This window comes from Phyllostomus hastatus, unplaced genomic scaffold (assembly GCF_019186645.2).
Source record: "Phyllostomus hastatus isolate PE091 unplaced genomic scaffold, TTU_PhHast_1.1 phas_contig_283, whole genome shotgun sequence".
Classification (NCBI taxonomy): domain Eukaryota; kingdom Metazoa; phylum Chordata; class Mammalia; order Chiroptera; family Phyllostomidae; genus Phyllostomus; species Phyllostomus hastatus.
This window is the reverse complement of record NW_025333833.1, coordinates 12,595,068-12,882,500: the sequence shown is the minus strand read 5'-3', so window position 1 is coordinate 12,882,500 and position 287,433 is coordinate 12,595,068. Positions and strand designations below refer to the sequence as shown.

At 40.0% G+C, this 287,433-nt stretch overlaps 4 protein-coding genes, 1 long non-coding RNA gene, 1 other non-coding gene and 1 pseudogene across 12 annotated transcripts; 3 read left to right on the top strand and 4 right to left on the bottom strand.

Annotated features, from left to right (window-relative positions):
- Positions 1-90,154: 90,154 nt before the first annotated feature.
- On the bottom strand, positions 90,155-93,140 carry LOC123818481. The gene is made up of 3 exons (XR_006785628.1): positions 93,065-93,140; positions 90,781-90,930; positions 90,155-90,267 (listed from the first exon to the last, which is right to left on the bottom strand). It is a non-coding gene; the product is annotated as an uncharacterized LOC123818481 (long non-coding RNA).
- A 167-nt stretch (positions 93,141-93,307) lies between these two features.
- LOC123818477 (influenza virus NS1A binding protein) lies at positions 93,308-113,992 on the top strand. 2 transcript variants are annotated; one of them, XM_045838716.1, is made up of 15 exons: positions 93,308-93,403; positions 101,036-101,263; positions 102,055-102,183; positions 102,363-102,532; positions 102,659-102,734; positions 103,936-104,109; positions 104,419-104,544; positions 105,897-106,004; positions 110,023-110,152; positions 110,383-110,607; positions 110,995-111,116; positions 111,213-111,339; positions 111,426-111,557; positions 111,699-111,872; positions 113,222-113,992. In XM_045838716.1, exons 3-15 carry the CDS (start codon positions 102,073-102,075, stop codon positions 113,473-113,475), a joined length of 1,929 nt encoding a protein of 642 aa, XP_045694672.1. In that variant the 5' UTR covers positions 93,308-93,403; positions 101,036-101,263; positions 102,055-102,072; the 3' UTR covers positions 113,476-113,992. The 2 variants fall into 2 exon arrangements, with proteins under 2 accessions (XP_045694672.1, XP_045694671.1); XM_045838715.1 differs by lacking the exon at positions 93,308-93,403 and adding an exon at positions 95,020-95,370.
- Positions 113,993-114,133: 141 nt separating this feature from the next.
- SWT1 (SWT1 RNA endoribonuclease homolog) lies at positions 114,134-197,074 on the bottom strand. Of its 4 annotated transcripts, none has more exons than XM_045838711.1 (19): positions 196,939-197,074; positions 192,590-192,679; positions 190,047-190,130; positions 188,425-188,483; positions 184,690-185,431; positions 178,431-178,490; positions 177,106-177,235; positions 176,061-176,162; positions 175,600-175,788; positions 171,219-171,312; positions 164,258-164,403; positions 162,619-162,782; positions 160,962-161,100; positions 157,740-157,888; positions 155,305-155,492; positions 151,655-151,786; positions 132,050-132,116; positions 128,124-128,188; positions 114,134-120,200 (listed from the first exon to the last, which is right to left on the bottom strand). In XM_045838711.1, the coding sequence occupies exons 2-19, from the start codon at positions 192,668-192,670 to the stop codon at positions 120,065-120,067; spliced, it is 2,727 nt and encodes a 908-aa protein (XP_045694667.1). In that variant the 5' UTR covers positions 192,671-192,679; positions 196,939-197,074; the 3' UTR covers positions 114,134-120,064. The 4 variants fall into 4 exon arrangements, with proteins under 4 accessions (XP_045694667.1, XP_045694666.1, XP_045694668.1 ...); XM_045838710.1 differs by lacking the exon at positions 196,939-197,074 and adding an exon at positions 196,666-196,803; XM_045838712.1 differs by lacking the exon at positions 196,939-197,074 and adding an exon at positions 196,666-196,803 and having other exon boundaries at positions 120,065-127,503.
- LOC123818480 lies at positions 153,748-154,646 on the bottom strand (annotated as a pseudogene).
- LOC123818594 lies at positions 171,574-171,705 on the top strand. The gene has a single exon (XR_006785663.1). It is a non-coding gene; the product is annotated as a small nucleolar RNA SNORA51 (small nucleolar RNA).
- A 141-nt stretch (positions 197,075-197,215) lies between the features above and the next one.
- TRMT1L (tRNA methyltransferase 1 like) lies at positions 197,216-226,101 on the top strand. The gene is made up of 15 exons (XM_045838714.1): positions 197,216-197,465; positions 201,197-201,304; positions 202,800-202,913; positions 203,477-203,541; positions 205,125-205,254; positions 206,670-206,793; positions 207,543-207,622; positions 210,770-211,019; positions 211,414-211,626; positions 212,985-213,175; positions 220,709-220,787; positions 223,271-223,437; positions 224,071-224,133; positions 225,487-225,613; positions 225,714-226,101. The coding sequence occupies exons 1-15, from the start codon at positions 197,228-197,230 to the stop codon at positions 225,964-225,966; spliced, it is 2,202 nt and encodes a 733-aa protein (XP_045694670.1). The 5' UTR covers positions 197,216-197,227; the 3' UTR covers positions 225,967-226,101.
- Positions 226,102-232,682: 6,581 nt separating this feature from the next.
- Positions 232,683-270,219, bottom strand: RNF2 (ring finger protein 2). Of its 3 annotated transcripts, none has more exons than XM_045838717.1 (7): positions 270,007-270,219; positions 246,746-246,834; positions 242,981-243,141; positions 241,938-242,153; positions 237,854-238,126; positions 236,891-237,062; positions 232,683-236,607 (listed from the first exon to the last, which is right to left on the bottom strand). In XM_045838717.1, exons 2-7 carry the CDS (start codon positions 246,830-246,832, stop codon positions 236,506-236,508), a joined length of 1,011 nt encoding a protein of 336 aa, XP_045694673.1. In that variant the 5' UTR covers positions 246,833-246,834; positions 270,007-270,219; the 3' UTR covers positions 232,683-236,505. The 3 variants fall into 3 exon arrangements, with proteins under 3 accessions (XP_045694673.1, XP_045694675.1, XP_045694674.1); XM_045838719.1 differs by lacking the exon at positions 270,007-270,219 and adding an exon at positions 269,920-269,938; XM_045838718.1 differs by lacking the exon at positions 270,007-270,219 and adding an exon at positions 269,208-269,356.
- Between the last annotated feature and the right edge of the window lie 17,214 nt (positions 270,220-287,433).

Below are 287,433 nucleotides of genomic sequence, written 5' to 3'. Positions count from 1 at the left end.
GGTTTAGACCAGCCACTGGGGAGCCGGGCCATGCGTCCCTGCACAAGCTCTGCCTTGCTCAGTGCCTCCCCCATCTCACCCTGTTCCCAGGAGCCTGCGCTGAGTAATAACCTTTCTTAATCTGTGGGAAACCAGTCCCTAATGACTGAGCATTGTCTTCCTCATTGTTTTATGCTGAAATCCTGCTAAGACCCTCGGGCTTATGTATAATACTGGGTAAGTCACTTAGTGAAAGTTCTAAGACTTAACTTGATAAAGAGATCATTCACCAAAAGAGATGAGCTTCTGTAGAACATTCCTGAGGAGCCTACCTCCTAGGCTTGAGAATCATCATAAAGTTAAAAATAGACCATACTCTACATAGGTGATAATTACATGCTCACAGTGGGAACGGATATACTTTCCTGGCATTCAACCCATCCGTTATTTGCATAGACAAATTCACCAGGCCCTGAGTGCTCCCCTGTCTCCGACTGTTTTCCCCTAACTAGTCTGAGTCTCCACGTTCCCAGGGCTTTGGGGAGCCGCCTCATCGGTGCCAGCCTTGCTAACATTAGGGTGTGGCATTCTTTCTCATCCGTGTCTTCACTCATTGGTTCACATGCCTCTGAGAATGGTAAGATGTCTTCTACTTATATGTTTGCAGAAAGCTGTCACAATCTCTTAATGAAGAATGTTTTGCAACTCCCTGAAGGTTTGTGCTTCCCGACATTGACCCAATTTTCTTTCTGTCCTGTAGCTTAGGCTAGTTTTCAATCCTAGAGACATGATACCTTCTTGATGATACAATTAAGAGTCCCAAACATAGCCAGGAGACCTAAATTCCAGTCTTGTACTTATTTATTCACTCAAGAAATATTTATTACATACCTATTATGTACCAGATCCTGAATCACTAATAGGTTTTTAACCTTGGACTAAATCGCTCTATGCCCCAGTTTTCTTATCCGTATGTAGCTCTGTAAAGAAGGTGTTGTACCAGATAATCTCTAGTCCTTTGCAGTTCTAAATGTCTTTGAGTCTAAGTCCAATCCTTACCCCCATGTTGTTTCTCAATCACATTTCTCTCTAAGTAAACTGACTTTGTCAAATATAAGTTTCCCATTAAAATAAAAGCTTACACTGGTTACAGTTCCTGAAGCATTAATATAATTCCATTGAGGGAAAAAAGTTTACACTAATCAATACTTCTCGAGTTTAGATGAGTATTTGCAAGGATAATAAATTTAAAAATTATATTATATATATTCACAACAAAGAGTCTGAAAATAATAACATGTCATAAATGGCTCAGAACCCATTTCCTCAAGAAGGAAACACAAGTACATAACCAAGCACTGAAAACATAAATAAAAAATGTAAAACTCCAAGCTAAATAGACAATATAAAAATTAGGTTACATAAATATTGCTGGTAATATTGTATATGGCTTTGAAATAGTCATTTGACCTGTATCAAAGACCACACAATGGATTGTGCAGATTAACTACAGTAATAGCCTTAATCCTCATTTTTCCATCTGTTGATTCTGGGCTTGCCCATGGAAATTGCTCTGACCAAGGAGCTTACTGTTTTTCCAGTCATGCGTCTGTGCCATGACCGTGAAAGAACATGCCCAGGTTAGCCCGGTGGGTGAATGTGAGAGACGTATGGAGAAGAGCCAGGCCTCTCCAGCTGGAACTGGCAGTTTCCCTGCCTTAAGGAGCTGCAGCTGGGAGTTCGGAAGGGCTAAAGCGGCTAGAATGTGTAGGGAAAAATACCAAAGAAGAGAAAGCTCTGGAGGTCTGTCTGCAAAGGGTCACCCTGGAGTCTTCAGTCGAGTAGCGATCAGCCTGTGTGCTAGGGAACTCCAAGGTCTAAGAAACAACCACCCAAAAAGATTAGAGAGAACAATTCCAGAGCTTGTACAAAGCTAAAAATAGTTCCTGTTCCCACCAGCTAGAGTAGAAAAACTTGTAATTAATGAGGCATGAGACTGAGTAAGCAGAAGGATTTGTCCCACACTGTGGGGTCAAAACACTCCTAGACAAGATTCTGCTCTGTTCCCACCTAGCGAAACTTAAAGGCAAGGCTGAAAGGTCAAACTGTTTCCAAGTAACTTAAATGGATCCCAAAACAAGTGTCTAGAATATTTACAGAAATACAAGAATGTCCAGTTCCTAAGAAGATTAAACTATTTCTGCAACCAATCAAAATTTACCAAGTATATTAGTTTGTTAAGGCAGCTGTAATAAAATACCACAAGCTGGATGGCTTAAACAATAGAAACTTATTTTCCCAAAGATGTGGAGGCTCGAAGTCTGAAACCAAGGTGTTGTCAGGGTTGATTCCTTCCAAGGAAGGGAGGGAAATGAGAAAATAACCTGTTCCAGGCCTTCCGTCCCGTCTTGAAGAGACAATTTTCTTTCTCCGTGGGTCTCTTTGCATGGCTAAATCTGTGAGTGTGTCTGCTCTAAATTCCCCTTTTTTCTAAAGACATCAGTCATACTGGATTAGGGCTCACCCTAGGGACCTCATTTTCATGTGATCAGCTCTGAATTAACCCTGTTTCCAAGCAAAGTCACGTTTTGAGATACTGAAGATGAGGACTTTGAGTTTGTGAGGAGGGGGACATAATTCAACCCAAGACACCAAGCATGCAAATAAACAAAAAAAATATGACCCTTATTGAGAAAAACCAATTAATTGAGATCAAGATATTATATAGATGGAGAATTTGGATTTGGCAAAGACATTCGATCAGTTATTAAAACTGTATTTTACTTGTTTAAGAAGTTAGAGGAAAGTTAAGGCAGCTGTATGATTAATGATACAAAGAGACTTGGAAGATATTAAAGGACTCAAATGAAACTTCTAGAGACATAAAAAAATAATGTGAGATAAAAAATACACTGTACTAGAGTAATAACAGATTAAATACTGGAGAAGTGATAATTGGTGAACTGGTAAACAAAGCAGAAGAAATGATCAAAAATGAAACCTGAGGGGAGAGGGGAGGGAATTTCAGGGGAAATGGGGGTTTACAGGAACAAGTATAAAGGACACATGGACAAAAAATAGTGGGGGGTGGAAATGGGAGGGAGGTGGGGAGGGATGGATGGGTGGACTAGAATGGGGTAAAGGACAGAAAAAAATGTACTTAAACAATGATTAAAATAAAAATTTTTAAAAAACCTGAGGCACATTTACACAATGGAATACTACGCAGCAGAAAGAAAGAAGGAGCTCCTACCACTTGCAACAGCATGGATGGCACCAGAAAGCATTATGCCCAGTGAAATAAGCCTGGCAATGAAAGACAAATACCATATGATCTCACCTATAAGTGGAACCTAATCAACAAAACTGACAAACAAGAAAAATACAGAGACACTGAAATGAAGAACAAACTGACAGTTCCCAGAGAGGAGTGGGGAGAGGATGATAGGGAAAGGGCCATCAAGGCGCATGTATAAAGGACATGTGGACAAAGCCAAAGGGAATAGGTTGGAGGATGGGAGGCGGGGATGGGTGGGGTGGGGGGGCATGGTGGGGTGAAAATGAAGACAACTGGACTTGAACAACAATAACAAAAGAAAAAAGAAAAAATGAAACTTGGAGAAAAAAGACTGGGGAAAAATTAGCAGAATGTCAGTGAGCTGAGGGACAACATCAAGCGGCATCATATCTGTGTGTAAATACAATGCCAAAGGAAGGGTGAGAGACTAAAAAATTATGTGAAGAGATACTAGCTAAAAATTTCCAAACTGGATGGAAACTAAAACTATAGAAGCTCAACAAACTCCAAGAACAACAAACATGAATAAAACTACACCATCATGTTGTTATCCAATTGCTTGAAACCAACGATAAAGAGAAAAATCTTAAAAAGAAGCTAGTGGAAAAAGACACATTCAGTAGAGAAGAACAAAGAATGACCGCAGACTTCTTGTAAACGACAAAGCCAAGAGACAAGGAGCCCTGGCCGCATGGCTGGAGTGTCATTCCATGCATCAAATGGTTGTGGATTCAAGTCCTGGTCAGGGCACATGCCTAGGTCACAGGTTCAGTCCCTGGTTGGGGTGGGTACAGGAGGAAGCCAATTGATGCTTCTTTCTCACATCAATGTTTCTCAATGTTTCTCTTTCTCTCTTTCTCACCCTCCCCCCAACTTCCTCTCTCTCTAAAATTAATGAAAATATGTCCTCAGGTGAGAATTGAAAAAAAAATTTTAAGAGATAACAAAATGGCATCTTTTAAGTACTAAAAGAAAAAATTCTGTCAATCTAGAATTCTATACTCAGTAAAAATAACTTTCATGAATGAAGGTGAAATAAAGACTTTTTCAGACACACAAAAGCTGAATTTATCAGGCCTATAAGAAATGTTAAGGGAAATCCTTCAAGCATAAGAAAAAGAATACCAAATGAAAATCTAAATCTATCAAAGGAATGAAGAGAACCCAACATGGTAACTGTGTGGGTTCTAAAGCTGGCAGGGAGAGGGGAAAAAAACAGGGATATACACTGTGAGGAACCCTGGGTATCTGGTATCACTATCTGAAAGAAGAGTCGTGTATCTTAGCAACCAACAGAATCATATGCTTCCAAAATCATATGCTCCGGAAACCAGCCATTAAGAAAGTCATCCTCACCCAGGAAGTAGGTTACTCCTTTGAGAGCCTGTGGAAACCTCACCCCATTGTTTTACACTAGTTAAATGCTTCACTTCTCTCTGCAAATGAGCAGACAAGCAAGTGCTCTTCTGTAATAAATTGGGAGCCAAAATCATGAAATGCTGAAATCATCCTGAAGTTAGCAATGGCTATTTTTAGATCAGGTTTTGATTTGAGGAGAAAGGAAAAAAAACTATATTTTAATCCACTTCCTAGGAGCAGCTGTAATCAGCAGATGTCTGCAATAACAAAACTTAAGTTATTCAAATTCTTCATTTAAAAATCTATTCAACACCACCAACAAAAAGGCATCCATGGGTTTTTTACTCATCAAGCCTCAGGGAAGTTGCCAATCTCTAAATGGACTGTCATTAATTGTTACAGCGTAAATGATTAGGCAAACAAACAAAAATATGAGAAAGAAAGATTATCACCTTGAAAGAGAATGTTTTATGGCATACTTGTTTTATGATATCAATATGTAGAAAGAGGTATCACTGTGGAAATATCAGTTTATATGTTCTGGCTTTTAGATATACTATTGTCAGATCCCACAGATTGCACCATGACACTAGAATGCTTCACTATTTTCCTCTGTTTCATTCTGTTTCATTAAGGGCTCTATCTCATCCATCATTAGAATTTCATTTAGTTTCCTTCTATGTTCTCTTGCTCTCCCTTTGGCAAAGAGGTAAATAAGCTACTGATAAAAGTCTTCATTGGTCATGCATTCGTTAAAATAATATTTATTGGCAACTCCTATGGGCCAAACAGGATTCTAGACCGTGAACACAACTGACAAAAATCCCCGCCTCCGTGGAGTTTACATCATCGTAGTATAAGAAGGACAATAAAACAAGTAGAGACCGAGTTGCGTGGTGATCAGTGACAGAGAGAAACAAATCAGGGGACGGGAAGGCAGAGCCCACAGCGGAGGGCTGGCAGTGTTGAAGAGAGTGGAAGGTCTCACCGAGAGAGCAACCCGGCAGGTGTGTGGGAAGGAGCCTTATAAACAACTCCCGAAAGAGCGTTCAGACAGAGGGAACAGGCTTGGCAGGGATGAGAACCAGCAAAAAGGCCAGAGCAGCTGGAATGCAGGGGATGAGCAGGATGAGTCAGGCCAGTGACAGGAGGGGCAAGGGCCAGGGCAGGCCCTGAAGGGCCTTGTAGGTCATTGTCAGGATGTGGGTTTTGACTCAGAGACAGATTGGAAGTCATTGGGGGTTTGAGCTGAGGAGAACCGTGAAATGGCGCATAGACTTTAAATGATCACGCTGGCTGTTATGTTCAGCACAGACTACTGAGGACCAAGGGGAGGAACAGGTAGGCTGTACAGGAAGCTACCACAGTGGTCCAGGCCAGAGAGGATGGAGGCTCTGATCAGGGGGTTGCAGCATCCATGGGGAAGAGACCCGCTAAAGACGGCTGCCCACCCACCTAGCAGTTCTGGCCCAAGGTGCCAGGGGCTGGCAGTCATATGTTCTTGGAAAAGGCTTTTTTAAAAAAAAATTTATTGTCTTTAATAAAAAATGTCAAAAAGTTTTGAAAGCCAACAAGTCAACATTCACATGTGGGAGACTGGTATGAAAGGCTATTGTTAGTGGAACTGGAAATGCAATGATGCCCCCCTTTTTGAGGGCTGAGGTTTATTCACTGCAGTTTCTTCTTAGATGTCAATGAAATAGGGATTCTCCCTTGTTTCCATCCTGGCTATGGAAAACGCTTTCTTAATACAATCGGCTCACTTCCTGGCCTTAGTAAATGCTATACAGTGAACAAAATTAACTCAGTTTTTGATGGCTGAAGATTTTCATTCCTTCAGTATCCTAATTCTTGTATAATAATTCATTTTAAACAGGTGCTTGGATATAGATGGGCATGATCCATGAGATTGGCCTGAATTTATACTAAATTCTAGGATATTTTCTAGAAGTTGGTTATTTTTTAAAGAGCTTTACAATACGTGTTTGTTTTTTCATTATCACACATATTTACCCTAACAGCAGACTGTAGATGAACTCTGGTTAATGAATCATGGCTAATCAAGTGGGTTTTTCCCCATGTCCCAGCCTTTGACTCTACAGCTGATTACAGTACACACCAAGTAATTACTGAAATGAATCATCTCTGTCTGAAATAAACATATTACTAACCTCAACCACATTATTCAAAATATACATCAAAGCACCCCCTTCCGTGATAAGCCTGTGCTTTTATAGCCTTCCCTGCTATTCTCTCGCCAGTGACATTTTTCTGGACTGACAGAACCGTTAACCAGATTTTCAAACCGAGGGTTATTTACATCCTCCGGTGCACTTCAGTGAAATTAATCTGAGTTGTTCTCCTTTTTCACCAGCTTCTCAATAAATCTCTCTGGCAGTTTAAATAGAAATACCAAGTCAGGTTGGCTTGTGGTAAAAAATTACCACTGTTAAATGTCCTGCCCGGAGCTTGAATGATAAAAGAAAGTGGGGGAAATGAGGACTTTTCAGTAAATATGAACAAAACAAAATCAAAATATGTGAAACTTCACAGTATTATGGGTAAGAACAACATTCCAAAAAAAGTGGAAAACACACTCTTATCAGTTTTCTGGACATCGGAGCCCCCGGTGTCGGCAGGTGCGGCTTCTTCCGAGGCCTCGCTCCTTGGCTCGTAGAAGGGGGCGTCTTGCGCTCACAGGGCCTTCGCCTTCTACATGTGTCTGTGTCCTGACCTCTTCTTGTGAGGACACCGGTCACAGCAGATTAGGGCCCACCCTCACCGAATCACCTCTTTAAAGACTGCATCCCCGCCCTGGCTGGCGTAGCTCAGTGGATTGAGCTCGGGCTGGGAACCAAAGTGTCCCAGGTTCGATTCCCAGCCAGGGTACATTCCTGGGTTGCAGGCCAGAACTCCCAGCAACCACACATTAATATTTCTCTCCCTCTCTCTCTCTCTCTCCCTCCCTTCCTTCTCTAAAATAAATAAATAAATAAATAAATCTTTAAAAAAAAAAAAAGACTGCATCCCCAAATCCAGTCACAATTTGAGGTACTGAATGAACTGGGGGAGGGGAGGGCAGGGGGCGGGGAGGAGATGCAATTCAGCCCAAAACACACACTGTTTAGGGAAAGGACACACTCCAAGTCTGTCGTCACCTGTCAACTGTTTAATGAACTGGGTTTTTGATTCTTTGCACACCGAGAATGGGCGAAGTCCAGAACAGAGCATCTGACATCCTCACTCCACCTGTGCAGAAGGGCCTCTAAGTCCGGGGGCCACCAAACCGGTGGCAGAGACAGAAAGTGCTCAGGGCCCCTGGAGACCAGCGCGCTTCCACCCTGCACCCAGCTCTGCACCCAGGGGACGATCACAGCCGGGCTCGGCATGCGTCTCCTGAAGAAACTTCCCTTGCCAGGTGTCCCAACCTTTTGCACAGTTCAGGAAGCCAGATAAAAAGAATTGCTTTGTGCTTTCTGAAAGACCCTTACCTCAGAGAAAGACATCCTTGGCACTTTATTTTTTCCAGCCACGTTTGTAACACTACAGCTTCCCCACTGGGCCAGAGATATGGAGCCCAAGCCCAAATCACGGCTAGTACCAGGTAGGCAGGTCTTCGTGGTGGCCATCGCTGCTTAACTCTCATGACCCTAAACCCGGCTTGAGAAGCTTTCTCAGCATAAACACTAACAGGGCTGTGATTGAGGGTGGCACCTGAAGTCAAACTCCTTTCGCATTTCTGGCCCAAACAGTGTGGGCTGCCAGGAGCTATTGTTTATTGCTCGTTCCACTGAGCAGCCCCTTCAGCCAGAGGTTTCTGACTACCAACTCCGTTGTAATTCTTGACTGGCCTGGCTCTCTAGAATTGGTCTCTGTGTTAACAAGAACCAGTCTTAAAAAAGCAGGGAAGAACCCAGGTTTTATGGAGCCTGAAGTTTATATGATTTGGAGAAGGGGAACCTCCTTTAAGAAAAAGAATGTAGTATTAGAGAAATCGGGGGAGCACTTTATAAAGGAAAGGATCCTCTAACCGCTATGCTGTCCACCTGAGACTAATAAAAAATGATATTGAAGGTACATGGTAACTGAAAAGTAAAAGGTAAGGTTAAAGAATGTAAAATTATATAGGAAAAGGTGGTCTCTCCCAGGGCCTTTGAAGAGTCCCATGTGAGTGAGAGGCCCAGTGCTTAAAAAGAGGTTCAGCGGCCTCGACATGACTCTCCTGTAGTGAAAGTTCACTCCCTAACTTCCACCGCCCGCTCCCGCTCGCCCTCCTTAGCTCCTGTGCGTCTCTGTCTTGTCCTAAGTGGGCCTTCCTGCTATTGCCTCTCCTTGTCCTTCGGCCAGCTCTGGTTCATGGAGGGCAACAGGACGGGCCAGTTAGGAGACGCAAGACTGGAACTGAGCTCAAGAAGCACCCAGGCCCCAGAGAGGACTGCCACCTTGTTTAGGAAGAAGCATGTGTCGGGTCGGTTTGCTTCTGAGGTTGAAGAGAGGTCCCCTGGGGAGCAAAGTGGAGACCAAGATCCAGGAGTTAGCAGATCAGATCATTTTCCACACTCCTCTCATTGAGGAGTGTGGAAATTTCCAAAAATGGGGAATGCGATCTATATAAAGAAAGCCCGGAGTCTTCTACAGGTAAGGAACCAAGATGACTATGTGTTTTCCCAGATATCTGAAGCTATAAAAGTTGATAGGATGATGTGAGTTATCTTTGTCCAAGGCTGAATGCCGAAAAAAGGTAATGAGACTCTTGAGGGAAAAAGACCATGACAGCTGAGTGAGACTCTACAAGATGACGGGTCCCGGCCCTAAGATGGTCAGAGGGTCAGTCTAGATCCACAAGGTGGTCACACCATCTCGCCTCCTCAGAGACAGCATTGGTACTCTCCCCAAAGTAGCTGTGAACAAGCGGGCAGGCTGGGAGACCAATGTTTCTATAGAGCGGGGGACACACACCTTCCTTGGCTCAGAGTGCTCACAGCTGAACACAAGGCTGATGACACAGGAACAACTTTTATGTACTTGCCTTCTCCTTTTCCCTAGCCTCCCTCCTTGCACGTGTCACTCAGTTTCCATAGCACCCCCTGGAGCTCCCAGGGGCCCTTGACTCCAGCTGGCCCCACCAGGGGCGGTGGAGGTGGCATGTCTTTCCAAGCCCCATGTTAAGGAGGCTTTTAGTGCAGTGAGGACATACGGATTTGGGAGTGAGGGAAACCTAGGTTCAAACCCTCGCTCCATCATATAATCTTAAGCACAATTGGACTGATCTCTGTAAACTTCAGTTCCTTCGTCTGTCAGCTGAAGTCACTCTGAGCAACAATTGAGTGAATTTGTCTACAATACACAGCACAGGATGCAGCGTATCGTGTACTCAGTAAATATTGGTTCCGTTCCTTTGTACTCCAGAGGATTTCCCTGGGAATGCTTAGCCAATGGGAAATTTCAATTTGGAGGATAATATTAAACTGTGGTCAAAAGAGGCCCTCTTATTGTCATGACACCTGCACATCGCTAACATAGTCCCACTGGAAAATATCACACCAACGGAAGACGAGATGGAAAATTAAAAGGCCATGCCCATCTCAAATCGGCCTGAAGTTTGAAGACTTTATAAACATTAGGAAAGGCGGTAAGAAAACTAGGCATCAGTCAGCTTGAATTGGATGATAACACACCCCCCCTCCCAATGTCAAGGTGCTGATGATAGGGATAAAAACCAAAATGCACATGGAATTCAATCGCTGGAACCTGAAGTAACTTGCTTTGCAGCAAGCAGCAAAGAAAGTAAGGAAACTGGCTTCAAGAAGCGTTCCCCGCAAACCCTCACCTCAAATCGATCACTTGCTGTGAATTCTTTCCACCCTTAAGGATATAGGTTGGGTTGCTTCACCCTATGCTTACCTATATTCAAACATCATTTTATGTTTCAGGTTTTATCTCCCTAAATTTATTGTCAGTTCTGCCTGGGAAGAAATCGTAGCTTGTATTTCTTTTGTATACTTCCCTTGGGTAGGACCACAAGACATTTTTTTAAGGGAGGAAGGAAAGGAAGAAGCGAGGGAAGGAGGAAGGAAAGAAGGAAGGAAAGGTGGAAGTGAAGAAGGATGGGAGGAAGAAAGAGGGAAGGAGAAAGCAGAGAGAAAGTCCTGCTTCAAAAGCAAGACTGAACTTTGTGGTGAAGTATCCTGTGGTGAAACATCCCCATGCAAACTGGCCATCTGCAAACTGTTTGCTCTTGGCCGTTCTGTAGAACTTGATACATCCATCTTCTTGTAATAAATGCTTTTTGGAGAATCTCAGCATAAGGAACCATCTGCCATGCTTGACCCGAGTCATCAGCAATAAGCACAGCACTCATTTATAGCCCGCAGTGGTCATTAGTGACTGATTAAATGTGGGAAGCAAAGGCAATTCTTTCCAGAACAGCTGGTACAGATGAGAACAAGGCAGCAGGAGTAACTGAACAACAGATTCTATAAAGAGCTTTGTCTTTGGGTCTAAATCCAGTCATTTTCTCCGGATGACAGTACCTAACACAAGGAGCAGGTAACACTGGCAGAGGAGCTTGAGAACCGGCAGGACTCCAGGCTCCTTAAAGTCTGCTCCACCGTGATGGAGGAAGGGACCATCCCCCTGCCCAAACAGGCTACCTGCTAGAAGGGATCCCCTCACCCCTCTGAAGTCCCTTCGCACTTTACACCACTTGTAAGGCCCTGATCATACATGTCACCGAGTATCATCCTTGAGATTCGTGTCTTTTTATCTTCACCACATGCAGATTCTTCAAGACCATGGCTTTGCCACAATCAACTGTGAACCTTACATAAGACCAAACTTAGCACCTTTTGCTGAGTCAACAACAAAGACACATTTGTTGCATAAATGAATAAAATTCTCATGGTCTTTTCGTCTGAAATGTAGTCTCTCATCTATTTCTTCACTTGGGCTTCAGCATTGAAATCCAATAACTATTTACAGACTATGTTAAACAAACACAAGACTGCATGAAACAATAGCAGAAACACGGGTAGGAGGTCAGGAGACAGAGTCTTATCCTGGTGCTTTTTCTAAACACAAAGGTGGACTTTGGTAAGTGATGTAACTTTTCTCAGTTCCTTCATCCAGAAATTGAAGGAAAGGAATATCTGTCCTGTAAAGAAACAAGGGCGGGAAAGGGAGGAGACATAGGCTGGGTGCCTGCTGTCGCCAGACACTGGGTTAGGTGCACGCGTCTCATCAAAGCTTTGCAGTCGTCTCCTTGCTTTACAGATTAGGAGACCGACACTCAAGCAAAATAACTGAGTCACTCAGATAAGTAATTGGCACAGTGAGAACACTCACGCAGAGAATCTAACCCCAAAGCAGTTCGGGTAAAACCATTTGACACTCTGTGAGAGCCCCTGAGCTGGCACCAGGACGGTTGCCAAGGAAACGGAGGTGAACTAAACAGAAAGCGAAGTGTGCGTGAGTGAATGGAAACTCGTAAACAAATAGCTGCACCAGAGTGTGTGTGAAGGGTTCCTTCCACCCGCCCTGCTGCTTGTAATGAGGCTGTGGAAAAGAAACTGTGTCAAAGTCAAAAAGTCCATTTGAAGTGCCTGCGCCTAATACTGCAGCACTGGCACCAGGAAATACACTTTAAATAACTCTTGGCCTCAGTCCTGGAGAAGATTACAATCTTCGCTTATCTAGAAAGTTCACTGACACAGAACAATATATTCCATTCAATGAATAGATAAAATTAATATTGCTAATTTTGCTTTTGAGACTGCTGGACAGCGATTGCAATTAAGACCAATGTCTCAGCAAATCAATGGACAGGGTATCGTCACACATCAGAGGCTACAACTTTCTGAATGTTACGTCAGCTGATCACAATTAATAAACAGTCTGCAGGTTTCGGTAGGTTTATAACAGGAATTCTCCTATCCATACTCTGACGTTGACTATATATTCCTCTGTGATTAAAGGTACTATTTGATTAAGTAATATTTTAAAAGTTTAATAATAGTTCTTCTCACTTGAAACAGTAATAGTAACTTCAATTCACAAAAACTTCCTCCTCCTCATGTACCCAAGAATTGTGTGTGCTATACATGCAATAAAAAAATCAAAACATGTAAACTTCAAGAGAAAGTTAAGCTGAAAATCATGAGCTCATTCACTAATAATTATAAAGTAAATGAGTTGTGGAGGGATGTTTTATATTATTGTTCTTTTAGTATCTCTCACTGTTGTACTGCTATGGGTCTTTTACAAGGGGAATGTTCTTGAATTTCTGACTTTATTGTTGAAATAGTGTTTCAAGTTTGTACACACAACCCATAGGCTTAAATTCAGTGATTCATTATCATTATATATTCGCTGGGACAAAAGTAATATGCAGTTTAGGATGGCTTCTTAGGTCACATTACAAGGTCTGAATATTTTATTCTTCTGTACAAAATAAGAGCTACTTATTTAGCTACTTATCAATACTATTATTTCTTTGTTTGAACAGTATTTGGAGAAGAAAACCTCAAAAAACAAATAGGTGGAAACACAATATACCACCGCTTTTTAAAAAATTGCTTCAAACGCATGTAACTCTCTTCTGAACAGACATAATTTCTATTACTAGTATAGAGAGCTCATAGTTAGTATTTTACAGTTCTGTTAAACATATTTTCTCTCTAGGACTGCCTTGAAATCTTTTCAAATATCAAAGAACCTTTAAATTAAGAAGAATTTACTATGAGCTCGATACCCTCATATTTCAGTCATTATTCATTTAGGAGAGTTCGTTGCTTCTGGAAGGAATCAGAAAGGAATGGGTCCTGGACTTTCCGGGACCAAGTCAGGACACGTCAACAGTTAGACTTGCAGGGGTGTCCGATCCTTCCGAGTCTCTGGGCCGCACTGGAAGAAGAAGAGCTGTCTTGGGTCGCACATTAAATACCCAAACATGAGCGAAACTGATGAGCAAAAAAGAGGTTTTAAGTAAATTTATGATTTTTTGTTGGGCCACAAGGAGCCCACAGGCCACAGGTTGGACATGTCTGGCAGAGATGTGCAGGGTCTGAGCCTCCCCATCTTTCCCCAGCATAGCACTTGCATCTGGGGTGCAACTGTTAGGTACCACCCCTCCTCCAGCTCATCCATTTTGCTCTAAATTACTTAGGGATGTGAGGTCCCAGTGGCGTAAAAAGTCCAGGACCCAGACTCCATCCACTGTGAGTCACAGAGTTTACCCCCAAGTGATGTGAGGACATCAACGTGAAGACAGGGCAGCAGACGTTCCAAGTGCAAGTTCTCCGTGCAGTCGAGGTTCCACAGTCAGGCCCACACTGGCATGTGCACCGTGTGCGGTGAGTGCCAGAACTCGTCACAAGTTCCCTGTGAGTATATAAACCGTCAGAGCTGTCCCATCCAAGTGTCCATTTGGGGCCCCAGTGCCATCATTTGGGGATGCTTATGACTGAGCATAATGCTGAGAGGGAATGTGACCTTTTTCTTACCACAGACATGGGGTCAGAGGGAACCTGGAAGCAGATGAGGTCTTAAGACCTGGGTCAGTTCACTAGGAAACATTGGCTAACTTCCCATCCCACCCCCACCAGTAAGAGGGTAGCAAAGAAGCATTAAAAAGCATGAGTTCATGGCCGCAGTGGACATCAAAGGGAACCTGAGGCATACTTAGCACAGGTAATCTCTACAAAAGGTGAGACACTTGAATAAAGTGTGTTGGGGTCATCGTAATGTGTATCCTGAACAGCAGCTAAGAGTTATTGAGCCCTTCTTAAAAGAGCAAGTGTTGTGTTCTGCATCTATCATTTAATCCTCAAACCAAGCCTGTGAAGTAGGTACTTAATTATCTCCTTCCTACAGATGAGGAAAATTAGGCTTAGGGTCATTAAGGGACCTACCCAAGATCGCACAGCTGGCAAGAATCAGCAGCCCTGCTGTCAATGAGTGCTGTCTAATACGGTAACCACTGGCCACATGCGACCATTCACGTTTGAATTAAAATTCAATGAAGTTAAAATGCAATTTCCCAGTTGCATTGGCCTCATTTCAAGCATTCACATGGCTACTGACTACTGCATCAGACAGGGCCAACTACAAAACACTTCTGTTACTGCAGAAAGGTCTGTCTGGTTGTGCTATTTTAACCACTGCACGGGGCTCAGGGAGGTTAGAAAACAGACTAGCATCAACATACACACAACACACACACACACTCCCCTCACTGTCTCTGCAGTGGTCCTAGTGGGGGGAGCGCCATCTGCATCACCTGATCCAGGCATGACAGAGGGAAACATGACAAGAGCCAACGGTACCTCCAGTGGGATGGGTTGGAGTGGGGGAGTCACGGAAGAGTGGGAGCAATGGAAAGCGCCGAAGAGAATGCTGCGTGGATAACTCAGGAGATCGACAAGACCAAGCCTCCTCCTTACAGGCACATGTTAAAGGAGGGACCCTCTGGCGAAGAGAGGGGTAGACATCCATGTCACAGATGTCAGTGCGGTCCATTGTGCTCACAATCTGGGAGGCCTGGCATCCCATCAGATGCACAAGGAGCATAGACACATCGTATTTGACAAATGGAGCTCAAAAAGAGTCAGTGCTTCCAAAACATTCTGGACAGTTCCAGAACTTCTCAGAACGTTTGTGGTAAGAAGTCAGAGTTATGTATGATTGGAATTTTTAAAGAAGATATTTTTTTCTTAGTTGTGAAAAGAAATATAATGTTTCAAATAAAATTCTGCTGTTTTCCATCTAACATAACGGGATTCCTCAATCTCCACGCAGTTGTTTGCTCAAAGCCTTCAAGCCTCTAATAATAGCCTTATTATGTCTGCAACCGCTTTTGTTTTTAGCATGGGCCATCCAAACAACTCTGAGGCCTCATGGAATCACACTTTCCCCTGACCTAAATGTCCCACACAAACCTGAAATATCTTACAAACTATTTTCCTTTTTCGTCATCGCCTCTATTCATTACTTCGTCCTCTAGAAGTAGGCTTTACTGGTTCATTCAAAAGCCCCTTGCTACGCATCAACTTGAGCAAGAAGAATGTATCACATTTCCTATTCTCATGGAATTTTTGACAAGAACGGGAGATAAAGACAAATAACTGTTTCTTGGAAGACTGATAACCGCCACCAGGGTAGTTCAGACAGAGTGTTCCAGTGATTCTGAGAAAAGAGAGGTCACAGCTGGTGGGGATGGGCGACGGGACCAAGGACAGCCTATCGGTGGAGATGGCTTCTGAGAAGGTTCTTCGGGGTGGGGTGGGAGGACAGCGCTCCTCCAGGACCCCTCACCTAACCCCCACGGGGCGGTCTCTCTCGCTGGCTGGATTTGTCCTCTTCCTTCTCCACTTTTGCAAAGGTGGCCACTTTGTTCCTGAGCAGACACTGGGATCCTGGGCTGCCCTGTAAGCACCTGTAGTCCGCTGGGGGAGGGGGAGGGGGCCTGCTCCCGAGTATCCATCCACTGCTCATGCGTACCCACCAGCCACAGAGATAACATCCTCGACATCCACCCCTGACCACTTCTGGGCAGGAAAAAACTGAGTCCTACCTGCCAGATATCAGCATCTTCCACAGAGAAAAGTGATCATTGGATCACACGAATATTTTTCCATAAAATATTAGCAGGCAATGCACTGTGGCACAGAGAAGTTTATTTTCTCCAAACAAGTAAAACAAAAAGCTTGGCTTGAAACTAATGAAGTCATGTATATAAACAATACCTCCCCCCACCAAATTCTTTTCTCTTGTCTCCCTTTGCAATAATCTATTCCTATGTCAGATTTCAAAACAAAAGCTAATTTCAATAGGAAGAGAAAACAGATGAAGTCAAACAGTGAAGAAAGAAGTAATGTTTGCAAGGTTTAGATTTGCAATCTTACATAGCTTTCCCAAAGACATTGATGCTTGCTGGCATTCGACTATTTTAATCCTGAGCATGAAATTCAAACTTCTCTTCGATAACAAAACTATATACCTATAAACAAAACAAACATCTCATAGGTCTCTTCTTGGCATGAGCTTCAGATAATCTTCCTTTGCAGCTCTTTCCAGTTGTGAGTAATGTATTTCTTTCTCTAGCTGTTTTTAAAAAGGCTCGGTTTTAAAGTGTCAGGAAGGATTCAAGTGATAACTAAAGTTATGTCATGTTTCTGAAAGCATGTCCCAGTGACAATGCATTGAGTAGGAGTGATGTTTATGACAAAGTCTGTATTTTGTTTGGGTTATGAACCATTTATTTATGACATTTAATAGGAACCAGACATTGCCTCATTACTGTTTCATCTGAGAACTAGAACTTGCAATGAATTCTGGTGAGGTCTATTATTTTCCCTGTAGGGTAGTGCGTGTGTTACAAATGAAAAGTGAGAGCATGAAATGATTTGTTCAGGTCAGTGGTTCTAGGACTATAACTCTGTGGCTAGTAAGTATTCATTCATTTTTATCAGAAACTGTGAAACTACATAAAAACGAAGTAATGGAACAGAATCCCGAGTCTTAACCAACCATCATTAGAGGGACTGTAAAACAACGGTGTTCCAACTCTGGGAACCCTAGTAGCACTTGGGTGCAGACACAGATTACCCAACACCACACTCCTTTGCTCCTTGACCTTGGCATTTAATGTATTTTCTTGAGCCAAGAGTTCAACTGATTAGAGAGCTATTCTAAGGGCAGGAGTGACCTTGAGTGGCCTGAATGTTCTGGAACCAGGCAGACCTGTACTTTAGTCTTGCCCGTACCCTGTACCAGATATATGATTTTAGGCAAAATTAATTAGTCCCTTAGCTTCAATTTCTTCCTCTGAAAATCAGTGTGCTAATATGTCCTTGGCAGAACTAGTGTGAATTTAATGACATGAAAGTATGTACTGTACCTGGTTCCTAATAAATGTTAGTTCCTTTGCCTTGAAGAATTTTACATCAGAAATGAGTGGAAGATTTTATCAAAGTGTACTGATTCACTTAGGTATTCATGGGAGTATTAGCCTATATGTGGCCTTTTTAGAGACAAAAGGTTTTCCAGGGCTTTTGAGCTCAATGATAAAGTTATCTCCACTTGATGACCCATTTCATGATTAGAACTCACAGCTTACAAATAATGTTGAGCTAAAATAATAAAAAATCAAAGTCATTATTTTTTAAAAAGTGTAATGTCTTAGCCCTGGCTGGTGTAGCTCAGTGGATTGAGCGTGGGCTGGGAACCAAAGTGTCCCAGGTTCGATTCCCAGCCAGGGTACATTGCTGGGTTGCAGGCCATAACCCCCAGCAACCGCACATTGATGTCTCTCTCTCTCTCTCCACCCCCCTTCCCTCTCTAAAAATAAATAAATAAAATCTTAAAAAAAAAAGTGTAATGTCTTAAGAACAGGGATGTAGATCAATAAAATGGAGCCCAGAAATAAACCCATGCTTTTATGGTCAATTGATATTTGACAAGGGAGGCAAGAACATACAATGGAGCAAAGCCAGTCTCTTCAGTAAATGGAGTTGGGAAAATTGGACAGGTACATGCAAAAAGAAAAAAAAAACTAGATCTCAACTTACACCATATACAAGAATAAACTCAAAATGAATAAAAAGGGTTAAATGCAAGTTGCAAAACCATAAAAATTGTACAGGAAAACATAGCCAGTAAAATTTCAGACATCTTTCTAAGCAATATTTTTGCCAATATATCTCCTAGGGCACTGGAAGGAAAGGAGAAAATTAACAAATGGGACTACATCAAATTAAAAGTATCTGCATGAGAAAAGAAACCATCAACAAAATGAAAAGGGAACCCACTGAATGGGACACCATATTTGCCAATGATACATCTGATTGGGGGTTAATTTCAAAAATATATAAAGAACTCACACAACTCAACACCAAAAAACCAAACAATTTGATTTTAAAAAACGGGCAAAGACTGGCTGGTGTGGCTCAGTGGATTGAACACAGGCCTGCGAACCAAAGGGTTGCTGGTTCGATTCCCGTCAGAGCACAAGCCTGGGTTGCAGGCCAGGATCCCAGTAAGGGGTGCTGAAAGGCAACCACACACACTGATGTTTCTCTCCCTCTCTTCCTCCCTCCTTTCCCTTCTCTCTAAAAATACATAAAATCTTTTTAAAAAAGAAATTTATAAAAAAATTAAAAATGGGCAAAGGACCTAAACAGTCACATCTCCAAAGAGAATATACAAATGGCCGATAGACATACAAAAAGATGCTCTACATCACTAATCAGAGAAATGCAAATTCAAATCACAATGACATATCACCCTACACTTGCCAGAATGGCTATCATCAATAAATCAACGAACAATAAATGCTCGTGAGGACATGGAGAAAAGAGAACCCTAGAGCACTGTTGGTGAGAATGCAGACTGACGCAGCTGCTGTGGAAAATAGTATGGAGTTTCCTCAAAAAAATAAATATGGAACTGCCTTTTGACCCAGCAATCCCACTTCTGGGAATATATTCTAAGAATCCCGAAACACCAATTCACAGCAGCACCACTTACAACAGCCAAGATCTGGAAATAGCCCAAGGGCCCAACAGTAGATGAAAAAACAGTGGATAAAAAAACTGTGGTACATTTACCTAATTGAGTACTACAAGGCAGAAAAAAAAAGGAACCCCTGCTTTTTGTGAGAGTGTGGCTGGAACTAGAGACTATTATGTTAAGTGAAATAAGCCACTCAGAGAAAGACAAATACCGTATCATCTGACTTATAAGTGGAACTTAATGAACAAAGTAAACTGACAAACAAAACAGAAACAGAGGCATGAATGCACGGAACAAACTGACAGCTGGCAGTGGGGATGGAGGAGGGGGCCGGATGAAAGAAAGTGAAGGGATTGGCCAAAGAACATGTATGCATAACCCATGGACTCGGGCAACAGTGTGGGGACGAGCAGAGGTGGGCGAAGGTTGGGGGGGGCGTGGATAGGGACATTTGTACTAGTGTCAACAATAACAATAAAGTAATGCCTGTGGGCTTGGCTAAATTTTCTTAAACTAAATTTAGTCTGTGACACCCACTGAGCCACTAAAGTATGTACTTTAGAGTGAAGGGAAGGAAGTGGTTATCTCAACTGGAAAAAAAAAAGACACATCTATGAGAAAGGTGAAGAAAATAAGGTTAGATTAGAGCAAACGCAAATTCTGCAAAAATGTTCCCCCGACTTCACTGATAAGCACGAGGTACATGCCGCACTGGTCAGAACAATGCCACTTCCAGCGCAGGCCCTGGGCCCGAGCACGGGCAGGAATTCGAACGGACTGGAGAGACGCGGGTCAGGGGAGGTCCTGGCTTGCGCAGCACAGACGTCAGTTCTGGGAAGCTTCCTGTTCAATGACAATCACGAGAAGGCAACGCCAAAGACCAGCATGTAGCTAGATTTGGCTGCACACAATTTTAAACTGTATGGATACCAACAAAATCAAAGCTCAAGACAAATGGTAATTGGAAAAAAGAACATTTTCATAGTCTTTATTACAGTGAATGTAGTTCACTACAGTAATTTTGAAGCTATTTTTAATAGGAAAGTATATTGCCAAAAAATTCCAATCAGTTAAAAGATCATGGAGAAGAAGAATAACTGGAGGGAAAAGGTCAGAGCCTGTAAAATATAGAACATTCCCTTACAAACGTCTAGAGAGAAATCTTAAACGTGTTTTGTGGAAAAACTGGACTGTAACATAGTAATAATCAATAGCAAGTATTTCACTATGAATAAAGGAATTTCAAACTAACTTCACTGTACTTATTGACAGAACTAAGGTAGTGGTTAAAAAAATGCTGTAGAGACTGTGTGAATAGATTTCCTCAAAGCATTTGGAGCGTCTCGTGGTCTCCTTGTGGGTGAGCAGGTGGGAGTCAACCTGCGTGGATTCTAAACGTGCTCAACGACCCAGACACTCCAGGCAGTTAAGACACAGCTGTGCCAGCATGGAAGGAGGTTCCTCACGGAGGCCAACAGAGCGGTTAGCGGTCCATCTTTAAATATTGCTCAAAAATGAGATGGTAACACAGTTTTCAAGTTTGTGACTGAATCTAGCTGGGAGGTAATAGGAAAAACAAAGAACCAAGACTCAAAAGTATCTTGGCAAGGTCAACACCAACAGGGAGACTGTGCAGGAAAAACGGTTTGTTTCCTGGACGGGTAGACTGCTTGGAGTAATTTGCAAAAACTGTCGGAACGCGTGTGGAGAGGAATCCAAAGGCACGTAGGGCTCGGGGAGACGAGGAGTGAAACCCACCAACACTGTCTGGTCGTGACGTCCATACTACACAGTGTATGGCTGTGATATCTTCAAGTTAGGGATTCATTCATTCATTCATTCATTCGACAGGTGTTTATACACATTTCCTATGTGCTCAGGGAGACAGGGTACTAAAATCATTCAACGATGTTGGCATTGTGGAGTTATGATCACAATGGAGATATCCGGAGGGTAAAGGAGGAGTTTATTCCCTCATTTATTTAACAGCTGCTCATAAAGACTGTCCTACGTGTCAATCACTGTTATAAGGGCTTCAGAGTATTAAATCATTTGATTCTCTTAGCAATCATATGATATGAGATACTATTATTGCTCTCTCTACAAAGCACAGGTTAGGTAACTTGTCCGCGGTCAGAGAGCCACTGAGTGGCGCAGCTGGGATTCAAGCCCGGGCGGTCTGTTTCCAGCATGGGAGCAGCCCCCACCACCTCTCTGTGATGAACCGCATCTTCCAATATGCAGACCGTTACTATACATGCAATACATTTTAATTTATTTAAAGATAAATTTTAAGTCCTAATTGCAGGACCGGAAAATATAACACATTATATAAATATAGAATGGGAGAGATAGAATCACACAGAAAAGAAAATTCGTTTGGGGCATATTTCAAGTCCAAGAATAATAAAGTTGCTGCTAAGAAAACAAATAAACTTCCAGCCTTGATTCCTAGAAAAGAAGTTATGGAAGGAAAAAGAATTAGAGTTTATTGATCCTACTGGGTGCTAGGCACTTCATATATAATATCGTATTTACCCTCGATTAAATCTCTTAGAGGTAGGTATTTGTGGTAGATTGGTTGCATTTTTCAGATGTTATAAGAGGAGATGGCGGAAAATCTAACGTCAACCAAATGTCTATGGGATCCTTGATGCTTTTACATGCTTTACTCATCAAAACCTTACGTGAGCTGAGTGAGAGCTAAGCCTTATTATCACCCTTTAGACATGAGCCATCTAAGGCATAGAATGCATAAAACATTGTGAGAGCCAAGATTCAAGTTCAGATGCATCGTGCTCTGTGGTAAGCTGAATAATGACCACCCCACTCCCTGCCACAATGTCCATATTCTATTTCCCAAGAACCTGTGAATATTATTACTTTGTATGACAAAAATAACTTTGCAGATATGACTACGGATCTTGAAGTGGGACGTTATCCTGGACTGTCTTGGTGGATCCTAAATGGAATCACAGAGTCCTTGTAGAAGGAGAGTAGAGAGAATTTGACTACGGCAGAGGAGAGGGCAGTGTGACCATGAACGCAAGGACTGCCAGGGTCTCTAGAAGTGGAAGTGGTAAAGAACAGATTCTGCCCCGTAGCCTCCAGAAAGAACCAGTCCCGCCAATGCCTGGATTTTAGTTTCTTAAGACATCTTTTGGACCTCTGACCTTCAGAACGCAAAAAAACAAATCTGTGTTGTTTTGTGTTTGTGGAATGTGTTGCAGTGGCAACAGGAAATTAGTGCAGGTTCCCAACTTAGAGAACACTAATATAAATCAATTCCGTGCAACAAGCACTCCATGCATCCTTTAGATGGAGCACTTAAACACATCCACGTCGGGAAAAGCCAACGACTGGGGCCCTGTCAGACCAGATGGGGACGTTCCAACTGTGTACACCTTCCAAGGACACTTGAGCCATCCTCACGACTCTTCCAAAGCAGAATCTGGAAATCCTGAGCCAAGTACTCCAGAAGCTCTTCCCAGCGGGGAGGGAGGGAGGAAGGAATAGTGTGAGGGCCAGTCCTTCAGGTAGCCAAGCCATAAAACCTTGTGGAACGAAGTCAGAACTTCAAGCTGAAACCCGCAGGACTGGGGTGGCCAATGCAAACCTCAGTAGAACTAGTTGTACTTCCAGTAGCAAAACACTTCCAAACAAGGGCCATATTACATTCCCAACTCTTGGGGCAAAGCCTGGCACGTGTCCGACAGTAGCCCTAGACGGGAACTCACCAGAGAATGAGTTACTCAGAGCAAAAATACTTGCAAAACAAACCCTGTGCCTAGCCCAGATGGAAAAATAAGCTACTGGCTTTGATTGCAGTACAAACTCCAGACCTCATGCCAGCAACAGCCTCCTCCAGGATTACATTTGGCATAGGACAGGAATTATAGTAGTTTGAATTACACATACTTTCCAAGGCAAAATAAGTACTACCATGCCATGAAAGGAAGTCTGTTTATATCTTCCGCTGTTCATTGAGACAATACTCACTGGCTCCTGAAGCTGCTGTCCAGTGTTACCCTCTCAGGGGAAGTGACTCAAGCAGGAAACAACCGCCAAAACCAAGAAAAAAATACAACCTTCCGCATGAAATTAGCGTTTGTTTTCCTGCCCCCTTTTGATCCTGATGGATATTGCTTCATGACCAAATTTGAAGTGCTAGTCTCCTGAAATACCCCAAAAGGGAAGGCTCAGAGGTATAACCAATAAGGGGGTGTGGTGTAGGTGGACCGTAATGGGAGGACAAACCACGGACATAATGACAGCACTGATGGGAGTCTAAAGGGATGCAAGCAGTAAAGACCTGAAGTAGTGAAAATATTTTATAGACATCCTTAAGGAAAGAGCTATTCTCAAATTTTGAAATTCCACTCATTTCCTCATCAGTGTCCCTGCATCTCTGACGTTGTGGGTGTCAGTATTGTCAGAAAATCCCGTGAGCCATACTTAATGCCTTAAAGCAATCTTGACTACGACTTTCATTTCAGATCAACTACACCCATCACTCAGTAAAATCAAATCAATGGGTAGTAACTAAGCATCACTGATTCACAAAATGCTGTGGAAGATACAATCGCCACAAGCAGTGCCCTCTCAGGGTGTATAGTCTACTAAGGAGAAAGGACATAGATATATAAAATATTAAATAACAAAGTTTTAAAGGTGGGTGACAAAATAGAAACCCATCACGAAGTAGGACATGGCAAGCCGACAAACTATTTGCATAGGCAATGGCCACCATGGGGTTTAAGGGAGAAGAAGATCACGAGAAAACTGCAAGGCTACAAGGAGACTCGGGAATCCAGCAGTTCCCGCCATGCTGTGCTGTGGGTAACACACAGTCGGTGTGATGGCGAGAGACGCAGGCACTGGGGCGACACAGACCACAAGTGAAAACCCCATGTCTGCTACTTGCCGGACGTCAGATCTCAGCGGTTGCTTAAAGACTCCGAACCTGCGTATCTTCCTCTGTGAAATGGGGGTCACCCCTGCCTCCCAAGATGGCACCGTCCAAGTGAGATGTGTATCAATTTCTTGGCAGGCAGTAGATGCTCAATAAATGCCGAGAACCTTTTCTCTGGCAGTGGTTATGTAGTCCTCAATAAAATGTTTTCCCGAGACTGTCATGACACCTTGTTATTACTCACAAACCAAAACACGCATTTACAAAAGTGCCAGAGGTCTCCTGCATGGGCAGTGTCGTGGTGCCCCCGTGACTGCCCAGGGAGGTCTGGGGCTCCACTTTGGTCGGCAGGGACGCCCCTCACAAAGTGGTTCTCCCCTCAGAAACTCTTAAACAATGTCTGCCATTTGCCATAGACACAGAGAAGCTACTTATTTCCTCAATTGTATTATGTATATCTTCTACACATTAACATTTCTGAGACAGGAATGTGGCTTACAACTTGTCAGGAATATCCCTTTGAACAAAATTGAAACAAACAATTGAAAAGCATATTGTTTTCCAATTCATGGCATTCGGGCATGGAGGAAATATGATCAGGGCCCTGGAGAGAACGGAGCTTCCAAGAAAACAGAGGTGGGCTCAAGTGTAGGGGCACAAAGACACGGACCTAATGCCACAGAGCTGCACACCTAAAATTGTTAAAATAGTAAATGTTATGTGATATGTATTTGGCGGCAATAGAAAAAGTTAAGTTGCAGAATAGGTAGCCATCCCCTGGAGTAACAAGTCAGCACTGTGCAAGGCAACCCCCAGTGCACGGGCACATGAAAGCAAAGCCTTCCAGGGAAACCAAGTGGTCCTCCTCCCTCCAGGCCTGTCTTTGAGGAAGAGCGTATGCGTAGCCTAAGGCACCTCTACAATTAGTCACTCACGAGAGTAAACCCTATTTCCTAAAAACTGCCGACGTCCTCAGAGCGTGGGACAATGGTTGGGGGAAGGATTCTAGGGAAAAGGGAACAGGACAGTGGGCAGGAGCAGAAATCTTATTGGAGGACAAATAGAAGCTGACCGCAAATACAAAAGCTTTCCTATAAGCTATTCAGTTCACTCCACTGCTGTTGAGGTTTTCTGTGTGTTCATGTTTAAGGGAAAATGATAACATATAGAAAATATCCCAGTTGTAAACTACACCCTAGTAGAGTCGGAAGGGAAAAAAGAGGGAAATAGTGACCGCTTTGGTGGCGGGGGGTGGGGGGCAGGGATGTGTTCTTTCACTCAACTGTGGCCAGGATGTTTTGCTCTGATGGTCCTCCACACTTCCTTCCCCAATTGTACGACATCCCTGAAAGCAGCCATTTCTGGTCAAAATGTTGCAGCACCTAAGAGGTCAAAAGAAGAGTCTCCACCCACGAAGCAGCCACCGCCGCTCCAGGAGGAAGCACAGCGCCCTTCCAGGCGGAGCTGGGAGGGAAAGCTCCCCAGATCAGTGCCTCTCCCTCCTCTCCTTTACAGCCCTTTCCCTGGAGCCCTCCATAACCCATATCACATATTCAGAGTCTGTCAACAGCACGCCAGAGATCCAATACGTTCTCACTTTATCAGGAGACTGTTGAACAAGAAAAAAAGGCTTCCAGACTCCCACACAAACTGCTGACGATATACTTTCAGATCTGTGTGGAGATATATTAAACCTATACATTAAATCAGAAGACCCTGTTGAGAGGGTGCCTCCAAAGTTCCCAGTGCTCTTGTCTGTCCCTCCGCTGACCCTAAGTGACCCGGTAGTGAAAGCTCTCCTCTGACTCAGGCTTCACCAGAAAGCACCTTCAGTGCAACATCTTTTGCCTCAAGATGACAGTATGGAATTTCCTCAAAAAAATTAAAAGTACAACTGCCTTTTGACCCAGTGATTCCAGTGCTGGGAATATACCCTAAGAATCCTGAAACACCAATTCAAAAGAACCTATGCACCGCAATGTTCACAGCAGTGCTATATACAATAGCCAAGTGCTGGAAACAGCCTAAGGGCCCATCAGTAGATGAGTGGATTAGAAAACTGTGGTACATTTACACAATGGAATACAATGCAGCAGAAAGAAAGAAGGAGCTCCTAACCTTTGCAACAGCATAGATAGAACTGGAGAGCATTATGCTAAGTGAAATAAACCAGGCAATGAAAGACAAATACCATATGATCTCACTCATAAGAGGAATCTAATGAACAAAATAAACTAACAAGCAAACAGAACCAGAGACATGGAAAGATGGAATAGACTGACAGCTGCCAGAGGAAAAGGGGGGGAGTGGTGGTAAGAATGGGAAGAGTTAGTCAAAGAGCATATATGAAGGACCTACAGACATGGACAGTGGTGTGGGGATTGACTGTGGGAGCGGGGGGTAGGCTGGGTGGAGGAGGGTAAAGGGTTTGAAAAAAGTGGGACAACTGTAATAGAATAAGCAAGAATAAAAAAAAATTAAAAAAACTCCCTGAGGACCATTCCACCTGTGTTAGTCTGCTCAGGCTGCCATTACAAAACGCTACAGACTGGAATGCTTAAACAGTAGGAGTCAATGTTCTCTCAGTACTGGAGGCTGAAAGTCCACGATGAAGGTGTTGGCAGGTTTGCTTTCTCTGAGGCCTCTCTCCTTGGCTTACAGATGGCTGCCTTCTTGCTGCGTCCTCACACTGTTGCCCCTTCATCCTAACCTCCTCTTCTTATAAGGACACAAGTCGTACTACATTAGGGCTCATTCATATGACCCCATTTTACCTTAACCACCTCTTTAAAGGTCCTATCTTCCAATTCAGCCGCATCCTGAGTTACTGGGGGTTAGGACTTCAACATATGAGTTTTAGAAGCAGGCAATCCAACTCATCACACTTTCTTCCACCTTAAAAAGTCACAAAAGGGAAGCTCTTATTCTTTGATTGTAGCCAAGAACATTACATCAGACTTTCTTTGAAGAGAAAAAGCCCTACCATCTAAAGTGTGGAAGAGATGTTTCAAAGAGGAGAAAACTATTGGAGATATCTCTGCTGGAGTTAGCACTAGGAGAAAGACATGAATAAAGAAAAGAAACCATCTTGACCTTGAATCTGCAATTACACTACCCAAAGGAAGCCGAGGGGTCTCCTCTATTGTCACCAGAAGATACATGCAGGATGGGAAGCACCATCCAATAGGATGAGTTCAGAACTTGGGACAGCAGGTCGTGAGCGAGATAGGCTGGGATGACCCAGGCTTGACAACTCAAACAGTGAGTGATCTGCTGTTCTCTGAGACCCAGAAAGAACACACAGCACCACTTTCGTTTGTCATCTAAGGCAGCTACACTGTGCTGTTTCCTTTTATTTACTTTCAGTAACAATAATGATAACAGTAATAACTATACCACATACTGAGCTCTCGCTGCATAGCAGGCATTGGGTTAATTGCTTTGTAGACACTTTCCCACTTAACCCTCACATTACTATCTTTCTTTTGAACAGGAATGAACTATCAAAGGTCACACAGCTAGTAAGAAGAAGAAGAAGAGCTGGTATTTACACCAAGAACTGTGACTCTGGAGTCCTTAGCTACTTTTCTTCATCAGTCCACCTTTGGGAGGCAATATAATTGGGCTAGAACAGAACAGTGGAGAAACACAAGTTTTATCTTCACAATAGGCAAGTGTTCAAATCCCAGCTCAATGACCATGAGTAAGTGACTTAATCTCTATATTCAGTTGCCTTTTATACAGCTGGGGATAATTTATGAAAAAGTCTAATCAAAGTCACTCATGAATAGCATCGATCATTTTTATTATTACTATTATTTTCTTCCCAACTCTATTCTATGATTAAACATGTAATATAAACCATAATATCTTGCATTGCAACTTTACACTAATTAGTACTACTAATTTAAAGGTATCCTTCTAGCTCTTCAGCAAAGGCAAAATTCACACAAACTCTTATTTTTCACCTCCTTTTAAAGATCACTACTGATTGCTAATTAGGATGGCATTTTCCTTACCCCTTCAACACTTCAATCCTTAGGAAGACTCAATGAATAATTTAAAATTCATGTTTAATGTATTATACATGCTTCTAGCAACTATTTTTATGGACCGATCCCTGCTCAAGTCCTCAGGGCCTGGCGGCACAGGTGGCTCCATTAAACATGTATTTCTCAGCATCCTTAAGGGATTTCTTTCAGGTGCTGTGATGGGTGTGTTCATAGAGAATTGACAGAAGATTGCAAGCTCCTCTATTCACCACATTTGAAGAAACATTGCTTTTTTTGGTCTGATAGTCGTGTGCCAATATTTTCCATTTCCTACACTGAACTATAATTAAAGCACATGACATGGGGCAGGGTGACTGATTCAACTATTCCCTGGGAAAGGGCTGAAAGGAGATGTACAGGGATGACTAGAAGTGGGAAAAAGAAACGAAGAATAGGAAATGAGTGCTTCCCAGTGGGGTGTTAGAAAGTTAGTCAATAGTGGGATACAGTAGGGAGGACAGAACCACTCTCGAGCCTCATCCAGATGCTAGGAATGGAACAGTCAGGAAGGGGAGGAGTGCTGTTCGCTGGCTGTGCCTCCATCGGGGGTCAAGATGCATCCTCAACTAGTCATCACCCACTTTCCTGGAGAAGAAATGAACCCAGAACACAGCATATTTTCCTGGTGAGCCAGTTCCACAACCTATCAAGTGGTTTAGGTTTCATTTATATGTGTCCTGAGTTTGAAGTCTCCTAAGACCTAAATTGAGCACCGTTATATGTGACTATGATGCTTTCTGTTTATGGAGTCAACAGGGTTATTCCTTTGTAGAGATGTAAAAAACATAAATATAAAACAAGGATAAGTCAGTTCCAAATAACACGGTCTGGGAGGCATTCATTCTCCTTGGGTTAGTACAGATTAATGTATTTTTAGAAGGTACGTGTGGATAAAGGTCTTCCTTACCTGATGCTGTCGTGTCACCAAAATTCTGAAGGGCCCACTCAGCCTTAGAAAAACCTGTGTTCCCCTCAGGGAAGCCACACACCACCAGCAATGCGGGTTTCACTCTACTTGCCAGACAGGTGGACCATCTGACTTAGGGTTGGCTCTAGAGTTTTCTATCAAAGTAATTGTTTTTTTCAAAACATATTGACTTCTGTTAAGTTAATATGAACAATATCCCAGGACTGAAGACAAAAAAATAAGGCATCTATTTGTCAATGTTCCCTGGAGGAAAAAATTATATATAAATATCTTTTAAAAAATTATTTATTTTTATCTTTATAGAGAGGGGAAGGGAAAAAGAGAGGGAGAGAAACATCAGTGTGTGGTTGTGTCTCCCACACCCCTTACTGGGGACCTGGCCCACAACCCAGACATATGCCGTGACTGGGAATCAAACCAGCAACCCTTTGGTTCGCAGGCCCATGCTCAATCCACTGAGCTACACCAGCCAAGGCTAGATATACCTTTTTACTTAGGCTTTATTTAATGCAGAGTATAAAAAGCAGCTGTTGTATGCAATGATGTTGGTTTCATTCATCATCATGTCTCTAATATCCAGCATAGGGCATATAACCCAGAAGGAAGTTTCAAACATTTATTAAATGGAAGAAACTTTTGTGCTTAAAAGCGAGCGGCCTCCAGCATCCTGATGCATCTTACATGATGCATTCACAGAGAGAATAAAGGCACTGATTCCACAAAGCATCAACTCCGTGTAAGACACGCCTGCTCGGCGGTCAGTTTTCTCGCAGGAAAGAGCAGTACCTTTGAATTACCTTTGAAACAGGCCTCCTTTGGATGCAGATCACAAGAAAGAGCACTATCTTCGGCATGGGCATAGCCCTTTATATTTGCAAATCTCTTTGACGCTCAATTTTATTAGCTATTTTAAGAATAAGACCCTGGGATTTCAGCAGTAATACCTCATTTGATGAATGAACAGTGAAAATCCAAAGGCATTAATTGAGGACTTACATATTTAATGCTTAAGACCCTAAGGTAAATCCATAAGTATATTATCGAATCCTCACAGCCACCCTGTGAGGCAAGTTCTATTTTAGCTCTATGTGTTGTTGAGGTTCAAAATGGTCTAAGCGACTAATCAACTGTCGCATGGCATCTAAGTGGTGAAGACGGGATTTGAACCAAGGCCTGTGTGGCTCCAGAACTCAGGTGGTTGACCACTGTCCTTACTGTTGCCGTGTTCCCTTGTCTTCTCACGGTCCATAAGGGCTTTGGTGAAGTCCATTCCTGAACATGACAGTTTAATGACAGAGGGTCTTCCAGGATCTCAAAGCAAAAAATTTCTTAAAAAGTGGAAACAGTAATGAAGATGAATTAAAAGGAATCCTTCGAGGCAGTGGGCGAGATACCTGCACTGAGGTTTGCTGACCCGCACATCAAAGTCCTGTTCCTAAGCTTACATTCTTTGGGCCTCTCGGGCTGCCCAAGTGGTATCATTTCAAACAGCTCACCAACAGGCCTCCTCTGCCTTAATCAAGCCGAACTCCTTAAAAATCCCACTGCACAGTTTACATTTTCTTGCTGCTGTCCCTTCCAGAAGAAGCGTCGCCATCTGAAATGCCCTACACTAAGTTAGACATGGCCACAACTTCGCTACAATGACTCTCACCAAAAGGAAGAATCTACTTCTCCATTGCCTTGAATCTGGGCTGACTTGGTGACTCGCTTTGACCAACAGAATGTAGCAGAAATGACATCTAGTGACGTCCGAGCCATGGCCTCCAGAAGGCCTAAAGCTTCTGCCTTCACCCTCTGTGAACACCGCTACCGTATGAACAAACCCATCTGTGAGGACGAGGGAGACCACGCAGAGAGAGAGGCCCAGCAGGCCAGCCTTGGCCGAGGCCCAGGCTGAGAGCTGTGAGCGAGGCCGTCTGCGACCAGCTGACCCATTGCAGCTGCAAACACATGCAGCGTTGAGATGAGCCGTCTGCCCATAGTGCCAAGCCAAAGAAAAGTGACAAGTCACCACAAGTCAGTGGTGTTGTTTCATGCCCTCCAGTTTGGGGGTGGTTTGTGATGCAGCAGCAGAACATTGACATGTACCCTTTCACGCCTTTTTCCTAATAAGTCGGTACCTGCTCATTGACTGAGCTCTGACATCACTCCTCCAAGAAGTTTTCCCTGATGGAAGGTTTCCCTGAAAAGCCAGTCTTGGGTTTAAGTTGATGCCCTGCTGTGATTCTGAGAGCACAGAGACCCTGCTGCCTCCCTGGGTACCTTCTCGTTTCCCTACCCACTGCCCGATGCCTGGGGTTTCACCATTCAAGTGTGATCACTTACATAAAAGTGTAAGTGCCTATTACATTTTAAGGGTCCCTGAAAGGGATAACAAGCTTGTGTGTTTGATTTTGCTCTAATTAGAAAAATACACAGGAATGGAAAGTGACCCTAACATAAAGTCACTTTCTAAAAGAGAAAAAAAATTGTAATGTTTTTGACCAACCTGACTATAAGTCTTTAGGAATGTAGATGAAATAGTTACATGATCTAATTTCAATATTTAATTTATTAAGTTAATTAAGCATATTATATATTTTAAATCACATTATATAAAATATTCAATTTAGAAATATTCCTTTCTTCTATTCCTCCATCCATGAGGGTACTTGATTCAAAGTAGCCCTATATGTCTTTAGTGGCAAAGGTCCTCTGGAACACTAGGGACACTTTTGAGCCATCTGACAGTTTTCTAGACGTATCTGCTCCTCCACCTAATGTGTTGCTGCTTTTGTTTTGACTATGATGCTGCCACAGGAATTTTCATCCCGAGCTACAAGTACCCACTCACAAACCACCAAGACAACTACTTGTTCCCTGGTTCTACTGGTGTATATTCACGATTTTCACAGTGCAGCCACTTGTAGTACTGCTTTGTAAAGGGACCTTCAGAACGCTGTCATACAATGACATCAAAGGTTTGCAATGTGGGGGTCTTATCCCCCAAAAAAGAATTCATTAAATTTATGTTAAATGTCTTGGCTCCTTTTTTTTTAATTAGAAGATCACCATAATCATTTAAAAGTTTGTAATTTCCTGAGGTCATTTCAAGCTAATGTGTCTTCCCCAAACAGTACTTTGTAGTTCAAAATAAGTCAGAAAAAAACATCCCATAACGCAAAAGACCCTGGAAGAACAAGAATGCAAGGTGCATCCTTTTTGGGGGGGAAAACCCAAATTTCAGAGAGATATTTTGGGGGGGAAATGAATTTCTTATGTGACATATATTAATACATACTTACTCTAGAAACTTCAGACAACACAGGAAATTACAGAGGCTACAACAAAAATCATCAATAATGCTACCAAGTAGAGATGATAGCCCTGGCTGGTGTGGCTCAGTGGATTGAGGGCCAGTCTGCAAACCAAAGGGTTGCCAGTTCAATTCCCAGTCAGGACACAGGCCTGGGTGGCAAACCAGGTCCTCAGTAGGAGGTGCACGACAGGCAACCACATATCGATGTTTTTCTCCATCTCTTTCTCCCTCTCTTCCCCTCTCTAAAAATAAATAAATAAAATCTTCTTTAAAAATAGAGATTATAATTTCACCATTTTGATTCATTTCCTTCTAGATCTTCCTCCTATGCATTATTATACATGTATCAGGTTAGATTCCATCAGCTCTACTATGACAAAATTATAACAGAAGCACTTCCCTGGCATGAAATACTTTGTAAGAAGATACGTGGTCCTTCTCTCACGATGCCCCCCCTACAGCTGCCCGTTGGCAATGCCTGGGGAGGACTGGCAATGCCTGGGGAGTGTCTCAAGCAGACACTCATCCCTTGGCCCTTAGCGTGAATGTGTTTCAATTTCTTTTTCCTTCATTCAACATCTAGCCAAGTAAAATATACCGAAAGAGAATAAAGGGCAGTCCCTGCCCTCACAGGAGAGAGAGACCTACAAGCAATTAAGTGCACAGAATATGGCAAGGGCTTGAACACAGGAAGATACAAAACACTACCGCAACACCGGGGGCGGGGTGGGGGGAGGTGGACCCCTCGGGGCGGGAGGTTTCACAGAGGAGGCAACACAGGAGGACTGGGGGTTTCTTTGTTTGTTTGCTTGTTAATTGCTTTTTTTAAAAACGACTATTATAAAGACCATTTTGAGAAGGGCGGGGAGAAGTCTTCAGGAATCTTTCCCGAACAAGATGCGCGGACAGCCCACCTCTGCTGCGTGGACAGCAGCAGGACCACGCCTTATGACGCACCAGTTAAAGGTTACCTGGAGACCGCGGAATGTTCCCTGAGAGCAGCGGTGAACATGGGGGAATAAGCCTGAGGGCGCCGGGCCTGCAGAGACGCAACCAGAGAGAAGCCGAGACTAGTGCCAGCGGGAAAGACCAGAACGCGCCCCACCACCCCCACACTCACCCACACGTCGCTCAGCGTCTCTGCATCCTGGCGCCCGCGCCTGCGCTCTCTGGTTCTGCACGCAGGCCTGTCTGGTCTCCCTGAGGTCCGCTCCTGGAGCTCAGCGCAGACAGCAATCACGGGACTTTGCAGGGAGCCCAGGGCCTGGGGTGGAGGCCCAATTATCAGCCTCCTCTGGGCTCCACATCCTGCCCAGCGAGACCAACTCTCCCTCAGTCTGTAGACACGGCCACAGGCAGGTGACAGACGTGCCTCTTCCGACCACACTGACCCTACAGAATCTTCACCTCAGATTTATTTCTTGCTTTTTTTTAACTTTTTAAAATTGAGATATCATCACTTCATAATATTATATGAACTTCGGTTTCCAGACACCAGGCTAGGCAAGCTAGAGCCAGACGCAGAGACTAGAGCGCCTCCCGACCACCCACCTGAAGGGGCCACCGCTGCCCGTCATCACCCCGCTCATTCCACCCGTGTTTATTTTCTTCAGAGCACCGACCGCTTTCTGAAACGAACCCCTTGTTTACTTGTTTACTGCCTGTCTTCCCACTAAAATACACCACTAAATACCACTAAATATACCACTAAATACCATTAAATACCACTAAAATATACCACTAGCGCAGGAACCTGGTCCCAAAGCCTAAGATAGTATAGGAGCCTACAGATGGAACAGTGCGAAAGAAGAAATGAATGAACGTGGGGTAAATGTGACCCCAAAATATGAATGACCATGACATGGCTCTGGGTGCTCAAGAAAGGAATGAGGTAACACTCCTGATCTCCAAAGCTCACAGTCTAATAAGGAGAGAGAATAAGAAAAATAATTACAGTACAGTGTAAAAAGCATGATCACAGACGTAGAAATAGGTACAGAGGTAGTACTATAGAGGAAGGCACCTCCCTATTTTTCCGAAAGAAGCGATTTCTGAACTTGGTTTTAAAGAATGAATGGACATTGGCCAGGCAGGTAATGAGGGAAATACTTTCATTCAGCAGGGCCCCTCGGACCTTCACTCTGACCTGAACCTTGACCCCATTTCCCTTCCCCACGGAAATCCAGGGTGAAAATACCCTTTCAGGTCATCGAGTCCAGCAGCTCTTAGAGAAGACTGTTGTCTTCTTTAAAATATGTACACAAGATACTCAGTCCTTCTGAGGAGTCCAGTTCCGCTTCCCTTGAGCATGGGCTGTACTTAGTGACTCACTTCTAATAAATAGAACGTGGTGAAATGACAGAGTGTGACCTCTGAGGCTAGATCATAAAAGACAAGTGGTTTCTACTCTATTCTCTCTCTCTGTGTCTCTCTCATCATTCATTCTGGAGGCAGCCAGCTGCCACGTTGTGAGGACTCACAGGGCAAGACAGGGAGGCCCCGTGCCCGCAGCCAGTGAGACCCAGGTTCTCCAGCCCCAGGTAAGCCTGAGGATGGTGGCACTTGCGGTCAAGGTCTTGACTGTAATCTCACAACCCCCAGAATCCACGGCTTAGCTGCTCCTGAATTCCAGACTAACAGAAACTATGAGATGATAACTACGGGATTGGCCAAAAGGTTCATTTGGCTTTAGTGGCACTTAGTTGTCTTTAACTTCATTCAAAACAATTTTGTTAGATTGTATTGTGAAAGCTGTCATATCAGCGTGCATTAAAATAAACATCAAAAGTGGCAAATTTTTGTGGAGCCATTTTAATACTGAAGATGGAAGAAACTAAGCAACATTTTTGGCATATTATGCTTTATTATTTCAAGAAAGGTAAAAATGCAGCTGAAATGCAAAAAAAAAAAAGATTTGTGCAGTGTATGGAGAAGGTGCTGTGACTAATCAAATGTGTAAAAAGTGGTTTGTGAAGTTTCATGCTGGAGATTTCTCATTGGACAATGAATGCTCCGTGGTTGAATAGACCAGTTGAAGTTGATAGCGATCGTATTAAGACATTAATTGAGAACAATCAACATTGTATACCATGCAAGAGATAGCCAGCCTACTCAAAATATCCAAATTAATACAGTTGTTTGGGAAAATGCAAAAAGTGTCTTCTATTTTACAGAAAGAACTAAAACGAACTTTTTAGCCAACCCAATATTCCTTGTTTTTGTTTTTTTAGTTAATTTGTTTATTTTTAGAGAGAAGGGAGGGGAAGGAGAAGGAGAGGGAGGGAAACATCAATGTGTGGTGGCCTCTTGCACACCCCACACCGGGGACCCAGTCTGCAACCCAGGCATGTGCCCTGACTGGGAATCAAACCACCGACCCTTTGGTTCACAGGCCCGAGCTCCGTCCACTGAGCCACACCAGCCAGGGCCTCCAATATTTCTTGTTTTAAGCCACAAAGTTTGGAGGTAATTTGTTACACAGCAAAAGATAACAAATATCAGGACCTCAAATAGCTTGTGTTTATGTGAACAATGACTGTTTACATTTACCCTATTAGAAATTAGAAGTAAAAAGTGTTGAAAGTATTTATGTATTCATTCATTAATAATGATATAATAAATAGAGTACATGTTAACATAGATGACATTTTTATGAAAAATAACAATTTTCCAAAACAAAAGTGTGAAGAGTGGCATCATTTTCATTTTTATAAATCTTTTCATTGTCCCATTTCATTGAAGATAACTGGATTCTTATATTTATTTCAACATTTAATCATTTGTGAAGTCACAGATTATTACGTAGCTCTGAAAAACTCCACAAAACATTAGGAGTGAAAAAAATCACTGATCTTATCAGGGTTCTTTTTAACACCCGTGACAAGTAGACACAGGTCACACTTGAACAGGCCCAGGGACTGGAAACTCAGAGTTCCCGTGAAAGCCCACTCCTCCCCAAAAACACCTCTGGTGATGAGAAAGGTCCCCCCTCTCCGATCAGTTTTTGCATTCTCCTTAAGAGTGCATTCAGAATAGGTCTAATCATTCCTTTAAGGCTCAGATCCTTGGGTAGTTTATTTAAGGGCTATTTAGAACTTCCCAGTTTATGGAGCACTTTTGCCCATGTTCCCTTAAAAAAATCTCTAAGATAATTCAATTCTAAATGAATATCTCAAAAGAATTTACCACGAGTTATGCCCTCCTGCCAATTAGTTTGAAGGACGTCAGGGCCTTTTACCAGACACAGATATCCCCGTAGGAGCTGTTTTCAAATATCGGACTGGCAGAACACATAGGTTAGATGCATCTGGGATAGTAAAATTAACAGAACACTGAAAACAGTCAGTGCAACTTAGAACAGAGATTTCTTTTTTCTGCCTAAGGCACAGCCTTCTGATTGCATTAGCTGTCCCAGCCCCGTGTTTGAAGTTCCTCCTACAGCACTCCGAGAGCTCTGTGCATGTTTCCACATGCTTCTCATGAACACCCTGAGCTTAGCCGTTCATCTGAGCTGTCCACTGGGTCCCTGTTTGGAGGTGCCTGGGACATGACGTCTGCTGGTTTGTGAGGCTAGAAAAGACATTTGTGGTTGGTTCTGAAACACCAAAATGGGTCCAGGAAACATTTCCCAAAAGCTGTTCAGAGAACAGAGAAAGGCGTTTCTCATTATGTGAACCATACTCTCTGGGGAGAAAGAGCTATGCTCAGCCAGGCTTAAAAATTGAGTTTGAAATCCTCTTATATCCACATCAAAACACTTGGCACACTCACGAGAAAGTACACGATTGGTGGGGATTGTAAACTGGTAAAACCACTATGGACAAGAAAATGGAGGTTCCTCAAAAAATTAAAAGTAAAACTTCCATGTGATCCAGCGATCCCACTTCTGGGCATCTATCCAAAGGAAATCAAATCGCTATCTCGAAGAGATGTCTTCACCCCCGTGTTCACTGCGGCATCATTCACAATAACCAAGGTATGGAAACCATGTACATGTCCATTTCTAGATGAATGGCTACAGGGCACACTATACAAACACACACAATGGGATGTTATTCATCCATAAGTAGGAAATCCCAGCGTTTATGACTCCATGAATGAACCTGGAGGGCATGATGCTCAGTGAAATAAGCTAGACAGAGAACAACAGATACTGTATGGTCTCATTTATACGGGGAATCTAAAACAAATAATAAAAGTTTTTAAAAATTATTTTAAAGTTGAACTCAGAAACAGAGAGTAGAATGGTTGTTGAGGTGAGGAAATGGGAAGATGTTAGTCAAAGCGTACAAGCCTTAAGTTACAAAATAAGTTCTGGGGATCTAGTGTGCAGTATGGTGACTATAGTTAACAATAATATATTGTGTACTTGGCATTTACTGAGAGAGTAGATCTTAAGTAAGAATTCTTGCCACAAAAAAAGTATCTCCAAGGTGAAAAAAAGTGTTCATTAACCTTATTGTAGTAATCATTTCACAATATACATGTATATCAAATATTATGATGTACACTTTAAATATAATTGTCAATCATACCTCAATAAAGCTGAAAATCACATTAAAAGTGAATATATAGATATAGAAATAATCCTACTTTAAGTATATACGATTTTACTTGTCGGTTATATGTCACTAAAACTTGGAAAAACACATAACTAATATAGTAAAAAAGAAATAAGAGGGAAAGATAAAAGGAACCAGATGCATCTGTAAGCCACTTGCTGGTATTTTCCGTCAAACTCAGAAGGCTCCTTCCAGACCAGTCACTTCATCTGACGTTACAGGGTTTGTTGGAACGTAATGCTGCCACTGAAGAAAGCTTCAATTAATCTCACACGATTTAGAGAATTCATTCAGCCATTTCTTGCCTTCTCTCACTGTATAATAGAGAATAACACAAAATTAGTGTTTTACTCTTAATTGTAATAGCTAACATTTATTGAGAACTTACTATGTCAAGGATTGTACTAAGAGCTTTTCAGCTTTAGTTCACTTAATCCAAGCAGATATACTAAGTGCTGTTGCTATACTCATTTTATAGATGGGAATACTCAAGTTCAGAAAACATATAGCCAAGGTCATAGCTGAGGTCACAGAACTGGAGAGTGGCAGAGAGGAAACTGCGGGAGACAAGAAATGACCTTTGGGGCATCTGAGGAAAGTGGCTGCTTTGACAGCGATTGGAGATGTCTGAAGGCTGACAAAAGAGGGGGAAGCAGTAACAGGCGGACTGAGCTGCACAGGACTGGTATGAACCAGAATCATTTGTGTGTGCTCCCTTTCACATTTACCGGGCAACACGATAGCCAATCATAAACATTTTGTATGTTTATAATACGTTTTATTTTATGGCAATGAGTGGTTCCCACTGGACCCCTCAGACCACATGTGAGTGCGAAGGAGCAGCAGACTTTGGCCTTGGGTGTTGCCCGGGCCTGTGTCTGAAACCTGCTCTGCAATTTACTGGCAGTGTTGCCCTGGGCAAGCTGTATAAACTCTCTGACCTCAGTTTTCTCACCTGTAAAGCACAGGTATGAAAAGAATGGGAGGACATGTCTTCAATACTCCACAGAATTTAACACACATGAAGCACATAGGACTTTACTACTATGTGTTTCATGATGATGGTAAGTAAGTATGGCCAGATGGTCCGTTTTGAAAACTTGAAAGCATTGTCCTCACTTCCCTCCACTCTGCTGCTGTGCCTCCAATTAATAGTCACACACACACACACACACACACTCCCCTGTGGGACTTCTGCATCCTTCAGCAAACACAGCAATTTGCTGAGTAGAAAAAAGAATAAAGAAGGCAGAGGGCCAGAGTAACAGAAGAATGAGAATAAAGGGAGGAGGCTACTTTAAGTTTATGAAACAACTTCCACTGACACGTGGCAGGAGTGGAGCCGGCACGGAAGGCCTCGTCCAGTCCTTGGGCAACACTCCCCTCTGGTCGCACGTAAAATACCCCATGGCCACGCGGGTTCCCCCATTGAAACAGCCAAGACGTCTAAATTGGGAACACATGAACAGAAAGCCATTTCTGAGAGGGGAAGAGGGAGCGGGGTACGGGTGGGAAGAAGGGGCAGGGACTAGATAGGGAACACGTATGAATGACCCATGGGCATGGACAACAGGGCGGGGATTGATGGTGGGGGGGCTGGGCTGGGGAGAGCAAAGGGGGAAAAATTGGAACAACTGTAATAGAACAACAACAAAATATTTAATAATAAAAAAATTTGAACAGGGAGGACCAAGAGATAGCAGTTCCAGGGCCTGAAAGATGTGGTATTAAGCATGCGTACACTGGAGATGCTCACAGAGTCCTTCGGTGAGGTTTTCGGAAACAAATTAAGTGCTCAGTAGTCTTTGGGAAGCTCATACATCTGATACTCGTTTTATGAAAGGGGAGGACAAAGTAGGTCATAGGGTCTCAGCTTAGAAGGGCGTTTGGGTGCAGGGCAGTTGGAGAGCATCTGAACCTGTGGAGAGAAAGAGGGTCCTTCTGCGGGGGGTGGGGGCTGGCGGGCAGAGTGACAGTGAACCCTCTCAAGAGTCTGTATCGGGATCTTCAGAAAGTTGTCGTTGGTGTTTAGAAGAGTCTTCGTTCTGTTTGTTTGAGAAGTGCTATAGAAGAAGAGTATTGTCAACGGACCAGCGTTTAACGGGTGGATAGTTGGCAAAACATTTATCACTGACTCATTGTTTGTTCCCGGGAACGCTGTTTAATCTCTATCACGTCAGTGTATCTGTCAATAAAAGGCGGGAAGATTATGGCCTCTCCCCGGATCTCGGGGAGAGGAGAACTGCAGGAGACGGCCACTGTCCGCGGGAGAGCGCCACCCGAGCGCGGAAGAATTCCTCCGAGTCCGTCGTGAAGGCCTGTGCGGCCGCAGCTGCCTGCGGAGAAGGCAGGAGGAAGACGCGGGTGGCGCAGTCGCAGGTGGTAACTCAAAAAGTCGGAAGGACAGAGAGTGGCTAAGAGCATGGACTGGCCAGAGGCATCCAAGAAATTTGAGACAAATTACAGAAATGAAGAGAGGGAATACAAGAATATGAGACATAGATGGAAGCACGGTACGATATCCAAATAATACAAGGGAAATATCACAATTGAGTTCCGCCACCCAAAAGCGTAAATAAAATTGGAAAGAAAGATGCAAAAGGGGGAGGGGGAGTTAAAGTGAAAAAGACAATGTTAAGAAAATCTCAGAAGTTTATTTTGAAAAACAAAAACACGCAGAATTAAAGGAGGGACAAAAAGTAAAGCAGTTGGGAATCCGGAGGATGTCTTTTTGGGGTCTTTCTCATTCATTACATTTCAATTCCTTTTCCTTAAAGAAACGGTTTCAAATTATTGCCCATTTCTTTTCTGACTTTTCAAAACTGCCTTAAGAGAGCCATGAAGACAGTATTTGGTTGTTTTAGGGGCAGATGTGAATTGGCTAACTGGAGGATGGCGGTCTCTAAGGAGCTGAAGAAAACAGACCTCAAGAAGCTGAAGAATAAGAGCGCATCTGTTTATCCATCACCGTCCCTGGAGAAAGATACTGGGAGTCATTTCTATCTGGACTTTACATCATTGCCTCAGAAGGTCACCTCAAGGCCAATCAATGAAATGGATTGCTTTAATGTGTAACATTGAGTCCAAGCTCCTGGGCCCACTGTAAGGCGCAAGAGAGAAGTAACCTTTACATCTCTCCATGGCAGGCTGTGACTGTCCCTGGAGGATTCTACAATGGATGAGGTATCACCTGCCAAGTGTCATTACACAGCCATTGCTTGCCAGTCCCTGGTACAGACCCCAAACAGGTCAGAAATTCCTTCTATTCCTGGGTGACGTTCTTCCACTTCGACTTTAGGAGAAACATAAATTAGTTCTTTTTTCAATCACACGCTAGGCAAACTAATAAACCAAACTTATTACACAATTAGCTATAATTACCTCAATTAATTATAGATATTCCAAACACTGAATTTTTTTCTAACAATACAGGTATCATTTTAGTTCTGGCCAACCATCTCTCTGGCCACAGGTAGCTGTGTCAGCATTTCAGACCGAATCTGTCTACAGAGTCTTTACATCTTCATCCGTTGTCTGGTCCCAAGCCCCTCTCACACATATGTGTACGCTCACATGTATGTGTCTAGTCACATACAACACATATACACAACATTCTCCATCCACAGTCACCTTCCACATGACCGCTGAGTTTACTTAGTGTCCAGTCACTCAATTTCCAAGGCTTCACTACCCTAACTGAAGAAGTTTTTTAACTTTTTCTACTATCCTTTATTTCCCAATTCTGGTCTATAGAATACATAGAAAAAAACTACTAGGGAACAAGTTAAAAATACAGATTCCTGGGACTCACATCCAAAGATTCAGATTCAGGAGCCCTGGAGTAAGGCCCAGAAATCTGTATTTTTAACACATTTCCTACTCAGAGTACAAGAAGGGACAATGGACATGCAAATACGGTGTCATCGTGACCAGTACAAAGTGCTGAGCTCCAATAGCAGCTCCGACTTTTGCCCTCTGTGTGGGGCAAGCTGCCTCTGCCCTGTACGCCCAACTTGGGGGGAGGGGGAAGTGGCATCTGGGGCACTGTCTCGAGGATTAAATGAATCAACACCTGTTAATCTTTGAAACAGGGTCAGTGAGTCCTCAAAAGTCTTAACAGTTTCTGGCTTTATGCATGTTTATGTACTGCTTTAAATGTTTGTGGGTTTTTTTTTCAAATAAGCATATAACTATTTTTACAACTGTTAAAAAAAGTAACCCTCCCTCCGCATGGGGACAGGGTTGGGCCAGCACTCACTCCTCCCACCTCCTGCAGCTGGCCCAGGGGAGCTCCCACCCTCAGACCAGCCCTGCCTCCTGTATTCCTGCTCCGTCAGGGCCGGGCTCAAACCTCCTGGAAAACTGGGCAATGCCACCACAGCACCTGCGGGGCCACAAGGCCACGGGGCTGCTCCCTTTTTCTTCCCTCTTCCTCTCCTGCCCATTCCCTAGGTTCCTGCCCCTCCCCCCCCATTATGCTCCATTATTCACACTCCTGTGCCTTCCTGTAGAGCACTTAGCACAGGTTCTAATTACATGTTAGTTTGTTAAATTAACGGAGGCAGGATCCATGTCTACTTGGCTCACTCTTGCATTTTAGCTCCTACCCCTGTTCTTGGCACATAGATGATGCTCAGCAATGCACTTTTAAACGGGTGGGTGAGCAAACTGCTCCCCCTGTTCACCAGGCCGCTCCATGCTGTCTGACCCTCCTGACTGTCTCAGGCAACCCACCGTGGTCAGGTGCAGCCTGCACAACAGGAGGATTTATTTATCGTCCCTATGGCTGACATAGAGGAAAAATTCACCTGCGAGTCCAGCACCACTAAGAAGGGCTACTCCCCCAGGAAGCAGAGCAGCCCGTCTCTGGGCTGGTCCCTGAGATGCCACTCTGCAATTGTCCCTCCCACGGATGCAGGGACAGGAACGAAATCACTGCCCTTCAAAAGGAACCGGTTCTCTTCAACTGTCACTGTCTCTCAGAGACGCCGTCAGCATTTTAAACCCTCTCACTCCTTCCTGCCGCCCCAACCACACAGTCCCTCTCTGCCAGGCCAGCGGGCCGGCCACCTCCCCTGCTCCTCCTGATGGCAGGTCCTCTCCACTAACGATCCATTCAAATTAGCTACATCTGATAGACTACTGCTTATCAGAAAAAAACAAGGAATTTGTTTTCTAACCAAAATAATCCTCATATACTGGTGTTAGTTTCGAGCTTCTTGGATGAGGTGTCCTGAAACAAATATTATCTTTCATGGGAATGCCGTAGTGAAAGGGAAATACTCCAAACTCTAATCTGTAAAAATGTAGATATTTTATTCCATTCCTGCTCTGAATCTTCAGCTCATTTATTTTCATCCTCAAGAAACTTATTGACTCATAATATCTAGTAAGAGATAGGGAAGGTCAGCATAAGTTCGTCCTGGCTTACTTGCCACCCCGGATCTATTGCTTCCTCACCTGTTAAATTTTGTTTCAATATCCTGAGTTCAACTCTGAGTTTCCCTATTGGGGCCTCAGGTTTTTACATAATTCCCTGGCACGGAGAAAAAAGAACGATTAAAATGTGTGCTTGCACACAAGTTATTCCTCTGATCCTGGGAACTGTCTTTGCTTGTCTTTAATCCTCCCTTCTTAAGTATACCTTGAAGAAGTGACTTCATGCGTCTTGCGACACACCACGCCCTTTACAGTGAAGGCTTCCGTGGGGTGGTGACTAACCAACCCCTGTGCTGCTTTGCACGATGCTGCCGGAGCACTTACATTAGAAGATAAGCATCGGCCGCTGCCTCTTACTCTGTCGGTTACAAACATCATAAAACATGACCTACATGTTGTGGGCTCTGTAGAAAAGCAGGAAGAGCCTTTACCGCGAGATTTTCTACATGTGATTGATATCATTTTAAACTATTGTAAATGTGGTTTCTCGACTCAGAAAGACACCCACCACCACAGAGGGTGCCCAGGGTGCCCTGGGACTTAGCCAGGTAACCGTGTCCCCCACCGCTGCTTCCATGCCTGCAAGCAGCTCATCTTTGCACAGATTCCTCTGCGCGAAGTCACCTTTTCCCTCTCATTGCCCCTCTTCTGCAGCGTTAGTCAGTCTTTTTAGTCTGAGGGAATTTTGCTAGCAGCACTTCCAAGTTTTTACCCATTTCAAAAAAAAAAAAAAGCTGGCAGAACAAGGATGTTACCCTGAAGAAAGAATAAATAGAAGCAAATACAAGTAACATATTTTTTAAAATTTTTAATCCAATTTTTAGCTATGAAAAATATAGCAGATAAAGGACACAAAGAAGAACAAACAAAAAGAATGAAAATTATACTGAATAATTAGTTTTTGCCAGGACCCCACGATTTCTTGTTTTTTCCCCTAATACCGGCCACTTCTCCTCAAATATCCTTTACTGAGTGCTTCCTCATCTCTCGGAGTCCTTTTCCTTTTTAATGTATTTTTTTTAATAGCTAAGGGTGTTAATTTCAGGTACAATCTACAAACCATCAGCTTCATGTTTTAAGTGTATCATTGATTTTCAGTAAATTTGCAGTGACACAGCCACAGTAGGATCTAATTTTAGGATGTTTCCATCTCCCCAAAAGGTCCCTCCTGTGTGTTTCTTTGACTTCCTAGCAAGAAGCTTAGTCTTTAGACCACTTCTCTTTATACTCACTTTCGATGATCTCATCTGGCCGCAACACTTAAGGACCAGGTATATTCCGATGACTCTCAAATCTGCATCTCCACCCTGAACCTCCTCACTAAACCTCAGACTCAGCTCCTCTTAGATGTCTAATAGGCATCTCAAACGGCATGCCCAAAACCCAGTTTTGATCTTCTCTAAAACTGCTGCTCCCACGGTCTTTCTTAACCAGTCGATAGCAGTCCTTTGTTCCAGCTGCTCATGCCAAAACCCCTGGAGTCATCCTCAGGTCCATTCCTTCTTCTCATCCACCATCCAGTTCATCAAGAAATCCTGTGGCTCTACCTGTAAAAACAGATCTAGAATCCAGCTACTTCTCATACCGACACAGCTCCCACCTGCGTCCAAGCTACCACATCTTCCAGCTGGACTATTGTAATAGCCCCATTACTGGTCTCCTGCTCCTGTACTTACTCCCTGTCTCCTGTTCTCAACATAGGAACAGCCAGAGTGATTCTTTTAAAGCTTGTCAGACCATGTTACAACTCACACCCGGCGATGACTTCCCACCTCACACAGAGCACACACAAGCCAGCGCTTATCCAACCTCCTCTGCCCACCCCCCATACACTCTGCTTCAGCCTCACTGGACCACCTCGCCCTTCCCCCAAGCACATCCAGCTCAGGGCCTTGGCACTGCCTGTTCCTTCTGCCTACAAGATTCTCCCCAGAAAATTGGCTTATTTCTTCACCTCTGATAAGTCTTCCCTCAGGCTGTGTTCTCAATGACGTCTACCTTCGTCACCCTGTTTAATCCCATAAATTTGCCCCTGCACTCCCAGGCCCCCGTACCTTGTTCTACTTTTTCTTGTTGCGTGAAATCCACCCCCCCCCCGCTTTCACTTAACAAAGCTGCTCCTAAGATTAATAAGAAAAACGCAAGAAGAAGGATATAACCCCTAACAGATATGGAACCCATCATAAAGCTGCGGTCATTAAAAGGGTACGACAGTCGTAAAGGCACGGAAGAATGGGGCCAATCAAAGAGAATGAAGGGCCCAGAAATAAATGTACGTTCTACATAGGAACTTGGGGCATGATGTGTTAGCATCATAAATCACTGAGAAACGAGATTATTTAACACAGGACAACTGGATTTCTATTTAGAAAAAAGATAAAATTACTATAGAACACTATTTTACGTCATATACAAAGTAGGTTCCATAGTGATTAAGGAACTAAGTAGAAAAAAGAAAAACTTTCAAACCTTACAAGAAACTATATGTAACATCTTGGTAGGAAAAAGTTTTCATAAACAAGATGAAAAATGTTCAACACTAAAGGAAAGTACTGAATAATTGACTACATTAATATTAAAAAGAACCTGTATGAAAAGGAGACACAGTAAACCAAGCTAAAAGATATGTCACAATCTAAAAGATGATATGTATGGTTGAAAACAGGACTGGTTTGTAGTATTTATATTTAGTTTTAACTGCCACTAATTTTGAAAAGACAAATAGCTCAGTGGAAACACTTTCAATGTTTAAAATAAAGTTTAAATGTTGAAATAGATGAAGAGTCAATTAATTCACAAAAGAGGAAATTTATCTGGCTCCGTATACATGTGAAATATGTTCAACCTTACTAAATGAAAATGCAATTAAAATGATGATACTCTCCCACAGGCTCCACAGAAGTAAAAATAACTCTGACCATACAAAGCATAACTCATAAGAATGTAGCGGAATGAAGCTGTTATGTACCCTGACTGGGTGTGTGCACTGGTCCTGACTACTTTGCAGAACAACTTGGCGAAATCCAGTAGAGCTGAGAATGCACGTGTTGCACATCCTAGTAGGTCCGTTTTTAGAGATGGACCTAGAGGAACTCTGATGGATGCACATAAAGTCAGGTACAAGCATGTTCACTGCAGCTTTGCTTCTGATTGGAAAAATAATGAGGAATAATTTAAGCGTCCATCAATGATAGAATATGTGTAAGTTGTGATATTTTATGTGATGTTTTATGTATTATATGTAATATGTATATTATGTATCATTAAATTCATTATAATAGTAAATTTTAAAAACATACTTCTGAGTTTTTTAAAAAACAATGTACAAAGCCACATATTGAATAGAGTATTAACTATGCTAATTATTATAATACAAAATTTTATCTATAAGTATAAGCACATCTGCTAAAAATGTAAGACACATACATGAAACAATGCATATACTTTGCAGTAGATCACAGAAATGGCTACAGTTTTCCTCCCTTCTTAGAAATTCACTCCCTTACAATATGGCTTCACCACTCCTTCTACCAAGAAGCAAAGTCTATTTTCCCATCCCTGAATCTGATGTCTGTGGCGCTCCTTCTCACCAACAGAATGCAGAGGAAGCAATGTTTTGCCAGAGGGCCTCTACGCTTCCATTTCGCTCTCCCTCCAGAACCTTGCTGCTACCTGCACAGTAAGCCTGGGCTAGCCTGCTGAGTGACAAACTCTGGGTCAACCCCACTGGCCCAGCCTACAATTGGCTAGCCACCAGACACATGACTCAGCCCACACGAACCCAAGCCAGCACGCAGGTGACCTCCAAACTGACCAGAGACATGGGGACACACCCAGCGAAGATCAGCCCAGCCTACCTCCTATCAGCAGAACCACCCAGTGGACCTGTACACTCCGGAGCAATAATACTCAGTTGTTATTTCCAGTCACTGGGTGTCTGGGGTGATGTTTTTTTACCCAGAAATAGATACGTGATACATGCACCATCTTCAGAACAGTGCTCACTTAAGAAAAGAAAGAAAGGAGGAGTATCAAGGGGAGGGAGGCACCTTCACCTTTTACATTAATTTTTTTAAAGATTTTAAGGTCCTCAAATCCTGCATTAAATCTGGATCATAGTAACCCGAGAAAGTCCATCCTGTTATTTTCAGAATTATGCTCAACACTTGAAATGTTGCCTAACTTGTTTAAAAAAGCATGCCACCAGTTTTTCCATGCTTGCCATGGTCACACAAATATGGTAGACGTAGACATAACAAAACGGCTTCCTTCACCAGTTGGTTCCCATGCAGACTGGCTGCCGGAGACTTGGAAATGCTACACTGGCCTTATGTAACCGAACTCGGGAGCCGCGGTGACTCAGAGTGAACAAACATGACGGTCACACCTCATTCTGTGGTAGCACATCAACAAGAGCAGGAGCAAAATATCAAACCCTCAATTAATCAAAACTCAAGACACAAACTTTCTTTCATTTAAAAAATACTGCTTTTAGGAGCAAACAAAAACAAACTGCGCTCGCAGATACTCTCAGATGTGCAGGTTAAGCCTTTGGGTCAGACTGGGTAAAGCTGATCTGTTCATGTTCAGTATTCAGGTAGGGGAGCAGATTGCACTTCTGGGAAATCTTTTTTCTTTTGAATTTTAAAGTAATTTTATTTTTTTAAAAGCATATACGAACAAGCCCAAAAAGACTGCAGCCTGAGAGGGCTGCAATCTTTCTAAAGAACTTAATAGACCAAAAAGACTGATACTTAGTGCTGATTTAGCTCACAAGATCCACGCTCACAAGTAGAGCGAGGGTCAAGATGGCAGAGCGAGCCAAAGAACAAGATCACCTATCTCAATATTTGAGAAAACAAAAATAAAAACATGTAACAACAGTGAAATGTAAATAGTATGTAATATATTCCCAGTGTTATTTTAAGATTTTGCACATATTAACTCATTTAATAATATACCTTTATGAAAAACGATACAATTATTGTCCCCATTTTACAGGCACAAAAGCTGAAGCACAGGTCACAGCTGGTAACTGGTAGACCTGAGGTTCGATCCTAAGCAGCCTAAAGCCAGAGCTTGAGTCTCCCTTTTTTAAAAATTACAGTTGACATTCAATATTATATTAGTTTCCAGTGTACAGCATAGTAAACATTCATATAACTCACAAAGTGAGGCCCCCCCCGTATGTCTAGTACACACCTGTACGTAACCACACACAGCTGTTACAATACCATTGACTATATTTCTTATGCTGTACTTTGTATCCCCACGCCTATTTTGCAACTGCCAGTTTGTACTTCTTAATCTCTTCACCTTTTTCACCCAGCCACCAACCCCCTCCCACCTGGCAATCAACAGTGTGTTCTTTGTATCTATGTGTTTGTTTCTGTTTTGTTTGTCCATTTGTTTTGATTCTGCATATAGGAAATCATATGATATTTGTCTTTCTCTGATTTATTTCACTTGGTACAATACACTCTAGGTCCATCATTTCTCGTAATACTGGTTTGGTAGTGATGAACTCCTTTTGCTTTTTCTTGTCTGGGAAGATCTTTATCAGTCCTAAATGATAGCCTTGCTGGGGAATCTCAGTCATAGGTCCTTGCTTTTCATCACTTGGCCTACTTCACGCCGGTCCCTTCTGACCTGAAATGTTTCTATTGAGAGATCAGCTGACAGCCTTTTGGGAGCTCCCTTGTACATAACAAACTTTTTTCTTGCTGATTTTAAGATTACCTTTTTGTATTTAATCTTTGGCATTTTAATTATGATGTGACTTGGTGTGGGCCTCTTTGGGTTCATCATGTTTGGGACCCTGTGCTTCCTGGATCTGTATGTCTATTTCCTTTGCTAGGATAACAAAGTTTTCAGTCACTTTTTTCCTCAAATAGGTTTCCAACCCGTTGCTCCCTCTCTTCTCCTTCTGGAACTCCTGTGATGCGAATATTGTTATGTTTGATATTGTCCTAGATGCCCCTTAAACTATCCCCATTTTTTAAATTCTTTTTGTTGCTGTTGTTTTTCTGATTATGAGTTTTCTGCTACCTGGTCCTCCAAATTGCTGACTCGATCTTCTACTCCATTAATCTGATGTTGATTCTATCTAATGTATTCTTTACTTCAGTTACTCTATTCTTCTTTATTGACTGGTTCTTTTTTAAGGGTTCTATGTCCTTTTTTTAATGTTTACTATCTCTTTGTTGGAGTTCTCACGGAGTTCATCTATTCTTCCCCTAAGTTCCTTGCGCATCCTTATAACCAGTGTTTTGAACTGTGTATCTGGTGGATCGCTTGCCTCCATTTTGTTTAGTTCTTTTTCTGTCCTTTTGTCTTGTTCTTTCACTTGGGACACGCTTCTTCGTTTCCTCATTTGGGCTGCCTCCCTGTGTTTGTTTCTATGAATAGGTAGATGTGCTATATCTCCCAGTCTTGGCAGGGTGGCCTTATGTGGTAGGTGTCATACGCACAGTGGCACAGCCTCCCTGGTCACACGAGCTGGGTGCCCTAGGTGTGTCCTGGTGTGGGTTGTGTGCGCCCCCCTTTTGGAGTTGAGCCCTGATTGCTGTGGGCACATCAGCGGGTGGAACTGCCCCTCAGGCTGACTGGCTGTGAGGACAGGCCGTGACTACAGCAGATGAGCTGTTGTGTGGGGGGCTCACCCCACAGAACGGGATTCACTGCATGGGGGTTCTGGTGCCTGCTGAGTCCACACCTTTTGGGTGTGTCATTTGCGGGGCTAATTGGGTGGGACTCTAGTGTGGGCCCATGTTAGCCATTGCCGATGCCTGTCCACTTGATAGGAGCTGCAAAGGCCACTTGATAGGAGCTGCAAAGTGATCGGTGGTTGGTAGTTGCCTGTGCCGGGCTGGGAGGCACCTGGAAGAGGCTGTGCTGTGAACCGAGGCCAGCTGCCACTAGCGCAGGGCTGGGCTGCTTAGTAAGACGTACAGGTCATGCCAAGGCCAGCAGCTTCTTGTTCGGGGGTTGTGGTCCTTTCAGTTGTCTTAGGGAAGTCCCTGGCATGGGCCAAGTTGGTCCTCTGTGAGTAACAGCCTCTGAAAGAGGTTTTGGCCTATGCACAAGTTGGGTTGAGTGAGTTCTCAGGGAATCACCTATCTCCTTGCTCTGTGTGGGGAGAGCTTAATAAAGAAACAAAACAGTGGAGACAACAGCCCCTCCACCCTTGCCCTGAAGCCAGACAGTTCAATTCCCTCCCCTAGGTCCCTGACGTTTTTTTGAGTTGCTGCCCAGCACTTGCTCGGGGCAAGTGAGACCATTAACAAGTAAATTCCTGTCTGAGCCCTTTAAGAGGAATGTGCGGATTCCACCAGCTCTCCAACTCACTCAACAAAATCCCTGCCGATTTTCACAGACAGATATTGTGGGGACTATTTTTCCTGGCACCAGTATGTATCTGGGCTGAGGAGGCCGGCGTGGGGCTGGGACCCCTCGCTCCTCAAGGGGCACCTCCACAGCTGAGATATCCCCCCCAATTCTCAACTGCCACGTGTGGGCGTGGGACCGGCCCATGTCATGTCTCTGCCCCCCATAGCAGTCTCTGTGTGGCTTCTTCTTTATATCCTTAGCTATAAAAGTTTTGTCAGCTAGTCTTCAGGTGGTTCTCTGATTAGCTGTCATTTTGACGGGGTTGCAGGAAGAGGTGAGGGCAGCCTTTCCCTACCCTGCCATCTCGGATGGCAGCTCCGGAGCTTGAGTCTTATCCACCACGCTAACCTCTCGTTCACTGACAAAATAGGCAAATACGCAATATGAAAAGCAAGAAGAAAATAGCTCTCAGTCACCAGACAAGGAAACAGTCTAAGCCTATGCCAGAAACTTTAACAAGAGGCATTTAAAGGACGGGGTGGGGATTGAGAGTGCCTACTAATCCTATTCCCGCTTATCAGAAACAATATCAAATTAATACGTGGAGTCAACCAAATGCAGAAAATCCTTGCTAACAACCCCTTCTCCAAAATTTGGAGGTAAGTGACACAATGGAGTGCCTAGGCATTGTCAGGAGGAGAAAATGTCCAGAAAGAGTGTGCCTACATCAGGGCAAACTAAAATTCTCTGCAAATTAAAAATGAGCGAAATAAAGATCAATGGCATAACAATGGCAAGCCTATACATAGAGGACAAAACAACAAAATGAAAAAAGAATTGGTAAAGTTAGGAAAACGGAGCACCAGAACCACACCACTGGAGCAGGGGGTCTAGAAACTATGACCCGTGGGACAAACGCAGGACACCACCCACCTTATAAAAGTGCTGCAACCCAGTCACTTCTGGTTGCTTGTGTACGTGTGCGGTGCTTCTGCACTGTAATGGCAGTGTTGAGTAGTTGCAACAGAAACCAAATGGACCACAAAGTTCCAAATATTTACCAAGGGGCCCTCTTTACAGAAAGTTTGCCAGCACCTGCCCACGAGAATTAATGCCGTATAAACAAGCTGGGCTTCCGGTCCTGAGCAACTCTATTCTACCTCTGTGTTGCTGTTTTCCGGTCACACCCTGAAATCAAATGTGCATGAGTGCAATGCAGTGTGAGTTGGTGGGTCACCCTTTGGCCCTCCCAACCAGGCCCCTGACAGCTTGGAAGATGTATCTTTTCACCCTCAGCTTCAGCCAAGCATCTTTGGTAACACACAAGAACAGCTAACGTTTGCTCAGCCCTGTATGGTAGGTACCACTGTGCTACTGTAAGAAAGCAGTCACACGCCGCACACCGTCGCCTGGGTCAACAGCAAACAGCATACAGGACAGCAGTCCCGTAAGAATATAATGGAGCTAAAAATTTCCTATTGCCTAAGTGATGTCACGGCATAACACTACTCTATTTTTTAAATAAATTCAGTGTAGCCTCAATGAGCACTATTGATAAAGTCTACAGTTGTGTACAGTAATGTCCTAGGTCTTTACACTCACTCACACTCACACTCATACTCACTATCTCACTCATGCAGAGCAACTACCAGCTTTGGAAGCTCCATTCATGTAAGTGCCCTAAAGTTACTACCGGTATCATTTTTTACCTTTTCTTTCATATTTTACTGTACCTTTTCTATGATCAGATATGTTTAGATGCACAAACACGTGCCACTGTGTTATAATTGCCTGCGCTATTCAGTACAGTAACATGCCGTACAGGTTTGTAGTAGAGCAACAGGCTGTACCATATAGCCTGGGTGTGCTGTGGGCTGTACCATCTAGGTTTGGGCAAGTACACTCTGTGGTGTTCACACAATGACGGGATCACCTAATGACACATTTCTCAGAATGTATCTCTGTTCCTAAGCAACACATGACTGTACAGAAACAACAGGAAGGTGGCATACAAATAAAGTTTAGGCAATATTACTTCAGTGGACAATACTTCCCTGTTATATAATAATCCTCCTTTATCAAGCAATCTGAAAATAAGACAATGAGGAAGGAGAGAAATCGGTCTCAAAGTTTATAATGCTGAGTTCTACTTCTGCAAACATGTTTTACTGGAAGTATCTTTGTTGAAACATTTCAGAGATTTATTTACTTTGTTAAGCTTAAGAAAAAAATATCAGGCTATAATCCCGATTGCTGAAGATTTATTTCTTTCAAAGGGTTACAAAATAGAGAGCAAAATTACATGTTACTGATTTAACCTTGGCTAGGAATGAACGGAGAGCACATTTTATTCTCAAGGGCCATTGGGTGGGAACTTACGACTTTGAGGAAACTATCCCACAGGATGAGCCTGTTACCTCCTCCTCCTAACACCGGCTTCCACACGCCCCTTGGGTGGTGGTGTGTTTTTTTTTTAATTGTCAAACAGATCTTAAGTTACTCATTTGACCATGGTTATACAATCTTGTATAGAAAGAATTTTTGTCCAGGAATCAAATTTCTCAAAATGTACATGCCTCGTTGTAAATGGTCACTATTTTGCATATTCTCTGTGATCACTGCATTTCAATTTTAACTGCATTTCAGCACCCAAGACATGTCAGATCATGCTTGGACACTGTGGGCAAATCGAATATCTTAACATTTATTCTCCAAATATTTATCCAACCCAAAGCACGTTCTCCAGGCACGGTGGGAGGTACCGGAGACTGATAAATAAGCCCCAGGATTTTGGGAATTTAAAGTCATGATACAGGTGAGCTCTTCCAAGATGGATATGTAAAATAACATTGGAAAAAAGTGTCTTCTCGTGTGCAAACTCAGGTCATTTGGTGATGGAAGCATTTTTGAGGATTCTAGGGTGGACTTGAGGAAAGAGAAATATTGCCAAAACCAATTAGCAGTGTCTGCTGTGGGCATGTGCGACTTGGGTCATGTTGTAGGTTCACAATTCTTTGTGGTAGTAAAAGGAAAAAGGACCAAGTGTGAGATAGTGGATGCCAACATGTAACATACAGGGGAAGGACGGGGAAGAGCAGCAGAACACCATTCCATGGCAACATCAGGAAGCCAAAAAGGAGGGTTTCCAGGAGGAGGCAGACAAGAACATCAACTGGCGTATCCCTGGAAGGAGGAAGCCTGGCACATTGTAATTCATCGGTGACATTTCTGAGAGCAGTTTCAGTAGAGTGGTGGAGTGGAAACTTAAGTACAGAGACTAAGGAAATAAGGAAATGATGCAATCTACATTTCTAGAAATCAAAGGTTCTTCACACTCCCCACCGTTCCTTAATATATAATGTGCATATTTGGTTTGGGGTTATTTCTTTGTTCACAGTTACCTACCCCCTGAAATTGCAACTTGTAGGCAGTGTTCTTCTGGTATATCCAAACCTCTATTATACTATTTTTCTCTATAAACACATATAATTTTAGAAGTCTGTCTTATTATTCTGATACTATATTCATATACCTAATATTGGTCTTTTTGCTAATTTTCTTATTTTTATTTTTGCTGAATAGCACCATCTGTTTCAATAACATAAACTATGCTATTACTATCCAATATCTGTAGCTCCCAGGATACCGATTAGCATTCAGAATGGCTCTCTACAACTAAAGATCAAGAATGAGCTTTGGGTCTTTAGCACCTAAAGCATTAATCAATATTTTAGGTTTCTAAAAATCCACTTAGAATAAATAAAATTTTGCATTTGATTCCAGAATGTCTGTTTCATTAATTCACTAAGGAATACTTCATCCACGTCACATTGCAGTGAAAAAGGAGAAATAAACATAGTTTCTCAGTGTAAATATCCACTAAAATTGGAGATAATTTTATACTCAACTTCCAAGAGTCACAATACGAAAGACATAATGGAGTAAGTACAGCCAGTTCCAATGGCACACCCACAGCCAATTTGCTGCACCTCACTGGGCAGAACCTGGAAATACCAGTTTCCTCACACATCAAGGCTTGTTCTAGGGAAAGGATTGAACACAGTGTTTCAGATTAATCTGATTTTACCACACTTTTATGCATCCGAACAAAAACATTCAATCTAGAGTCAGTGAAATAGAAAGCAGCTGAGCTGGGGGAGAAAGAATCCAGGAGGGCTGAGACTTGTGACCTCGTGCACTCTAAAGCTCACGAAAATGGTTGACTTGCCTGGGCCACAGTTTTCGCATCTAATAACTGAAGCAGCAGAGTTGGAAGGTCTTTCAGGTTCTTTCCTGTTCTAACACCCATGCCACTGTGAGTCCACAATGATAGGAAATCGGAATAAATGCCGAGAAAAATTAAAACACAGACGATCAGCTTCAAACTCAGGCCACAGGAGAGGAGGTCGTGTTTTCAAGATTAGATTTGTGCTTAGAACATCAAAGGGAAACGAGCATGTAAATTCACTCAGAAACAGAACTGGTCAGTCCTCTGGGCGTTTTTTCAGCTGCAGGCCTATGATGAAGGTAAATTATGATCAGCTAAAATGTGCTTATATAATCAAATCACCCTCGTGTAAATGAGGAAGAAGGAAATGCCAATCATGAGTCACTGAGCGATTTAGCTATGTTAATGGTTTGTGCAATAAGAAAATAATCTATTATTAAATATTAGGATAAGACTTGTGTCACATAATGTAAAAGTCAAGATCAAAGCTTTGTTGGGGCACATGCAGACTATCCACTCAGTACTTCGTGATTGTATCTCATGACATTAGCAATGCTTTTTCCTTTTATTTTTATGTCTAGCAAACATTAAGTCTTCATTTTGGGGACAGTTCTTAAATTGAGACCAGTCTAAAACACCAAAATATTCCATCTGTCAAGCTAGTCATTATTCATTCTCTAACTGAACGTTAAGAGATACCTACCTTTTTACTTCATTCTCAATAACTGGTATAGGATTAATCAAATAAAAGACGGAAGTTCGAATCACTTGTGTTTTTGCTTTGTTTTTTTAAGAATCACCAACTGAAATCCAGTTCTGAACAGGTGTATCCGTTTCAGTTTGCATTTTCCAAAATGTTGAAAGAGTACCCCCACCATATTTACCATTTAAGTGATAATCATTTATTTGATTTTTACCATGTTCCAATCGTACCATGCATTTTACATAAATTATCTCACTTATCCTCATAATAATTTAGAGGGTGAATATCATTTTCCTCACTCTGCAGACAAGGGAACGAAGGTTTAAGAAAATGAGATGTCAACGTGGCAACAGCAGGCTTTAAGTCACTTCTTGTGACCCCGGAGGGAGTGAAAGTGTGACAGATGGAAGCTGAGCAGTTGTTGAATTCAGAGTGAAGACTTGCTTGTTCTAGTGAAACCAGGAAAAGGAAAATTCTACTTAGCTGGTGAGGCTTTGGAATACCCATCAAGCCCTCAGTAACGATTCACAGCTGATGCCTCAAGCCTGGCATTCAACAGGGTAACTGATGAGAAGAGCTTGGTCGCGATAGCAATTGTGTTAGGTAGGCTTAAAGGTGTCATTGCCCTTGTTTTACAAACAAGCAAACAGAAGCTCAACAAGTAAATAATTGACTGAAAGCCACCCAGCCAGTAAGGAAAGAGGCGTGCACACACACGCAGGTCTTCCAACACCAAGTCCATGTTCTTTCCGCAGGCCCACACAGCCTTCCCCAAGATGCTGCTCTGTGCCATTCACCTGTTTTACTTCATTGTTGAGATTCTTACTAACTTATCGAGGCTATCTTGGACTTTCCTCCAACCTTAAATACTCTGTTTGTCATACATATTCTATATATTAATCTTTGTGACCTTGAAGAGAGCCTTGAACTAGATGTAGCACTGCTCTGTGCCTGGAGAGGAACTGAACCCTCCTACCCACAGAACCTGGATGTAACAAAGTGTTTACACACGATGAGGCGGTGATGTTATTAGTGCTTCAATATGACAGATGGAGGTGATCACTCAGAGAGAGCACTCAGAGCCTAGAACAGGCCTGCCACTTGGAAGGAACTCTCTCAATATTTGCTTAATAAGTGATTTCATAAGCGCACATATAGTGATGACTTTTGGTTTAGCCAGCAGACTCTACATGACGTAAGGAGTATAAATCCCAAGGACACATCTTATGACCCACTGGGATGTGGGAAGAAAGTATTAAAATGTTTACATAAAATTTTTATCTCCTCTTCTTAAATTGTCTACTTTGTTTTAGACTGTATATGATATATTAGACTAGCAGTACCTATAAATAATTTATGAATAAATACATAAATACAAACATACAAACATCAGTATTACATTACACAAAAGGCTTTATTGATGATGATGCGTGATAAAATCTGTTTTGAAAATCCTGGCTAAGGACAGTTTAGCTGCCTTGCCCTCGGTGAGCCCCATAAGGGCTCCAAAACACCCGCGTGGTGATTCTCAAACGTTCGTGGGCACATGACTTACTTGGGTGGCTTGTTGAAAATGCAGATCACAGGTTCCATCCCCAAATACACTGACTTAGTAGGCCTGTGGCAGGATCCAAGAATCAGTTTTTGAACAACCAAGTGATTCTGCTGCAAGTAATCTCAGGAGAAGGACGACTTCACGAGGCTGCAGTGGACTGAGGAATCTCCCCCTGCCCCACTGTCACCTTTTGAATCTCTCAGTGTAGTTTTGAGAACCAACAGGACGAGGGTTCTCTTAGGTAGGAATAAGCACATATTGGTTAGGCGATTCATGCCTTAAAGAAAAAAATATAATGATAATAATGGTAAAAGCAGCTGCTGTTTATCAAGCTCACACTCAGTATGCATTATTTCTAATCATCTCAAGAATCCTGCAAGGTTGCTACCATCAGCCTCGTTTGGCAGAGGAGGAAATGGGTCTTCCCACAGAGAACAAACAAGTTGCCTAAGACTTTCCATTATACTTTTTCTAAAAGCTCTGAAGCCCCGAAGAAGAAACTTTCTTTACAATTCCCCGACAACCCACTACCCCATATGTGGAAGAATCAAGTTCATGATCCTGATCCTATTTCCACATTTAGACTCACATGACTCAGAGGTGGCTGAGAATAAAATTTCTGGGCTTTTCCTTGCCAGCCACTAACATGTCTTTGTTCTAGACAAGCTTGGATAAATCCAGAGATGGCTTATCTATACTCTCCTGTAATAACTTACCCACAACAAAGGTTAATCCAAGATGACGAGTCCTTTAAATAAAAATGCTCTGAAACATTCACATAGAATTTCACTTCTCATGCCCTCAAGTGCCATCTTTAAACTGGGAGGTTTGAGCTAAACACTAGCTCAAATCCTTCCATTCCAAATGGTAAAGAGGATAATTGACCACTACTTTCAGCGATGTACAACAGTCATTTATTTAAAAGGCATCTCCTGACTTCAGCTCCCACCTTCCACATCTTCCAACGCAGGCTCATTTGCTTTCCGTATTAAAGCAAATGAGTCACCTTTAGAAAGTCCATACTATCCCCAACGATAGTGGCCATTAGGGGCATGAGGAAACGCAGCAATTTAGTGGTACGAGACTCGGGAGATCTCAAAAGTCCGATTCTGAACGCCACGTTAATTACAGTCATACCTCGTCCCTTGGACTGTTCGCTTCGAAGGAAGCCAGGTGACTTGTGCAGACACTCGAGCAGGCCCACAGACAGGTCGAAGGCACAATGGAAGGAACTGAGGCCGCCAGCCAACAGCCATGTGACTGAGCCATTCAAGTCGATGATGCACCATCTTGGAGGTGGACCCTCAAGCCCCAGTGGAGCTGATGGCCACCCTGACTGACACTTTGGCTGCAACTTCCGGAGAGACCCTAGACCAGAACCAGCCAGTCAAGCCACTCCCAGATTCCCAAACTTCAGAAATCATGTGAGATGACACATGTTTGGTACTTGAAGATTGAACATACACTCACGTACAATGGTAGTATAACTCTTAGCACATACTCTATTTTGCCTCTGAAATAGAGTGCCCAAACTACCCCCTCAGAGATTTGCCCTGGAAAAGAATCTTCCCTGAACACACACAAAAATATTTCATATTGTATATTCTCGTCTCCTGCTCCTATATCAGAGACTACCAAATGGTTATCAAGAACTAACATGACTCTCCCTCCTCACTGGTAAGTGCTGAAGCAGCTGTGTGTCTGGTTGTTAATCATAAACTCTGTTAAGTGCTGGCCTCTCCTGTCAGATCATTCTGACCCTGAACTGGTTTTCCAGGATTATAGGTAAGTGGCCTACAACTACACGAAACCCACCCACAATAAAGTCCAGGCGAACACAGGTCTCCAGCCTCTAGGAGCTTCTTAGAGTCTGCAAGGAAACTAGGCTAGTCTGTTGATGTAACAAGCACGCTGTTGAGCCATTGCTTCTATCCTACTCTGTTAAGGTTCCTAGGAATTTACACAAACAGGTGAGGAGATGAACCATGTATTTCATTTTGGCTCAAAAGGAAGCAGGGACGATTCTAAGTATTCAAACAAGGAATTTGTGAGTCTTTGGACCTTAAAGAAACCTCTGTGTGAGTATGAATATGACCAGTAAGTTCTTTGGCTGGCACAGAATGCAGATGTAATGAGGTATAAATCAGCCTTGGTTTTTTTTAGTTGCACCCTATGTACCTGGTAACACGCCCTCATCACAGAGTTCACACTCTGACTTCAAAGAGAATTCTGCCATGAAGAAATGATGCATTTACAGCTGAAGAATGAAGCCAAGTATATGCCATGTACAACGATGGCTGAAAACACTCTTTTTAGACTTCCTTGTCTATGTTTTTCAAATCATAGATTTTTCAATCTGAAACGTCTTCTGCCCACAAGAAACGGCCCAGATACAACCCAGTAGCCTTTTTGGTAGAGGACACTGCTTTCTGAGCTTCACTGTCCCTCATTTTATGCATTTGCACTGAGTTTCAACAACACGAGCACTCAGTGATTCATCATCACTGAATTTCACACACAGAAGGCAGAGTATGCGATAACTTCTGTTTTTAGATTTTAATGGTTATTTTCCTTTGTGCCATAAAACCTTAATTGCTGGAAATACATCCTAGAGGAGCTGAGTTGCCTTCCCTCATCACACTATTGGCCACCCACCCCATTCCAAAGAGGTCCAAGGTAAACCGTTCCGCCACGAAATAGCTCCAGGACAGTGAGTCTCAATTTGACCAACTTTATATTGAAAGATTTGGACTACATGGTGTTTAAGCTTTCTTCTCCTGGTACTTTCTATGAACCCAAATCTTTTTTTTTTTTTAAAGAAAACTCTTGTGAAAAATTAACCTTTATAGTTACAGTTGCAAAATTTAAGTAGGCCTTGGCTGGGTAGCTCAGTTGGTTAAAGCATTGTCCCGATACATAAAGGTTGTGGGTTCAATCCCTGGCCAGGGCAAATACAAGAATCAACCAATGAACTCATAAACAAGTGGAACAACAAATCTCTCTCTCTTACTCTTTCTCTCTCTCACCAATAAATAAAAAAATAAAAAGTAAAACTTAAGTAAAAAAAATAGTCTAGTCCAAGATGCTTCCAGATAACCTTCCAACATTTCCTTCAATTGTTTGCATCGTTGCAGAGGACCCAGCCTCTCTCTTTCGCCCTCTGGGTCTCCCACTGTCCAGGGTGGGGCTCTCTCTCCAGTGTGTTCCCCAGAAGAACACAGTTCAGGATGGGCAGCTGGAAGAGACCCCTCCAGCACTGCAACCAGTTGAAGACAGCAGTTTCTAACCTGGCTGCAGCCATCAGCTATGGGCTGTGGGGCGAGCGGAAGGGAACCACGGAACGTGCTCTGGTCCATGCAAATACGCGTCCTCTATAACCAAACATCTTCCCCCCTCTGAAAATGTGACTGTGTGAGCCCTGTTCTAGTCTGCTGTCCTGTTCATCAGACGAAGGCAAACGCTGACCACCTACAGACTTTCTTCAGCCTATAAAGTTGGTTTCTTCATCTTCCACATTCTAGAAAGACCCACTATGCCAGAAAATCTGTGTCTCTTTGCCTGGGGCTCTCCCTGTTTTGGCATGAAAAGACCCATGTCCCAGGAAACCCTCCAGTCCCAGACAAAACTGGGTGAGTGGTCATACTAATAAAAGTGTTAGGCCCAAGAGTCTGTGTCGTTGTGTTTTGAATCAGTTGCTAGATTTAAATATCAGGCGATTCATGGAAGAGTCCAGATTTCTGGCTTCTCTTTGAAAAATGAAATGCCTGGCACCACTGGGTCCTCTTTCATGGCAGCCACCATCGGGAGCTCAGTAACTGCTACCCCACCAGACAAGTCACCTTATTTCCGGGGACCCACAGGCCCAGCCACTCCAAACTGCTTCCCTGGAGTGAGGCTAAACACCAGCCACTCACCACTGCCCTGGAGCTGTTGCTTGCTTCGGTGAAGTGGAAAGTGAAATGTTCCCTGTATCTGTGTCTCTATTAGAAGAGACAAAGTGAAAGATCTGCCGATAGGAGCAAATGTATTTCAGTGGATTTAAGTGAAGAATATCCCTGTCACTGGCCCCTCTAGCACTGAAGTCCTGACACACACGATAGATTCTGTCATTTGCGGTTGGCTGGTGTCGTCAGCACCCTTGCCCAGGAACTGGCAGTGTTGGCCAGTGGACTCAGGGTACCAGCACCCCAGGGACAATATTTAACTATGTCTTAAATACTATTGGGTTGGCCCAAAATTTCGTTTGTTTTTTTTTCTGTAAGATGGTTCCAGTAGCACTTAGCTGTCTTTAACTTCATTTGGAATAATTTTGTTACAATGTATTGTGACAGCTGTCATATCAGCATGCATTTAAAAAAACTTATCAAAGTTGGTGAATTTTTAGGCAGCCACTTTAATATTGACTATGGAAGAAAATACACAACATTTTCAGCATTCTATGCTTTATTATTTCAAGAAAGGTAAAAACGCAACTGAAATGCAAAAAAAAGATTTGTGCAGTGTGTGGAGGAGGTGCTGTGACCAACCGAATGTGTCAAAAGTGGTTTGCGAAGTTTCATGCTGGAGATTTCTCACTGGACAATGCTCCACAGCCGGGTAGACCAGTTGAAGTTGATAACGATCAAACTGAGACATTAATGGAGAACAATCAATGTTAGGCCATGTGGGAGATAACCAACATACTCCAAATATCCAAATCAATAAAGTTATTGCTGAAAATTAAAAATGTATCCTTTATCTTACAAAAAAATATGGATATTTTGGGCAACCCAATAGATCCTTCTTGACAGGAACTCAATTTCTACCATTGCTTCTGCTTCATGTAAAATCCTGATAAGCCTTATTTTTCTCAGTAGGGATCTTGGGTTTCAGCCTCTCTAATTAACTTCTGTGTTTCATTAATCTTCAAGTCATCTAGGACTCTAAGCAAACACACCTAACCTAGGGCTGGTAATCAATTTTAATATTCTTTCACGTGGGAATATTTATAAAATGGTCATCTCCTACATAAAAAAAGGGGGGGAGGCAGATCTTTCCATTCTTGTCCATGTTTGCAGGAAGTTAATCCTCATCTCTAAATCCTGAGTAAACAAGTAACCTGGAGGGAGTAAGAGATTCTCAGCTTCATACAGGCATAAATGATGCCCTTATTTTTGCTCATCACTTTAATCCCAGCAAACAGCACATGCCCGGCTCACAGGAAACACTTGAGAGCATTAACTGAATAAATTAACAAATGCATGAGTGAATAAATAAATGTTGCAGAAGAAGTCAGCTTTGAGGTTGAACGGATAAGAGGTCAAATCCTAACGTCTAATCCTCGCTCTGCCTCTTCCTGGCCAAGTCTCTTTGAGCAAGCAATTTCTCTGAGCTTTAGTGCTCATAATACCATAAAAGAAATAATATCCACGCCTCATATGGAAGCTATGAGGATTAAACGAGAGTGTGTTCAAGGCCTAGCACACAGAAGGCGCTCAATAAAAAGTAACTATTTAGCCCTGAGCTGTGCTGGCTCAGTTGGCTGGGCGTCCTCAATGAAGGGAAAGGTTGCCGGCTGGATTCCTGGCGGGGCGCACGCCGGGTTCTGGGTTTGGTGACTGACCAAGGTTGCTCTCTCACACCCGTGTTTCTGTCCCTCGAGTTCTCCCTCCCTTCCCCTTTCTCTAAAACTAAATAAAATCTTTAAAAAAAATTTTTAAGTAGCTATTTAAAAAGTCCTTCACAAGGGAAACTGAAGAGAAAGAATAGAAGAAATCCTTAAGCAATCTTTGAGTGCAAAGGACTTAAAAGGAAGAATGTAACCATGGCAGAGAGTCTGAAGTCTCCTAAACTTGATAAAAATCACATTCTTAAAAGCACACTCTAAACTTGGTTTAGTTTTTTATATCTCTACACTTTTAATCGAGCAGGGGCTCTCCAATTATCATTTCACATTGACTTTATTCAAAGTTAGATTTTGAAGTGTGTAAAACAGATAGACCGACATCTTTAATTGCAATGAGATTTTTAAATATTAAAAAAGCATGCAGGTATAAAGTTAATAAAAAGAATTTGTGAATTTTATCCTCCAATAAGTATTAAGAAAATATTTATACATATACATATACACTGCATTATGTGATCTGATGAATGTATATAGTATATTTTATGAAAATAGATTCATTCAAATACATAAGTCCTTATGGATTTCAAATAATGAAAATTACATCAAGTCATGGATTCTTTCTTAGGCAATATGAAAATTCTCAATGTGAGATTCTGTCCGATTTAAGCCTTTCCCAAAGACCTGAGTTTACTCATCGCTGCCCTGACTTGGACATGAACGCACGAGGCCGGCTATGAAAAACAGTGTCCAGAATGACCGGTCTCACTTCCTGGCGGGACTGTAGGTTAGACACAGTCCCACTCTCCAGGAGAGCTCTGGTCACGGCTTACTGGGCTTGGCTGGTCTGCGAGTGGTGCTTTAGGAATGGCGATGCTGTTCTGTCACAGGCTATTGCACCTTCAGGGAAAAGTAATTATCCTGAAACTGTAGGAATGCTTCCGATCAGGACTATGTATGAGGGACTCGACAATTTGACTTGAGTTTTTTGGGTGTTGTTGTTGTTGTTGTTTGAGAGAAGGGAACAGAGGGAGAAAGAGAGGAAGAGAAACATCAGTATGTAGTTGCCTCTCACATGGCTCCCACTGGGGACCTGGCCGTTTAAACTAGCTAACGGGGATTCTGTTCTTTGCAGCTGAACCCTGGCAGACATAACCCTTAGCTCCTATCTATTGAGAATCTCTTTCATGCTGAAGCACGAGGAGGGAGGGTTATTCGTTCAATCAGTACACAGACTATGGGCCTGGAATTATTCTAGACACTGGAGATGCTGTGATAAACAAAGCAGATAAGGTCAAGTGCTCAGAGAACATCGATTTAAGAGGGAAAAACCAGAAATTCCCCATGTAAATGCACAAGTTAACCTCAGAGGTAAGTGTAATAAAGAAACTAAATCAGAGCAACACGACAGAGAGGAACTCTGGCAGACAGGGAGGGCCATGCTGGGTAAGGTGATCAGGGAGAGGCTCTCCGGGCCTTGACATTTGAGTAGTGACGTGAGTAACAAGCTCAGGTCCACCATGTGATAACCCGTGGATAGAGCTTTCCAGGAGCGGAAACTAAAAGAAAAAGGTGGGAAGGTGAGGAGGAGCTCAGGATGTACAAGAGGCAGAAGAAAGGCCAGGGTGATGAGAGCTAAATGAGCGCAGACAACAAAGTAGGACTCATTCACTAAATGTTTGTTGAGCCCCTACTATGCACTAAGCTGTAGTCTGAGTGCTTGCATTACAGCAGCGAAAAATAGAGACGAAAATGTCTTTTCTCATGGAGCTTATATTCTAGTGGTAGAGAAAGAACAATAAACACATAGGTAAGATGCATATTATATTAGATCAGTGGCTCTCAACAGGTGATGAGTTTCCTCCCATGAGACATTTGGCAATGGCTGGAGACATTTTCAGTTGTCAAAACTGAGGAAGAGAGAGGGGGTTGCTAGTATTTAGTGTGTGGAAGCTAGGGATGTGCTAAACATCCCACAATGCATGGGGTGATTCCCCAAAACAAAGGGTTATCCTCAGACATCTATCATGCCAAGGTCAAGAAACCCTGTATTTGGTGGTAACAAGAGTTACGGGGAAAAAAGCAGAGAAAAGTGATAGGAAATGCCAGGGGCAGGGCAGAGGAAGGTGGAGTGGGGCAGTTCAGGGAAGAACACAGCAGAAATATACCATCTGATGACCCGGTTGGGTAGCTCATTTGACTAGCGAGTCATCCGGATAGGCCAAGGTTGCAGGATCGATCCCTGGTCAGGCCACATCCAAGAATCCGGCAGTTTGCCCAGTTGCTCTAGCGGCTAGCTGGAAGGTAAGGAAGTGAGTCAGCCTGGGGATGTGACTCGCTTAGCCCAAGATTTTGTTCTTATTCTGCAATGAAAAAGCCAGCATTGAGAAAGCTGCTATTTATTTCCTTCCATTGCAGTTGGTGCCGCTGCAATGGAAGGAAAAGTGACTGAGCTTTGCCTGGAGAGGACAAGAACCGGTCTCCTTCTTGTCCTTGTCGCACAGCACACTCAAAACACACACACACGTGTTTCCGTGGAACGAAGAAAGGCGGTGAGGATGGCTAGGGCCCCACTATGCACACGGGAACAGAAACGTCAGAAGGGGAAGTGAGCTGGCCCAGTCGTCTTGTGAGTCAGTGGGGGCAGAGGCAGCATCCTGTCCTGTGGCTTAGCCACTGGCCATATTCCTCCTCTGCCCCGTAGGCAACTGCAGAGAGACAGGGCAGGTCCCAGTGTGGACCAGCCCGGGATTGGGGGAGACGAACCAGGCAGCTTAGATTCGGGCAGTGAGTAGTAACCCAGATGGTACGTTCAGAGAAGGCAAGTCAGACAGCCTCAGACTTCAGACCCCAGCTGTTCTAAGTACGCCTGTGTCCTCCCTCTTAGGCGGCGTTTGTGTGCCACAGGACAACACCTGGGTAGCTTGCCTTTGGTTCATTCTTTTTAAAAACGTCTGAATAAAAGGAGCTTTAAAAATGTCCCCCTTGGATTTTTTTTTCCAAGAAGGGTATGGTTTTTAGGTTGCTTTCTAGAACTGCATTTACTTCCTTTCCTCCTCTGTTCAGTTTAAAATGACTCTGAGAACAGGAAATACGATTTAGTAGGAAACTTCTGTTAAAAGGAGAACTACTAACATCATCTTTGGGAACAAAATCAAAGGGTGCAAGAATCTACGTTCCCAAAGACGGTCCTTTCATGGAAGGCTCCTCGCAGTTGCCTTCTGGGAAATGAGGTCCTTTGGCAAGTAACACAAACCCTATGGGATGGTTTTCCCTTTACTCCATCAAGGGTGATAGCACTTGGCTCATTTTCTAGGTCATTCTTGAGAAAGCCATTCCAAATTTCAACTCCCACTGTCAGGCAAAGTTCACATACTATCTCTTCCCTGAAACATCCATGATTATTCCTCACAGGAAGTGTGTGTGTGTGTGTGTGTGTGTGTGTGTGTGTGTCTTGTCTAAATTCTTCCACTGGAGTGAAATGTCCTTAAAGCCAGAATTCTATTCTAACATTGCACTTGCACTTTTGTATTAAAATAGAGAAAATTTCATGGAATAATAGCTAGAAAGAAAAGGTTACTTGGCTGCCACACTGAAGGGAATGTACCTGGAAGATTACGGACATGTGTGGGCATATGCAAATATGCCTGAAAGGGCTCGTACCTAAATGGAATTTCGGTGCATCTTGAAGGTTTTCAAGAAGACAGTGAGTCATAACTCTTCGGAGATGCTGTCGAGTTTGTACGGCAGCAGGGGAAGTAGATCCAGTGACTTCTAAAGCTCTTTCCAACTCTATTTCATATACATGATTCTTAGAGAGTTTTTCCCTAAGTGAATAATCTCATGTAACTGCTGCCCCCAGAGACACTGCCACTGCCTCAGGCAGTTCCAGAAGCTTCTCCAAAGCTTCCAGAAGTCTGATGAAAATGCGCAGGCTTCCAGCTTCTAAGGAACGCATCACAGAGGACTCCTGACTTTGATGTGACCCCACCCTCACTTTACGTGGGCATCACAGAGACTCACGGTTTGGGAATTACACAGAGTGGCTGGAACCTGGACGCCACAACTCTCAACCCCAGACTGAGAAATTCAAGTTTATGCGCCGGTTTCGTATTCACTCATTCTGCGTGCCTGATCTCTCCGAGCATAAGCCAGATCCGGGAAAGTCTGAGAACGATTCTAAATCTTACCAGAGGGGAATACTGCGTGGACTTCTGGCCATTTTTCTTCTTTCCCGGTGACTTTAAGGGCCAAATTAATGGCACAGAGAAAAACGTGTTAGAAAAGTTGAAAACATGTCCCTTGGATACGCCACGCCTCCTGATTGTTGCTGTTCCTGAAGGCAGCAGCCTCACTCCCTGAAACACACGCACCAAACTCAACTTACTGCAGGGGACCAGGCGAGCACCGCGGAGCACGGCATTCACAGTGCGACTGCAGGCATCAGCGGGGCTTGGGGCTAAGTTAGGAAGTGTGTCTCATTGCGTCTGTGTATCCATCTTCTAAACAGCAAAGCACGTAGCACAATAAGGTTAGTCTCTCTGTGTTGTATATGGAAATTAATCAGGACTCCAACAGCAATATGTTATACTATGGTAAGCTGTTTCTTTATTCTACTTGTTTTTACTATTTTGAAAGAAAGACTGATAATGCCAAAAATACCATGACAGACTTGACACATTTCTTTTCACCAATCTACTTCACCATCTGTCTCTTTGTGAGACTAATACAATTTCCCCAGCTAGGAATCACTCTTCCCAATGTAAGAACATTCGTTCTTATTACATATTAAAGTCTACATATTAAAGTCTAAAGTATGAAAGTTACAATTACTTAAAGTAATCCCAGCTAGTTGGAAAACAAGTTCTCCATGTAAAATTATTCTGTGGTGTTTGCAAGAGCTTCTTGGCCATCGCTGGGAAAACACGGTGCGTGTGTCTGCGGAAGTACCCGCAAGACGAAACAATCAAACGACCTCCTATGGTAAACAACCCAACGAATGAGAGCAAAACCATCACAGCTCCAGCTTCTAAGAAGCCTTCTCCCGTGTATCACTGTCAGGTGCAAGAAGACATTGTGTTGATTTGCTGCCTGGATATGAACACGCTGGAAAAGCACATCCTAACAGGGTTGTAATGAATCCACTAAAGGCTGGCTCAAACCCCTGTCGAAAGGAGTAAAGATTGTCTATCCAACTATCTCCCTAGCTATACACAGCAGGGGGCAAAAGTGGGTTTACTGTAGTGAGTACACAAAGCACAGAGTTTATTCCTGCATTATTTATTAATTATTGTAGTATTTTCCATATGAATAACTGTGAAGCTACTTTTGCTCTACCATATACATATATATGTGTGTATGTATATATATATATGTGTGTATGTGTGATATATATATAAAATTTCCAAACCCTTCCTGATTTCCTTGGACATATCAAATTGAAGCTCCTACAGTACCCAGCACATGTTATTTATTAAATAGTTGTTAAGTTGAATTAAATCAAATACCCTTAACTCTGGTTAATCAAACACTATGGCCCTGGCCAGATGGCTTAGTTGGCCAAGCATCGTCCTGCACACGAAAAGGCCGGGGATTTGCTCCCCAGTCAGGACACACACGGTATCTACTTTGCAGGTTCGGTCCCTGGTGAAGGCGCTCATGGGAAGCAACCAATCAATGTTTCCCTCTTATATCTGTATTTCTCTCTCTCTTTTTCTCCCTTCCTTTCTCTCTCTCCAAAATCAATAAACATATCCTGGGTTAAGGATGAAAAATAAAACACTCTGAATTGAGACATCTCACCTCAGTTGCTATAAATCTTGGGTATTTAAACCGGGACAGAATCAAGAGAGTTTTAGGACCCTCAATAGTGTGTCACAAGGCAATAGAGGAGGAATTATATCCATTTATTTTCCTGCTGAAAAATCAGCAGGGCATGGAAAACCCCCAAACTCAGCACCTCGGCGTTCTTTAACCGGTCCCACTGGCGTCCTGGCAGGCCAGTTTGGAAACCATGATTAATCCCCTGGTAAACAGAAAACCTTCTCTGCAGGCAGCCGAAGCCAGACCTGAGTCATTCCCTGGAGACTCAACCCTTGGCCAACCGAACCCTCGCTCCTCCTCCAGGAGCTGGCTCACTTGCCTGGTGGTTTCCAGCAACCAGAAAGGCCTTTCCACGGTGACAGAGGAGCCCAAAGAAGCAGGGACAGAAATGTCACTTGAAGTGACTGACCACAAGCTGATGTAACCCAGATATACGCGGGGGTCATCGTGTCCTACGTAGATCAACTGACATTGGCTGGAACCCTAACCACCTGGGATGGAAAACTCAGTATCCACCCCCCCACCCTCCCCCACAAACACCGTTTCTGCAGGGATTGGAGGGAAGGAGGACTACATACCTAGATTTCTCTTTGTCACCGACAGCGCCACTCGGTTTGGAGTGTGATCGTCTTGTCATTGGGTGAGATGATGTTGCCCCGTGACAGGCGTGGCCCTGCGTCCTTCACACACACGACTCCCCTCCTGTGCTCCCCAGACACCTCTGACTCAAGGCTCCGGATGTAACTCAGGCAAGGGAGAGGGTTTACATGGGAACACCAAAAACAGTTTAAAAGTAAAAATTAAATATCCCTTTTCTTAAAAGTCCTTCAACCACCCTGACCCCAGAACTTTCTCACCAGCTGTCCTTTCCCCTCAGGCTCTGGCTTCCTTCTCTACATCTCCCCAGTTTTTTCAGCTAACCTCCTCTCCTACACTCTTACTCGTCGTCATATACATGTTACTTCGAATTCCCTGTCTGCTTGTAAACTGTGCCCTCCCCTTGTACGCTTGAAACAGTTTCCTCAACAAAGATGCCTCTTTTCCTACGAGGAACTTCATGGCCAAGTGTTCAAGTACACTTACACACACCTGCACGTGGGTGAGCACACACGCACACACACACGGACACTCAGAACACCCAGGAGCAGAGACATCAGTTTCCAGGAGCTGAGACCACAGGACTAGAACAGGACAACTGGGCACAAGAAGAGGACTGTAAACGTTATGTGTTAATTTTTACATGTTAGTACTGCCCCCCCCTTACTTTCCTAGGATGATGTGTTCGCTGGAACTATTAGAGATTCTCAGCTGCTGTGTAACTCTGAGGCTAACTGGGCACCAAGAAGCCTAGTTCCTAGTGCTCACCACACGTAACGCTGCTTCCGGCCGCTCAGGCCATCCTTCTCCTGGTGTCGCCTTCCTGGGGTCTCATATGTCCTTCCAGCCGCTACCCTTTTGCTCATTCTCTCTCACCCCAACACACACACACGCACACGCACACACACACGCACACCCCTGTTGCCTCCTCGAATGCTTTGCCCATTTCCCCTCCCTGGACCAGACTGTAGTATTTGACTTCATTCCTTCTCCCACGTGTTCATTTCCTTTATGTTGCCATTTCCTCCCTGAGAGTGACACACATTCTCTGAAGGCAAGGGCCACGTCCGGCCCTTTCTTTGTGTCCCCGCATTCCCTAGCACAGTTCTTCACGCGCCACGGGTGCTCAGCAAGGGCCTGCTGGAGTGAATGAAGCAAATGGCAGGACCTCAGAACCAGAGCATGATTGATCACAGGCAGGAGAACACCTCACTGAGGGCAGCTAAGGAAACCCGGGGCCCTGGAAACTGCCCGACTCTGCTGTCCGGACTTTGGTAGTTTCTAGTCTCACGTCCAATTATCTGCCTTTTTTGTGACCTTAGGCCAGTCATTTAATTTTTTGAGCACTGTATTTTTAAATCTATGAAATAAGAAAGGTAAAAGCACCTGCCCTGCTTGGCTCACATAGTAGTTGTAAAAATTAGATGGGAATATACCGAAAAGATGGAGGCTTTACTCTAGGCAGCATGATTCTCGGCTTCTGTGAAGAGGAGGGAAACGCGCGGATCGGTGGGAATATACCTATATGTATATACATTCTATATATATATATACACATATGTGTGTATGTATGCACATATATATGTATATAAAATCTGAGAAGCAATGTGTACAAGACAGATACATTATTACAGGTATTATAATGTCCAGATATCTTTTAAAAATCTTGAGTATTTTACCAAGTAGCATAGACCACAGAAAATCTCATATTTATTACAAAGTATTTTCCCTTAAATAAATGTCACTACTATTTTCTAAGAACATTTACTTAGCCATATAGGAAGATTTATTATAGTTCTCTTATTTATAAATAAAATGTCCCCTGTTTTTTCTCTTCTACCAACAGAATTGACTTCACTTTCTGCATGATTAGCTATCAGAGGAAAATCAAGGTATTTAAAGACCATGTTTAATGCTAACTTATGAATAAAAATCACAGCTCTGTTAGAAGAATGATGTGGCTTACTGCTTTTTTTTTTTGGCTTGCTTCTACACTGTATAAAACATTAGACTCAATGACCTTGGTTCATTTATTCTTGATTAAAGTTAACGTCTGATTTTTAATTTTTGTGATCCTATAGATTTCTCCAATGTCTTTGATATCCAGGGGTATTATAAAGGTAAAGCTTCAAATCATGAGAATTAACTGGACTTAAATTGCATATGAAAATATGCACACACCACTGCTTTACACATTTTATGTACCTAAGTATTACCTCTCTCCAATGATCTAGGTAACACCAACTAAACAATAATTTTTATAGTACCTAATAAATGCACAAAGTTGATGATTTTTATATATGCTTCAGAGGTAAGGAATACAAAGAGAAAGAATCAATTATATTCAGACAAATTGAGTATAGACTATAAATCTTGCACCATATATATGTATGTATATGTGTATATTCATATGTACAGATATACATACATATACACACATATGCATATATATACACATAGTATATAATTCTATTTATATCTCCATATGTACATCTCCACCATCCATTTCTTTCCTCATAGCATCCAGATTATCTTTTAAGGAAAAGAAATGTCCTGAGAAATGTCCAGCCCTGTAAGTCCAGGTTCATGCACCCACGAAGCTGAAGGGACTGAATCCTTCCTGGACCCAAAATCACCCCAGCCCAGAAGTCAGGCATGTGAGGAACGGGAGACTGCAGTGGTCAGGCCACAGGAAGTTTCCTGGAGTGCCTAATGTTCCAGCCCATCTCCAAGTCTTGTTCTCCAACATCCTATTAATTCTGAGCACACTGTTAGCACCCCCAAATCCTTTGCACCAATAAATACTCTTGAGCTTCAGTTGGTCAGACTTTTTGTTAAAAGCAGCTGAGGGATTCTCACCACCTATGACCTAACCTTTCTTTTCTTAGCCAATAATCTTTGTTACAATTCTAAATGAATGAAGAAAATGCACATAAAATCTACAGGGTATAAACTTTTTTGTTGTTGGCTAGAATTTGAGAGTTCAGTATATGTATTTTAGGTTTCTCCCTTTTTGTTTCCAGATGTAAATATTTTTTATATGAAACTTTAAACATATACTTCAAAACTTAGGTAATTTTTATATCTGAGTGATTCCTTTTTATATAGTAATTTACATTTTATGAATCAATCTGCATTCTTCAAAAATTAGTAAATATCATGGTACAGAGTCTGCCTCATACTTTGTCTTTTCCACACAAGGAACCATAAACTCAGTTGCCAACCTAGTTGTTAAAACCAGCAACTCGGCACTGCTAATGGACAGAGTTATTTGCCTCTGATTTACAAAGCTTTCCATTTTACAAATTAGCCAGGCAGCAACCACTAGTTGCTAAGCAACAGTTTTCCTCTCAAGGATCAGGAATAGAATATATAGAAGGCCAATTTTAAAAACATAATATACATGAACGTAAGTTAAAGAAATACCCAGCCCCATAGTTTGGCTGTTCGCCCTGAATGCTTGTCACGAATATTGAATTCCTAACGGCGGTGTGTGAATTCCAAATACATTTGATCCACAACTTCTTTAGTAGCTATTTCCCCTTGTATTTTCTTCCAGTATCTTCCTTGTTACTGAAAAATCATGAAGAAACATAGAAACCAGGCTTTTGAAGCAACTTTCCTTAGAAAAGTATACTCGGAAACTGTACACTTGGGTTTTGTTGAACCAAGTCATTGCTACATTAACATTCCTGTAGCAATACTGCTGTCTTGGTTAAAATTAAGTGCCCTAGGAGGATATACTCCAAGAGGTTAATAATGACTACCAGAGGGAAATAACCATTTGCTTTTTCCCTCTACATATTCCTTACAACAAAAGTAACTGCTGCTAGTCACTGCTGGGTGTTTGTGAAATGCTGAGCACGGGTCTAAGCTTAAATGCATTGATTCATATTAAAATTCTCCATTTGGCAGATGAAGAAAGAAGCTTAGAAAAGTTATGTAACTTGCTCAAGGTCACGCATATAAAGCAACAGAGAGTCAGGATTCGAACACAGGCAGTGAGCCTCTAGGTCTCCACCACTCCTTTTTTTTTTTTTTTTTATAAGGTGGTTCATGCATTCCCTGAATACCCTTTTGTAAGTTGCTCTGTCTCAGGACACGCAGACTTATAATTCCATGTGGCTGTTCAGTTCATTAGCAGCTTTTCACAATTGGCTTCAATCAGTTTTACAGCAGTGGGAGGTAAGGGCAGAGCACAAATCTAACAAGTGCATGAGGATCAACATGTGAGCTGACTTTAGTCAACAAGGAACTGGTGTTGTGCCAATTCAAATGAACCTGTGGTCACATGCTGTGCTTACTTGAAATAGATTGCGTAGTTACAGAAGTTTCTAAGGAATTGCTCTAAATAATTACCACTTCTGGGAATTGATTTCTTGCTCAAATGTATATTTAGTAATTTTTTTTTGAAAGATTGGCTTAGTATACTAAAAAAAAGAGGTAAGAATCTCTTCTTCCTCACTTTTGAGCTCAGTGTAGAAAAGGTGAGCATTCCCCAATAGGCAGAATTTTTTTCCCCCTCAATTATTCTTACCCCGAGGGGATAGGTAAAGTCTACAACATAAAGAAAAACAGAAACCAGACCAGGAAAGGAGCGTTGAAAACTGTGCTGAATAAAACCAGCTTAGGAAAGAAAGAACACCCCAAATGCACTGGTTGGTCTCTTTGTTAAAAGTTTTCATCATGCATTTGTTCACTCACTCTGTGTGGGGAAACTGCACTGGGTGTTAGAGACATAGGAACGAAATGCAAATACCTAAAGTTCACATGCAAGGAGAGGAAGCCGTTGCATAAACCTGACATTGCAGTGTAATGTGCAAATGCTGTGATGCAGGGGGAAAGAGGGCCGAGGGGACCTCAACACGGGCCAAGGGCCCTCTTACAGAGGCAGGAGTCTTCTAATAAAGGGTGCATGGAGCTGGGTCTTGGAGCATGAGTAGGAACTTGCCGTTTGAAAGAAAAGCAGTTGGAGTTCTAGTTAAGAGTTCATAAAGTACTCAAAGTCCCAGGCAGATAAAAGACCGTGGTACACGGGAGGGTGGAGAGAACCCTTGTCCTGCAGATTAGGCGGAGGAGATCGGAGGGAGCCCCGTGGGTTGTTAATACTCTGCACTAGGGAGCTTGGACTTTATCCCGAGGGAACCAGCAGCCGCCAGAGGTGCTGGCAGACAATGAGGCATATATTATAAATGTGGATTTATAAGCCATGGCAATATAAACATAAAAGCATGACTACGGGAAATTAGGTGGAAAACCACGGAACAGTGAATAGCTGTGCTAATTTCCCCAGCTTTCAAAGCAAAAAGTCAACAGGAACACCTGAAAATCAGTCAGAAAACAGAGACCACCTGTACTCCTACCCGGGTATTAAATAAAGGTGAGCACTGGAACTGAAGGTAGTATGAGAGCTAAGGAATTAAAAATATCAGGATGTAAAAGACAGAGATTTAGGTAGAAGCTTCCCTGAGGATTCTTCCCATTCTTTTTTTTTTTTTTTAAGATTTTATTCATCCATTTTTTAGGGAGGGAAAGGGGGGAGGGAGAGAGAGAGAGAGGGAGGAACTTCAATGTGCGGTTGCTGGGGGTCATGGCCTGCAACCCAGGAATGTACCCTGGCTGGGAATCGAACCTGGGACACTTTAGTTCCCGGCCCACGCTCAATCCACTGAGCTACGCCAGCCCGGGGATTCTTCCCATTCTTTAGAGCAAGGAGTCACCGTATATTGCCCAGAACTGATAACTCATGAATTAGAAATTAGCAGCAGAACTTAAAATAGTTGACTCTGCAGAAGGAGGCTTGGGTAGCAAATACTCTCTGTTGGTGTTCACACCTGCAGTTTCCTGTACTTGGCACCAAAGGAGCACAGCTGGGCTTGCTTTCTCTCTCACAACTTTCTCCAACTCGCTGCGCACCTCCGCACCTCCGAGAGGCAGCCTCTCACCTCCTCCCTTGGGAGGAGGGCTCCAGAGGGCTGGCTGTTGCTCTTCTGGGTTCACTCAGTCTCTGCTCGCATCGTGAGAAAAGCGGTCTTCATCACATGTACTGATAATAAAAGAGAAATGACTAAAGGCTTCAGTGAGCTTCAAATAATTATTCCTAGCGATGCTTCTCTACTTGAGGCACAGAAAACCCAAGGTCTTCGAACCTTGGATCGAAGGTTTAGAGCTATAATCGTAAGTTAATTAAGAAAAGACTGTTAGTCGTACCGTAGGTGCTAAATTCTCGACTTGATTGTTTTCTATTTCCTCAGTGTTTTCCACGCATCTTAGGGGAGGTTCGAGCCTTATGAAAACTGTCCTAATGACTTGGAATGGAAAATTGTCACAGGGGTTATAACTTGCCCTTGGAAATAACATCTTTGTGACAAAATTCAGATTACGTAGTTTTTGCAAAATCACATTTGAAAAAAAATCACAAACAACTTCTAGAACAGTTTGCCGAAAAGAAAAAGAGCCAGTCTCCATTTAAAAAAGATCCATGTTGTCACTCCTTAGACAAAAAGAATGGAATCAATCACACTCTATGCAAAATCAGTCTTTCAATGTTTCTCGTGGTAGGATCGTCCACACAAAACATGGAAGCATAGCCAGCAGGCCTTTCCCCTGCTCATACGAACACACATACATACATGGCCATTTTCTGTGATACTCGGGAGTATCAGGGGCTGACTATGCAAGACCTGGATTAGCAGCTCAGCTCCGACGCTAACTGGGCGACCTTGATAAGTCATTTGACCCAGCTCTTGGTTTCCCAACAGTACCTACTTCACGGGCTTGTGGCGGGGACCGCCCACAAGCATGAAAGTGAAGTTCGGAGCACAGTAGATGACACAATGCTAGCTATTGTTCTAAGCAACATTTTACTGATTTGTTTTAACAAAAATATTTTCTATGTTAAAAAGTACCTTTAAACACAGATAAATATCCCAGGCTGGCAGTTAACTTTTAATCCGTGCAAACTCAGTTTTGTTTGGTGAGATACTATGGATCCCACAAAGGGCACCTGCCCCGGAAAAATCTGGAACCCACGTGGCCAGTTAGGACCTCACCCAGCCCCTTGCAGGCAGCATGGCCCTCGCCGGGGTCATTGCCTCCTGCAGGTGAACCCCTTCCCAGGAATGCCTTCTCAGTAGGCTGCGTTCTCACCAGGAAGAAATTAGTTGGCTGTCACGGGAGGGAGAAGAGGGGCTGATGTGCTGAGGGTAGCGTTTACGGAATCCGAACACCAACAGGGTTTACCTCGGATGGCTTCATGCTACCATGGTGACGACGCCAGGACCAGGCAGTCTTCTCTGGGCAGGGACTGGAGGTGGTGGCGCAGAGGTGGTATCGAAAACAAGGACACACACAGGAGATACGTGACCCACAACACCTGAAAATATTTACTCTCTGGCCCCGTACAGAAAAAGTTTGCCGACTCCTGCTGCAGAGTCCAAATGCTAACCTTCGAGAACCCCCGCCTTACGATAAGCAGCAGATCAAAACCCGGGTTTCTGCATAACTGACGGTGCTGCTCTTGCTCTTCTAGTCATGGTTCTGGGTGCCGAATAGGAAAGGGCATTTTCCTCCCTGCAGCTATCGGCTTGGATTATTATAGATGAAGTCATTCAGAGTTAAGCAATCAGTTTATTGGATGAAACTGAGTTGTTGTTCAATTCAATCAGAATGATGTGTCGTTTGCTCTATCACTGGGATTGACACTGAGAGCAGGGACATGAACTTGCCTGAAACCAACAGACCTCTGGCTCACACAACACCAACAGCAAGCCCAGCAACGGTAACTAGCCCCAGGCAAGGAAAAAACTACTCACATTTTTCCAATTCCAAAAGCCAACATTTTCCATGCTTTTGGCATCAAAACACATTTTTGTGGGAAAACCTAAACAGAACAGAGGTGAGCTATTATCTGTATCCACCCAGTGCGACTGTGGATGCTTTTCTCGGCGTAAGTGGTGGTGGGGTGGCTGACTGCGGGACAGTGCCCCACACTCCGTGAGTCTGTAAGGAACGATGGAGCACATTCTCCCCCCCAAAACCCGGGTGGCGGGGTGCGGGGAGATCTGAGTCCGGGTCAGATCAGCCGGTCCTAGAGGTTTTCAGTGAGGAACTGTGGACCTATGTTCCATTTGATTATGGTTGCAGCCAAAGAGGAGCAGTGCAGGCACCACTGCTCTGAACCAGCAGAACTCTTTCCCACAATGCTCCTGAAACTGGAAGGGTCCGTGTTTGTGGTGCTTGGCGCTGCCAGCACAGTAAGTGGAGGCAAGGATTGAGTCTTTATGGGAGCTTTATTCAGAGGCCGGTGATCTGAGAAGACAATGGGTTATGTACTCTCAAAAACCATCTTAACAACTCATCTCAAGCCGATCTACTTAGAAGGAGAAGAGAGGGTAGGTAAGGGGTTTGGAAAAAAAAGATTAGTTGGATAAGAGTCACAGTCAGTGATTTTCCTGGTACTTCTTTATCAGTGGATCAACAATTCTTTATCTGAGTCACAAATATTCCCTCCCTGAATGCATCAGGTCCATCTCCTTCACTTGCAGACCCCCGAGCCACAAAGGAGATTGAATTGCTTGTCAGCCTCCTAGGGCCACGTGGTCACGCATTCCTGGAACAAGAGCTTTCCACAGGCATTAATCACTTAAGCCTATCAACTATGACTAAAGCTAAAATCGTTGACTCTTGCCTTCCCCTATCACTTCCACATAACACATTCCTCCAGTTTTTTAGTATTTGCAAGTAGTGTAAGCCTAACATTGGTTCCAGCACACAAGTGAACACATTTTACCAGTAGGTTTCTTTTAAGGATTCTGTACAGAATAGGAACACTGCCGCCCCACCCCCACCTCGCAGATACTCTACATACAAACGTAAGTATTCTTAAAGTGATACACACTATTCTCATGGTTACCACTCCCAACTTAAATAAATTTAATTCAAAAAATCATTTTTGAGACTCTACTATGTGCCAGGCACTAAGGTGTGTACAGTGGTGAACAGAACAGGCATCTTCCTCAGTAAGAAAACTACGGTTTGGCCCTGGCCAGGTAGCACAGGTGGTTAGAGCATCGTCCCAATAAGCCAAGGTCACAGGATTCAATCCCCAGTCAGGGCGCATACAAGAATCAACCAATGAAGGCATAAGTAAGTGGAAAAACAAACTGATTTTTTTCTCTCTCTGTCTCCAATCAATAAATTTTTAAAAAACCTATGATTTAAAAGTGCAAATACAAGATTTATCTACTGGCTCATTCCTTTAATCAAATAAATTTATTGAGCACCTATGATAAACAAAGCACCTTTCTAGGTACTGGGAATTTAGCAGTAAAAAAAAAAGAAAACAACAATCCTATCATCATAAAGCTTACTTACAAGCAGAGATAGATAATAAGCAAAATAAGTAAGTAAAATATATTAATATAAAGCAGAGAAAAAATGGGAAGTGTGGAAGCGAGGGATGCCCCCCTAGAGGGGTGGTCAGACAGGGCCTCGCTGAGAAGGCTGGTAGGAATGGGAAAGGCTGGCGTTCCAGGTGCAAAGGCCCTGAGGGTACCCGGCCAACCTGGGTGAATAAATAACAAGGAGGCCAGCGTGGGTGGCTGGAGCAGGTGAAATAAGGAGAAAGGGTCACGGGAGACGAGGCCGGAGAGGTGGGAAGGGAGACCGTGCAGGACAAGGTAGGCCGCTGTCAGGACCTTGGGTTTTAGTCTGCATGAAAGGGAGAGGCTCTAAAGGACTTGGGCAGCTGGGGGGCTGACAAATATTGTTAAAGCTTCTTTCGGAGGTAAAAATATAAAACATGGACGAGTATCCAGTAAAGGGATTCACCTAGGCTAAGCGGTCAGTGAAAATGTCACTGAAGAAACAGTGTTTCGGCCTAGAGAGCTTGTTTACGGTGGGCAGCTTGCTCCTGGGGAAAGGGAGGTGCTCTCCACAGACCAGAGGACGTGCTGACAGAGGGGAGCGCAGCGAGCTGGGGCTTGTGATGCCGCAACAAGCATCCTGTGCTTTATCTGAACGATAACGAGTGGCAAACTGACAGGTTTAAGGAAGCAGCACGATCTGCTCAAAGCTTGATAAAGACTGCCTGATTGCTTTTTGTAAAACAGAACAGGCAGTACTTTTTAAAAAAAAACACAGGTTACCACTCATAAATGCAAGGAGTCACCAAATAACTTTTTTAAAAAAGAAAATGGCAAACATCAGTATGCCTGTGGGTTGTAAGTCTAGTGTCAGGAAACTCCTGAGTCTCTGTACACATATGGTCATGCACCTGTGTGTCATTATTCAAAGTTTCAAAGTCACTCGATTAGAAGGAAGGACATGTAAAACGGGAATGTGTGGTCATCTTCTTAAAGGTATTGCTGGTTGCTGAGACGAGAAGAGGGAGAGAAACAAGGCAAAATATACTAAAAGTTTTGGGACAACCTTATACTAAAAAGCCAGGTGGTGAAAGACAAATACCATAGGATTTCACCTTTAACAGGAATCTAATCAACAAAACAAACAAACAAGTAAAATACAACCAAAGCCACTGAAATTGAGAACAGGCTGGCGGTAACCAGAGGGGAGAGGGGAGGGAATTTCAGGGGAAGGGGGGAAGGGTTTGCAGGAACGAGTATGAAGGACACATGGACAATAACAAGTGGGGGTGGAGACGGGAGGGAGGTGGGGAGGGCTGGGGGGCGGGGCTGGGATGTGGGGGAAAGGTGGAAAACTGTGCTTGAACACTTAAAATAAATAACTGTCCTTTGTTCCTCTGGAATTCACACTTCACATGGCATTCAGTACTGTATCTGGCAACTCTAATCAGCGTTCAAGTCCCTTGAGAACAGAGGCAGATACACTAGTTAGGACACAAGGACAACAATCCAGGCAAGTGGTAGGAAGCCCTAAAATTACCGTTTCACAGGGGATTCTTGGCTGGACTAGTATAAATGCAAAAGTTAGGGTGTAAAATTGAACTGCTAACCTTTGAATTAATTATAAGCAGAACGATGTCCTATGTAAGCACTTGTCCCTCAAGGTCACGATGGGAACCTGTGTGGCTCAGGTTCATTATGGGCCCCTGGACCTGCGGCGGCTCGGGAGGGGGCTGCAGTGTCTCATAAGACACATATCACTGGAGAGAGAGTTAAGAGCTGACACCCAGTTGGGCTGTCCTAAAGGGACTTACGTGTGGGAGGAAAGTTCCACTTGCATTTTTACTTCAATACAACTTGTTCACAATATTGAACTCGACATGAAAACGAAAACCAAAAAGGCCATGTTGATATAAGTGTCCTTCTGGAAGCATTTTTTAAAATACACACATTTTCAATGTTGATCCATGATTAGAGCAACTTAGGTTGAAAAAGAAGCCGATAAAAATGAAATAAAAATAAATCCAATGTATCAAATATATGCTTTTTCTTTCAAAGCAGCTCTGCTGCTAGGGCCCTGGAGTTTCTGTATATGTGTGTACAAATAGTTTGTGGGGTGACCTCAGAAAGTATCGAGAGGGAGAACCCTGAAGTTTCTTACACTGTAGACTATAAACCGAATTCCTTGGCCTTGACCTATCCGCAAGCTCTGAAGACTATCCATTGTCCTTGGGCTCTGACTCCATCAAGCTCCGGGGAAAGGAAGGGACAAGCAGCTGTAGGCACACACATGAATTCTCAAAGTGGACTGGCAGAGCCCGCACAGACAGCTGCTTGTTTCATACAGGCCCAAGTTCCACGAGCAGACATATCTGCAATGGCAGAGGAATTCTTAACAACCTGTAAGGAGATGTGTAATAGGATAGAACTACAGAAACATCAGTGACAGCTGCCAGTCAACTGCATGACGTTTTCAGCACCCAGATTCGAATGCGATTTGCAAAAAGGGGGGAAAAGAAGGGTCGATGCCTGTCAATCACTGTGTGCAAGGGGATGCCGCAACTACTCAAAGCTTTGCATTGTAAGCTTGTCAAGAGCAACTTGGTATCCAAAGGCAGACATTTCAGTTCTTCCACTCGGTCAGGAAATGTCGATTGAGAACCAATAAATTGCTGGGCTCCTTCGTCAAGAACAGAAAAGGGGCATTCACACATAAACTGCAAGAAATGTATACATTGTAGAAATCTGCCCTTTAAAAAGTTGACTCCAGATGCATGGAATTGTACACTTGAAAAGGGTTAATTAAACCCTTTTTGAAAAGTGGAAAAACATAAAGAGCTAAAAGTAAAAAAAATAGTGGAAAGTTAGAATGTACTTAGATACTATGTTTATCCAAGTGGACAGAGGCAATAAAACTAGTAATTTTTAATTAATAAAAACTAGAAATTATTAGCCTAACACAATACCAAAAAACAAAATACAGTTTTAAGAATTGAAAGACAAAAATATGTGTCTTTAATTTCAAAGTAAAAACTGATTTATGAGTGTCCAAGGTAAACAAATAAAATGACTGATATAAGAGGGAGGAAAAGCAAAAGATATGGAAAGTCTCTAAAAAAAGGTTTTTTAGATTTTTTTTGTCGTTATTGATTTTAGAGAGTAAAAGAGAGAGAGAGAAGGATCCATTTGTTGTTCCACTTATTTATGCTTTCATTGGTGGATTCTTGTCCGTGCCCTGACGAGGGATCGAACCTACCATATGGGTGTGTGGGAACAACGCTCGAACTGAGCTACCAGCTCCTTTTAAAAGAAAACGGTTTTCAAAATATTAGGAGTAATTTGGAGACAATGTATTTTTTTTTTCAATAAAGGCTATTAAAGAGCTGTCGAATCATTTATTCCACTACTTTGTAATCTCAAAAAGACTGTAGAAATTTGTGCTATGAATTAACAGGTCATTGTTTTATGAATTACCATATCTAATTAATATAATGGTATGCAGATCTGTCTATGTAAATCAAAGCACTTCGCAGGGTTATCTAAAGCCCTACAGGGGGTTAAAGAACACCTCCGCAGGCTTGATTCTAGGGGGCACTACCATGGGGTTTTGCAGTAGGGAAAGAGACAGGGCTCCAAACTGAAGAAAAAGTGGGAATACATAGCAAGGAACACAGGATGGGAGGGCGTTGATAGATGGAAAAGTACTAAGAGGCAGCGTGAAGACTAAGGAGGGATTCTGGCTAAACTGACCTATTAGGATCCTTGCTGAGGGCGGCTCAGGTTGATCAGGTATCACCCGGGGCTGGCGGAGTCTGACGACTTTGAACAGAAAAGGTCTACAAAGGCTGAGATTTCTTTTTAAAGCCTTCCCTAATTCACACGCTTAGCAGACCACATCTTGTACAACTAATACCCTAGTGGTAGGGAAAAAAAGCTGATTTAGGCACCTCAGTCTGGTTCCTGAGCCCTAGCTAAGGACTGTGAAGAACACACTTACTTAGCAGTGACAAGATCTTCAAGAAGACAAACTTGTGTAGCAAAGTTGCCAGTTCATTGTAAATGTTCAGCAAACTTGTAGGCCCAACTTAAGAAGAGCACACAGACCCACCAGGGCCTGTCCCAGACGTGGGGGAATAAGGGGGCGTAAGGCAGTGGTGCCAGTAAAGCTGGGTATAAATCTGAAGGATTTCCAGGCGTTCATTCACAGGCGTGGATAAGAAGACCACCGCTCAGCTCTGCATCTCCCACAAGTTCTCTCCAAACGCCGCCTTACTGAAGAGAGCAGCGCAGTGGCCTGAGGATCCCTCTCCCACACCCCCTTTCCCAGCCAGAGGCTGGGCAACCACTTTAAGAAAGTGAAAGCAAGGCCTCACCTGGTCCTAACTTTTGTGAGCTCCAGGGACCAACCTCCAGGCCACCAAACAGACGGACCAGGTAGATTTCCCGAGGATCTCAGCTTTCTGGAGAGGGGAGCAAGGCTCGGAAAAATACCATTTCCTCTCTCTATCTCAAGTCATGCTCATTCTCGCTTTCAAATTCAGAAGTGAGGTGGCACAGATGTGCATTTGCAATAAAAAAAACCCAAACATGAAGTCAGCCTGCTCCTGATAGAAAATGTAACACTTAGCCAGATATTTTGCTCTCTCACTTCAGGGACAATGTCTGACCTGAATGAGGCAAACCTACAGCTCTAAGATGTAACAGTCTTTGCGCAAAGTATTCAGATGTTGATGTGAAAATGTGAAGAGGTACAGAGTTTTACAAGAGTCTTGTAAAGCTTTTGAAAGCAAAACATTTGAAGACCACTGATTGGTCTAAGACACAACCCCAGGAGAGAAGGTTTTGCCAGCTTCTACACTCAATTTAACGACAAGCACGGGCTCCTGAAGGAAAAGGTGGTTTTTGAATGCAGTGAGATTGCTTCCATTCTGATCCTCAGGAGCTTTTGCCCATTCCTAGGAAAAGAGGCTTAAAATAATGCCAGTAAATAGCATGGGACTTCGTCACCCAGACATCTGTGGGAGACAGCTCAACACAAGCTTTACGGAGGCTGATGACACAAGTGAGGTGTGAGGTGGTGCTGCTCATCTGAGACCACGAGGTTGCCAGAGAGACCACAGAAATTCCAAATCACAGAGTGACAAACTTTGGGGACTCCCTGCTGTCACGGGGAGGGCCGGGGCTGGGGGGCTCCCACTATTTCATCCTGTCCATCGGATCAGCATCTCACTGCTGTTCTGGTGAATCCACTGGGCGTGGCCTGGGGAAATCCGAGAACTCTTCGGATAAAACATTTAGAACTCATTAAATATGACATCGCTTCCTGCACTGTCTCCACCTCCAACTCCCCTCTCTTCCCAACTGAAAATATGGGGAAACTGAGGCCCAAAGCAGTTGAATTGCGAGAGGTCCTGAAGTGCTGCCCTGTTCAGGGTGGGAAAGGCAGTGTCTGGTGGGCCCTCAGATCTCATTTCAAGTCCAGAATCTGAGCCACAGATCCAACACTACTGGAAACAGACGGTCTCAGAGGGGCATAACGTTCTTATATGTTCCTCATGTGGTTTTTAATGTCATGTGGCTGAGACACAGAGCTGGCCTGGATTTGGGCAGGAAGCTGGGTGTAAAGTGTAACTGTCCCTGACTCACTGGTGCCTCACCCACTTGGGCGGCAGTTGATTCATTGGCGGGACCAGCCCACTGGGAGTCGGGCTGGGATCTGTCTGGATACGTGTGGTCAACAAGGACAGAACGTTATTCTTTTCCTGTCTCATTCCCAGTGGAGGGCTCCCGCCTTTGACAATGTCACCCGTGGCAGGGCCTTTGGGATCTCCGCAGGGAACAGGGGTCCCAACTGCTACAGGAAAGAAAGTACCAAAGACTCTTTACGTTGATAATTGCATTAAGCATTCACAGTCCCCCTCAGCAAAACACGGATTATATGAACATGAACGCAGGAAAGATCAACTGTATCCCCTCCAGCAGAAACCTCAGGAGCACACTAAGGGTTTTAGCATCTCAGGGGGACACTACATTCGAACACGGACTTCACGTAATAACAGAGCTTTGTGGGCTGCTGTGTCAGGTACCCCTTTCCGTCAAGTCCGGTGTTGTACCACGTTTCTGCCAAGTTCACATGTCTGAAGAACTCAGTGTAAAATGGTTCCTGTGTACACCAGCTTCTTCCAGACCTGTGGGATTCTTTACCCTCTGAGTGACCCGACAAGATCTTCTGAAACATTTTCGTAATGACCTACACTTTTCGAATAGTTGTTTCTGACCCAGGCCAGCTCACAGCACATTTGTGACCTAACATACCTCCAAGTATGACCTAAAAGTGGGGGCAGCAACTATAAAGATGGGGAGCTCCAATCTCTCTCCCCCAACATAAGGCAGATCCTGCTCATTAGCAGCCACGCTTGTTCCACTGTGTTGAGACTCGGTCCAACTCTTCAAAACCAAATGCTCCACGCAACCCTGTCAACTAACTGACATCTAGAGTGGAATCTATTTGCAAGGCCAGGATTAGATTAAATCACTAGAAAATCTAACTATTCTTGAGAAGTTTTTTGTAACATCCCAAATCTTATGCCAGGCAACCTAACGTCACATTCCCATGGTAACATTCTTTTCATGACTCCAAACTTCCATGTCACTTTGTTTGAATGACACCTGCGCATTATAACTCCCATTATGAGTTTTGTCTTGTGCCAGGATGTATCTTCAGGCGGGAAAATGGGAACAGCTTATCTATCCTCTATTTCCTCTTAATTTTTTTGACAGGAGTAGACCTGTGATTCCCAAATGATCTAAGTTGGCCCTTAGGTTGTTAGTTTCCGTTTAAAGCTGCTATAGATGTTCACATCTTATCTGATTACCCTTAAATTAAGGACTTTGAAAAGCCATCATCGCTTTTCATTAAATATTGGCAGACTTGCTTAAGAACTATAAGATTGCTCACCTGGAATGGATAAACATTATGAAAAAGTAATTCCAAAATTTAATTTTTTTTTTTAGGATTTCAGAACCTAAGGGACATATCTAATTCAAAGTTTCCCTGGGCCTCCCCAGCTCCCCAGCCCGGGCCTGACCCAAGACTCAGGCAGCCCCAGCGGTCAGGGAGGGCGCATGATCTTTTTCTCTCTTTCTTTACTTTCCACCTACCACAGTAAATGCACCTCCACTCTAATCTCCAGGCTTTATTCCTGCCATGTTCCCCCTTGCTTACTCTCTCCAGTCCCATTGGCCTCCTTTCCACCCCAAACACCAAAGGCCTTGGGGTTTCCTGTTCTTTCTGCTTCAAACCCTCTTTCCCCAGCTATCTGCATGGTTTGCTCCCTCCTCGAGTGTAACGTACAGAGGGGGTGCAGGCAAGCAGTACTCCCAATATACTGTGTGACTGATGTTATAAGAGGGGGAGCTGTCCCAAGGTGCTGTGCGGGTTCATAGGAGGCACACAGCCCGCCCAGTCTTGGCTGGTCAGGGAAGGCTACCTGGAGGAAGTGAGCTCTACACTGAGGCCTGGAGAATGAGCAGAAATTAATCAGCTGAAGGGTGCTCCAGTCAGTGTGAAACAGCAACGTCCAAAGGGTAGGTGTATTAAGGAAGGGAGAGGTTCGGTGTGCCTGAAGAGGAACATGAGGGATGAGATTGCTAGGGCCCAGCAGACATACACAGGAAAGAACCTTGATCCCCTCCGTAATTCAGGTAAAAGGCTGACCATGATTCAGGTTAGTCTAACACTAACACGGTTAGACTCACAGTGAACCGTGGCCTTCATCCTCATAGAAGCAAACACAGAGCAAAACAGTTTACCCTCTCGCTCTCTGTAACTCTGTAGGTTTCCAGCCTTTCCTCAATAATCGGATAGAACATTCCTTGGACCTGAATCACCAGGAACCTAAATGAAGAGAGGGTGGAGTTGAGAATCCTACACCCTCTTCTAGGCCTCTGAGACCGCTTGGAGACAGAAGGGGATTTGCAAGGAAATCCAAATGCTGTTTTAAGTCGTCCGAGGAGCCTTTACTTCCCCTGCACGTGATATGCCTGGGTAACAACTTCCCTCCTTATCTTCCCGGTCCTCTATCACTCCAGCTTCCTCCACCACTGATCTGCACTACTGGGAAACCTCAGTTTGATGGAAAGTGCCGTGAGAGACACAGGTCATTTTTGACAGTCATTCATCCAACCCTTGTAGATGTCCGAGGGCGGGAACAACCCACTTCAGAGCCTGGGTTGCTGCTGTGTACTCAAAGATTCAAATCACTCATCTCTCTCTCTTTTTTTTATGTATTTCTATATTTAATTCTTTTTCTGAAATTGTAGTTCGAGTACAGTGTTCTGCCCTTTACCCGCATCCCAGCCCTCCCCATCTCCGTCCCATCTCCACACACCCCCCGCCCCTTGTTAGTGTCCATGTGTCCTTTATACTAGTTCCTGCAAACCCTTCCCCCCTTCCCCTGAAATTCCCTCCCCTCTCCCCTCTGGTCACTGTCAGTCTGTTCTCAATTTTAGTGGTCAACTCACTCATCCCTTAAGTCTGCAAGTATAAAAGTACCTTGTGGTGGATTAAGTAACCCATGAGTGTTATAAAGATGGCCCAGGGTCCAGGGAGATGGGAGAGAAGTTATGCACACGGGAGAAACTGGAGGAGGCCTTCAAATAGCTCAACATTTACTCATCACCCACCATATGCCGTATGTAAGATAATTCTATGAGGCAAGTATTGTGTTTCCATTTTAAAGATTAGAAAACAGAGTCCTCAAGAAGACAGGAAGCCTTCCTTAAATAGTGAGGTCACCAAGCCTAGATGTAAGTCTAGGCCACCAATTCTAGCACTCTTTCCATTATGTTAGTCCACTTCTTAGTCGTGGCAAGGTGCTCATTGGGTCTTGAAGGCCAGGCAAGGGGAAGATACTAGAGAGAGAAGCGCTGAGGAGGGAGAAGGGTGTCTCGGGCTTGTTTGACCCACAGGGGCATTGGTAGGACACATCGCGGCACCGTTTTTCTGTCACATTTTCCTCTCTACTAAGACCCCGGAGATGAAAAGAAGACACTTCACTTGGGAACTCTTTTCCGGAGGGCACCGATCTCGGAGAAGCGTGGCTGGGAGGGCTTATTCTCGGGGGTGGGAACTCTTCGGTAACAGCTCTGTGACTTTGTGTGTTCAGGCCTTTGGGAAGCCTGGTTCTCTGGAACCGTGTAAATTTCATCGTGTTCTCATCATACTTCACTCCTGTCTCCCCCAGACAGTAGGAAACACTAGAGAAGAAGGCAGAACTGACATGACAACCGCAGTGCTCAGTCCTCTCTGGTTTTTGTTTGAAGTAGTGTCTGGAGTTCATAGGATAACTGATCAGGTTACACAAGCAACAGTTGTCTGGCGACTGCAAGGCAACTACACTGTGTAACTTTCATCCGTCAGATATCAAGTTCTGGATATCACACACAACAAAAGTTCTCCTTCTGGGATACACTGTATACGTTGTGCTACATGTCGCCACACATTCGTTTACACATTTGCTGTCAATGTTCACATTGAAAACACAGCCTACTATCAAGTCTGCTTATTCCGTGTCTTGTTACTCTCACCAATCAAGTTGATTTTTTTAGGATCATTTTTTAAAAACATATTTTATTGATTATGCTATTACAGTTGTCCCATTTTTTCCCTCCTTTATTTCCCTCCTCCCTGTACCCACCCTCCTTCCATCATCCCCCCACCTTAGTTCATGTCCATGGGTCATACATACAAGTTCTTTGTCTTCTCCATTCTCCATACTATTCTTAACCTCCCCCTGTCTATTTTGTACCTACAATTTATCCTTCTTATTCCCTGCCTTTTCCCCCATTCTCCTCCCTCCTCCTCCCCACTGATTACCCTCCATGTGATCTCTGTTTCTGTGAATCTGTTCCTGTTCTAGTTGTTTGCTTTGTTTTAGGTTCAGTTGTTGACAGTTGTGAGTTTGTTGTCATTTTACTGCTCACATTTTTTATCTTCTTCTTTTTCTTGGATAAGTCCCTTTAACATTTCAAACATATAATAGGGGCTTGGTGGCGATGAACTCCTTTAACTTGACCTTATCTGGAAAGCATTTTATCTGCCCTTCCATTCTAAATGATAGCTTTGCTGGATAGAATAATCTTGAATGTAGGTCCTTGCCTTTCATGACTGTGAATACTTCTTTCCAGACCCTTCTTGCCTACAAGATTTCTTTTGAGAAATCAGCTGATAGTCTTATGGGAACTCCTTTGTAGGTAACTGTCTTCTTTTGCTGCTTTTAAGATTCTCTCCTTCTCTTTAATCTTGGGTACTGTAATTATGATGTGCCTTGGTGCGTTCCTTCTTGGGTCCAACTTCTTTGGGACTCCGAGCTTCCTGGACCTCCTGGAAGTCTATTTCTTTTGCCAGATTAGGATAGTTCTCCTTCATTATGTTTTCAAATAAGTTTTCAGTTTGTTTCTCTTCCTCTTCTCCTTCTGGCACCCCTTTGATTCAGGTGTTGGAATACTTAAAGTTGTCCCAGAGGTTTCTAAGCCTCTCCTCATTTTCTGAATTCTTGTTTTTTCATTCTGTTCTGGTTAAATGTTTATTTCTTCCTTCTGCTCCAAATCCTTGATTTGAGTCCTGGTTTCCTTCTCGTCACTGTTGGTTCCCTGTATATTTTTCTTTATTTCACTTTTCTTTATTTCACTATGCAAAGTGAAAGCAGCACTTACTTCACTTTTTCCACTATTTTGTGACCATACACAACCATTTCTGTGAGCGTCCTGATTACCAGTGTTTGAACTCTACATCTGATAGGCTGGCTATCTCTTCCTTGCTTAGTTGTATTTTTTCTGGAGCTTTGACCTGTTTTTTCATTTGGGCCATATTTTTTTGTCTCGGCATACTTGTTACGTGATAAGGGGCAGAGTCTTAGGTATTTGCCAGGGTGGGGCAACCCATGTGGCTGCCTAGTGGCACTGTATGTGGGGGAGGGATCTGAGAGAGAAAAAAATGCCACTTGCTCAGCTCTCAGCTGGCTTTCAGTCACTTACCCCACTACTCACAAGCAAATTAGGCCCTTATGATGCTGATTCCCAGGTGGGTGTGTTTATGCATATCCTAGGACCCTACGGGTCTCTCCAATGAACTCTCCTGTGAGGCTGGGAGTTTCTCCTGCCACTTCAACCCCCACAGGTTTTTTCAATCAGAGGTTTTGAGGCTGCATTTGAGGCTGGAACCCTGGGTTGTGATTTTTTCTTGTTCCCTGGTTGTTCCTCCCGCTTTATCCACACACAATGTGGGACCGCCTGGTCTGCCAGCTGCCGCCTCGCCCACCCTGGTCCTCCAGCCCCCGCCTTGCTGTGAGTCCTCTCTGCCCGGCTGCCTGTCTCCACCCCTCCTACTGGTCTGGATAAATGTTTCTTCAACTCATTGGTTGTCAGACTTCCATACAGTTCGATTTTCTGCAGTTCTGGTTATTTTTGTTTTTAAATTTGTTGTCCTTCTTTTGATTGTGTGAGGAGGCAAAGTGTATGTATCTACACCTCCATCTTGGCCAGGAGTTCTGAAGTTGGTATTTTTTTTAAGTTTTGAAGAAGTCTTTTGGAAAGCTTAGGTTGCTCATTAGAATTCAAGAGCTGACTATACAGTGAGCTGTTGGCCACACAGTCCAAAGAAGTAGCAAGCTTGAAGGTCATATAATGTCACAGGAAGAATGTTTGAATCACTGAGAAGTTTTAACTCCTAAGAAATTTTTGAAAGAGAAACTGTTAAGGGATTTTGGTTGCTGAAAGAGAGTTGTTCTCAAAAACTTTAGCAGGGATGACTTTAGAAAACTAGCAAAAAGTCATTAGTAAACCAGTCAGCTTGGCTAATGTAAGAGCCAGTGAGAAAAATGCAGGATAAAAAGCATTCTGATTTTATAATCTCTGGATTAAAAAAACAACAACTGATATCTGAATAGTGTTCCCATTCTGGTGCAAGGTCCATATTGAAGTCTTACCAGGAAAATGGAAGATTCTCCCTAAAAGGGAAACAGTTTTTCAGCGAGGCAATCAAGTCATGCCTCACAACACCTAACCATTTGCAATGAGCTATTTTAATGAATTTTTGAGATTTCCCCCCGGGTTCTTGTGCTTTTTCTGATGCTACCATTTTCTTGTGTCTGCTCTTAAGACAACACTGATGTAGCCCAAATATATGTTCAAATGCCAATAGAAAAGAGGAGAAAGAAATGGAGAGAGCAGCAGCACTTACTGCACGGATGAGAGCAGTGCATGAAGCAGACAGTCAGTCTCTCGGAAAACAAGAGGGGCCGGTGCAGTGGTGGAGGCAAAGCGTGGCTCTGCCAAGTCCCAGGAAGGCTCTGTGCTCGTTAGGCAAATGGCATCCAGAAAACGTAGACATCTGATGAAAAACAATGTAATGTGGCATAAAAGAAGTTTTAAAGTGTAAACAAGCTTCCAACTTAATATTAATGTTACAGTAAGACTTGTAAATTGGGTAAATTGCTAAGCAGCAATATTTAATTAGGTTAACTCATCATAATTAGAGTGATTAATAAATAAGAGAGGGGACTAAAATGTGGAATGAAATGAAGCATGTTCCTATGCTTAGAAAAGGCTTCTAAAATAAAAAAAATTCAATTACAGTTGGCATTCAATATTATATTCGTTTCAGGTGTACAGCATACTGGTTAGACATTTATAGAACTTACAGAGTAATCCCCCTAATAAGTCTAGTACCCACCTGGTGCCATACATACTGTACTTTATATCCCTGCGACTATTTTGTAACTACTAATTCGTATTTATTCTTCCATGCCTATTTTTCACCTGCCCTCCTCCTCAACAATCTGGCAACCATCAGCTTGTTCTCTATGAGTCTATGTCTGTTTTGATTGTTCTTTTTTGCTTGTTTTTTAAATTCCACATACAAGTGAAATCATATGGTATTTGTCTTTCACTGTCTGACTTACTTCACTTAGCATAACACCCTCTAGGTCATTAAGATTTCATTCTTTATGGCAAGTAATAGTCACACATACCACACCTTCTTTACCCAAGCGTCCGTTGATGGACACTTAGGTTGCTTCCATTATCTTGGCTCTTGTATTTGAAATGTCCTTCTTTGCCTCTTATGCTTTGCTTTAAGTCTATTTTGTCCGATATAATTAATTGCTACCTCTGCTTTTTTTTTTTCATTTCTGTTTGTATGATACTCCTTTTTCTATCCCTTCACTTTCAATCTGTGTATGTCCTCCCATCTGAAGTGAGCCTCTGCTAGATGGCATGTGTATGAGTCTCATTTTCTTCTCCATTCAGCCACCTGCCGCCCCCCCCCCCATTTTCTTATTGGAACATTTAATCCATTTACATCTAAAGCAATTCTTGATAGGTATGTAGTTATTGCCATTTTATTATTCATATTTTTCATTTTCTTTTTCTTCTTAAAGAAGTCCATTTAACATTTGGTGGTGATGAATTCCTTTAGCTTTTTCTTGTCTGGGAATTCAGTACTTTTCGAACTTTAGTGTGGGTACAAGATATTGGGATGTTTGGCAAAATGTAGATTCCAGGACCCTTTCTTAGAGATTCTGACTTGGCAGTTTTAGAGCAGGGGCTCTTGGTCTTGACATTACTGCCACTTTAGAGGGAATCCTTTGTTGTCAGGGCAGACGGTCCTGTGCATTGTAGGAGGTTCAGCAGCATTAAACGTCTCCTAGACACCAATACCACCTTGCTTCCAAAGATTGTGAAATGTCCTCCAGGGGCAAAAAGCACTCCCCTCCTCTGAAAATCACTTATCTAGAGTGAAGGCTAAGAACCTTCATTTCTAAAAAGAACATCAGGGTGATTGTGATAAATGTGGTCAGGGCCCCAACTTGTGAAACACTGAACTAAAGTGTTATGAGTTGAATGTCCCCTCCAAAATTCATATGAAGTCCTGACCTCAAAATGGGACCTTACTTGGAAATTTAGAAGATGAGGTCATACTGGGTTAGGATGGGCCACTGATCGATTATGATTGATTGGTATCCTTATAAAAAGGGAAAATTTGGACAGAGGCACACAGGGAAAATCCATGCAAAGTTTGGGGCTAAGCAAAAAACTATCAGAAGCGAGAAGAAAGGTCTGGAGTGGAACTTTCCTGGGTGTCTACAGGGACAGCACAGCCTTGCAGGCACCTTGACCTCATACTTCTTGCCTCCAGAGCTGTGAGACAATAGATTTCTATTGTGTAAACCTCCCAGTTTTGGGTACTTTGTTACAATAGCCCTAGCAAATTAATACATAAAGAATAAAATACAAGTCAGAGTTTAAGGCTGGGATAACATTCGAAGCAGTATCAGAGGTGAAAATGGAAAGATTGCAAAAAATTAAAAAACTGGCACTTCTTTATCTTTCGTAGTGCCTGATATAAAATAATGGAAAGTTTTTATTTTTATTAAGCACTCTCCAGATATATTTTGTCTAATTTAAACATTAAGAGCAAAATATCTTAAAATAATTTGTTACTTTATAAGGTTGAAATCACCTACCATATTCCATTTTCAAGTTTGCATTTCGATTATATAGTCATTAGATAGATAGGTTTACCTATCTGGAAGTTGCCTGGAAGACAAATGGAATACATACATTAGGTTAATGTTCATAGAGAACGCAATATGTGATATTTCATACTAGGTAAAGATGCATTAACTGACCACACTGTAGCTTTAAGAAAAGCGCTGGCTGTTCCAGGTCAGAAAGGCACTAGTTAGAATACAGCCAATGGGACCCTGGGAGCAGCAGGCCACACAGTCACACGCTTACCCAAAGTGGGCAATTCATCTCCTCAAGGGCAGTACAAAGCTCATGGTACCAAAAGAACCTAAAAGGTATGTATGTACTCTAGCAGTTTCATTTGCAATGCAAGGGAGCTCTGCTGTCCATTATTAAAAAACAAAAGTTCAGTGGCAAATGTGTCTTTTCTCCTTAAGAAAAAATAAGAATCAAAGACACTGAAATTGAGAAAAGGCTGACAGTGACCAGAGGGGACAGAGGAGGGAATTTCAGGGGAAAAGGGTGATGGGTTTGCAGGAACAAATATAAAGGACACATGGACAAAAACGGGGAGGGGTGAGTGTGTGTGTGGAAATGGAAGGGAGGTGGGGAGGGCTGGGGGGTTGGGCTGGGGTGGGGGGAAAAGGCAGAAAACTGTACTTGAACAACAATTAAAAATATATTCATTAAAACAAAAGAATAAGAATCATTCTAATAGACATCTTGTTCCCGTTTCCACCCTAAATTGAATTAAAAAAAAAGGAAACAAGTCTTCTTGCCTCAAGATTTTAGAGTAAAACATTGTAAAGCTTCTGTTACAGATGAAGGGCCCCAGCATGTGCTTGCCCTGCTCCTGTGGGCATAAACTAAAAAGTCAGCGATCAAGAATGGTAGGAAGCATTGACGAAGTGTTCCTAGAAACGCCTAAAATTAAGCTGAGTAATCAAACGCGAAGAAGGGTAGGTAGGCCTAGACCCCTTAAGTGCTCTCTGCGGGGACCACGATAAGCTAAACAAAACATTAACCTGGAGGCCGTTGCCAAACTCTAAACAAGTTTACCTCACTAAATCCCCTCACTTCCAAGCCGGGAAACTCTCCGGCTTGCCCTTCAGAGCCTAGACCTCAGGCTTCACTGAACAGGTTTGCCTCCAGGGGCAAGGTCGGGGGTGGACTGTTCAGTTCAGCACCTGGTGTAGAAGGCCCTGGAAGGTTCAGACAGGGACTACTGATTCTCAAGACTATTTTCTGTCTCCAAAAGAGGGCAAGACGGGTCAAGAACTGACTCAGTGTCTCCCGGAGGAGAGCTGCACTCAGACAAAATAGAAACCCCGGGAGACGAAAGGTAGAAGTAAACAGGTTTTTACGGCAACACACATTTATGATGCCTTCCTTCTCAGACCTTTCCAATAGTTGTTTGTCCAAGTTACTAAATTTTCGCACCCCTTCTCTCGACCTGACCCTCTTCTTCCTCGCAGTCTCCATGCCCCTGCCTGCACACCACCACCCACCAACAAAGGTAAGGGCCCAAGGGCAACTACACACAGCCAGCTCCAGTCAAGGGCAGTTGTCTAGATGTAAATTTGACGTGGAGAAATCGAATCTCCCCCATGTGATCCCTCTGGCTGCTGTGCCTCTTGTGGGAGGCAGAACAGGTGAGGGTGGCTGGAGGCAACCAGTTCCCGGACGGTCTGAAAGGGCGACGAGAGGGTGCGGGAAGTAAAAGGAGGCGCACCCAGAGCCCGGCGTCTCTCCTAGGGATCACCTTGCGTTGACCTACTTGAGTGGTGCTGGAAGGAACCAGAGCGAGCGAGGGAGAAAGGCGGGGCGGGGCGGGGCGGGGTGGGGCGGGGCGGGGCGGGCGTAGGCGGGGCCTCCGTCTGCATCCTTTCTGGTGCTGGCCTGTGATTTGTGGACAGATCCGTGCCGGAAGCGCCCGCGAGGCGTTGGCGGCGGCGCACGTGGTGACGTGCGAGGGGGTAAGGCGCGAGCTGGCTGGGGTTGCGGCAGTGTCTCTGGGACGCGCGTGGAGGTCGGTTACTGGGGACTGCCGGGCACAGTTTCTCCGCCTGCTGCTTCAGCGCAGCATCGGTGAGCGAGTGAGGGAGTGAGCGAGTCCCCGCGAACACTCGGCGGCACCCCCTTCTCGCAACCTCCGTGGACGGACCGCGTGTCCTCCCGCTCGATCGCTTCCCCCCTCCGCGGCCTCGAGACGCTTTCCGTTGGGCCTGGTCCCGCCCGCTTCCTGCTGCTCCCCTTCGAAGCTCCAGAGATGAGTTTTTCCATCTCTTCAGAGATGAACCAGGTAATAATCCCTTTTCCCATCTACGGGGGAGGAGAAAGAGGGAGCAGCCGGAATCCGAGCTGAGAGATGGAATGGTGTCCTGATCCTGGGGGGAGAAACCCTCGCGCCTCCGCCACACTCTGTGGGCGAGAGGCAAGAGCCTTGAGAGCCCTTTGCTTCGGGCGCCGCCAGGGTTGCTGGGTCGTTGGTGGCCTCTGGCGGGTGCCGGCAGCTTCGGAGAAAGCGGGAGCAGAGGGGGCGGGGAGGGAGGAACATACGTTCCTGTTCGGGGCCTGTGTCAGGCAGGGATGACCTGCCGGAAGCGGGACGCGGGAATCTCCATTCTCGCTGTCAGAACAGAAGCCTAATGTGTGGGTTTGCCCAGGTCTGGATTCTCAAATGTGAGACCTCCCAGGACTAGCGCGTGTGGGCGGAGAGCTGACCCCGGGCTGCCTTGGTGTCCCCGGCCTGGAGTGAGTGGCACCCCGTGGGCCGCGGGGTCCTTTGTTCCCGCTCCACGTTGCCCGCTTTTCTTGCCAAGCGCGGGGAGAGGTGGGGGCGGGAGGAGGGAGGGAGCGGCTGCCCTGACGTGTCGGCGCTGAATGACTGCCGGGCGGCCAATCCTGGGCTGGGGTGTGCGAGCGCCAGGCTTTGCCTTTCAGCCCGCGGAGTAGGCGCCGGCCCTGCCTATTCGCGCGCGGAGGAAGGCCTGGGGCTGCAGGGTTTACCAGTCACTCTGGAGCGCTCGCCATTGTCTTTTTTTTTTTCTTTTTTCTTTTGCAAGAGAATTCGGCAGAGAGGTGTGCTCTTTTCTGATCTACGCATCTTGCAAAGGGTCTCTGGTTATAAGCTCTTAGGAAGGTATCAGGCAGTATCAAATTGAGAGTTGAATATAGGGAAACTTGAACCACCAACACTTTAAAAATAGGTTTACTTTTCCCCAGAACGTCGTAGACACATCTTGGTGTGAGACAGCAGATTTTGAAAACTATAGCAAGTAGAAATCGGGTGCCTGAAGGGCGCATTTTTATTTCCTAATGTCAGTTAGTAATGGAGGTTAGAACATCCTGGCCTCACCTGTAGTGGATCTTCTGTCTAGTAATAAACTTTGGAAGTCCAGTACTAGTACAGTTGAACAAGTCCAGTATGAACCAGACTGTATTTTCTTTGAATAATTCTAGCTCTGGCGGTTATTTAAGGATAACTAATGAACAGCTTGTAAGCATAATACTGCTTCTGAAGCTTCTGGCTTAAAGACGCTAAGGCGTTGTATTTGTGTATCTGAAGATGAGGCAAACACTGACTATTTAGAATGAGATTGAGAACAGTATCATTGATTGTCAGCTGGCAGGCTACTTATCAAATGTCTATAGTTTGGTAGCTGGAGTTTGGTAAAACGGACTAGAGTCACCGACCAAAGAGAGATCCGGAATGGTTTTCCTCTGTATTTTCTTGTTAGAGGACATCTCTGATTAATAGACATAAATTTCTTAATTTATTTTAATTTGTAGTTCTGTTTTTCTAACTTTTCCCCCTACAACAAAGTGTTCCAGGTTTTGATTTAGCTTTAAATTAGTGGGTTTTTTGGCCCCTTACTTTGGGGTGGGGTTTTGTTTTCTTTGCTTTAAAGATATTTTGAGTGGCAACTGAATGTGGTTTTGTAGATAAGGGTTTTTCAATGTAAAAGTTTTCGTGTTAAGCCAATGTCTTAATCATTGTTACTAAGATCAATTACTCCTAAAAATAATTTCATTGATCTTTCAACAGTATGATTGGATAGTCAAATCTACAAGAAGGAATATTTCCAAGTTGGGGATCCTTCCATCTTTTTGTGCTAAAATGTAAATGGAGTAATTATGAATAAGGGAGTGATTTCTGGGTTTTCGTTTTTTGTGTATGTTCGGACCACAGAAAATACATGCTTATCTTTAGTTAACAACTTCAGTTACCACCTCGTAGATGATTTCTGAACCTATACCTAGATCAATATTCTGACTCTTGTGGTATAAAACTGAACGCCCAACAGGTACCTCAGATTGTAATGTCCCAGAGCAAATTCCTGGGATTCCTCTCTTCATTCCTAACTTTCAGCCCGGAACAAACAAAAATGACTGTTAGCACATTTTCGTTTAAAATGTGCTTACTGCCTGAGGATAAGCATGGGTGTATAATATCCATACTTAGTCTTCCTACTTCCATGTTTTAGCCATTCCTGCCCACCATCTGCACATTTCTGCTAGGGTCCTGTGCTTCTTGCTAAATCCTTTCCAGCTCTCCAGCATTGGTCAAACCTAGCATCGATTGCTGTTACTTCCTCTTCCACTGTTCTCCGAATGCATCCTGCAAACTGCAATCTTTTGAGACAGAAATAGCTGCAGTTTCTGGAATAGGTGTGCTGCCATACTTTCTTCCTTTTTTTGTTTGACCTATCTTCACTGCTTGGTTTATCTCTCTGTCTGGTTGGTCTGCATAGTGTTCAAGGCTGGGGAAGGGAGTTAATTCCACTGTGTCACAAGCATCCCATTCCAGATTGTGCCTGCCATATGTTTGGGACTATAAATGTTTGTGGGATAAAACAATTACAGAATAACGAGGTTAAAAGCATGGGGCCAAGTAAGTCTTGTCTGGTGACTTCATATAAACGGATGGTGATTGTAGTTTCAGAGGTGACATCAGGAATCTATTAAGAAGATTCATTGGTTTACTTTGTATAATTATAAAAATCCTTTAACGAATGGAATTTATTGCTATTTTGTGTGAGTTGGCTGCCCTCAAAAGACTGCCTTGAAGCTTATAATGTTTGTAATTTGCCTTGAAGTTTTAAGGATCCTTTGAAAGTTTGATGATAAGGTTTTACCCTGCTCTTTCTTGCTGAAGGCCCAAGAAAAATTTGGAGGCAGATAATATTGTGCCTACCTTTTTTAACTCTTTGATAAGACCTATTGAATTCTATTTCAGTCAAGCCAGTCTTTTTGGGGCCTGTGGTAACATGTGAACTTCTGGATGTTACTAAAGAAGTTTAATTACTCATTTATGAGTCTTCTGTCTCCCTTTCTTGCACTGAGTGTATTAAGGAACTGGAGTATATTTACCAGAATATATTGCATTGACCCCAGTTTTAATTTTCAAAGTGAACTAGTCAACTTTTTATTTTACATATCAATTTTTGGTTTGGCTTTTCAAAGGAAAAAAGTTCCCTCTTTACTTTTTTATTCCACTAGTTACTGAGTTCCCAAAACAAAACTAAGATTTTCTGTGGATTTTCGGAACAGTTTAAAACTCTCAATTTGCCCAGTCTTACCTTAGTGGAAGTGAATGTGAATTGTCAAAGACATGTGTCTGTGGGCAGGAGTTGCTGTGGCCCCCTAATTTGGGGGTGGGTGAGAGAGAGCAGGGACATATGTGACGATAGTCATTGAATAAAGTAAGTTTGCTGTATTAACTCAAATATCCACTGGACTTGCATTAGCTTTTGCAATCAGGTAGGGTTGCACTGATGAGTAGACATTAAAGTGATGAGATTCATACTAAGATCTTGATGTGATAGAAAATCATCTCAAGTACTAAGTGTAGTAGGACTCACTTTATTTGCAAAACTAGTAATACTGCACAAATTTATATGCCAAGCTTTGCTCCAAAAATTCTCTGCATTCTCCCAAAGGACTGAAGTGATTTTAACCATCTGTTTTTGTTTTTAAAAATAAAATTTAAGGTAGAACTTCCAATTTACCAAATGCAAATAGATACTGTTCTTATTTTTAGATCAAGACTAGTTTGCAAATAGTTACTGAATAAAACTGGTCAAAGTTTAAAATGTTTATAAATCTCCATATCATAATGGTTTGGGTTTTTCAAAGGGCACACTTGAATCATATCAACACAACTTGCAGGGAGGTTCCCCTTCAACCCCTGTTTTAAGAGCAGCTTATGCAATTGAAGTGAGGAGTTAGCTGCCTGTGTGCGTGAATGGGCTGCTCCTGTGTATGCCATATGTACAAAGATTTTCCTAACTTGCGCTGGGTCTTGGCTAAGAATGTTTTAAAGTTTCTTTAGGAGATAGTGTGTTCTCTATAGAAGAGTGTGTATTACTTGGAAAACATTTATTTTGTTAGACCTGACTCCTTAAGAAAAGCTGAGTTAACTCATCTAGAGGAAGGCATAGAGCAGTGGAAATCGGTATTATACAAGGGTGTGATATAGTTTCTTTGTGAGGATACACATTGACGACAGTCCCAACTGAGGCAGAATAGTACTCGGGCACAGTTGGGGCCAGTGCAATCCCACTCTCTTACAGATTGTGCGTGTGTTGAATTGAGCGCAGTAGGTTTGTTGACTTAGAACTGGACCAGACTTCAGTGATTATTTATCTTAACAAAATTGCTAGGTTTAGAATTGTGGGTTTGATTGATGTGTAAAGAAAGTCTAGATAATTTTAAGATGTTCATTTAAAAATATGCCTGTTTTTCAAATAATTCCTTCTGGTTTCCTGTAGTGGTGGTGTAATAGCAGTTTAGGGGAATCTTTATATCCAAGTTTTTGGCTAGGTTGTTTTGGTGGGGGGTAGATGGGATAGATACAGGGATGAACAAGGCGGAGGCTCGGCCTTCAAGGGACCTTGAATCAATGAAGATACAGAAACACAACCCAGAAGAGGCCAGCCAGAGATTTCACATATTGTTCAGAGAGGGGTCAGTATATGGAGAAGCTAGTTCTCACCTGGGGGGATTTGGCAGGAGCTCTGTAGAGGTAAGGTTTCATCCGGCAGAGGTTGGACTAAGGCACAGGTGGCAAACACAAGGCCCATGGGTTGAATCAGGCCTTCTACCTTGTTTTATCTGGCCCGGCACCTTGTTTATACCCAGTGGCAGCGCCAAACTCACGCTTAACTGTTAAGGAGTAGTTACATTTATACAGTCCTAAAATTACATTCGGCCCTTTGGAGGCAACCGAGAGGCTGATATGGCCCCCGGTGAAAATGAGTTTGGCACCCCTGGACTGAGGGTATTTATAAGAAGGCACAGAGGCTGGGAAGTACAGAGTACATTTTGGAGAACAGTGTATCTGGTTTGTCTATAACATTGTGTACATGTCTGGGAATGATGCCCAAGTTGCTTGCTGGCTGGTGAAAACAGAAGGATCACGTGTTTCCATATGCGTCTGAATCCAATAGTAGAGAATAGAATTAACCAGGATTTATACAGGGTCTGGCATAAATAACGCCTTTTTATTATAAACTCTCTTATTACACAATCAGAAGCATGTAATTCTGTAACATAACAATAGCAGATTCAGGCACACCATATGACAGTTTAGGTGAAATGTTTAAAGTAAAACCGTAAATCATCATACCCACATTATTATCCCCAAGCCACACTCCGGTAGGCGTTATTTCTGCTGGACCCTGTCTTTGCTCTCTGATCTTGTGCCTGTGTATCTCACTTAAATGGTAAGTATTGTTAGCGCCTCCTGCCTTTGGGGAAGGTTGTTTGGTTTGTTTTTTATTACCTCAGTAGTGGCAGGTTAAATAAAAAATATTCATATACTATATAATCACACTTGTGTTATTTTCTCTTTGTGCCATTTATGTCAAAATCTCTTCAAGATCAAGACTTGTGTGATATGATCTACCTAGATCATCTGACAGTCTTTGATCCTTCTGAATATCTAAAATATTTCATTGTTACAGATTATGATGCATGATTATCACAGAAGAAATTCATGTCTATAGCTTTTAAGGACTTGATTACATCATTTCCAAGCCTGGTAGTTTTGGAATCACCATTGGAGCTTAAGACACCTCTGCCTTCACTTCCACCAGCTGTCTTCATACCTCAATGAAGTGCTGAGATTTAACATTCCTTTGTCTCGGATTATTTAAGACACCCCAGAGGTACATTTCTCACCAGGATAGTAGGTGAGTGAATGTTCATTGCCCAGTGCACCTTTAAGACACCTTGTTTTTCTGAAGACTGTACCATGTACACTGATAGCCTTTCATAATTTTTTAAAAGGCGAAGTCAGCAATCATTTGTAGTAAAAAAAAATCCTGTATTTTTCCCTTTTTTTTTTTGGATTTGGATAAATCGGTTACTTTAAACTGACTCTCCTATCACTGCTTTAGAATGGTGCATCTCGTGTAGCCCGTTAGTCACTTGTTCACGAGAAAAGGTGAAACGGAAACTTTAAAAGAACATACATCTCTGTCATGTGTTTTTTCTAAGTGATTTAGAACATATGGAGCTTACAAAGGGAACAAATTTAAGTTCATCAGTTTTAAGTTCATCAGTTATCAGTTTTTAATCATTTGCGGATGAAGGAGTGGCAGCAGCCGAAAGGAACCCTGCACTGGAGGACCAGGCCGCAGCCGGCCAGGCAGGCTTCTAGCTGGCTCGTAGGGCGGGGGTGGGCGGGGCGGGGCGGGGCTTCCGTTTCTCTCGCTTGGCGATGAATGTTGATAGACATGGAAACGGCCCAAATGGCAGACACCCGCTGAGATACTCGGTGAATCCTTGAAAAGACCACCAAGCACAGGGCACAAGGACATGGATGTTCAGTGCCAGTGCTGTCCCAGCAGTGTTTTTGTAAGATAAAACTTATGTTGTTGATAGGATGGAATTTGAAAATAAAGATACTGTTATTACTTTCTAAAATATGAAAATCACGACTCACAAGTGAAATAACTCAGCTTCTCTCTTTGCCCTTCAGCCAAATTTACAAGGAAAAATGATTCCCAATGGATATTTAATGTTTGAAGATGAAAATTTCATTGAGTCCTCCGTCGCCAAATTAAACGCCCTGAGGAAAAGTGGCCAGTTTTGTGATGTTAGACTTCAGGTAGATAAAGCTTAATTGGAAACTTACAGAAGTGGTCTTTTATTACTAAAAGCTGCAGAATCTTGGGTTTGCTTATTTTCTTGTTCATAGGAGGCATTTTTTAACTTTTAAAAAAGAATGACTGGCTGGAGAGACACCGAGTCCACAGCGCTTCTCATGCGAGCCCCTCCTTGTTTCAGGTGTGCGGCCATGAGATGTTGGCGCACCGAGCGGTGCTGGCTTGCTGCAGTCCCTATTTATTTGAAATCTTTAATAACGACAGCGATCCCCACAGAGTTTCTCACGTTAAATTCGATGATCTCAACCCAGAAGCTGTTGAAGTCTTGCTGAATTATGCCTACACTGCACAGTAAGTTCTTTGAAGTAATTCATATAACCAGGGGATCTCATCAGGAAATGCCAAGTTTCTCTATGTTAAGAACCTGTTTTAAGGCCTTGGTATGTGAAATGATAAAGAACTTTTATTTTTTAATAGGTTGAAAGCTGATAAGGAATTAGTAAAAGATGTTTATTCTGCAGCCAAAAAGCTGAAGATGGACCGAGTGAAGCAGGTAGAGTACCAGAAGTAGCAGACAAGGACTGCTGCTCAGGGAGTCTTACTTTATGATTACAATGCATCATTTGTCATTTGTTAGTCTTAAGAACTCGAAAGACTCTTTTTTTCCCCCTAGAGAACTGAATATGCTATTTTAACTGTAGCTCATAGTAATGTAGCAGGGCCACACCTCCTCTCAGATAATGGGGGCCAGAATCGTGCTCTTCCAGCAGTCTTCCCTGGAGGAGTGTCTGTCAGTGCTTGGTAGCATGCATTTAAATACGCATTTGTTCACTGTGCTGGCAGGACGGTGCAGGGAGAGCAACGGGAAAATTGGGACAACTGTAATAGATCAGTAAGTTAAAAAACAAAAAAACAAAAAAAGAATCTGTATGCAGGAGAGAGGAAAGTAAGTGCTCAGGTGAACTTTGGGTGGAAAAAAACCATGTGGCTGTATGCTTTTGCCATATGGAGGGACTCAGACTTTTCTAGTACTATGCTAGTCTAAGTTTCCATTTTGACAGTCTAATTTAAAGAAAACTTCAACTGGATTGTTAAAACCAAGGATCAATGCAAAAAAAAATAAGTATTTGTTTTTCTCAATCACGTAACCTCAATTCTTTGTTCTTTTTGCTTTTTAAAATTTTTATTTATTGATTTGAGAGAGAGAAAGAGAAACACCAATTTGTTGTTCCACTTACTTATGCATTCATTGGTTGATTCTTGTGTGTGCACTGACCAGGGATTGAACCCACAACCTTGGTGTAGCAGGACAATTCTCTAACCAGCTGAACTACCTGGCCAGGGCAATTCTTTGTTCTCTTACTCTTCCTGGTTCTCTAAAAGTATTCCTTCTAGAATTTAACACCATTGAGAAAGCGCTTAATAATTCATAGGAAGAAAAGCATTTAATCTTCTAATGTAGGGGTCAGTAAACTACAACCCTCCTGCCATAATTATTCTAGTTAAAAGTTGTACTTTACATTTCATATGCATTATCATCGCATTTCAGTTTATTGTTTTCTTTAAACGAGTTACACATTTGTACGGCATTCTTTGATTATCGTTCACATGCATTGTTTCTTCTGACTGTTAAACTTGTTTTCTCATGGCAGTGAGATTTAATTCATCTTTATCTTCACATAATGCATACACATTGAGTACTAAATGTTTGTTAGATAAAATGTATGTAAATATTGGCACTCTTGTTTTCCAAGGTTTGTGGCGATTATTTGCTGTCCAGAATGGATGTTACCAGCTGCATCTCTTACCGAAACTTTGCGAGTTGTATGGGAGACTCACGTTTGTTGAATAAGGTCGATGCTTATATTCAGGAGCATTTGTTAGAAATTTCAGAAGAGGAAGAGTTTCTCAAACTTCCACGGCTAAAGGTAGGAATAAATCCACAGATGCATAATACTTACTTCCAGTCACAGAATCTCTGTCCGTGTTTTGAGCAAGTAATGGTTATGAAAAAGAGTACGGTGAAATAATACTGTTATTTTTAGCAGTGTCATGGTTTTCTGCCAGTTTGTTTACTTTCTTTGTTTTCTGGCTACTGGTTCTTAATCCTAGTTCACAAGTTAGAGTAAGTGCAAATGGGGCATCTTTATTCACAGCTTTATTATGAATTTGAGAATTAAGCTGAAAATTGGAGGGCCGGCACTGATCCATATGTCACTGCTGTTTTCCAACTCTAGCTGGAGGTGATGCTCGAAGATAACGTTTGCTTGCCCAGCAACGGCAAACTGTACACAAAGGTAATCAACTGGGTGCAGCGCAGCATCTGGGAGAATGGAGACACCCTGGAAGAGCTGATGGAAGAGGTTAGTTTTAAAGTAAATGGGATTCAACAGTTCCTAAAACTTATTTTGCTATAACATGAAGGATTCCCTTTCACCTTTATTTTATAACCATGACCCTAAAGAATTTAAATTTTGCTATAGGTACCCCTAAGCTGAGAAACAGGGGGGGTGTCCAGGTGAGCTGAATGAACTGTTCAGTTTGGTCTTCTGCTTTTCTTTTTTTAAATTTCTTTGCTTATTATGTGCTATTAACTTTCTTTAAAGTAGCATGTAATTTGCTTTAGAAGTGGGAGGTGGTACATTGAAATTTTCTGTAGATTCTTAATTTTTCTTCACAGGTTTTTGCTTTAAAGTTGACAAGTAGGTAAAAGCTTCTAATGGTTGTTCCTCCCCGTTGATTTATCTCCCCATAGGTTTATTAACAAAACTAGGATACCCAAGACTGAAGAAACAAGAAGAAACCTCAAGTGTATTGACACGTACAGAAGCAGCAGTCCTGCCCCAGTTCTCCTAAGAAAAATCTGCTGTGGGCAGAGAACGATGATGATTTAATGGTGTTTACTCCTTTACAGGATTCCTCTCTCTAAAGCTTTGTGTTTTGCAATGATGTTTTTCATACATATAGTCAACTCAACTTGGGCTTTTCAAAAACACGCAAGAAAAAAATCAATGGAGAAAAAGTGGGAATTAAATATAGGCAGATGGAGCAGTGGAGTGACCTTGAGTTTATCCCTGCACTTAAGCCTTTCAGGTCCACTAATGGCTTACCAAACCTGTTAGGCCTTTAGAAATTCTATTATCATTATGTTCCGAAAAGGATAACAGGCGATCTTCAAGTCCTGTGTAGTTTTCCACTTGAAAATCAGATGCATTTGCCTTGTGTTTGCATCTGTTAAGGGCAGTATCTCTACAGCTTGTTTGGATTTTTGAATTTGTTTTTCATCTGTTTTTCTTGACATTGCCTACAGGACAGAAATATGTTTATGCAAGTTAGGCCACTTACCCTTAGAGGTGTAAACTATATTCAGTATTTTATTGTAAATATGTATATTTTGAAGACCTTATATATTGTACTAGTGTCTTTTTTCTTAATGCTATATAATGGAAGCTATGAAAAAAATGAAGATTTCTTTCATGCCAATCAAGCCAAAGACTCTGCAGCTGGGCCTAGAAGATTCTGTATTTTATTTTTGTTTTTTAAATTTTTACAACCATGACATGTATTTTCTTTACTCCGGGATCCTGCCAGAGTAAGATGTCAAGAAGCTCAAGCAGCACCCTGGAGGTTACCTCGAGGCGGTTGTGTGATCTGCGGACCAGTGTTGTAGCCATGGAGACGGAAGCCACATGGGTGTTCTGTTGCTGTTTTGCAGGTTCAAACCTTGTACTACTCAGCTGATCACAAGCTGCTTGATGGGAACCTACTAGATGGACAGGCTGAGGTGTTTGGCAGTGAGGATGACCACATTCAGTTTGTGCAGGTACACTTTGCACATCTGAGGTAACCTCAGGTTGGATTTGAGTAGAGCATCGTACAGTGTACTGAGATTTTCCTTTAATAAAGGAAAGTGGAAGGACTTCATTGGTATGACATTTGGACAGAAACATTTTTGGGAGAAAACAAGCATACCTTACAGTTAACTACCACTTTTTTGCCACATAAAAAGAAGTTAACAAATTGGGAAACCCCAATTTAGATTTTTTTCTCAATAATATTTGCAAACAGTAAGAAAGATTTCAAATAAGATGAAGCAATGTAGAAATGTGTTATTTGGTGTAAAAAATAGTTGTTGGCAACAGAAATGACTATTAAGTAGGCCCAATTTTTTAAGTCTCAGAGAGAAACTTTTTTACTTTGTGGACAAATAATAGAGAAAATTATACAAATCGTAAGTGTTACACAGTGAACCCACTAGTTTAAACACCACCCGGGTCGAGAAGAGACGATGCCCGGGTCGGAAGCTCCGAGACACTTCCTCTTGCCCCTCCCCGGCCGCTGCCCCACTCTGCCCCCAAAGGGGCAGCCATTATCCTAACTTCTGAGGCAGCAGGTTAGTTTTCCTGTGTTTCAAGTTTATATAGATGGTCGTACAGTAGACATTTTGGGGGGGCTTTAGCTCAACATTGTATTTATGAGGGATCAAATATAAAGTAGGTGCTGACCCAGCTTAAGGGGTGTTTTCCTTTAATAATTAGAAGACAGCTGATAGACTCACACGGAACCTGTATGGTGACGTTGTTAGGTGTTCTGTGTTAATAGTGACTGGATATCTTCATTCTCAGAAAAAGTTTTTGAGTCTGAAGTTAACATTTTTCAAAAGTACTCTTTCAACAAGCAAAGACTGAATCCCTGATAAGTGGCAGGCAATGTGTTAGATACGGGGACACAGACAGTTTGTACTTGTAGGACCTTGTAGGAGCTGGGAAATGGCACAGACCTAAGAGGTGTCTACTGAAGGCAGAAAGGGGAGGGCATAGTGGAGCTGAGGGGCGAGAACCCAGGGAAATGGCACGGAAGAGGCAACATTTGCACAGTCTCAGAAGAGTTTGCAGAGCAGACAGCCGTGTGTCCGGCAGCAAAGAAAGTCTGAGCAAGGACAATGCTCTTGGAGGTGCAGGTCACACGACTGGGAAAGTAGGTAAATGCCACCTGACTAGGGCTATACTTACCCTACGAGTAGTGGGAACTTTCAGAGAATTTTAGAACAGGGAACAGAGTGGAGGAACAGATATATTTCACAATAATAGAGAAACAGGTTAAGTTATGTTATTTTTCTTGTACAGCAAGCATCTCTATTAATCGTATTTTAGACAAATGGTTAACTATCAGGTGGCAGCCTCTGGTTCGTGGCATTCCAACTGATTTGCACTGTTTATTGGTTTTGTTTTTTTTTTCTTTACAAAATGATTGCATTAAACCCTTCTATTTTTATAATCAGTTTCAGCAAGTAGATTAGAGCCCCTGAGACCAGTTTGTAGACCGATATAAGCAGTGGTTCAGGTGGAAAAATGAAAAGGGCTTAATGTGAGGGCATTAAGGAAAAGGGACTCTAAACATTCAGTTACAAGGATTGAGTCAGTAGTTCACTTTTTTTTTAAGATTGTATTTATTGTAGAGAGAAGGGAAGGTAGTGAGAAAGGGAGAGAAGCATGTGGAACGTGAGAGAAACATTGATCGGTTGCCTCTGGCATGCCCCCACCCAGGGACCTGGCCCGCAACCCAGGCACGTGCCCTGACTGGGAATTGAACTAGTGACCTTTCGGTTCTCAGGCCAGCACTCAGTCCACTGAGCCACACCAGCCAGCTCTGAGTCAGTAGTTCTTCATGCTTGTTTAGATTGGGAAAACAAAGGAAAAGGAATTTGAGAGTGAGTGGGAATCTGAGGTGTGACTCCTTAGGAGGAGGTAGTGCCATGAACAGAGATCATGGAGAGAAAAGGATGAGGGGACACACGAAGCCTCAGGAATAGGAAAAGAATGACAAGAAGCCATTAGAAAGCGAGGAGGACAGTTTTTGCAAAACAAATTGTTTTGTAAAAGCTAGTTAACGCAAGAGGAGGAAGTAGGGAGGACTAAGTTGTCAGTGGTGTCATAACAGTCTGGGAAGTCACGTGAAAGGTTAGGACGTGCCTCCTGCACTGGTTTCAGGAAACTGCTCAGTAGTAACCTTGAGTGGATAGTTTCCGTGAGTATTAAGGTTAAGACACCCTTAGCTTGCCAAGCAAGAAAAGAAATAGCCACTGGAGACTACCTCCTGGGGAGACAGGCAGAGAGCAGGGCTGGGTGGTACGAGTCGGCATGGGCACGTTGGAGGGGAAGGAGGAGGGGTAAAGGACTGTGTTGGAATATGTTCGGAAGGAATATGGAGTTCACCAGCATTTCTGCACCAGGCTGGTTGGCTGTGTAACACCGGCAGTCTTCGTTGTCAGTGTGCTTTTTCTCTTTCACATGGATTTTCTCTCTCTACGTTAGACCAGTTTACTGTGACACGAACTCGTAATGTAAGCATTATCAATTTGTGATGCTTCGGATCCCTCTTCCCAGAGGTGGGGGCAGGGTTTTATGTGCCTTGTAACTCTAGTAGCAGAGGACACTGTCTTAGTATAAAGAGTGGCTTTACATGCAGAATGCCTAATCTTGTATTTTAGTTGTTATTGCCTTGGGCAATATGTGTTTTCTCTGAGCTTCCGCATTTTGATCTATGACATGGGTAGGTAGCATTGCCCTCACTGGATTAAAAGAGATGAAGTGAAGAAGTGTCTGATGACACCCAGGCACATAATCAATGTCTCAATGGAATGTAATAGCCATTAACATGGTACATTTTCTGCCTTTTCTCAGAATAGCCTACATGTGCTATAACCACACTTGCTGAATGGCCAAGATAAAACTTTTAAATAGTTTTTTCAGAGCTTCAAGTAGCTGCCCAAATCTTTTTCTCTACCGTTAGGCGGATTTTTGCTTCTACTAGAAATACAGATTACCATTACAAATTTTACCTGCCCACGTGGCCCTGGGGACCGGAGTGAGTGGATAGGCAGACTTGGGCCAGGGACTGGTTGGGGGGGGGGGGGTGGTGATGGCGCCTGTTCACTCGGCAGCTCCTCTCGGGGCAGGCAGCGCTGGCTCTTCCAGTTCCCTGCGGTCACGTCTTTGGGAAGCGGTGTGGGCTACAAAGTCCTTGGAAGAAAACCACCAAAGGGAACTCACACATGAGAACCCATTGTAAATCTCAGAAAGTCATTTGAAATTTGCAACTTTGTCCCTTTCCCCCTTTTAGTGTTCCTGGGTATTCTACTTTTGTGAATGGCTGACTCTTGTAGTAGTAGTGTTTCATTTCTAATTGCTATTTCTTTTTCATTTCTGTGATTCAATGTAGTTTTATTTGTTTGGAAAATCACTCTATAATACCTATAAGGTAGTCTAAAAGAAATAGACTATAAAGGGTTTTTTGTAATTACACTTTTTACCTGTAAAGTGCTTTCAGAGGGACTGGTGGCATATTACTCCTCACTTTTTGCTGGCTTTGTGTGAAGGGCTCCGGTACACGGCAACATCCGACTTCTTTAGGTTTGAGTGTCATGGAGACAGTGGGTTAAATGCAGTCTCCGTTAATTCATGTCATTTTAAATTTATAACATCTTTTAAAATATTCTGTACTTAATATAAATGTGAGCCTATGTGGATTATGGAATGGAGGATTTCCTTTTTTCCCTCCATTTAAAGAATTGATACTTGGCCTACAATATATATTTTTAGTTGTTTAAATTGAGCTTGTCCTGGCCAGGCAAGTTTTGTGAGTGTAGTTGTTACGAAGTGGAGGTGGAAGTAACTTGTGTCCATTGGAAGTGTTGGTTTGTGTGCAGTGTAGGCGTGCTATGGGATGCACAGGTGCAGGATACTAAGTGTTTTTTTCAGTGTTGTGGAATAGCTCGGGAACAAAGGTACACCCGGTATGGTCTTTGGCTAGGTGTCTGTAGCTACCTTTTGATCTTGCAGAAAAAGCCACCACGTGAGAATGGCCATAAGCCGATAAGTAGCAGTTCCACTGGATGTGTCTCTTCTCCAAGTGCCACGGTACAAAGCCCTAAGCATGAATGGAAAATCATTGCTTCAGAAAAGACTTCAAGTAAGTGTATTTCCCTTGTCAGATTGCCTAAAATTTATTTTTTAAGGAGTTAGTGGAGCTATTTTTTAATACTTTCAAATTGACTACTTGAAGAAAAATCTCTAGACGCAACTGAGTTTGGAGTACAGTAGCAGATTGTTCCTGTCTGGAATTGGGAGTTCAATTCAGGACTGCATAGCAACCAAAAGGAATTAGTGACTGCCTCTTACAGCACCTCTGTGCTTTCACAGATAACACCTACTTGTGCCTGGCTGTGCTGGATGGGACGTTCTGTGTCATCTTCCTTCACGGGCGGAACAGCCCCCAGAGCTCACCCACAAGCACTCCAAAACTAACGAAAAGCTTAAGCTTTGAGATGCAGCCCAATGAGCTGGTGGAAAAGCCCATGTCACCCATGCATTACGCACGGTCTGGTCTGGGGACGGCAGAGCTGAACGGCAAACTCATAGCTGCAGGTAAGAACAAGGGTGAGTGATTGCTAATTGGAAACCTTCTAGCAGCCAAGCCTCTGAGTGGACATATTACACTTGCTTGTGACAGGCAAACTTGGAAGAGAGGAGGGTTTGATACATCTTCTTTCTTGGCATTCCAGTTTACCACACTCTAAGACAATAGGGAAATAACAACTAAAGACTGCTGCTTGCCTAACCTTTGATGCAGTGTGTGTTTCTAATTCTTTAATTTAATCATACTGGTAACATTACTATTCGGCTATTTGTAAACTCTTAAGAGATGTGAACTACTGGGGCCTTATAAGTTTATGGATATTTCAGCCATTCTGGACCAGAAACCCTTGTCCAGTTGAATGTTTTAAACATAAATCTTTGTGGTTCTTCCACCAGGTGGCTATAACAGAGAGGAATGCCTTCGAACAGTTGAGTGCTACGACCCACGTACAGATCACTGGTCCTTCCTTGCCCCCATGAGAACACCGAGAGCCCGATTTCAGATGGCTGTGCTGATGGTGAGTGCATCCGGTTTCAGGGAGACACGGCCCACACTTAGCTTTTTCTAATAACTGGAGGATGGCAGAAATGCTCATCTCTTACTTCCGGTACAGGGCCAGCTCTACGTGGTTGGTGGGTCCAATGGCCACTCGGACGACCTGAGCTGTGGAGAGATGTACGATCCTTACGTAGACGACTGGATTCCTGTTCCAGAGCTGAGAACCAACCGCTGTAATGCCGGTAATGCTGCTCTCCTTCTGAGGTAACTGGTGTTTAAACAGGATGGTTCAGTTCTCAGTGTGCGACCTTATCTTCCACTCACGTAGGGGTGTGCGCCCTGAATGGGAAATTATACATCCTCGGTGGCTCCGATCCATATGGTCAGAAGGGACTGAAAAACTGTGATGTTTTTGATCCCATAACAAAGTCATGGACAAGCTGCGCTCCTCTGAACATTCGTGAGTTTATTTTTTTTCTTTAAAAAAGATTGTTTTCCCTTCTCCTTTCTACCTACAATAAAGACCTCCAAATATTATGTGTGGTACACACTACAATTTTGGGAGATAGAGTGATAATTCTGGTTTGACTTGATTTCATAGGTAGACACCAGTCTGCAGTCTGTGAGCTTGGTGGTTATTTGTACATCATCGGAGGTGCGGAGTCGTGGAACTGCCTGAGCTCCGTAGAACGTTACTGTCCTATAAACAACACCTGGACTTTAATTGCGCCCATGAATGTGGCTAGGAGAGGAGCTGGAGTAGCTGTTCTGGATGGTAAGTACTGGGATTCGGAGAGGTGAGGAGCAGGTGGTGGCAGGAGTTTGTTCTAAGATCCCAAGAGAATGTCAGTGATAACTATAAGCTTGTTTACATAATTAAGAATTTGGAAGCAGCCATCTTTTGTTTTGCAATGGAGTGTGGTGGTGTATCTTTTCGTGGTCTTTCTCAATCAGAAACTCAGTGGTTAATATAAATATATTAATTCATTAATCTTTTGATGAGTTCACTGAATTAAGTTCTAAGTCATTTTCTTCCACAAATCATGCTCTCAATGCATCATTTTGGAGCTTGAATTTATATCCTTAGAGCAAGAATTTTAAATTATTTGATTTGCCAAACAAAATAAGTGCAAATCATCTAGATCTGGTCGTTATTCTGTCTGCTCTCTACCTGATTAGAGGTAAAACTTTTTAGACTACTTTCCAAGGCATTAAACTTAGTTTTATAGAGACACACCTTTCTTTTCACATTCGGTTTATTGGCTTACATACAATAGCTATAGTGACTTTAACCGGCATCGTGTTTGGAACAAAAGCTGAGTCTTAGTAAGCTTGTGGCTCGGCTGGGGAAAGCAAGGGGGTGTGCGCACACCAGCAAGCAGCCTGCGGCCTGCAGCCTCCAGCCCACTGTGAGCCTGGGCAGTTCCTGTCCTTGAGTGACGTTTCTTTACAATGTTGATGAGATGCCCTCGGAAATCAACTCTTGTTTATGTCAGTTAGCCTACGATAAAACTGGTTTTGTCATACGTTGTTTCACTTAAAGTCACAGAACCTGTCAACAACATTTAAGTGAGGACTTAATACGTAACAATATTTAACATTAAAATTGTTCGAAAATAATTTAAACTGTTCTTTAAGAAAAATAGTCATAATGTTCAACTTTGTTTCCAAGAAGAAATTTCTTTACCAAAATCATTTTATATAGTTGGAAAACTCTAGGAAACACTCAGTTATTGAAATCTTTTGCATCTTAGTTGTTACACACTAGACTAACACAAACCCTCCAGTGCACAAAACTATTGTGGTGGCCACTTACTGTGTCTTTGGCAAGTTGTCTAACATCTTCGTGCCTTGTTTCAGCTGTGAAATGGCAGTAACAGCAACTACCACACAGAATTGTTGCGAGAATTGCACTTCAGTTAGGTGGTGCCAACCCCCCCTCCCAAATTGTCCTGAGTTCCACATGTGAGTGGGTTTTTACTGGTTTTATTCCATATATATCCCCAGCCTCTAGGGTGTGCTTGCCACACTAGTAGGCATTTCTAAGAGCCACTGATTTTAGCAAAAGACACGTGGAGGGGGTTTTTTCCCTTTACCTAGATTTATTTCTCATTTCTCTTTTAGGCAAACTGTTTGTGGGTGGAGGCTTTGATGGTTCGCACGCCATCAGCTGTGTGGAGATGTATGATCCAACTAGGAATGAGTGGAAGATGATGGGAAACATGACTTCACCAAGGAGCAATGCTGGGATTGCAGCTGTAGGGAACACCATTTATGCAGTGGGAGGATTTGATGGCAATGAGTTTCTGAATACCGTAGAAGTTTATAACCTTGAGTTAAATGAGTGGAGCCCCTATACAAAGATCTTCCAGTTTTAACAAATTTAAGATTTTTTTTCAAACTAACAGGCTTAGTGATGTAATTGTGTGTAGTAGAGGTACATTTGTGAATAAGGAGGGCGGGTGGGTGTAGAGGTTGCTGACAGCAACACAAAGCTTTGCATATTGCATACTATTAAACATGCTGTACATACTTCGTGTTATTAGGGAAGGAATGCAAAGATGAAGATCTGTTTTGTGTATTTTTAGGGCTACTTTAGTTATTTTACTTTTTGGGAGTTGATATTGTAAAAGAATAAACCGAGAATGGTTTGGGCATACCATTTCAAGAAGTCCCCTCTCCTCCACCTTTGTTTTGGCAATTTGCACATTAAATGGCTCTTTCCTCAAATGTGTATTAGGCGAGAGGGGAAGGGTATTGAGATACAGGTGGATGGGTTTTTTAAGAACCCTTTTTCAATAACTGGAAACCCTCTATAACAAAAAAGACTTATTTAACTAGATGGCAATGACTATTTTTGTTTTTATTAAAAGAAAGCTGACATGCCTGCCAAGATTTAATCTTTTATGATTGCCTTTTATAACTTTTTATATCCTTAGAGTGTGTTACCTGTTGAAGATGTGGTGGATTCATATTAGGGAAGCAGAGGGGTAGTCTTAACAGCTGCAGAGTGAAGTGTTTCTTTTACACACCTAGGATACAAATGTCTAAGCATTTGCCTCAGCTGCATTTTTTTCCCCAGAATGAAGTACCAATGTTTATTTGAATAGAACTGCTGAACAGTAACATAGCTTCGATTTTTATTTGAAACATCGATTTTAAGTGTGACTTTTTGAGGGTATGTTATATATGGAACATATTTAATATTCAACAGTAAAGAACAGTGAAGTATTTTCTCTTCCAAACAATTCCTGTTTTTAATCATTAGCAAAACAATCCCAAATGGCAGCCCTCGATTGCAAAGACAATTAAACTGTATTGAATTTGAGTGCAGCCATTACCAGACTATGTTTCTGTTTGGTGTTTCTATTCGTATGGATAAACATTGCTTGGGGTGACTTGGTATCAAACGTGTAGTACTACACAGAAAACTTTCGGGGCCAAAATTAGCACGTCCTAATGCCTGCTGCTGATGCAAACGTATTAAAGGTACTTTGCAGGAAATCCATGCACCATGGGATTAATATCCCTGTGTTTTTTGTGTGCCCATTCATTACTAAATGTTTTGGGGAAACGTTTTTTCCAGTAGCAATGAGTGGGAAAAAATACTCACCCAGCATCTTACATCTGAAAGACAGACTGATAGAAGGTTAACAGTTTCTTCCCTCAGAGAAGACAAAGCAGCACACAAGAATCTGTTGAACTAGCTGAGACAAGATGACTAGTCGGTGGCTAACTAACTTGGTTAAGAAGAAAATGAGGTACTTTTTCCAAATGTTTCACTGGTACTTTCAAACCTTATTTGTATCATCCTTCCACAAACACCATCAAGAAAGGGAAATCTGTTCACCTAGTTAGTGGCTAGTTCCTGACTATATCCATTGTGGTTGTTCTGGACTAAAAGTAGGTTGGCAAATTTGAGCCTAACATAATCACTTTTTTAAATGGCTCTGTTTATGTTCTATTTAGCACAGGAAATTAACTTTTAGTTGGGAATTCAGCAGTAAAACCCTTGAAAGTACTTCTCCGTTCCTAAGTAACATTTAAATGCAAATATGTAGATTACTTTGGCTCAGAGTTTTCCTGTATTACCATTGATGCCAAACAGGTATTTTGGTGGCTGAAACGTATTTTTAAAGTATGTTTTGACTATAAGAAGCTTCCATAAGGGGGGGGGGGGGACAGTCCTCAATGATGAATTGTTATTGTTTATCCACATATAAAAGGTACATTTTTTCTTGAGGTAAGGAGACAATGTGGCATAGCCCCAGCATAATTAATATTTTTTTTACCAGTATGGGTTTTGGAGTAATTTAGAAATAATATCAATAATAACCACACTTGAGGTTGGTTGTCATAATGCATAAAACATACTAGATCCCTAAAACAGTAGCAAAATTATAAAATACCTGGTAGAATTAACAAAATAATTGGTATACCTCAGGCCTGAAAATTTTTTAATTTTTATTTATTTTTTTACTTTCAAGACAGGACTTTGATCTTTGGCTTGTAGTCTGTCAGACATGCTTTACCATTACTCAGTGTGTTTTAGCATTTCTCATGTAATCACGTTTTGGCAGGAACCTCCTGGATTCAGGAATGTGATATCGTGCTAGCAACCTTGCTTGATACCTGTAATCTCTCTGGACCGCAGGATTCTTAATTTAAAAATGAAGTAGGAAAAGGAGAAAAAGTCGGATAACGGTATTTTTGCAACTCCAGAGTTGCCTTTAGAAAGGTCACAGAAAACTCAGTCTTATAGTATTAGGCATTTATTTGTATTCTACTTGGTTAAAAAAAAAAAAAAAAAAAAGGATTTGAAGAGTCTTTCACTGACTGAGACAATGTAAATTACCTGACTGTGACCAGATAAATTAACAGGGTATAAAAGAGAAAGAAAAGCAAGGAAATGTCAACATATGACTCTTAAATGGTAAAGCCAAACCACAAATTTTGTTCTATAAAATAAATCATCCATGAGGAAGGATAACCTTCCATTTGTTACAACACAGATAGACCTTGAGCACGCTGTTAAGCAAGATAAGTCAGAGAAAGACAAGCATTGTGTAATGATACTTACATGTGAAACCTAAAGTTAAACCTGTAAAAACAAGTAAAATGGTGGTAGTTAGGGGGTCGGGGAGGGGCTGGGTGAGAGTGGTGTGTAAGCATACAAACTGAGCAGCAAGCAGTAAATGAGCCATAAGGATCTAACACACAGTAAAATGAACACAGACAATATTGTATTATAATCGTGTAATATGGTAAACATCACCACACAGCAGTCATTACAACATATAAATGTATCAAAGTAACATGCTGTACCTTAAACTTATACAACGTTTCATGTCAAATTTACTGTTTTTAAAAATCAAGAAAAAAAGTTGAATCATCTGTAGGTTAAAAGATTACCATGAAGCACCAATTTCCTTCATAATTAAAACAAGTTTTTCAAGAGACTTAAAATGATACATTGAGCAACAAGTAGAATTTATAAAGAGGGGCATAACTCATGTGCATGCCATGGATTCTTCAAACTCCTAGCACAGTGGCCAGCAAAGTATCTAAGCTTCGCTATTAGCTTCATCACTCACTGGAGGTTGAGTAAGAGAAGCAACAGCTCAGTTACCACAGATACCTCATGGAAACAGAAGAAGCTAAAAAGAGCATATATTTGAATAGGTGGCCAAGGGAGCAATTACATTCACCTAGCAAAGGGAGTAACACAATTTTAGACCAGGAAAAAAGCACACAGCATACCAAACTTGAATGAGAGAATGAAACAGGAGAGGAAGTGAAACATGCAGCAATTTCAGAATAGTTGCATTAAAAACTGGAAGGCATCTACCAAACGGGACCAGCTGTCCACTAAGGCTACTTGCAAGTCATGGTAAGGCCAACCTTCTACATTAAACTTGCGTTATCTAAACCAGCACTGTTTGAAGGTACAGACTTGAAAGAAAATATCTCATAAAGGATTTGAATTCAAAACAATAAAATAATCAAGTTTTTAAATGGGCAAAAGATTTGAATTGACACTTCACCAAAGACAGTAAATGGGTTCTAAGACGGTCACTCATAATGTAAAAAGCAAAATGCCATACACACCTATTAAAACTGAAGAATATACTAAATTCTGGTAAGAATGCACAGTAACTGGAACTCTCAAATTGTAGGAAATTAGAAAACAGTAAGGTCACTTTGGAAAACAGTTTGACCGTTTCTTAGAAAAATACCCTATGACCCAATCCCATTCCTAGGTGTTTTATCAAAGTGCAGTAAAAACATGTTCATGCAGAAACCTGTATGTGAATGTATCAGCTTTATTCATAATTGCCAAAAGCAAATAGCCTTTCAACTAATGAATGAATAAATTCCATCCATATAATAGAATACTCAACAACAAAAAGAACTGAAGTACTGATAACATCATGGATGGATCTCAAAAGCATGGTAAATGAAAAGCCAGCCTCAAAAGGCTCCATTTGTATAGCGTTACAGAAAGTTAAGTTGGAAAAAGCTAGTGTAAAATGATGCCAGGAACTTCGATGGAATAATCCTCATGGATAAGGCAAAAGCAAGGACATCATGTAGACAGACAGCCCTTCCCCTGGTGTGACTCCCCATCAGTCCATTCTGGTGGTTCATGACGTGCTTATGATGGCTTCTATTCAAAATACAATAGCCATACATATTGAAGAATGGGGATTTTAAAATCTGAAGCTGCTCTTAAGGATCTGATAATTCTTGCATCAAATGTATGAAAGCAATGCAATACCTATCAAAATACCAGTGGCATTCTTATCAGTACTAGAACAAATAATCCTGAAATTTCTATGGACTCTCAAAAGACCACAAATAGCCACAACAATCTTGAGAAAGAACAAGGCTGGATATACCACACTCCCTGACTTCATGCTATATACTACAAAGCCACAGTCATTGAAGCAGCATGGTACTGGGACAAAAATAGACACATCAGTGGAACAGAATAGAGAGCCCAGAAACAAACCCTTGCTTATATGGCCAATCGATGACAAAGGAAGCAGGAATTTACAATGAGGAAATGACAGCCTCTTCAAAAAAGCATTGCTGGGGAAAACTGGACAGATCATGCAAAAAAAGAAAGAAATCGGACCGCTTTCTTGCACCATATACAAAAATGAACTAAACAAAGACAAGGTGAGACCTGAAACCATAAAGCTCCTAGAAGACAACACAGGTAGCAAACTGACATTAGCCTCAGTACTGTCATTATGGAGATGTTCCCTCAAGCAAGGGAAACAAAAGCAAAAGTAAGCAAATGGAATATTACTTGGAAATAAAAAAGAATGAAATCTTGTCATTTGCAACAACATGGATGGACCTAGAGGGTACCGCCAAGTAAGATAAGTAATAAATACTGGAATGTTTCACTTGTATGTGGAATTGAAAACAAAAACAAAAACAGACTCACAGGAACTGATGGTTGCTGGGGGGAAGGGTGGGGGGTGACTAAAAAAGGTGCAGGGGAATACAGTCAATATTATTGTCATAAGTGTGCATGGTGACAGATGATTACTAGACTTAGTGTAATAAAAAAGTTTAAGATTAGAAAAGGCAACAAGAAAGGGAGACAGAAAAATCAAAAAAGACTAAAGTTAGAAGAAAACACCTTCACATATCAAAATTTCAAAAATGTTGACATAATTGACTAATGCACAACATAAAACATACAAAATTAAAATTCACATAAATATGGGTGGAAATATAAAGCAGCAAGCAGCTAACAGGAGCGAAAAATGTTCTGAAATACATAACACGTATTAAAAAGATAGGAAAAGCAGAGCCAAAACCCAACAGTAATAACCAGAAGCAATTCGGGGATAAAGACCTGAGTAAAGTTCTTTAGGTTGGAAAGGGATGTTTGTTTTGGCTCCTCAGGAAAGAAACGGAAAGGCAGAGAGCAGAGAAGCCTCTCCTTCCCCCTGGTTCCAAGAACAGCACTGAGCCCCAGGTGGAGGCGTGGCTCCGTGCGCCCACAGCCCAGCGCGGCCTGCAGACTGCTCGTGAGCATCCTGAGTGGGTTCTGTTATTGGCGAGGCTCACTCTTACAATCATGCCTTGTACACAGCTCAGAAATACAGTTTGCAAGTAAAAGTAAAATCTTACTAAACATAATGTATTGCTTTTTTAAAAAATAAATTAACATTCATAATAGAACACCAAGTTAGATTTAGCCTAATGTATTAACAAAGCCATAATATACTCTATTAGACAAGGACTTCCAGCTTGCTCTATTCCTAAATAAGAAATAAGTCAATCAGACACTTGGTTTAGTTAGGAGAAAATCTTGGTCACTGCCACTTAACCCCATAAATCCTACTGTTTGATATGTAAGGGGAAACTTAGCATGGGGTTCCTCCCTGAGACAGGCACAGGAAAGTGCCAAGCTTAGGGAAGAAGAAAGACTTACTGCAAGTTGGAGCTGAAGTAAAAATTCTATTTCCAATACCTTGGGGAAGTGGAAGGGATGTGTACTATAATCACCAGGTCTACACGGATGACACTTGGATCATACGAGAGCCCAGGGTAAGACTGTGTGTGTGGGATGGTCATGTCCTAATTGTTTCTTGGAGTTTGGAAGTGCCACCGGTCTCACAGGCATATTCAGGGTTGAAAGAGATGCCGACGCGGTGCCTTCCTCAGATGCCACAGTGGCTAGTTAGTCCCCTGCCCCCAGAGGACTAACAAAGTGGCTCTCCTTTCCTTAAACACACTGGCTCAGTATCAGGAGTAGAGGTAGGGAGGTACTGTCAACTTCAGAAGAGCTGACTCCACAGTTTATCCCGCAGCGGATGCATTAGGCGTTTCAGAGAACCTCAATGAGACTGTCAGTAATGAGCAATCACCTTTTTATACAAATGAGACATTTCTTACAAGTCCCTTGGGTTTGGCTTGAAAGCTCCTCTGGCGTTCTAGAGGCAATCAGACTCCGGTCCCGTTGCTGAGCATGTCTTCACACCACCCCCTGTTTCTGGCCTCTGGGTACACAGAGGCGTGGCACTGCTGCATGGCGCGCTCCAGCTCCTCCAGCTGGCGGCAGCCGATGGTTAACCTTTCCCTAGGGAAGAAACGTCCGTCACTGCACCAGCCTGCCAGGTAAGTGAAAACATCTTAACACAACAGGATGGCACTGGGGTGTGAAACACATTCTTTGATATTTGAGAGAGAAAAATACCAAGAGTTACGGTTTCTTAGCACAGACAAAACACGGGAGGATAATAGGCACTTAGACTAGTTCTCAGTCAACACGAAGATCGTGATGCAGTTCCTTGAATTCAGGAGTATGGGTTCTCATGGCAAACCTGCTGCCAACAGGCAAAGCTGGAGGCTTAAACACAGTCCCCTGTGTGGCCTCTGAAGGACCTCCCCCAGGAGTTGGGCTGGTGTGACCACGTTTTGATCCGAGGGGTAAGCAAGGCCTGGGGAGCGGGTGTAGATCACATTTTTTGTCTTATTTAGCTTGGGAGTTAAAGAACAGGTAGGCTGGAGGATATAAGAGAATGCACCTCCTGCCGGCAGCACACTAGAGAGGGGATAGGACGTTGACAGAGCATCTCTAAGCGGAGGTGGAAGCAGAGAGTAATGACCAATGTATGCCATGCCTATGCATAATTTTACCTGAGCTGAAGCCTATGTGGGCTCTCAAGTGTCTACAGAGTCCAGATCCCATTGGAACCTATTTAAATGTACTAGGAAGTCACCTATATAAGTTCATGAAGAACACCCAGCATCTAGCACAGCGTCTGGCACATTAGGTATTCAAGAAATGACAGTTACTTTTATTACGTAAATGAGTTATTACTTCCTTGGCTTCTATGATCACTCCAAGCCATCTCCATGGTATTGGGGAAGATCACTAGCTACCTCTCCCTGCCCACCCCGGCCCCCACGGATGCCTCATGTGGGTTACAAAGGAAAACAAAGGCAATCAGTACTCAGGGAACGAACAGGCTGGGGAACAGTGGCGGCAGCAGAAGTAAATGCACCATATTCTGAGTGGCCTCGAGTCCTGAGGATGTATGGTGTGTGTGAAGCTGACTAAAACCTGACTTTCGGCTTTGTGTTACTGTAGTCCTGCTTTCTATACTTGGATTGCTTAAAATTTGGTGTTACGTTGCTGCCAATTCTTCACAACTGCTCATAAAATGATTTCCGGAGGACCCCCAGAGATCCAAAATGAAAGAGAAGTTTTCTTCAAATTTAAAAATGCAACGCGTCCCTATTGCTGTTCTTGATTATTCTACATATGAGAACTGCTCCATTGGTAACTAGACTTTAAGATTTGTGTCTTTTCTTCCTGCCTTCTCCTCTCACAGTTATAAGGTGAGTTCCTCTGCTCTTCTCATCCCTGTGGCATTTGGTCTCTTTATTTGTAAGTCACCTGCAGATTCTGTTTCCTGCAGCAAGCTGTCATTGCTGACTAGGGAAGTATCAGGTGTTTTTCATCTTGTATATTTGGTCTATCCTGGAGTACAATGACAGGAATTCTTGAGTTCCTTCTGCCCACGGCTTATATGTACAAAGACAGAATAGTAAGCGTGAGGTCACCTAAGCACCTTTGCCTGCCATTCTGCAATAAATCATCTCACCAGGCGTGGCTGTGAGAGGCAGTCCACTCACTACATGTTTTGATGTCTCTTAGTTGCTCAAAAGTCCCTCCTTTATGCTGGGCCTAAAAACCCCAGTGATCTGACCTGAATCTTAAAACAAAACAAACTCATTATCCCTTTGTCCTCCAACAGAACAAATATTTTGTCTCAGAGTGATCCTATTTCTTTTTTCCAAACCCTTTCTGGAGCAGAGATCAAGACTGGAGGTGGCTTCCAGTTCTGTGATTCTATGCCGCGTATTGAGAGCTCTGCCAACAGATCAAAATAAGTGGAAAAAAAGTTTAAATCAATGAAAAAAAAACCCAACCCCAAAACGCCATCATTTGATTAATTTCCATGACTAATTTTGTCCAAATGGAATGGTAGTGGTGAATTCAAGTGACCTAATTCCAATTTCTGATACAATTTTTCCAAAATTCTTTGTAGGTACAATGAGGAAAGTCTAAAATGGGTATTTGTTTTACAACTCTCTGCACTTTGGCATACATTTGAAATGTATGCCGGACAAGGATGCCCACATCCTTTCTGCTCAACATAGTATTGGAAGTTCTACACGGAATAACCCTCCCCCCATACAAAATAGGCATATGGATTGTAAATAAAGAAGTAAAATTGTAGATCCTATAGAACCCACAAAATAACTGTTAGAGCTAATAAACCGTTTCTGCAACACTGCAAAAAGCTCAACACAAAAAATCAGTTGCATTTCTATACACTAGTAATTCACGATTTGAAAAGGAAGTAACAATGGCAGGAAACATTCCATTTATAATAACATGAAAAAGATCAAACTACTGAGGAATAAACTTAAGCAAAGAGGCACAGACCTGTACACGAAAAACTTTAGTACATTGCCAAAAGAAATAAAAAACCTAAATTAATGGCGTCCCATGTTCCTAGACTGAAAAACTTAATGCGCTGGTAACAGACCCCGGGACAATCAACATACTTAATGCAATGCCTGTCAAAATCCCAAGTCTTTTTTGCAGGAATGGAAAGGCTGATACTAAAATTTACATGGAATTTAAAAGACCCCCCCAAAAGCCAAATCTTGAAAAAGAAAAATAATGTTAGAGGACTCACACTTCCCAATTTTGAAAACTTACCCTAAATAACTTCAACCAAAACAGTGGTACTGGCACAAAGACAGACCCACAGACCAGTGGAACTGAACTGAAATACCAGACATAAAGTTGCCTCACACACAGTCAACTGACTTTCGACAAGGGTGTCAAGACCGTGCAACGTGGAAAGAGTAGCTTCAACAAATGGTGCTGGGACAACTCAACGTCCACAAGCAAATGAATGAAGTTCAACCCACACCTCACACCATACACAAAAATTAACTCAAAACAAATCAATGAGATTCGTTAGAGTTAAAACTATAAACTTCTTAGAAAAACTTTGGGGTAAATATCCATGACCTCGGCTTCAGCAATGGATTCTTAGATATGACACCAAAAGCCCAAGCAACAGAAGAAAAAACTGCACAAATTGGATGTTACCAAAATTGCAAACTTTTCAACTGTAACTAAAAAATAAAAAATTTTAAGTAAAAATAAAAACGCAAGAACCTATGTAATTTACTCAGCAAAAAATTCTGTTTTGTCCCTTTGGGACAGTATAAACAATTCATGTTTTAAAGCAAATACGCAAATAATCCAGCAGCACTTCTGATACAACTCAGTCCCGGTGCGGTGACTGTAGTGTGCTTCCCCTCTGCCTCCCGGGTGCTCGCCCCAAGCACCTGCTCAGTGTGACACTGAATAGCTTTGCAGCGTTTAGTTCCAAGATTCTTCTGCTCTTTGTGTCTTTGATATTTTGTCTGGTTTCTTATCTGGCAATGTTATTTTGCGGCAAAGCATACATAAAATATGATTAAACAAATCTCTTTCTCAAAAAATCATTAAAAACTTTGTACATCAAAGGATACTATCAAGAAAGGGAAAAGACAACTTACAGAATGAGAGGGGGGAGAAAAACACTTCAGGCTAGGCCTCCAGAAAGAGATCTCTGCACAAGTGCTTCAGGCAAAGCCTCCAAAGGAGGCCTCCCAAGGAAGCTGCCTGCATTTGGCATGCAGGTACAGGGGTGGGCATGGCTGCCCAGGGACTAGGGTCCGAGCACAGCCCACACCCCAACCCTAACCCGGCCAAGGCTGCAGCCCAGTGGCTGCGCTCCGAATCTGGGGTGGGGAAGGCAGCGCTCCCCGACGGACGCTGCCAGGTAAAGCCACGTAACTGCAGCCCAGGATGCCTATGAATGCGGCCCAACACAGAATTGTAAATTATGCAGGGACCTTTTTCTTTGCTCATCAGTTTTCATTAGTGTTTGTGCATTTAATGTGTGGCCCAAGACAACTCTTCTTCCAGTGTGGCCCAGAGACGCCTAAAGGTTGGACACCTGCACAGCACAGTGAATGCTCCCGATGCCACTGAACTGTACAGTTTAAAGTTGTTAATTTTGTTACAGAAATTTTACCTCAATTAAGAAAAGTACATACTTTTATTTTACATTATCTTCTATCACAAATAATGAAGTCAAATTTACTGCAAAGTATTACTGCACCTAGAGACATAAATAATGTAATTCTCTTCTACTTAAAGCAGAAACATCAAAGGTCTTAAATCTGAGTTCTAGATTCTTCTTCTCTAAGGCTTTTTTTCAGTCGAGGCTTCTTGGACACAGGGGTTCTCAAACTTCGGCGTGGCCTGGAGGGACTGGAAAATAGATTGCTGGGCTCTACCCCCAGACTTGATGATTCAGGAGGTCTAGGGCAGAGCCCTAAGGTCTGCATTTCTTCCAAGTCCCCAGGTGACTGACGTTGACCCTGGGGTCCAGGAACCACAGCTCAAAGACAACCTCAAAGCCGTTACTGGGGAGCTGGTTCTGGGGGTTAGGAAGCACTCACTCCTGAAAGCACTTGCCACAGGGAAGGAAAGCTTCTGGTACACGTACCTTCTTAGGCAGCATATTAGCTGGATATGCCAGGTACTTTACAAGGCTGCTGTTACAACTAGTTTGCATTTTGTGTAGAAGAAATGACCTTAGGGACTCGCTGCGCAAACATGCCAGAACACTCTCTCAAAGAACTTACAGGGCAAAGTGAATTAAACACTTCTAGCTTATTTCTCATACACATAAAAGATATCACACAAGATATATGTGTCTGGTATCTGTCTGACAATCTCATTAATTTACCATCTGCGTTCTCTGAGGCAACCCCTCCTCTGCTCAGGGTGTACAGTAAGACCAAACGCCACGTCAGAGAGTCTACAAACTATGGAAGGCAGGACACTAACCAGTTCATAGTGTGAAGACCAAGGTTCCCCAGTGCCATGGAATTCAACTCTTGATCAAAGCCACTTTCAATGTAAAACCTTAATTTCCTGCTTTATCAGACCTATAAAGAAGTTGTATGTTCTTCAGCTATTTAATTACATCCCTACTGCAATAAATATGGTGTCGGGCACATGAACTATGTCCTTCCTCACAACTAACACTGTGTAACAAAAACCAAGGAACAGGAAATTCAGACACTTTAAGTAATTGCTTTTCTTAACATTGCCAAATGCGGCCAGCTATGTGAAAGTTCAACCACTCCTCTGCACCTCCGGACCACAGGAAAACGCTAACACCCTCTACGTACTGCGTTTAACCCTGCGTCTGACATGAACCACTGACACCAAAAGAAGGTCTCTCTTGGCAGCTTGTCTGGAAACCGTGAGCTGGGCACGATACGGGAGGCCAACACAGGAGACACCGTTCACTGTGAACGGGGCAAACAGTTCCAAAACGAACAGCAGGTTAACAAATCTAAAAGCTATGAATCAAAAGCCTGCTGAACAGCAATTGCCATTTTTCAACTCATTCAAGATATTATATATTTGGTTTCAAAATCACCTTTCTGGGTATAAGAGTGGGCTTGTTAATACCATAGTTCAAACCCCTGGGATTGTAGGTGGAAAGAAAACAAAGGAGACAAAAACAGGTACAACTGCTTTAACTCTGAAAATTCAACTTTGACCCCTACCCCCTCTCCACCTCCCACCCCCCCTCCAAAAACCCCTCCCCAATTATTCCAACAGTAGGTTGAACTTGAAATAATTTAGACATGTGAGCCATCCTGCAAGGGACTCAGCCCTCCAGGTTATCTAGAGTGGGCTTTCCACGCTTCTGAACGCATGGCTGAGGCTGAGACACTATTTTTTACACAGATCTCATGTACACGACCTTCAAGTATAAGCTGTCTATAAAGATCTATAAATAAGAGTACAACTGATTAATTGATAGTCTGCAGATGACAGTAAAAAATCATTCTTGCCACCAGGAACAACATCATGCAGGCCCACTGGCTTCAGGTTTTCTTGGAAAACTTCTTCGATTCTAATGAGCGCACTTTCACAGCTGTACTGCTTAGTAACATTTGTGTATGATTATCAATCCTAGTGTCTTGATCATCAAATAAATTCATCAATTGAGAGTTTTAACAGAAGCGCTTTGATTGTCAACCCTGTCCCTGAACCTGTACACAGAATTCCGTTGCAACACAGGTGTATTTGCACAGTACCAACAGCAAATAAACAGTGACTGAGTGACTGTGTTCCAGTGACTGGGCATATTACCCAGCAGTGGAAAAACAGACAGTTCTGCTACAGTGCCTGTTCCACACACACAGATTTGTTCCAACTACACTGATATATTCAAGAACAATTTGAGCACATAACACAAGTTTCACATTTTTTCACATGTAATTTCAGCAGTGAGAGATGCTAGGTGAGCAGAGAAAACTGCACCCAGCTGAGCCAAGCTGCTTAGGGACATACAACACACACTCATGCACACACCTCAGAAATGCACCGGCTCCCTGAGCTTCCTGTGGCTGTAGGCCACATCCACTCACACCTGGTGCTGCAGCCTCACATCCAATTTCAGATGTCCCTCCCCCAGCACATCACATGAACCGACCAGCTGCAGCTCTTCCAACGACCACTTCCACGAGCAATCCCAGCTCTTTTTCAAGGTCAAGTGTCCATTTTATTATAGCATTTATGTACTTCCTAACTATTGAACATGTGTAAATCTGTGATATCATTTTGATTTTTTAATGCACTCCTGATTAGGTTTTTGAGTGACACGCCCCAACCCATTTGTTCTCACGAGCCCCGTGATCTTCGCTGCGTGATTCTGCACAGCGCAGGGGTGACGACAGGAACACACACGTCACGTGATGACGGGACTGTAAACCACCCCCAGCTCCACGTCCCCACAAGGCGAATCTCACTGCTGACTTACAAGACAGCGTGGGGTGGAGGGGCAGGGGGTGTGAGACTGGAGGGCAACACTGAATGGGTTGAGTAAATGGACTTTTTGCTCCTCAGGGTTCGTCTGGGCCCAGCGTTAGGCCTATACCCTCTCTCTGCATACAAAAATCAGATATAGACTCCTTTTTTATTACATATGAATGCTATGAACCAAATTATTTGTTTAAAGAATATATACAGAGTGATTCCACTAAGTTAAAAAACAGGTGCAATTTAATTCACATATTTTTAAGTAATAATATGCAGCAAAACCATAAAGATCAGGTTGAGAATGATAAACACAAAATCACTCGAGAGGATGGAAGAGAGAACACAAATAGAAATGGGTGCAGGTCTCTTCTGTCAGCGGAAAGGGAGGCATGTGTGTTCTGTACACCAGCTGTTCTTCAAAACATGGTCCGAGGATGGTCGGCCTCTTTCAAAGGGTCTGTGAGGTCAAAGAGGTCAAAGCTATTTTCTTACTAAGACTGAGACATGGTCCGCCTTTTGCAACGATACACTCACTCTTGCAATGGCGCACAGCAGTTTTCCAGGGACATGTGGTACAATTATGGAAACAGAGTAAATGCAGCAGCTATGAGAACCCAGCTTGCTCCTACTAAACCAGACACTGAGAGAACTGCAAACACACACAATGCTACTCTTGTCAGTAATATTTTTTGTTTGGAAAAAATTCTCTTCATAATTCCATGTTATTTGACATGTACTTAATTGGCTACTGTTATTTTCAAACAAATAAATATTTTAAATTTATCCATTTTTATTTCTAAAACAGTAAATATTGATAAATATGACCCACATAAACAAAAGCTCTTTTGGAGTCTTCAATAACTTTTTAAAATAAAGAGTCTTGACGCCAAAAATTTTGAGAACCACTTTAAACCTCATACCTGCTATACAAACATACACACACAGCCCTTTTGTATGTAGGAAACATATTTCCTACTAATAAAGGTAAAAAATCACAGTGTAGTGAAGACATAAAAAAACCCTTCATCACCAGCAGAAGCTTAGTCAATGGCTTATCTGTACACAGATAAGACTTACCGATACTCAGTCTGTGAAACACAATCATAAAGCTCCTGGGCAGTAAATCTGACACTTTCATTTACCTGAAAAGAACCAAGATACAGCATTAAAAATATATATTAAATCACATGAGTAGTAAGAGTACAATTAGAGTGGTCCATGTTCTGAGGGAGCAGAAAGTCCAGTTTCTAGTTTTGCATAAAAGGGACAGAACAGTAAGCATCAGAAGCTCAGTGACCATAATGCTAACACTGAACGACGTGTGAAAATATTGCACCTATTGTTCAAGCCCGATCTGTTCACAGCACCAGAAGTGAGAGGGGCCTGGGGTCAGCGAAAGTCTCAACAAAGCAGATGATCGCTCTGTACATCAAATGGACAAAAAAACAAACAAAAAAACAAACAAAAAACAAACACATACCCCACGCAACTGATTCATGCTTCAGCTATCCTAGCCTCTTAAAATATTTCCAATTTTAAATATTTATCTTCTAGACAAAGTAAATGAAATGTAAAAAAGTAAAATTTAAAATAAATAAAAACTTAAAGGGCTGGAGTGCACTTGGGGACACGTGGGTGGGCCACTGCAAGCAGAAGCAGCCACATCTTGCTACATCCAGAACAGAAAAAATTCAAGCTGAAGGAAAAAGTCAAGACTTCAACTCTAACAGCACTTGAGTACTATGGCTGACCGTTCCGAAGTTGTTACTGAGTAAACCTTCACTTCCATTTAAATACAAAGGTTGTAAACTATGTGGAAACATCTACCTGTTTAAGAAAAAAAGTCTGATTTGTAGACATTTTCTAAAGAAATGTATTTTTCAGACTGCTGAGGTCTAATTCTTTAAACTAACATGTTTACATCCATGAATGTGTAATGAACTTAGACAATACGAACAGTCCTTCATCACACACCGACTAGGCGTGGTGCACAAGCAGGGGACGCGGTGCAGGGATTCCCTGTCTCTTGAGGCTTGCTGGTGATTTGGCTTACAGCTTACTTCTGTGTAGGGAAGACTCTAGAACTGTAGAGGGAAATTCTTTTTATCAGACAACTCAACAAAGAGCATAGTGCCTAAAGACTCAGAAATTCTGAATTAGTAAAAGGGAGATGAAATGAGACCATCCTCTATTTGACTTATCTAAAGTATTGTTAGTTGGTATGCACTTTTTTGTGGGGAAAAAAATGCCTCCATCCTGATTTAATTACTACTACTTTAAAGATTCATATCATGAAAGTCTTCTATAGAGTTAAAGGTATTATTTGCAAAAATTCCATGAGCTTCTTCAGTAGTTTCATAAGAAAGTCACCATATTTGTGTAGAAAATGTTTCATTCACTGAAAGTTAAAACTATATAGTTTTTAAATATAACATTTGAAATGCACATAATCCTAAATTTTTGCTTAATATTTGTTAATTATATATAATAATACATTTAGTGAATGTATTAAGTTGGTATATAATTTATCACAGTTAACTTTTTAGGTACTTTATAATTTTTACTAAAAGTGTCTTCTAAAAACATCCTAAAATATGCATTTAAACTATCAACCAGTCCAATTTCTACTTCTTCTTTTTTTAAGATTTATTTATTTATTTATTTATTTTTAGAGAGAGGGGAAGGAAGGGAGAAAGAGAAGGAGAGAAACATCAAGGTGTGGTTGCCTCTCTCATGTGCCCCCTACTGGGGACCTGGCCCGCAACCCAGGCATGTGCCCTGACTGGGAATCAAACCGGTGACTCTTTGGTTCATAGGCTGGCATTCAATCCACTGAGCCACACCAGCCAGGGCCAATTCCTACTTCTTCACATGTTCTGCTCTGGTCTCGGGGCCTTTGACATTTTCACGATTGCCCCAGCATACCAGAACCTGTAACATGTCAAACTTGGGCAAGCGAATGCTAACTACACTGCAGATGCCTGATCAGAGGATGAAGGGAATCGCCTGTTCTCCATCAACTGTTGAGAACAGTCACCTGAAGGCTGGTTTTGAACGTGATACAATATGAACCTGAAGTCGTTCCTTAGGCCTTTAGTAGATTTTTGGAAAAATGAGTACTAGATGGCTCTTTAGTTTTAAAAGTGACCATCCAGATCCAGTGGACACTTATCCCAGAATACAGCTGGAGCACAAGGGTGCTATGGGTCCAAGTCATAGGTGACTTACCAAAAAGGCAGTTAATTTGCTACTAACAGGGAAAACTAAAACCAAATTAATGACCTATATGGAAGATTCTAGCCTGCAATATCTTGTTTCATCATATTCATTAATTCTGACTCAAACCATTTTCAACCGCATTAGGACATTTTAAATTATACTGTTAAATATCATTCTGTGCTTGCTGTACAATTTTAATTCCCAGGGAGTAAACAGTTAAAAGATGCCTTTGTCAGTAAACATTATTAATGTGGATTATGGAATTGGAGTCATTAATTTATTTACTATTACAAAGAATGCCGAATAGTACAAAGTGGCTATATTATTTTTAATTCTTAAAACTTCAAGAACAAAAGGTAAAGATTAATATTAAAACAGCCAAACATCTTAAAAACTTCAGATGGCCCTATCACTGTTTATGATAAAATGAGATAAATATCTCCAATGTAGTAATTGGTATAGAAAAGAAAGTTTTGCTAAGAGAAATGACTTAAAAAATCTGGAAATCAATTCCACATATTCTTACAGATATGTTAGCTATTTTCTCCCAACACTTTAAGCAACAGGAAGCCCTAAAAAGACCTATGTCCCAGATTTTTCCAGGGTAAGTGATTTTAAAATTATGTTATTTCCACAAATATATTTTTGTTAGAATTAATAACTAAATTTGAAATTCAGAAAGAATGGTGAAATAATTAAATATATGTGAATCATGTCAAATGAGGAAATCCTGATCACATAATGTGGTTAAGGCTGATTTTTTAAAAAGCACACGTAAACACTGTTAACGCCGAACACTTCCTCTGTGCCTGGTACTGTAAAGAGCACTGTCCATAGGGATATTAAGTTACTTAGGTTTAAAGAATACTGTAACTTTTATATACTGGTATTATGCTCACTTTACAAGTGAAGAAACTGGGACAAAGAGAATTAAACAGGTGGCAGAACCACACTGCACACTCAGTCATGGTTTCTTACTGTCAGGTGTTGCATACAAACAGCTAAATGAGAAACTAAGCAGGAATGAGTGAAGAAACACATTTAAAGGAGTTTGACTCCATAAGAAATGTGAGATGTGGATATACATCATATTCCTTTAAGCAGAGCATTTTAAAAATCACACAGACACTTGAATAGAAAGAATATACGGGAGCACAGGCAAAGAGCTCTAGGCAAATGGGAACCAAAGATCAGCAGGACACTTTCCTGGGACCCGCAAGCAGGAGGAAAGCGCACAGGCTCATTTACCAAACACCCTGGGGCCCCACCACAGCCGCCTCCAGGGTCTATGCTGTGGAGGAAGAGGTGGAGGAGGAAGAGGAAACTAAATCACAGCCTTCCTTCTCAGTGACCTGTGCTTCCGGACCAGAGGTGGGTTCTCACCCCCCAGGGGCCAGCTGGGGCGCTGAGCAGGGCGGGATGTCTCTGGCTGTCACGTGACCAGGGAAGCTACTGACAGGCAGCATCTGAGGAGCAGGAACGTTAAACGATAAGCCGTGTCCACACAAGAAGTAATGTAACCTGTCCAAAAGGCCAACAGCTCCTGATGACAAGCAATTCTGTGTTGTCAGAAGTGTATTATTATAGGATTCTAGTCTGTGTTTTTACTTAGAGAACCAAAAACAAACACATCATGTACTGGGAAACTTCTGTGGCACCCAAGAATTCCCAGCAAGTATCAATGAAATAACATTCCATTACGTTCTAGAACTCTACCATGTGAATTTATATTAAAATTTCTGTATGGTGGGAATATGTTAAACATTTTAAAATATTTCTCATACCTCATACTTGATTAAGACGTTATAGAGAGTCTCAACATCTTGATAACTACTGTTGGGGACCAAAATCCTAGAAAATAAAATATAATAAAAGAATGAATGGTTAAAAAAATAGCTGAACTTTTTTTCAAAAAACGTATTCATATTGTGAGAGATAACTTGTATAACCATCTTAGAATGTTTACAAACTTTTTTGGTTGTAATCAATAAAAAATTATAAAATCATGAGCTTAATGAAACAGAGCAATTCACTAAAGTATTTTTGCTTATTTACACTGATACTTACATCATCAATTAATCAAGAACCATAATCATTCTGTGAAATTATAGTTCACATTTTGGGTTATGATATTGATTTCTCAAAAGGTACACAGAAATATTAAGTGCGTTTACACTCCATATCTTTTAAGCTGCAGATAAAGCTGCAAGATCTCCCCTGGAAGTGTCCAACCAATCCAGACAACTGATTAAACTATGAGACACACATTCTAATAAAAGCTTTTGTGACTAAATTCAAATAATATTGTCTGAACTATCAGCCTAGCATTATATGAAAAAGCATTAGCAATCAGACTGTTACTAACAGTGACTCATAAAAATAACATAAAATGTAAACATATAAATAACAAAAACACCAAAAAATGGAAACAAGGAAAAAATAAAAATAGTAAAGATGATGGCAAAACATCTCCTTCTAGCAGGAATGGAATAATTCTCATTTTCCTATACAAGTATTTTTTAATTCTTTCAAGATGAAGATTTTTTTTTATTTTGAAAAAAGAAAAGGAAACATTCCTTTCAATATGGTTATCAGCAATGTCTGCTTAGGTTTGTTGAACTATGTGACCTTGTTCTGTGTGACTTATTTTCGTTATCTGTTAAATGAGGATGGTAACAGTCCATACTTCACAAGGTTATTGTGAGAATTAAATAAGCTACTATATGAAAAGTCTTTATAACAGTGCCCGATATTCAGCAAGCACCATGTATCAATTATAACAGTAGCAACTATTAGCATCATCTAATAGTTTCAAGCCACAGAGTAAGTGCATAAAGATCTAACGAAAGAGAAACCAAACTACCCCCAATTAATTCTTAAATTCCAAGAACCTTTTTAATTATAACAATGTCTCTAGGAGCATTTGAGATCTGGCTCCCAGCATATGTGGTCAGTTTGGCTTAAATAAACTCTTATAAAAATTAAAAAAAAAAAACAAAACAAAAACAAAAAACAAACAAACGAAGTCTCTAGGTCCTCTCATCCTCCTCAATGCTTGATATCGTCAGGGTTGTTGTCATTGTTAGAGTTATATGACCTCAAAATAATCTTATTAGATCTTTAATCTATTTGGCTTTTATTTGACTGCAGGAGACCTTTTATAAATAATTTCTCAGGATATAGTCACAGTTTCAAAGGGGCTATACTCCCTTGGAGGAGACATACACAAAATATCTTTAAGAATATACAGAAATCTAAGTAATAATACCATTTCATGGAAAAAGATTTTCTCCCAACAATCTTAAAATACGTCTCCTAATCCTCCCCCCTCCAAAAATAAAAATAAAAAAGACAGAGGATAGTATGATATATAGGGAGGAAGGGTCCATAAATAATTTGCTTAAAATGGTGAGAACAGAGCTATCTATAAGTTAAACCAATCTTTCGGTAAGATGAAGGAAAAAACAGGGTTTTCTAACTCTGTTGTAAGTTAGTCTGTAAACACACTATCAGCAAAGCAGACTGACTGACACCTATACATTTTTAGTACAGCTTTGGAAATACTCAAAAAGAGGGTTAGAAAACTAGATCAAACGAGATGTTTTATATTAAGAGCCTTATAAATTCCGAGCTGATTAGTGCAAAAGAAAGTACTTTACTAGACAATAAAATTAACATTTCTTTATCCTGAAATGCTTTACAGAAAAACTAGTTTTTAGAAAAGTCAGTCATTTATCTATAGCGACAAGTCATAAACAAAGAAAGAAACAAAAGAATTACATTACCCTAAAATGTTAAACCCCCAGCCTGACTTTATTTTTCAGTTTTACTGAGGTGCAGCTTACATACCACAACACCCACTCATTTTAATAAATGTACTGAGCTGCACAAAAATCGCCACGATCCAATTTTAGACCATTTCCTTCACCCAAAGAAAGGTCCCTCCGGCTCATTCGAAGTCATTCTCTGTTCTCACCTCCAACCCCAGTCCCAGGCATCCACTACTCTACGTCCTGTTTTCCCAGTCTTTAAGATCTTCCCTTCTCACTCTTGCCAAAGCATAGTTGTGACTATAAAGAAGAGAGCACACTAAATACAGAGTCTATAAGAAGAGCATACTAACTACAGAGTCTGCTAGATGAGGCAAACTCTACTGGGTAGCGGCTAACTCTCACAGCATCTGCTGTAAGTAAAAATGCAAGATACACACTGAAAATGCCCAGATCAGAGTAAGACCCCCCCACATTCTCTCACTCAACAAATATCTGAGGCCTACTGTGAGCCACGCACTGTTCCAGGCCCTTGGAAACAACAGTGAACAGAAAGGCAAAGATTCGGAATAGACCAAAGCATCACAGTTCTAAAAAGCCTAGAAAGAAAAAAAATCCTGACCCACCACAGGAAGACAGTGAAGAAAATTATCTCGTTTTCATCCATTTAACTTTCTTCTTTGCACTTTTTAATTGCTACTTTGAAACAAACTAGTTTGCAAATTATTTCTCCAAATGTAAACACTTGAGTAGTTGATAAAATAGCACAGAATTATCTTCTAATGAAGAAAGGTCTATTGGTATGTCAGCTATATTACTGTTATAATCTGAATAAAACTAGACATGTTACTTCTTAGAACTAGAATATACATCATAAATTTGGTTATAAAATGTTTTATCCTTAAAGAATGTTTTCCGGTAAACTGAGCCACAAATAGACTAGACAACCTTTATTAAAATACATTCAATTTAAGGTTAAATTTAGACTTCATTACATCCTATGAATGCTGAGTTTATGAGAATGGAATTCTGCCTGTATAAAAAAAAGTTGCCAACTTTTACTAACTAAAAGTACAGCTTGTTGAACATACACAGAAAATAAAATGGAGAGACACGATTTATGAACTTTCATGCCTCAGTAATTCCCCACACAAAAATTCTTGAGAGGTCAGCCTTCTCTATAGCTTTCTCATGGATTTTTTTTACAGCAGTATGAAAACAAAAGACCCTTTGAATGAAAGTCCTAAAATTACCCTTTGATGGCAATTTTTAAAAAGAGTAACAATGAAAGAATCAGCCTTTTAGAGGAAATGAAATACTTTTCAGTAAATGGTATTTTTTATTTACAAATATATCCACATTTGTTCTTTCAAGAAAATTCCTAATAATAAATATTTACCAAATGCATACTATTGTTTCAAATGTACATTATTCTAAGAGCTACAGAATATAAAAGAAAATTATAACACATTGTTGCCTATCTTTAAGTTGATTATCTTTAAAAATTTTTTATTTTTTTTAAAGATTTTATTTATTTATTTGTAGAGAGAGGGGCAAGGAGGGAGAAAGAGAGGGAGAGAAACATCAGTGTGTGGTTGCCTCTCATGCACCCCCTACTGGGGACCTGGCCTGCAACCCAGGCATGTGCCCTGACTGGGAATCAAACCAGTGACACTTTGGTTCTCATGCCAGCACTCAATCCACTGAGCCACACCAGCCAGGCCTATTATCTTTGAAATTTCACTTTAGAATTTTGGAATCAGAATTGGGGAATAGCTATCTGAAGCAGCATTTAATGTGACACTCGCAGACGATTTAGAAACCAAGTCTGATCTGAATGTACTCTGGTTTGTCTTACAACAGCATCAACAATAAAACATAGTGTCTTACTGAACACTTACTAAAGTCTGACACTCCTTTGAACACCCTGATTTTAGTTATGCAAACTGGATGACGTTACCTACTTTCCTGCACCGCAGCTCACCTGTGGAGTGAGAAAGTAATACTTCGTATGTTAAGTTTTATATATGAACTAAACGAAATAACACATCTAAAGTGTTTAGCACAATGCCTGGCACATGTCAATAAATACTGGCTGCTACGAAAAGCAGTTTTCAGATGTAGAAACCAAAGGTTAGAGCTGCTAAAACCTTTCCCAAGATTACCACTGCCATCTTCTTGCTTCTAAACGATTTCATGAAATCAAATAAAGTCCTTTTAAAATAAAAAGAATTCTACATGTAAGCAAAGTCTGGCGAACTACTCTGTGCATGTTTGAACATGAAATCTCTGTTGTTTCATGTTTCTCAAGGCACAAAGGAAGGTGGCAGAACCAACTCTCAACTACAAATCCTGATTCTTCACCACAAAGCACTTTGAGTTTTCTATTTGCATGTGAGCAATTAGCATTAAGTAAGCAACATGTTAAACGGAATTAAGTAAGTTTCATTCCCATCTCATCTAATACTAGGTAAATATCAGTGTATCTCTTTAAGAAAAAAGTTATGCTATTCCAACTTTAACAAAGAGACAAATAGGCACTTCAGCCAAGATGGAGGCAGACACACTGTACCTCCTCGCACAAACAAAACAAGGACGACAATTTGGAAACAAAAAACAACCAGTACTGACAGAAAATCAAACTGTATGGAAGTCCAACAACCAAGGAGTTAAAGTAGACACATTCTCCAGACTGGTAGGAGGGGCAGGGGCAGGGGACCAGGCAGAGAGGGGTCTTGGCAAAGCAGTGGCTGGTGGACTCCAGGCTCACAAGGCGGCAGCGGGCGGACCCAGTGAGGCAGTAGATTGTGGAGGGGCACAGTGCACAGGCGGCTGGCAGACCAGGCGGTCCCACATTCACACACAGATAAACCAGGCAAAACTGGGGAGCGAGACAGACCGCACAACCCAGGGTCCCAGCATGGGGAAATAAACCTTCAAAACACTGACTGAAAACACCTGTGGGGGTTGAGGTGCCAGGAGAGACTCCCAGCCTCACAGGAGAGTTCGCTGGAGAGACCCACAGGGTCCTAGGATGTGCACAAGCCCACCTACCCAGGAATCAGCACCAGAAGGGCCTAGTTAGCTTGGGGGAAGTGAATGAAATCTGGCAGAGGGTGGAGCAAGCACCACTGTTCCCTCTCGGACCCTCCCTCACATATGGTGTCACAAACCAGTGACGCAGGTTGCCCCGCCCAGGTGAACACCTACGGCTCCGCCCCTCATATGTGAACAGGTGCGTCAAGACAAAAAAAAAATGGCCCAAAGGAAAGAACAGATCAAAGATCAGGAGAAATACAACTAAGCAACAAAGAGATAGCCAACTTATCAAGCGCACAGTTCAAAGCACTGGTAATCAGGATGCTCACAGAATTGGTTGAATTTGGTCACAAATTAGATGAAAAAAATGAAGGATACACTAAGTGAAATAAAGGAAAATGTACAGGGAACCAACAGTGATGGGAAGGAAACTGGGACTCAAATCAATGGAGTGGACCAGAAGGAAGAAAAAAACATCCAATCAGAAAAGAATGAAGAAACAAGAATTCAAAAAAAATGAGGAGAGGCTTAGGAACCTCCAGGACATCTTTAAACGTTACAATGTCTGAATTATATGGGTACCAGAAGGAGAAGAGGAAGAGCAACAAGTGGAAAAGTTATTTAAACAAATAGTAAAGGAGTACTTCCTGATTCTGGCAAAGGAAATAGACTTCCAGGAAGTCCAGGAAGCTCAAGAGAGTCCCAAAGAAGTTGGACCCAAGGAGAAACTCACCAAGGCACATCATAATTACATTACCCAAGGTTAAAATGAAGGAGAGAATCTTAGCAGCAAGACAAAAAGAGAAAGTTACCACAAAAGAGTGCCCATCAGACTGTCAGCTGATTTCTCAAAAGAGACCTTACAGGCAAGAAGGGGCTGGAAAGAAGTATTCCAAGTCATGAAAGGCAAGGACCTACATCCCAGATTGCTCTATCCAGCAAAGCTTTCATTTAGAATGGAAGGGCAGATAAAGTACTTTCCAGATAAGGTCAAGTTAAAGGAGTTCATCATCACCAAGCCCCTATTATATGAAATGTTAAAGGGACTTATCTAAGAAAAAGATGATGAAAGACATGTATAGCAAAATGATAGCAAGCTCACACTTATTAAAACCACACCTAAAACAAAAACAAGAGCAAACTAAGCAAACAACTAGAACAGGAAGAGAATCACAGAATGGAGATCACATGGAAGGTTATGAGCAGGGGAATGGGAGGGGGAGAGAGGGAGTAAAGGTACAGAAAATAAGTAGCATAGATGGCAGAAAGAAAATAGGGGGAGGGTAAGAATAGTATGGAAAATGTAGAAGCTAAAGAACTTATAAGTATGACACATGGACATGAACTAAAGGGGGGTAATGTGGGTGGGAGGGGGTATGTAGGGTGGAGGGGAGTGAAGGGGGAAAATGGGACAACTGTAATAGCATAATCAATAAAATATATTTTTAAAAAGAGACAAATAGAATAATCCCACTAAAATTAAAAAGCAAATAATATGTTAAAATGATTTAACTTCTGAAGTAGGATTTTAAAAAATTTAAGTAAAACTATTTTCCTGCTAAGGAAAACTAAAGCCACAGACTCGGGAGTAGGGAAAATCCAGAATATTTCAGTTTAATATCTAATTCTAGAAATTCAAAGGAGAGAAAGTATGTTCTTAGATACTTATAAATCATAACTTACATCCCACAGGGCTCAACTGATTATGTTCCCTGCTGGTAAGACAAAGTTTTACATTAAGATAATATCTAAAACAGTGTTTTGAGAGTGTGAGAAAAACTAAAGTTTAAAAAATAACCACATGGCATATTTCACTCAGCGTAATGGCCTCAGGGTCCATCCATGGTGTAGCGCGTGTCAGGACTGCCATCTTCTTTAAGGCTGGGCAATACTATATTGTATGCATGCACCAGTTTGGCTTATGTGTTCGTAGATGGACGCTTGGGCTGTGCCCACGGTTTGCCCACTGTGAACACTGATGCTGTGAACGTGAGCATGCAGATATCTCTTTCAGACACTGTTTTCGATTCCCCTGTGTATGTGTACCTAGAGTGGTCGAAGTCACAGACAGTGAGTGGTGGCTGCCAGGGGCTGGGGCTGGGGGGGGGGGGGGAATGGAGAGTCGGTGTGTAATGAAAATCGATCTCGGTTATCCAAAATGGAAGGGTGATGGAGAGGTTTGGTGGTGGAGACTGCACAGCATTATGAATGTATTTAACACATGAATACATTTTTAATACACTTAAAAATGGTAAAGGTAATAAATCTTTGTTATGTATATTTTATCACCATAAAAATTGCAAAACTTACATGAAATGAAAATATTCATTTTAGTATCATTTTAAAAACTCATTTTATTGAGGTATATTTTCTAAAGCTACGGACTGACTAAAGACTTACTTATTATTATGAACACAGTAACACTAGATTTAGCATCTTCTTAGTGCCAGTGCCAGGGACTGAACAATGCTATCTCCTTTAGTATTTGCCACTATTATAAATTAGAGATTAGAACACAAATACAAAAAGGTTAATTAATGTATTTAGGTGACAGAGCTAATGAACGGATGGAGCTGTGATTCAACTTCAGGTCATTCTGACACTCACAGCCTTGGCTGTTATCATTTTAATTCAGTGACATGCCTGGTTAATGCTATCAAATTGGATTTTGCTAATGATGAATTTAAGTGTTATACTGATAAACTGAGTGAAGATTTGTCAAACCAACGATGAAACACTCAACAGCAAAAGTATCTTAGATCTTAAGAGTGTCTCTTTTTTTGGTAATTTATTAGAAGTAAAATTAAAATCATGTTTTCTATAATTTGGTGAAATCTGCCATGCAAATGAAAGATATCTATCAGCCCCAGATTTTGAAAGAATACCATTTGTAACTCAAAATGATAAAAAGTCAAAAATCAAATTAAACAATTTAAACAAAATAAATTGTTATTTTATGTTCTTGTTCTTCCTTTGGAGACAAATAATTTTGCAAGCTGATTATACTAATTAGATATAATTACCGAGTACAGAAACTTTTGAGTAGCTTACACAAAACTAATAATTAAATTTAATCTACTCAGAATAATGGAAATCTTTTTTAGGTGGGGCCCTGGCCGGGTGGCTCAGGGGGCTGGGGAGTCGTCCTGCACACCCACCGAGAGACTGACGGCGGGCTCCCTGTTGGGGCCCGCACAGGAGCCAACAGATTAATGTTTCTCTCTCTCTGGCCTTCATCTCTCTCTAAAATCAATACACATATCTTTGAGTGAGGATTTAAAAAAAAGTGTGGGAACAAGAAGAGTTTATAGGTAAATTTAATTATAAAATAAATTCTATAGAAAAAATATTTTGATAGAGGAAAAAACGTATATGGCTTACATGTGTGCCAGACTTAAACATAGTACAATTAAAAGATACTGACAAGTACTATAATTTTCTCTTAATTTTGCAAAAAGGTTAACACTATATACACCCCATACACATCTCACTAACCTTATCTCTTATCTGGGTTGCCAGCCCCTCCTCCAATGATCTACATTGGCATGTTAGCACAATGATACAATGGTGATGGTAACGGTCTATCTGGAGTCAGTCCACTTGAGTTCAAATCATAGTTCTACCACTTACTAGTTGAGTGGCATTAGATATATTAATTTACCTCTGTCTCAATTTCTCATTTGTAACAGAGACAACAACAGTACTTATCTGACAGAACTGTTAAGAGGATTGAATGAGTTAATAAACATAAACATAATATACTTGGAATAGTTCTTGAATCAACAAATGTTATCTGCTATTACTGTTGTTGTTATTATATTATTTATCATATCTGTCATATTAGAAAACACCCCCTATTATCACTGTGATCTTGTCAACTGAGAATTAAATGCACATTCAGTTCAAACTGTCCGGGGACTTGTTCTCTTTGGGTAGGGCCTGTCCAGCAGGAAGCTTTTATGTGATCCATATGAAAGGCTATGGTCTTCTCTCCTTAGTCCTGGATGTTGATGAGAACAGCAACAGAAGTCAAGAAAAATGAAAGGCAGATTTCCAATTTGTACCTAATAACATCTTCAATCCCTCCTAATTACTGTAAATGAGGTAAAAGTGGAGCCAAATTCTAACAATTTTTATCAACACAGAACCCAAACTATAAAATACACTCTAAGCATGGGGGAACATAGGGTCTATGCTCTATCCGTTGGCTACCAAATAGATAAGAACAGGCTCTTTCACATTGCTAGGGTCCATGAGCATCTGCCATGTTATTGAACCCAGGACAAAACATGTGTAGTTCCGACAGGGGAACTCAAGAGTTAAAGACTGTCCAATAGTTCCAGTCACAGTTGATAGGCTTCAGTGATAACTGCAGGTGGAAAGCTGTTATTCCAGGATCTACTTAACTCCAGGGGAAGTCAAGGATTCAACCTCTGTGTCCCAGGGCAGAGATGGTATCTGAGCCACGTGCTCCAGGGAGGGACACAAGGATGCAGACAAAGAATGCAGATAACGAAGTAGTAGGAAAATCATCACAGGGCTGCAACTCTTATCCAATTAACTTTTTTTCTAAACCCTTCACCTACCCTTTCTCCTCCTTATAAAAAGTCCAGCTTGAGATGAGACTTTAAGACAGTTTTGAATAAAGCACCCCTAAAGACTCAGTCCTTGTCTCTGCTTACTGGTTCTGGTAGTGACAGGCAGCACAACTGCTGGCTTTTCAGTTTCCATTCTAGTCTCAGTTTTATCTTTATGTGGCTTTGAGTTAATCTATGGGAACCAAGGTCAATGCAACAATTTACTTCCAGAGAAGTCATGGGAAGAGAACTTGAAATATTTGGGATCTGATGAAAAGACAGATTGTGTTAGTAACAAAAATCCAACTCTCTAATTATGTTTAGTGTTCATGTAGAAACGACCTTCAGAAAATCTTAAGTATGTCCACAAAGCAGCATATTCTTATCTTGGCTATCAAGTCTATGAAGGTAAGGTGTTTTTGTTTTGTTTAGGGCATAAAAGCTTTTACATTTTATTTAAATATATTTTTTAAGATAAGGTGTTTTCTAACTGCCAATTCAAGCCTCTGTCACATCTTCTGTGATACACTAGTTGAGTACTATATGGACGGATCTTCATAATGAAAAAGACATTTCTGGCAAGCGGTCTGGAATGGGCTGGTGAAGCAGGGTCAGAAGACCTTGGGGCCCCACACCATTATTCAGGAAGTTCTGAAAAAAGCCAGCCATCGCTGTCCCAAGAGGTCTATCACAACACTCTTGAATTTCCTCAAATCCACCACTTATTTTTGTTTCTGGGCCTTGGCTATTGTTACTGGCTGAACTGTGTTCCTCTAAAATTCATTACGTCAAAGCCCTAACCCCAGAGCCTGAGAATGTAACTATATTTGGAGATGTCTATAAAGACGTGATTAAGTTAAATGAGGCCATTCGGGTGGGCCCTGAACCATTCAGAGGAGAACTATGGACACAGAGAGACACCGGGGATGCACACACACAAAAGAAAGACCATGTGAAGAGGCAGCAAGAGGGCAGCCATCTGCAAGCCAGAGGAACCAACCCAGCCAGCACACCTTGATCTTGGACGTCAGTCTCCAGGACGTGAGAAAATACATTTTTCTGTTGTCTAAGCCACCCATTCTGTGGCATTTCATTATAGCGGTCCAAGCCAACTAATACAGTTGCCATCCTGAAATACTGATAGCCCAGCTTTTAGGAAGCCATGGGCCTCACGGCCAAAAGACAAAACATGTCCCAGAACATGAGACTGACGTGGAATTCACTGAATAGCTAGTTGCTAAATAACTGCATTATTTGCTTTGCTTCATAGCATTATGCTTCCTGCTGAATGATAACCTTTCCACCTGAGATGGTGCTGCTGGAGACCAGTTCCATGCTCAGCACTGGCAGTGTGCTGAAGGGGCCAGAAGGAGCACGGCAAATGGGCCCTTCTCTCTCTTCTCCTTAGTGCGGAGGCCCCCATGGGGGTCAGTCGGGTCTTCAGTGAGTCCCGTACAGGCTGTAAGACCAGACACTGCCAGCTAAATCCGCACCACAATCACAGATTCACCTGATACTGTGTGCGTGTTATTCCCTGATTAATCCCACCTCACTACAGGGTACCTACTATCTTTCCTCGTAACAGGGCAAATAGGATCACAAGAAAGAAGCCCAGCAGACATAGGAGCTCAGGGTAAAAGAAATAAAAATTGAATTACCCGGTGTTCCTACCATTTACTGCTGTAAGATCTCAATACTGTATACCCAGTCAGGGCTGGGACACAATTCTGTCACTGCCTCACTACAAGCACACCTCACTAGATACGGGAATTGGTGACCTTCTGTCAAAAACACCAAAGAAGTGTTCTGTTTAGAAGAACCCAGAGGGAAAACAACTGAAGAGTAACCCTTTTGTGATTGTGGTACCAATATATTTGCCTATATTTGATCAACAACAAAAGTACACCTTTTAAAATATATTAGACTTTTTATAAAAAGAGAGCAAACCAAATAATGAGATCCTACCTCACACCCATTAGGATGGCCACTGCCTGGGCATACATGCCAGGAGCTGGAAGTTGGGATTCAAAGAGATATTTGCACACCCGTGTTCACAGAAGCGTTACTCATAATGGCCAAAGGGGGAATTAACGTAAATGTCCACCACAGAATAATGAACAAAATGTGATATATAAATGAAATAAAATATTACTATACAGCTTTAAAAAGAAAGGATTCCAACATATGCCATAACATGGATGAATCTTGAAAACAGTACAGTAAGTAACATAAGCCTGTTACAAAAGGAAAAAAATGTTGCACCATCTCACTTAAGAGAGGACAATCCTTGGTCAGCATAAAGGCCATTCTAAGGAACCAGAAGATGCTTTAGAATTAGCACAGCAAAAGAGTTGAGAATACCTTCATGTGTCGTTATCAGAGTCACTTTTTTTTGTAACTCTGATGTTTACTTATAATGAATAGTATTGTCTTTTCATATATTATCTAAGAAACAGTTATACTGATTTGACCTTTGTTTCCTCAAGGAAATCTGAAATAGCCTCTTCCCTAGCCTTGTGATCTCTGCTAGCTACATGTGCTTCCACCATTTCCAGTCCTTACCTCCAAGTCCCACCCGATCCTACTGACGCCTAACATCTGCGCCCCACACGCTCGTGAAACATTCATTCAGTCATAAAGTTTGTGCATTAAAAACTGAGTTCTCTAGAATCAGACCAGTTCTAGTACGTCACTCTGAAAAGTACAAACTGTGTGACCTCGGGCACATTCTCTATCATTATTTCAATTATAGATTTTACTTATCATCAATCAAAAACCAAATCTAGCTTTATGTCATATAAAAAAAACAAATAATGACCCATAAAGGTGGAAGATAAAGAAAAAATACTAACAAAAAAGGACATAAAGAAGAGCTTATTTAGCAGTTTATTAAACTTATTTATTACAAAATAAACTTGAAGGCAAAAAGCACTATTAGCAGTAGAGAGGACCCCATCCACCAGGAAGATACACCATAACCTCAGAATATACAGGGTCCGGCAGAGGTAAGGCCTGCTTGAATATGGTTGGTAGGGCAATAATACGGATGTAATAATTTATAGTTTTAATTTGAACACCACCTAAAATATCATATGGTATGCCTGAGTGCAATATTATCTTACAGAACAACATGCTTATGATTTTGTAATAAAAGATTTTATAATAAAAAAGGGACATTATTTGTGCCACACCCTATGTAAAGCAAATGTTGAATGTTTTACAAAGAAATTGAAAAGCTCACAATTACAGTTGGGAATTTTCATATCAATCACAGAACTGGTCAGACAGACAAAAATTAACAAGCATTTACTCTAATGGACACAGAGAATCCTGTGCCTTAAAAAAATAGAAAACAGAAAGGAATCAGGTGATACTAGTTTAAATGATGAGTTTAGTGTAAGAGGGAGTATGAGCTGAAAATTCACAACTGAACCAAGAAGAGAGGTATGACTGAAAGTAAAGTTCACAGAGTTTAAAGTAGATGAGATCGCAGGAGGAGAGCATATAGGGAGATGGCGGTGATAGAATACACCTAGTGGTAAGTCTAGAAAACTTGTTGCAAAAGCATTAAGTACACCAACAGTCCCTGAAGTAGCACTTCATTTACCCTAGGTCAGAAGTGTAAGTACTATTCGGTATTTGCCTTTAACAGGTGAGGCAAGAAAACATGGTTTAAAGGTAAGAACAGCAGCATTACTATAAAGCCTTTTGCTGCGACCTCAGAAAATTCTAAGAGGTGCCTTGGAGACTTTTCCAGAAACACAAAAGGCCCTTTAAGGGGCTTAAGAGCATGCCTCACAAATCTATCAAACAAGACTTCCAGAAATCATAAGGGCATTGCCCACAGCAGTTCCATAGGGAACCCGTGGTGGTAGAGCGGGTTTATGTCGGAGTTTTGTCGTTGTGGCTTTTGTCTAATTGGTGAAGCCCAATACAATTCAGAGAAAACAGCTGTTTAGGGGAATGTTCTGGTAAAAAGCACCGCCACCTGAACTGAACAGGAGAGAGGTCATCTAAAATGGAAAGAGGTCTTTGGACTCCCTACCTTTTACGGGCAGGAACAGGCCGAGGAACCTCCTTGGCTGCAGCTTGCTTTTTTGTGGTAAAAGTTTGAAAGCCAAAATTAAGAACCCAGAGAGCAGAGTCCAGAGCAGCTGTAAATAATTCCCAGGCAGCAGGACCGAGCCCTAGTCAAGGAAGTGGCAACACGTGCACGGCCAGATCTTAGCTTGGCTGGAGCTCCCTGTGCTTGTTTTCCCCCATTCTGAATGTGAAGGTGCAGAGGGGTCATCTTGACATTATATGCTGGGAGGTGGGGCAGGGGACTAATTCGCCTCTAGTTCACAGGAGTTAAGGCAGAGAGGAATGGTACTCAAGGAGCTTTGCTTCCCCCACACCCGGACCTAATTTAAATGATGAGATCCTAGACTTTAAACTGATGTCATACTGGGATAAGACAGAGGCCTGGGAAGAGGGTATGAGTATGTTTTGCTAGTAGAAGGAGTGTAAACTGTTGTGGCCACAGAGCAGACTACGTTAGAGTGTATCTTCCAAGATGGCTATACAACAAGATCCTGCATCTCACATGATCTCCTTAAATGTAACAGAAGCAGTCCTCCTCCTGTCAGACAAGTAGGTTCTATGTTCCCTCCCCCGAATCTACTGAGTCAAACACTCATTGGCTTTTTAGTGAAGGCTCCTTCTATAAAGTCCTGCTACATCTAGCTGAACTAAGAGAGAATGTTTTCCGTCTCTCAGCATGAAGAAAGAAGACAGATCAGTACTCCTGTGGGTGGTGAACAGCTGCAAGAGTGGCAGCAGGAACCAATCACCCCAGAGTCCAGGTAAGACATAAATTGCAGGTGGAGAGTAGAAATCCATAAGGAAAAGGTGTATAAACAACATTCCCTTCCCACATGGGTCACTCCGTCACAGAAAGAGCTAAGTTAAAGAATTATCTGCCCTGACTGATGTGGCTCAGTGGACTGGACACCGTCCTGCAAACTCAAGGGCACAGACCTGGGTTGCACAGGCCGGGTCCCCAGTTGGGGGTGTGCAAGAGGCAACAGATCAATGTTTCTCTCCCTCCTCTTTTCCCCCCACCCTTTCCCTCTCTCCCTCTCTCTAAAAATAAATAAGTAAAATCTTTTTTTAATGTGATCTTTAAAAAAAGAATTATCAATGAAATTTCTGAACATGAAATTAATTCTATTGTAAATGACTGTCAATAAAATATTGAAAACGCATGGGTATGAAAAATATGTTGGCCCAGGTTTTAACTTACACCTCTGCAACTTCTCTGACAATTTATACATTTAGGGAAAAAATGAATTCCTAATTAATGGTACTGAAAATAAGCTGAATTTTCTATGTTTTGTTTTGCTTTGCTTGAGGATAGATGGCTCCTTGTACATTAGGCCCTAAGCTCAACTACAGTATGTAAAGGAAAAATAACAATTATAGTTTAATTCAATGAAACACACCCAAGAATGCTTCTATTTCCACACATGAAAAATTTCATAGGATCACATCCACTTCTCTTCATTGTTTACAACTATTTCCAAGCAATCTGGAAAATGTAGGGTTTGGTGGTTTTAGCATTTGTTAACATAAGACTTAATAGCAGGGAATTCACAGTATTGTGTTAATAAAATACTCTCTCTCATGCAAACATCACACTCTATGAAGCAGCTAAATCATTAGTGGGTCCACAAAGCTGCTGTGATCGCAGGGTTCCTTTTTCCAGAAGTCATGTGTGGTTACGCCAACTTACGTTTTGTTCTTATATTAAGATAGGGTAAGAGAGTAGCAGGAAAACTCAGTTTTTAGAGGCTTAATAAGCAAAATATATGTAAGTAACAAACACACAAAATTCCAAACTTCATGCACTGTAATTGTGCTTAGGAAAACAGCTCTATAAAGTATTTCAAACCAAAGCCACAGCAATGCTGTACAGCAGTACAGTAAGGGAGTTTACTGTAGTTTGGAAGATACTGAAAGCCTTTGAAGAGGATAAAAACCAATCACCTTTCTTTCCTAAATACAAGCAGAAGTCTCATTTTCCAAAACCACATTCTGTGACCAGGCACCAATGCCCATGCACAATGCGATCGTATCCAACATCCGTCACCTCTTCTACCAGGCAGCTCACCATCTACTTCACTGCCACAAAAACATACTGAGAACACTCTCATTGTCGGTTTGAGGGTAAGCTTTCAAGGTAAAGCTGATTACATTCACAGTATGCCTCAGAGTTGGATCGCATCGCCTGTTTCATTAACTCTGTGGAGAGGCCCGTTCAAGCACAAAGCATCCGCAGACAGTTAACCATGTTTTCTGATATTTGTACAAGCAGAACTATTCTTACTTTTAGAATATGCCACATGACTCTTCATTTAAAAATTTATAATCTCTGGCTGCTCTGCCTGTGAAGTTGCCTGCTCTGTCTCATTACTTCACTAATAAACTCACTTTCACTTTAAAAACAGAACTCTATAATCTTTATATACTAAGAGAAAAGCTTTTGTGATACTGGGAGTAACCTGATCTAGACCGAAGTTTACTAAAGTGCAAAATGAGCCTAGGTAATACTGACCTAAAAAAAGCCCTTAAAACACTTTTGTCTATGTGCAAAGAGTATTAACCCTGGTTCTACAGAGTTTATATAAAGAAACCATTGACAAAAGTGCACAAATTATACATGTAAGTGGAAAGATGAGAAAGAGAGAAGCAATTGCTAAACAATAGCGAGTAAGTTAATTCCCTCTCCCAGCCAAGAAGTGTGCAGAAAGTGTAACTAACAATCAGCAATATCCCTACCCCCTATAACTTTTGCAGAATTAGGTATTCTGCTCACAAATGTGTAACTGTAAGGGCAAGTGCAATCTTAATTTACCTCAATCATGTTTAGAAATCCACTAAAACTGAAATACATATTTTAACTGAAATACAAATTTTAACATACCAACATTAAGGAGAAAACAAAGACTAATGCTTGTAGAGCTGTTACAGTTTAAAAATGCACCATCTCCTTTATTCCTCTGAAGAAGGCTTGGGGATTCACATTTAATAAGGGAAGAAACTGTGACTTTGAGAGGGTAGACGACATGCCCAAGGGTTAAATGTGGAACTAGAAGCCCAAGCTCTTAGTTTAACAAACACATTTTCACTCACTCCTTTAATTGAAGGACCTGGTTAACAGGTCACCTTATTATTGATTCACAACGTAACACCATACATGACTTGCTTTGATAAAAAGAACTGGATTTGACATTTATTCACTAAGCATGTACTTCCAAAAATAAACAAACTATTCCATTTTAACAAGCATCAAAAAATGCTAATGAATTTTAATGCACTACAAAATTGAGTGCATTTTTCAATGTTTAAAAACTTAAAATTCCACCCATAGTTAGCCAAAAATAAATTTTAACAGAACTCATTTTGATTTAACTCTTCAAAAACTTAAGACCACATATATACCTAACAAAATAATTATTAACTTTTATTAATTTTGACTTAAATACCTATTGTGTAAAAAGGGTGGGGAACTGCAGTTTTAGTTTCCCACTGATTGATGAATGCTGAAATGAGAACTTTTTATTAATAATGCCCTCTACTGGCAGTTCAAGGGGTGCTAATATACTCACTATAGGAGACTGGATTCTTTCCTCGAAGTGTGGTCCCCTGCCACCTGCACACAAGTCCCTGGAAAGCTCTTGAAAATACAACTTCCCCCTTTTACAAAATATCTACAGATAATTGTGATTTCAGTAATTCTGGGGTAAGATCTAGAATTCTGCATTTTTAACAAGTTCCCCAACACGTAAGTGGAGAATCAATGGTTTGGTTAGTTAAGCCAGCATCTGGTTTTTGAAGGACAATAATTTTCTGAAAAGCTCTGGAAAGGCATTGTTATACCTTCTATAGATAAAGACTAAGGCTCAAAACAGTCTACCCCAAGTCACATGCTAAAAAACAGCAGAACCACTAATATTTTCTTATTCCTGGAGGTATGTGTCCTTAAAGGAGAGAAAAAGAAAACTGTATCAGCCTTAAAATCCAAGTGGTATCTTCAGATGCAACCACGGACGCCGTACATGCATCTGTATAAACCTTCTCCACCCTGGCTCCACCCGAGAATCACCTGGGGAACTGGTAACAATGCTTATGCTCAGGTCTCACCCCCAGCGAGTCAGATTTAATAGGTTTGGGGTAGGACCCTGACTTTGTTATTTTTTCAAAGCCCCCAGGTGATTATAATCGGCCACCTGGGCTGAGCCCCACTTAGGCCAGTGGAGCTAGGTCTCTGACTGCACAGAACTACCTGCAGGACACAGACTGCTGGGGCCCAGCCCCGGAGTTTCTGATCAGTACATATGGTAGGCATGGGTAAAATTATATTATTAACAAGTTCCAGATGGTGATAATGGTGCTGGTTCTGTGGTTAAGCATATTGGATAGTGGTTCTCAACCTTGCCTCCACATTAGAATTGCCTGGAGCAATTTTTAAAATTGATAGTTAGGCACACCCTCAGACTGATTATATCAGAATCTCTGGGGTAGGGGACACAGGCATCAATATATTTAAAGTTCCTCAAATTAAAAAGGTTTGTAGAGCAAAGGCTTATAAAACTCATTACTATGTTAACAGACATCTAGTGATTTTCCAAGACAGTAGTGTAGTATTCGGTATTTCCAGAGCTTTTTGGGCTAGCAACACTTCTGTCAAGGGATATAATTAATGGCATGGATGTATGAAATCCCAGCCTATAGAGTACAGTGGAAACCGATTTGAGTCACCTACAATACATTCCCCTCCAACCTTGATCCAGACTCATCTTTGGCCAAACCTTTCCTTCCTCCACTGTAGAGGTCCCTTTTAAAATATTAATGATTCTATTGCAATGATCTGTTTTCACATGACTGTTGGTACTATTTCTGCAAGCTCATAGGAGTCAGAGGTTGCATTTTATTTATCTTTTGTTTCCCCAGAGCCTGCTATGATGCCAAGTGTAGCTGGTGCTCAATAATTTGTCGAATAACTGAATACAGATTGATACCCCTACTATCCACAGAAAAGGGAGTATCAAGCATGGCTTTTATGCGACCTAGAAAGTGCAACACTTTTTACATAGCTGAAGTCAGAATTGAATACTTCTCCCTCATAGAGCTACTCTAATTTAATATTGCTTTAAATTAAAAAAGGGGGGGATTATTTGCACTTAGAGATGATTTTTAATTTATCCTGGGATTTGCCACATATTTAACTCATTAGTAATTTAAGGGTGCAAAAATCTTAGGTAATTTTTTATTGTACGCATTAGTCAACTGTGATCTAAAAAGAGGTACAAATGCTTTGCACATTAACAAGCAGAGACTCCAAAAACCCTTCAAGAGGAAAAAAACCCCCAGAACTACTGTTGTTTTGAAAATCTGAGTTCTTCAAACTTGGACATACCTAAATCAGTTTTTTTTTTAAATAAAGAATGATATTCTGTCAGCAAACTAATTCAGGTCAAGCAATTTTGGTATATCCAAAAAAATTGCAAGATTTAGTTTAATATTTTCCTTCACTGCTACAAGAGAAAACACATGACTTCATGCACTAGCAGTGCCTGGTCCATGCTATAGTTTTCGGGCATTGTGCTTTCTTTATGCTTCGCAAATATTTAAATAATCACATATGTGTATGTCTCCATACATCGTAAGACTATGCTGTTTTATATATTATATGTATGTTGTTACATATACAGGGTGGGGCACAAGTAGATTTACAGTTGTTCATATGGGGAAGTAATACAATAATTGATAAGTAACAATATGAAAATAAATTCTGTGCTTCATGTACTCACAACTGCAAACCTACTTTTGCCCCATCTGTATGTAATACTACATTAGTTCATAAAACTTGCTGGAAGATGCCCAGCAACTTTGAAAAAGCTGATAAGCCTACAAGAAAGAGAAAAGTAATAAAAAAACTTTAAAATTAATTCATATTTACCTCTGAATTCCTTCAAGAATATTCTTCACAGCTACCATTAACTTTTGAAGGTAGATAAACGCTTCTTCAAATGATGCTATTTTTGAGGAGGTCTGAGCTGAATTTGAGCCCAATCTCTGAAACACATCTGTGCTGAAATAGAGAAAAAGAAAAGATACTCTTCGGTACACATGCATACTTACTATAATACAAGTGTTTCCACTTCTAATGTATAAAGTAATAACATTTATAACTGGTCTCTTATAATGCTGGTCTATTTATTGTTTTCTTCTACGAGTTTATAGTTTTCGCTCTTACACTTAGGTCATCTATCCATTCTGAGTTAATTTTTGTGGGTAGCATAAGGTCAGGGGCCAACTTCATTCTTTTGCATGTAATTGCTGAGTTGTCCCAGCACTGTTTGTTGAAGATGCCATTCTTTTCCTAGTGAATGTTTCTGGTATCCTTGTCGAAATCAACTGACCACAGTCCATTTTTCTGTACTTACAATCTATTCCACTGATTTATTTTCCTAGATTTATGCCAGCAGCATGCTGTTTTGAATACTGTAGCTTTGTAGGAAGTTTTGAAATCCGGAAATGTGAGCCCTCCAACTTTCTTAAGTCTTCAATTCATAAGCACTAGATTTTTTCTATTTATTTAGACCTTCTTTAATTTCTTTCAGAAATGTTTTATAGTTTTCAGAGTAAATATCTTGCACTTCTTGGTTAAATTTATTCCTAAGTATTTTACTCTTTTCGATGATAATGTAGGTAGAATTATTTTCTTTATTTCCTTTTTGGATTATTCATTGCTGGTACACAGAAATACAACTGGTTTTGTACATTTATTATTTTAAACATAAAAATCATATACTTATTTAAAATGCTTTTCTTTTAAAATTTTATACATTTAAATGCCTAGTAATTATGTAAAATATGAAAAATTCAAGAATGTACAAAGAAGGAAATATGCAATGTCCATAGTCCAGCAACTACAGATAAGCATTATTAATATCCATGAGGTATTAATCATTAATAGTACCTGACATTTACCTAAATTCCTCATAAATAGAAAAGACACGGAATCCTCAGTGGGTGTGCTGTAAGTTCACAACTGATTACTGAGTCACGAGAACACAGGGCAAGAAGCAGCATTAACTGCTGGGTGCCAGTGCTCTCGTGGTTTCAGGCGAGCAACGGTGCGCGGGACCTAACAGAACCTCAGACGAGCACCTCTACGTGACAGGGTCGAGCACAAACAGCTGGGAAGTTCTGCAGTGACTCAGGGACACAGTCAGGCATGAGAAACACGGAAGGAGGCTCTAATAGCTTTACACTGACAAAGCATTATCAGCATTTTTTCACTTACTGAAATACTATTATGTGATGTAAAGTCTAATATTCAGAACTCTACAACATCCAACACTGATGTACATATAAGTCAGCTCTAAGGCACAGAAGGTACTCAAATGTTTTCTAAATGAAAGGAAGATTAAAACATCTTAATATGGTTTTAATCTATTTTTTAAAAAGTGAAAACATCTGCCTGGTATATATGATAACTCTCTGCTAACCACAGTATGTGATAAGCCAAAATGTTAAATATCCATTAAATGAGACAAAACCAACAAACAAAACCTTTCCTTTAGGTGAAAATACAAATTTTGAATTATTATTTTCTTTAGCTTACATGTCAGGTATGGATATTTCTTTAGTATGACAAACTATAAATTTTTTTGAAAAAAAATTTTAATTATAGTTAAGGACTAAAAACGGGCTGCAAATCTAGCTTTCTACTAGATGACTGAGAACAGAGGTCTAACTGGACTGCGAAGGTTACTTCGCTGCTCAATGTGGACAGCAAGCATCTAGAACAGAGACGATCTTAATCCAAAACAACAGTCATACCAGTTCCTTTAACCAAAATCATACCATGAAGTGTATAGTATGACTGGCAAATTAATTATGTAAAGATTATGGGCCTTTGGAAAAGTATGGGAGGGAGTGTTGGCCTGGTTTAAAATCAGTGGCTTTCAATTTTTTTTTTTGCTTGTTCAGTAAGTTTATTATTTTTATCTGAAAAATCTTCATAGAAAATTACGGTTAGGTTTATTAGCTTTCAGCAGCCTGTTCCTGAGCTCTGAAGAAGCTTGCTTTCTTCTGAGCTACCCAATCTTTCTTCTGCACAATAGACATTTTGGGACGATTCCACCTCTTCTTTTTAACTTCTTAGGCTTCTTCTCATAGACTGGATTCTCTTGCTTAGCAGCATGAGCCTTCTTATACATATCCTCCATCAAGTCTGGAGTTACACTGTTCTGTATGTATTGAGAGAAGTGTTTCTTGTAAGCATCTTCATCTTCTTCCATGAGGCAGTGCACACAATCTGCCACATCCTGACCCATGATGTGCTTCCGAAGCATTTCCGCATTGAGTTCCTCTCTTTCTGAATCATAACCAGGAAACTGTTTGGTACTGTGAGGAATGGACAAGCGTCCGACCACAGCTCCCTTCAGAGCCCCAAGCACTTTATTTCCAGTAGCAGTTCTGGCAAGCCCTGTATCCAAATAGCAGGTGAAGGCACCAGGTTGCTCGTCAGTGCTTTCCACACTGTATTCACCTCCAGTCACCTCCACTGGGCCTTCATATACCTTGCCCACGCCCAACCTACTGAGAAGCTGCGGGCCAGCAGCAGGTCAGTGCAAGATGCTGCATCATAATTTGTCTGGCCGACCTTCACACCATACTTCGGGAGTTCATGAGCATAAGCTGCACAAACTATCGTTATCTCCTTCTACACAGGCATAAGCAATCTGACAAATGACATCTCTGCTGGCTTCACAAACTATCCTGTATTTGGGTGTGTTCTTATTTTTATCCTGGATTACCAAGTGTTTCCAGGCATAGTAATCAGTTTTATCCTCTCATCATCTTCTAAATTTCACTTGGTATCTCTTGAAGTAGGCCTTGTTTTTGAAAACTTTTACAGACCCCATCCTGCGGATGAAAGACCCACGTCTGCAGCTGGCCACAGACCTACAGGCCCAGCAGAGTTACAGTGGTGGTGGGGGGGAAGCTCAATTATTTTTTTAAGTGACTCTAGCAGTAGCCTATTAAAACAACTACTCTCAAATGGTTTCTACCTTTTCATTTTACCATTACTTTACTGAAAGTAATAGAAGTGTTTCTTCCTTTTAAGTGAAGTATCTCCCTTTTAAAAAACCTTACACGGATTTTCCCTATGACTGATGTCTCCATACACTATTTTAAATGTTATTAATGCCTGATGTCCTGCTAATTTGTCCAGCCAACCTAGGTAACTGTCTTTGGTTCCACATATGTAGGCAATGCTTCTCATCAAGGTTTCACAGCTGAATCACCTGGAGAGAGATTTTCATTTTATTTTGATGCACTATCTCAGCCACACCTCAGCCCTACTGAGTCAGAATTTCTACGGATACAACCCAGGCATATATATTTTTAAAACTCTCCAGGTAATTCAGATATACACCCCTATTTAAGCATCACTGTTTCTAAGATACTAATCTGACAAAAGACCCTCAAAAAAGATAAGCTTGTATATTAAACTCACAGCCCAAACATACTGTTCAGTGAATAACAGTAATGATGAAAAACTCTAAAATTCAAAAATTCTCTGAAATTTAGTACCTGTTCTCATATATTGTAATCCAAACGCTCTCTAAAACAGACCAGATTTCTTGATGCTTGTTGGGTTGGGGTGGATGAGAACCTGAGAAAATGGTGATTTCTTGGTTGTTAGACTTCACTGGAGAATTAGCTTCTTGTTTTTTACCTGCTGTCTTTTCTGAAGCATTCTGATTAAGTTTTGCCTTGGCCTGGGGAAATAAGTACTGTATTAGATAAAATGCAGCTGGTCCTTCACCAGTAAGTGAGAGAAAAAGAATGCCAATTGTGTTTTCAAATGTTCTAGCTTTCTGGGAAGTGCTGACTATTCTGTCCTTGATCACATACAGAATGTTCCCAGGAAAGTATCAGAGCTAAAAAAAATAAATTTTCCTTTTCTATTTATATCAAACATATTTCCAACCTATTTTACTGCAGTGACCTTTCTTAGCTAATATGCTAGTATCAATTTAAGAACACTGCTTGAACTCTTCTACACATATGGTATTGACCTAGAGGTGGGACATGTCCATGGGTCATGCGTAAATGTTCTTTGGTTAACCCCTTCCCCGTTTTTCTTATCTTTTTAAATTACTGAATTTCTTTTTTATTGTACTTTTTCCCATTACCATTTAGTCCCGTTATGCCCTCTCCCCCTGCTTCACCATCTTTCACCAGCCCCCCAGCTCCCCTCCAGCCCCATCAGCCTGTTCATGCATCCACGCTTCTGTTCCCATTTTGTTCTTCGGTCTACTGTGTTTGTTACACATGACGGTCTTTGTCCTCAGCTCTCCAACAGCAGTGTTACAACTAGGCAAGTGGATTTCTTTATCACACACATTTCACTTATGTGCTAGGCACTAAGTATTTACAAACATTAATTTATTACTTCTCACGTCCGTTCTGAGGCAGAGATTTTTATTATACTCTCTTTACAAAAGAAGGAATTAAGGCTCACAGAGGTTAGACAAGCAGAGGTTAAAATACAGCTTGTCAGGATGGGAATCTCGAGGCACAAAAGCCTGAAGTTTAACAACAGGACCGATTTTCGTTATCCTATCATTCTGGTAGAGCAAGTCTTATTACTATTGTTTTTTGATGGTTGGAAGGCTTATAAAAGATAAATGTACATATTCTTTTCCTGTTCCCACCCTGTTTATATAAAAATGTGGAAAATGACTGTTAGTTAACTTTCCATTTTGGTTTCTCAGAGCCTTTTTCAAAAGCAAATAATAAATATTCCTCTGTTCCTGATTTCCTACATTTAGTAAATTAAGATTAGGGGGACTTTTTTTACAGTTATTACATTTAGATACTCTATCCCAGGGGGTAACCGATTTCTTTTTATTGCTCGTTACTGAGACATGACTGAGTATTTAGGTCATACATCAAATCTGATGCCTTTAACAAAATAACTCCTATTAAAAGTGTATTTTAAAAGCCCAAGCTAAATCACAATTCCTGGCTGACTTAGACAATGAACTTGCAATCAAACTAACGCCAAATGTTGAGGGAAAAGCACCACCGAGGATGCTACATTCTTCACAACTCGCCTTCATGAATCTTTTGGTAATGTAGCAACTGGAAAATAGGACCCAGGAATGAATAACTTACAAATAACAATTCAGTATCTTTAAACACTCAGTGGGCAGTATATAATGGGCACACCATTATGTATACATATATACCACAGTGGTATGCCCATTATCTGATAAATGACACTAAGCTTTAACATCACATTTTCATTGTACTTCCCATCTCTATGTTTCCAGTTGATGACAGGATCTAAAAATTTGACATTCATTATTAGTGTTTGGGGGTAAAGGGGGATCACATCTGCAACATACTCTCGAAGTCTTCAGAAAAAAATGTGGAAGTTAACTAAATGGAAACAGGCAGGAACACAGGGAAAACAATAAAGCAAATGTGATAAAATGTTAACACTGGGGGGATCTGGGTAAAGGATATAGATATATATGGGGATTCTATATATTACTCTTACGGTGTTTTTAAAGTTTGAAATTATTTCAAAATAAAAAGCAAAAGAAGAACAACATTTCTGAACACCACTCCCGGAAATCTGATTCAGTAAGGTCTGGGAGGGACCGGGCACCTGCATGTTAAAAAAAAGAATCCAAAGAATTTTGATGCATGTTGTGGTCCGTTGGTCTACAGCCCTGGGAAATGAGTATTCAAACAACAGTGTGTAGCTGTCTACTATACATAAATAAAATAATTAAATTCCCAACAACTGCTATGATACCACTTCCATAAGAGAATGTGTTTTATAACTTGTAATAAGAACCGTTACTCAATATTCAATTCACTTAATATTTTACTTAATGCCTTTAGTACGTTAAAATAAGTTTACCTATTATCCTTTACCTATACGTTGTCTGCTAACTACATTCAGAATGTGTGTGATTAGCTATCTAAATGGCATCCCAAAGACGTCTTACCTCTGCAAAGGTTTGAAGTAGTGTGTTTACTTGAGCAAAGGCCTGTGGAAGAACACCATCATAATTTGACCGAGTACTGAAGGCATGTAACAGGCTTTGAGAATCCTGGAGCAGGAATTTCACTGTTGTAAAATCTACTGCACTGTTAGCTGGTAACAGAAAATTAAGAAGGAAAAAAATTACATAAGAATGAGTATACAACTAGAGGTTGTCATTGGAATACCAATCTAATATTAATTATGAGATTTAAGAAGAGTATACATTTACACCTACAAGCCACTCCTGATTTACCTCTCTGGTGTAAAAAGCAACAATTAAACTGACTTAGCTACAGACATAGTTATTGGAGCTGAGTCTGGTATTCTGTGGTATTCAGATTCCAGGAGTTCCCTCAACATGGTCAGTTCAAAGACACACTCTTCAGAAAAGAGAGATAATCCACCAAAGGAGTTAAAGCGCGGATTTTCCAAACTGAGGCTGTCTCACAGCAGATTACTGTGGAGGCATCAGAGAGTCACATTTCGGAGGTAATCGCCTAAGTGACATGTGGCACCTCTCATAATCAACTCAGGATGCAGTGATTCAGATTTACCTTAAAATATAATGTAATGTAATGAAATGTAACACTACATTTATTGAAAATAACCCATTTTCTCTCTGTGTACAACACATTTAGCTAAAAATAAAGAATTTAGGTAATAGTAAGCTGGGGGCAAGAGAAGCTAGCAGAATTTTTTGCCTCCTGCACATTAACAAAGTGAGTTCATCTATAAGTAATAATTTAAAGGTATGCTTTTCCCTCAAGGAACCAGAATTACATTAAGTTCTCAAACCAATTAGGAGATGTGGTGACAATAATTTCAAAGATTCTAAAAGTTATGAATAATTAAGTTAAATAACTTTCTACTGTCATCAAAACTCAAAGTAAAAAAAATTGTCTTCCCATTATTAGGATAAAATGCTACTATCAATTTTCAAAGGCCTACAGAATAAACCATACTACAATGCATTTTATTTTCAGGTTGAGTTTCAGGGACTGTTAAATTCCAAAACAGCAGCATGGTTTTCCCCCAGTACTATGGGTTAAGTAAAAAATAAAGAATTCCCCTGTATCACTTACACAGCAAGTATTTGCTTATGAAATATGGAAAGGTCAAATGAAAATTAAAGATAAATTTTAATAATTACACAATATTCAGAAATTCTAATCTAATGTGATGGTTACAGATGAGCTCCTAGCTTTACTTTTACCAAACAAATAGTATATTTCCTTACAAGATACTTTTAGTTACTTTTGAAGTCAATGCCTAGTTTAAATTAGATGAGAGAGATGCTACACACAAGACAGAGTGGAAATTTGATGAACTCAGTAAATGTCCTAAGGAGGAGAAATGGGGCACAGGTTTTCTTAAGGGTGCTTCTCCACTGAAGTCTATGTTCATTAGGGTGTATATCTTTGAAATAATCACTTCATTTTGTTTTGCAAAAATTCTTTATGAAGATTATGAGCAAAAGGCAAATAACAGTGATAAATTCAGAACCTAGATACAACATAAAAAGAAAGCTATGTGACTGAAATAATCTAATGCTTACATAAGAACAATTAATTACATAAGCTAAAGTTAATATGGAAAACAAAGCCAGAAAAGGCTACTAGTCATTTTCCCCACAATTTTCTATGAACTGATCTAAGGGTTCCCGTCTGGTATGCTACAGTTAAACACACACATATAATTCAACAGCAAGAATACTATTAAAGAGACTAAACCAAATCATAATTTGTTATTCTTCTAATTCAAATTATCTTAGAGCAGAAGGCACTTTTACGATTCTATTTACTATTCTTCACAAGTCAGGAATATTAGCCATCAGATTCTTCTACACCAAGAATCAATAAATAATGCACATAATGATTCCAAAAACAGTTTTTTAGCAGAAGAAACAGTCACCATCTCTGCACTTCTATTGCCAGTCAGAGCTGCTGCCTACTACCTCTAAGTTGCACGTAAGAGCAAAATGCTGCCTACCCCTGGAAAAAACAGACAAATGGAGAATGGTGGGTAACTCAATACCCCCTTTTTTGAAATTAAATCTTGTTCCACATCATTCATAGTTTATGGACTTTCTCTTTCTGATAAAACCAACTAAATTATGCCCTTAGTAAAATTTATGAAAAAATGTTTCTATATATCTTGTAAAACTGCTTTGAAGCCATGTCCAAAATGCTGTTCTATGTCTCTTATATAATAATACCCCTAATAAATAACATTTATAGCTAGACACAATGCCTGGAAAGTGTCTTTCTTTTAACAATGGAAACTGTGAAAAACAGATATTCATGCAACATCTACCCTGTATTAGTCATAAGGCACTGGTACGCATTTTAAATCCTCTGGGGTTTTACTTTGCTTTTTAGAGGGCTAGGAAGACAAAGCCAGCTGCTTGATTTTGGATAAATCGCTGACCCTAGAGGGCTAGCTTCTTTGACCATGAAACATGGACTTTAACAACATTAGGTCACATCTGTTTCTTCTCATCAGAGAAACATTTTTTCCAGATCCTACATGGAATCTCCATACACCGACAGCGGAAAGAAGGCTGCTTGGCTGAAGCTGGGGTTGAAGGCCCAAGGCCCAGCACCTGCCAGACTGCCATCGGCCTTCGCCCCTCCAACTGCCGACAGCTCCAGAGGCACTGCAGAAAACCCGAGGCTCTGTACAGCATAGTTCAAAAACCACCCACTGAGTCAATGACCACAGTCTCTTCTGGCTCCAAAATCCACTATGCACCAAAGCCAAAGATTTCCTATTCCTTATTCATGTTTTAGATAGAAACTCTGATACATTATTCTTAAAATTAGTACATGAAACATGGTCAAAATTGTGTTGAACACAGTTAGAAATGAAAAAAAAAAATCTAAATAATTCTATTTGTGCACTAGAATAAACTACAAAATGTGGTTTAAAAAGTTTCCAAACATTACTAAAATTACATATTCACAATATGAAGGAAGGAACGCCAACAATGACACTATTAACAGTCATAAGCTCTGTGAGCTACATCTATTTATCCACCTGCCACAAATTCCCTTTGGAAGGGATAAGTACAAATGATAAAGAGCTAACTGATAACTTTTTATTAATTTATCTTCACATTCCATGGACTATATCTGCTAGTCTTACTTTAATAAAACACAGCTAAAACAAAATGAAAGATTCATACCTTTACAGAGATTTTCATATAAGCTCTCAACAGTTAAAAGCAAGTTCTTTTCCATAATTAATCCAAATACAGCCAACCAATGTTTTTTAAAGCACTGTATTAAATGCATTAGAGTCCATGGTGGTTTCAAGTACAGCATCTAAAAAGTATTTAGAAAAAATTATTATCTACTGATTTATTAATCCTATTTTTTTTTTTTAAAGTACAGTTTTCCCTTGAACAACATGGGTTAGAACTATGCAGGCCAGTTAAATGTGGAGTTTTTCAATACATACATATGGTTCTGTAAATGTATTTTCTTTTCTTTATGATTTTCTTAATAACATTTTCTTTTTTCTAACTTAGTCTATTGTAAGAACATAGTATACAATACATAAAACATACAAATTCATGTTAACTGACTTTATTTTGTCAGTAAGGCTTTTGATCAACAGTAGGCTATTAATAGTTAAGTTTTCGGGGAAGTTATATGTGGATTTTCAGCTGCATGGTGGTCAGAACCCCAAACTCCCAAGTTGTTCAAGGGTCAACTGTACCTATTTAGGAATGCTTACATATATTTCTGAGAAAAATATAGTTATTTGAATTCACTTTATTAAAAGTTAATCATAATCTTAAAATGCTTCCATTGCAAATTCCTTTGTAAAACTGACATTAGTATTAATCCTTATAGTTTCAGAAACTACAAGTACAGAAAGAATACACAGTTCTAATCAGAAGAAGCAATTTTAATTAGCAAATATCATCAGTCTACTTTTCAACATGGTCATTTCTGCAAGAAAAATCAATCTAATTTCTTTTAACTGGTGGAAAAGTCGATATAGAAAAAAGTTGTCAATTATAATTAACACTTGCTATACTCTCTATTACAAAGACATGTTTACAAAGAAGTTCGATCATTTAGTACTACCAAATGTCAGCATGTCCTTTTTTGAACATTCACAAAAAATTACTGTCTTAGACTCACGAAATACCAATTTACATCAACCCCCCTAGAAACTTCTGATCATTCTTCCTCATCTTGATATATACAATCAAGAGCAAACACACTTTAGGCAAATATTAGTATGTCACTGAATATCTGGAATCAAGACAATCTACAATTAATGGGGATTAATGTTTCTCCTAGCTATAAGCGTGAAGAGCAAACAAACATTGAACTAAAAAGGCCACCGCTGACAAATGTGGTGTTTTACTGATTGTAGAAAAGTCACGAATCTAAAGAAAATACAAACTATCTTGCTAATATGATCAAACTTATACTGATTCTCGTATTTATATGACATAAGCCAAAATATATCTTTCTTTTTCTGAACACATCTTTTAAGGGGAATTCCCTATACTAGACATTAGGACTCCAACTAAGTATGAGAGTTTCTCTGAATTCAACTTAAGCCTCATGAGGGCAAACCGTGACACACAGCAGACGCACAATAAATATCTGCTCACTGTAAAAACGACTAATAAAACATAGTCCTCATCTTTGGGAGATGTCCATCATTTAATTTTCAAAATATTATTTCAAAAACTACAAGACACAAATATAATGTGATATAGATTACTATAATAAAGCTTACACATAATATTTCTTAAAATAAGGCAACCAATCTTTAGCAATAAAAAAGAACTCTTCAACTAGTAGAGTTGAAATACTCACCTCCATCCAGAGGTTTCCAAAAGCGATTTTCATTTCTGTTTCTAATATTGAAGATAAAGCTGTTCCAAGAGATTTTTCAAGATCAGATACTATGCTTTCAAGTAGAATGAGTAGTCCCGAATTTGTAGATTTTTCCTGATTACTCTCTCCCAAAGGTGTTGCTTCTTTAAAACAATTATAAGCTTTATTTAGGACACTAGTAGTAAATATTTTACATATGTAATTAGTATTTGGCCATAAACAATAAACATTTTATGTTTATAATTGGTATTTGAATTACCTAAAAAACAAACCAATACTTTATTTTAAAAACAGTATTTAGAAACATGTATCTCTAGTATAGTTGTTTTAGATGCAACATAAACATATTACATTAACAAATGCTTTATGTTTTTGACAAAGGCAACTAAATAGCTTCACTAGAATAAAAATTTAAGAAATATGCATGATACCTTAACTACAATTTTAATTTTATTATTTTCAAAAAGGAGAAAAATCATGAGGATGCTTCAATCTATGCAAAACAGAAAATTAAGAACTATGGATCAAACTGTGTATTCTGCCAAAGAGTATTAATAGTATATTCTTCCAAATGAAGCTCACATCAATAAATTGTTTTGAAAGGTCCAAAATCTCTGACTTAACTACCTTTATGCCCAACCCTTCTAAAAAGAGTTATTGTTTTAATTGATATCATTTCATTAACATTATTATTTTGATAACTAAAAACAACTACAATTTCTTCATGGTAAAACTCAAAATATTAACTGGTTTATCTCTATTAAGGATTTAAAATGACAGTAACTTATTTTAAGCAAACTAAAATCATGTTACCCCTGAAAAACAGTAAACTAGAATATCCTGTTGCTCCTTCTAAATGCCCTTTTGAATATTAGGACTAAAGAAATTTATCACTTTAAAGGTCAAATAAGTAAGTAGCAAGTGTACACATGAATTTTTATACAATTATGCATAAAAGCACATACAATATTAGAGACTTTAATAATTATTTTCTCCACAGAGGGAAAAGGTGGTATGTGTTCTTTAAATTATGTCAGACTTAATATAACATTTCCATCAAAGGTCAAGCTCTGTTATAGAACAGATTATTCTGAGGAAAAAAGGATTATTCTGGTGAAAATAAGCCTTTCGCTTTTTTTAACAATTTAAAATTTAAAAAGAACTAGTACTGAAGTCTCTCAAGTTTTTCTATTGAGTTTTTACAGTATTAATAGAAGGTTATGAATATGAAGATAACTTGAAAAAGAAACTAAAAATTTCTCTCTACTTCAAATGAATACATTCAACAGTCACCATTAATTTAAAAGGTATATTTTGTAAGGTACAAAATAGCATGCACACAATGATTATAAATATGTAAAACTGTATGTGAGTAAACAACACAAATTCAAATTATTTTGTAAAAGTATATGTAGAAGGCAACACTGTTAATTATGCTTTCTCTTGTATTACCATTATAATTTTCATTTATTTTTACCATTTATGTGTAAGCAAATATTCCAAACAATGTGATTTTAAATGTACACGATAAGAATTTCCTATTAATTACAATTTACTATCAATAATCTTAGTGTATAAAATCTGATACATTTCTAATTATTCACAGTAAAAATACTACCTGCTTTCAACTGTTGCTTAGGTACACAAGACTGATGACACACAGCTGTGCTCGGGGACAAGCTTAAGAACTCGGCACTCAATTCTTCTTTACTGAGTGACTTCACACCACTTATTAGGCCTTTGTTTCTTAAATTTCTATCATCCCTAAGGTTGGTTTAGGAGGAAAACAACTTTATTTTTTTGTAAGATAAATCACATGGCAACTCAAAATATACAGGATCTAATCAGAGGTTTGTAATTCTCAGCATATATATGAACAAAATTGGACAACTGTTTTAAATAGAGAAGACAAAAGCGTTAACACACAATAGTCACATGAAATGAGCTGCAGAGAATACTAATAATTATTACCTATTGCGTGTTTCCCTGGTACCAGGCACTGTTTTAAGCATTTTATGCATATATCATTTCATTTAATTCTCACAACAAACCTCTTAGGTGAGAATGGAACTAATGTTATCCGTTACTTCACAGATGAGAAACAGAGGTGTGTAAAGGAGATAAGTAACTTGTCCAGAGTTACACCTGGTAAGTAGGAGATTTGAATGCAGGAATATGATCCTCCAAAGAGAAATAAACAGAGAGAGCCATAGTTTACACAGGGCAGGCAATTATGATTTTCTTAAAGTGAGCATAAGACAAATGGTATGAATTTGCTATTTACTGAAAGAAGTCAGTATAATTAGATCATAGTGCAGGGTCTGGCTTGAGTGTGGTTGGTGGGGTAATAATATGGGTATAATAAATTTATAGTTTTAATTTGAACATTTCACCAAAAATGTCACATGGTGTGCTTGAGTGTGATATTGTTATGTTACAGAATTACATGCTTATGATTTTGTATAAAAGACTGTCTAATAAAAAAGGGGTGTTATTTGTGTCAGACCCTGTACATGAGACTGGTTAATGTGCCTGCAGAAAAAGGCAAGGGCATTAATAAACACAAAGGGTTTTAAGGGCTTCAATGGGGAAGCGACATGACCAGATCTATGTTTACTAAATCATTCTGGAGTTCAGCAGGTTTCTAGTTTTTGCTAATGCCCCAGTAGCTTGGCCAAACTAACCTTCCAACAGATGAGAATTAAAAAGATCTGAACCCCTCCCTGACCAAAAAAGCAAAACATTTAAAGGCACTGGAGGGACAAAAAACTGCACTGGTAAAAGATGCAAGTTTTTATCTTTTTGCCTGAGGGTATTCCTCAATTCATCAATGTCTTACACAGAAAGCCACAGGCTTAACAGCTTGAAATGTCAGAAGACAATGTTCAGGACTGGCCAGAGCAGACAGAAAGTTAAAGGGGAAATGAAGAAGGGAAAAAAGCACGGAGCAGAGAAGCCATAAAATCTGCACATAAATTCTGCCTGGAAAAAAACAATAAGCTGGCAAGAGACAAAGCAATCAACAGAACCAAGCTCAGCTCTGACACAGAGGTTGAAGCCATCTGAGAGAGAATTTAAATTTTGATTAATATGTTAAAGGCTCTAATGGAAAAGGTATATAGTATGCAAAATCTGGGCAGTTTCAGCACAGATGAAAATCTTAAGAATCAAATGGAGTGAGAAAAGAAATGAAAAAAAAAAAACAAACAAACTTGAAGACTGGTCAAAAGAAATTACTCAAATTGAAACAAAAAGAGAATAAAAAGTTAAAAAAATACCTAAGGAACTATGGAGCAATAGCAAACAGTCAAACTAACATACACACATCTATTAGTCATCTATTGCTATGTAACAATTTATACCAAAATTCAGCATCTTAAAATAAACAAACATTTATTATCTTACACCATTCCTGAATCTGAGAGCAGCTGGACTGGATGGTTCTGGCTCGGGGTCTCTTACAAGGCTGAAGCATGTAGCCACTCAAAGTTTAACTGGCACTTGTGTATGTGGTTGTTGGAACACCCCTTGCTGGTTCTTGGTTGGAGGCTGTATTTTCTCACCATGTGTGCCTCTCCACTGGGCTACTCAGAACATGGCAGTTTGCTCCCTATAGTAAATGATCCAAGAGACAGGAGGAAGCAAGAGAGTGCCCCAAAAGTTCCTGCTTTTATAACCTAATCTCAGACATGACATACTGTACCGTAACTTCTGATGAATGCTATGTTTCACACAGACAGCCAATCCTGGTACAGTACAGGAGGGCACTACACAAGGGCATTACTATCGGAAAGGCAGGAATCATTGTGGTCATCAAGGACGCTGGCTACTACAATGTAATTCTGTAATACCAGAAGGAAAAAAGAGGGAACAGAAGAAATAATGACTGAGAATTTTTTCCAAAACCAAAGACAGACACCAAACCATGTATCTAGGAAGCTCAGAGAACATCAAGCGGCATATTTGCTCTCCCCAGTCACCTCCAACATCCCCCATGCCCAAACATCTGGGCATGTTTGCTAAAAACTGCTAAAACAAACTGCTAAAAAAGTAAAAGACAAATCTTGAAAGCCATGATAGGAAAAAAGACACATTACACACAGAGGAACAAAGACAACATTTGCAGCAGACTGCTCATCAGAAACCATATAAGCTAGAAAAAAATGGAGCAACATCTTTAAAACACCAGGAAAAGGTCATTCAAAAATAATTAAGAAATAAAAACATTATACGACAAAACTCAAAAATTCACTGCCAAGAGACTTACACATCTAAGAAAGTTGTTTAGACAGAAGGAATAGGACATCAAACAGAAACTTGAATCTATTAAAAGAAATGAAGAATGCTCAAAATGGAATGCAAGATTAAAATATTCTTTTTTCTCATTTTTATTTCTCTAAACAGTAAATGAGTAAAGCAAAAAAATTGCAAAGTATTATGTGTTTATCATCTATATAAAGGTAAAATCTATGACAACAGCACAAAGAATAGGAGGAAGAAACTGGGAATATACTATTGTCAGATCCTTATGCTACATCTAAATAAATGTAATATTATTTGAAGGTAGACTTTAATCAAGTAAAAATGTATATTATAAACACTAGGGTAACAAAAAAGCATTTTTCAAGAAGATATAAATAAGGCAATAATGGAGATAGAATGGTACCTTAAAAAGTTTACAAGTAATGAAGGAAAAGAAAGAAAAACAGATGAAACAAAGAGAAAATAATTAGCAAAATTGTAGATTCTAATCCTACCAATTAAATATGAATGGTATAAGTTTATTAATTAAGACAGAAATTGTCAGAATGGACAAAAAAGAAAATGCCAACTATATGTTGTCCACAAAACACTTTAATATGAAGACACAGGTTGGTTAAAAGTAAATGGATGGAAAAAGATATAGCATATAAATACTGCCCAAAACAAAACTGGAGAAATAATATTAATGTTTAACAAAGGAGACTTCAGAACCAGAAATATTATCAAGGAAGAAGAGAGACATTACATGATTTAAATGATCCTAAATGTGTATGCCTCATGTCATAGAGCTTCGCGTACTACACAAAGGGAAACAGAACTGAAGAAAATGGACAAACCCACAGTCACAACTGGACATCTCCATACTCCTCTCCCGGCTATCATAGGACAGTAGACAGGTAATCGGTGTGGTTTTATAGAAGACTGGAACAACACTACCAACTGACTTGACCTAATTGAAATGCATAGAATATTGCACCCACAAAAACAGAATATACATTTTTTAAAGATTTTATTTATTTAGTTTTAGTCAGAGGAAAAAGGATGGTAAAAGAGAGGGAGAGAATGTACAAGAAAAACCTTGATTGGTTGCCTCTCACATGCCCCCAACCAGGGACCTGGTCTGAAACCCAGCCATGTGCCCTGACTAGGAATCGAACTGGTGACTTTTTGGTTCACAGTCTGGCGCTAAATCCACTGAGCCTCACCAGCAGGCAGAATATATATTTTTAAGTGCATATAAATTCACCGAGGTGGACCATAAAACAAACTTTAACAAATATAAAAGAACAGAAATAACATAAAGTATGTTCTCAAGTCATAACAGAATTAAACTTGACAAATCAATAACAAAAAGATAACTGGAAAATGTGTAAATACTTAGAATTAAGAAACAATAAGCTATGGATCAAAGAGGAGATCGTAAGGAAGATGATATTTAACCAAATGAAAATAAAAATACAACATTATCAAAATGTGTGGGATGCAATTAACACAGTGTTTAAAGAAAAATGTACAGCAGTCTCAAATAAATGATCCAAGCTTCCACCTTAAGAAACTAGAAAAAAAGCAAAAGTACTCTCTTTTGGAAGGTTAATAGAACAGAAGGTGTTCTTTATGTAGAGTGATGTGTGCTACACTAGTGCATCCGGTGTCCACGCTATAGTTAAAATGTGTGCACTTCATGTATGTACATTTTCCCTCAAAATACAAAGAACTATATAAAATAATCATATAAGAGGGCAGAGAATGGATGGAGGTATAGACAGACAACACAAATTTTGATAATTGCTATAGCTGGGTACTTAGGAGTTTTTACAAACTCTTCTTCGCTTTGAATATTGTTGGAATTCTCAATAATGAAATGTTTTAAAAATTAAAAATAAAGACATTGTAACTTTTTGAAGAATTAATGAAGGACAACAAGTGTGGAAGGAGAATAAGTAGTCTTAGAATAGAAAAGGAAGAAAAGAGAAAAAAAAAACATGGCTTGACATGGAATTGTGGCAAGAATGATAAAGAAAAGAAGCCCATCCAGGACCTACTAATTAACTAGACATAGATTATGAGGAAAATGAAAGGCAAGTACCAAAATGATCTCTAGGTGTCTGGCTTTCAAAGCAAATGAATAGAAGGTAGAGCCTTTTGATCAGATGGAGAATAGTTTAGAAAGAAAGATCAGGAGTTTGTTTTTGAAAATGGTACTTTTCAGATGTCTATGAGACAACCAAGTAGAGATATCAAATAAGTAGATGAGCAAACCAGTCTAGGATTCAGAAGAGAGATACGGACTAGGACATCAACTGTGGGTTGCTGGACCATACTTGGAATTATTAATGTAAGCAAAGCACTTAAAATGGTATAGTGTATAGTGTTATAGAAGGTTCTCCTATTACTATCATTGTCAATTAATACTTTAATCATCATTCATTTAGGTAATGTCAATGTACCCTTACAATAAATAAGTGACTCACACAGCAGGCAGGCTTACTACCTTTTATTAAGGGAAAAATAAAAATAAAAAAACAGACTCATCTAGAAAATGATAATGTGAGAAAAATAAGATTTGACTACAAATTTTCATTTCACCAAAAAAGTCACATCTATTAATCACAAAAGAGTGATGGCAGAAATAATAAAGAATTGATTAAGTCTGACCAGTTTAAGTTTCATTCAGAGCTGCACTAAAAACAATTATACAAGAATTATGCCTCATATTTAACTGATCTAAAATTTAAAATGATAGCATATTACTAATTCTATTTCAGCCTTCAACAATCTTTGATATGCTATGTTCTAGATTTTTAAAAAAAATTAAACCTAGAGATAGAAATCTCCAATATTTCCTTTAACACTGAAAAGAATAACATTATCTTTGAAGACAGGTGAAATGATCATTGACCAAGCCCCCTTAACAAGAAAAAATCTTAGGGCCACTCATTTCCACAATAGCTCCATTTCACAGAGAATTTAGGCATGATCATGAAATTGTGAAAACTCTATTTTGCAGTGATTAAAATTCAGACTAAAAGTGCTCTTCCTTTAGAGCCTTTTTTCTCCCTTTTTAAAATTTTTATAAAAGTTTATTTGAGCCAAACAGAGGATCGCCTAGAAGCAAAATCTTACAGACGGAGAGAGATGCTTCCCAGAGCCTTTTCTCATACATGATGAACGCTGTCTTGGTCAGCATTATGGCAGTCTCACCTTAGAACTAAGCTATGAAAATATTAGTTGGAAATGGAGGAAAGGAAGGAAGAGGAAGGGAGGAGGAAAAAACTCTGAGATCATACTGTGTACAAGGCACTAATTCCTTCATATATAGTATCTGATTACATACAATAACCCCATGAGACAGGTGTTATTATTCTCTTTATTTTACACACGAGGAAACTCAGTTAAGCAACTTTCCAAAGTCACAAAGCTGGTAAGTGGTAGATACAGGACTCCAATCCAGCTCCAAGGACACATTATAGCATAAATGGCCCCTTGCCCAGATACTAATTAACCTTCTTGCCTCATAACCAAAAATGTCAGATTTTTATTTCTCAACTATTTCATTGGGATAGTAAACTTATATTGCCTTGATTTTCAAAAGTTTTCTGAATATTACATAAATGAAACTGAAATGAAACTATCTACTTGAGATTCAAATCTTGTTCTTCCATAGCTTACACATAAGAAGGGAGATAGTGTAGCATGGTGAATGTAGTTAATAGTACTCTATTGCATAGTTGAAAATTGTGAAGAAACTAGGTCTCAAAAGTCCTCATCACAAGAAAAAATATTTTTTGTAACTATGTATGGTGATGGATGTATTAACTAGACTTAATTGAGTAATCATATAATACAAAAAAAGTCAGATCATTATGTTGTACACCAGAAACTAATATGCTCTGCCAATTAGACCTCAAAAAGAAAAAAAAAAAAGTAGGAGAGCATTTCAGATCTTGGTCCTTTGCCTATGTCATCAGTTTGGCTCAAATAAACCATTAACATTTAAGAAAAAAATATGAGATATGAGTGAACATGTTCACTGGCAGATTTACAAAGTACTGTATACATGTTTTTGACCCTTGGTATGGTAGATAAAGTATAATTTTTAAAAATTCTTTGGTGCCCTGACCAAGTGGCTCAGTTAGTGTCTATCATCCCACAGACATCGATGCCTCGATGTCTCAGTATCTCAATGTCTCTTTCTCTCTCTATGCCCCTCCTTCTTCTCTAAAATCAATAAACATCCTCAGGTGAAGATATAAAAAAATTCCTTGGTATAATTTTCCATTTTAAAAATAAATAAATAAAATGACCATGAAACTCACGTGCACAGAATAACAAGAGAACTAGGGAATAATTCCTGGTACTGAAGACAGCATTTTAATACTCGATCATCATTGTTCTCATCACTCAATCCATCTGCAAAGTTAGAAAAAGCAATTATCAATAAGTGCACTAGAAATCTGAGTACCATATGAATAATCTAGGCTGTACTTACATACAAAAAACATCTAAAACAAGCAAACGAAAAACCTTTTTAAATAAGAAGAGGAACATAAGACACAGTAAAACAACACCCTGGAAATTTTGGAATAGAACTCAGGTAGCATATAGTTGTGAGTATGAAAAACTGATTAGTCTTCTACTAACATGGATAGGTTATGTCCATCAATAAACTCAGGCCTCCTGGTGCTTACCACAGGCTGTGTTCTTATACTGCCTATACAGAAAGAGGAGGCAGAGTAAACCCACCCCATGTACACCTCAGCCCAGGCCCTTTGCCTGGTCTGTATTGTGAATAGGGAGACATGGGGCGGGGGGGCCCTCAATAAATGTGATCAGTAGGTCAAATGTCAGAGTAGAAACCAAAAGCTATGAATTCTAATCTCAATTCAGTCACTTAGTGATTATTAGTAAATTATGATTACGACGTGCTTAAAATGATCTCAACTTGAAAGAGATCTGTAGAGATCATGAGTAACTCTTCCACCAGCAAGAGAACCACTCTCAAGTGTCTGCTTTTCCTTACTCTCTAACGCAGTAGGACAGGAAAAGGCATTATGGGCCCTAGGCAGAGAACACAAAAAATAACCTCTAACAAATGTTAATCAGTGGCTGACAGGTTGTCCTCTAGCATTCTCCAAGCTTTAAAGCGGGTGGCAAAAGTTTGGTTTTTGTGCAAATAATGCACTGTGCAGAAACAGGACCAAAGACAGTGTTTCTCCTGGGACCTTACACTACCTTCCTCAGAACTCCCAGGGTGCTTGTTAATAATACAGATTGCAGGACCACACTCCCAGACCCACCTCTGGATAACAATCTTTGGACCCTGGACCCAAAGACTGATTTCAGCCCTTGGGGAATCCCTTACACACGACAATTCAAAACATAATGGCCAATGAGCAATATTCCTAGATTATAACTTTTTTTTCCTTCAAATTTTAGCCTGTATTACTTAATCCTCTAAACATTCGAATTAGAAAACTCACTCATTCCTACAATGAATACTTTTACAGGACTGAATCTGTGCCAGGTCACTGTGCTACATAATTGGAGATGTAAAAACAAACTCTTTAGGAGCTCACAATCTCATCGTGAAGTCTGGACAGAACGAAGTTGATCTCAGAGCATGAGCCTGGAAGGTATTTAATTCAATTCTTTCACCAGACAACCAGTGAACCAACCAAACAGACATATATTATTGCAAACAATTTTCCTTATTTTAGCTCACAGAGTAAATACCACAATAATGCAAAGTAGAAAGCTCAAAATCATGAGTTAACTTTAAACAACTCAATTCAGCAGACAAGAGGAGGTTTAAAAGTTATAGTGCACTGCTCTAAAGGTATCAGAGTTCAAAAATATGTTGGATTACTTTTTGTAGGATACACAGGACTGAAAAACACACTTAAAACTACAAGAATATTCATGAAATATTTATTCAACAAATTTTTTTAACATTACATGTCATTAACATTTTTCAAAATATAGTAAGCTCTCATATGTCTATAGAATTACATGTAACCTCTTAGTGAAGTTTCAAATTTTTTGGTGTATAAATGATGCTGTGATGAACATTTTTATACAAACCACTGTAAGCATCTGTGATTATTTCTTTTAGGTGTATTTCTAGAAAGAGAATGATATCTTTAGGCTTCTTGATACACACTGATAAGCTGTTCTCCTAAAAAGTTACTAACTTATATTCCCAAAGCACTAGAGCAATGTAAAGTGTTTCTCGCAGATGTTGAGAAAAAGTAACTTTTTAAATTTAGAGGCAATAAAAAGAAATAAAGAAAAAAGTGAAAGATAAATCTAAAAATTGTTATACATAAGAAATTAACATCATTAAAATTGGTCATCAGACAGGAAACTATATGCAGTGACCAAAGGACTGACTAGCTAGCTGTATTTCTTCCTCTTGTGAATTTCCTATTAATAATAATCTTCATCCATTTAGGGGAAAGGGATATTTAGTTTTTCTAATCAACCTGTATAAGCTTTTCACATAACAAAGACATGAGAATTATAACCTATTTCAAGCCATCAACTATTAAGTACTTTATATATTATCTGACATAGAGAATTACACAAATACTCTATCATTGTACCTATAACCTTATAACTAAAAGCAGTTTCAGTGATTTAACAAAAATAAAATCAAACAGTAAGATTTAAACATTAAAGTGAAACACAGATTTCCAGGAAGACACAGAGAAATTGAAACAACACAGAAATCTGAGACAACTACTGTGATTTATCCTCCTTAATCATCAAAAAACATACACTAAAGAAGTCAAAGCAGCAAAAAAGCACATGAAAATAGAAAAATCAATGGAACACAATAAGCATCTAAAAATAAGAAATGTGCCCTGGCCAGGTAGCTCAGCTGGTTGGAGCATTGTCCCAATGTGCCAAGGTTGCAGGTTCAATTCCCAGTCAGGGCACATACAAATTTCAACCCATGAATGCATAAATAAGTAGAACAACAAATCAATGTTTCCCTCTCTCTCCCTCTCTCAAATCAACTTTAAAAAATAAAAGTAAATAAAAATAAAAAATGTGGCCAAAATAACTATTCTAAAATAAACACTTTAATGCAATTTTCAAAGCTAATCTATTGAAGGAACGTCTATCTAGGACAAATGCTTCATCTCTCTGTGTCTCCATTTTCTCGCCAGTAAGATGAGGCTGATGAAAATGTGTTCCCACAGGACTGTAGGTCTGAATGAGATATCAGCCGTAAAGCATTTGGAAAAAGGTATGGAGAATAATGGCCATAAAAGTGTATGTATTATTATTATAATTATCTATATTATTATGTAATAAAATATAATTTGTATCAACAAACTGAAAAAAGGATGAAAAACAAGCAAAATTTCTGCCACTTTTTAAGGACTAGGGCTTTACTGAAATAATGGCTTGAATTAGGGGTTAATTTCGTTAATTACGTAGTTGTTTAAAAAAATATCTTATCTGTTAGCAGCACATACTGAAGTATATATAGATAAAAATGATACGATGTGATATTTGGAATTTACTTCAAACTACTGCAGACGTTCCAGGAGTTGGGGGAGAATAAAAAAGAGATGAGAGAATAAACAAGAATGGCAAATGTTAGTAATGACTGAAAATGAGTGATAAGTACAAAGGGATTCATTATATTATTCTCTCTCTCCCTGCATTTGATATTTTACATAATAAAAAAAGACCATCTAAGGTGTTCAATTTAATATTTTTAACTCTAGTAAGTGATATTTGTGGTTTTCCTTTAAAAACTCTACAAATCGCATGAAGTTCCTACTCAGAATACATAACTATTATAACTGGAGTATACTGAGAGCTACTAAATATTTAAAAATAGAAGGAATGAACGAATGATGGAAGCTCTTTTTCTTCAAACGCGTGAGACTAAGCAGCTGTGCCAAAATCCCTCTCAGCACTAATACCATAATTATATTCATCTGAGGCTGAATTCTTTCATATCTTACAGTGAATATGGGCACTGCAGATAACATAAATCCATGATATTTAAAACAGCATAAATCTACATATATAAATAATTCTGAATTGAGAGAAACAAAGTTTTAAGGAATTAAATAAATCCTCTAAATGGATATATAAACTCCACAGAGGCAACAGTGTGGCTCGACACACAGTTTTTTTTTTTTCCAAGAAAGTTATATAACACATAAAGAGCATACTTAGGTTCTAAGACCAGAGTGATTTAAAAAGTGAATTAAACTAATATGGAAAAAGATGAAATCAGGAGAAAATCTATAGACCTTTATTATAAAAACACCTCCTTGTTACAGAATCTGACAAACTAGAGGAAAACAATGTCTGCCTCTGCACTACAGTCACTACATGTAGTGATGGATTAGAAACTTAGATCATTTATGGGTCTCGTCACTCAATGGCGGTATTTTGAAAAAGAATCCAATGTAGTGTTATCATATACAACTACGCACACAGAACTATAGTCAGTATCTGTGAAATACAGACGTGAAGTCTAGGAGAAACATAAAAATAAAAACCAAAAACCCCCAAACCAAGCCTTATAGAATACCCCAACCCATCACTATGACCTGCCATTTCACATTTCAATGGTTATAAATTTTCCATAAGTTTTTTATCATTTCCCTCCAATGAGTCAGTACCCAAACAAATCTTAATCAGGAAGCACAGCAGGAGAACAATACTTACAAAGTTTCTGAGATGCAAGTTGTATGGACTGACCCCATAGTTTTTTATCTTGATCTCTGAGACTGTCATTGATAAAACGGACCGCAGGTACGGCTTTGTGCTGGGCATATTTCAGTAGTTTTCCTGCCTTCATACGATCTAGCTCTTGTACCACAACCCAGGGAATTATTAACACGAGCCTGTCAAAGCCTAAAAAATAAATAAGATGTCTCAGAAGTTAACAAATATCTAGAGCTACTAAATCTAACTGATGTTGGAAAATTGAGTTATAAAGTAAGTAATTCAAAATCTAAAGGAAGAGATAATACATACAAAATGAAAATTAAAACCAGATGTGTCACAAGAATGTCACAACAATAAATATTATTGGAGATCAAAGAAGGTCAGCTTAGATAGCTAGGTTGACCTCTGAAGGCTATTTTATTTTCTCAATCCATTATACAAACATATTTTATAAGTACCTGGGATTTCTGTTGTCTTCAAAATTCTAACAAATTTGAGATGATTCATCAGAATATTTGTATCAATAACAATTAGAAGTTGTTTGTCTGAAGCTGTATTTGCTAAAGAAAAAGAGCAAAGTTAAGATTTCATGACACTGAGTAATAGACTTCTTTCATAACTAAATTTTGACATGATACAACTTTAATAGCACTCTTAAGAAAAGAGAGTCCTTCAGACAACAAAAACAAAAATGCATTTACTCCTGTTCCTAAGTGAAAGAACAGTAATAATTAATTACCCACCAGCAGAATATTATGAATTGCTCACCAATGGATTTAAATCATAAACTGACTTTTCCCAGCAGTAAACTATGTTGCCAAACTGTCTTGCCTCACTGGTAGTTGTGCACTTAGGAATTATAAGCTAATTTTAATATACTCTGAGTGAAATATGATTGAAAAGAAAAATATATGTAAAAGAGAGAAAACAGGTAATACTAGCACCATTATTTTATGGTACCATTGCGAGAATCAGGTTAATGCACATGAAAACAGTAAACTGAAAAATTCAGTGTGAATATAATGCAGCATTACTATTCTTATAAATACAATTCAAAATACTATACTAGCAGATTTTGGATAATATCTATCATTATCTTCTCCCATTAGTAAGAATGATCAAATTTTTTTTATATAAATGAGAAATCCAGGCATATAATACCTTTGAGCAATTTGCATTATTTCTGATCAGTGGTTTGGTTAGTTGAAATTGTTAAAAGCGATGATTAAAAGCAGAAACAAAAGACAACTCATAACTCTGATTACTGCCCCTTGGCAAAAAGAAAAACAGAAAATATGTCTGCCTAATAATGTAATATATAAAAACAAATGATGATAAGACAAATATATAGCTACTCCTATAGCTAAAATACACCAAACTTTATTATTTCCAATGAGCACATTTTAACCTTCTTCTAAATATCATAAACACTGCATGTTGACACATTCATTCTTAAGAAAGCACAGGACACCCTAGACATTGTCATGTGCAAACAGAGTATACCAGCAGAGCAATGCACATCGTCTTCCACCAAGTCGATCTCCATACTGGACAGCTCTCCAGGAGGGGGAACCACAGGCAAGTCCACACTTTTCCCCACACGTGCAGCGTGAAGCTCTTCCACTATCTGCATCTAGATTGAAAAAGACCCGCAGTAAAATATTGTTCAGTTCTTTAGTCTGAAGATTAATAAGAAGAAAGCAATTAAGTGAAACAGTTTGTGGAAAGAAAAATATTTACAAAAATATTTTGGCAGCATGGTAAAAGAATACAGATTTATAAACATACACAGTGTTTTTAAAGCTCTTCTCTTATTACTTTAGTAACCTTAGCCAAGCAAATTATTTAACTACCCTGGGTCTCAGTTTGTTCATCTACAAAATAGAAATGTTAGACATGCTTTCCTAGCAGTATTTTGTGAGGATTAAATGAAATTATGAGATACTGTGAAGCTCCTCGCACAGAGACTAGTGTGCAGTTATAGACCTTCAAATTAAATTAATCCTCATCCCCACCCTCACTTCACAGTAGTTTAGGAGCCAAATATATTTTTATCTGGATAATAAGTGTTCTTATTGAGATTTCTAAAGTTGTTTATGAACCATCAAAAACTCAAATCCAAATCTAGCTTTAAAGCAGAGGTGAGAAATCTTTCTTCTATCAAGGGCACATACCCACAAAACAGAAAAATACAACTGACTATCACAAATAAAAACCTGTCACAATCAATATGGTTTTAAAGTCTTCTGAAAAATAGAAAAATACAAAGTATTCTATAAGTCTAATTTTAATTCAGGACCAGTGAACATAAAATTCTATGCCATAATTCTATGAGGATCAATCAAGAGATTCTAGCTGGGAAATGAATGATGCAGCAGGTAAAAAAATATAACACACACACACACACACACACATTCTCTCTCTCTCTTTCTCTCTCTCGCCTTCATTGAATAATATTCTCATCTTATTGCTGATTAGAAAAAAATGGGCCAAAAAACATATTAGTATCAAGCTGCATTTTGGCAAGTCCAGGCACAAGTGTGCAAATGCCTGACAACATTAAATCAAAATTTATGTAACTTGTGGGCCATGCGCTCCATGCTCATCAAAACATATAAGAAACAAAGGCAGAAAGGTGATCAGGTAAATGTAAGTACTTTTCCAAATAGTTTTTCATGACCTAATAAAACTTAAGTATTGATTTAAGTAGAGATATCGGTGTTATTTTCATATTACCAAGGTTTTTAAAGTCATTATTTTTATTGAAATGGGAACTGTTTGACTTAATTTCATTAACAATATTCAACATAAATAAGTATAGCATTAACCTCTTCATCTGTATCTTGAATAATTTCATATGACACTGAAGAGCATCGTGCTTCAAAAATCTGAAAAGAAAAGTGATTTTATTAGTTTAGAATGAAGCATACAGCCACTGCGAGGTCGTTCAACCTTGGCAGTATGGACACTGTGGTCGATAATTCTTTGTGCTGGGGCTGTTCCGTGCACTGTAGGATGCTCAGCAGTATCTCTGGCCTCAATCCACTAGAAACCAGTAGCACACCCCCCTCCCAATCTTCACAATCAAAAATGCCTCTATCAAATCTATGCCAAATGCCCCTGAAGGGGGTGAAATTCCCCCCAGAGGAGAAATTGCCCCTTGACTAGAGAAGCCTCATTCTTTTAAGTCATGAAACATAATACATAGTCTTTAGGGTTTACTCATTCACATATTCCTAAAAATACTCATATTCTAAGAATGAAACTACTGCACATGCCTCCCTAAGAAATAGAGAGAACCATGCAAAGGCAAACGAGCTGGTCTTTGGTGCTGGGAAATTCGCCCCCAGGAGTAACTGGGCCATTTCTAAAAGTGAAATGACATGACAACAAAGGGACCTTGATGATTATAATATAACTGAGGGGGAAAGGCTGAGAAATGTATAGTTATACTGTCTTCTGACAGAGTTTGAAAATCTCTCTACTAATCCAGTTTTTCACTGGCACTTTTGCTGAATGGATGAGACCTGCCTGGCCCTCTGTACAGATAACAGGGAACTCAGCAAAAGCCACTACTGAACCAAATCATCTTCTGAGAACTCTCCAAGATAACACCAAGCTCACATGCATATTCTAGGAAGCTATATAGGGTATAAATTACATTGCTCTATTGGGAATTCAATTTCCACCCTAACTTCCCAACACCAATCTTCACACGATATAAAACTATACGTATCTCACACATAGGCCTGTTATAGCTTTACCATTCCAGGATTTGGGATTTTACATTCCCTTCTCCACCTGACATTAAATGTCACTAGATCTTTAAGGTTTTCTTCAACTAAGAAATGCCTAGAGAGCTATAGATTATTATCAGAACTCCCTACAACTCTTGACATTCAAAGTCTTCTTACTCTTTTTGCTTAGGTCAGTACAACTCTATACTTTCTTGGACCACAGGCCACTTCCAATGACTTCAATAAATTTTTTATCACCCCAAGATTCAGAAAAGTTCATCCCTATTAAAAAAAGTCTTAGTGGGCATTTAATTGCCTTTCCCTACCATGCTTCATTAAATACCTGGACTGGGATAAAGCCTGAGGATGACAAAGGGAATATTAGTAACAAGGGTAACAATGGTCTTATCTGTTGGAGTGATTCAAAACTGGGAACCTGATTATGCCACCTCCTTCATTACATTTCAGTGGCTCCGCACCACTTACAGGATACAAGATAAAACTTTTCTCATGGAATACAAAATAATCCCTTGTCTAGACCCTGGCTTCCTCTCCTCCTTCCCCTCCAACAGACTCTCTACACATCTCAACTGGAGTGCCCACGTCCGCCCTTGCCATGAAACTTTATAGCTCCGTGCCACTGCACACACCGGGCCTCCACCCTGGCAGGCCAGCACTTCCGGTCCTGGCTCTCTTCACCCTTGAATGCCAAGCCAAAGAATCTCCACCTTCGTGAGCCCTTCCTCAAGTTACCCCCAAATTTATCCTGACACCAGCCCAACTCTTAGAGCTCTGATACTTACTTCACTGCACTGCAATTGTATTTGCTTACTAATCTGCCTCCCTGCAAACTTCTTGAGGGTAAAGATCATCTTCTTCACTTAGAAACGTATCTGATATATGACAGGTACTTTTAATTAATGTTTGATAAACTGATGAACTCCTACCTCACAGACTTATAAGTACTGAGTTTGAAAAAGTGGCACGAAAGCCATGGTTTCTAGAACCCTAACTTGCAATACTGGGAGTGGGAGCAGTCCGAGAGAGGTCTGTATCACGGGGCTGTAAGGCCTCGGCAACAAAAGCAGTTATTTTCACTTAGGAAGGCACAATGGGACTATTAAATCCAGAAACCACAGTTATTTCCTTGTAAAGTACAATAATTATTTTAGGGAAATAGTCATCTGTTGAAAATTTGTGAGGAAAAAAGAACTAACATAATATTAAGATGATTCTCTACCATCTACCACGGGCTGAAGATAATATGCCTGAGATGAGAACAATATTCACCGGCTGTGCCTGTGTCTAAATGACTTGGTCAGATAAGGCTGCTATCAAAGGAACAGTTTATAAAGAGCTTTAACTCCAGTAACTGACAAGTAATCATGCAAAAACTTCTTCCCCTACAACTTAATATTCATGCTCTGTACTTCTTTAGGCTTGTGCAGTAATTCTGAAGAGATCAAAAGTAGACATAAGAAGCACACAGGCTTTTTCATACTGTTCCTTAGATGTGCAGCCCAGGGGACCACAAAGCAGTGATGGTCACTGAACACACTGGCAAGCTCAGCTTCCTTTCTTTTACTTTATTCTAGGAAACTGGTTATAACACAAGAAGTCTGGAGGTTTCTCCTCTAAGAAAGCAATAAAGATTTCTGGTCACGAAGTCAGTATAGGTGAACATGGTACTTGCCTCCTCCCACAACCACATCAAAATTACAACTAAACAATAGAACAGTAATCATTCAGAACCACCTGAAATCTGGCTGAATGGAAGTCCTACAACTAGAGAATTAAAGAAGCCACACGGAGACTGGTAGAAGGGGCGGAGATGTGCAATCGGCTGGTCCCACACCTACGAGTGCTGGGGGAAAAAATTGGGAGGGATATCTTAGCTGCGAAGGTTCCCTCTGAGAAGTGAGGGGTCTCAGCCCCACATCAGGCCCCCCAGCCCTGCATTCCAGCACCAGAAAAAGAAGCCCCCTCGCTGTAAAGACAAGCAGCAACTGAGGCTGAGGGAGAGGAAGGCTTCTGGAGTCCCAGGCAGTTCTTTTTAAAGGGCCCATGCATAGACTTACTCAGATTCACTCCCTCAGAACTCCAGTGCAGAGGCAGCAGCTGCAAAGGCACCCGAGACATATGGGGAAGAACTGAACTGTCCAGCATCGGGCGAGAACTGGGGAGGCAGTTTTCTCCCAGACAGAAGTGCTGGTAGAGGCTACTGTTCCTTTGATGAGCCCTCACCCCAAACAGCCTGCAGGCAGGTACCGTATCTGAGACTCCATCAACTTAGCTCATAGTGTTTGCCCCACTCTGGAGATTCCTTGAGGCCCTGCTCCACCTACTTTCGGCGCCAACAAGCTATTTCCAGTGAATTCTCCATAAAAATGGCCTGTCTCGTCTCATGCCTCAGATTTTCCTAAAATCTCTTCAACAAGCACAGCATCTAACCTCAGCAAGTCCCGTACCTCTCACTTACCAGTAAGTGGTCCTAGGCCTGGTCCTAGCAGCAGCCAGCCTTGGTTCACAGACAGCTTGGCCTTGCCTGGACACCTCTCAGCCCAACATAAGTAGCAGCCATCTGCAGATCACTCTGCCTCTCATGGTGGCTGGCCCCAGGCAGAGGTGGCTGACCTTATCCTGCACTTTTTGGGGGGCACCCGAGCCAGTGCACCCAGTGGACAGCTTCAGACCACACTGAAACACAACCACCCCACAAGTGACACACTCAAGGGGTAAATTCAGCAGCCACCAGAGCCCTGTTGAAGTAAGTCCTGCTTTGTGGGGTGGGCCCCAGCATGACTGATCCTCAGTCAATGGTCACAGCCAGTCCTTGTAGCTGATCAGCCTGGGGGTAAATCCCTCCCACTAACAGTCCAACAGCAGTCAAGGCTCAACTACAAGAGGAGGTGTACACAGCCCATATGGGGGGCACACCTCAAGCGCCCAGCTCAGGTGAACAGGGAGGCTATGCCACTGGACCCTACAGGACACCTACTATATTAGGACACGCTACCAAGCCTGGGAGATACAGCAGCTCTACCTACTATATAGAAACAAACACAAGGAGGCTCCCAAATTGAGGAGACAAGGAAACATGGCCCAAATGAAAGAAAACAGATCACCAGAAAAAGAACTAAACAAAACAGAGACAAACAATCCACCTGCTGCAGAGTTCAAAACACTGGTTATAAGAATTCTCAATGAGCTTAGTGAGAACCTCAACAGCTTAAAATAGATCCACTCAGAAATGAAGGATACACTAATTAAAATAAAGAACAATCTATAGGAATCAACAGTAGAGTGGATGAAACCAAAAATCAAATCAGCAATTTGAAATATAAGGAAGCTAAAAACCACCAATGTTCAGAACAGCAAAAACAAAAAAGAATCCAAAAAATGAGGACAGTGTAAGGAGCCTCTGGGATAACTTCAAGCACACCAACATTCAAATCATAGGGGTGCCAGAAGGAGAAGAGGGAGAGCAAGAAATTAGAAACATATTTGAAACAATAATGACAGAAAATTTCACTAACTTGGTGAAGGAAATACACATACAAGTCCAGGAAGTGCAGAGTCCTAAACCCAAAGATGAACCCAAAGAGGCCCACACCAAGACACACCGTAATTAAAATTGGAAAAGTTAAAAGACAAAGAGAGAGTCCTAAAAAGAACAAGAGAAAAACAATTAGTTATCTACAAAGGAGCCTTCATAAGACTGTCAGCTGATTTCTCAACAAAAACTTTGCAGGCCAGAGGGGAATGGCAAGAAATACTCAGTGATATGAAGCAGGAACCTACATCGCTCTACCCAGCAAAGCTATCATTTAGAATAAAAGGACAGATAAGAGCTTCCCAGACAAGAAAAAGCTAAAGAAGTTCATCATCACCAAACCAGTATTACATGAAATGTTAAAAGAGTTTTCTTTAAAAAGAAAAAAAAAGATAAAAATTTTAATGATAAAATGGCAACAAATACAGATCTATCAAAAACTGAATCTAAAAAACAGAACAGGCAGAACAGAAGCAGGGTCATAGATACAAAGCACATTTTGATGGTTGCCATATGGGAGGGGAGTTGGGGAAGGTGGGTGAAAATGATGAAGGGATTAAGAAGCACAAGGTAGTTGTTACAGAACAGTCATGAGGATGTGAAGTACGGCATAAAAAATATAGTCAATAACATTCTAACAACTATGTATGCAGTTGGGGTGATCACTTAGTTATGTAATGTCTAATCACTGGGGTATACACCTAAAACTAATATGATAATCTGTGTCAACTGCAATTGAAAATAAAAATGATATATAAAAATTTAAAAAAAGGAAAGCAAAACAAGAACAAACTCAATTCTTTTCCTCTTTGGAACCCTTCCAGTACACTGAATGAACAGCTCTCTCTGTCTCAAGCTCTTCTGGCCTCCTTAGTTATTATCCCTCCATTTTAAAGTACCATAGCAAGTGCTTTACCACTGCAATCTATAGTCCCGACAGCTAAAAGCAGGTAAACTCAACCACTCCCATTTATAAGCAGTCTCCAAATTTCAAAATTCTGAGGTTCTAAAATTCTAGAAGTTTTCTTAAAGGTAAATAATTTTGCTATAGAGAACAGGTTCTCAAACTAGTGCCAATCTATTCCAATTACTTAAAAAGAAAACAGCTGCGCTGTGCTCTCTAGCCTGCATCTCTGCACACGCAGTTAGTTCCCTTTGCCTGGAACATCCCTCCCTCTCCCATCCCACCTCACCTCATCTCACCTCCCCCCAACTAGTTCCCATTCATTCCTTAGTTCTCAGTTTAAATGTAACCCCATCTTGGTAAACCTTCAATCTCCCCACAGTGTACCAAGGCTACATTCATTGTCTGCTGTGAATTCCCATATTAAGTCTAAGTACTTATCAGACTTAGGTGAGTGTTGTGCATCTTCTCACATGCATGAGCTCCTGAATAGAGAGGTGTGTCCCTTCTAGTTTATCGAAATGCCTGGCACAGAGTGGCACCTAAAAAATAACTTGCTGAAATAATAATAATAATAAGCTATTCAGAAGACTAAAACCTGGGTGTTCCACAGTACCCGGGGTCAAAGAAGAGCCTAGAAGACTGCCACTGTGCCTTTTGTAAAGGACTACCTGTAACTGCGTCCTGCTACATTTTTACCCATTCTCTTCTTTTATGGATCCTTGATAGGTGCCAGGATACCTTCCTAAGGAAGTTGGAATTGAAGGGGTAAAATAAAGAAACCAGTACATATCTTCCTGACTAAATTTATACCAGCCCTCTATGATTATTATCAGTAATGGGAACTATATTAGTCTCTGCTAAAACCTAGTCTGTATTTTACAATACTTTACCTGGGTCAGGTTTTCACTTGAAGTTGAATCATTACTTTCTTGATGCTCATGATGAGATTTTCCTCTCCACTCATGAACCATATGCTTATAAGTAGAATCTGAAAATAAATGTTTACTTTTGTGCCTCATCAAATTTGATGGACCCTGAAAGCTTTCCAGGCGCCCTTTTTTCTTCTGCTTAGTTCTTGACTTGCTGGAATCTGAAAGGAAAACATTTTCTTCTACAAGTTTCTGATGGGGATCGTGAGATTTTACTGGAATTTTGAAACTGACTTTCCTTCTTCTGGAGTCACAGGGTTCTTTAATTATCTTGTTGGAATTATAATCCTGAGAAAATTGAATTCTCTTGCCTTTTTCCACAGCACGTTTTTCAGAACTGTCTCTATATTTACTGTGCCTTTCTTTCCTAGGCTCCTTCATCTTCTCCCTCTGAGCAAGTACACGAGGCCACGCTCTTTCACCGGCCTGGCCTTCGGCTTCAGGTTTCACATCTTTGGCAATTTTAGAACTGCTATGGTTTTTACTTCCATGGTCAAGGTTACTCCTAACATTTGTCGGTTTAATATCTTTCACTTTCAAATCTACACATTTACTCTTATGTCTTTTAGCTCCACCTGAAGAATGACTTTGTGAAATAATTTGATTATCATTAGAATATGATGCTTCTTTGAGTGTAACAGGTCCTTGGGATGACGAAGTGAGTTTTGGTCTCTTTCTTGGAATGTCAGGGTCTACATTTGGCCTGTAAAGCAACATAGAAACCCAGGTTACATTACAATTTACACTGTACCATTTTAGTTAGGAAAGGATAGAACTAGCCTGACGCAAACTTCCTAAAAAGTGGAAATGACTACATTAAGAATGAAATGAAAAGGATTATTCCATTTGTGGAATAATCCTTTATTATTCCATTTAGAATACTTGGTTTGCTATTTGGGGGAAACAACAAAAACAAATTTATAGCTTTGTAAAATATCAGACACTTAGATTAAACACTTAAGTGCAAAATAATTACTATTATAATAATTGCTATATTTCATACCAAACCCTTAAAAACCACAGGGGAAAAAAGAGAATATTTATTTAATTTTTTAACAGAGAGCTTCCTAAATTTAAAAGCTGCGGGAAAAATCACAAGAGAAAGTAATAAATGTAAATGACCATTTACTTTCAAACTTTAGCATATTAACCTTTTGCATAGCATAAAAAAAATTCAAAGAACTGGGAAATGGCATTTTATATATGTGTATGTATTTATATATATACATGTACATATGACAGCTTATTAGCCTTATTAAATAAAATGCACATCAAAAAGCATAGCAAAAATTTGTTAGCATTAACAAATTTTAAGAACTGGGAAATGGCATTTTATATGTGTGTGTGTATATATACATATACACATATATATATGATAGCTTATTAGCCTGATTATATAAAAAGCACATCAACAAGTCCTAAGACTCCAGAATATCCCGTAAACAGAAAATTAATGAAAAAGGGAAAGCTAATAAACATTCAAAGAAATAAATCTCACTTCCGTACTAATTATAAAATGCTCATTACAACATACCATTTTTCTATCAAATTAGCAAAGATTCTTAAATAACATATATCGGCAAGTTGTAAAATGGATCCCCTCTCATTTGTTGCTAGTGGAAATGTAAAATCATTACAGTTGCACAAAGGAATTTGAAATTATAATTAAGAATTCTAAAAAGTTCATATTCTCCCTGGCTGGCGTAGCTCAGTGGATTGAGCGCGGGCTGGGAACCAAAGTGTCCCAGGTTCGATTCCCAGCCAGGGTACATTCCTGGGTTGCAGGCCATAACCCCCAGCAACCGTACATTGATGTTTCTCTCTCTCTCTCTCTCTCTCTCTCTCTCTCTCCCCCTTCCCTCTCTAAAAAAAAAAAATAAAATAAATAAATAAAATATTTAAAAAAAAAAAAGTTCATATTCTTTGACTTCTCAGTAATTCCCATTTTAGAATATCAAGGTGAAAAAATAAATAAACCAAAAAAAAAGATTCAATTCAGGATTACTTTTAGCAGCAAAAACTCAAGTACAAGGTAAATTGTAAAAAATTTTGAAATGACTAAGAACCATTTTATCAATTATAAGAAAATATCATAGTCATTTTAAATGATCTTTTGAAAAGTTTTCAATGATATAAAACATACTGACATACTATTAAGCAAAAAACAATCAGGGCATAAATCTGTATACATAATGGGGTCTCAACAATTTAAATAAACATAGTAAAAAGGTCAGAAACAAATTTGCTAAAAATATTAGAAGATGCAATAGCTACAGGTGATAGTAATATTCTCCTGCTTAATAAACGTAGATAATACTAGTTTGTAGTCAGAAAGAAAGGGGAAAAAATTTCCACATAACACAATCCATTAATTTATATTAATAAATCCTAGAGCACTTTCCAAGCGCCTGTCACACCTCTAGGCACTGGAGTGGCAGTGGAAGACACAACAGGTAGAGTCCTTCCCCCTAATTAGATTACAGTCCAGCATTACCAAGAGATGGTAATAAAGTGACTTCTCAAATACTTATGAAAGAACAAATTATAAACATCTCAGAGCTTTCACAGGAGTTAAACCTGACTCTTCACCTGGTTTTATTTACTTTGCTATCTAGTCCTACAAAAAGACGGCCTGTCATTATTTATCTGTTAATAAGTAACAATAAAAAAAACTAAATTGTTTTTATTACTCTTTTAAAAATATTCTTAATTTTTCAATTTCAGTTAACACACAATATTGTATTAGTTTCAAATTTACAACATACTGATTACACTCTTATGTAACTTATGAAGTGGTCATTTTAATACAAAACTTTAAATTTTATTGGACCTTGACTAGCACTTAATGGTATATCATGTAAGATGTCAACCATATTAAAGAAAAATCAGGAAAACAACATGCAAAACAAATAAAATTTTTAACAGGAACTTGTAGTTATCTGAGCATTTCCATATTCCTATTTTATTTGTTCTTCACAATAGCCCTGTGCTGCATATTTCATGGAAATCTATGCACCATGTTTTATATGGTCATAATTAAATAAAAATTCAACATTATCATACCTTTTAAAACACCAACAAATTAAACTTTAAAATGACCTCTTATCAACTAGTTTTGTGAAATGCTACAGTGCAATAATTCAGGTTTATATTCACAACCCAAAATACTAAAGTTCTGAGATCTTTTTAGATAAATTAGACATACAGCAAACATGCATTTTTTTACAATTGAGTATAACATCAATATTCACCCAAGGCTGAATATCAACATCCTAGATTGAACTCTTGCAATAAAGAATGTGTAATTTTGTAAAAAATTAATTATTATAATTAGATTATTTAAAAATTTAGTAACCAACATTTTAAAATATGACAGTGCAGAACAATAATTTCTCAATATTATCAGTGGCAAGATTGCTCTGTTGTGTCAAAATCAAATCACTTGAGATAAAAATCTACATTTTATTTGATAGTATCTTTTATGTATAAAGAATTCTGAAATGTTTTATTTCACTCAACTTTTCCTCAAATTTATATTAAGACAATTCAAAAATCATAAAATGTGATGTAGCTAGAAATATCTGCATTCAAAATAGTACTAATCACAGTAAGCCAATGATTTTGCAAGTCTAATTATTTAGATTCTCAATTCTAGGCCAAAAAAGTAAAACATACCAAGAAAAGGGGGGAATTTACCTTTTCAGATCTTGTCTTCTTTTTATATTACAGTTCGGAATGTCTATATGATCTGATTTCTGAAAGAAAAAAATATACCATTTAACAAATATAAGTTGTGCAGTGGCACTAGAGTTACAGGGAAGGAGACTAGGAGACTATTTGTTTTTCCCCCTATTTACATTCTAGTGAACAGGTTCACACAACAATTTAGTCAATCCTTCCAATAATCTAACTGAGACAGATATTATTATCATCCCCATGTTACAGATAAAGTACCCAAGGCTCAAACAGAGCAAATTATCTTCCTCAATGTCACACAGCAGGTCAGCAGCAGATCTGTCTAATCTCTACTCTCCCACCCTTTCTCTCTATGTATTCTGGGACACAGGCTAGGCACAAGAAAAATAAGAGAAGAACAGGATATAGCCCTGTCCTAAAGAGCTTAAAGTAAAAAATAAAGAGAAGTAGAGGAGTATGTACGAATAACCTAATGTAAGGACACAACTAAGTACCGAAGCAGAAGAGTAGACAATAAGTTGTAAGACTGTTCAAAACATCAACCACCAAAAGTTAGAACATACCTAGGAAGAAAAGTGGACAAAATAGATGCTAAAGGTTGACTATAGATTGAATAAAGATTAATGGGTAAAAGAAAAAAGGCATTCTCAGCTAAGAGTTAGAGTGTGACCAAATGAGCGTCCTGAATGACAAACTGAAAAGGGAGTAAAGGTTTTTTAACAGAGAGGAAATATGATGAAATCAGTGTCTGAAGAAGGTTAATATAGCAACAATAAGTTGAAACAGCAGTTTCATTATATGAAAACACACAAGTTCTTAAAAAACAGTTCTGCATGCAGGGAACTTCCACTACTTTTTCTTATTACCCACAACTCTGTGGCTATCCTGACATAAACCTAATTACAACTTGAATGTGTAAGTGCTTCACCAACCACCTGTGCACTAGCTTCATGTGTTTAGTTTGCTGTCACTGCTTCTAATTATTTGTGTGAGAGTGGAAAGAACTCTGGACTTGGCTTTGTTGCTGGACACAGCAGGTCCCTGAATAACACCATTTCCTTTATCATTTCATTATAACATTGATGAGATGCTATAGGAACTTAACTCTTATTCCTAGCAATTAGCCTACAGTAAAATCAGTTTCATTAGAAATCACTTGGCATAAAGGTCACAGAACCTATCTATGACATGAAGTGAAAATTTGCTGTATAATTTTGTGTCCTTGGACAAGTCACTTAACCTTCTGGGTCTTGATTTCTGAGTCTGAAAATGCAAACACCATATCCTCTTTGGCTACCTCAAAAGAAAATTGTAAAGACAAATATAACAATACATAGAAAAAGACTTTAAAATGTCTAAATTTAAATCCATGTTATCTAATCCCAAATGATAGGGCTTATCAGCACAAATAAATAAGGAACTTGATAAATGGTTTTTGGTGAATGAAAGGAACTAAAAAAACCCCTGCTGTCTTTCCATTGGCTATCAAAAAGCAAGTATAATACAAAGAAAAAAACTAATGAAACAGCAGTGGAGGAATTTACATCATAAACTTTCTAACTGTACATACAAACTCTAATATAAATAAGTTTCAGAGTTAGTTATAGTATCTAAACACTTACCAGTTTTCTCTTCTCTGATGAACCATATCTTCTAGAGGAAGATGAACTCGTAGAACTTGCCGAGGTCCTTTTATCTTTCTTATCCTAAGAATGTCATTTGGAAAAAAGGGAAAGAAGAGCACAAAATAAAGCACAGTATAAGACAACATTATTTCCTCACTGTTATAAATCAACATTCCTTCTACATTAATAATAAATTTCAGCAGGGAAAAATGTTCAAAGGCACACAAACTGGTAAGAGGAAGAGAAGTCCAACTCGAAGGTAGATTCAACTAGAAATCAGAAAATCAAGGTTCTCTTAAATTAGAGATGAGAATGGATACAAGTGTCACAGACAGCCAGATGACAGCTTGGGTAAGGGCCCTAGGAGGTGGCATGGGCATGGAGGAATTCGGTCTTCTACCGAGCAAATCCATATACCCAGTTATTTTTCAGTGGGTCCTGAATTCAACAGACCCAGGACAAATATATTCTCAGTACCTACCATGTGCCAATGATATTCTAGACAGTGGTGACAGATTAATGAAAAAAACTATCAAAGTCCCTACCCTCAGGGAAGTGAAAATCTAGTATAGGACTTTACACGTAAGTAATATATTTGGTGTGTCACACTATGCTACGGAAAAAAATAAAGCACAGAAGAGAATCAGGAAATGCTGGCAGGTGGGGGTTGAGGCCGTTGCAATTTTAAAGAGTCAAGACCTAGAGAAGGGATGGAACAAACCATGAGAGTAGGGAAGTATCTTCAGTTCAAAGGAAAGAGCAGCAAGGGCAAACCCCTGTGGCAGGAATGCGCTGGCTTGTTGGAACACAGCAAGGAAGCCAAGAAGTGGAGAAAACAGAGGGGGAATGAGAGGGAGAGGAGATGTGGAGAGTAGGTCACCATGTCCGCCCCAGCACGGATTGTAGCTTTCTTTGACTCCGGATGAAGGGGAAAACCACTAGAATGTACTGAGTGAAGGGGTGACGTGATCTGACTTACCTTTAAATAGGATCACTCTGGCTGCTGTGTTGAGAACACAAGGAGGCAAAGGCAGAAGCAAGGAGATCAATTTAGAAGCTATTGCAATAATCTAGAAAAGCAAGTCCACCACCTTGATCAGGGTGATAGCAGCGGGGAGGGAGTCAGACTCCGAATACATTACTGAGAGAAAGAAAGCTGATAGAATTTGCTGACAGACTGAATGCAGGTAGAGGATGAAGACCAGGGTTTGTGATCAAGCAACTGAAAGAACGGAATTGTAATTTACCAAACTGGGAAAACTGAGGCTGGGCCCTTGAAAGGTTATTGTTTAAGAAGATGACACTGTGAAGAAGTCACTAGCGAGGAAAGAAAATCAGACCTGAAATCAGACGAACCTGATTTTCTTTCCTCACTTAGTCTCAAAAGCTAAGTGAAGAAAGTGTTTGAAAGAGAAGGTGAAATGAGTTTGTCAAATATTGCTGATTGGTCAAGTCAGATGAGGTCTTAAAACTGACCAATGGATCTAGCAACATGGGAACCACTGCTGGCCTTAATGACAACATATTTGGAGGAGTGATGGCAAGAAAAGTCTAGTTCAAGTAGGTAAAGGAGAATTGCACACAGCATGTCAATTCCTAGTGTCAAATAAGGTTGCATAGATCAAGGCCACACTCCAGGGTCCTCTTTCCAATTACTAGTATACCTGGGAGGCCAAATTAGTAATCAGGAAGTTAGTAAGCAAAGAACAAACACCAAAAAATGTAACAATCTAGAAGATAGTTCATTCAATGATAAAAAAAAAAAAGCTTTATGAACTAAACTGCTACCACAGAAGTGACTTCTTTAGTGAATACTTACCTTTGCCAGACTGTCATCTCTCATCTTGGATGGTAATGTAGCATGAACACTATCTAACTTTGATGATGCACTACACAGAGTACTCAGAGTCTACAATAAAACTGAATGCAGGGGATTTTGCTTGTTTTGGTTAAATCAATCACGCGGCAGCCTTGCTTCCTGGAGACAACACCCAGCTCAATTATTTAGCTATCCTAAATTTCACCCACCAAAAACACTGCTTAGAGTACTGTTCTGACAGTATCAGGAAAAGGAACAGGGTTAGCATGCATTCCCTACCCTCAGCCTCCTCCCGATTTTGATTGGTGAGCACATGATCCTATCCAATGCAGAGTAAATGCAGAAGGGAGAAGAGGTGGGAAATGGTCTAACGGTGAATTATTTCTATGAAAAGGAGGATTCTGGGGAGGGTTAGAATTGAAGTCAGAAATGCGTAAGCAAATTACTTACCTCTCTAAGTTTTGGTTTCTTCATTTGTGTAATTGGGACAAATGAAGACATTTGTGTAATTGTATAATAACATTACCTACCTGATAGAGTTGTGAGGAATAAATAAAATAATGCAAGCAGAGAACAGGAAAAACAAATGACTTCCCCTGGGCCAAAAGGGCAAAACTATATGCTTACATATGTCATTTGAAAACAAAGGAGTATTTTTTGCATTACACAAAAATAAACAGTAAAGAAGGGTGTCTTTGGGTTAACAAATCAAAATTCTTACTTCTTCATCAAAGTTGGATAATGAGGTGATGTCTTTTCTCTGAGATGTCTCTGTTTTTCCACAAGAGTCTTTGTTGGACATTTTGAAAAGCTAAAATAAACAGTAAAAACACATTATGTGTTTTTCATCACCACAACAAACAAAAATAACCTTAGAAATTATTCCTTCCGTTTTTTAAAGGTTGGAGTTTTACAAACCAATTTCCACTTTCTAACCACCCCTAAGATGACAGGACTCTCTCACTGTTCCATTTTATTTCAGTTATATTCTCCCTCAGAATCACCTGTTCCTTTCCTCTGGCTTCATCTATCACCTTTTCAGGAATGACTCTCAAATCTGTGCCTTCAGCTCTGACTTTTCTCAAGCATCACATCACTATTTTCAACTGCCTGCAGGACAACTACATTTTGACCCACCCACACCTCAAAACCAATTAGTCATAATGTCTTCATGTTCCCGACACACCCTCTCTGTCACTCATGGAGGGAGTCTTTGGGCGAATCACATTCATTTTTTGAGCCTGTTTCATTATGTGTAAAATTGAGACAACCCATCCCAGCAGGGTTTTGAAGGACTCAAATGAAACAATGGATATTAAAAATACCTTGCACAAGGCAGCGCGGTAATAGGGTCTAAATAAAGACTATCAGACGTGACTGTCTTTCTACTAGCTCCCTAAAGAGCAAATTACTCTCTATTAAAAACTTAGGAGGTGCTCATAAATGCTTGCTGAGTGAAAGAATAAATGATTCTTTTCTCTTTTTTAGAAGATTCACTCTTTAATTCTGAGCCATACCAACACCTGCCCACTGCATATCTTCTGTTACCTTCCCATGCCAGTCTTACTTTTCCAGCACTGCGCCGGCCAACTCAGTACTGTTGGCTGCTTATCCCTGCCCACTCACTCCCCCAGAAAAAGCAACTAAGACAACCACAGTCATTCCATATGGCAATAAACACTGTCGAGTTGGAGTATGCCAAAAGCATCCTGCTCTGAAACACAGAGGCCAGAAAGTGGGAACATCACCAGGACTGCTGGGACAGGAAAATATAAAAGGGGGTCTAGAAGCAAAGCCCCAAGGAGAGTTTATTGCTGGTAGTAGTGCATACTAAGACTATCAACATAAAGGCTAGAAACCAAGCAGTTGTAAATACTCCTGGTCATGCTCACCGTCAGGGAAGTTCTATGAAAGAATGATCCACTACATAAAATCAAACTTCTAGAATGCTTCAATGAATACGAAGAAAAGAAAAATGCTGATAGCTAATACAGACTCTGGTCAGCAGTGTCCACAGTGTTGTGGATGTGATGAAAAAAATCACACGGACTGCAGAAATCCTATGGAAAAAAGGGACTGAATGGCCACTCTCTGAGTGAGAGAGCACCCCGACCTTTACCTGGACAAGCTTTTATTGCTTTCTGGGAGCATTACGTCAAGGAAGGTCCTCATTCATTATTCTTGGGTTTGCTTTAAGTGATTACTTCTTACAGCTAACAAAGGAAAGAATGTTGCAAATGCAAGGGAATGATAAAAGTGATTGGTCTGGTTACATTCCATCCTTGGAATGCTTAGCACAGACTTTAAGGAGTCACTTCAAAGATATACATTAAACATCTGCTGTCTTAACTCAGAGTGAGGGAGTCTTAGCAAAAGCAAGCCTCACAGCAGCCTAGATACAATGCAGGCCTGGTCCCCCATGGGAACACTGAACTGGGGGCCTGGCTCCTGTGTGCCCCCTGGCACCTGTCAGTTTTCCGAACCAGAGCTAAGCTACATTCACCATTGCCATGTGGACCAGTTCCCTATAGATAGCTAACAAAAAATATAATAATAAATATTATTAGAGAATACTCAATATGGACTTCTAAGAGCAGATTCCAAATTACCCTGGAATTTGGCTTTGCAAGATAACTTATGGCAATATTTGAATTCACAGTTGAGCTTCCAGATTAATCATCTTTTTGCTGTAAGGATTCCCATTCCACTTGGGGTGGGGCAGGCACAGTGCAAACAATGCAATAAAAAAACAATAATTTCCATAAAGTGAATTGCTTAGAGGCAATGGACTATATAATGGTTATATAATTCTTTTTATAATTTAAACTCAATTCATGTTGGTCTGATATTGCTTTGAATACAAAATAATGCTAATTTAAAACTCTTATCTGGAAAAAAATAAAAATGTTCTTAAATAAACCTCTTACCCACAAAACAAATTGGAAAAAAAAAAACACTGCAGAGAGTGGTCTACTGAAGGAAAAACACCTCTATGTTTACTATGGCAAGTGCTTTACATTATGGCAAGTGAATTACAAAGTGTGAAATTCAAATTGATTTTATGAAAATCGAAATATAACCTAAATGAGAGGAGACCTCCTGTGCTGGCCAGCCTCCAAAGTGGCTCCTGATGATCTCTGCTGCCTGGTAATTACAATCTTCTGTAGTCGTCCTCTCTCACAATAAACAGGGCTGCCCTGTGCTTCCAATAAGATATTGCTAAATGGCGTATGTGGCTAGGTCATACAAGACATTGTGGCTCGGCCCTTCTCTGTCTTAAACTGTCCATTCTAGAGAAAGCCGGTCACCACGTCATGAAGACGTTCAAGTAGCCCACAGAGATACCTACCAGCAAAGAACTTCGGCCTCTTGCCAAAAAACAACCCAGTGCCAAGAACGTGAGTGAGCCACCTCTGAGGCTGATCCTGAAGCCCTAATCGAGCCTTCACACTGGCAGCATCCTCGCCAGGTATTTTCACAAGCTCACAAGAGACCCTGAGCTAGACACATCCAAAAAGCCACTTCTGAATTCCTGACCTATTGAAACCGTGGGGGAATAAATGTTTATCGTTTTAAGCCACTAAGCTTTAGTATAATTTAGGCAGCAATAGACTAGTAATACTCACTTGCCGTGCCTTCGTGTGCATTATAGAAGGGATTTTTATACCCACGGTATGAAATCATTATACCCATGTGTAATGCGCATCCCTATTTTTTCCCCTCAAAAATTTGGGCAAAAAGTACGCATTATACACAGCAAAATACGGTAATTCTTCAAACTAGGAAGATTCCTTCTTTAGGATGTCTCAAGAGCGGGACCGTGCCTGGAAATTCTCGCTAAAATTCCCACAGAATGCACATGCTCAAATCTAACCCTTCTCATCTTGTTTTCCAGCTGGTAATAAATGATGAGATCGACACGCTGAATCAAGCTTTCATTAACCACCTAGTTTTCAGAAGGAAAAAAATAAAGGATTCTTGGATGATGGACAAATAGCCACTACTCATTTCTGTAAGCATTATGTATTATTATTCCATTTTTAATTGTCTTCCACCTGAAACTAAAAGAGGCTTCCCTCTCCTGTTGCCAATAACGTTCGGGCCCGTCCCAGTCAGAGAAGCGAAAAACTTTTTTTCCCCCGTGTCCGTCCCCGCGGGCTCGCACGAGTGCGATTTAAACTCCTGCAGGCCTAGAATAAAGGTAAAAGAAGTACTACGGCGGGGCTGGGGCCTCTCTGTCACATGCCTTAGCAAATCTGAACTGCAACAATCAAATGGCCAAAGCTCCACGCACTCAGAGTTCGGGTATTAAAAGCCTGGACACGAGCGGGGACCGGAGGGAAGGGGGCGGGGACCGGGCACTTTTCCACCAGACGCTTACATCCACCAAGCAGCGCTTAAGAAACTGGGAATGTGTAGATTAAAGCCGAAGTAAAATAAGAGTGTTCGGGTCACGGTGTGGGTAAGGGTGCGAAACGAAAAGCAGACCCCAACTCCAATCAGCCGGACTGACAGGCAAGCTCGTCAGCGGCTCCGAAGTCGCGGGGACCCACGGCGTTCGCGGGACGTGACCAGCCTCTACGCAGAGCGAGAGACAGCCCCCAGAGGCAGGGCCGGGCCAGAACCACACCCTTCACCGAGAGGACTCGACTCCGGGTCCGCCCACAGAGTCGCCGGCCGTAAGCTCCGGTGGCCCTCGAATCCCCCGGTCCAGCGAGCAGCCGCCAAGGTCCGGGAGTAAGAGGAGGAAGCTACCCAGAAAAACGTCTATGAACGTCCCCCATTCCCCAACCTTACCAGTGCCGGGGGCAGGGGCGACTCTGGAGTCCCAGCCGGGATAAAGAGACCCCTGAGCCCGAGGCCCGCTGGGAAATGTAGTTCTGCACTCGGACCCCGTTACCACTCGAAGGCTCCAGAGCGACCGTTTAGCTTTGCATTGACTTTCTTCTGGGCTTTAGAACTCCGGCTCCGCCCCCGTCGGCGCGGTGCACCCTGGGAATTGTAGTCTTGGCTTGGTTTAGGGTTTGACGGCTGAAACGGAGACGCACTGTGGAAACAAAACTCTCTTACCTCATTGGTCGCCTTCGCTAGTTCGCTTCTGCGCAGTGTGTGGTGGCGTCGTAACGCCTCAGGGAAAGGGAAGCGGATGGTTCCGCAAATCGCTGCCTCTGGCTTTTAATTTTTCTGTTGACAGGCTTTGGTCACTGATCCTTCATCTTTTGTTTATTGCACGCATCCCGCCCTCCCCACTTGCTTACCCACTCCTTGGATCCAGCCCTCTGGGCATTCACGCCTGTTCTCTGACCCCGCCGTAAGCCCCTCCTGGTCCCCGGGCGGGTCTGGCACGGAGGCGGTAACTATGGAGAATATGGCGGAGGAGGAGCTGCTTCCCCTGGAGAAGGAGGAGGAGGTGGCCCAGGCCCAGGCCCTGATCTCGGCCCCGGACTCGGCTCGGGTCCCAGCTCCGGCCCCGGACTCGGCTCCGACTCCGGATTCGGTTCCGACTCCGGCCTCGGCTCCAGCCCCAGCCCCTGCCCTGGCTCAGGCTCCGGCCCTGTCCCCGTCCCTAGCCTCTGCCCCTGACGAGGCTGAAAGCAGTAAGTGCAGGAGGCCCAGGTCTTTCTGCTGCAGGAAAAGCGAGAAAGTGCGTCTTACTGGGGAGGCCCTTCTTCAGTGGGATGGCTTTTCTGGGGAAAGGCAGGTTTAGCGGAATGAGGGCGGCAGGAGGGACCCGCGTAGCTGGGTACCCGGCCACAGAATGGGAGAGGTCATGTCCATAAACCTCGCGGACGTCGCGATGAAGGTTATGGGGAGGCCAGGGGTGGTACAAAATCAGTCTGAGGGCTTTTTCATTGAAAGGTTTTTTAAATTTTTTTTTCCTGGTACCCAAATAGGAAGTTATGCCTAATCTGGTAGTTTCCCTCAGCTTCACACCAAGTCCTTTAAAATGTGACAGTAACCGAGGCAACCCGTGTTTACTGTAGTAGATCCTCGCTGCCAAGATTTAGAAATAATTGCTTTCAACTAGCTTTTATGCTTCGACATACACAAAAGGATGGGTTTTTCTCATTTCATTTTCTATAAAAGCTTGCTAACGAAAAGAATTTGAGGATGATGAGTAGTTTAATAGCCGGCCAGATTATGGATGTCTTCCCTCAGACATAAATACCAATTGAGTATTGTGCTTCATTCCATCAGAAGTCAGCTGTTGGAAAATTAATAGGCGATGTCGTCTGTGCTTCTGAGTATGCTTGCGTATTTTCTAAATGGTGATTTATTGGACCATAAAGGACTTTAAAAGATTAATTAGTAACATTTTCTTAAGAATCTTCTGAACATTTTTTAAACGTAAGGTCTAAGAAAGTTAAAATTATGATCCATAAATTGACCCTTATGCTCTTTCTGTAACAAAACATCTTAAATTCATTATCTTTCCTACTTGTAGGCTAATTGTGAGTTTAATGTCATAAAACACTTGGATAGTAATCTAATAGAATTATTTTGCTATTTTACAAGATGTTATAGTAGATTCAAGAGTAGGGCTGATCATGGAAAAGACAAAGCCAGGTAGGCCTTCATATAAATCAGAGCTAGTAGGTGCAAATAGGTCAAAATAAGGCCAGTTGTTTCTTTACCCACAACTGCAGTGGGGATAGAAAGGGTCCACTCTCCTAAAGTTAGTTATTCTCCCTACCTCACTTCTGTGTATATTAATCAGACGAGGTTTAGCAGCTTTAGGGAATGCATGCTTTCGCTACCTCCTCACCATCAAGAATATATTAAAACAGTTTAAGGAGATTTATTCATGTTTTCTAAAATTTTCAAGTATATAATATGAAGAATGCAGTGTTTGAGTAACCTGGAAATGCCTTACTGGGACAAATACGTAACAATTGAGAAATCTGAAATGCATTAGAAATACATATTAATTACATTTTAGGAATTATTTCTAGATGGTCTAATTAGTCCTTTGAAATCAGTCGTAAGTAGGCAAGATGAAGATGGCATACCTGAAATAGAATTGAAAATAGAGGAAAAAGTAACAGAAGTTGTAAATGAACCTCCTAGCATTCTGGACTCCTCTGATTTAATGAGATTTGTCTCTTGACTTCTGGATTATTAGTGTGTTGCAATAAGGTTGAGTAGATTCAAGTACAGATTGATATCTGCTATCTTGAACCAGAAAGTGATTTCAGAGATGCACATAAGCATATCATGAATCTTTAGACAGCTCTTTGGAAGTGTTCTTCAGTAGTGGACCACAGGATTTTCTATTTCCTCTTCTAATTTACCAGGCCCCTTTCTCTTATTTTGTATCACTTAGTAGTTAGAATGATTTCAAAAAGCACATCTTTATATAGTACTGTATATCTTGTTTTATATGCAGATCTTTGCACCATGGAAACCAAAAGCCTTTATTGTTACAAATTAAATAGTTTGGTTTATATACATGGATTTATCACTTGAATTATCTGACCTGGCAATTAAAATGGGGAAAAAATTGCCTATTTATAGAAATTATATCATAATTCCTTTGAACAATCCCCGAATTAAGTAATAATGTGTTCTGATTTTCTCATGTAAAAATAAGGTAAAAATTTGTATTTTAATAAATTTGAGCATGGCTGATAGCACTGAATTGAATTCCAAAATTATAGACTAATTGTGCTGCTGCATCCAAAAAGATCAATGATTTTAAAAAATTTAACAGACTTTACTGCCTGCTGTTTGCAAGTTACTGCATAGCCATTGCAAAGATAAATAGGACCTAGCCCTTATCTTACTGCTTATTAATGGGGGGGACAGACAGGGACACAAATTATATAGAAGGGTAAACAGAGAAACTGGGAGTGAAGCTTGAAATGGAATTAGGTAGGACAGTAACAGTATCAAGAATAAAACTTAAAAGGCTGAAGGTTCTAAATTGTGTAACTTGATCGTATAGTGAATATTAGAGAGCCTTCTGGTTTATCCCATCATCTCCTGTCTCATTGAGGATCTTTTCCTAACAGTTATGTCCTAGTCTTATGTATTTAGTCTCCCACTTTGCAAATATACTTTTCCAAAATTTAGAAGTATGTCATTTGAAGTTTATGAAATATTTGAGAAACCCGAAAATGTGTTACTGAGACTGATTTATATCTAGTCCGAATCCAGCCTGAGCTCCAAGTACAATTCAGCTGGCTACTGGACTTGACTACACAAATACCAGTAGTACATCAAACCCATTATGTCAAGAACTAAATTCCCTTTTTCTCTTCCTTCTCCTTTCTGCCAGAATTGTTTTCTTCTTCCTTTATTGGTTAATGGCACCATTATTCTCAATGATACAAACTCAAAATCTTAGACTCGTTCGTGAATTTACTCTTCACCCTTACTTTACATCCACATCCCAAGTTCTTTGCTGCTTTACTTTTTTTTACCTTCTGTTCTCCTGCACCTTTCCATTCTCACCTCAATTACTGATTCTTGGTATGACACCCAGAGATACCCTTCTGAAACACATTCCCATCATATCATCCACTTCCTCAAAAACCTGGACAGACTTAACATTGCCCAAAGAGTAAAGGCCAAACTCACTTGTATAAATTGTATGCCTTTTTTTATCTCTACTACATTTTGGCTGCATATTTTTCTACCAGCTCCAGTCAGCCGGGGGCGGGGGGGGGGGCGATAGAAAAGTCTGTATTTTTTTAATACCCCATGCCTTTGTTTATGAAGTTACTTACCTTCAAAAGGCCCACCACCGATTCTCTACTTATTGAATTCTATTTATTCCTTAAGTCTTCAGTCAAATGCCTCTCCTTCAGTGAAGACATTCTGAAAAGGCACTTGGAATTAATTACCCTTTGCTCTGTATACCTACATTATATTTACCCTAAGTATTCATTTCATTCTGCCTTGTGTTGTAGTTCATAGTTAAATCTCTCCTATCTGATTGAAAGTTCTTTGAAAATAGGAACATGACATGTTTCTTCAGTGTTTTGTACGGAACAGAAACACTTTTTTGTGGAATTATATTGAATAATTAGATAAATTTTAAAGCTGTGAGGTTACACAAATGTTTCTTCCCCCAACTTTTTGCATCTTGAGGCACACTTGGCATCTTATAAACTGAGCCCTAGCAGTATTCCCCATCTAGGTGTCAGGGCGTTAGGCTGCAGGAAATAAAACAAAAACTCTGTGAAGTGATGAATAAAAAGGGAACTGGAACATAGATTTTTTTTTCTTTTTTAAATTTTTTAAATGTGTTCATGTATGTCTTGTTAGTTTTTTTTAATATAGATTGTTAAAATGTAATTTTCTAATTCTTAAATTTTCCTTTCAGAGAGACACATCTCAATTCAAAGACAGCTCGCTGACTTAGAGAAGTTAGCTTTTGAAACTGAAGACTTTGACTCTTCTAGTTCATTGAACTCAGATAATCTTGATGCAGGTATTTCCATGTTGGTGGGGTTCTTCCCCTTAATTTCTAATGCCTTGTCATCTTTCAACTCATGAAAAGTCTAGGAATAGTCTTATATATTCCATGGAACTAGAGCAGTAGTACTGGTTAATACCTTTTATTCAGGAAACTGATATGCAAAGATGATGTTCAAATCAGTTACTTCACAACTGCTCAAGGAAATTACTCTCTCATGGGTAGATAAGAGTATATGTATTCTGAGTTAAACCTTGCGTTTGGCTATGAATAACAAAAATCCCCGAAAAACACTGCCTTAAATAATATGGAGGCTTATATTCTCACATGTAAAATAAGTACCAAGGTGGGCAGTTTAGGCTGGGCCAAGAGTTCTACAATTCTGTCAATGCCCCAAGCTCCTCTCTTTCTGATTTGCCATCCTTGGTGCTTGGATTCCATTCGTAAGATTACCTCATGGTTTTCTGAAGTAGAGTGACGTTTTTTAATCCTCACTCAGGACATGTTTATAGATTTTAGTGAGAGACACTGGTGTGAGAGGGAACCATTGATGGGTCATCTCCCATATACGCCCCAGCCTAGGATTGAACCCACAACCTAGAAATGTGCCCCAACCCAGGGATTGAGCCTGCAATATTTTGGTGTAAGGGATGATGCTCCAACCAACTAAGCCACCCAGCCAGGGCAAAGTAGGCTGAGTAAATTGCATCGAATAGTGAGGGGAAAATGGAGACAACTGTACTTGAACAACAGTAAAAAAAAGAAAAGAAATCGTGTATATACTTGCAATGTGCTATATATGAAAGGTATTTATTGGATTAAACTTTATTAAGTGGGCTCTTGATTACTTCTATATATTTCTATTGCTTTAAATCTGAATTTAAAGCTTTAATTCTTTTGTACACTATCAAAGTTTTTATTTGAGGTACATTTCTAATTAAATAAGACTTCTATTTTGATGATCCAGAATCTTTCCAAAAATATGCTAATAAAGAAGGAAGACTTTATAAATTCAGTAATAGGATACAGTGTTTCTAGTCGTGCCTCCAGTCTCGGGACAGCAATTATATGCAATTCCTTCTACTGCTTTGGGTTCCTTCTTCCAGTTTTCTAACTCCACATATTTACTTCCAGAGTACTTATGCTCTCTTCCCAACTCCTGTCCCTCCAGGTGTGTGACAACTGTACCTTTTCCCCTGTCCAAAGTACAGAGTGATTCTCTGCCAGGCATTTTGGCTGGAGGGATATATTAGATTATCACTTCCTCATCCTTTCTGTTCGCAGTGGCATCAAAGATAGCAGCTAGCCACAGAGAGGGTCGTTTTAGGGTAAAAATCACTAACCCTGTGCCCAAACAATTGCTTTTAATTACCTGCTGAGATAGGGTGTGACTTCTCCCCAAAGCAGGTGGGGTGGGGCTGGGGAATCCCCTGTGACTTTTTTTGTAGCTGAATCTAAGCACTTACAGCTGGTATAGACTGTGCTTCATTGGTTCCTTTTTCTTTATCAGGAAACAAACAGGCTTGTCCATTGTGCCCTAAGGAGAAATTCAGAGCCTGTAACAGTCATAAGCTTCGTAGGCACCTTCAAAATTTACACTGGAAAGTCTCAGTTGAATTTGAAGGTTAGTATTTCTGTGCTTGCTAAAAGTGCTATAAATGAAATTCAAGATTTGATATAGGTTTTTGCATTTAAGTGTGAACTTAATGAAGTATTTTAAGTTTAAAATTATGAGGGATTCATACCCCTCTTTTAATGTGTTGATTGATACTGCTCTCGAGGCAATAGCAGTATAAGGCACAAGTATTTTAGTTTGTCAAATATTTATTAAACATCTGTTCTGTACTGAGTACTCTGGCCCTGGGGGTCCACATTTTGAACAATGTCACCCAAGGAAAAGTCAAGTTGCCAGTGAATAGATGATAAAATTGAGTTCTAAAGAAGCTTAGTGGCTAATCCAAGATAGCACAAGCTAGTCTTTGCAAAACCAGTATTCAAACTTGGATCGCCTATGTTTGTTTTTATACTATACCATATATAACAAGTAAATTAAGGCAGTCTCATTTAAATAACTTATGACATTACAAATAAAGAATAGTTCCAGTTATTCTTATAAAATTTGCTAATTTTTAGTGAAAATGGAATATTTAATAAACTGATATGATGAACAGCCACTCCTTCTTCTAGGTTACAGAATGTGCATCTGTCACTTACCTTGTCGACCAGTGAAACCGAATGTTATTGGAGAACAGGTAATCAGATGTTAGATTTATTTTTAAATTCAGCCCTCTTTAGAAAAGGTGTAGTTTTTACTTACTTTAAAACTATAATGTTCATATTCAGCAGTGAGATTTACTTTAAGATTTTGTAACTAAGTGCTTTCAGGTTATCATATGAGGAAAAATATGAAATGCGTGGAAAAAAGTTGCTGTATTGAATTGTTTTTATAGTTCCAATTTCAGTGAGATAAATTGCTGTGTTCAAAAGTAAAATGAACTTATTTACTAATTTTAGAATGGAGAATTTAAATAAAAAGTAATTTTTTCTTTTAAAATAAATTTTCATCATGGAATGAGGGCCTTCAATTTCTGTGATTTAGTAAATATGTTACTATGTGTGGATTCATTCCCATCATCCTCCCTATGCTTTTCCTTTTAATTTGTCAAAGGACAGAATAAGAAACTTGCTGAAATCTTTGACAGCTTTTTTTTATAAGTACAATTTGTTCATTTTAGAATAGATTTGACCTTTGGGGAGTAAAAATTATAAAATATTTTTAGTGATACTATCCTGAATACATATTAGTGTAATGAGTCTTTATTATTAATTTTTCATTTGGATCACTAAAGAGAGTAAAGTGCTGGCGGGGGAAAAACATTTCTCCAGCAGGAGTCAGGGCAGTTCTTGGTCCATGCACCTTATGCAAGATAGTTTGAGTATGAAACCCAAAGTACCATAAGGAATTCTGTGCAGTGTTCCTGAATATTCTCTACGTGCCATATGATACCAAGTAATAGGAGGATGAAGCATCAAAAATAGGAAGGAGCCATTGGAGTAGTCTTTTGGTTCTCAGCTATGTGAGAAATTACAAAGTGAGAATTTTTTACTTGGAAAAATAGGCTTTTCATCATGTCTCTAAAATTTGGTTTGCTGGAACTAGCCCAAATTTCTAGAAATTTTGAGAGCTGGTTATTAAATGTAGTTATCATTAAAAATTAAATTATATAAACTTAAAAGTGAATAAGTTATATTAAAAGCAAATGTAATGAATACTCAAAGCTCACTATTTCTTAATTATTTTACTACATTTTTCTATTATCTGTGCTCTTAGAGTTATTTATATAATATCTACATGGTGTCATTGCTGTCTTTTCCCAAATACTCACTTAGCAATGTCACACTGGTAGTTTGAAATCTGTCACAATTGCAGCTTGAAATTGCAGAGTATTTCTTCTTGAAATGGTAGGGTATTTATACTACACAAAGTTGAAAACACTAAATCAGAACCTTATTTTCCTGGAGAGCCAGTTAAACCTCTACTACTACTAATACACCATTTGTAAGTGCTGTTTGTAGAAAAGAGGATGCAGTTATTTGCTGGTTAGAATGAATGGGAAAAATCTAAAAAAATAAAGTTGCAGCCTATTATAAAGTAAAATTAAAAAGCATTTGTAAATATAAGTAAGGAAGTAAACATCTCTTAAGTCACAAGGCAAAATTACTACTATCTTCTATACTATTAAACCCAAGACACACTAACATATGTAAATTTGCAACCTGAAACAAACTTCTACTTCATTGTCTTAGTAACTTATTTAAATACTCTGTTTGATAGATATCCAGTAAAATGGGCGCCCATTATCATTGTATCATTTGTTCAGCAACAATCACCAGGAGGACTGATATGCTAGGACACGTTAGGCGCCACGTGAATAAAGGAGAGACTAAATCCAGGTATATTGCTGGTAAGTCGAGCAGTCTCATTAACATGTTAGTAAGTAAATCCTTAAACAGTGGTCCAATTATTCTTTTTAGACATCAGGGAGATAAAGAGAGTCACTTACCTAAATCACTTAGTTAATTACTACTTCATTACTTCAGGTTTTCTTTTCTTTCTGTGAGGCTCCCACCAACATTTATCTGTCCTCAATTAACAGATACATTTAACACGGGTAGAAAAAAGCAATTGATGTTCAAGTAAGTGTAATGATCTTAATGAAAGAGTGTAGGGTTGTATTACTAACCATGGCTCCTACGCAAATAGCTGTTATACTTATTGTTGGAACACACTGGAAAGAGGAGGGAAAATGACGTGAAGACCATTGATACCATCCTGAGTGGTATCAAGGTATTGGTAGCTATCACTGAGGGAGCCCTTCTCAAGAATTAAGCAGTAAGCCCCTCATGCTCTAAGGCATCTACTGGATACAATGAATTAATTTCTCTTCTGTCTGTCTAGAATGGTGCTACATACCTTTCTTTTAAGAGTTGAGAAAAAAGACACTGAAATAATTTTCTATAGAGGTTAATTTTCTCACAGAATCTGGTTTGAGGAAGACTGATCCTGTGAGGTTTGTGATGCCACTTTGGCGGCTATAGAAGAATACATAACACAATGCTAGGAAAGGTTACTATTTTTTGGCATTGTAAGAAGAGAAATAGGGTTGTCATTTACTTAACATTCTGATATAATCTTATATATTTTTCCCACACATATTACATATGTCCCATTTCTTAAATATGTAAAACATATGTACATAAATACATTAATATTTCATTTGAGTTTGGAACTAAATGACTCTAATGTATATTAAATGTAGAATCTCTTTCCCCTTCATATCTGTTTGAATGTAATTTGTGATTTAAATCATAATTATGAGAAAGTGTTCTAAAATCCAGCAAGTTCAGGAAATACAGTAATTCTTCGTCATCCATGCCGGCTAATGAAATGTAATCATACAGAGATAGTGCTTTTCTAGTCATTATCCCACAATAACATATTTAGCAGCCAACCTATGTAAGCATAAGATGATTCAATGAGTAATAAAGGTGTTTCAGGATTCTTCACTATCTTAGGTTCATTGTTCTTTTGCTGCATTTTTTTGTTTGTTTTTAGGTTGATTGTTCTTAACTATGTATCATGTATTCATGTACTGATCTGCTAGGCAGTTAAGATTTTAAGTTGATAAACTTTAATTCACTGAATACTTAACTGAGTACTACTCTTTTCCAGAGACAGTGCTGGATAGATCAGTTTTTAACACCTACACAACTAATTACATCAACACATGATTATAAAGGAAAGTTATTTTCTAAATGTATATTGTTCTAGGTATTGAAAATTATTTTGTATTTAACTAGAAATCTTTTTTCATCTTAGCTTCTGCTGCTAAACCACCTAATGAAATTTTGAAAGAGGCAGACACAGATGTACAAGTTGGTCCTAACTATTCCATACCTCAGAAAACAGATTCCTATTTTAATCCCAAAATGAAACTAAATCGGTAAGCTAAATTAAGAAAAGTGTCATGAGATATTTTAAATCATTACAAATGTACCCTCTCTTAATCCTTATGTTCTAATGTAGCAAGTTTCCACCTGTGTGCCCCAACACACCAGTGTGCCACAAGAATTTTCAACACCTGCAACACCTGACTAGTTAGTTGGGGCACTGACCTCTTTTCCCTTAGATTGTCAAATAAAAAATGACAGTGGCCTGTACAATAATAGCCATCTGGTGCGAATGAATCAAAATCGTACCTATTTTTTTGTCAGATTGGCAAAAATATTTTTGTGATGTGAATTTTAGTAATTAGTTTATGTGTGCCATGAGATGAAAAAGGTTGAAAATCGCTGTTCTCGTGTATTGAAATTTAAAACTAGGTACAGAATGAAAATGATCTATTTTAGTGTCTTCTCAGACCAATTTCTTCCTCAGAGAGTAAAGTACACCTAACTTTATATAATTAATGAACAGTGCTTTTGTGGGCAGATTTTATTTATAAAATTTGTTTCTAAAATCATTATTCACAGTGAATACTTGTTAATAGGACCCAATTAGCTTCATAGTTTAATTTCACAAATTTCTACTTTGTGTGCTATCAAATAGTAATATGTTATTAGGTCTGTTTTCAAATAGGAACACCAGTTCTCACTGTCCTTTTTTTTTCTCATATTCTTAAATAAAATAAAATCTATAATGACAAAGCCATGGTAGAGGACGATTGTTTCAGATTATTGTACTTTCTTCTAGGCAGCTGATATTCTGTACTTTGGCTGCTCTGGCCGAGGAACGAAAACCTCTGGAATGTCTAGATGCCTTTGGAGCCACTGGTAAGTAATGAAGCTTTCTTAGAACCCAGCTTTATCAGATTTGTACTGTATTTTTTTCTTAGAAAATGTATGTGGATATCATAGAATATTTTAATATTTTAGTGTAAATTTTTAATATAAAAACTGAAGATCCAAGGTAAAATTTTTTTTACTGTGGAAAAGTTCCTAATATGTAAAAAAGTAGAAAGCATTAATGAATGAATCCCTTTGTATCCTCACTCCACAAATTACCAACTCTTGCTCAGTCTTGTAACTATCCCATGCGCTTATCTCAGACCTCATGTCCCCATCCTCTCAGCCATTATAGTGAAACAAATCACGGATGCCATTTCATCTGTAAACATTTCAGTTAGATCTCTAAAAGATGAGGACTTTGATACCAGTACTATACCTTAAAAAATTAAGAATAAATCTTTAATATCCTTAAATGTTTATATGTGCCCAACTATCTCAGTTTCTTATTATCAAATCAGAATCCAGACAAAGACTATTTCAGTTGTTTAGTATGTCTACTGAGTCTCTTTTCCATCTATGTTACTGTCGTGTGTGTGTGTGTGTGTGTGTGTGTGTGTGTGTGTGTGTGTGTGTGTGTGAGAGATAATTATTTGAATGGCAATCCCTGTCCTGTTCCTGATCTCAGAGGAAAAGTTTTCAACTTCCCACCATTAAGTATGATGTTAGCTGTGGCTTTTATTATGTTGAAGTACATCCCTTCTATACTTGCTTTGTTAGTTTGATCATAAATGGATATTGAATTTTGTGAAATGCTGTTTCTGCATCTATTGACATGATCATATGATATTTATTCTTTATTTGTTAACTGATTGTCCTTTATTTGTTGGCTGATTTTTGGATGTTGAACCATCAATGCATCCTTGGAATAAATCCCACTTGATCATGGTGTGTGATCCTTTTAACATATTTTTAAATTCAGTTGGCTAATATTTTGTCGAGAATTTTTGCATCTATGTCTATCAGGAATATTGGCCTGTAATTTTCTTTTCTTGTGGTGTCTGTGTCTGATTTTGGTATCAGGGTAATGCTGGCCTTATAAAATGAATTTGGAATGGTTCCTTCTTCCTCTATTTTTTGGAAAAGTTTGAGGATTGGTATTAATTTTTATTGGAATGTTTCATTGAATTCACCAATGAAGGTGTCTGGTTCTGGACATTTATTGGGAAATTTTTGGTTACTGATTGAATTCCTTACTTGTCTGTCCAGATTTCTGTTTCATTCTGATTTAGTCTCGGTAGTTAGTGTGTTTCTAGACATTTATCCATTTTTTTCTGGTTGTGCAATTTGTTGACATGTAATTGTTTATACTAGTCCATTATGAGCGTTTGTATCTCTTTGGTATCAGTTATAACTTATTCTCTCTCATTTCTGATTTTATTTGTGTTCTCTCTTTTTTTTTAAGTCTCTCTTTCATTTAGTTTTGCTATACTTTTTTGTTATTTCTTTTTCTCTACTAAGTTTGGGCTTTATTTGTTCCTTTTCTACGTACTTAAAGTGTAAAGTTAGGTTGAGACTTTTTTTGTTTGTTTCCTGAGACAGGCATTTATGACTTAGAGCTGCTTTTGTTGCATCCTGTAAGTTTTGATATGTGACATTTTCATTTGTCTCAAGGTAGTTTTCGATTTCTCTTTTGATTTTCTCTTTGACTCATTGGTTTTTCAGTGGCATGTTTCAGTAGCATGTTGTTTATTCTACACATATTGGTGGATTTTCCACTTTTCTTCATGTAATTTTCTTAACCATTGTGGTCAGAAAAGTTGCTTGATATGATTTCAATCCCATTAAACTTATTAAGACTCATTTCATGCCCTAAACTATGATGTCTGTTGGAAGATGATCTGTATGCACTTGAGAAGAATGTATATTCTGTTGCTTTTGGATGAATGTCCTACAACTGTCTGCTAGTCCATCTGCTCTCATGTGTCATTTAAGACTCATGTTTTCCTGCTGATTCTGTGTTTGGATGATCTATCCGTTGATGTATTGAATAAGTGGAGTATTATAGTTTCCTATTATTGTATTGCTGTTTCTCCCTTTAGATCTGTTAATATTTACTCTCGATGTATTTCAGTGCTCATATGCTGTGTGCATAAATATTTACAAACATTCTATCTGTTTGTTGGATTAACCTCTTTATGATGATGTAGTGGCCTTCTTTGTCTCTTATTACAGTCTTTGTTTAAAGTCTATTTTGTCTGATACAAGTACAGCTACTCCCATCTTTCTTTTGGTTTCCATTTGCATGGACTATCTTTTTTCATCCCTTCACTTTCGGTCTGTGTCTGTCCTTGTATCTAAAGTTATTCCCTAGGACACAGCAGCATATAGATGGATCTCATTTTACTTTTTTTATTCATTCAGCCACTCTATGTCTTTTGATTGGAGGATTTAGTCCATTTACATTTCAAGTAATTATTGATATACATGTACTTATCACCATTTTTAAATTGTTTTGTAGTTTTCATAGTTCCTCTTTCTTACTTTCATCATCTCTTGCTCTTTTCCTTTGTGGTTTGATGACTTTCTTTAGTGGCATCTATATTTTTTTTATCTTTTGTGTATTTACTCTAAGTTTTTGCTTTGTGGTTACCATCAAAGCTTTTTCTGTAACAATCTATTTTAAGTTAATAGCAGGTTAAGTTCAATCCCATTATAAAGCTCAACATTATTACTATCCTCCAACCCATTTTTTGTTTTTGATGTCACATTTTACATCTTTTTATCTTGTATACCCCTTAACTGATTATTATAATTGTAGTTATTTTTACTACTTTTGTCTTTTAACCTTCACACTAGCTTTATGTGATTAATCTACTATCTTTACTATATAATTATCTTTCCAGTGAGATTTAATCTTTCTTGCGTGTTCTTGTTACTAGAGATTTTATTTGAACAGGAATCATAGAAAAGTTTTGTAAGAAATAGTAATGAAATTCCATAAGACATTTTTTTGTGATAACTTTTCTTCAGAGGCTTTGTAATGAGAAAGTAGAAAAGAATTACTCATGGAAATATTAAAATATTGAAATAATTTCTTTGTTATTTATGGAATCATATTCTATATTATTATACTATTTTTATTTTTTAATTATTACAATTTAGAAACTTATTTTCCTTCCCATTTCTCCTAAGGGATAATGGGATTACAATGGGCAAAACATCTTGGAAATGCAGTCAAGGTTACAATTAACGACTTGAATGAAAACTCTGTGACCTTGATTCAGGAAAACTGCCATTTAAACAAATTAAAAGTGGTGGTGGACAGTAAGGAGAAAGAAGAGAGTGATGAAGTTCTTGAAGAAGAAGAGGGAAAACTTGGTAATATTCAGGTGACCAGAATGGATGCCAATGTGTTGATGCATTTGAGATCTTTCGATTTCATGTAAGTGGAAGAAAGTTGCCGTGTCTCTTCTAAACTGACCTGGGTTTTTCTTGGGGAGCAGGGGAGAGTTAAAAATTAGACAGTTTATTGTTGCTTTTTATCTATTTCACTTAATACAGTTTTTCATTTTTAGCATTGCTCTAAGGAATGCAATAAGAACATTTTCCAGCATTTGAAATGAAGTGCCTGGGCCTGACAATTTTCCTCTAAGTCTGATTTATTTTTGCATATCTAACACATCATACGATCATTTTATTACTTTTAAAACAGAATTATCTATTTCAAATAGATTTGTAAAGAACTTTTGAGCTAATGGAATTTTGTCCCTAGAAATGATGTTGTATAATTTTGTTACAAGTATGATTTTAAATGTCTGTGTTCTTTCTGATTTCAGACACCTAGACCCTTTTGGAACCTCAGTGAACTATCTTGATTCTGCATTCAGAAATATAAGAAACCTCGGCATAGTGTCAGTGACTTCCACAGACATCAGTTCTTTATATGCCAAGGCACAGCACGTCGCCCGGCGTCACTATGGCTGTAACATTGTCCGGACTGAGTACTACAAGGAACTAGCAGCCCGAATTGTTGTGGCAGCACTGGCAAGGTACCGAGTTCCCAACAGTGTGCCTCCTGTGTTTGGGTGTATGATAAAAACAGATCCAAGGAACGCTTGTCTTATTTTTAAAATATGTACAAAATAGAAAGTCTGTATTCCGTATCTGTAATCTTGATTTGCTTGGTAATCTTATACTGTATTTTTTAGAATTAGATTTGAACGCTTGTGCTTAAAATATTTACTCTCCAATTAAAAATGTTATTAAAATAATGTAGTAAGAAAGAAAAGTTAAAAATGGAAAGTTAATTTTAAATCAGTTACTTCAACAATGTAGGGTAGATGAGAGGATAACATAATGAAAAGGAAAGGCAAAGATTATCTTTAGATAATTAGAAGCAGTCATTGTTTTATGTTCGTTTCATCTAATCTTCTTTAGTGAACAAATAATTTATAAAATGATGGCTTGCCCTGGCTGGGTAGCTCAGTTGGTTAGAGCATCATCAGGATACACCAAGGTTGCAGGTTCAATGCCCGGTCAGGGCACATACAAGAAACAACCAATGAATGCGTAAATAAGTGGAACAACAAATCGATGTTTCTCTCTCCCTCACTTCCCCCCTCTCTCTCAAATTAATAAGTAAAAATATATATATATATATGTATAAAATAAGATATAGTGATGGCTGATTAATTTGATTCTGCAAAATGATCTTACCTATAAAAACAAAGTTCTTTTATCAGGATTTCTAAACAATTGAGGAAAGGAGGTTTTTTGAGCCCCTTTTATTCAGAGTATTATGCTAGAGAAATAATATAATAATGTAAATGGACATCAAAAGTAATGGATGATCAGCCAGCTCACTAGTCTCACAGCATTTAGGTTGGATTTCCTACCTCAGCATAAATAGATTATTAGACTTCATAGACCTTAAGGGTTATTCCTAATTAATTGAAAACTCTGATGTACAGTTTATATGTGCCAAGGACCTACTTAAAAATGCTTATAACACTAACAAATTCAAGTTAATGCATGTGAGCTAAGTTTAGTGTGTAATACTCAGTAAACATTGCTTGGAAGAAGGTTTTTTAGAAAATACGGAAGAAAAGGAAGAAAGGTGGTAGTCATGACAAGGAGACATTGAAAACCGGAGACTAGAACCCAGTTGAGAGAAGCCCTAAGGGAAAATGTCTAGTTACTAAAGACGCTAGCAAGCATCATTATGTCCTGTGTTTCGGTTTGTACAAAAGTTACAGCAATGATCTTTTAAAAGCACTGCTACTAAGAACTGAATTTTCTCTCTTTTCCCCTTTACCCACTCATAGCTTAATATTCAGGTGAGTATGGTCAATATAACGTCAAACAAAAAAATGGAAGGCACACTAAATAACTTAAAATTTTTTTGCAGAGCTGCAGCTCGATGTAACAAAGGCATAGAAGTGCTGTTTGCAGTGGCTCTGGAGCATTTTGTCTTGGTGGTGGTGAGAGTTTTGAGGGGGCCTACTTCTGCAGATGAAACAGCCAAGAAGATTCAGTATCTTATCCATTGTCAGTGGTGTGAAGAGAGGATTTTTCAGAAGGATGGTAACATGGTAGAAGGTAATTCAAGTTTCTTTTGACTGTATATTGTGTTTAATTTATGTATGATCCTCCAATACATAAGCCTTTATCACATCCCTAATTATACATATTGTCCTTTGATTTTAAAGATGACAGTGCTAACTTTATTTCCTTTACTGGATTTCCTTTCATCAACAGACAAGACATTCGTGTGAGTTTATTAAAGTTATTTACTCATGCTATACAATTTACGCGCACTAGTCCTGCCCTCCTTTATTGAAACATCTAGAAATAACTTAGTTTCACTGTCACTAATTTTAGGAACATAAGTCAGATTACCTCTTTGTCTAGACTCTTTCAAATCATTAATTTTATAAAAATAACTTTAATCTTTCTGGCTGAATGTAAAGCTGTCAGTTATAAAATTCATTTAATAAATATTTACTGAGCTTCTGCTATATGCCAGGCCTGGGAACCAAGGAAAATTTTTGTGGCTTATGCCTTCATAAAGCTGTTTTTATTTTTGCTTTTCTAGGATATAGAAAGAGTTGCCCATTGTTTTCTTAGGTTCTTGACATTTTTAATATGGATTTTTAAGAACTCACATAAAAAGTTCTTTATATATTAGACTTAAACCCTTGTGATATGAATTGCAAATAGTCTCATTTTGTCAATTGGGTTTGCAAGTCCATTTCTTTAATCTTTGATAGTTTTTTCTTTGTTGTCGTTTGAAGTTAAGAGAACTTTTATGTATACTGGATTTTGTCTATTGTTAGAATAAGCTTTCTGTTCAAGGTAGGTTTCATTTTATTGAACGGTCTACCTTTTTACCAGTGATGTGAGAATACTATGTCTTTCTTATACTAAAGTCTCACATGTATGTGAGTCTGTTTCTGGATTTTCTATTCTGTTCCAGTGGTTGGGTGAATATTGACGCATCTCTACCACACTCTTTTGCATACAGAGTTTTAGTGTTAATATCTGTTAATGCAGTCCCTCCTCAAAGCTCTATTTTCAGGCCCTGGTTGGGTAGCTCAGTTAGTTAGAGCATCATGCCAATATGCCAAGGTTTTGGGTTCAATTCCCCACCAGAGCACATACCAGAATCAACCAATGGCCCTGGTTGGTATGACAAGGTGTATTGAGCACCAGCCTGCTAACCGAGAAGGCACCAGTTCAGTTCCCAATCAGGGTACATGCCTGGGTTGCGAGCCAGGTTCCCAGTTGGGGGTGTGCTAGAGGCAACCGATCGCACGTCCATGATGTTTCTCTCCCTCTCTTTCTCCTCCTTTCCCCTCTCTCTAAAAGTAAGTAAATAAAATCTTAAAAAAAAAAAAAGGAAAAGAACCAATGAATGCATAAATAAGTGGAACAACAAATTAATGATTCTCCCCCTTCCTCTCTAAAATCAGTCAATAAATGTTTTTTTAAAGTCTATTTTCAGAGTGTTCCTGGGCCTCCCAGACTGATAGTAGGCCTTTATATGTGTGTGTGTGTACGTATATATGTATATATAATATTATAATATTATTATAATATAATATATATTATTTATATATTATATATAATATATGGCATTTATATGTAATGTATATTTATATATAAATATATAATATATAGTATTTATATATTATATATTGTTTTTATATATTATATATTTTATATATAAATATATTATATTTATAATATATTGCATATTATATAAAATATAAATATATATTATATATTATATATTATATCATTACAATTTATAATAATTTATATAATCTAAATAAAATATAAATATATTTACATATAAATATGTAAAATATATTTATTAATATATAGAATTATAATATAATAATTTATATAATATAAATAAAATATATAAATATATAATATATAAATACTATACATTATATATTTATATATTATACAACCTATTTTAATATAATTAAAATATTAAAATATAATATATATTTAATATTTATTTAATATATTAAATTTTAATATATATTTAATATTTATTTAATATATATATTTTATATTTATATAAATATTTTATATTTATATTTTATATTTATAAATATATTATATAAAATATATATTTTATATATATAAAATTTTAATATATTTAATATATATTAAAATATTATACAAGAATATTTAATATATTTATATATTGTACAATATACAATATAATATATTATAAATATAATATATTTATATATAAAGTATATAATATATAATACAATATATAATATATAAATACTCTATATTATATATTTTAAATACTATGTAATATATACTAATTATATATTATATAATATAGTATATATAATATAATATAATGTATTATAATATATAAATACTATATATAAAAATATTATATTATAATATATAAATACTCTATATTATATATTTTAAATACTATATAATATATAATTATATATATTTATAATATAATTATATATTATTATATAATATATTATATTATATTATATTATATTATTATAATATATAATTATAACTATATAATATTATGATATAACAATAATTATATATATATTAATATATATTATATTTGTAATATATTATATATTATCTATTATATTTATAATGTATTATATATTTATATATTTTATTTGTATATATATAAAATATACATATTTTATATATAATAGACCATAATAATTAAAGGAGGATACTGTTTTGGTTTTGAAGCCTGCTAAGAACCTATGCGCTTTCCATTGGCACCCTCACTGCGGCGTTACCTGGCGGAGGGCAGAGAGCACTGTGCCATGCTCCTCCTCTCATTTCCGTTAGTGCTCTCCGGTTCCAGCGGGAGTCTGAGATGCTAATCACTTACCGTGGTGTCCTTCATTTCCTATTCTGTTTTATTAAGGTGTTGAATTTTGCAATATTTTTTCAACATTTGTGGAGATTATATGGTATTTCCCCTTCGAGTTATTAATTTGATTAATTATAATAAAATTTCCCAATATTGAACCGTTGTGACTTTCTAGAATAAACTACTTAGTCAGGAAGTGTTCTCATATAGATTCTGTTTGCTAAGGTTTTTAAGGATTTTTCTTTCAATACTTGTATAGTTTTCCTGTTTTAGTTTGGGTCTTGGAATCAGTTTAAACTCCCTTCAAAAAGAATTTGGAACTTCCCCTCCTTTTTTTTCAATGCTTGGAAACAGTGAACTAGCATCATGTTCACTAAAGGTTTAGCAGTGTTCACCCAGCTCTTCTAGTTTACTCACATAGAGGTGAGCCAGGCAGTGTCTAATGTTCCTTTTAGTCCCCTTGGTTTCTGTGGTTATAGTCTCATTTTTAAAATTTTTAATATTTGTCCTTTCTGCTTTTTTTCCTTGACTACATTAGATACTGGTTTGTCTATTCTACCACTGTTTATTTTTTACCTTTCTTAATGTTTACTTTTCTTGTAGTAATATATATATTTCTGTAATTTGGATTTATCAGTTAAAGAATATACTTTGGCCTCTTGGTATCATAACAAAGGTCACTGGCTTTCCATTTTTATTTCCTAGTCTTTGTTGATTATACCATTTATGTATTAGAATACCATTTATATTGTTTTGCCAATGTAATCTGTATATTAAATATATTCAGATTCATCATCAGCCTTTTTGCCATAATTTCTCTACTCATCTCTTAGTTGGTTAAATGTAGTTTTAGTCAAAAGGGTTCATGGGGAAAATGCTCCTTGCTCTCATGCATGTTCAGAGCTCACCATCTACGGCCTTTGTACTGAAAGGGTTTACAGAGTTTCTTGAGTGCCTTGTTGAAGTTCTTCTAGTCTTGTATCACTGAATGTTAATGTAATTTTCCTTCTTCCATGTGACATGATCATTTTGTCTGGCTGCCCAAAGGAATATTTATTTTTGAAATCCAGTACCTTTACTCTATGTCTATCCTTTTACGATCACTGTTTCTGGGTCATGGTGTACCCTTTCATCATGTAGTTTCAAGTCCTTTATTTCAAGAAAAGGCTTTAACATATACTTAGCTCTGAGATTTGTCTTCCCTTTGTACTGTTTATGCCTGTGCTGGGTCCCCTTGGCCTGTCCTCTTTTACCTTTCATTTTATCTCTAAAAATGCTCAGAGAGATTTCCGTTGTTATATTTTCTTCATGTATTGGTCCTTTTTAGAAAAAAAAAGTATTTGGTTTTTAGAAAGGAAAAGGGAGAGAGAAACAGAGGGAGAGACACATCAATGTGTGGTTGCCTCTCGCATGCCCCCTACTGGGAACCTGGCCTGCAACCCAGGCATGTGCCCTAGACTGGGAATCGAACTGATGACCCTTTGATTTGCAGGCCAGCGCTCAACCACTGAGCCACACCAGCCAGGACCATGTATTGGTCCTTTTATCATTATGAAATGTCCATCTTTATCTCTGTGGCATTTCTTATCTGAAAGCCTGTATTATCTAGTATTAATATAAACACCACTCTTGTAGTTATAATTTACATAATATATTTTTCTCATCTTTTTATTTTCAATGTAAGTGTCTTATTGGAACTTGCCTTTTTATTGACTATTTAGCCTAATCATTTCTTTCTGCCTTTTGATGAGTTTTTAGAGTATAATATTTAATGTAATTATTAAAATAGTTGACTCATAATTTGTTTCATGTCTTTTTCTCTGTTCCTCTTTTGTTGCATTCTTTAATATTGAACAGATATTTTTAGTGCTATTTTCTGTGCTGATTTTTAAAAAATATTTTACTTATTTCTTTTTACAGAAGGGTGAAGGAAGGGAGAAAGATAGGGAGAGAAACATCACTGTGTGATTGCCTCTCATGTACCCTCTACTGAAGACCTGGCCCACAACCCAGGCATGTGCCCTGACCAGGAATTGAACTGGTGACCCTTTGGTTCAAAGGCCAGCTTTCAATCCACTGAACCACACCAGCCAGAACCTGTGTTTATTTTTTAGCTGTGTGTTTTTCAGTTACATTTTTTTCTTAATGGTTTCTCTAGAGATTACAATATATGCCTTTAACTTTCCTTGATCTCAGGTTAATAATGAGGTAAGACTGGCAAAATTTAGCAACTTTGCTCTAATACAGTTCTCTCCTTCCCTCCTATGCTAATTTTGTCTTACATTAATTACATTTATATACACCTAATCCAACAATACAGTATTATTTTTAAGTGCACAATCTTACGAATTCTCAAGTAAATTAAGAAAAAGTGCACACACGTCTTTCATAGTTACCCACACGAGTACCTTTTATTGTATTTTCTCCTCTCTCTCTCAGGGTAGGTCTCAGATGTCTCTGGTCGTCCTCACCAAAAGTTGTTTGGAAACACTTGGGACAGGCAGGGATTTTACTGTAATGAGAAGGCTCCAGTCTGCCTTTTCATTAGAGGTGCCCCTTCCCCCCTTGCCAATAAATATATGTAGGTCTTTTCTGTTGGATTGCTAAGGTTTTCTAGAGAAGAATCTTCCAATCTTCTCTCAGCTTCCCGGAACCCAGTGGTGAAGGAGACTGGGAGGTCTGACCACCATCCACTCCTTTACTTAATCCCTCTCTTCTCTGGCATGTCCTCACCTGTGACCAGTGCCCCTGGTTTGATGTCCTCAGTGGTTCAGCTTCACCCAAACTAACATCTCTCGGGATGGGGAACACACAGAAGCCTGCCTGTGGGTTTTAGAGAGGAACTCCTTGTAATTTTTTACCCGGGCCTCCTTTTCGCAGTAGCAGCCTCTAACCCCCCTCGGAGACAGTCAGTGTGTTCAGTGCGCAGCCTTCCCAGGGTCCCCCGGCGCCGGGGCGCCTGCTCTTGTGTCGGCAGGCTGGCTGCCGTTTGCGGGCGCGGGCTTCAGCCCTCCCCGGCCCGAAAACTCAGTTACCCTGGTGTGTCTGAATCCCACTTCTAAAACTTTATTGGCATTTCTCATGGGTTTTTTTGTTTACCTCCTCTCCCATCTAATTTATCATTGGAGTTTGATTTGTATTCCATTGCTCTCGTTTTAATCATGCTTTAAAAGATAGCAGAGATAAAGCGTGTGTTCAAGTCATCGCATTTAAATAGAAGTCTCAAAATATCTTTCAGTTCCTCATCTGAAATTGCCTTTATAGTCTATATACCAGTGACATGGACATACTAGTTTTCTTTCTTTATCCTTTCATGTTTTGCTGTTAACTTGGAATGGTCCCTCTGACCCCTCAGAGAGGGAATTTGCTGGTGCTGACCTAGCACGGAGAAACCCTAGGCAAGGGGCTTGCGGGCAGACAGGTTAGCAGGGTGGGAGCGTTTTGCAAAGTGCATCAAGAAACAACCTAACACAAACCCATGTGTGTGCTGCCTGCCTGTGGTAAGTGGGTATAACTGACAGACTGTCGATGTAAATCACCCTCATTTGGGTAATTCTGACTGTGATATTTGTAACTTATCTATTTAATGGTTCCAGGGAAGTCTTCTTGAATATACTCATAAAATGTTTGAGGACATAGTTTTCAATAAAGCTAATCAATGATTATCCTTAAGGCTTACAACAGTTAAATAATACTGAAAAGTAGACCTAGAAAACACAGTGACAGAGACCTTTTAAGTAAATCTAAAATAAGGCTGTATATTATGCCATTTAATTGTATTGAATAATGCCGATGGATAGCAAGCAGCTGTAGACCTATGTCCCTACCACCACAGCCCTGGATATCCCTGGGACTGACCGACCAGATCTGGCCATTCTAAGAGAATACCGTATTTTGCTGCATACAATGTGCAGCTACGTTTTTGTGAACATTGTACATAGGATTATTATACCCATGGTTTGTAATCATTATATCCACATGTAATGCACATCCTTATTTTTCCCTCAGAAATCTGGGCAAAAAAGTGCACATTATACACTGCACAAACTGATCCACCCAGGAGTAGCCTGGGGGGTAATTAATTGGGAGACCGAGTCTGATTTAAAATGACTATTCTGAACCTTAAGTGAACTGAAAAAGTTCATGCTAGAATATTGCCCCATTTTGGAAACCAAGTGCATCCCCAATTTCCTTATAATTCTGTCAGGCCTTACTGCTCTTTAAACTTGAGAGAGTCTTCTAGCCTATGTTGTTGGGACTGATTATGAATCAGGTCTAGGAAACAGTAATCTGTTTTCTTCCCAACTGCAGAAGAGTTAATATATTAGCAGTATATTTTGATGGTGTGGCAGTTACATGTGCATAAAGATTTGTCAAAATTCATCAACCTTTTCACATAAAATGTATACATCTTATTGTTTGTAAATTATACCCCAAATCAGTTGATTTTAAAATACAGATATGTGTGAACTTTATAAGACTGTCTCCTACTTAAATAATTTTGTGTAGTAACTAAGTGTTAGTAAAAGGCCTCTAATAAGCTGTTTGACATGGAATTCTATAATCTCTCTTCAGCTTTAATCCTCTGATCTGTATAATTGAGATTTTTACAAAAATACTTAGCATAATACCTGGCACATAGTAGATTCTCAGTATACAGAAGCTGCAAATTATCATTAACACAACAGTTACTACTCTGTACACTGTCATGTCTGCTTTCATTTTTCTTTCTCTTTTCACAGAAAACCCGTACAGACAGCTGCCCTGTAACTGTCATGGAAGCATGCCTGGAAAGACAGCGATAGAACTTGGACCTCTATGGTATGTGTGCCGAAGCAGAACAATATATTCACAATTGATTTATGTATTGATTTGGTTGCTGACTTTTGATGAAGTGTGGTAAAAGATGAGCAAATTCTGGCCCTGGGCAGATGGCAGCTCAGCTGGTTAGAGTGTCAGTGTCTTTCCACTAGGCCAGTGTTATGGTATGATCCCAGGTCGGGGCACAGATGAGAGTCAGTCAGTGAAGGCATAAATAATGAGAAAACAAATCCATCTCTCTCTCTCTCTCTTTGCCCCCCACCTTCCTTCCCTCCATCACTCTCTCTAAAAAATAAAAAATAAATTAAAAATAATTAAGACAAGCAAATTTTGATTGAACTTTTTTTAAGTCAAGGCAAATAATTATGACTCTTCTCCCTCTGTGAACCTTAGGTGTTCGCTGTTTTCAGATTTTTCTGTAACGCTTTTCCCCCATCTGTGGGCAGTGCTACGAGGCAGCGGAATTCGAGAAGCCTGGGGGGTCTGCAGAGTTGCTGGTTCATTTCTGGGTACTAGCAATGAACCTTTTTTGAGTTGATAACTGTAGAACTCTAGGGTGTGCTTATAAAGTGACCACAGTAACTTTATAGAAGAGTCAGCTAATCTGCAAGGTCTTCAAGGAATTCATTTTAAGAAAGGCATATGAAGGAGTCTTTTGTTTTAGGGAAAAGTTGTTCATTGGGCCTGGACTGCAAATTTTTAATGTATGTGTTTTGCATCATTAATAACTAGAGATTCGTGACAACATTGTGACAAGAATCATTGCAGATTTCTACCTCATTAATTTACAAGATCAAGGTGTAGCCATCTACTAAACCTAAAAATTAACCAAAATGGTAAAACTGTGCAGATGCCCATTTTATTCTAGTTAATTTTATTTATTTTTTATTTTAATTGAATTTATTGGAGTGACATTGGTTAACAAAATTACATGGGTTTTAGGGGTACAGTTCTATAATACATCATCTATGTATTACATTGTGCTCACCACCCCATCCTTATCCCATGTTAATACCCTTAGATTGAGAACGATCTGGCCAGCCTTATCTTCTGCTGATACTGCTCCTGTTACCTGTATCAGTTGCTACCTGTTAATCCTACTCACTGACCTCAGAACTAGAGAAATGAGCTCCGGCCAGGTAGTTCAGCTGGTTGGAGCATCGCCCCAATATGCAAAGGTTGCATGTTCCATCCCCAGTCAGGGCACATACAGGAACCAACCCATGAGTGCATAAATAAGGGGAACAACAAATCAGTGTTTCTCTCTCTTGCCCCCCTGCCCTTTACTCTCTCTCTCTAAAACAAATTAAATATTAAAAAATTAAAAAGAACTGGAGAAATGAATTATTCTTACCAGACCACTGGATCCAGAAGGAAGATCTTCTAGCCCAACCCCCTCATTTTACCAATGCGAAAATTAGGACACAGCATTATTAAGTGCTGGCTAAAACTGACCTCCAAAACTTAGCAGCTCAGGCAGGGTTTTCTCAGCACTCAGGTTTTCTCACTCCCAGGACTGGGTTCTGAGTCCTGGGAGTCAGGCCTTAGGATTTCCTTGCTCAAAGCCATAGTCATCTCTCTCCTCTCACCCCAATTCTCTTCCCCGCTCCCGACCTCCAGTGCAAAGTATGCGTCCTCGTAGAAGTCTCTCCCTGGTGCTTCAACCCAAATTATTTCTAAACTCCCTTTTTTAGTATTACATGGATCACTCGTTTGACACTTAAAGCCATATATCTTCCCACATGCAGTTGCTACCCCTGATAATAATTGCTACCATTCATTAAGGATATTCTTTGTTCTGGAGATGTTAGGCCTGCCATCCCATTGAATTCCCACAAGTTCGTGAGAGGTTTTGTTTTCCATTTTATGATGGATATGAGACTCAAAAGCAGTAATTTCTCAAGATTACACAGCTAGTCAGTGGCAGAAGCCAGGATGGGAATCCAGGCTTATCTGACCTGGAATTTCATATTCTGTACATTGCAGCTATGATTCTCAAACTCAGTGGGAGGCGTGCCAGTCACCCCTGGGCCATTCTCATCTGTTTTACCATAAACACATGGAATTGGTAAGATTTACTCTCACTGACAGGAACATGCACTGTGAAAACCTATGCATTACGTCCCCGTCTGCATGTCCAGGGTGAACATTGTAGTTATACATGGGCGTATCCTCCACACCTCGGTGTAGCCAGGGCTCCACATCTGATCAGGGTTCAGTGAACTCCTGTTGATTTAACTGTGAACGGAATTTCCTTGACTAGTCTCACGAGTTGGGAGAACTGACAGGATAAAAAGGATTGGGGAAATAGTAAACAATTTTAAATTAAATCATAAATTCTTTTTAATTTCAGTACTTTACCATTAATGCACTCTATATCTTAGCTGTGGTTAAATTATGGAAGCTTATTTTTATGACAATGAACATGTCTCTCAAATCCAATTCTCTATATTTTCTTGGGTTTTTTTGTTTGTTTTGTTTAGGTCAAGCTCCCTCTTCAATACTGGATTTCTAAAAAGAATGCTGGTGGGGTCTCTTCACCACGGTCTGGATGACATTCAGCCCCTGGTCAAGACGCTAATCTTTGAGTCAGAGTGCAGCCCTCAGAGTCAGGTTTCAGTTCACTCACCTTCCAACCCCAACAAGCAAGGTAACTAATTTGAGTATCAGTGTACTGGCTTACAAACGGGTTACCAAAATACTTTACCTTACTTGATGTTTTAATCAAAGGCAGTATGAGTATTGTGCTTTAAACCCTCTCTAATGAGTCTGATCATAATTTGGTTGTTAACTTTTATTTTTAGTTGAATCATTTTCTTCAGGCTTATATCCAGGGCCTGAAATAATGACTTTATTAAGATAAAATATATATTTTTTTAAATTTTAGTAGATTAAAAGTACTAAAAGTTAGTCAGTTTTATTACCCTATATCTGCTTTCTTGAAAGAGAAATCTTGGGGAATTCTGAGTGGTCAAATTTTTCATAATATCCACTGAGACACAGAAACTAGGATTTATACTAACACTCATTAAAACTAAGGGCTTTTTTGTTTTTCTCTCATAGTTTTTTTTCTGGCCATTGACCTAACGGGGAGCCTACTAGACATTTCTCATGAGTCATTAGAAGCAGCGGCGGTTGTAGAGTTAAAAATGCAGTTCTTGCCCTGTTTTGCCACAGAATCTATCATATATTCATAAAAGCCATATGAGTGTAATTTAGTAAGCTTTTATTTAAACTTTGAATTGTTAATACCATTCTATAAAATATTTTGTTTTTATTTTAGAAGAATGTGGTGTATTTATTAAAACCACAGAAGATACCACAACAGATAATTACATGGCACAAGGTATGTATGGATGTGTGTGTGTGTGTGTGCATGTATCAGTGCAGAAAGGCAGACAGCAAGACAGTAAGAAGAAATTTCTTTGGTAGCCTACTTAAAAGTGCATTTTTATCATTCTACTGACCACATAATTATAGTAAGTCATGTTTGTTTACCTGGAATCTGCAGTTCACAATTTCTGTTTACATGTACTCTGTTCTCATTTCTCCTACATGAAAATCCCTTTGAAAGAACTGTAAGATCAAATTCTGGGTTAAATTTTAGTCTTATTCTTTTAAACTTTCTCATCAACATATTATAGGAATTCCATTGATTAACCAGAAGACCTATTCTGTAGCCATAAGAATTTATTATATGGCCTTTCTTATACTTTGGGCTGTGTGCATACTTTAAAATGTGGTTGTATTTAGGCATTGCAAATTCATATTAAAAGGCTGTTAAGATTTATAATATCAGTGCCTTAATGTCTGTGGTTTCGTTTTGCTTTTAAAAGACAGCTTAAAAGGAAGAAAGTAGTGTTAAGGTTGAAAGAGCAGAGGATTATAATTACAAGCTGTAATCTTGTATTAGTTGGTCAACATTTTAGTGTTGCTCTTCAAAGACAAGAAAACTTCAGCTCCTGCCAACAGCATGTGGTTTAATGACTGCTGTATGCTCTAATAGTCATGTTCATTTGGCATCTTCAGCTAATGTGCTAACATTCGAAGTCACTTTAAAACCATTTATGCCACTTAATTTCTCCGTCAGAGGTAAGAAAAAGGCAGTATGGCAGGCTGTAATGAGCATAGACTTCACGGTAATTTTCTTCTTCATGTCGTGGAACCGTGGCCAGGTTTTGTGACCATTAAAGACCACCTATTTGTCAAACGTCAGCATTCAGTAGAGAGTACAGCCACACAAACGGAAGGACGTTATCCCCAGGAATTTAGAATGTAATCTGGGAAGAAGAGATTTACACACACAAAAGGCCTACGTACATCCCGCAGTAAAAGAGGTGACAGAACTTAATCGAACCGAGTAGCACACGGCATTGACAGCGGTGACGCCTGTGAGGACACTGGCCCAGAATTTATAGCTTTCTACAGGAGGTGAAACTCGAGTTGAGACTCGAGACTGAAGGAGGTAGAAAGTTAAATTCTGACTCAGCAAAGAGTTACACACTGAAATTACATCAGTAAGGGATAGTGAAAATACGAGTATCTTATTCTTACGATTTCTTTAGGAATTAAGATTGGATAGGTTGAAATGGTGTGTCAGAGAATTGAGACTTGAGATGATATGTAGTTATAAAAGTACTTGGTTAGTAATTTTTAAGAGAATGCTAACTTTGTGTGTGTGCGTACGTGTGTATTTCAGGAAAAAGGAAAGGTAGTGAAACAGTCACCAGTTTAGCCAAGAAGCAAAAGACCGACGTCAGTACTGAACATCCTCCCTTTTATTACAACATCCACAGACACAGCATTAAAGGGATGAACATGCCCAAGTAAGCTAGCCAGTGAATGGCAACGTGTGAATTTTATATTTTAATGATTGTGATTTAAATAAAAAATACCACCTCATTCTTTTTTCTTTCCTTGCTGCAGGTTAAAAAAGTTTCTGTGCTATCTTTCTCAAGCAGGCTTTCGAGTAAGCCGAACTCATTTTGACCCCATGGGTGTTCGTACAGATGCACCTTTGCTGCAGTTTAAGTCCATCCTTTTAAAGTACAGCACCCCCACCTACACTGGAGGACAGTCGGAGGGCCACGTCCCGCCAGCAGCAGAAGACACCGCAGCTGACAGGGTGGAGACGGCAGTGAATGACAAAGCGGAGGCAAGCAGCTGTAGAAGACGGTGAACGCAGAGAAGGCCTTATTCCCACATGTCTGTATAGCTGGCCTACGAGTTCTCTCTACCACCTGTGGTTCTTTTTTATTCTTCCAAGTCAGTGGTGTGAAAATAAAATAAAAACGTGCTGTTTTCATTCAGAAAATTAGCAGTTTTTACTTAACTGGTTTGGGAGCTATGCTTTCCAACTTGTTCTTACTTTAGAGAAAACTTAAAATTGTTAATGAAAACATTTCCTATGAAGCCAAGGTTATGACTGAGATCACCCTGTTTAACGACTAAGAAAATTTCCACATGCAATGTGTTTGGGATTTTACATATGTAATGGAAGCCATTCTTTACCATTCGTGATGGCATCTCAGCTTAAATTGATGCTGAATAGGAAGAACAATGTCGTTTCAGGTTACTAATACATTTCACACTCACAAAGTTAAAAATCATTCCTGATTTTAAGAAACCATACTTCTCCCTGCACTGACCTTTTAATTTCTAGCTTTTCAGAAATTTAATACTTGCCTGAGGTAAGACATTTTTCTAATGTTTAGCACTGAACTTCTCAAGGAGAGTTTTCATATATTCAACAAGTTGGGCGATCTCAAGTGCCTCAGCTAATACACATACAATACTCACTCGCTTGGTTGCTACCTCAGATGTAAAAGTTGCCACCTTATAAACTTAGGGATTTTTTTTTTAGTGAGGTTTTTTTTTTATTTTGGGGGGTGGGGGTGTGTATGTGTTATTTTTTGTATAAGTAGCCCAGGCTAACATAACTATGAAAATTAGTTGAAACAAAAATCGTGGTTTCATCAATAAATACTGTTCTTGCTTCATTTGAGTATGTTTCAATGAAAGGATTTACTATAAAGCTTAAATTTCTGTCTCAAGGATTTAATCTATATTTACCCTAAAGTATTTGTTAGAGGAAGTAACTTCAGAAAAACTAAGCTTGGGGGCTGGAGGGGGAGTCCTAACTGAAGGTTTCACATGCACTACCTATGAAAAAAGCACCGAGGGGCATGTGCAGAAGTCCAGGGAAGGTCACTGCCATCAATCACATAGATTATTAATGTAGAAGAAATGAAAGAAAATCTGTTACTACAATATAGTCCTAGGAGGAATTTTTTTCCTTCACTTAATGGAATCTTTTTATAAAATTTAAAGAGTATGTGAAGTGTAAGTTCATTTCTATTATGACCATAATAAACTATAAGTCTTGCCAATTAAAATTAAGCTCACAAATGAGCACAAAAGCAAGTTAGTTACTTTTTTGGTTTGTATAGTTGAAATTACTATAAACCCAAAGGCAAATCAGTACTTGGACCATCTGACTTAATACTGAGTATCTGTCTTGAATTTTGCTAAATGCTTATTGGCATGACATATCTTAATGATGTTTAGTTTTATGCCAGAAACCTACTTTGATAGAAAATATGTAAATTACTTAAAATATGTTCATCTGAACTAACTTCATATGTACAGGCAGATTTTCTGAAGAAAGTTTGGTAGGAAGTAGTTTGGAACTGTTAAAGTACTATATCAACCTATTGAGGAACTACTTTTAAAATTCCACCTAATTCGCCTTCGCTGGTGTGCCTGTCGGCAAAGGAAAAGGTCGAAAAGGTCTCTAGTTCAATCCCCCATCAGGGGACATGCCTGGGTTGTGGGCCAGGTCCCCAGCAGGGGGCGCAGAAAGGCAATTGATCATTTCTCTCACACTGATTATTTCTTTCTTCCTCCTTTCCCCTCTCTAAAGGTGAATAAAATCTCTTAAAAAATAAAATAAATAAAATTCCATCTAATTCTACATTGCACCTTGTTTGCATAACAACTGTAATTGCAACATGAAATCTAAAATTCGGGAAGCACGAGAAACCAGTCCTCACTCGTCAGGAAGCAGTGTGTTGACCGCGCTAGTTGCTCATGTTCACACTCCGTCCACGTTCAGGAATGTGAGGAGTAACCGCAGCGGGTTTGGGGGCCACTGGGTGCATTGGGTTAACTCCAGTTCTCACCTGCCGTCCTGGTCTGCAGAAATCAGACTGACACCAGGTCAGTGATCTCGGAGTCGAGGAATTCCTGTCCTCGGTGGGAAATAGCTGCTCGGGTGAACAGCCCAGGTTACCCCGCAGAGGGCCAACAGGGGCAGGGAGAACACAGGCGCGCGGTGCGAGGGCGGGGTCCCCCCTCAGAGGGCTCCGCGAAGTGAACGGAATCAGACCTGGAAGTGGACAAGGGCTCCTGACCCTTGGGAGCCAGTGGCTCTCATCAGCCACGTAACTTCCAGTAACACAGACCACACAGGCCGGCCTTGATCCCAGGACGGCCACGGGGCGCGCCAGCCAGGGCCCAGAGGTCCCGTCAGAGCTTCCCTAAGCGCTGCTCCTGCCCCAGGTACTTCCCAGCGACTCGGTAACCTCAGTCCATCAGGCTCTTCCGAGCGGTGGGCGCGCAGACCGCAGTAAGTAATGAGTCCTCTCCAGCGCCCCCTCCTGAGTCTTAGATTTCCTTTCTTCATGTGGTTTCAAGGCATTTTTAGCAACTCACCTCCAGCTTCGAGGAGGCACTGCAGAGTCGAAACTTCAGCCAGTGACCAGCAGCAGGCCCAGCTGTTCCAGCTCACACGTCCTGACCAACTCTCTGGTATGAGGGTACTTATATCAGCAATTGGACCCAATTTAAAGTCATGTTCCTCCAGGATCTAATCTCCACAGATCACACAGGATCAAAAAAGGCATTCTTTCAGGAGGCACTCTGTCCCCAGAACATGCCGCGATCTATGTCCTGAAGACAAGGATGGCAGGGATAAAGCATGTGGGCTGCTTTCTGCAAGGTAACTAAGCTCCCTGAAGGGCCGTGCACCGAAGCAGCAACCACCTAAGGAGTTTCCTCCACTGTAGGTGAGGCTGGGCGAATCAGGGGTTTAGGATGCTGTCTGACCCAAATCTTCCCAAAACTCTTACTCCACTTCGAATGCCATGCTCCTGAGCAGCATCTCTCTGTGAAACCCAGAAAGATAGCAAACTCAGCCAATTCACAGGATCACACTCCTCCCCGCCCAACCCCACTCCGCCAGCTACCTTGACCTTAAAGCTACAGGGAGGCTGGACAAGTGAACATCTCATAATTTTAGTCTCCATACGGTGAGTGGTAACTCTCCCTCATTAGGGAAGGGAATTCACAAAGACCAGGAAGAGGTTACAAAGGCTAAGCATCTATAAAAAGAAAGCCAACGTCTCCATTTGTCTACAATGTCTTACCACCCGCGGCCATCTGACCCCTTTCTCTGCTGCCACCCTTTCCCCACTCTGCAGGACCAATGCCACCTCTAGCCCAAGAATCCTTCCACAGTTTGGGGGGGAAGGGCACGGAGGTGACATGACTATTAACTCTAAAATGTGAATAAATTGTGAACGTTATTCCCCAGCTGCAAACTACTCCCACCTAGTTTCTGCAGCTGAGGTGGACTGAAGAGAACTGGAGATCACATAGACCAGAGAATAAAACTTGCCAAGTAAAAACATTTCCTAGGAAGTGAAGAGCTTATATTTACAGATTTACCTCTACAGTGTTACCTTTACACAGATTATATGGTATAATCTATTCTATAGCAAAGCTAAAGAAGATTAACTAATTTATCCAATGCTGTTCTAAACCTGGCAAGTGGAAGAGACGGGATCCAATCCCAGGCAGACTCCAGTGCTCACAGACAGACACACATAAACATTTAATTATAAACAGGCCACAGGCAGTGCACAGCAACTTCTGAAACAAGTATTACAAAAATACAGTTAATCCCTGGCCTACTGTCCACTCTCCATAACCGGGCCCTCTTAACCAGTACACTTTGTACTCAACGATCTATGCACATGCAGAAAGCACTAATTTTTCCAGCTTCATTCCCATGGCCAAGATTTTCCCAGGACTTAAGTTTTTGATTGATAGCAAAATCATTGCAAGCTACGACCCTTTAAATAGATGACAAACTCTAGATTAATCTCAGTAATCAGTTACAACTTGGAAATTTCAATGCACTTGATAAGAATAAAGCTGAAGTATTCACGTCTTAGAGACAGAAGACTGCTGACACCAACCCCTCCACCTTAGAGAACCGAGTGCTAATGGGGTTAAGAAACTAAGACACGTGGCCAAGGTGACACCATCTTCAGGTACAGGATGTTTGTGTAACTAACATCATTGTGGTTCTCACTTGCTTATTGTCCGTATTTTTCCCCATCCACTTCCTTTCAATTTTTCTTTAAAACTAAAGTGTTTCTTATGAACAAGATACAGCTGCATCATTCTGCCAAAATCTGCCTTTTATGTGTTTAATCAGTTAACATGTCGTGTAATTAATGGTAACTGGATTTGCATCTGCAGGATTGCTGTTTTCTCCTATGCCTTGTTTCTCTACTCCATGATCTTTCCTTTGTGTTAAATGTTTTTTTTTTCATAAACCATTTTAATTCACTTCTTTTACTATCTTTTGGAGTTATACATTTAGTGGTTGTGCTAGGGATGACAATTAACTTACTAATTTACAGTGATTTATATCAGATTACTACCAACCTAATTTGAAGACTGCAAAGGGTCTGCTCCAATTAGTTCCTTGCCATCCTTTTATGCTATTGCCATACAAGTTGTATCTTTATATATAAGCCACTCAACACTTTTATTGCTACTTTGTGTAGTTTCCCTTTAAATTAGAAGACTAAATTAAAAACAGAAGTACTATTACAGACTGAATGCTTATATCTCCGGCAAACCCAGTATATGTTGGAGCCCTGACCCCTAACGTGATGATATTTGAAGGCTGGGTTTATGGGGGTAGTCTGAGATGTGGTTGTGAGGATGGGGCCCCATGATGGTGTCTATCCTTACAAAAAGAGAAACCAGATCTTTCTTCCTCTCTGCCAGGAAGAGAGCCCTCACTAGGAACAAATCTGCTCAAACTTTGACCTTGAACTTTCCACCTCCACAACTATGAAAAATAAGTGTCTGGTGTTCAAGCCACCTAATCTATGGTATTATAGCAGCCCAAGCTAATACCAATAGTTATACCACTTTGCATTACCATATCAATTTGCATTACCATCTAATGCCATTTCATTTCTGCCTAAAAGACTCCCTCTAGTATTTCTTTAGGTCAGATACGCTAGTGATAAATTCATTGTTTTTAAGGAGAAACGTCAGTATCTTTCATTTTTGAGAAATAATTTGCTTCGTGTAGAATTTTTGGTTCACTGGCTTTTCCTTTCAGCACTCTGAACGTCCTTCGTTACCTCCTGGCCCCCGTGACTTCTCATGGAGCGAGCTGTCAATCTTATCAAAGTCCCTTGTATTCCACGAGTCACCTTCTTTTGCTCTTTCCAATAACAAGAGTTTCTCATGTTATTTTGCATTTGTCAAGTTTCTTAGGTGTAGATTGTTTTTCACCAAATTTTGGAATTTGGGGCAATTACTGCAGGTACACTTCGTGCCCCTCTGCCCCTCCCCCTCAGGGGTTCCCAGCAGGCGTGTTAATCCCCTTGATGGGGTCCCACAGGTCTCTGCAGGGTTTTCCCCTTCGTTCCTGTTTTTCTGGTAGGACACTGTCCACTGGCCGATTAATTTAAAGTAATACTTTTACTGTCTGTAAAATACTTCTGTTAAGTCTGTTAAATACTTCTACCAGTTCAAATCTACTATTCACCCCTCTATTGGATTTTATTTATTGTATTTTTCTCAACCATGTGTTTTTAAAAGCTGATTTAAATTTTTTTAATTAAGTAAACATCCAGGCTTCCTCACACTTTCCTGTTTCTTTGCATGCTTGGTAAATTTTTGTTGAAAACTGAACACTTAACATATATAATGTGGCGACTCGGGATGAAAGAGTCCCTTCACATCCTTGGGTTTGGTTGTTTGCTCTTTGTTCGGGGACCTTCCTGGACTAATTCTGTGAAGTCGTACAGAATTAGTAAGACAGTAGTCCTGTAAAGTTTTACTGATTTCCTGGCTGTGAACGGCCACTTAATTCTATTTTGTTAGCTTAAAGGCCAGGTAATGGTTGGACAGAAAATTCCCTAAGTGCCTGAGACAACTCTCCAGCCGTCAAGTGCTGTTAACGTTTTGGGACCTGCCTTCAACACTCCAACATGAAGTTTACAATTCTGCCTTCGCACCCACTTCCTGCAGAGCCTCGAGTTCTGCCGCAGCTGAGCTGTGGGGCCTTCACGTCTGTCTGGGGCAGGCACACAGCCTTGCGCATGCCCGTGGCCTTCTATTTATCGCCAGATCCCCAGGAACATCTTGGAGCTTTTCCAAACCCTCTTACAGATGTGTCATTCCCTCAGCCTTCCCGTTTGTGTTTCGGTCAGCCTCGTTTTAGCCCCAAATGGCATCACTACGTAAAAGCAGCTGCTGTATTAAACAACTGCCGCTGTTCCGGACAAACAGGCTGAAGGTGGCGCTGTCTGCAGGCACAGGGACGTCAGGTCTGATAAAGACAAGCTCTGAGAACGCAGCTCCTCAGCGAGGCACCCAACAGGCCAAACCCTGACGGTTCCCTGGGGGAGGGCCGTTGTTTGAAGCCCCTTCCCAGGCTACTAAAGAGCTGGTTTTCACAGCTGCTACAGTGACAAGGCTGCTCATTTTCAAGTCTACCCTGGAACTGGGAAATTTAAAATGCTACAAAACTTTGTTCATTTTTACTGAATAAATGCTTTTTAGGTTGTTAGAAGACTTTAGTTAGTTTTTAGAGTTCTTAAAAAGTTTATTTTGACTTTTACAATTCTCCTTGTTTTTATAGGAGAGCAGGTCGCCACAGCTAATTTCCTTAATCACATGAACATTCCAAGGAAGCCATTTTTACAGTTACAACAATTGCATACGAATTAATACATTTTTCTTATGTTTTTAAGATTGAAAAAAGCAAATATTTCTAAGTAGAGGTGTCACGGGGATTTTAAAAAAGGCTCCTTTTCTCATCTGGCATTTCAATTACTTCGTCTTTAGTTATCCGAGTCCGAATCCTGAGCCTCAGTTTTCTCAAATGTACAAGGGAAATACTGTCTTCCTCACAGGGTTCAGGGGATTTAAAATACGTAAAGCTACTGCAAAGCTACAGAAATAAAAACGGTATGGTGCTGGCAAAAGGAGAGCCACATAGACCAATGGAATCCAGAGTCCAGAAATATATAAACCCTTACATATATAGTTGATTAACTTTTCGATAAGGCTGCCAAGACAACTGAATGAAGGGCAGTTTTTTCAACAAATTTTGCTGGGAAAACTGGATACCCAAACGCAAACAAAGTTGAATCCTTACCTTTCACCATACACAAAACTAAAATGGATCAAAAACCTAACTGTAAGAGCTAAAACTATAAAACTCTTACAAAACCTTCATGGCACGCAATTTGGCAATGCCTTCTTGGATATGGCCCCAAAAGCACAGGCAACAACAAAAACAGACAAATGGGACTTCAAGAATTTAAAAAATTCTTCAAAAATTTAAGATTTTTGTCCACCAAAGGACACTATCAAGAGAAAGGACACAAAAAAGAGAAACTATTGGCAAATCATGTATCTATATGGTAATAGATTGCTATTCAAAATACATAAAGAGCTCCTAAAATGACGACAACATAAATAAAACAACTAAAAACAGGCAGAAGACTTGAATAGGTATTTCTCCACAGAAGATACACCAATGGCCAATAAGCACATGGAAAGATGCTGAGCATCACAAGCCATCAGGGAAAGTCAGATCACACCACAATAACGTAACACCTGACACCTATGAGGCCAGCTTTCAAAGACAAAAACAAGTGTGGGTGAGGATGTGAAGAAACTGGAATCCTTGTACTTTGCTGGTGGAAATGTAAAATGGTATGGCCACTCTGGAAAACAGCTTGGGGTTCCTTAAATTAAATATAGAAGCACGCAATCCAGCAACTACACTCCTAGGTGTATACCCAAAAGAATTTAAAGCAGAGACTCAAACAGATGCACAGACAAAATGTTCACAGCAGCATTATTCACAATAACAAAAGAGGCCATCAACCTAAGTATCTATCAACAGATAAACAAAATGTGCATATACATACAATGGAGTATTATTCAGCCATAAAAAGGAATGAAATTCTGATACATGTTACAACGTGAATGACACCTGAAAATATATGCAGACAGACACAAAGAACAAATATTGTACAATTCTACTTACATAGGTGACTAAAATAGTCAAATTCAAAGAGAGAAAGTAGAACAAAGATTACCAGGGGCTGGAGCTGGGGGAAGAAACGGGGAGTTCATGAGTACAGGGTTTGTCTGGAGTGATAAAAAAAGTTCAGCAAACAGTGATGGTCATACGGTATCATGAATGTACTTAATGCCCCTGAACACTTACAAATGCTTACAATGGTAAATCTGGTTATATAGATTTTACTCTTGTAAATTTTAAAATGGCCCTCACCACATTTGGTGAGCTTTTTGCTCCTCAGCTGAGATGGTAGTTACAGAATGTGTTTAGGTAATACTCTATAATAAAGTCTTGGTTGGTAGTGAGGATAAGCAGTGCCCACCCCAAAAACATACACGTGAGCACACACACACACACGAAATACTGCACTCAATGCACTACCAAATATCTGTGACATCTTATCAAGTGTCTACCGCTACATTCTGCGAAGGACCACACACATCCAATGAACTCACAGTGATGCGGAGTTCACAGCCTCCCATCACAACAGATTAGACACACACGGTCTCAAAGCACAGAGCTTATATTCACAAGTAACTTTCTGCTTAAAGACAAAATTTCAGTTAATAATCACAATGGGAATTCAGTTATTTAATGCAACAACTAATCTAATGTCACCAATAAAATCTAAATAGTTATATCGCAAAACCAGAGTTATATTGAGTCGACATGCAGTAATAGTCTATACAATGTAACATTACACCAGAAAAAAGAAATTGAATATAAAATTTCAATGCTTTTTGGTGGTTTTCAAATTTCATGGCACAGATTACCAAAAACAACTGTAAAAACAGGTTTGAAGTATTTTCAATAAAACGGTAAAAAACTGAACTGGATAAGCCTTTGAAGTTTTCACATCAGGCCGAAGCTGCACAACATCAGGGTGGCCCCGACCTGCCCAACACGACAGACAGCTCCAACCACAGGCCAGGCCTTCGTTCCAGCGGTTCTGGGGGGCTAGTAGTACCCCTGGCAGAAACCCCTCGGGGTTAATTTCTCAATGCGAACATGTCTTTGTAAGTACTGTGACGATACAAACTTGCAAACACACCTGAAATTAGAACAGAGATGAAAAAGAACACACGAGTCCATCTTGTTTCTGACCTGCCAGCACAAAGCCTTCTGGGTCCCAATGCCGAACACTCAACTGTCCCTCAACATAAAACTAAATGAACAAGAACAGAATGACTTTTGCCCTACTGGCTGACATTCTTCTACAGAATTATCTCCTACTATATATCCAGGCAGGTCTCAAGCTCCATTAACTTGTTTCTCTAGAGTGTAATTGGCAGAGCACCAAACACATAAACTGATATACGACAACCCAAAATACAAAACACTTTCAAACAGAAGCAAATGTTTTCCCCCCACTGTTAGTTCCATGTGCCATGTTCTCCGTAACTCACATAGCTACCAACAGAAAAGACCTGCGGAAGCTCTGAACATATCTTGTACTTTTCATCAAAGCTAAAGTGCAAAATATCTCCATATCTCTGGTATTTTAATAGAAAAAATCATCAAACATACATAATACAGGAACTGAAGTGACAGCAGAACTAATACAAAGAAAGACTTTTTTAAATATATACTTGAAGACTACATAAGACTAATATAATATTTCTTCAGTAAAATCTATAAATGAACCAAGTCCTTATTGAACTTGAGATTCTGTTGGATTCTCTTTCCCAGGATCAGAAATTCCAAAATCGGGGGGGGGGGAAATAACACTGCATGACAATGGTCACTACCTTCATAAAGAACCTTTTTTTAAAAAAAAAGAATGAGATATTATGGAAGAAAATACCATGAAAACAATAATCCTATGAGAATGGACTTTTAAGCACAGTAAATTTGAGTCTTGGTCTTCATGAAGATACTACTACAGCTTATATAGAAAACTATAAATATACAAGACTCCAGGAAAAAAAGTCAAAATACAATTTCACATTCTGTAAGGCCTAAACTTTGAGGGAGGGGAAAAGATGGCCAACTGAATCTTAAGAATACAGAACTCTGAAAAATTCCTGGGTCAAAGGGTGCTCCAAATGGAACCACACTTTGTGAAGACATAGAACTTAGATATATTTTTTTTTAAAAAAGAAAAAGTTCTGAATAACTGCAGTCCCTTCCAAAAGGGAAATCTTAAATTAAGGGGAAAAGATTCTAATAGTGTAAACGAATCTGGCTCAGGAAGAAAACTGAACAACATATCCAAGATTCTGTCCATAAAAGTAATGATGATACATCTTTGATAATAAAGAAATAGGCTATAAAAAAGTTCATTCTCCGAACTGGTTTTGTAAAAGCTCATTTGTGCTCCTTCGTGGGTGCATAGTAAAGTTCCATGGGTTTGTTCACTTTCCAGTACTTCTCACTGACCAATTCCAAAGAAAAAGAGCCATTTAATACCTAAAAGAGAAAAAGAAAGAATGGATTATGAAAGCTGCTCAAAGCACAGTAATAGTGAGACGGAGAAAATAATAAAATTCCACTTTAAAATAAAACCTTAGGATTAACTGCTTGCCATTTATACTATCCATAAAAGATATCTAAAAGTTAACTACCACGTTCTCTCCCTCTCGGGTACCAGGGCCCCGCCCTGCCCCATTTGATGAGGCCCCACCCACCACCTGCCACTCCCAGGCGGTTCCCGTGCCCCGGGTTTTCAGGGCCTGTTATTTTAAATACTCACAGTGAACTGCCCACTGGCAGTTGCTATGTAGATGGTATACTGCTTCTCACTGGCTGTATCAAGGTTCATCTGGTTCGATTCTCCTTTGCTTCTAAGCTCTTCTAAAGCTAACCTCACAGCCAGATACTTGGATAAGTGATCAACAGTGGCATTACCAGAAGTCTTTATGTATCTGGATAAATAAATCATTAGAAATTTAATTGCTAGATTAATGATGAAAATGTACTTAAGTTATAGAATACATTTCTATAAAGTGTAAATGTCTCACTTATCGACAAAATAATATCAGAAATTTACTCATCTATTATCTAAAAATTTATTATTGAAAGTAGACTACCTGTCTATCCAGGCCACAAAAGCATCCATAAAATATGATATAAAATGACAAAAATCAAACAGAAATATACACAGTACCGAGGAAAAAGCACATACCCCCTTGACCCCAGTGATCAGAGGTCTGCTGGCCACAGCAGTAAGAAAATGACCGATCTCTTACTGTCTAAGAGTTCATCAATTTTCTGGTGTTCAAAACTAAGCACAGAGGTGCTAATCTTGGGATATTTTTTAAAAATGCATGGTACACTCATCAACGATATCACTCGCTGAACCAGTATTTGACGGCTGTCTGCCCCCAACGGCAGGGAATGTGGTGGGATCCCGCAGTAAGGCAGCCGCCCTCGCCAGCACGAAGTCTGGAGCCCACTGGCACCCCAGTATTACTGTGAAGAAACTTAAATGATCTTTTTCCTCCTCTATGGGGCAGAGTGATTCTTTTCGGGTGTGCGAGCGTGGATGCAAAGCATGTGAGGACGGAACCAACCACCTAAGCAGCAGGAATATACACACGAAGCCTGGTCGTCAGGGGGCTAACAAATACTGCCCTTTTTCCTCATGAAAAATTGCCTTTGAATTCCCAGTTAAGCTCCCTGAACTCGGATCACCCAAGACGACCCGCACACTCACCTCGTCTGCGCGCTGTCATCCTTTTCCATGAGGGTGGGATGGGGCCTGAACACGAGCTCGATCTCACTGGCCCCGTCCATCACCGGGTCGATGGCCACCGCCGCGCTGCTGTTGTCCAGCTCCAGCCCCGAGTCGTCGGACGTCTTGGTGCGCTTGTTGCTGGGCCCCGCCTCCTGGTTGCTGTGGGTGGACGCGTTGCTGCAGTGAGAGCTGTCCCCGTTGTCCTCGGCCCCACTGCCGTTCTCGATCTGCTGTTTCTTGCCTCGCTGCAATCTAGTGAAGGGCACAACAAAGGGGTGCAGAACATTTCAGTTTAGGTACTTTTAATGAAGCAGTTTTGAAGCATGTCCACCGAACTTTAGAATCCTGAAAAATCTTGATAACTCAACGTGCTTCAAGTTGGATAACGGCATTTGTTTCTCATGTGTCCCTGAAAGGCATGATTCAGACATAAAAATTCTGAAGTTCTGAGGGAAAATGATGCCTTTTTAATTAGAAATTCTAACAAAATCCAAGAGGAATGATAAGGAAACCCTCCCTGCTGACCTCACCCAGAGTCTGCCAATGCGATGCAATATTGTTCTAATGAGGAAAACGAGACGGCACCTAAACACAGAAGCAGCTCTCCAACGATCTCAAATAAGGAAAACCCACAACTGGGCAGGGCGTTCTGCACGGACTTCTTCCTCACGCACCCAAACCACCGTCAAGGCACAATCATCTTTCATATGGCTGAGAAAATAAGAGACTGAGACTTAAGGCCCACGGCTACTAAGCTAGGAAGCACCGTGACGAGAGCGAGGGTGGGATACACACTCATTCTTTCTACCACACTGCCTCTTTCTCTCCCTGCTTATACAAGGAAAAAGGAGGGATGCGTGATGAAAAAGGAATGCAAAGGATGATAGGCACTTCTGAAAAAGTGTCGTTATCAAGTGTTTATGGCCAGAACAAGGAAGTAGTAGCCCACTGCTTAGGAAAGATGCTCCAGAAATCTTCTGCTCCGCCCCCCAAAATGAAATATCGCTTATGAAATCTATAGCTAATTTCAAAAACTAACAGGGAATGACTAGTATGCTAAGCAATAAAACTACAATTCAAAGAGATATGAACACATACAATAGAATATTATTCAGTCTTAAAACAACACGGTACAACATAGATGAACTTCGAAAACCTGATGCTATGTGAAATTAGCCGGCCACAAAACGACTATGATCCTACTTATACGAGGTACATAAAGTAGTCGAATTCATGGAAACAGAAAGCAGAACGGTGGCTACTGGGGTGGAATGCAAACTGCTGTGTATTGGGTGCAGAGCTTCAGTTCTGTAAGATGAAGCGCTCGAGACACTGGCTGGCTGCACAACGTGAATGCACGTCTACTACTGAACTGTGTATTAAAAAGTGTCAAGATGGGTCACCTTTTAAATAAATAAATAAATAGGGAAAAAACAGTAGTTAACTTTATGGTAAGTGTTGTTTATCACAATTTAAAAAAATACAAACAGGCCAAAACAATAAAATAGAAACTCAACAGTGAAAACAGAAAGGCTATATTTAAATGTCTTAAAATTTACAACTAAATTTTTTACAAATTAAAGCAAAAGTTTTTTCAGTTCACTGTAATTTCACAGGGTTACTCGTCCTAATGTATTCTACACTTCTTTCTATTTGAAGTGACAAGAACTAGATTAATTTATTTCAAGTAGCTTTCATAAAATGTTTGGAAATGAAGATTAATAGCCTATTACATCTTGCATTTATTAAACCATATCTATAATGCCACATACTGTTCTAGAGGTAGCAGTTCAAGAATTGTACCAAAAGACTTGAATGTCACATGAGGAACAATCGATCAGAAATGTATTTAGCTTTAGAGAAGCGTAAAAATGTATGACTGTTATGAAACTGTTTGAAGCCCTTGTAGATAAAAGCAGGACCTGAAATAAACATAGAATCCAACCAAGGTATTTTGACAAAGACCAAGATTGCTGCACATAAGAAACTAATTTTATTTCAATATAAAGAAAAAACTTTTAAAAAATTCATGCACTGAAAATATTTACTGAGCAGCTACTCAAGCCAAGGACGGTTCCATGTCTTGGTGTTACAAGAATCACTCACGCTGACACAGTCTCTACCATCTTAGGGCTTAGGGTGTTCCCGTGCAGCGGGCAACAGACAGCTGTCAGAGCACGAAGTGCTGCAGAGAAAGACAAGGCACGAGGGTAAAAAAGGGTGGGGTCCCGGGGTGGAAGATGGGAACTCAGCAGACACCTGAAGAAAGTGAGAGTGCGCACCAGGTGGGTCACGCTAACAGTAGGGTTCCTGAAAGACAGCGTAAGGCCAAGGCCCGAGGCAAAGGTGCTGGAAGAGTCAGAAGAACAGTAAGGATGTTGTGATACAGTCATCAACGAATGAGAGGTGCTCCCCCCTCCTACCCCCACCATTAGAAATGTCCAAGCAAAACCGAAGGACTGGCTGTAAAGGATTTTGCAAAGAGGATTCTTTCTCCTGGTAAAGGACTAATAACTATTAATGTCTCTCTAATTCTTAGGATTGTGTGACTTTTAATATTCAAAACATAATACCTTATAAGTATGTATGGTGCGAGAGAGGTTCTAGAAATCGGGGGGGGGACTACTTTGTAAAGTATGCAGTTATCTAACCACTATGGGCTGTACACCTGAAACTAAAACAAAATTATACTGAATGTAAACTGTAATTGAAAAAAATTTAAAACCTTATTACTTTCTTTTACTTTGCTAAATACAATTGCAGGTCAGTTTAGTATAGTTAGAATGGAGCCCATCTTTCAACCTCCACGCCAGGGGTTGAAGGCTGCACTTGAAACCACTCCCGGAGCCTCGGAGCCTCGGAGCACGACGTCTGGGCCCCAGGCAAAGACTCTGATTCACCGCACTCAGTCTGAGGCGTTTCTGAAGCCCCGGCATAAAAAGCCTTCCAAGTGACTCTGATGTTCAGCCAAGGTGAGAACCACTAGATACGGATGGGATCTCCTGCTGTGGAAAATGATGAGGCCTGAATACATTAAGAGACGTCAGAAAGGAAAATAGAATGGGGGTAAGAAGGTGCCCACATTATCCAGGGTCTTAGAAGTGATCGTTAAAAGTCTTTTATCCTAAATGTTAATAGAAGCTATTAGAGACTTTGAAGCAAAGGAGAACCACAACTGACTTTCAATTTCACAAAATCACTCTGGCTGCTGTGCAGAGAATAGACTATGTGGGTTAAGTGTGCAAATACAAATACCAATCATGAGGTTTTTTCAGTACTTCCAATGAACGACAGTGGTGGCCTAGACCAATCTAGATATATTATAGAGAAAGATAAAAATGTATTTATTAACAGACTGGAATACAGAATATGAGGAAAAAGAGAGCTGTTAAGGGTGACTCCAGAGTCTTTGGCTAAAGCAAGTAGAATGATGGAACTGCCATCTACTGAAATGAGCAAGAGTAAAAAACAGTAGGGGGTAAAAAAAAATGTTCAGTAGGGCACATAGTTAAGTTTGAAATAAGAAACAGCTAGTAACATACGAAGGGAAGCAGGAAGATATGGTCTCCTGGAAGCTGGATGAAGAAAATTATTCAAAGAAAAATTAATTTGTCAAATTCTGTAAGTAAGATGGGGTCTGAGAAGCAGCAGTTAGATTTCACCACGGGGTACCACCGGTAACTTTCGACAGGGGTGCTGCGAGGGACGAAAGCCTGACTGCAGAGGTTCAGGGGGCGGGGGGAGAAGCAGAGAGTGAGCACAGCCAACTCTTCCAAGGAGCTCTGCTATAAAGTCAAGAGGAGAAACAGAACTGTGGGTAAGTGAAGGGAGAAGTGGGTATAAAAGAGGGTTTTCAAAAGTTCTAGGACAATATTTCAAATGGAAACCCAGGCATGTATGACAGGTGGAGTCATATAACACACTTGAATGAAACAGTAATCACGCAGAACTACTATTTGTTACTGCATTTTGTCTTTTTCAAAATGGAGGCAGTTAAGTAAAAATCCAGTATTTAATGAAGTATTCAGAAAAGTGGCCACCACCCAGCCTTCCGCCCCATTACCTGTTCATGGCCTGTATCTTCAGCCCTTCCTCAATGCTGTGACTGAGTGCTTGCTGGTTATTGTGCTTGTTGATCCTGGCTAATACTCTCTCTTGATGAGCTTCGTACTCATCACGACTTGGATAAATTTTGCTGATGAGTGCATCGAAGTTTGGGTCTGGCCTTAGTGATCTTTTGGAAACTAGCTTTTTCCGACATGTAGGACATTCTTTATTGCTAAATTTAAAAAAAAAGGAAAAATGTGAACAATACCAGTATCTTTAGGCTACAGAAAAGAGTATCTAACTTCGGAATAGTTATCTTTACTCTAATACCATTACTAAGTCACAGAAATTGAAACTAATTAACTTAAACTTTCTTTAAAATCTGACTAGTGGGTAAGCAAGAGTTTGGAAACCTCAGATACTCCATACTACTTGCCCATACAGAAAAATTTGAATGTTCCCAATAATTTACATATAACCATTTTTGAAACAGCAATCAATGCTTTCTTAATATAAATTTTCCCTTTCTAATATCCATAACAAGCAAAGAAAAACAGACCACCTATATTAATTTATGTTATTAATTCTTTTATTAAAACAACATTCAGCCCTGGCTGGTGTGACTCAGTGGACTGAGTGTCAGCCTGAGAAGCACAAGGTCCCAGTTCGATTCCCAGTCAGGGCACGTGCCTGGGCACCTGGGGGCGTGCAAGAGGCAACCAATCAATGTTTCTCTCTTTCTCCCTTCTTTTTCCTCTCTCTAAAAATAAATAAACTTTAAAAATAAAAACAGCATTCCTAAGGATATTATTTTGTATACTTAAGAAGTAGAAAAACCATGGCTTCATGTTCTGTAATTTCCTCAAAACAAATACTCATCTTTCTAAAGTTTCTAAAATTGTGTCAAATCAAAACAAAGATTCTCCAATAATTAAAATGTAGACTTCAGAATAATTTCCAATTCTCAAATGAGTACTTCTAGAGAACGTATTTCTCAAAACCCACAGGGCACTGTCCCGGTATAGCTGAAGCACTGAGTGTAACTCATTTCCAACATACCCACTCCTGAGGGCCGTGATAATGCAGTCTGCACAAAAACGATGCAAACACTCCTTTGTAGTCATGGTGTTCTTCAACATATCCAAACAAATTGGGCACATTAATTCACTGTGTAGACTTCGAGGTGAAACCACAATTTCCAAGCCATCTGTTATTGCCTCCTGTAAAAGAGGCAATTTAAAATTTAAATGCTATATTTTTACTATAGATAAGTTCAATTATACAAAAGTATTGAAAATGACAAAAATGAAGATCTATGTACCAGTCACCCAGCCACTACCACTGTAAACTCACAGCCAATCTCGTTTCGGCTGTAATTTCCCCCAATACCCTTCACTTTCCCCACCGCTGCATTATATAAATGCTCTTAATTTAATGCTGAAGATAATACAGTAGTGTGTTTAAATTAATAGTAATTAGCCTGATATCATTTTTGAAAGCATTCAATTTGGAATCAGATGCCTTAGGTTCTACTTCTAGCCATATTATCTAGTTCTGTGGCTCTACTCTAAATAACTATTTAACATTGTTTCTTACCCTGCTAAATGAAGAAGTTAGGGCTAACTAAACCCTAAGAATTCTTCCATCTTAAAAAAAAAAACACATCATTTTGCTAGTACAATGGTCCCCCCTCATCTGCGATTTTACTCTCCAAGCTTTCAGTGACCTTCAGTCAACTTCAGTCAACCACAGTCTGAAAATTAAGTGGAAAATTCCAAAACCAAACAATTCAGAAGTTTTAAATTGTGCACCGTTCTGAGTAATGTGATGAAATTTTGTGCCGCCCTGCTCCAACCACTTGGGATGTGAATCATCCCTTTATCCTGAGTATCCACGTTGTATACACTACCCATACCTTGGTGGCTTAGGAGTCTTCTCAGCTATCATCAGATCAACTGTCTCAGTACCATAGTGCTTGTGCTCAAGTAACACTTACTTTTACTTCTTAATGGCCCCAGAGCACAAGAGTAGAAATGCTGGCAATTCAGAAAAGACAGAGAAGCCATATAGTGCTTTATTTAAGTAAAGAAGGTCAAAGTTCTCTAAGGGAAAAAAGTATCACATGCTGAGGTTACTAAGATCTATAGTAAGAAGGAATCCTAACCCTGAATGTATAGGAAAAAACACAGTATACATAGGGTTCAGTACCATCTGTGGTTTCAGGCATCTACTAGGTGTCTGGAAAGGTAATCCCCATTGATGAGGGGATTACTATAAATTACATATTTCGTGCCATTCAGTACAAAAATTCCAAGTATTCTCTAATTTATAAACAGTTTAACAGTATTTCATGTTAAAATCACTTCTTGAACTCTAAAATGTCTTGGTCCACAGAAGCAATTCTTCTACACAAAGTGGTCAGATTCTCAGGCTATCCTACAAACTGACTTAAACTATAGTACATCTAAAGTGTAAAAAGTACTAGTATTTCTACTTGTCATGTCTAAAAAAATGTTACAGTGAGACAATGCATTTGGAGCTCCAATGTACACATCTCCCAGCTACAGGGAGAATAGAGACCCCTACTTCATCCCCACCACCACCATCCACTCATTCTTCCCACAAGGTGGCATTCAGAACAAATTACCTAGCTCTAAAGCCACCTATAGATTAAGGAAAGAGGTCCAATAAGTGACAATTGAAAAGACAGATGCAAGAAGAAATAACACTTCCAATATGTTAACGACACTTCCTATTTCCCCTGCCTCTCCATCCTACTTGTTTTCTCCACAGGGTCAAAGATGGATGACTCCACAAAGAAAGACATAAAAACCACAGATACTGTCCATGGAGAACTCCAGTGAAATACACTTACATTTACAGTATCTATCACTATTATCAAGTTACTGTTATAGTTCAACCTCTCTATATAAAGCACTTTCTATATTTTATTTTGCTTAGTTTAATATGAAAAACTTTTGATTTAGTAATTATAACCTCTGATGAGGAAATAATCAAGAGAGTGATGATGACTCAGCTAGTCCTCCTCTTCCTGCTTAGAAAGCACCTGCCCAGCAAAACCCCAACCCTGCACACACTCAACCAGCCACATCCTCCATGCCTGTACCTGTGCAGGTGTGCAGCACGGTGGAGGGGACCTCACAACCAGAGTGGGACCACTAAAAAGTTCACCAGCTCCAAATGGGTGTTCAACCCTGCCCCGCAACCAGTTTCTCTAATAAATTCATTCTTCTTTCACTGCACTATTGTTCATCTTTTCTTCTATCTGCAGACCTTCTCTGCCTGAACATTCAATAAATTACCTTACCTCAAATTTCATTAAAAAAAGAGCTCTCTCAGTTTCTATGAAATCTCTATAAATCATCTCCTTTCGTGCTATGAAGAGAAAGTCTGCCTCTTCCTATCAAAAGTACATTCCTTCCTACCTTCTCAAGTGTGTCACTTTTTACTATGCCATGTGCTCACACTGCAGTAACCCCTCCTGCACTGCATCAGCCTAGAGCAGTATCTCCTTAGAGCTGCTGCAAAGACAGACGTGAATAACGTGCCTTAGAGCTGGTTGCGGGGGAGGGGTGGCGAGGGGAAGAGGTCCACAGGGCTCTCTGCCCCACCTTATAAACAGAACAGAACTTAAAACCTCCCAATTCCAGGTTCCCCTCCAGCTTACACTCCATTTCTCTGCTCCTCTGCAGAGCCAAACTTCTCTGGAGAATTGACTGTGCATCTCCCTTTCCCCTCCCTCAACAGAGCAGCATAATCTACTCAAGTGAATCCCTTGTCAAAGTCACCAATTACATACTGCTAAGCCAAATGTGCACTTTTGTAATCCTCATCTTCGTCATCTTCGGAATAGTGCTGGACACAGTAACTGCATCCTCCTCCTTGAAACACTTCCTCTTAGATTCTGTCCCGTCTCCCCCATTTTTCCTTACTTTCGACTGGCTGTGCCTTCTCTGTATCCTTTGCTGGCCCCTTGTCCATTACCTGATTTCTCAACGTCGAAGCTCTTCTGCATTGAGTTCTGGGCCTTCCGCTCACCTTTCTCTAGGTGACCTTACCCAGTCACATTGTGTTATTATAAATGTACTGACAATCTCTAAAATTTTATATTTAGTCCAGACCCCTAGTTAGCATCTCTGCCCATCTTCTAGGCATGTCAAACTTAAGTTCAGTTTTAAGTATGCTTACCTCCTTCAAGCCCGCTTCCTTCACCAGTCTTCCCCATCTTTACCTTCTCAAAATAGTCTCTCCTAGTTCCCCAGTTATTTATTACAGCACTGAGGACTTTTCCTTTACCCAATCTCTCAAATGCTTAACTCTACAGATATTTACTTTTTTAATGTCTATAAACTCTAAGGCAGAGGGGCATCCAACCTGCAGCCCACAGGTCACATGGAGCCCGGGATGGCTATGAATGTGGCCCAACACAAAACCATAAACTTACTTAAAACATTATGAGATTTCTTTGTGGTTACATGCCACAGTATATTTAATGAGTGGCCCAAGACAACTCTTTTCCTTCCAGTGTGGCCCAGAGATGCCAAAAGGTTGGACACCCCAGCTAAGGGCTGCTGCTACAAGTTTTATCCACCACTTCACCTAGTGTGTAGCTCAGGAGCTGGTAGAGTATGCACTGAAATTATTTATTGAATGAATGAATGAAGTGTCAACCAAACATACATAAGTCAGGACTGTGTGCAATAAATTTATTATTACTGTTATGTTCTTTCAAGTTTCCTAAAAATGTATGTCAATTTACATAGGTCTCATATTTTCCCTAAGTTATTTAGTTACATTTATTACCTGAGGTGTTCGTTGTAATTCATATAAACTGAGTTCCCATGTTTTGCTTAATGGTTGAGTTCCATTCGTCTGCACAGCCTGAGACATTGCTAGGAATAAAAAGAAAAATAATTTTAATATCTGAAGGAGAAGTAAGCCTAAAAAATGATGTTTAGAAATTATAAATCCTGAGAATAAAATAAGAAGAAATTATATACTGGCTCCTTAAAAATTAGAAGAAAAGCTCAAGAATCTCTCCGTTAATAAATATGAGATACTTGAGGGCAAAAGAGACTATCATTGATCTCTGAATGCCCAAAAGCTGCATGCAGGAAATACTTATTGCTAATGTACAGAAAACTGTCTTAACCCAAAACAATACTTCTTTTTTTAAAATTCATGGTCATCGAACTGAGAACTCAATCAGGAAAATTTGAGGCTCTACATCATGGCCATCTAGTCCAACTTCTGCCAAAAATACAAAATCTGCTTTCTAGCACTTTAAGCCACTGGTCATGCTGTTCTTCTTAACTAGCCCTGCCCTCAGGAAAAACTGGTCACCAGAACTTAAGCTGCTGGGATATTATCCAGGACCTAGCTCACCTGGGAAGGGAAATATCCACCTCCTGCCCATTCTAGCCATCCTGTCCCTACCTAGTGGGGGAAGCAGGTAGGGAAAAAACTAAGAACCACTTGTGAAGTGCCCACAGTCCAGAGGCATAGGCTCACTGCAAGACTGAGACCTAGTTATAGGACTATAGAGCCTTTCCCCTCCCTCTACACCTCACCACATTACTAAAGGCCCGTTTATAGCAGTTCTTTTTGCATGGGACATCATGTACTGCTATGTAGAAAAAATTACAAGGCATATGAAAAGGTAAAAAACAAAATGTGAAGAGACAAAGCAAGTACCAGAACCAGACATGGCAGGGATGCTGGAATTATCAGACCAGGAATTTAGGACAACAATGATTAACATGCTAAGGGCTCTAATGAATAAAGGGGACAGCACACAAGAGTACATGAACGATGTAAGCTAAGAGATGGAAATCCTAAAAAGAACCAAAAAGAAATGCCAGAGATCAAAGCCACTGTGCCAGACATGAAAAATGCCCTTGATGGGGTTGTCAGCAGCCTGGATAAGGACACAACCTCTGAGCTAGAGGATACACCAATAGAACCCTCAAACACTAAAAAGCAAAAGACCAAAGACTGGGGAAAAAAGAACAGAATATCCAAGGACTAACAACTACAAAACATGTAACTTCTGTATAATGAGAATATCAAAAGGAGAAGAGAGAGAGGAACAGAGTTTATATCTGAAACCATAATGACTGAGAATGTCCCCAAATGAAAGTCAGATACCCAACTACAGGTCCAGGAAGTTCAGAAATCACCAAGCAGAATAAATGCCTAAAAAACAATACCTTGACATACCATTTTCAAATTACAGAAATTTAAGATTAAAAAGAAATCCTGAAAGAAGCCAGAGGAAAAAGGTTATACTTGCTTGAGTAGAAAAAAGTAGATGCAATGTACAACGTATGTCCCACGCTCTGGACTTCCTTGTTTTTCACTGATTACAGTTGCCTACATGCCTACCCCAACCCAGTGTCTTAAATAACTTCATATGACTTGTACTTTCTCCCACAACCACAAATGAGTCTACTGTGTAATAAGCCTGCTTTTCAATGAAACTTAAGTAAATGAGCGAGGTAAAGCATTTAGAAAGGAAAAAAATGAACCTTACATGATACATAAAGGGAAGAATTACTGCTTACCAATGCTGTTCTTACATGACTTAACTGAAGATCTTGAAAGTAGAGTATGTAAGTGTTCTCCTGAGTTACACAAAAGCTTTCTAGGGGGCTATATATAGAACTTGGTTAGTTTCAGGGGAATTTAATTTCCAGATTCTCAGTTTTCTTGAAGCAATTTACCATAACTGATCTGCCTGAGAACAGACCCATTTAGCCAGGTAGGTTCCCCCTCCTTGCCCTAATCTTTTCATAAGATTACTTATCATTCATTTACTCATTTAAATACTAATTATCTACTGCAGTGTATATGATACTAGAAGAGCAGCCAACAAAACAAATATGTATACAATAAATTTAAAAATTTTTAAGTGCTATATAAAAGATACTAAAAAAAGAGCCTTGGGTTAGGGAATCAAGAAGAAAAGGAGTGACTTAAGACAGGGGCATCAAGGAAGGCCTTTCAAAGAACTCGACATGTTAAAATGGAAAGGGTCAGTGTGGCTGGTAAGTAAAGGGGAAAATATGTAAGAGGTTACAGAGAGGCCACAATGGTGATGTTCCCAAGAATCAAATGGAATTCAAGTAGAAGGGCAAAAGCTGCACTAGAATGGGTAAGGAGAAAATCAAAACTGAAATGGTAAGTTCTTTATAGATGAATGAGAATACTACCTTGTTGAAATATATAAGATGTGTAATGAGAAATCTCCCTCACATTTATAAACTTCAATTTTTAAATAAGACTCTAAAGACTCTAAAAAATGAACCAAGCATTGGAAATTAGAATATAAACCTAAAGAAAGGGGGAAATGATCACTATAAAAGCACAAATCAAACAGAAACAGCTAATATATAAAAAGAAACATAAAAAAATAAATGGCTTATTCATAAAAGCAAAACTCAGTTAAATTTTTGAAAATTCTTATTTAAAAAGTCAGGAGCAAAACAAGATTGCCCTACAACACTCTGCTGAAAGTCCTAAAATGTACCACAAAATTTTTAAAATAGAAAAAAGGAAATGACAAAGTATCAACTGCGGACAACAAAACCTTGAAAATCCAGTAGAATCAAATTTAAAACATGCCAAAAAAAAGCCACAGATTTCCCATAAATCACAAATAACCATTTAGAAATGTATTAAACCAAGGAAAGACATCATGGGCTAATTTAAAAGCTAAGCAATAGACAGGGAGAAAATATTTATAACATATTATAACCTAAGGCCAATAACCTCTACTGAATCCTCCCCTAAGTCAATTTAAAAGACAACTCACTACAGGCAAAATGATAAATGGGTAATTAACAGAAAAATACTAGTGGCCAATAAAACTGAAATGTGCTTGGCTTCACTGATAATCACTAAATTGTTCTATTTTTGTGTGTGATACGACAAAAATTAAAGTGACTGATAATATCCAGTGTTAGCAGACTGTGCAGGAGCAGGAATTCCCAATCATTGCCGTGCACAATGGCATGGCTATGAGGACGGAGCAATTTGGTATTTAAGGCACAATTACAGTACTTGGTATGAGAAATGGCCTCCTTGACATGGAGGCTGATTTCATCAAGCTATGTAGCAATATTGCAGAAATCTCTGTGGAACTGCATTCCCCACTTTTTATTATCTGTGATCAACATACACTTAAGAACTTGATGATGTCATTTTATCCATGTTCTTTAGAAGTGTAATAGAAACATCAGCTCCTAGAACTTCGGTACAACATGTATTGATATTTTAACACAAAAAGATACCTTAAACTCTAAAATCATCCTATATATCCTTTAAAAAATTCAATAAAAATGCCCTGGCTGGCGTAGCTCAGTAGATTGAGCGCGGCCTGCGAACCAGGCATCACAGGTTCGATTCCCAGTCAGGGCACATGCCTAGGTTGCAGGCCATGGCTCCCAGCAACCGCACATTGATGTTTCTCTCTCTCTCTCTCCCTTCCCAAATAAATAAATAAAACCTTTAAAAAAAACATAAAACATTTATATTAAAAAATTCAATAAAAGTAGACTTCCAACCAAGATGGAGGTGTAGGTAGATACACTTTGCCTCCTTGCACAACCAATTAGGCAACAAAAATAACCAGAACTTCAGAAAATCAAACTGTACGGAAGCCCCACAACCAAGGAGTTAGAGAAGAAACATTCATCCAGACTGGTAGGAAGGGCGGTGATGGGCATCCAGGGTGGGAGGACTCCTGGCAAGGCGGCGGCTGGCAGAGTGGGAGGTCCAACAGTGCATGCAGATAAACCAGGAGGAACAACTGGGGAGCGAGACAGACCACTCAACCCATGGTTCCAGCATGGGCAAATAAAGCCTCAAACCTCCGGCTGTAAAAACCTGTGGGGGTTACAGCAGCAGGAGAAACTGCCAGCCTCACAGGAGAGGTCACTGGAGAGACTCACAGGGTTCCAGAATGTACACAAACCAACATACTCACCCAGGAATCAGCACTAGAAGGACCCAATTTTGCTTGTGGGTAGTGTGGGAAGTAACTGAAAGCCAGCTAAGAGCTAAGCAAACAGCATTGTTCCCTCTCGGACCCCACTCCCACATACAGCACTACAACGCAGCCAAATGGACTGCCCTGCCCTGGCCAATACCTAAGGCTCCACCACTTACAACGTAACAGGTGTGTGAAGACAAAGAAATATGGCCCAAATGAAAAAACAGATCAAAACTCCAGAAAAAATACAACTAAGCAAGGAAGAGATAGTCAACCTATCCGATGCACAGTTCAAAACACTGGTAATCCGGATGCTCACCGAACTGGTTGAGTATGGTTGCAAAAGAGAGGGAAAAGTGAACGCTATGCAAAGTGAAATAAAGGAAAATACTCAGGGAACCAACAGCAATGGGAAGGAAACCAGGACCAGAAGAAGAAATAAACAGTCAACCAGAACAGCATGAAGAAACAAGAAGTCAGAAAAAATGAGGAGAAGCTTAGGAACCTCTGGGACCACTTTAAATGTTCCAACATCCAAATCAAAGGGGTGCCAGAATGAGAAGAGGAAGAGCAAGAAATTGAAAGCTTATTGGAAAAAATAATGAAGGAGAACTTCCCCAATCTGGCAAAGGAAATAGACTTCCAAGAAGTCCAGGAAGCTCAGAGAGTCCCAAAAAAGTTGGATCGAAAGAGGACCACACCAAGGCACATCATAATTACAGTACCCAAGATTAAAGAGAGGGAGAGAACCTTAAAAGCAGGAAGAGAAAAGGAGACAGGTACCTACAAGGGAGTTTCTACAAGACTATCAGCTAATTTCTCAAAAGAAACCTTTCAGGCAAGAAGGGGCTGGAAAGAAGTATTCAAAGTCATGAAAGGCAAGGTCCTACATCCAGATGACTCCATCCAGCAAACCTGTCATTTAGAATGGAAGGGCAGGTAAAACACTTTCCAGATAAGGTCAAGTTAAGGGAGTTCATCATCACCAAGCCCTTATTATATCAAATATTAAAGGGACTTATCTAAAAAAAGATGATCAAAAATATTAATAGTAATATGACAATGAACTCACAACTATCAACAACTGAATCTAAAACCAACAAAAACAAAACTGAACTAAGCAAATACAGACAGACACAGAATCACAGAAATGGAGATCACATCAAGGGTTATCAGTGGGGAGGGGGAGAATGGGGAAAAAGGTACAGGGAATAAGAAGCATATCTGGCAGGAACAAAATAGACAGGGGGAGGTTAACAGTATAGGAAATGGAGAAGCCAAAGAGCTTATATTACCCATGGACATGAACTAAGGGAGGGAGGGGGAAGTACGTCAGTAGGAGGAGGGGTGCAAGGCGGAGGGAATATAAAGGGGAGAAAAATGGGACAACTATAATAGCATAGTCAATAAAATGTATTTAAAAAAATGAAAAATAAGAAAAGTAAAAATTCAATAAAATTAACTGTTGTGAATCAAGAGAGTATCTGAAAAATAGATGCCAATGAAGAGACTACAACAAAGAACTGTCTCTGTTCTTTGGCCAAATCAAAAACCAACACCCATAGTTTGGTACTGGCTGAATCTTCACTTCTCAGAGTAGGTTCTGTCCAAATAAAAAAATTTTTTTGTCAAAAAATTTAATGCGCTTAAGTTTTGACCTCACGATTCTCTCTATAAATCTATCCAAAAAATTCTCATACAGATATGAATATACATACAAAAATTGACAGCATTACTTGTATTATCAAAAAGTCATAAAAGCTTATAGATGTCTGACAAAAATATGGCTAATTATGCTATATCCACAGTATAGAATACTATATTGGTATATGTCTGATGTGGAATTCAACACATGTACATAATATACATTGTTTTTTTTTTTTAAGATTTTACTTACTTACTTTTAGAGAGAGGGGAAGAAAGGGAAAAAGAGATGGAGAGAAGCATCAGTGTGCTAGAGATACATCAATTAATTGGTTGCCTATCACACACCCCCATCTGGGGACCTGGCCCACACCCATACACATGCCCCAACCGGGAATCGAACCAGTGACATTTTGGTTCACAGGCTGGCGCTCAATCCACTAAGCCACACCAGCCAGGGCTTAAGATTTTTTTTGAAAAGCAAATTCTTGAGCAAGACGTGTATCATGACCCTACTTTAGCAATTACAATAGAAATCCAAACACCTAAATCTTTGTGATTTTGAGTTCTGTTCACCATGTCTCTGCCACATGACACAGAGAAGGGTATCTCCAATGGCAGCTTTGCAGAACATTCACAAACCTTCAAACGGATGACTCCCGGACTACCCCTCCATATGCCATCTCTGAGGGGACTAAGGTGGTACGAGCCAGGGCGCACTGTTCTCTAATCATTAAAAACATAAAGGTAAAGTGCAGAGAACCTATGTGGCCTTGGTCCTTTGGTGAGACTCACAACAGACCAAACTCTCAAGGGAGACGCTGGCACATGGTGGGGCACAGTGCACCCCTAACTCGGTTCTCGTACGAAGTCTAAACTGTGCTCTGACCAGAGTGGAGCTATAAAAAAGCAGCCATGAGGGAGCTCCCGGACTGGATAAAACATTTCCCTCCCCCGAAAAGCAAGCTTTAAATATAACTTATTTTGAGCTAAAACCTCAGAGTTCCATGCCTGAAAATGTTGATCCATTGCTTTCATCATAAACATTGCCTGATCTGTTCAGAAAATTTGAAATACAACTACAATCCAGTATGAGTGACCTATAAATTACATACCCTCCCAAAGGAGAATTTAGGTAAATGGGGTTATTTAGAAATGTCCGTTTACACTTTGGAAAATGACTGCTGTAACAAATTACCACAAGTTTGGTGATTTAAAACAGAAATTTATCTGTCAGTTCTGGGGCCAGAAGTTCTAAATCAGTGTGCTGGGGCCAAAACCAAGGTGGTGGCAGGGCTGCACTTGCTCCGGAGATGTGACGGGAAGCTCCTGCCTCCTCCAACTCGGCCCGACTGCTGGCGTTACTCGGCGCGTGGCCACATCACTCCTATCTCTGCCCGTGGCCTCACAGCCGCCTCCTCTTCTGTGGGAACCATCTCCCTCTGCCTCTCTCTTGTAAGGTCACGTGATGAAATGTGGAGCCAGCCCAGGTAATCCAGAGTAATCACCTATCTGCAAAGACAACCCCCCCCCCCCCAATAAAGTAACATTCCAGATTCCAGGGAGTAGAACGAGGGTGTTTTCTGAGGGCCCATTTTCACACTACCACTCGCCAAAGGAAAGGGCACCGTAACCAACTCCTCACAGCCAGCCCAGCCAACACTTTATGTCTCTATCCTGTATATTCTTTATCCTGTAAATGATTTGTTCCCTTAATTTGTCTTTTAAACTGTGAAATATAGATCATATATCAGAAATATAATCACTTTTAAATGATTTAGATTATCCCTTTCCTACAAAGAACTTTTCTTCTTCTGTTTGAGATTGCTCCCCTAAGCACTATGAAACAAAACCAAGAGACGCCTTCCCTCCCTCCCCCTCTCTTTTGTAATAAGAAATGTATTTTTTTCTTCCATGGTTATTGTCCCCTGTGAACATAAATTAAATAAAGGTCACATCAAATGAACTCTTCCAAACTTTAGCATCTTTCTTTTCTTCTAGCATTATACAACACAAGAATGATCAAATGATTTGTTCCTTAATTAAAACGCTGTCTGCTTACAAGATATAGGTGTTACTGTTTAGAAATTTATTCAAGACCAGGCAAACCAAGGAGCCCAACTGCCACCCTCACACTGCCCGCGGTGTCACCTCACGGAAACCACTGGCAGCTGTTTCATCTGGAGCTACAGCTGCAGGGCAGACACTCAATTCTGTAAGCGTCCAAGACACAAAGAAAGTGTTTTTATTGAAAAAGTTGTTACTGCACAAAACATCTGGAACACTCATCAAAATTACTTTTGTTAACCTAATAGCTTCTTTATTTAAAAAGATAATATAATCAACTCCTAATTGGATTATATATTTTTTCCACATTGTGGAACACAGAGCAGAAAGCCTTCAAAGGTGAATTACCAGAGATCTTCATTACCCAGTCTTAATTAAGTTTTTTCATACTGGTAACAGACTTAATGTTTTCTAGTCTCTACATAATTAAATTATTGTTACAGGAAAAATGTTCTGAGGTTTTTTCAAGTACTGTTAAAATGTAGACCTAGATAATCTAGATCACGTGCCCTCTTACAATACTCCCCATCACTCACCACTATTTCATCTCCTCTAACACCACTCCTTCGCCCCGCCTGCCCAATTCGTACTTTCTTAATGGTCCCATTCAGTCTTTCCCCAAAGCTTCAGATATGCCTATCAAGGTCTAACATCAATCAATACCAGTTTGTCAGCAGCAGCTTTGTTTTCTTTCTGTCCTTTGTTCACCAACATTAGAAGCTAACAGACCCATAACGAAAGCCAGTTGAGTGCCAGTTTACAAAACGTTTACTGAGAGCTACTACTATGTGATAGGAAATGAGACCCTCCAAGGGTTTTTTGGCTAGTGGGCCCTGAACATTTTTTCCCACAATTTGATAAATGCTACGAAAGCCCAAAGAAGTAGTCAAAGCAGGGGAAAGAAATCAGAACAGGTTTGAAACTCCTCCTTGGAAGAGGCAAGTTCAAAGTTAAGTGGAAGTTAACCAACTGAGGAAAGGAAAGCAGTCCCAAAGGACAAACATAATAAGCAAAGGCACAACTCAGCGTGGGATTCTTGTGAAGCTACATGTCGCTCACTATTAAATGAGTGAAATGTGAAAAGCTGACATAAGTGAAGTCATTTAAAACTGGAGCCAGTGCAGCCATTCTAGAGGAAGTGCTTTGCATGTCTTGGTCCCTGAACCTTTGGAATACTTGAACTGGGCAAAATAAGCTTTGCACTGGGCAAAACCAACACCGTCTTACAAACAACCCTTTGCAAAGCCAAAAGAAAAGCAGACAGACATCCTGAACAACAAAAATACCCTGGTGACTACAGACTCTCTGAAGACAGAATCAGTTACCAGTGACATATGGCTAAAAAGTAACTCAGTTTGAATGTCTTTCTTCTGTTCATGTAATTATTCCCTTTCTTTTCTCATAAAAAACCCTTGCCTTCACCCTGTAATTAGGACATTAATTAGGTCTCTGCCTGAATCTGTGCTGCCCGAACTGCAATTCTTTTGATCCCAAATAAATGCCTTTTGCCTCTCCTTTTTGGCTATTTTTAGGTTAAGAGAAAAGAGGGAGTTTGGGAGTAGGACAGAGTCTAAAGAATTAAATTGTGGACCAGATCATGGAGACCTCCTATGCCATGCAAAGGTGTTGGGAAAAATCCACAGTGGAATGGCAAAATCAGATTTGCATCTGAGATACACAGATCAACTCTAGCAACAGTGAAGGATGGGCTTAGGGAAGATAAAATACTAAAGACCTGTGCAATAATCCAAATTAAAAAATACCTACAAGTGTGTGTGTGTGTTAATAAGTATGAATTAGGAGGAGCAGAGCTGAAAAATACTTAGGAGGCAAAATACACGGGATACAATAAATGAGAAAAAATAAACAAAAGAGTAAAGCTACAAGCTCCCAAGCTTGATGCTGTCTAGTGGTTGATGCTTTAAAACAAAACAAAACAAAACAAAACAAAAACTGAGACAGCAAAATAGGGAATGGCATTTTCACCACTTCCGTTCAACATATTTGTGTTATAAGTCCTAGCCTGATTAGGCAAGAAAAAGAAATGAAAGCCATCTAAACTGGAAAGGAAAAAGGAAAAATTTCTGTTTACAAATGACAACCTTATATGTAGAATGCCCTAAAGACTGCACAAAAAAATGTTAGATACTGAATTGACAAATTAAATCAGCAGCTGTGCAGAGCCAGGGCTGGGGGAAGGAGGGCCAGGAAGGATGGATTCAACACATGAAAGCCAATTGCATTTCAATACACTGACAATCAACAGTTTAAAATGGAACTCAAGAAAACAATTGCATTTACAGAAGCCTCAAAAAGAATACTCAAGAATAAATTAAACCAAAGAGGCAAAAGACCTGTACACTGAAAATTACAAAACACTGCTGAAAGAAATGAAAGACAATGCAAAGATATCTCATCCCTTGTTCATGATCAGAAAACAATATTAAGATGGCAATACTACCCAAAGCAATCTACCCACTTAAAACTATAAAACTCTTTAAAGAAAACATATGGAAATTCTACACAAGATTGGATTTTGCAGTGATATTTTGGATATGACACCAAAAGAACATGAAAGAGAAAAAGTTGAAAAACTGGACTTTTATTTAAAAAAGAAAACTTTTGTACCTTGCAGAACTAGCAAGACTGAAAAGGCAACTCACAGAATGGGAGCAAATATTTGTAAGTAATATATTTAATAAAGCATTAATACCCAAAATATATAAAGAACTACAACAAAATCAAACAACTCAATTCAAAAGTGGGCAAAGGACTTGAACAGACATTTCTCCTAAGACACAGAGATGGTCAATGAGCACATGAAAAAAATGCCCAACTAATTATTAGGAAGATACAAATCAAAACCAGAATGAGATACTACTCCATGAGGATGGCTATATGGCTGTTATAAAAAGCAGAAAAATAACAAGTGTTGGCAAAGATGTGGCAAAATTGGAGCCTCTGTACACTGGAAGATAAACTGGAAATGTATATAGAATGGTATAGCCACTTTTGAGTGAAGTATGGTAGGCCCTTCAAAAATTAAACACAGAATTACCACATGATCTGGCAATTCCAATTCTAGATATAAACCCAAACGAATATATCTCAAACATATCTGTTTTGAGTTGCAGGGAACTAAAACAGATATTTGTATAGCTATGTTCATAACATTATTCTGATACCTGCTACACACAAATGAACCTTTAAAACACTACACAGCCCTGTCTGGTATGGCTCAGTGGACTGAGTGCTAGCCTGCGGACCAAAGGGTCACTGGCTCGATTCCCAGTCAGGGCATACGCCTGGGTTGCAGATGGTCTTCCAGTGGGACGTGCCCATGAGGCAACCACACATCGCTTTTTCTCTCCCTCTTTCTCCCTCCCTTTTCCCTTGAAAAATGAATAAATAAAATCATTTAAAACAGAACATTATACAATACTAAGTAAAATGAACCAAATACAAAGCGACAAACAATGTACAATCCCACTCACAGAAAGAATAATGGTTACAAGTGGCTGGAGGGAGTGGGCAGTCATGAGAAGTTAAGTGTTACTGAATGCAGAGTTTCAGTTTGAGATGACGACAAAATCTAGAGATGGACAGTGATGATGGTTACAAAACAGCATGAATGTACTCAATTGTACACTTGAAATGGAAAATTTTGTGACAATAAAAAATTTGCAATGTTTTAAACAAGAAATGGTATGCATTTTCAAGGAAGGGGTGGTGAGAAGCTGAATTCAGTTTTGGACGTGTTTGCACGTAAGGTACATGCTGGTGCTCCAGAAAAATAAACACATCTGAAGTAGGGAAGGTTCTGATGTGAAATTTCAGCTTACATCTCAGCTTACAGTAATCAAAACTATAACAGAAAAGAACATGCAGTGTGAAAAGAAAGCAGGGAATGAGAATGAAAGGAACCATGACTGGTATGGCTGAGTGGGTTGGGCGATTCCCAGTCAGGGCACAAGCCTGGGTCGTGGGCCAGGTCCCTGGTTGGAGGCGTGTCTGATGTTTCTCTCGCACAGATATTTCTCTTCCTCTCTTTCTCCCTCCCTTCTCTTCTCTCTAAAAATAAATAAATAAAATCTTTAAAAAAAAGAATCAAAGGAAACTCTGGGCTTGCTAACTAAACCACAGGTGTAAGAACAGTATTATTCCAAGTTATCCCACCATATATCAATGTTATAGGTTATCTGCATCTGGTTCATAAACAACTGGTCAGCAATACTACTGGATAGAAAGACATCTACTGGTGAACTACAACTTTGTGACATCAACTATTCTTCAGAGACACTACAGAAATTAAAGTACGAAATCCTACCAGAGTTGAAATAATTTACCTATTTTATAGGATTCTGAAGAATGTATGATAGCTATAATTGTTGTAATAAAAGGGACAAATCAGCATATTCTATACAACTCACTTTTCTAATAATAAAGAAAAAACAAAGATTGTTCCTGGGGGTAATAAATATTAATCACAACTTACTATAAAGAAGCTAATTTATTCGAGACTACAATATGGTATCAATTTAAGATACACTAAAATATTCCATTTGTAAGTTTTCAGTGGCCTTCTGAATTAAGTCTCCAACTTAATGGTATACTGGGCCCACAAAGGTGTCCACATCCTAATGTTCAGAATTTGTGAATTCACTACCTTTCAGGACACAAAGAAGTTTGCCAGTGTGACTAAATTAAGACTCTTTTTCATGAGACATTATCCTACATTATCTGGTTTGGACCAATGTGATTACAAGGGTCCTGATAGGAGAGAATAGGGTGTGATAAAAAGGACAAGGTAATTGTCAGAGAGAAATCTAAAGATGCTGCGATGCTGGCATGAAGATGGAGAAAGAACCCACGAGCTACAAGGGTGACGGCAGGCTCTAGAAGCTAGAATGTGAAAGGATATGAGCTCTCCCCTAGAGCCTCCAGAAGGAACACAGGCATGCCAACACCTTGATTCTGATCCCCACAGCATTTACTGGTTAGCTCATCTCCTCTCCACTGATGAAGGTACCATGCTATCTTTTAACTCATAAGAGAAAAAATTATACATGTAAATATACAAATGTTAATATAATATATATGCTTATGTGCATATATGAAAACTCTAAAATACAAGCTTAACACACCAGCTTCTCACAGTGTCAACAAATGTGCTGCTGAGCTGTAACTGTAGAGCTTACGCATTCCTTAATAAGGTTATGAAATAATGAAAATAAGCATTAGGCACACTGTCCCCTCTTTTCCCTTTGCCAAAGCAACACAACTGCTCACCAAGCTGACGGACTTGTCCTCAAAAAGAATGATCAATAAAGTTCCCCCTAACAAAGTTATTTCCCATGTTTGTACTCAGCCTTGCAAAATACGTGTTGCCACTAGGTAGAGACAATTTGACAACAGGAATGTCCATAACTGGAATAGTAGCCACAAATTTTCTACAAATATATGCACATGGTAAAAAGAGGAGGGAAAAAGTTCTGCTTCTAAATTCTTGGGTGAACTAGGGCTAATCACTTTATCTGAGGATCTGCTTTCCTTATTTGTAAATAAAAATTTACATTAAGTAGCATCAAGTGCCCTCTTAGCTCTAATATTTTGTGTTTTGTGGATCAAAAGCTTGCTTAAAGATCCTTACCACTACTACAATGTCTCAAGATGCTATTCTTTACCTAAGAAGGTATTCTACATTTGGCAATTCATTTCAATTTAACACTTCAACCAAACACAACCAGTCATTTCCTCCAAACTTTTCTTTTCAAATCAGGTCAAAAAGAAGCATATTTTGTATTACATTTCACACATCTATCATTCAAAGCCAAGGCTTTCTGCACTTTTTTGGTCCTGAAGAAAACCGCTGACAGCATACTTCTCCATGTCCATCTGGCCTGCCTGCATATATATTTTTAATAAGCTAGCTACGGATTTTCCTCTGAGCTGGTGTACTTGGTGCTACAGGGTGTACCTCTGGGAGGGTGAAGGTTTTATCTGCTGTGGACTCTCTGCCACAGAATACATGGCTGGCCCCCAATAAATATCTGCAGACTTAACGGCACAGACAGATCGGCATCTCTATGATAGGGAGATGTAAAATACAACTAAAGCACAAAGCAAAGCTTAACGATTTACATAAGCACATTATTAATGACACAGCTAAAAAGAGAAATCTAGTAAGTACCGACTTGGAGTCCCATATGCCAGAACAGATGTTAATTTGAAAAGTGGTACACTGCGGCTGTCATCCTTTCCTGGGAAGACAAATGCCCATCAAGGGTAGATTTCTGCCAGAAGCAGCAGAGGTGCTGATGAACACACATTAGCTTTAGCATATAACAGCGTAGAAAGTCACAGCAACATTCCCTTATGTCACCGAAAATACAAATATCATTTCTGGCAAGGGTACACTCTACTGAAAAATCTGTAGCGAGGCAGTTCATACAAGAAGAAAAAATTCAGATTAAGAAAAGCTGAAAGCGGATGCCTCCACATTCTAACAGTAACTGGAATAACCCTTTCAAAAAGCATCCAGACAACTGATTCCCAGGGATACAAAAAAATTCATATTCCTTCCCCCAGTTATCCCAGTCCTAGGAAATAATGCTATTAATAATAAGTAACAGCACTGGCTGGTGTGGCTCAATGGATTAAGCACTGGACTGCAAACCAAAGGGTTGCTGGTTTGATTCCCAGTGAGGGCACATGCCTGGGTTGTGGTCAGGCCCCCAGTAGGGGGCACACAAGAAGCAACCACACATTGCTGTTTCTCTCCCTCTCTTTTCCTCTCCCTCTCCTCTCTCTAAAAATAAATAAATAATTAAAAAAATAAGTAACATTTACAGAGTATCTACTATTTTACACGAAATCTTGCTTAATCTTAATAACCCTATAAAGTAGATACTATAATTACTCTCATTTAATAAATAAGGAAATCAAGACAAAGTAAGTAAACAACCAAGCAACTTCTTCAAAGTTCAGAGGGGTCAAAGGCAAAACTCAAACCCACATCAGTTTCATTAAAGCCCATGCCCTTAACCACTCACTACACCCAACCACACTACTATTATTGCTAATACAATAATAATACTACCAGTACGGAGACATTTGCTGCAACATCAACAGGAAATTTCTCCCATCATTGAAAGTAACAATTATTAATATCATATCCAGTGACTAGTAAGGTAAAGTGATGAGAGAAGCCACTAATTTGCATGTATGCTACAATTACAGCTATGTCAAGCTATGTTTTAGAAGTTAACAACTGTTTGGAGTTTGTGGGGAGGCAAGGTTCCCTCCATTTTTCAATTCCTATTACAATAAGCACAGATTTTACCAAGACGTTTTAAGACAACAGCTAAGAACAGAGGAGGGAAGAATGGGTTTTTAGTGTCCCTCTGTCACACAGTGTAGACTTTCTCTTGTAAAAGGAGAAAAACAACTACTACGGAACAGTAGCAGTCAGACTGCGGTTCAGAAGACCTCACTCTCAGTTTGGGCTCCCGAAACACTCCAAAAGGTAAACTGATTTAATCTTTTTCTTCTCTGGAGGCCTTCCTTGTCTCCTGGTTTGTGCAACACAGATCAAAAAAGTTTAAAACCAGAAAAGCAGCTCCTGTAGTTTCAAATGCCAGGGTCTTAGAAGCATGAAAAAGAAACCAAAAACTTTAAGGATAGAAAGAAGTCTTATAACTCTGGTAAATCTAAAGATAAGCATAAAGTTTAGGTTCATGAAAGCAGCAAAAATTTGGCCTAACTCCTATATGCTGGGAATCAGTATGATTTGCAGTGAGTCAATATATCTAAACCTCTTTATCTATAAAATGAGCATGCTTTAGGATATATATTTAAATATGTATATTAATTGCTAATAAGATCTGTCCTAGTGGACATCCAGATCTTAGCAATTAATATACATATTTAAATATATAGATAGCAAAAGCAACAAAAGTAAAACAAGTGGAATTATAACAAACTAAAAAGCTTCTGCACAGCAAAATGAAACCATCAACAAAATGAAAAGGCAACCCACTGATTGGAGAAAATAATTGCAAATCATATATGTGATAAGGGACTAATATCCAAAATAAATAAAGAACTTCTACAATTCAGTAACAAACAAACAATCTGATTTAAAAATGCACAGATATGAATAAACATTTTCCAAAGAAAACATACAGATGGCCGACAGGTGAAAAGATGATCAAATCATCATGGAAATGCAATCAAACCACAATGAGCTATCACCTTACACCTGGTAGAGAAAAGGACTCTACAGTGTCAGCCGACTTGGGAAAAGTAGAATTATGGAACATCCACAACTTCTCCCACACACCATTTTCACCCTAACAAGTTTCTTTTAAATAGGGAAACTCAAAAACTTGAAAGCAGACACAAAACTATCCCGAGGACCATGCCATAAATCAATTGGTCTTTCTTTCTTCACGTACACCCTTAAATCATAATGGGCTTTGCTATTTACAAACCCCTTTTACTTCTTAAGTCTTTACAAATAACCTGCAAGGTCAGCAAGGGTGTTTTTTTTTTTCCTCTGTAAAATAATTTTATATTCTGACACACAAACATCTTAGGTGACATTACTAGAACCACATGTTTATGGGGTTTTATAGCTTGAGGTTAATATATTGTTTTAAAGAAAACCTCTCAATTGCATGGAGTTGTGATATAAAAATGATTTATAGGCTACAGTTTTCAGGGCTAGCAGTCAGACTAACCCTGCTTTAGAAACTTTCCTATTTAATTCTATAATAGGGAATGAAAAGTATGATTTAAAAAAATCTTTTGCTCAAAAAGCTTGAGATCATCAAGGGAATGTTTACCGTCCTCAACAAAAAGCCACAGGATCTTTCTACACTCTCCTTTGGCTTCATCCAGGGTGTCTTGGCAGAGAGAGATACCAGAAAACTTCTGATAGTATGCTTTGATGCCATTCATGTCAATTTCAGAACGAGACACCATAATCCTGGTCAATGTCTTATGATGTGTTCCAACACCCTTCACTGCCTGATGAAGCTTCTCAGCAAACACTTTGTAATGTGTTCCTGACAGCTGTAAAGCAACTCTCCATGTCACATGTCCAGTCCCAGAATTCTGCTCATGTCAGGCTGACTGTACTGCATGTACTTCTGAAACACTCTGTGAAGATGGGGATGGTTTCTGGTGGTAAGAGTGGTATTAAATAGCTCTGGCCAGGAGGGTCAGTTAGTTGGAGTGTCATCCCACAGACCAAAAAGCTACACATTCCATTCCTGGTCAGGGCATACACCTGAGTTGTGGGTTCCAGTCGGGTCGCGGTGCACATGGGAGGCAGCTGGTGCTTCTTTCTCACATCACTCTCTCTTTCCCCCAACTTCTCCCTCTCTAAAAAGTGATAAAACAGATCCTCCATGGGTGAAGATTTAAAAAAAAAGTATTAAAGACATTCACATCAGTCCCTTTTCTCCTTTCTCTTGCTTCATATAAAGCCCTGGCATCTAAATCTGCCACGTCCTCATTTATGCTAAGATCCTCAATTCAGTCACCCCTAACGAAGAGAAAGCAAAGTCTCCTGATAATCTCCAGGTGTGTCTGAGGCGATGTCTTTAGCCAAGTCTCTCTTCAATTCTTCACTATAAACTGTTCATTTGTTAGTTCTTGATGCCTGAATTTCATTCAGAATATCTTCATTAGCTCTAGGACCCTTCATGGCAGCATGGAGTTCATCAGCATCCAACTGGGCTGAATATTTAAAGCCAAAGCAACTTCCCTAAGGTGACCTGTAAGGGCTTTCTCAGAGATTCACCCAGGGGATTTTCTTTTTCCTGGAGATACACAGCTTTGATCTCTGGACACTGTGCTAAGTGTTGTTTCTCTTAGTTAGCATGTCAATGATGATAACTTCATCCACTGTATGTTTGCTTTTCTTTTTTTTACAACAGAAAAGTCAACATTCTTGCTAGTAATAGAACCAGATCTAGAAACCAAGTCTCCTGCCTTCTACTATAGTCAATACTACCCCTTCTGTAATTATACAGTAAAGGCTTCTATAAAACGTTTGGCTAGATTCCAAGACAGCCATCCCAGACCGAATTAGACTCTGTAGTAAATAGCATAATAGTGAAGGTTTAATGCAATTACTGGCATGGAAGCATACATCTTTTTAAAAGTGAAAAATCAGTTGATTTTAAGTTAAATCAGTAAAGTGTACAGTGGGGAAACAAGCAGAACACTTCTAAAAAGTAAAAATGAAATACTGCAGTTTGCACATTTTACAATAGCTACTAGAAGTAGTGGTAATCAATATAGGGGGAAAAGGAGGACATAAAGAGTAGACAACTAAAAAGAACAACATAAAAAGGAACTGCATGATGTTTCTAATTTTAGGAAACAAAATGAGGGACTTCTGTCTTTTCTTACCCTGCAGAAATAACTGTGGGATTTTAGAACATTAGGCTACAATAACACAGGTAAAAGAGGACTTCAGTTAGCCATCAAACCAAATACCTGCCACAAGGGCTGGCTCTAGAATACAGCACATCAGAAATCCAAAGTCCTATTTCTAGATCGGCTATTGAATTTAATTGGTACTATCCAATTTAAGTTAACCAATTATTTTACTCTTTAGGTTCTCACATCTGTAAATCAAATAACATTTTACTCAAACTGTCTTTTATGACCTTGGAATGAGCAGACAACATATGCAAAAGTAATGATCACTGCTTTAATCCCCATTATCCATTACAAAAATAAATATTTCAAAATGTCCTCTATGTGCACAGTACTTGGCTGGGCTGAAAGTGATCGTCTTCCTAATCCAGATGAATAAAGAACCGAGAAATGCTTACCTAATAATGATTACGATTACATGAAAAAATCAAAGCACCTCGGAAACAATTTCATAGGCACTGGGCTGAACACAGGAGCCAGAGAGCATGAGGCTGGATTTGATCAAGAGACCACATAAGAAGAGTAGGCATTAAGTTGAGATAGGCCGAGCAGAGGCATGTAGGCTGCTATGTCCTTTGGGTTCCCAAAGCTACTGCATTCAAGTTACTGCATTTAATACACTGTACAGCACGTAGTTTATTTGTCATCCCCACTCAGAATATAAATTCCTCAAGGACAGAAACTTTGTTCAATTCATTTCTCTATGTCTAATCCTTAGCACAGGGTCTGGCACAAAGAAGATAAACAATAAATGTTTTTTGAACAGGCAAGGTAAGGGCAGGACTTCCTACTTAAATTATTGTATTTAAAACCTAGGCTATTTGTGCACAAGTCATTTACTCAATGATTCTCATCTTCTAAACCTCCATTCTAGTCTCTGCTCTCTGGTGTTATAGCTAAGACTATACAATTATATTTAACTACTCTTCTTCCAGCGGGCTCCTTGTTAGGCTTTGCCAATGGAGGTAGTAAATGAAGATTCGGAAGGAAGAAAGGGCGAAGGGACTTCATGCGAATTGCTGGCATCAGCAATTTGTTCCAGCCTCCAGCTTCTTTCCATCCTCCCAGAACTAGCCATATCAGGAGCTAAACAACACTGACCTCCTCAAAAGTTCAGAACCAGGCCCACAGAACCTCTTTGCTGCGCTCTCAGGTTGACTGCTGAATTGTTCCCTTTTTGTTCTTACGTCCACCTAACCAACTCCCTTCAGTAAATGCCCACTGTTGAAATTCCTACTGACATTTGTTTCCTTTATTGGACACCAATACGTTATTGAACACAGAGATTTTAACTGCTCTCCTCTCTCTGCAACATCCTCTTGCTACTTCACTGAAGGGTAAAGAAAGTTTGGAGTTATTCCTACAGATAAAATCTATTTTCCAAAGGATAACTCAAAACCTTTTACATTTGTGCCTGTTAAATTACAGCAGAAAAGTCATTTAACTTTTGTGATATAAACTATCCAACTTGAAAAGATAAAATAGACAGGACATGAGAAATATTTCAGCAGCACAGGCTATTCCGAGCAGGCACAGCCCCTCCTTTTACTAGAGCACACCTCCCAGGGAAACGTGAGATGGCAGAGCTGCTCTGCTGTTCCTCAGTGGTCTCAGTGGTCTCAGTTCCCACAAGCCTCTCCAGGGTGAGCATTACGCCATCCTAAATGTGATTCTTGTATTTAAAGACTATTTTTTTTTTTTTTTGCTGTTCAACATGGCCCCTAAATGCAAGCTAACTGCTTCATCTAGTGTTCAACAAAGAAACAGCAATCTGTTCCAGCACTAAAGCTGAGCTGAACTTACTGGCATGTTGTTTCCCCTTTTTAAGGGGTTTTCGAGTATAATTTTTTACATGTGATTTTCATTTTACATACTGACTTTAGAATTTTAGCTTCTTCATAATATTCAACTCCACTGTACAGCAGAAACAAAAAGAAATCCCTCTTGCAGGAGAGCCCACAATCAACACATCTTTTGAAAACAAATGACCAAAATGCTCTGATATTTTTCACATGGTCTATTACAGCACTTAACAAGATGACTTCATTAGACAATTTATTCTGAGATTAATTTCAAAAATAATTTTTCATGATTGCACTCAATAAATCGACTTGCTATGTAGAAGCAGCAAAAGTGGTGTTAACCCCTTCCCTAAAAGGAATGGCAGAAGGCAAATTCAAGCAACAGGACTCCTGAGAATTTTCAGTAATGTATGCAGATGCTAAGCATCCAACAAGCGATATCACCAGGCCAAGCCATTACTAGTCCACTTCAGCTGGCCAACATTTGTAAGACAAAAGAAGTAAAAAGAATCTCCAACTTGAAAGTCCACGGCCAGTTCCATGGAAGTTCCTCCACAAAGCATAAAACTGGGTAACAGCCCACCTACTCCCTGCCAAGGGACATACTAACACCAGCTTCTGCTTCAGTGCCAAGAGTTGCATCGCCACAGTCAGCATATCCATGTGAAATCAACCAAGCTGTACTCTTACAAGAGATACCAGAGGACCCAGTTGACACATTAGGTAGAAAAGATTAGGGGTGGTGAATAGACGGGATATATGGACCTTCAGGGAATGGACAGGGTAAATGTTACTGTACCTTTATACCCCAAATTATAGCAGGATCTAAATTCAGTAAGTTAGTATGATAACACAGACTTTGGAGAAATGAAAAAAAATCAGGAAATTAAATAACTGGTTTCTGATGACAATGTTGTAATAAACCCTAAAAATCAAGCACAAATCTATATACGTGCAGAACACAGTCTCACAGTATTTTTCCTTTTTCAAAAACTGCACACTGTGATGCACTGTTTAGTTTCTCCAGATTTAATAAATGAGACACTACCAAATTATGAGGTGCTTTAAGTCATATTAGAAATGCTGTTATAATTTTAATAAAGTGCTTTTTAGTATTAACTCACTTCTCTTGGCTGGAAGGAATTACACTTTCTTGCTGGTGTGTAGAAATGAAACTGTCACTGAAACATCTGGTTATATATTATTCATTAGACATCTATCACCTCTTACTCCAGTGACTGCATAATATAAGCATAACCATGAATAAATCAGATTAAAGAGACAGACCTGACATCCAAAGATGTCTGCTGACCTGCTCTACATTTCCGTCCGTACAAACCTGGGAGCTAGCTGCCTGAGTGCTCCTCACAGGCAGAGGAAAATTCAAAATTCTCCAAGTCGACATTATGTTAGTGGTTCTCATTTGAAAATTTTCCATGCAGCACACTTAAGAACCATTAGTGTATTTTTCAGATACCGGAAAGGACCAGCCTACTGAGGCAGTTTTCCTTCATAAATTCTGTTTCACTCCCTCACCTATTAAAATTAACCTCAAATGTGGACTCCACAAGGGTACCTGAAGGAAGTAACTCAAATCCCTAGAAGAAGTGAGAGGCCATATTTGCTCTGCTATTCCTGGAAAATGGAGTCTTATATAACTACCCATTATTTTACTAAAAAGTATGTTTGATGTACCATCAAGATTTTAAAAAATACCTGTTGATTGTGACAAGCAGAAATTTCAGGGGGGTGGAGGGAGGAATAACCAAGAATCATGCTGCTGCCATTTAAATTTTTTATAAATCAAAGCATCAAATATTCATCTTAAGAACCACAATCTAACACCAATGTAAGTTATTAAATATTCAACAACTATACCGTAAGACAAGTGGGGAAAGAAGATTAACTACCAATTACACTAAGTATTTCAGCTCATCATCTTGAAACTACCAAAAGTAGATTTATGTAACGCCAATCACTCAGACATTAGTTTTCAGCACGATTCTCAGTCTAAAACACTGAAACCATGCCCCAATTTTAATTTTTAAAAGCAATAAAGCATATTACTGAAATAACTGAATGCAAACCTAGCCTTGTCACAGCAAATCTCTTTTCACACCTCAAGGCAACTTGACATCTTCAAACCATTTTCCCACGAAAAGGCACACACAGTATCGGAAACTTCTGACAGCCATGCAGGCGAGACCCAAAAAGACTTCAAGGAGATGAGCCATTACGATCACGGCCGTAGCGGACAAATAATGGGAATGAAGCTCAAAGTGGGAGACCAATTTTTTACTAACAGTACCTCCGGCAGTAGGGAGGTGACTTCTGCAAGAAGGAAACGATCCTGACGAGCAGATCGAGAGCTCCCCGGCGACACGGGGTACCGAAGATCTCCGCGTTAACCACAGGATTCAAAGAGCGAAGCTTCCAGCAGAAACAAACCCAGACACCCCCTCCCCCCACGACTCCTCCAGGGCAACCCCGCGGTTCAGAAAGCAACAGATCCTCTCGCGCGGGCAGGCGGACGGCACTCCAGGAATGTTTTCACCGAGAGGGGTCTCCCCACAGCCTGCAGGGAACCCCCGACGCCGAGGAGCGCCTCCGCGCGAACCCCGACTCCGACACCCCGGGTGGAAAGGGCTCTTGGCACAAAGCGCCCCCGCCCCACCCCCACGGTTTAGACACTCGACAGGCTGCGAGGGGAAAGCCCAGAGGAAAAAACCCGTATTCCACGCCTTCCGTCTCCGGAAAGGGGCGGCAGACGGGCTGGGGCCCCGGCCGGGAGGAGGGGGCCGCACGGCAGCCCCGGCCTCCGCGCAGTAAAGCCGGCAGCGAGGGCTTCGCGGCGGAGGCAGGGGTCCCTGAGCTTCGCCCACCGGGTCCTCCAGGAGCCGGACGCACCATCCCCGCCGAGACCCTCGAAGAGACGGGAACAATAAGAAGCCGCCTTCCCCGCCCCGAGAGCGGCTGGGGGCGGCGACGCCATGTCCCCTCACACCCCCACGGACACACACCCCCGGGCCGCCGTCGACCGCCGGTTCGGGCCTCCGCACGGCCGGGCCGCCGCTCCCGCGCCCTTCGCCTCCGCCCGTCCGACTCACCGGCTCCTGCCCCAGCCCGGGACTCCGCTGACCGCGGCCGGAGCGAGACTCGAGTACTAGCCGCCGCGGCCGCCGGCGCCGCCGCACAATATGGCGAGCCTCGGCTTCCGCAATGGAGCTCGGGAAATACAACAGGGGCCGCTCAATATTCATGAGAGACCGAGGGGAAGCCGGCTCGGCCAGCGCTGCGGGGAGGGCGGGAAGGAGCGAGCGAGGAGGCGGAGGCGGAGGCGCGGGACGGGGACGGAGAGGAGGACGGTACGTGCTCGGCGCCGGAGCGCCGCCGCGTGCTGGCCTGGAGGCCCGAGCCACCGCCCCTCCCCGGCCGCCGGCCCCGCCCCCTGCGCCCTCCGCGGGGCGCACGTAGCCCCCGGCAACGCCCGGTGACGGCGGCGGCGCCACCTCGGTCTGGCCCGACTGCCTCCGGGTGCTCTGTGCCGCGGCCCGGGCCCACGCGGGGCCTGTGCTTCCCTGGCCCGCTGCGGGGATTTGCGCTCCGAGCTCAACTCCCCCGTGACTGCCCCCAGCTCTTACACCCGGTAGAAATCCTCCTTGGGTATTAGCCTCCAGAACTTCACCTGAACTTCAGAACCCAGCCACCCCTTTCAACAAAGACTCACTTTCCACCCTGCACACTGAACCTGCAAGGTCCAATTATTCCAGGGAAGATGGCCTTCAGTTCTCGCATTATATTGTTGGGCGCCTGTATGCGTTCTGCTTGTTCTCATCAGCTCTTACTATTCACCTGGCGGATCTATTTCTACGCATCTCGTCCTTCCCAGTATTAATACCTTCTGAACTTGAGAATATAAGCATAGATTAAATACATGTAATCATTATCTACAACATAACCAATTAGTCTACCAAAGATTATATGCATTCATAAAAATTAAGCTATAAACTGAAAAAGTAACAACTGAAAGAGTTCCCTGACCTCAAGATGTATTGATGAGGTGTCGACTTTTTTTGAAAAAATCACGGTAACAGGCGGGGGGTTCTCCTGGCGTAAAAGAATAGACTGCACTGGGAATTCTTGGGCAAGCTAGGTTTACGGCCTCCAGTGTGTCTAACTATGTGACTTACATAGATTAGAAATAAGTCCTCTGGATTTATTTTTCTTATTTGCAAAATGAGAGGATTGTGTTGAATGATTCTTAGGTCTTTTCCAGCTTTGGAACTCTCCAAAGCTCTCTACAAGCAATGCCAAATAAGTGGTATGAATTTACTTAGGATTTTGGAAAAGCAAAGGATCAATTCCAGCTGGTGTGTTCAGAGATGATTTCCTAAGGGGTTAGGATTTCAGTATTTAAAATACTGAAGACAACGCATTAGGTATCCCCTACCTATCAATCCATTAAAGTAAACAAGAGTGAAGCATTATTATTTTTCAGTGATTTGGAAACTTTCTTCTACTATCTATAGGTTTTAATTAGAAACTATCATTCTCAGATTCTACAAGGCCTTCTTCCAATGTGGAAAAATAAAATAAAAATAATCATTAATGCTTCTAAGTCTTCCTTCTGGTAAGGGTCTCTTTTCTGGAGATGGTGCAATTGCAGAAGCGTCTCCACTACTACACATGTAGTTCAATGAAGGATATAGTTCATAATTCAGAAGAACCTTTTGCTCTGTTAAAATGCTTCTGAAAATAATGTGTTTAGATTAAGAAATTCAGCTGATGTCGAGAAAAGCAATTATTTGTCAAAAGCACAGTATCTTTATGGATGAAGGTTAAATGTAGTACTTAATTCACAGGAGAATTAGTGGGAAAATGGAAAACTTATGGGATATCTGGATTAAATGTGATTAAAAAGCTAGACCTCGGGCTAGCATTCTTAATATGGAAGATACTACTGACAAATTAATGGAACCCATATAATCTATTTTATCTCTTACTCAAAAACTTGACACTTTGAGAGTATTATGGGCCTTCCTGACTACATGAATTAGGAAAGGTTATGTTATGGTGTAGTGGTAAACATCTTCAGAATCCCCATGCCTTAACAGAAGTTTATTACTTGCTCATACTTCATGTGGATCAAACTCACTCTGGACTGACAGGTGATCCACCATCTTGAAACTGTATCACCCAGAACATGACAACTGAGTTTCCATGGCAGAGGAAGAAAGTGACTAGAGAATCCCCATGGTCTTTTCACAGCCCGAGTCTGGAAATAAATCACTGTTCACATTTCATTGGCCAAAACTAGTTACACATAGCCTTCTGCAAGGGGACTGAGTCCCTGAACTTAATCCTTGAACCCAGTTCAGGAGAAGTGGGAATATGGTGAACAATACTCATATCGACCACCCAGACCCCCTCATTTAGCTGCTAGGTATTATGAAAACACTCCAAAAACTTTTATTTCATAAAATTGGATCTCTTGAGTGGCTTCCAGAGAGTTATGCTTTCAAAAATAAACTCTCTGTACTTGTTAAGAGTTGACTATTATGTAAATGGAACAGACTTTTCATTTTCTTCACTTTTGTTTTAATTGTATAGTAAATCAAAGGCGAGTCTGTAGCAGTCTGTCAATAGTGATTTGACATCTCCAGCCTATTTTCTTTTGGCTAACTTTTTGCCTTGACATAAAGGATATCACCCTAAAAAACATTTTCTAACACTCTGCCCCCACTTCTTAAATACACTTATTAGAATGATGATCATATTTTAAGTAGGAAAATAATACATTAACATTACATAATATAAGTATCATATTATAGGTGGATGACTAGATGAATTCTGGTTAAAATGCTATTTTTCCCTCCAAACTTCAGAAGTAGTACCCTGTTAATCACACGGTGAATTAGGTAGGCATTTCTGATCATAAAAATCACCTCTTTACTGGCTGTCTGCTATGTGTAATGCTACAAAATTAGATTAGTTCAGCTCAATCAACTTTTATGGAGCATTTGGTTTGTACCTCCACTTTACCGAGTATTTGGAATAAAGATATTAGCATAACTAATATCTTTAGTTACTAGTACTAGTAACTAAATTTACACGAATACACTAGTGACTAGCTACACTAGTTATATTAGTGTAACAAGTGTGTGACTGGTGTAGTTAAGACCTAAGTTCCTGAGAGCAGAAACCTCGTCCGTCAGTGTATACCTAGAGACTCTCACAATGTTTGGCACACAGAGCAGATGCTCAAGAAATACATATTAAGAGAAGGAAAGACTGGGAATCTTTGACCCCATGTGACAGGGTGAGCTTGTTTGGGCCGAACATTATCACTCAAGAGCAGAAATTTCTATCAAAATCGCATTTAGTCCCTCCAGAGGCTTTCTGTATATAGGCAGTATGTCTTAAATGGGAATTCATACCTGCCTATTGTATATCCACCCCATGGATTTCTTTCTACTTGTGCTCTGAATATCTGACTGTTACCTGCTCACCTGAGGTGAAGACTGCAAGCCACCAACACATAAGCTATGTATATATCCCAGTTGATAGAGCACTTTTATACCCATTATTTCACTGAATCTTTGCAACAATCCTCCAAGGTATTATTCCTACTTTATAGACAGGAAATGTGACTTCTGTCACATTGAGCTCAGCGTGGCAGAGCTGAGGCTCAAACCTCGGTCATCTGATTCCAAGTCCAAAATACCTTCCATGAAGCCATATGTGCCTTCTGGCTCAGCGCTGTATACGCAATTCCAGCAATTTTTTTTTCTAACTGGTAAACAGTATGTGAGACAAACATCTCCGGAGCTTCCGCTCAGCACTAGTTATTATTCCAATCCTCAGTGTGGTTTATTTTCCAGAAGCTGGAGATAATGCTAAATACAACAGTATACAAACCTGATCCATTGACAGAAAAACAGCAGATTTTGCTTTTGTTTTCTTACAAAACTTGTTTTAAGAAAACAAGACAAAATAAAAGCTGAAAAGTAGGTTGAAAAACTAGAATAGCTTGGGATTTAATCACTACATAGAAAATCTATATACAGCTCTTGCTTTCTCTCTCTCTCTCTCTCTCACACACACACACATACACACAAATATATATATATATTCTACCAAAACCTTATTTAGCATCTTATAGGTGTGTTATGCTTTCTTTGAAAGGGTCGAGGTAAGTAGAGTTGTATAAGAAAGGCCTAAAAAGACATAATTTGAGGTGACTTCAGGAAGCAGGCAACTCAAGATTTACAACCTCTTTACCTTAAAAAGAAAAAGTACAGCTCTTCAACAAGCTTTAGTGAAGTTTCATGTGTATTTCAGCATACTGTATTTCTTTTTGTGACACTTCCCTTGGTGTTCTATTTCGTTGTTCCTTTTTTATATTCCCAAGACAACCAAAATAATGGTGCTCCTCTTAACTATTCAACCTAAAGGAGTAAAACATTAAATAAGATTGGCCAGTTAGACTTTAGGGGAGAACTAAACAATATTGCTATTTCCCTCCTATGGGAACTTAGAATGGTATTTTTATATGTCCCAGATGTGACCACATTCTGCCTAACATCTGTTAGTACATTGTATTAAAATAATGAACTAGCATGTGTTTGAAAAGTCAAAAGAATGAATAAAATGTTTCATTCTGTTGCAGCACAAATAGTCAACCGTTTCTTTGCAGTTAATAACGGGAGTACATAAATGGGAGAGATTACTGTGATATCAAATTTCAAACATAAAATAAAGTATAATTCAGTAATGAATGGCTTTAGTTTTCTAATATGAAGAAAGTCTATTCCATTCAAACACACTTTGATGTGTGCCTTGGCACTGATCTAGGAACACCAGGAATCATCCTGGGAACTCACAAGGGTTACAAAATCCAAATCGAAATTCAGACCAGAATGGAAACTTCCCTGGGATAGAAGGTTGGAAGATCCCAGAGGGGAAGCACAGATAAAGAACACAAAATATTTCAATCAAGTGACAGCTTGCTCATCTGCTTTTGTGGGTATTTCCATGTTTCCTACTTAAAACAAACACATGTGCTAGAACGGTTTTTGTGGGGTGAGAGAGTGGAGGGTAGAGACATCTCTTAACTAACACATTTCTCAGAAACGTTATTTAGTAGAGAATTTAAATGAACTGCCAAATCCCACCCATACAAAGAAAGTTTTATTTTATTTTAAGCTACGTCCAGAACTGGAAACCTCTGCAGTCTCCCTCTACTGACTCGTTAGCCTTTTGTTCTCTACAAAAGCAAACTATTTGAGTGCACATTGAATAACACACTAAAGTAGGTTATAATTTAGGTCAGCGATTTTCAACCGGTGTGCCACGGCACACAGGTGAGCCTAAAGACTTTTAAAAATGTGCAATAACTGACCAGTCAGGGGCACTGACCTCTTTTCCTTTAGATCATCAGATAAAAAAATGGTAACAGCCAACACAAAAATAGCTGCCTGGAATGAATGAATGAAAATTATACCTGCTGGGTTTTGGGGGGTGGGGTCAGGCTGGCAAAAAAGATTTTATTTCAGTGTGCTGCAGAGTTTCAGTATCTAGTTTATGAGTGCTATGAGACGAAAAAAGTGGAAGATCACTGATTTAGGTAAGTCTGAAAATCATTCTGGTCAACCTAGAAAATGGAGGTTTGGTTTGGCTTTTAAACCTTTTTTATTGTTGCTCAAGTACAGTTTTCTGCCTTTTCCCCCAACCCTTCCCCAGCACCCCAGCCCTTTCCACCTCCCTCCCCTGTTTCCGCACCCCCCCGTTATTGTCCATATGTCCTTTATAGTTCTTCCTGTAAACCCAGAAAATGGAGATTTTATGTGTTACATCTGGGAAGAGAGATTTTCTAAGGATTTTAGTCTCTCGGTAGAAAATTTTTGTTTTATCATTTTAAAAATAAACACATTTCCTACATCATGCTTATAAGATCCAAATTGACTATGCTTTGTTAAGAATTCTAAAGTCTGCCACATAGGAGAAAGATGGGATGAACGTAGCTGCAGATGAACTGTCCTACAACAGTTTGTCCTACCTGTGAACACACAGGTAGTCGAATTTCAACTCCACTTCTTGACATTTCCACATCCTTAGCCTCTGGTCTGCACTCGTGGACTTCATCCCATTAGCCACTCTTGATCAACCCTTCGCATAATTTCAAAGACTACCAGTGGGCCTGACCTCAACACCACTGTGTCTTCTTCCACATGATCCAGCTCTTAGCTATTTGCCAACCTATTCATTTCCGGACTTAGCTCTTTCATTAGGCTTGGCCATATTTTCACCCAGCCTGTAGCTGGAGCTTGACAAAACCAACTGCATGACAAGAAGATGTCACGAACATACCTCGTAGACACCATGCCGTTCATCTCCATCAACAAACACAGGAGACACAGAGCACCCACGTGGAAAAGAACAGAGAAGCAATGAGATGTCTGTCTTTGCACACTCCAGGGGTGGCCTTGGGTCAGGAGAGCCCTCATGGTAGGACTGCCATGTGGTACTGTTGCAGCTACCCACCGTAAAATAATGGCCAACAGGGAAGTTCATTATTGGTGTGCTTTCAAAAAGAACTGTTACTTGGATATTGATTTTACAAACTGCTGTCAAAACACACTAACATTTCATACCAAGAATAAAAGTTTAAACGCAGTACAGTAATCTTAATATTCCAACTGGAACTTGAAATTCGACTGGTCCTCAAACTATGTTTAACATCTTTCTCTCCTATGTATTTGCTTATGTTATCAGTGTGCACCCCGTCTTTATTCATCTTTCTTTTTTTAACATTTTTATTGTTGTTCAAGTACACTTTTCTGCCTTTTCCTACCATACCTCCCACCACCCCCCCAGCATCCTCTACCTCCCTCCCGTTTCCATCCCCCTTGTTATTGTCCATGTATCCTTTATAATTCTTCCTGCAAACCCTTCACCCTTTTCCCCCTATAATCCCTTCCCTCCCCGCTCTGGTCACTGTTAGCCTGTTCTCAATTTCAGTGTCTTTTGTTATATTTTGCTTGCTTGTTCCTTTTGTTGATTAGGTTCCTGTTAAAGGTGAGATCATGTGGCATTTGTCTTTCACCGCCTGGCTTATTTCACTTAGCATAATGCTCTTTAGTTCCCTCCACGCTGGAAAGGGTAGGAGCTCCTTCTTTCTTTCTGCTGCATAGAATTCCATTGTGTAAATGTACCATCGTTTTTGATCCATTCATTTACTGATGGGCACTTAGGTTGCTTCCAGCACTTGGCTATTGTAAATTGTGCTTCTATGAACATTGGGGTGCATAGGTTCTTTTGGATTGGTGTTTCAAGGTTCTTAGGATATAATCCTAGCAGTGGAATTGCCGGGTCAAAAGGCAGTTCCATCTTTAGTTTTCTGAGGAAATTCCATACTGTTTTCCATAGTGGTTTCACCAGTATGCAATCCCACCAACAGTGCATTAGGGTTCCCTTTTCTCCACAACCTCTCCAACATTTGTTGTTTGTATTCATGTTTCACCATCAGTCATTATCCATCTTTACATGGCCCTAGCAATTGACACAATATAATATGTATGTATTAGATATATGTATATATACCTGTTACTATTTGCCTTGCTCCTAAGACAGATGTGTTATGTCTTTAGCACTGATAATAATTGCAATTTTTAAAAAGCAGTCACTAAAAATATTTGCCGTATGTTTTAAAAAAATAGCATCTAGTTTAATCATATAATATCATTCAGAAAATGCAAATGTGAATAGATATAATTTTCTACCTACCATGTTTACACAATCAAAATACTTATTGTTAGTCAACGGTTATGAACATGGATATACATACATTAATGATGTGCAGGAAAAATGACACAGGCTCTTAGGAGGGCAGTTTGGTAGATGTCTCTCAAATTTCTAAGAAATCCAATTCCAGGAATGATCCCACAGAATACTCACACAACTGTGCAAAGAAATATATACATGAATGTTAATTTTTGCATTGCTTGTGTTCATTAAAAAACTGCATATAACCCACATTTTTTGGCTAAAAAATGTGGTATATTCATACATATAACTTAAAAATAATGAGAAATGCAAGTACTAATATAGAAAAATAACAAAGATATATTATCAAGAAAAAATCAAGTTTCTCAGCAATATGTACCACATATTCCGTTTCTGTAATACAAAAATATTCAAAAGAATTTACACCAAACTATTAAGACGGGTTATATTTAAGGAAAGGAAAACTTGTGAGGACTTATAATTCTAAGTTATTTCTTAATTTCTGTATGGTTCGAATGTTTCACAATGGAGTAAAACATGATTATTATGAAAGCAGCAAAAACATAATTGCATGTAAAAGTCTAATAAAAATGAGTGAAAATTTCAGCAATGTCTACCTATTGTTAACTGAAGGACTGAGAAAAAAGAATACAGCTGTTCCAGATCAAGCATCATTAGCCAAAACAGAAAAAAACTAGAACTGGGGAGTTTTTTTACCTTGTTTCCAGAGATCTAGTTGTACAGTGGCCTTGAAAATCAGAAATTGCAATAGCTTATTACCAGACCTCAATTACATTTTCATAAGCATTCCTAGCCCTGCTTAGTAAGAATTTCGGCTGCATAGGAACCAATTAATGATTACATATCCCTCAAATAGCAATCCTTTAGAATAATTCTTAGGACCTATGTCATTATGTTGGGATTCTGGTCTCCTAATTTATGTCCCACTAATTTATGTCCCATAGTCTCTAGGGGAAATATCAGGTGTTTTTGTTGATTAGACTCCCTGGTGCTCCCTCAAGAAATTCCTACTGATTTAGCACATGATTGCTGAAAGCAAGTACTGCTTGTAGGTTGAGAATCAAGTTTTATATTTGCCATGTTATATACCTCCATTCCAGGGAATTTTTATTTTCCAGACTCTTTGTGATTACCATTGTGGTAAAAAATGTGGGTAATATATTTGGCTGGGTTTAAGAGAATTGACCTTCTTCCAAATATAGCTCAAACGTTCCAAGGGCTCACAGCAAGAGAAATAGACACTGAAGATGGGGGCCGCGGTGGCTGCTGGGATTGTGCAGAGGTAAAGGGGACTCAAGAACTGGCTGAAAAGAACAGGCTATTGGTCCAAAGTGGCCAAATACCCAGAGCTGGAGCAAGAATACCATACAAAGACAAGGAGGAAGTCCAGAAAAACAGGATCCAGGATAAGTTAAGCGAGGGCAAGGTTCCCACCTGAAAGCTGAACCAGGGGATCTGAAGCCAACTGAGGACATCGAGAGTAGCTCTCTCTCCTCCTCCAGTGGAGAGGATGACAAGTAACATGAGAAACAAGGTAGAGGGACAACGTGCGAGCTGAGGCTGGCATGGGACACCCCGACCTTGACCCCAGATCCTAAAGTTTCAGGTGGGCTGAATTTGAAGACACATGCAAAACAGAATTACAGAACGAGGGTCATGAGAAACAGAGAGTCACGTAGGAAAACTAGAGACATAGATCCAAAGAGAGCACTAGAACTGGAAAGACTTCTGAGATACGCTGTAGGAATCAGGGAATGAGATGAAGAGAGCCAGGGACAATGAGAGCTGAGCCTATGATGACTGGCTCTTTCTTGGTTCTCCTAATTTCTCTGACCCCGTCCGGCTTAGTCTCTTTGTGGTTTCTCATCATCGCCCAAAACTCTAAGTTTGGGAATTTCCCAGGATTTACTCTTAGAACCTTTCTCTGTCTTCATTTATAGCCTTTCCCTTGGTGATCCTTTTCAGTCACGTGGCTCCAAGTACAATACTATCCATACGTTGACAACTCCTAATTTTCTCCAAACTTATGAACCTCTATAAGTTATCAGGAACTTCTATAAATTATCAGAGACTTCAGGAGCTCCCCAAACATATGTCCAACTTCCTAATCAGACCCTCCACTTGGGTATCTAATAATTATCTCAGATATAACATCCCTAAACTAGACACCCTCTTTGAAAATAAATGAATATATAATTGTTAACGGTTATTTGTAACTATAATATCTATATTGCTTTATTAGACCCAGGTACAATAAATTATTCTTTAGATAATTACTTACAATCATATGAACAATGCACATTTAAAATTAATGTTTCAAGTCTATTTGCATGCATGTTGATTTTTACATCCCCTTAGCAAGAGTCTACAATTCACCAGACTCAGTAATTCAGAGGCCTAAGACACAGAACATCTCCTCAAAGAACCCAGTGTCTAGTAGAAGAGTCAGACACATGCCGTACATGGTGAGGCAGATAAGAGAAAGGAAATAGGAAAAACTCTCCCTTGAGGCCCATTTTTAATTACTCACCATGGAACAGCATTTCTCACAGGACTCCCTCCAGTCTTGGCAACATTAACTTTAATCCTGGAAATTAGAAGAGTTGTAGGTAAATTCACAACTGCACTAATAGCCAACAACCTCACAAACTCTGTATGTGTCAGATAGTGCTATTTTATAAGCATCACATCATTGAATCTTCACAACAACCTGTGAAGAAGTTACCATCACTAATACCATTTTATTCGATTAGAAAATAGGTTTAAAGCATTTCAATACTTGCCCAAATCACATCAAGTAATAGGGTGAGCAAATCCATATCCTTAACCATTATTCTAAATTGCTTTTTTATAACTGATACTTTAATAAAAATGGTGCTGGGTTTTTTGACTACCTTACTAAAGTTAAATAACAAATGTATGAGTAATCCAAATAATGAATATCCATTATACTAGTAATAATCCCCACTTGCTAGACATAATTGGATAAAAGGTACTATAGTATAGGTAGCTGTGAAATGGTAGGTTCAGTTTTCAAAGCTCATAAAGACACAGCAGCATCAGGGATATTATTTCAAGTTTCCTACTGATCGCCTTTGGAGACAAGCCCTTAGTTCTAAAGTATGCTCTGTGTTTTGGGCCTTCTCTTATTACTATAACATAGACAAGCTGAGATGGAAAAATCATCAAACTTGTAAAGACTGAGAGAATAGAAGCCACAGCCTATAAGAAGATAGTCTTTCAGATCTGTTACCTGCTTTGCATTGATTTATCACATATGGTGGGAATTGAAACCAGATGCATGCTTAATGGGGGAGACCATCCAATGACAGACAGGGGAGAGGGACAGAAGGCAACCCCATCTTGAAAGCAGAGAATGAGAATTTATAGGTGGCTCAGAAGCTTCCTTTTGTGTTAGCTATATAATAGAGTAAAAGTTCTCCGATTGCCCTTTCAAATAAACTAGGACTTCATGTCTTAATCCAGAAGTTGTTTGAAATGTCTGCCTTCTGAAATGCAATTATGTTCATTTTGAGAAAGATCTAATATTTTCAGAATAACTTTTATTTAACCTAAAGCAAAACATTCTTGGAAAATACAGCTCTGATATGTAAATATTAATATCCACACCCCCCATTTGTTTATTTTTACCTGGAATCTAGACATCATATTTTAATAGTTAGACTTCAGTAACACATCTTTGCCTGCCATCTGTTTTATTTTTTAACTTAAGCTTTAAAAAACCCTATCTTTCAAGTCACATTTCAGTATTGAAAGTAATTGTATTTTAAGGATGAGGATCTAAGAAAAAAATATTTTTCTACATTGGCCTAACATAAGTTATCAATCTATAGCTATACATTTCTTTTCAAAACTTTGAAATTATTAGTGGAGAAAATATTTTTCATAATAAATGCTATGGTTTTAAAAGTCTTGAAATGAACAAAAATATACAATATGGAATAACTTTGCAGGCATTCCTCTAGTTTTGAGGGGAAGTTTTCTTGAAAATCATTAATTAATTGAGCAAAAACATCTTTCTCAAAAGTACTTGTGATTTAGTTTTCAGTTTATTTTTACTGAATGTTTATATGATAAGAAAATCTGTTTTCAAAATAATTAGTCAATTCAATTTTTTTTTAAATTATATTTTACTGATGATGCTATTACAGTTGTCCCAATTTTTTTCCCTTTGCCCCCCCCTCCACCCAGCCACTCTCCACTCCCCTCAGGCAGCCCCCACACTCTTGTCCAGGTCCATGGGTCATGCATGTATGTTCCTTGGCTACTCTATTTGCTATACTGTACTTGGCATCCCCATGAATATTCTGTAACTATTAATTTGCACTTCCTAATCCCTTCAGCTTTTTCTCCACCTTCCCAATCCCTCTCCCATCAGGCAACCATCAAAACCTTCTCTGTATCTATGATTCTGTCTTTGTTCTGCTTGTTTGTTTATTTTGTTTTTTAGATTCAATTGTGGATGGATATGTATTTATTGCCATTTTGTTGTTCATAGTTTTGATCTTCTTCTTAAAGAAAACCCTTTTACATTTCATGTATTACTGGTTTGGTGGTGATGAACTCCTTTAGCTTTCTCTTCTCTGGGAAGCTCTTTATCTGTCCTTTTAGTCTAAATGATAGCTTTGCTGGGTAGAGTAATCTTCGTTTTAGGTCCTTGTTTTTCATTACTTTGAATATTTCTTGCCAATCCTTTCTAGCCTGCAAAGTTTTTTTTTTTAATAAATCAGCTGACAGTCTAATGGTGGCTCTCTTGTAGGTAACTAATTTCTTTTCTCTTGCTGCTTTTAAGACTCTCCATTTGTCTTTAACATTTTGCATTTTAGTTATGATGCGTCTTGGTGTGGGCCTCTTTGGGTTCATCTTGTTTAGGACTCTGCCCTTCCTGTACTTGTATGTCTATTTCCTTCACCAAATTAAGGAAGTTTTCTGTCATTGTTTTTTTCAAATAGGTTTCCAATTTCTTTCTCTCTCTTTTCTTTTTCCAACACCACCATGATGTGAATATTGGTGTGCTTGAAGTTGTCCAGGAGGCTCCTTACACTGTCCTCATTTTTTTTATTCGTTTTTGTTCTTGCTGTTATGATTGGTTGTTTTTTATTTCCTTATATTCCAAATTGCTGGTTTGATTCTCGGCTCATCCACTCTATTGTCGATTCCCTGTAAATTGTTCTTTATTTTAATTATTGTATCCTTCATTTCTGACTGGATCTTTTTTATGCTCTTGAGGTTCTCACTAAGTTCCTTGAGCATCCTTATAACCAGTGTTTCGAACTCTGCATATAGTAGCTTGCTTGTCTCCATTTTGTTTAGTTCTTTTGCTGGCATTTTGTTCTGTTCTTTCATTTGGGCCACGTTTCTTTGTCTCCTCACTTTGGCAGCCTCCCTGTGTCTGTTTCTATGTATTACATAGAGCTGCTACATCTCCCAGGCTCGGTAGAGTGGCCTCTAATGGAGTAGGTGTCCTTGAGGCCTTAAAGAATTTGTTCATTTGTTTAACTTTGCTCAAACATGTATTGAGCACTCATTGTGTTCTCTACACGCTTCTAGGCATCAGAGGGAAAGGAAATGGAAAAGACTCACAAATGATATGTCTTTTTTAACCAACTTCAGGTAATTATATGGTGGCATTTCTTCTTATGGAGATAAAATTAACCTGTAACAAAAAGCAATATCTATTAAGTATATAATTGAGTGAGTTTTAACAAGTGTATGTATTCATGTAACCAACACCCAAATGAAGATGTAAGATACTTCCACACCCCTAGAAAGTCCCTTCTGTCCTCCTTTAGTCACCCTCCCTTCCCAAATACACACTTGTGTCCTAATTTCTGTCATCATGGGTGAGTTTGCTCTTGAAGCCATGTAAGCGAAATTATATAAGTATTCCTTTCTGTCTGATTCATTTACTCTGCACTGTTTTAAAGATCCACCCATATTGTTGTATTAGTAGTTGATTCCATTTTATTACTGATTAACATTCCTTTGTATAAATGTACTTTTTTTTCAAATGAAGTGTTTTTTTTTTCAGGATTTTATTCATTTATTTTTAGAGAGGGAAGGGAGGGAGTAAGAGAGAGAGAAAGAGAGAGAGAGAGAGAGAGAAACATTAGTGTGCGGTTGCTGGGAGTTATGGCCTGCCACCCAGACATGTACCCTGGCTGGGAATCGAACCTGGGACACTTTGGTTCCCAGCCCGCGCTCAATCCACTGAGCTATGCCAGCCAGGGCTAATTATATTCATTTTTAAAATTGCCATTTAAAAATCAAAATTAAAACATTTTCACAGGTCCCTGAAAGTACTGTGGGCCTTAGGCACTGTGCCTGAGGACAATTGGCCCTCTTGGGGACAAGGCTTGCTCCCCCACATGTAGCCTCGTCAGAAACGAGGTGAAGAGGCTTCTGAAATGTCCTCCAAGAGCCTTGGCTGGGTTTGTAGGCCCTGAGAGCAGCCATTATCTGGTAGCCTGTGATCAGTTACTCATAGTATTATATTTTCACTGTATTATCTCTGATCCTTCAGTAAAATCTGGCTTGCTTTGCAATAACAGGTGGTATCGTCTCTACATAGGAATTTGCTGTCTGTGGTGGAAGGTACCCTATTTTTATGAGAAACTCTGTAATAATTCTGCTTGTATGGTGGGGACGACAAGGGGGAGAAGGATATGTTTCTTCCTTAGCTTATTATAATTAGGGATATTTGTATGAAAATAGCATCTCTGTTGCTTAAGTGTTGCTCAGCTCCTGCTGATCGGTTCTCACTCACAGGCGTGTCCTTTGTGATATACTACTTACTGCGGAAATGATTATCCTGTCATGGGGAAAAGAGTCTCATGAATTTAAATGAAGAATGAGTGGCAGGAGCAAAGGAACTATGCCAAAAGCCAAACATCCCATCCCACTTAATTTCCTCCTGCCTGTTAAATATATATCCTGGTATCCTAAAGTTTGGTATATCAACTTAAATATATATCCTGGTATCCTAAAGTTCGGTATATCAACTTAAAAAATACAGTTTCAGGTTTAATGATAAATAATGACAAAGGGAAAAATTGAAAAGAAAAGGCACGCTATAATGCTGACACTCCATACAGAAACAAGAGTGAGTTCGAGCTAAGGAACACTCGACAACAATAAACATACACCATCGGGCCGTTGTACCATGGTTTAGATACATAATTAAGCTACGTGTGTGACTGACTTTTGACAAGTGGTTGAGGTGATGCAGACACCCTTCGACAGGCAGGGAGCAGAGTGTTGAGGCAGAAACACAGTGGGCTTTGTATCAACCTGAGCTGGATTAGATATCACTCATAAGTATTGATTTCAGACAGGCTACTTGCCTTTCTTTGAACTCCAGTTTCATCAAGCATATAATTGGAATAAATCTGTGGGGATGTTTTCTAGGCTATTTCACTGGCATGGACTCGTATCAGTAATTTACAGCCCATGTCTGTTCCTGTTGGTCATCACACTCATTCCAGTAGGTCGGTGCCCGCTCTGTACATGTTATTAAATTTTCTGAATAGCATCTGTGTCAATTAGGACAGGATAGGCTACCCTACAGTAATAATTTCTGACATCTCAGTGGTTTAACACAGTGAGATTATATTTTTTTGCTTTCATAGAGTCCCGTGTGGATCTAGCAACTGTCCTGCCTCTTGTGACTGACAGTTTCCAGTCCAAGGTGTTATAGCAGGAAAGGGATGTAGATGAGGAGGCATATCAGCTTTTTAAAATTTCCTTGGCCGGAAAGAAACAACTGTGGTTTCTACTCAGCCCATTGGCCAGAACTAGCCACATGGCCCCAACCTATCTGCAAGGGAGCCTGGGAAATGTAGAGGAGGTTACAGAGTCATTGCTGAGCACTAACTGTCTTTGCTACATCACCCCTTTATTTTGTGAGGATGAGATGAAATGTATACAAAGGATTTATAATTGTACCTGATGAACTAGGTCACACCACAATGGCCGATCCAGGTTGAAGTCTTGGTGTGGGTGACAAGTTGGTTGAGATTATTTTCACTTGTTCCTGAAATCAGCAAAGAAACAAAAAGAAGGATACACACAGAATTAACTAAGATTACAGGGCAGTGCATGTTGAAAGCGGCACCCCAATGCCCCCCTCTGCCTTGCTCCTTAAGGAATCAAGTCTCAGGTTCAGCAGGCAGCAATCAGAGTAGGACACCTGGGGGAGGAACTGGCCAGGTCAGAGGAGCCCAGGACAAAAAATTGCCACTATGCTAGGCTGGTCGATAGTGGCAGTGTAGGGAATGATAGGGAGAAGTCCACACGCAGGGCCCGCCCTATCAGGAAGAATTTCCTGCTGGAGTCCTAGTTGCCTATTACATGGTGTATCCCTTATTGCATTGCTGAGACTGCATTAATAATTCCCTGAGTTCATACTTTATGTCCATAGTAGAATTACATCGGACACTGGAGGGGATGCTACAGAAAAAACCTAGCCTCTTCTCCTAAGGAATTTATAATCCAATTGAAGAGATGAAGTCACTAGCAGTAAATAAGCCCATTGATAAGTGGTGAAGAAACATACCTATATACTATACCTAACAAAGAAAATTCAAAAATAGGGCAGTGTATAATATGTTAATCTTGAGGCACAAATGACAAAAAAAGAAAAAGAATGAAAAGAGATAATAATTACTAGAAAACTCAGTAGAAGTCAGGCAGCAATGATTCTCCAAGGACAGTTAAGAAATATTTCAGTTTAAGTTCAAGTGCCAAAGCTAGGAAGTGCAGAGAACTTCAGATCCCATTGAACACCAAGAATGATGGAGGAGGCTGAAGAAGTTTCCACCCAGTTTCTGTGGACAAACTTGAATGCTGTGGGAATGGAATGCACATGCGCATTCCCCCGGGGCTTCCCACGAATGCCTGGGGAAGACTGGGAGATGCAGCTGAGGTCTTGCAGTTGCCCAGCAAGGGACTAATGAGAAAGAAGAGTTGGGCATTGATATATTCATACCCATAAGTTAGAGGACTCTCTGAGTTATGCTACTATTTCAATCATGATTGGTATATGGTTTAAATCTCATTATATTGTAATCATTTTCCCATATTCTGAAATAATCCTTAAAATATAATTTGTAATGGAAGGAAAATAATATTTCTCAAGTATTAGATAGCATGTGTTTAGAAACATACATTCTTTCCTTTGATTTTTATAATATCAACGTGAAGTAGGCGCTATCATCACTCCTGTACAGATGCAAAATCTGAGGCTAGGAGCTATTAAAGTCACATAGCAAGTACCCGATTGCACTGGGGTGAAACCTTAGTTTGATTTGAAAGCCTGTCTTCTAACTGGTGTATTATTATACTACCTGCCGTGTGCCGCTGTGTTGCCGTGCCACCGTTAAACAGATCCCCTCTTGTTGAATATATGCATTGTTTCAAGTTTTTTTAGTATCAGTAACCTATGGTAACCATTCTTGCACATCAATCTTGTGTATACAAGCTTTATGTACACCCTTATATGCAAATCCCTTTAACAGTGCATATTCTGGAGGATGAACTCCTTACAGAGAAGCTACTGCTCCTCAGAGTTTAATCATTTTAATGTTTTTGATAATATTATCAAATTTTCCAACTGAAAAGTTTTATTAACTATAAGTTCATCTATAGTATACAAAAGTGACTTCCCTTAAAACCTCCCCCACAGTGGATACTGAAAATTTAAAACTTTT

Bases quoted from the DNA above. Each gene is read 5' to 3' on its own strand.
- LOC123818477 (XM_045838716.1), top strand. From the start codon at position 102,073: ATGATTCCCAATGGATATTTAATGTTTGAAGATGAAAATTTCATTGAG. The intron at 104,110-104,418 runs GTAGGAATAAAT...TTCCAACTCTAG, and splicing joins TCAAACTTCCACGGCTAAAG to CTGGAGGTGATGCTCGAAGA. The intron at 111,873-113,221 runs GTAAGTACTGGG...TTTCTCTTTTAG, and splicing joins TGGAGTAGCTGTTCTGGATG to GCAAACTGTTTGTGGGTGGA.
- SWT1 (XM_045838711.1), bottom strand. From the start codon at position 192,670: ATGTCCAACAAAGACTCTTGTGGAAAAACAGAGACATCTCAGAGAAAA. The intron at 151,787-155,304 runs GTACTAAATTTC...TCTCTATTTCAG, and splicing joins ATTACAATATATGAGAACAG to CACAGATGTGTTTCAGAGAT. The intron at 120,201-128,123 runs GTAAGTCTTATC...TTTCTTCCCTAG, and splicing joins GTTTCACAGACTGAGTATCG to GGAAAGGTTAACCATCGGCT.
- TRMT1L (XM_045838714.1), top strand. From the start codon at position 197,228: ATGGAGAATATGGCGGAGGAGGAGCTGCTTCCCCTGGAGAAGGAGGAG. The intron at 201,305-202,799 runs GTATTTCCATGT...TTTCTTTATCAG, and splicing joins CTCAGATAATCTTGATGCAG to GAAACAAACAGGCTTGTCCA. The intron at 211,627-212,984 runs GTACCGAGTTCC...ATTTTTTTGCAG, and splicing joins GTTGTGGCAGCACTGGCAAG to AGCTGCAGCTCGATGTAACA.
- RNF2 (XM_045838717.1), bottom strand. From the start codon at position 246,832: ATGTCTCAGGCTGTGCAGACGAATGGAACTCAACCATTAAGCAAAACA. The intron at 238,127-241,937 runs GTAATGGGGCGG...GCCCTTCACTAG, and splicing joins AAGATACAGGCCATGAACAG to ATTGCAGCGAGGCAAGAAAC. The intron at 237,063-237,853 runs GTGAGTGTGCGG...TTATTTATCCAG, and splicing joins GATGACAGCGCGCAGACGAG to ATACATAAAGACTTCTGGTA.